Genomic DNA, 243,281 nt, shown 5'->3' with positions numbered 1-243,281 from the left:
AAACACGTCATGTGAAGGCCTTTCAGACCCACAGAGTATAATAAACTGCAGAGCAGGCCCTTGTTTCCGTGTCCTAGTGGCGGCCCCGCAGCCCTGCCTGTCTCTCAGATCACCACCACAACAGCTTCAAGTGTGTCTACACCAGGGTTTGTCTGAGAGGCAGAAACCTCCGTCCACACACTCGGGGAATGCCTGCCCATCAGGAGGTGCTTCCCGTCCACATAACATGTCCCTATTGCAGAAAGTGGCTATGTGCCAGAAGGTGCTTAAGAAAAAAGGTGAAGATCTGCTTACTCAAGGTCAAGTCTGAGAACACCTGCTGTCAGAGAGTTAGTGTAAAAGGCCCCTCAGCACCATCGCTCAGTAGTTGGCCTGAGTACTGTTAACTACCTGTACTTCAGGCTGTCCTTGTTTCAAGCAGATACAGCAAGGCATCCTTACCTCTGGCACCAAACAGTGACCATGACCTGCCAGAGGAGCATAGATTGGCTTCAAGTATTTTTTTCTCTGAAAATCTTAATTCATTGCTCACGTCTCTCGAGTGCCACTCACTTCAAGCCATGCACATGGGAGGTGGAGGGAATTGGTAATTCCACGTACCAGCAGGGTCATTGTCCCGGAGCCTCTCCAGCTGGAGGAACTGAGAGGGCTGGGTAGTGTGACTTCTGAGTCTAACCCACCAGTTCTTCCCTCCTTTCTTGGGCACCTTCCTCCTGGAGATCTCTACGCTTGTAGGCAAGTCGTCTTTAAAGAGCCATTTGTTCAGGCCAACATAAGGAAACCAGGATGAAGCCAAAGAACTAACAAAGCCCTCAGGATTAGAGGGCTGTGGGACAAGTGGTTATTGGGTCCTTGTGTGCTTGGACTGCCACACCCTTGTCAGAGGTTTGCTGTCCCCTCCCCTATTCCCTGTGTGTCTGTTTCCTGGCTGCCCTGGAGAGTTGACCAGTGAATACACACCATGGGTATTCCCTGACTTAAAAGAATTTGAAGCAGCCCGAGACTACAGACTCTCGAGGTGACCCCAGATAGCTTCCTAGCCAGGGCTTCTCAGAGCGCTCAGTGGCCTTAGACTTCAGGAACACCCCAGAGTGAGGGCGGAGGGAGGAGCGGGGCCAAGGGTCCCTCGGAGCCCCTTTCTACCAGGACATTCCTGCCCTTGTTTATCTGATGGTCCCTTTTTGAATAAAGAGTTTTATAGTCAAATGTGATCTAGAAAAAACAGATAGGTGATGGGTAAAGCTGGTACCAAAGCTAGTTTTAACGAGCCGGCTCTTCCCAAGCTTTCTGAAATCAAGAGTGGGTGACTGGCTCCGTTTTTACCTCTTCACACCTAAACTCGCACTTGAGCCCTGTCAGCAGTAGCTAGAAATCAGAACAGTAACAGAAACAGCTCCCAAATCCTGACCCCAGCTCCTGTCTACCCCCACAAACCTGCATCTGAAGCGTCTCAACTACCCTCTGTAACGCCCTCCTGACACTTTTAACCACACGCCCCTCAATACCCGAGTCCTCGCCAGTGATTTTCAATGTCCTTACCTCTATCTCTAGCTCTCTCCCTCCTTTCACGGACAAGCTTATAAGAAGAGTAACCATCACTTCTTCCCTCTACTTGCTCACCTCCCAATCATCTCTCCACCTCCCCTTCTGCCTCCCAGTGACACCCGTCCACTGCAATTGGCCTTGTGGAAGTCGCCACTGACCCTCATTCGTAAACCCAGTGGGCTCTTCCCAGTCCTTCCTTGGCCTCTGCAGCACCTCTGCCTCCATCACACACTTTCTGAAACCAGACACCTTGTCTCTCTGTCGTCATCGCTGTCCACACCTTAGCTTTCAGCCTCTTCATCTGCTCCTTAGCTGTTAGTTTCCTCAGGGAGGTCCCCACCCTCTTCCCTCTGCCTGCTTCATAGTCTTCCTGGGGTTTCACAACATCACCTACGTGATGCTTTCCAACTCTTCAGTCTGGTCCTGTCTCCTGAGCCCCAGACCCATAAATCCTGTTGTCTCAGACATCTGTATTTGTTCAGAAAAAGCACAGCACACTAGTCTTAACTGCACTGACAAAACAGAGTTTGAGGTCTCTCAAGATGAACATGCTCTAGGCAATGACATTGTCATCCTGTTGCCCAAGTCAGAAACCTGCAAGTCATGGGAGACTTCTGCCTCCCTTACCTTGCTGTGGCCCCCACCACCACCCAGTCAATCACCAGTCACTGTTGATTCCAGTGTGGTGGCTGCAAACACAGGCTTTGTGTCTTAGCCTAGACACAGTCACTTACTGACTCACCCTGGGCACAGAATTTAGCCTCTTTGTGCTTCATTTACTCTAGAATAAGGATGATGTTTCAGAGTTGTTAAAGGGATTAAGTGAGATTATATATAAAGGGATTAGCACAGTGGCTGGTGCTCAATAAATCCTTTTCTCCACTGCCACTGCCCTTCTCGTCTGGACAGCTTCAACAGCCTCGGGGTCAGTCTCCTTTCTGCCTTCCTCTACTCCAGTGGTTCTCAAACTGTTGTCTCTACACCAGCATCACCTGAACTTATTAGAAATGCACATCCTAATTCAGACAGACTGAATCAGAAACTCTAGTGGTGGGACTCAGCAATCTGTTTTAATAAAGAATCCAGATGATTCCAATGCATGTCAAAATCTGGGACCATCGGTCTACCCCATCCTCCAAGCTCCATTTGCTGCCTCTCCACCATTCCTGTCTTCACTTTGGACCCCAGCACATAAACGTATCTCTGCTCAGCCAAATTCCTGGGAAATCCCTAATGTGCTACACGCTGCTTCCTTGCCATCCTGTAAGTCCCCTTGGCATCTCCCTTCCAATCCACCCACCTTGGCCCAACCCTCATTCTCCTGGCTAATTGACTCACCTTTTTGGATACATTTAGGCCTTTCCTCCTTGGGAAAGGCTCAGTGGGCCGACGTTTTTGCACACTTTACTGTAGCACTTACACCTGCTTAGTGTGTTCCCTGGTAGACTATAAGTTCCTGAGCACATGGACCAGGCTGTACCCTCTCCAACATCTGGCACGATCAGCACTTGTTGAATGAATGATTGCTCATTACCAGATTTTTCTGCTGCCCAAGTAGCTGCATTTTTAACATTTCACCCTCACCTTGAATCCCTGTTTTTTAGATCAGGGCTGACATTTCACCCAAAGGAAATCCATGCCCAGGTTTGCCAGTAATCTATGAGTTATGGCCTCTCCCTCTCTCTCAAGACTTTGAAGTGGGAAATTAGAGAGTATTAAGAATGGGTCATGCATGGAATTAGGATGTCAAGAAGTGGAGCAGGAGACCATGGCAAGTGACGGAGAGAAGGCAAAGAAGATGAGGAGATCTACAAAGAGACACAAAGACACTGAGAGGGACACAAGTCCTTGGACCTGTCTAGGTTCCAGAACTTTGAATCCCTGTCCTGGGCCTCAAATGATTTCACAAGAAATCCTCCCCACCCCCCAACAGGTTGGAATCTCCTATTAGATAGTTGCTTGGTATTCTACTTCTTCACAGAACTCACAATTCTAACTAATTTGTTACTCAATTATGTAATTATAGGCATGCCTCAGGTTGCTGTGCTTTACAGATATTGCATTTTTAACAAATTGGAAATTTGTGGCAACTCTGCGTCTAGCAAGTCTATTGGCGCCATTTTTCCAACAGCGTTTCCCCACTTCGTGTCTGTGTCACATTTTGGTAATTCTCACAATATTTCAAACTTTTTTCTTATTATATTTGTTATGGTGATCTGTGATCAGTGATCTTTGATGTTACTATTGTAATCGCTTGGGGTGCCAAGAACCACACCCATACAAGATGGCGAATTGAATCTTTAAGTGTTGTGTGTGTTCTGACTGTTCCACCCACTGGCCGTTTCCCATCTCTCTCCCTCCCCTCGGGCCTCCCTTTTCCCTGAGTCACAACAATATTGAAATTAGACCAAGTAATGTCTACAATGGCCTCTAAGTGTTCAAGTAAAAGGAAGAGTGATACATCTCTCACATTAAGTCGAAAGCTAGAAATGATTAAGCCCAGTGAGAAAGGCAAGTCAAAAGCCAAGATAGGCCAAAAGCTAGGCCTCTTGCACCAAACAGTTAGCCAAGTTGTGAATGCAAAGGAAAAGTTCTTGAAGGAAATTAAGTGCTACTCCAGTGAACACATGAATGATAAGAAAGTGAAACAGCCTTATTGCTGATAGGGAGAAATTTTTAGTGGTCTGGACAGAAGATCAAAGCAGCCACAACATTCCCTTCAGCCAAAGCCTAACCCAGAACAAGGCCCTAACTCTCCAATTCTGTGAAGGTGAGAGAGGTGAGGAAGCTGCAGAAGAAAAGTCTGAAGCCAGCAGAGGTTGGCTCATGAGGTTTAAGGAAAGAAGCCACTTCCATAAGATAAAAGTGCAAGGTGAAGCAACAAGTGCTGATGTAGAAGCTGAAGCAAGTTATCCAGAAGGTCTAGCTAAGACGATTAATGAAGGTGGCACACTAAACCACAGATTTTCAATGGAGATGAAACAGCCTTATATTGGAAGAAGGTGCCATCTGGGACTTCCATAGCTAGAGAGGAGAAGTCAATGCTTGTCTTCAAAGCTACAAAGGACAGGCTAACTCTCTTGTTAGGGGTTAATACAATTGGTGACTTTAAGTTGAAACAAATGCTCATTTACCATTCCCCAAATCCTAGGGCCTTCAAGAGTTATGCTAAATCTACTCTGCATGTGCTCTATAAATGGAATAACAAAGCCTGGGTGACAGACATCGTTTACAACATGATTTAGTGAATATGTTAAGCCCACTGTTGAGACCTACTGCTCAGAAAAAAAGATTCCTTTTCAAATATTGATAATATTGACAGCTCACTGACAATGCACCCAGTCACTCAAGAGCTCTGATGGAGATGTATAACGAGATTTATGTTGTTTTCATGCCTGCTAATACAGCATCCATTGTGCAGACCAGGGATCAAGGAGTAATTTCAACTTTCAAGTCTTCTTGTTTAAGAAATACATTTCATAAGGCTATAGCTGCCATAGATAGTGATTCCTTTGATGGATCTGGGCAAAGTAAATTGAAAACCTTCTGTAAGGGATTCACCATTCTAGATGCCATTAGGAACATTTGTGACTCATGGGAAGAGGTCAAAATAATAAAATTTACAGGAGTTCAGAAGAAGTTGATTCCAACCCTCAGAGATGACCTTGAGGGGTTCAAGACTTCATTGGAGGACGTAACTGAAGAAGTGGTGGAAATAGTAAGAGAACTAGAATTGGAAGTGAAGCCTGAAGATGCGCCTGAATTGCTGCATCTCATGATAAAATTTTAACGGATATGAGGAGTTGCTTCTTATGGATGAGTAAAGAAAGTGGTTTCTTGAGATGGAATCTACTCTTGGTGAAGATGCTGTGAAAATTGTTTAAATGACAACAAAGGACATAGACTATCACATTAACTTCATTGATAAAGCAGCGGCAGGGTTTGAGAGGACTGACGTCAATTTTGAAAGGAGTTATACTGTGGGTAAAATGCTGTCAAACAGCATCACATGCTACAGAGAAATCATTTGTGAAAGGAAGAGTCAATCGATGCAGCAAACTTCATTGTTCTCTTACTTTAAGAAATTGCCACAGCCACCCCAACCTTCCGGCATCCACCACCCTGATTAGTCAGCAGCCATCAACACAGAGGTAAGACCCTCCACCAGCATAAAGATTATGACTCACTGAAGGTTCTGATGATGGTTAGCATTCTTTAGCAATGAAGCATTTTTAAATTAAGATGTACATTTTTTAGACATAATCTTATTGCACTTTTACTAGACTATACAGCATAGTGTGAATATAATTTTTATATGTACTTGGAAACAAAAAAATTTGTGTGACTCCCGTTTTTGATATTCACTTTATTGCAGTGGTCTGGAACTGAACGTGCAATATCTCTGAGGTACGCCTTTATTAATTTAGTATCCATTTTTCCCTGCTAACCTGTAAATTCCATGAGGTCCAGAAGCCTGTCCGTTCTTTTCCATTTTATCCCTCATGCTCAGCTCAGTGCCTTAAAAAGAGAAGCTGAAACTTACCACAGTGGCTGATACTCCCTAAAGAGAAAGATGGGTTCCAGTTCAAGATGGCGATATAGGAAGATTCTGAACTCACCTCCTTCCACATATACACCGAATCTACAGCTATACATGGAACAATTTCCTCTGAAAAAAGCCTAAAAACTAACTGAGCAACTCCATTGGGCAAACAAGAAAAAACCCACATCGAGGCAGGTAGGAGAGGCTGAGACCCCATCTCGCCATAAACCCCACCCCGAGTATGGCGACCCACAATTGGGAGGGAGCTCAAAAACCAGAGCTTCTCCCTGAGGAGTAAAGGTCTTGAAACCCGCATCGGGCATCCTAACTTTTAAGACCTGCACCGAAGAGACAAAACTTCAAAACATCTGGCTTTGAAACAGGGCTTGTGTCCATGAGACCTACATGGCTATAGCAAACTGAAAGGCACGGAGACTTTATGTAAAAGAGGCTTATTTGCCTTTATTAAAGCATCAGCCTGAGGAGAGGACTTCTAATTAGATATATATCTACTCCTCGGAGCGTGGGCACGTTCCTTGTGCTCGCCCTCTGCCATGCTCCAGAGCACCAGTGTCTCCCAGTAAGAAGCTTGTACACGTGTCTGGCACCTGGGTTTTTGCACTGCTGCCCAAGGGACACCTCTTGATTGCCTTGCCCTGGTGGTCATGGGTGCTTGTGTTCTTGGGTCCTACAGAATTGTAACAACTGAAGACAGTTCTTGGCCAGCTACCACCCTGCGTGCACTGTGCTGACAGCAGACTGAAACACACCCCCAGTCTTTCTGTGAAAGAGGCCTATTTGCTTGTCCAAGAGCTTCAGGCTGAGGGCCAGACTTCTTGTTTGCCCCACATCTAGGATCCTACAGGGGTGCTCTCAGAGAACAGAGGCCAGTGGATGTCATCTTTGCACTCTCCCTCTGCCTCACTTCAGCTCACCAGTATCTTCCAGAAAGGAGCTTATACACTAATGTGGCACCCCAGTTTTTGCAGCTGTCACCAGGGGACACCTCTAAATTGCTGGCTCTGGTAGCCAACAAGGCTTACACTCACAGGTCCCGTAAGACTGTAACCAATGGAGAAAAAGTTCTCAACCAGCTACCAGCCCCAGGGCACAGCAAGAGGCAACAGACCCAGAAGCCCCGTCTTTCTGTGAAAGAGGCCTATTAGCTTATCTTCATAGCTGCAGCCTGAGAGGCAGGCTTCTAATTAAACACACATGTAAGGGCTCACCATAATGCTTTCCAGAGACCTTGGAAGGCAGACACTATCTTCACTCTCTGCCATGCTTGAGTGCCAGATTCTCTTGGAGAGGAGCTTGTACACGTGTCTGGTGCCCCGGTTTTTGTGGCTGTCACCCAGGGGATGCTCCTTGATCACCCAGCACTGGTGGCCAGCAGGGCTTGCATTCCTGGGTCCTATGGGACTGTAATAAGACAGTTCTTGACTGTCTATCATCCCCAGAGCACTGTGCAGACAACAGGCTGAAAGACAGCCCAGTCTTTCTGTGAAAGAGACCTATTTGCTTGTCTGGAAGCTTCAACCTGACGGGCAGGCTTCTGGTTTGGCACACATCTAGGGGCCTATTGAGATGCACTCTGGAGACAAAGGCCAGTGGACATCATCTTTGCACTCTCCCTCTGCCTCGCTCTAGATCACCAGTATCTCCAGAATAGGAACTTTTACACTTGTCTGGCACCCTGATTTTTTAACTACTACCCAAGGGACATCTCTAAATCACCTGGCTCTGGTGGGACTTATGCTTGTGGTCCCGCAGGACTGTATATATTTGCATAGTTTAAAAGCTGCTGCCTAAGGGTCTGGCTTCTAATCAGCCTGAATCTAGGTGCTGACTGAGCTCCTCCCCTTTGGGACACTGACAGGTCTTGGCATACCCTCAATGCCTGGAAGCCATTAAAAATAAAATAGGCTGGGGGTCTGCCTGGTGGCATAGTGGTTAAGTTTTCATGCTCCACTTTGGTGGCTCGGGGTTTGCAGGTTTGGATCCTGGGTGTGGACCTAGCACCACTCATCAAGCCATGCTGTAGCAACATCCCACATAAAATAGAGGAAGACTGGCACAGATGTTAGCTCAGGGTCAATCTTCCTCACACATACAGACACAAATAAGCTGGTTGGACAGTCACAAAGGTCTGAAGGGCAAACAAAAGCTAGGGCAGGGCTGAACAATAAGGTTCATCTCCTACACAGGGCCACTGCTTCAAGACTGGGAGAGGTGGCTGTTTATCTAACAAGATAAAACCTCAGAAAAAGACCTTAAGGAAACAGAGATAAGTGACTTACCTGATAAAGAATTCAAAATAATGGTCATAAAGATGCTCACCAAACTCAGGAGAAGAATTGATGAACACAACAAGAACTTCCACAAAGAGAAAATATAAGAAAGTACCAAATAGAAGTCATTTCAATAACTGAAATGAAAAATACATTAGAGGAGTTCAAAAACAGATTAGATGAAGCAGAAGAAAGGATCAGTGAACTTGAAGACAGAGCAGTGGAACTCACTCAATCAGAGCAGCAAAAAGAAAAAAGAATGAAAAAAAGCAAAGACGGCTTAAGGGACTTATGGGGCAACATCAAGTGGACCAATATTCCTATTATGGGGGTCCCAAGAAGCAGAAGAGAGAAAGAGGCAGAACCCTTATTTTTAAGAAATAATGGCTGAAAACTTCCCTTATCTGGGGAAGGAAACAGACATCAAGATCCAGAAATCCCATAATGTTCCAAATAAGATGAATTAAAAGAGACCCACACCAAGACATGTGATAATTAAAATGTCAAAAGTTAAAGACAAGAAGAGAATCTTAAAGGCAGCAAGATGCAAACAACTGGTTATGTGCAAGGGAAATCCCATAGGACTATTGGCAGATTTTTCAGCAGAAACTTTGTGGGCCAGAAGGGAGTGGCAAGATATATTCAAAGTGCTAAAAGAAAATAAACTTCCAACCAAGAATATTCTACCTGCAAAGCTGTCATTCAGAATTGAAGGAGAGATAGTTTTCCAGACAAGCAAAGCTAAAAGAGTTCATTACCACTAAACCAGTCTAATGAGAATTGTCAAAGGGACTTCTTTAAGCTGAAAAGAAAGGGCACTAATTAGTAACAGGAAAACATATGAAAGTATAAATCTCATTGGTAAAGGTAAATATATAGTAAAATTTAGCATAATGTAATGTTGTAAAGGTCAATCACTTTAAAGCTAGTATAAAGGTTAAAAGATAAATATAGTTTAAAAAACCCTATAACTACAACAATTAGTTAACAGATAAACAAGATAAAAAGATATAAAATGTGACATTAAAAACATAAAGTGTGGTGGGGGGGAGTAAAACACAGAGCTTCAGAATGCATTCAAACGTGAGTTGTTATGAACTTAAAATAGACTGTTATAAATATCAATTGTTATATGTAGGCCTCATGGTAACCACAAGCAAAAAACTATAGTAGATACACAAAAGATAAAGAGAAAGGAATCTAAAACATACCACTAAATAAAATCATCAAATCACTAAAGAGACCAAAAGAAGAAGAAAAGAATAGAGGAACTGCAAAACAGCCAGAAAACAATTAATAAAATGGCATTAAGTATGTACTTATCAATAATTACTTTAAATGTAAATGGTCTAAATTCTCTAATAAAAAGACATGGAATGGCTGAATGGGTAAAAAAAGAAAAACAAGACCCATCTATATGCTGTCTAAAAGAGACTCACTTCAGATGTAAAGACTGTAAGAATACACACAGACTGAAAATGAAGGGATGGAAAAAGATATTCCACGAAAATAGAAACCAGAAGAAATATGAGGTAGCTATACTTATATCATACAAAATAGACTTTAAAACAAAGTTGTAATAAGAGACAAAGAAGAGCATTACATAATGATAAAGGGGTCAATCCAACAAAAGAATAAAACATTTGTTAATTTTTTTTTCTTTAGGCAGATTGGCCCTGAGCTAACATCCCTGCCAATCCTCCTTTTTTTTGGTGAGGAAGATTGGCCCTGAGCTAACATCTGTGCCCATCTTCCTCTATTTTATATGTGGGACGCCTGCCACAGGATGGCTTGATAAGCAATGCGTAAGTCTGCACCCAGGATCTGAACCAGTGAACCCTGGGCTGCCAAAGCAGAACACATGAACTTAACCACTGAGCCACTGGGCCAGCCCCCATTTGTTAATATTTTTGCACCCAACATACGAGCACCTAAATATATAAAGTACATATTAACAGACCTAAAGGGAGAAATAGACAGCAATACAATAATAGCACAGGCCTTTAATAACCCACTTTCATCAATGGATAGATCATCCAGACAGAAAATTAATAAGGAAATATCAGCCTTAAATTACATGTTAGACCAGAGGGACTTAACAGATATATAAAGACCATTCCATCCAAAAGCAACAGAATATACATTCTTCTCAACTGCACATGGAACATTCTCCAGGATAGATCATATGTTAGGCCACAAAACAAGTCTTAATAAATTTAAGAAGGTTAAAATCATATCAAGCATCTTTTCCAACTACAATAGTATGAAACTAGAAATCAATTACAAGAATAAAACTGAAAAATTCATAAATATGTGGCGATTAAACAACATGCTACTGAACAAATAGTGGGTCAAAGAAGAAATCAAAAGAAAAATCAAAAAGTACCTTGAGACAAACGAAAATAGAAATATAACATATCAAAACTTACGGGATGCAGGAGAAGCGGTTCTAAGAGGCACCTTTATAGTGATAAATGTCTACCTCAAGAAACAAGAACAATCTCAAATAAACAACCTAACTTTATACTTCAAGGGACTAGAAGAAGAACAAATGAAGCCCAAATTTGATAGAAGGAAGGAAATAACAAAGATAAGAGCAGAAATAAATGAGATAGATTAAAAAGACAACAGAAAAAAATCAATGAAACTAAGAGCTGGTTCTTTGAAAAGATAAACAAAATTCACAAACCTTTAGCTAGATTCACCAAGAAAAAAAGAGAGAGGACTCAAATAAATAAAATCAGAAGTGAAAGAGGAGATGTTGCAATTGATACACAGAAATACATAATAGATCTGTCACGAACAAGAGACTATTATGAACTATTACGAACAAATATGAAAAGACTAGTATGAATAATTATATGCCAAAGAATTTGACAACCTAGAAGAAACAGACAAATTCCTAGAAACATACAGCCTACCAAAAGTGAATCACGAAGAAATAGAAAATCTGAACAGATCAATTTCAAGTAAGGAGATTGAATCAATAATCAAGAATCTCCCAACAAACAAAAGTCCAGGACCAGACAATTTCACTGGTGAATTCTACCAAACATTTAAAGAAGAATTAATACAAATCCTTCTCAAATTCTTCCAAAAACTAAAAAAGGAGGGAACACTTCCAAACTCATTTTATGAGGCCAGAATGACCCTGATACCAAAACCAGACAAGGATGCAACAAGAAAAGAAAATTTCACAGGTCAATATCTCTAATGAACATAGATGTGAAAATCCTCAACAAAATATTAGCAAACCAAATTCAACAATACATCAAAAGAATCATACACCATGATCAAGTAGGATTTATCCCAGGATGCAAGCCTGGTTCAACATCCACAAATCAGTCAATGTGATACACTACATTAACAAAACGAGAATAAAAATCATATGATTATCTCAATGCATGCAGGAAAAGCATTTGACAAAATTCAATATCCATTTATGATTAGAAACTCTCAACAAAGTGGGTACAGAAAGAATGTATCTCAACATAATAAAGGCCATATAAGACAAGCACACAGCTAACATCATACTCAATGGTGAAAAGCTGAAAGTTTTTCTCTAACACCAGGAACAAGACAAGGATGCCTACTCTCACCACTCTTATTCAACATAGTATTGGACCTAGCCAGGGCAATTAGGTAAGAAAAAGAAACAAAAGGCATCCAAACTGGAAAGGAAGAAGTAAAACTGTCAGTATTTGCAGATGACATGATATTACATATAGAAAACCCTAAAGACTCTGATGTTAGAACGAATCAATGATATCAGTAAAACTGCAGGATATAAAATCAATACACAAAAATTTGTTGTTTCTATACACTAATAATGAGCTACCAGAAAGGGAAATTAGGGAAACAATCCCATTTACAATTGCACCAAAAATAATAAAATATCTAGGAATAAATTTAACCAAGGAGTGAAAGAAATGTACACTGAATATATATACATACATTTATATATATATATAAAAGACACTGATGAAAGAAATTGAAGACCACATAAATAAATGGAAAGATATTCCATGCTCACAGATTGGAAGAATATTATCAAAATGTCCATACTACCCAAGCCATCTACAGATTCAATGCAATCCTTATCAAAATTCCAATGGCATTTTTCACAGAAATAGAACAAAGAATCCTAAAATTTGTATGGAACCACAAAAGACCCTGAAGAGCCAAAGCAATCTGGAGAAAGAGGAACAAAACCAGACGCATCACACTTCTCGATTTTAAACTATACTACAAAGCTGTAGTAATCATAACAGTATGGTGTTGGCACAAAACCAGACACATGGATCAATGGAACAGAACAGAGAGCCCAGAAATAAATTCATGCATATACAGTCAATTAATTTATGACCAAGGAGCCAAGAATATATAATGGAGAAAAAATAATCTCTTCAATAAATGGTGTTGGGAAAACTGGACAGCCACATGCTAAAGAATGGACGTGGACCACTATCTTACACCATGCACCAAAATTAACTCAGCTTGGATTAAAGACTTAAACGTAAGACCTGAAACCATGAAACTGCTGAAAGAAAACATAGGGGGTCAGCTCCTTGACATTGGTCTTGGCGATGATTTTTTGGATTTGACGCCAAAAGCAAAGGCAACAAAAGGAAAGATGAACAAGCGGGACTATATCAATCTATAAAACTTCTGCACAGCAAAGGAAAAAGTAATCTATAGGATGAGAGAAAATATTTGCAAATCACATATATGATACGGAGTTGATATCCAAAATATATAAAGAACTCATACAATTCAATAGCTAAAAACCCAAACAGGAGCCAGCCCTGTGGCTGAGTGGTTAAGTTCGTGGTTAAGTTCGTGCGACCCACTGCGGTGGCCCAGGGTTTCGCTGGTTCGAATCCTGGGCGCGGATATGGCACCACTCATCAGGCCATGCTGAGGTGGCATCCCATATGCCACAACTAGAAGGACCGACAACTAAGAATATACAACTATGTACCAGGGGGCTTTGAGGAGAAAAAGGAAAAAAATAAAATCTTAAAAAGAAAAACCCCAAACAATCCAATTAAAACATGGGCAAAGGATCTAAATAGAAGCTTTCTAAACAAGACATACAGATGGCCAACAGGTACATGAAAAGGTGCTCAACATGACTAATCATCAAGGAAATGCAAACCAAAACCACAATGAGATATCACTTCACACCTGTTAGAATGGCTATCACCAAAAAGAGAAGAAATCAGTGTTGGCAAGCATGTGGAGAAAAGGGAACCCTTGTGCACCTTTGGTGAAAATGTAAATCGCTGCAGCCACTATGGGAAACAGTACAGAGGTTTCTCAAAAAATTAAAAATAGAACTACCATATGATCCAGCAATTCTACTTCTGGGTATTTACCCAAAGAAAACAAAAACACTAAGTCAAAAAGATATTTACACCCTCATGTTCATTGCAGCATGATTCACAATAGCCAAAGATATGGAAACAACATAACTGCCCATCAATGGATGAATGGATAAAGAAAATGTGGTATATATGTATAATGAAATATTATTCGACCATAAAAAATGAAATCTTGTCATTTGTAATAACATGAATGGATCTTGAGGGCTATTATGCTAAGGAAAATAAGACAGAGAAAGACAAATACCATACGATCTCACTTATACGTGGGACCTAAAAAACAAAACAAGCAAACAAACAAACCCCAAGCTCATAGATACAGAGAACACACTGGTGGTTGCCAGAGGCGGTGGTTGAGAGGAGGGAGATAGGGGGTGGACAAAATGGGTGAAGGGGGTCAAAAAGTACAAACTTTCAGTTATAAATAAGTCCTGAGGATGTCACGTACAGCATGGTGACTATCATTAGTAATACTGTATCGCACATTTGAAAGTGGCTAAGAAGGCAAATCTAAAAAGTTCTCACCCATCACAAGAAAAAAAAAATTCGTAACTATGTAAAGTGACAGATATTAACTAGACTCATCGTGGTGATCATTTCAAAATATATACAAATATCGAGTCACTATGTTATACACCTGAAACTAATATAATGTTATGTCAACTATACCGCAATAAAAAAGGATAAAATCATTTGATTCCTTAAAAAAAAAAAAAGAGGAGAGCAGAGGCAAAAGGACTTGCCCACGACCTCAGGCAGTCAAGAAGAGAAGGCGCGGCTCCAGCCTTCGTGTCCTGCTCCAGCCCTGCTGGGAGCGGCCGGCCGTGTGCAGAGCCTCAGCCACTCTCCGGCCCAGGGCCTCCTGGCTGGGATCAGGCTCGGTTGTGGGCTACATGGCATTTGGGCCCACAGAGTTTCACGAGCTGGGTTTCTTTTTCACTCCTCATTCCCCTCCGTGTGTGTCCAGAGAGAAGCGTCTCAGCAGTGGTTTGGGAAGCCTGCTTCCTCAGCGTAGGAGGTGGGCCATCTGGGCAAGGCACTGACTTTCTCCAAGGCTCTCTTTCCGTCTGCAAAATGGTGGTGACTGCCATCCCTACCTTAGGAGGCTGCTGTGAGGATTAAATGAAGTGACATGGGAAAGGGCTTGGCACAGTGCCTGGCTCTTCGTAAGGGATCATTAAAGGGTAACCCACTTCCTACACCGCCCATACGCACATCTCCAGCATCACTGTGCTCCAGGTGTCCCCTGAAGACAAACCTAGAGCAGGCTTGGTGTTCCCACATGGTGGAAATAGCCACTCGTGTCAGGCAATGTCTGAAATTACAACCGTTTGACAAATGAGAAAACCGAGGCTCAGAGACTTGCCTGTGTAACTGTGTAACTTGCCTGAAGTCACTCAGCCGGTGGCAGAGGTAGGCGGGCCTGCCCCAACCCTAGCTGGATGACTCGAGCCTGAGCTCCCACAGCTCTGTGCGCGGCACCCACGGGGAAGTGTTGGTGGACAGCAGGAAGCTAGCCCCGGGCCAAGAACTAGAGGAGGGCAGTGTTTTTATAAAAAACAAAGAACAGGGAAGGTTAGGGTTGGTGTTAAAACACAAGATCATGGAAAGTTTCTTGGAAATTAAGCACATGCTGTTGAACAGTTACTCACCTGGATTTGCCCCCAGGAGCTGCTGGGGGACCAGGCTGCAACTGGTGTCACTGGGAAGTGTGAAGGTGGGTGGCCCTAATCCTAGATGGCTCTGGCTGCTTCTCCTGTCAGGCTGGTGGCAGATCTGCTCCCCAGGCTGCGGCAGGGCTGTGGGCTGAAGGGTGGCGGGTCCCTCCCCTCAGGCAGGCTCTGCATCAATGACTGCTCTCCAGGGGCCGCAGATTCTCACACTGTCCTTCCCAGCCCTGCCTTCTATAGAGAACAAGGACCCTTCCCTCCCTCTTCCAGGGCTGCCTCTGCGTAACTCATGGGTAGCAAAGCAGGACTGTGTGAAGAGGTTGTTCGGTAAGGTGAAGAATCCTTTTGTAGGAAAAATAACTGCTCCACTTAAAATTGGTTGCCAAGTTTTAAAATTTTCCTAATATGACAGACATATGAGGACACTATTGCCAACTAAATATTGTCTCAGAAACATAGTTCCATCCTTTCCCACAATGAGAATCTTCTATGTGGGGGTTCTCTCCCAAACGATAGACAGCAAAACTCCAAAAGCTGGCTCGTCAGGCAGCACACACAGCTCTTCACGCGGGTGCAGGTCACTCGTTCCAGTTCCCTTATCTCTGGTGCCAACGGGGCAACATTTTCTTTTTTCTTTTTTGAGGAAGATTAGCCCTGAGTTAACATCCGCCACCAATCCTCCTCTTTTGCTGAGGAAGACTGGCCCTGAGCTAAAATTTGTGCCCATCTTCCTCTACTTTATATGTGGGATGCCCACCACAGTGTGGCTTGCCAAGTAGTACATAAGTCCACACCCAGGTTCCGAACCGGCGAACCCCAGGCCGTGGAAGGGAGCACGAACTTAACCACTACGCTGCCTGGCTGGCCAGGGGCAATATTTCTAAGGGAGAGGGAACGAACATTCAACGAACATGTACTGTGTGCCTACAGCACTGTCCTTGGGGCTTTATACTTACTTCACTTAATCATATGACGTAGATAGAAATAAATAATATTCCCACTTTACAGAGAGAGGAATTTGAGGCTCAGAGAGCTTAGTAACTTATAAAAAGCTGGTTGAGGAAGGATTTGAGCAGATCTGTAAATCTTGGTTTTTCTAGCACATCAAGCTGCCTCCCTCTAGAGACATAAAAGCACCCTATGTTGCCACCAGTAGTTTTTACCTCGACATACCCTAAAGCCAGGCACTCCCACACACTCACAAGGGCTCACAGATACTTATGGGTCCATACCCATGGGCGTCCATCCAGGTAGACTTGTCCCAAAGCAGCTGTTGGTAGGTAGGTATGGCAGCAACTCGCTAGTTCTTCAACAAGCCGTGCCCTCTTACCTCGTGAGCACACAGCAAGACCATGTTTCTCAAGCTCCCTTGTGAGGCGCGGACATGTGACCGTCCTAGGCAACGAAATGTGAGGTGACATGACTGACAGATCACTTCCAGGCCTGGCCCAGAAACCCTTCCACATAAAGTTCTCCTTCTCCATCCCCCACCTGAACGCAGGAAGAGAGTCAGGCCCTAAGGCAGTGGTTCTCCTCCTTGGCTGCAACTGAAATCGCCAGGGAGCTTTGTCTCCATGCCCAGGCTGCCTCCTATGCCAATTAACTCAGAATCCCTGCCGGTGGGACCCAGCCATCAGGAGTTATTAGAGCTTTCCAGGTGACTCCAAAGTGCAGCCAAGGTTACAAATCATCGCCCTGGGGCAGTGGTTCTCCATGCGGGTCCCTGAACAGCAGCATCAGCATCACCTGGGGACTTGTCGGAAAATGCACATTCTCAGGCTCCATTCTAGACCCATTGAATCAGAACCCTGAGGCACGGTGTTTTCAGCTCTCCAGCCGATTCTGATGCGTACTGAAGTTTGAGAGCCACTGCCCTGGGGAAAGGTAAGAAAGGTAAGCCACAAGAGAGAAAGGGCCTGAGTCCCAAGCTGCTGCCCGGAAGAAGGCCATATAGGAGAGCTGCTGTGTCTGGAATACCCACGGTGGAGTATGAGTGAGAAATAAACTTTTCTTTTTTTTGAGGAAGATTAGCCCTGAGCTAACTGCTGCCAATCCTCCTCTTTTCGCTGAAGGAGACTGGTCCTGAGCTAACAACCGTGCCCATCTTCCTCCACTTTATATGTGGCATGCCTGAGACAGCATGGCTTGCCAAGGGGTGCCACGTCCGCACCCGGGATCCGAACCAGTGAACCCTGGGCCGCTGAAGCGGAACGTGCAAACTTAACCGCTGCACCACCAGGTTGGCCCCAGAAATAAACTTTCATTGTGTTAAACTATTGATTTAGTAGGTAAGTGTGTGGCTTAGGTGAAACTCAGCAGTGGTGTGTGGAACTGGCTCTTCCCAGCTCATTGGATTGTTAAATTTTCCGGAATTTTGCTAGCCAGTTGACTTCACATTGGCAGTTAGAGATTGGCCGAGGTTGGAATATTTACACCACGAAATGGTCAAATGCTGCAAACCAGGGCTTGTTTTCCCAGGGAGCAGGGTGTTAACCAGCACACCTGTGGCACCAACTATCAGAGTGGGAAGGCAGCCTGGGGCAACGGCCCTGGACTGTAATGAATCATCAAAGGAAAGGCCACCAACGGATAGGGCTCCCCAGGCCCAGCCAGCACTCAGGCTTCTCTTGACAATACTGTCTTTGCCAAGCCCTTCTATTTAGAGCTTCCAGAAGCTGAGAGAGGAGGGCTATAGGAAGCAGACGGGGTGAATGGTCAGAACTACCTTACAGGTGAAGAGTGACTGATAGGTTTGGAGCAGGGTTTCTCACCCTTAGCACTGTTGACATTTGGATAAGATAACCTTTGTGTGTGTGTGTGGCGGGGTGGGGGGGGGGGGGGGTGGGGGGGGGGCCGACCCGTGCATTGCAGCATGTTTAGCAACATCCCTTGTCTCTACCCACCTGATGCCATTAGTCATCCCCTGTTCCCCCAGACACTGCCAAATGTCCCCTGGAGGGGACAATTGAGAACCACTGATTAAGAACTACCTAGAAGGGAAGAGACACGCCATGGGGGAGTGCTGACCCTCAGCCCCACAATAGGGAAGATGTTCTTGGGATCAATTGCAATCACACGCCAGCCTCCTGCAGCTGTTTGTATCAATCTCTTCCTTTGTTCTCCATCTCCCTGATCACTCGGCTTCCTCCTCAACCACACCTGTGTCCCCAGAGCCTGTACCACCACCTTTAGCTCTTGGTTTGGAAGTGTCTGCTGGTGTTCTCAAAGTGCTTCAGGTGTGTTAGCTTCTCCTTTCAACAGGAGCAGCCTCGACCCCTCTCTCCAGACAGTATGGCACAGTGGTTGAGAATATTGGTTCTAACGGCAGATGGTCTGACTGGATCCTGGCTCTGCTGTGCTTTAGCTGTGGGACGTTAGGCAACTTTCCTAACCTCTTTAAGCCTCCATTTCCTTGTTGATTGAATGGGAAAAGTACTATTACCCACTTCATAGAATTGTTGTGAGAATAAAACAAGATAATGCTCAACAAGCACTGGCTATTGTTTTTCATTAAACAGACTTTACAGAGTGCACCCAGTGTGGTGGACCCGGTGCCATATGCCAGGGATGTACTATTAAGCAAAACACAAAATGTAGTCCCAGGCCCTGTTCCTCAGTCTGGTGGGGAAGACAGTGCAGGGAGCAGGTCTGAGGATGCTGTGAGGTGAGTGCCAGAATAGGAAAGACCCCGGTGTAGAAACCCACCGGAAGAGCCCAACCAAGCCTTGGGAGTTGGAAGGAGGCTCCGTGAGAAAATAAAGGTGGGTGCCATGCAGACTTCAGTGACACCTGCAGACATTCATCCCCACTTTGTCCTTACCCATCCCATGCTCCACTGGAGGCATCCTGATATTTCTGAGCCTTCCGGACAGAATACTAAATGTTTACACTATTTTCTTTTCCCTTTTATTCACCATATCCAACTCCCATTCCTTTATTCTGCCTTATAGGTACCATTTTAAGGTGTATCTTTTTCTTTCAATGTGTTCTTGGAAAATGGGTATTGTTTTTATGTCTTGTTGTTGGGTTTTTTGCTGAGGAAGATTCACCCTGAGCTAACATCAATTGCCAATCCTCATCTTTTTTTTTTGCTTGAGGAAGACCAGCCCTGAGCTAACATCTGTGCCAATCTCCTCTATTTTGTATGTGGGACACCTCCACAGCATGGCTAGTGAGTGGAGGAGGTATGTGCCTGGGATCTGAACCCACAAACCGAGGCCACTGAAGTGGAGCACATAGAACTTTAAACACTTGGCCATGGGGCAGGGCCCTGTGTGTTGTTTTAAACTTTTATTATGAAATATCTCTAAGGTACACAAAAGTACAGATAAGTAACAAAGCTCCATGTAGCCATCAGCTAGTTTGAATGATTACCAACATTTTGCCAGTTTCGCTTCATCTGTTCTCCCTGCTCCATGCTCATTTTTTCTTTCAGGAGTATTTTAAGACAGATTCCAGATGTCGTGTCATTTCACCCAGAAATACTTCAGTATGCATCTCCAACAGAAAACGACTTTTTAAAAAATTCATAACCACCAAATGGATTCTTATTTATTTTTTTTTATAAAACACTGTTTCTAAGCTCCATCCATGTCGCCATGGGTTCTTCTAAGCCATTGCTACTAACTGCTGCCTGTGCCTTGTTGGTGCTCCCACCACATTCGACCTCTTTCTCTCAGTGATGGACACCAGGGTTGTGGACAATTTCCCTCCACCAGAAATAAAGCCGCAGGGAACATCCTCACACACGTCTCCTGTGGCCTTTGTGAGAATTTCCCTGGGAGCAGAATTGACAGTCACACAGGATATGCATTTCCATTATTTGTCCCAGAAGACCAGGCTGACCTCCAGAATGGCTGCGCCAGTCCCCACTCCCACCAGCAGTGTGTTGGGTTCCCATGCCCCCACATCCTGCCAACAATTGGAATTACCCAGCCTTCTAATTGCTGTCAGTCTCACGGGTGAAAAGTCTTGTTTAAATTCGTATTTCTTTGGTGATTGATAATGATTTTGAGTATTCTGTCATGTTTCTTAGCTTTTAGGGTTAACTCTTCTATAAATTGCATGTTCATATCTTTTGCCCATTTTTCTATTGGGGTTGCTCTTTTTTCCTGATTAGGAATTTCTTGTGTGTTCTAGTTGCTGGTCCCTTGTCAGTTTTAGACCTCGCCAGCATCTTCTCCCATTCTGTCACCTCGTCCATGGTCAGAACCCCACTTTTGATCAGGTACCCATCCACCCTTCCCTCCCATCTCCAGCTCAGCAGGCTGTCCCACTCAGTCTCTAGTCTCTATCCATTCATACAGGGAGTCATATTCTCCTTGCCAGTGATGGGTTTAGGAATAGAGTTGTGACCAATTCTCCACTGAGGTAGAGAAGTCAGTCAGATGATTTCTAGGAAAGATTTTCTCATTCTTCAGAGATACAAGAAGAGCCAGTCTTTCCTTGCCACAGAAGTTCTCTGGATGTGACGTGGAGCTTCTGCAGCCATCTTGCCACCAGCCTGAGGATAAAACCCACCAGGAAGGCTTGGCATCCTTGGTGGCACGGTGAAGCCTGTATCAACGACCCTGGTGTCTGCTCCACCTCTGGACTTCAAGTGAGATACATTTCCTTCTTGTCTGGATTGAGCCAGGTTCTGATGCTTGTAGTGAGAAGGATATGGACAGATACAGCCTCTAAGCCAGAGGCCTTCCATTTTTTTTCCACTACGATCACCAGTAAAAATCAATTTCAAACACATACCTTTATTATATCTGATGTGCTAGGATAGTCTCCTGTATTCTATTTCTTTTTTTAAATCTTGGGTGTGACCTACTAAATTGATTACCCAAGCTACCAAAGGGTCATGACCCACAGTTTGAAAAACACTGCTCTAGGTCATAGCCCTCTGAACTGAGGCCTGAAAGAAAAAAGAAGCTTTAGTCAAGTAAGATGGGGGCAGGGTGGGTGGTAAAGAAACTTTTTCCTACAAGGTCCTCAGTGGGACAAGGGGCCAATCAGATATCTCCTTTCCCCCAAGGACGACCACAGAGCAAGCCCTTGATAAGCCTTTGTTGATTGGCTGTGTCCCCTCCCACAGCTCTCCTCCTCCAAGGCTGCTTTCTGCAGCCTTGTTCTGTGACTAGATGGGGCCGGGGCCGGAGCTCTTATCTCACCTCTGCCTGGCCCTCAAGACAGTGTGGGGCCTAGAGCCTGCTAATTAGAGATGGCTGGGAGGATTACCAGGGCCCTGGTCTGGCAGCTGTGACCAGCTCTAAATTCAATATCCTGGCCCCAGCGGCTAAGGGCTCACCTTGATAAGCCCCCAAGACAAGGCAGGGAGACAGACAGGGTTTGTTCTCCACAGAGCATGCACCCTCTGAATACAGTTTTTGTTTAAGCCCCAAGGCTGGGAACATTCCATGGCCTGGTGAACTCTCTATCTCCTCAAGGTCAGTCCTTCCTTAGCATTCCTTTCTGAAAACATCTCCCACGGCTGGCCCTGCTCCTGCCCCCTGGCTTTGGGGGCAGTTATATAACTCCTAGGAAGACCCAGAAATACAAGCATATGGTGTCCTCAATTCCGGGCACAGACTGGCTGCTTCACATTTTTAGCTGGTGCTGAGAGACTGGCTTCACACACAGCCGAGCACACACGTACACACATCCCTGACTCATAACCACATTTCTGCTGCAGAATTTTTTAAAACTAAATCCAACATCTGGAGCCACATAAAGGTGAAAGCAGAGGACATTTTGTCCCAGTAACTTGTGGGGAAGTGCATTCAAATTAGAACAGGTGGATGGAAAGGGCTCCCAGTCAGGACCCAAGGAGGCCATATTAGAATGCCACTGCCACTGCAGAGCCGAGGGTCCTTGCACCCCTGAACTGGCTCTGAGGATTTGGCTGGGCAGCAGGTAACTCGTAGCTGAATTCCCTAACTGAGCCTGCAAAGCATGGTGCTGAGCTCACAGATTCAGCATGCCTTTATTACGTGCTCACAATCAAGAAAACGTTAGTGAAGGAAGCCTGGTTTCAGGGGGTGGAGGAGAACCTAGAAAATGTGTTCTGCAAAATGCTTTATTAGAGGAGAGGCCCTACAAATTAACATGCAGAAAGCATTTAATTTAAAGCAGAATACATGGGTATACCTTTACAGAATAGCGTAGTTGTCAAGAGCACACTGTACAGAGTCAAGATCAGCCCAGATTTACATTCTGGCTCTGCTCCTTACTAGCTGTGACCTTCAGCAAGTCTCTCAATTTTTAAGTCTTAGTTTTCCAATATGTAAAACGGACAGAACAGCATGAGGGTGGTCATGAGGACTCAAAGGGATTACAGAGCATTTAGCACAATGACTGCAGAGAGAAAGGGCTCCATAAATGTAGCTCGTACTACAATTCTCTTTAAATGTCAGCAAAACACCATCTATTTGGACAATGGAATAAAAACATGTCAATTTCCTCTTATCCAGGACTCTATAAAGTCTGATGTCCTGGAGAGAGGAGGAGGAAGGACCCGCCTAGGCAGGCCCCTGAGCCACCTATTTCCAAGAAGCTAACTTGGCCTCACCCCCCTGGAGGCTGCAGGACCTTCACCTGCTGGCAGGGCTGGCTTTCAGGGATCCTGCCGCTGGTGTGTGCTGCGCTCGCTCCGCTCAGTCAGAACAAGCTGTACTTATGCTCATGGCCTCAGAGGCCAGGTGTGGGAACTAATGGGCGCAGCAAATGCAAACAGCAAGCGGGGCAAGGCAGAGAGCAGATACACTGCAGAGGGCCCTGGTACAGTACAGTCAAGGCGATGCTGGCTCCCTGCACTCACTGTCTGTCTTCTCTGTGCCCACCTGCACTCACAAGAAGCAGGTGCCAAGCGCGTGTGTTTCCAACGGCGCAGCTTGTCTATCATCGTAGTGAAGAAAGAATTGCTACCATTTGCCAAGTCCTAGTTAAATGTCAGGTTCTTTATGTGTATTTCTCACTTAATTCTCAGAACACATCTATTAACTCCAGTTTACAAATGAGGAGACCCACCAGGACGCTGCTGCAGGCGTCCAGTTGTAAAGGGTAGAGGCGGCTGAGGAAATTATTTTAGCATCAGCCACGCGGCTAATCCCTTTAGATATAATCCCATTTAATCCTTTTAACAACCCTGAAGCATCATCCTTATTCTAGGCTAAAGAGACGTGGGATCTCTTTGGAGAGCCCACACTGTCCCCTGACCAGGGCCAGGAGTGCTGACGATATAGGATGCCTAACAGGGGTTCGTCTGGAACTCCTCCCCGGGCTGGCTGCCCACATTAGGATTGGCACTGTGATAAGCACTTTATTACTGCATGTGTATTACCTCATTCAGTCCTCATACGGCCCACGAGGTAGGCACTCATTTCACAACTGAGGAAGTCACGCTCCCGAGGTTCTGAGGCTGCTCCCCAGTCGCTCTGGTTGGTCCCACTGTGCAGGTCGCACAGCACTGAGGGACCCACGCCTTCGGCTCCGCGCTACGGAGGCCGCCGAGGGCCCTGCCGCAGAGCTCGGCGCTTCGCGGTGGGTCCTCGGCCCCGGTGGCCGCAGGAAACTGACCTAGGCTTCTAAACCCTTCCAGCCTCAGCCAGCAAGGAGAGCAGAGCGTCTTCCCCGCGAAGAGTGCCGTCCCCTCGGGGCTCTCGGGTCCCTCGCGAGGGAATCTTGTGGAGAACACGCGGGTCCGGAGAGTTCTGCCCACTTGCGTGCGCCATGCTTAAAACCATAGTGCGTTACAGAAGCGTTACAAAGGCATCACACATTTTGAAAATAGTGAGAACAATAAAATGATTTTAAGAGCTCCTCTAATTCTACCACCAAGCAAGTCATTGTTGCCATTTGTATATATTTTGCTTCGTTCTATTTCTATGTACATGGATTTATTTTTACATAGCTGTGATAAAATGCACATTCTAATGTAAATCTAGGGCTGTTTTCACTTTATAACATAAATATTTTTATCATCTTATTACAGACTCTTCCTAACTATAATTTTTAATGACAGGATATTTTTTCATTGGGTGACTGTGCTAGTATTTACCTGAGCATTTTCCAAATGTTCGACATTCAAATGGTCTCCAAAGTTACACCATTAGAAATTATTCTGTAGTGAACACTCGCGTACAAAGTCCTCTCAGTATTTAGACCAATCTCCTCAGCTTACATGCACAGCGGTAGAATTACCAGAGCAAAGAATGTAAACGTTTGTAAGGACTTTCAGTAATATTGCAAACGACTTTCCATGGAAGTCTTATGCAGGGTTTTGATACTTGGAACACTACTACTTATATTCCAGAATTTTCTTTCAGGAGAACTTCTAAAATATACTTTCACTGAGATGTAGTAACCCTTTCTGAGAGTATCTACATTTAAATCAGGATCAGAGCTTGAAAGTGAAAGAATTGTGCCCAAATGGTGGGCCATCAGGATCAGAAACCATGTTAGGGAGGTTCTTTTGGGTTAGGAGGGTTTTTCTGGCGCCCCTGATCCGGTGGCCTCCTATCCTGCCTATGCCTAAAACTACTGAGTCCCATCCCCTGCAGAGAGTTCTGAGGGAGGGCAAGGGTCACAAGGCAGGTGGGAGAGAGTTCACTTTGGGAGAAGTGAAATAATAAACAGATCTACAAACTATCCTTAATCATATCCTTCCTCTTACAGATGACAAAAAAACAAACAGTAATGTTGTGTGATCACAGGTAATGGACTCTGCTGTCAGTGTGTGGATTTCTGGGATGAGAGATCAAGCCAAAGCTCAGGCCAGCTTCTTACTTACTCTGTGTAAACCTACTCATTATCCAGAATCTTCAGGCCTATGTGACCATCACTTGCTCTGTCATTTCCAGTGATGAATTGGAGGCGACCAGCAGGCAAGCTGTCGCCCAGTGGGCAGCGAGCTTAAGAGTCTTACAGGGATTGGGGTGTAAAGAGGCAATGGGAAACTTCTCTTCCGAATCAACTCTTTGGCTGCCTGAGCAAATCCCTACATCCCTTCCTATACACACTCTTCCTGCACCGGGACCCTCTCTTATACCCAAGCCTTGGAGAATCCCCACCAGTTCACTGACAGTCACCCCACACTTAGAGTCCTTGGTCCAACTGTAGCAGGCACTGGGATGGCCTGCCCAGATTCCCCTCCAGAGCTGCTAGACTTATCCCCTAGCTGCTAGGTTGTCAGTCTTCTCCAGGAAGTCCCTCTGCAGAGCAAGAGGCCTCATCAAGGTCATACCCCCTTTCTGAGGCAGTCTACACCCAATGACTGGTCAACATGGGTGTTAAGGTTTGGTTCCCTCACCCCAGCTTCAAAGCTCCCTAGGGGGGTCAGCTGAGGCCTTTGTTGAGACTGCTTTGTAGCCCAATTTCTCTCTCCTCCCAAATCATCTTTCTCACTTCTTTCTCTTCCAAAGGTATTGATCCCGAGAGCACTCTCTAATAAATGTCCTAAACGGAAATCATCAACTGGGGGAATCCAACCTATGACCCCAATCCCACGTGAAACACTCACTTGCTGCTCTCTAGGTCCCTCTTTAATAAACATTAGCTTGCAACAATATGGGGATACACTGTAACTCGAAATAGGCTAATTTATGGCTCTGTGGCTTCTTTTGTGTCACTTCCCTTTTCTGATCCTTCTAAGACACTATGACCCCTATTTCTAGGTATGGTAGACAGAATAATGGCCCACAATGATGTCTATGCCCTAATACCCAGAACCTGTGAATATGTTAATTACATAGTAAAGGGAATTAAGATGGCAGATAGAATTAAGATTGATAATCCAATAATGTAAAAATATGAAGATTATACTGGTGTATCCTAATGGGCTCAGTGTAATCACAAGGATCCTTAGAAGTGAAGAGGGAAACAGACGAAGAAAGTCAGAGTGAGATATGAGTATGGAAGAGGATCAGAGAAACACAATGTTACAAGTACTTGACTCATCATTGCTGGCTTTGAAGATGGAGGAAGGGGCCACAAGCCAAGGAATACAGGTGGCCTCCAGAGACTGGAAAAGGTAGGGAAGCAGATTCTCCGCTCAGGCCTCCAGAAAGGGCTGCCGCCCTGCCGACACCTGGATTCTAGCCCAGTGAGACCCGTGTTGATTTCTAGCCTACAAAACTATAAAATAATAAATTTGTATTATTTTAGGCTATGAAATTTGCAGTAATTTGCTACAGCAGCAATAGGAAACCAATATACTAGGCAACTCTACTTCCAAGGGGTCACTTACAGGGGAGGGCGGTCTTAGCAGGAACAATCAGGAGGAAGCAATTGGTACAACTTCGCATATGAATTACCCTTGGACCTTTGTTGTAGACTGAATGTTTGTGTCTCCCTCAAATTCACATGTTGAAGTCCTAATCCCAAATGTGATGGCATTTGGAGGCGGGGCCTTTGGGAAGTAATTAGGTCATGAAGGTAGAGCCCTCATGAATGAGATTAGTGTCCTTAAAAAAGGGATCCCAGAGAGCTCTCTTACATTCTTTCTGCCAGGTGAGGATACAGGAAGATGGCAGTCTGCAACCTGGATGAGGGCCCTCACCAGAACCCGACCATGCTGGCACTCTGACCTCAGACTTCCAGCCTCCAGAATTGTGAGAAATTAATTTCTATTGTTTATAAGCCACCTAGTCTATGGTATTTTGTGATAGCAGCCCGAACTAAGATAGCCTTCTTGTCTGAACACTACTATCTAAGCAGAAATATTCTAGTATTTCTCTATAATCTGCCTTTTTGGAGTGAAGTAATAAATCTGAGAATTTCAATAGAAGAGAGTATAGGGTTCATCTCCATCAATAATTTTCAAGGTTTCTTTTAGCAGAGGAAATCTTTTTTTTTTTTTTAATAGGAAATCACAGGCATCCAATATCCAAGGCAGACAGAAGTGGAGCTGTTCAGACTGAAGCCCAGGGTCCCTGTCTTTGCCCTCACCCCAAGGGCTCCAGCACTGAGGACAAAGTTTGAAAACCACAGACCCAGCTCACTGGGTCTCTGAGCTGGAAAGCCATAAAGCAAAGACTAGAACTCAGGTCTCCAGCCTCCATGCAGAGGCCTAAGCAGAGAGATAGACTATGGGCTCTTCTCAGAACATTCCGTGTGCACGGGCTTTCTCTGCCTTCTCCAATCAATGAGATTTATGCAGCGTTACAGAAGGTTTAAGAATTTCCTACAGGCAGACTGACTTCTTTTTTATGTGGTTTCTTGTTTATGTTTTATTTTGTTTCTATGTACTGGGTCTCCCCACCCATAGTCACTCTGTAGCTGGAACAGGCAGCTTACTACATGGTGTGATTTGCGTGACAACAAAAGTACCACTTGCCTGCAACCTCTGTCCCCACCAACCTCCAGGATGCCTGACACTCCACCATCGGAGTCACTAAGGCGTTGCCTCCAGAAGGCTCCCTTCCAAATTCAAACGCCACATTTCGTTGATTCTAAGACTCATGTAGTATCATATTTAAAGATCTTTAGAATCAGGACATAACTTTAAATTTCTTAATTGAAGGTCAAAGCAGATATGAGAGTCCACAAAGAATGGACGGCCTCCATTGTCTTCCACATCCTTCATAACTAAGAGGAACTTAGTTATGAGAGAGGAGCAGGAAAGGCTCTGTGTATGGATAGGAGTGTGTGTGTGTGCATGTGCACACGTGTGTGTGCAAGGTCAAGTCTCCACAGCATGAGGGATCTGAGCAACCGAGAACAACCATTAGAGGTGAGTAGATGGGGACACGGGAGGGGTTCTCCAGGGATATATAAAGTTTATATCCTCACATAAGAAATTAAGTAAATTAAAATCCTCATTTGTTCTTGGGAGCAAATGAAATTCCAAAATAGAGTTTATGTTACAACGGCATTCCTTATTTCACAGTCTGTAATTAATTAACTATAAAACGGTTTCAAGCATAAATGATGCTCCTTCATTCTACAGAATGGATATTCTTATCATTTCTGTGTACTGGCTAAAGATTAGATGACAGCTAATGCCAGCCATAAAGAGTGACAATTAGTCAACTGGATTTCTGTTTGCTCTTCCAGTTCATTAGGTTAAATGAACTGTTAATTCATTTCACCAGAATCCTCTGCCTTAATCAAAGGTGAGAGCCTCAAAGTATTTGCCAACCCCAGGATGACATTTAAAATCTAAAAAACAAAAATATACTTTTGAAATACAGACATACTTTCGTTAATTAATAATTATGATTAAGACAGGAGTTTGTTATTTAAATAATTTTCTTTTGGAACAGAAGGAGAAACCAAGATTGCAATTCAGAGACTTGTTATTTCATCCTCCCCGCTGCAAAAATTAGCTATCACTTGGTGTCCAGCCAAGGCCGTGAAGTCCCATTTCACTTGCCTTTCAATATAAATTTGGAGATGTGATCCTCTGGAAAACAAATTGGCACCAAAACTTGATAAAATTCTGTGCAAAAAGACAACAGACCTTTAAAAAAATCACAAAGAGGGAAAACAACAGTTTTCTAATAAAAGATTCATCATGTTATTCTCTGCAATTCACCAATGTGGATGCAAATGGTTGAAATATTTTTATGTTTGGCAGAAAAGCATAAAGGTCTAAAGAAGAAATATCACCGATGGTTTCACTGAACAGAACATAATGAACTGAAAATCTCTCGGCTTCAGCACCTCCCTCTCCAGTCCTGACGGCACTCTTGGTGGTACGCAAACCCTGTTCCCAGGGCGTGCTGCAGAAGCTGCTGGCATTTAGCGAGGCACTTGCTGAGCTGAGGGAAGGTACAGAGAGACAGAGAGAGGCGGAAGTGACCCTTGAACGTAGGCTTAAGTGAACAAATGCGCTGAGGGAACTGAAAATTCTGCAAAGAATTTCCATCTGTGAAACCAGTTCTCTGAGTCTCAAACTCATTAATGGTGAATTCCTGTGTGCTGAGTTTCTGCAGAACACAGCCCACTCCATTAGAAGAATGCCATACCATAATTCAGCAGACGTTTCCTGAGGGTGTACCACGTGCAAGGCACTGCACTGGGCACCAGGGAGCATACAAACTGGCATCATATAGGATCCTTGCCCTCAAGGAGATCACTATCCGGAAACACCCTTAATAGGCAGATGGGGTGGTGCCATCACCCAGCCAAACACGATAATGGGGTAGGGTGGGAGTCACAGAGGAGGGGGAGATACCTTCTGATGGTGGATGGCATGAGGAAAGCAGATGGTGCAGGAACACGTGGTAGATGGAGGGAGGTGCATTTGGTCCAGATCTTGAAGTAGGAGTGGGATTTTAACAGGGAATGATGGAGAAGGGGCGTCAAGGCAGAAGAAACAGTGTGGACAAAGGGATGAAGGCTGGAAAATACAGGGGTGTTTGGAGCAAGGGTGAGTTGTTGGAATGATAGTGCTGGAAAAAGAGAGGCTAGGGCTGGATTGAATGGGCAGCCCAGATATTATCCTACAGGTCCAAGGGCTGGGTAGCTGTGGAGCAGAGGGCTATCATATCAGGTCATGCCATCTGCTTTTGCCACTGGTCCCTTACTTCAAGGGCCCTGCAAAGGGAGGAGCAAATGCCTAGTGTAGCCTGGTTTTCCTGCAGTTAGAGGACTCACTGCCCTGCATACGGTCTGACCTCATGCTTTAGCCTTCGTTTGCAGAAGCTGAGGCTTTGTTGTAGTCTTGTGGTCACTGCAACAAGCCTACTTGGAGTCAGGCCACTCCCTGGACCACCAAAGGGAACAATGAGGTCAAAATCCAGCCAACTGAGTGATATACCCACTCCTCCAACCCGGAGCTGCATTCTCGGAGGTAGAACCCCATTCACTAAGTTCAGAACATTGTTATCACCCCAAAAAGAAAATCTTGATCGCCTTAGCCGACACCCCCCAGCCCCTCCTATTAGCTCCTCAACCCTGGGAAATTACTAATCTACTTTCTGTCTATAGAAATCTATGTAGATTTGCCTATTCTTGGCATCTCATGTAAATGGAATCGTGCGATGAGATCTTTTCTGCCTGGCTTCTTTCACTTAGCATGATGTCTTCCAGGTTCATCCATGCTGTAACATATATCAGTACTTCACTCCTTTTTTATGGCCAAATAATATGCCGTTATAGATATACCACATTTCATTTATCCATTCCACAGTTGATGGACATTTGTGTTGTTACCACTTTTTAGCTATGATGAATAATGTTGCCATGAACACTCATGTAGAAGTTTTTGTGTGGATGTACGTTTTCAGTTATCTTGAGTATATACCAGGAAGTGGAATTGCTGAGACTTTCTATTGTTTTTGAGGAAGATTAGCCCTGAGCTATCATCTACTGCCAATCCTCCCCTTTTTGCTGAGGAAGACTAGCCCTGAGCTAACATCCATGCCCATCTTCCTCTACTTTATATGTGGGATGCCTACCACAGCATGGCTTGCCAAGTGTTGCCATATCCGCACCCGGGATCTGAACCGTCGAACCCCAGGCTGCCAAACTGGAAGGTGCGCACTTAATCGCTGCGCCACTGGGCTGGCCTGCTGAGTCTTTCTTATTCTTTCCCATTTCTTCTAGCAACTAACATGAGTAAATATCTGTGGAGTGAATGAATATTTGTTGAATGAATGAATGAATAAATGATGAATGAATAAAAGCATCTCATTTTCTTAGAAGATATTTTGGGAGTTACTACCAAATACACAAATATTAACAACTTACTATTGGCGGTTAAGCCTTGTCATATTCTCTCCTCTTATTAAGGTTGAGGTAAGCCTGGGGTCCATCATCTCGCCTGCCCCAACCCTCCCGGGGAGCTGAGGAAACTGGGGTTGGTGGGCAGATTGAGTGTGCACCTCTCCAAGGTGCACCCGGGAAGCAGAGGCTTTTCCTGACTCAGCACATTCTCAGAGCAGTGAAGGCCCCACAATCTGGCTGACTCACTTTAGAAGATGGAGCTGCCGGGAGTCCATCAGCCAAGGTGGGGCTTCGCAAGGACTGCACTTCCGAGCCAGGCTGCAGAATGGGCTGAGAGGGGAGAAGGAAGAGGGGCTTCATTATACTGACCTACAAATCCAAGGGATGCTCAGGAGCGCAAAGGCCTGGATGCGTGTGCATGGGGGTGAGGGCAGTTATGGGATGGTGGCCTGGGCGCATGCATCCCCACATGCACTTAGGATTCCAATGAGCATGTTGTCCATAACCCAAGGGTATTATCAGTAACAAAGGGCCTCAGAGGGACTTGGAGTTCTCACCCTGACGTCAGATGCTAAGAGGGGCCTCAGCCTCTGCACATACCTTGTATACCATCCACGCTCCTGCCTTGGCTGGCACTGGGCTAAATGCCAATAGCACAAGAACAGGGCAAACCGCTTTGGCAGCTGTAGCCCAGATTCATGAAGGACAGTAGGCAGGTGGGCAGGTGCCCTCCCAACTGATGTGAGGCAGGAACATGCCCTCCTGCGGGGTGCCCGGGTCAGGCTCCTCACAGATGGTCTTGCAACTGAGGATACAGCTGTACGAGTTCACTGGTCTGAGCAGAGTTACAACAGGCGGCTTGGATATCTAGGGAAGGAGCAGAAGGAAACTCCTCTTCCCACCCAGTGAGGGGTCCACCCAGCCCCTTTCCACCTCCTCTTGGCCTTCTAACTACCCTTCAAGGCCCAGCTGCCCGCAGGCAGCATCTTGCATCATCATCACTGTTGGACTGATGGACACTCCCTCCTTCTCATGTTCTCTGATACTTTGATGGGGTCTTTCCTCCCCAGTGAGCCTAAAATACTTCAGGAGGAGAGCATTTCTTCTTCCATAACAGCTTCCCTGCCGCATGAAGTCACGATCCTGTCTAATATCACACCCACAATGCTGGCCCTTACTCAGACCCTCTGTGGGTTATTTAACACCTAGCCGATATTTCATGCCTGAATGGTATTTAAGGGTCTTATTTTAAAAGTAGCACATGTTCAATGTAGAAAATAGGAAAATTATACAGAGAGAAATAAAAGCCATCCATAACCCACATCCAGAAGTAACTCCTGGAAAATATTCTCCTGTTATTTTTCTATTTATGTTTATTACTTTTTTCAAAATTGTCATCATAATGTACATGCTGTTTTACAACCTGCTCGATATATTATGAATATATCATAATGCCATTAGATAATTTTTTGCAATTTTAATGGCTGTATGATATTCTATCGCATGGACTTAATGTATTTTATTTTATCAATGCCCCATCGTTCTTTATATTGATTGCTTTCAATTTTGAAATTTATAAATAATGTCACAATAATCTCATACAGAAATATTTTTGCACACTCCTGAATATTTTCTTAAGATATATTCTTAGAAGTGGAAATGCAGCATAAAAATTATGAACATTTTTAGAGCTTCTTAAATTCATTGTCTAATTGTCCATCAGAAGGGTTGTAGCAACTTCCATTCCCACTGGATTTGCCTACAACAACTTGTAATAAGCTTCACTTCTGATTAGAGGCTTCAAAATGCAAAGAGAAGACAAGGACTGCAGTGAGCAGGCCCAGTGACATCAAAAGCCAAAGTAAGAAAAACCGATAAAATAGGTACATTGCTGGGCAGACAGAAAGATATGCGTTCACAAAGCTACTTTTATTCATCAAGAAACTGCTGTGCCAGACCACACACTCCCCACCCCCGGGGCCCTCCACTTCAAAAGGCAGGGAAGTATGTAATACATCTCAGAAAGAGTTCTTTGCAAAGCCATCACAAAAGCCAGTGTCTTTTCAGCGGCAGCGCATCATGGCCGAGCGAGGCAGAGACTTGGCATCAGGCGTCTCAAACCCAGCTCGCCTGCAAACCCCACAGAAACACACTGAGCCAGTTGCCTTCTCTCGCCCTCAGCTTCTCCATCTGTAATTAAGAAGAATATTAGAACCTACCCAAGGGGGATCATGTGAGCATCAAACGAGATCAACTATGTCAACATACCTTGTAAACATTCAAGTGCTGACCTTATTGCTAAGACTGGGCGCTCGAAGGAATAAGCACTATTCTACTGACTGGAAGGTGGAACTTCCCTGGAGACGCCGGAAAAATTGAGTGTGGCTGCCGTTCCCTCCTGTCCCCAAAACACCTAAGAACATTGGAACCTCCCATTAGTCGATTCTTTCAACATTGAGGAGACTGCGTAAGAACTCATTTCAATGAGTCACAGGAGGAGAAAGGAAAGGTCTTTTCCTATTTAAATTCCAGCCCACGAGTTCTTGCTCTAGACATGGCCAACTGAAGGCTTTTCTTGGTCGTTTATGTCATGAGAATTGAACTGCTTCACATTTGCAGGAAGCTTAATTGGCTCCGTTGCTAGTGGATCTGCTGCTGCCATTGTCCTCTGCATTCGTGGCAGGCCTCGGAGGGGGAGCTGGAAATAATAATGTCCCCACGTGAAATGAGGTGACGTGCTGGAAATAGCTTGGAAGAGCATAAAATGCCATGCAAAGGTAAGGTCTAATCCTCATTTGGTTGTGATGAAAGGACTAGTTGCAGCAGAGTCTGTGGAGCAGAGTCAGGAATATGAATTTTGATGCCAGATAAGTATGGTCTTGAGTCCTGGCTTTGTCGCCTACTAATGCATGACCTTGGGCACATTCTTTAATCTATCAAAGCCTCATTTTCTCCTCTTTGCGTCTCCCTTGACTCTCTGGAATTGTCGTCTTTATCCTGTGTTTGGTGTGGGGCTCTTTCCACTGGAAGGTAAGCTTCATGAGTGCAGGAATGTTTTCAGTCCTATTCACTGACAGATCCTCGAGACAAAGACAAGTGCTCCCTCTGCAACAAAGCAGTGATTCTGGCACTCTCTTAGGACACCCTCTCTGGGGATTCTGCTTTGTCCCTCCAAGTGTTTCCAAACCAAAGTGGGTCTGCTTCGTGGTGAGTTGAAAGCGCCTTCACCAGAAGTAGTTGTCCCACGAGGTAAGGTTTATTTGCAACAAAATAGAGGCCACAGGGCATCATTTCCAAAGTGGTGGCACCCAAGCAAGGGAAAGCAGGGGCCTTTTGTTTCGGATGGGGAATGAATATTCCAAAGGGAGAGGTGGGTATTCGCTCTCATGCAGGCGCAGCTGGAAAACATGCTTCCACATTCATCGCATGTTATGGCCTAAGTTCCTCCTGAGGTGAAGATCTTAACATTAAAATGAAACAGGGGTACTCTCTTGGACGCTTCTCCGCCCATCTACGCAGGTGTTCGCTCTTGCCTTGGGGTTTGAACCAGTTCAGGGCTCTTGGTGATCACACTTCTTAACATAACTAAAAAACAATTTGGAGAAAGAGTTAAGTGCTTTCAAACCTCCTTTGAGGTGCCCTTTACTTGGGGCGGTTAATCGCTGACGCATTTCAGTGGCAGTTCAGCAGCTCGATGCCTGGAATAAACGGGACAAGTCAGGGGTGTCAGTGGCAAGAGGAGGGGAAAGGAGGAGACACACCAGAAAAAGAATTTACCTGCATGAGTACAATAGCACCTTCCTTTAGGAAAAGACCAACTCCCTTCTCCAAACATGTAACTGCTGAAGAGATTATGATTTTAGCACATTCTAAATCCCTAAGGATAGTGATTACTCCTAAAAAGGATTGCTAATTGTAATTGTAAATTGTAAATTGTAATTGTAATTGTAAAATACTCCTTATACTCCATAAAGATCATTTTGCCACCCCTAACAAAAAAAAGGCTTATTGACTAACTCAAAGCCAAAATTCACATTGTGGCCCCACACAGGCCAAGACATTCTTCCACCAGGATAGTACTTCCTTCTTCATGCCTTCCATCATCACCCAGCTCGGGCCTCCCTCCCTCACCTGCACCTTTGGCAGAAGGCAGCCAGCTGTGGCAGGACGTACAGGGGCCCGTCTTTCCTGATAGAAGAGTCAGGAGTTGCAATTGCTACATCGAACTGGGCTCTGCCGCCCTGCCAGGCTTCCCACAGCAACCCGTACCTCCTGGGGGTGGGGAGGGCTCAGGAGTGGTTCAGCTCTGCATCCACATTCTCAATGTGTGTTGATTGAACAAGGAAGAAGGATGAATGAATGAATGACTGAATGAAGCTCAAATAAATGAATGTGTATCGAGGGCCGTCTATGTGCAAAGTACTGTGGGAGGCACTGTCACCTATTTCTCCATCTTCAGAACAGTGCTGTGGAGGTCCAAATGATCACTCTTATTCCAGGTGAGGAAACTGAGGCAGTTTGCCAAAGAACCAACTCAGTCTTCAGATCGCGGTTTGGAGCTAACCGATGGCTGATCAGAGCTCAGTTGGCGGCTTTATATATATGGAGTTCACAAGTAACTTAAAATTCTTTTAAAAAGTGGGAGTGGGTAAGTTTTAGCACGATTGTCCTAACCTAGAGAGGGTCTCTCAGCACTGCCCTCCTTGGCCCTAAGCTAACTGACGTGTGGAGTGAAGACACAGAGTACGTGTCATGGATCTGCAGCAAAAAACCCCCCAAAAACCCAAAACCCAAGAGAGATTGTTGCTGTGCTAAATGAGAGGATCAGGATCCAGAAGATCTTGAAGGTTTAAATGAGGAGCCAGATCTAAAATGATGCCCCCCTCAAACTTACTCAATTTAAAAAGTTAAGCCAATTCGTTGAAAGTCCTGTCCGGTTCATAAACCCAGCTTTATCAGGAGCGAGAGGGAGAGCTTGCTTGTTTGTGATTCATATAATTAATTGGCTAATTCTGGCTCTGACCTTGTTGTATTCTAATTACTGAAGAGGGGAGGGGTAGGAAATGGCTGTTCAAAGTTAAGGCAATGACCCAAGCTGTGGGGTAGTCCCCAGGCCAGCAGTGCAAACTACAGCGTACCTCCCCCTTACTAGGTGCTTGGGGGAAATTACAGAAATCATATGGAGATAATTACAGTTCTTACCAGATAATAGTTGTTCCTATCTTATAGAGGTGTGGTGAGGATTAGATGAGATAATAAATATACAGAATTTAATGGTGCCCGGTACATAATGAGCACTTAATGGATATTAGTCATTGTTATTATTTCCAATTCTTTCATATTATAAATTTCTGTGACATACATTTTTATTTATATGAAGCGTTTTCCTGTTTAGGTTTATTTTCTTTAGCTAAATTCCTAAAAGTGAAACTCCCAAATCAAGGGTATAAACACTCCAGATCTCTTCATACTTCAAGTATATCACCAAATTATGTTCCTAAGGAATCATAACAACATCTACCATGACCAGCCATAAGGAGACCAGATTCTCAGTACCATCACTAACACTGGGTATTATTGGTTTTTATAATAACTGCATTGGTTTTTACAGTTGATCCTTCTACAAATATCCATCCAGAATATGAGTGGGGCTAGGTTTAGCTGGGAACAGGGCAGAGCCAATTAACCAGGCTGGAATGAACTCAAAGGCAGAAAAGAGCATCTAAGGTGGAGGAGGGTGGAGATAACGAAACCAAAAAAGGCCTCAGTGTTCCCAGGTGCTCACGGCCCCGCAGCAGGTACATTGACCCTCCAGGAGCACTGCAGGTAAGCTGATAAGACAAGAAATCCCTGAGGCCCGAGTAGCTGGTGCTGGCAGAAGAAAGGAAGGACAGGTTGATGAGTGGGGAAGGTTCATGACAGCCTAGCCTACGGACCGTGGCAATCAGTGGGTGTAAGAGTGATAAAAGGAAGGGCCCCCAAAGCACAGCTTCCCACTGAGTAATTGGGAGAAGAAACCTGTTGGGAGACTCGGAGTTCCAATATCCTCATAAGGAGGGACTATCCCAGGATTGGAGAGACGTAGTGCTGTACAGGGCGTGGAAAGCAAGAAACTGAAATTCCTAAGCTTGGGGTCCCAAGAAATTCTACACCTTGTGTAATGTTTTGGGAAAGGTGATATGTAGGCACCTGTGCTTGGCCACGCCAGAAAGCCCAAGTTCCCAGAGCTCTCTTCAGCTGGGAAGTGTGTGGTCCTCACCATCATTTCAAATCCAGACACTGAGACACAAGTTGTGATATGTAGGTGCGTTCCCAGAGAACAGTGCAAAATGTTTGAAATGGGACTGACCAAGAAATAGGAGACCTGGAGCTGTCACCTACTCATGGTGTAAGGTGATTTTCCAAATTTAGAAGGCACAGGAATCACAAGTGTGTGTCTGTGTGTGTATTGGGGTATGTTGTTGTTTAAATGCCAATTCCTAGACCATCCCTCTGCAATTGTGTTAGGGTAGGTCTGAGATGGAGTCCAGAGATCTATGCTTTAAAAAACATTCTTGATGGATTCAAGATAGATTATCAGACAAGTCCGTTCTATGACATCGATTACGGTATGTCAGAGCCCTGCCAAAAAACCAACGTGAGACAAATCACAGCCAGACTCCTGGCCCTGCTCTACTCACTGGTGTTCATCGCTGGTTTTGTGGGCAATATGCTGGTCGCCCTCGTCCTGATAAAGTGCAAAAAGCTGAAGAGAGTGACTGACATCTACCTGCTCAACTTGACTATCTCTGACCTGTTTTTCCTTCTCACCCTCCCATTCTGCAAGTGGTCAATGGGCTGTACTTTAAGAGCCATCTGTGCTGTGAGAACTCTGAATAGGCTGGTGACCCTAAAACTTGAATGTGACACTCACACACACCTGGCATGGAGCTCCTGGGAGATGCTGGCCATTTCCAAAGAGTCAGGGCCATGGGGATGTGAAGAGGCTGTGTCCATGGCTGGCCCTAAGAATGTAGCTCGCAGACTTCCAACCACCGGGAGCATCATTAACCAAGGGTCCCAGCTGCTACATCTGAAACTCACAGCTGCATTTGTACCAAGCCACCCTTCCAACCAGCTTCTCCCAGGCAGTGCCTGAGCACAGCAGGAATACTAAGACAGACCCACCCAGTCCTAGAACACTCAGACTCCCCTGACAGCTGACTTTGGCCTGAGGACCCCAGACAGACTTGCTGAACCCTCCTTAGACTCCAGGTTTGTCTAAGATGCTTCTGCTCCACCTTCCTTCTCTCTCTCCTTCAGCTGGGGTCAGTATGCAAAGAGTCTGATAGCTCTCCAGCCTTGTCTGACTCCCTACCCCTTAATTTCCCATAGGCTTTTCCCCTAGTGCAACCCTTGCAATTTAATCTCATCTTGCCATCTGCTTCTCAGAAGACATGGACTAACACGATGGCCCAAAATATCCCCCTTGAAATAATCACCCCATGATTTCTACCGGGTCAGAACACAAGCCATGTTTCCCTCAGATCTGTGTGGTTCCATATAAAGGAGGCTGAAGGCATACTGGACTGTGTTATTTTGTCATATGCCCTTGAGTGCTCGAGCTGGAGGGGCGAGTAGAGGTAGGACAGCACTGCCAACAGAGCCCTGGGTGGACTGCTGGATGGGGAAGGGATCCTGTCACCCAGAGAGACGACCTCGGGGCCTGGGGAAGACACACCTTTCTCAAACCCACAGAAGGAGATCTGGGAAAATAAAGTACCAACCTTGGCTCTTCCCACACCTTCCTTTTCCCACCCTCCACCTCCCAGGTAACTGAAGTCCCAGAGATGGGTGGGCATTGGTGCAGCTTCACTCTGGGCTCGGCTCCCTTTCCTGCCCTGCTCCTGGCGCTGCCCTCCTCTGTATGTGGGCTTCATCCTCAGGCTGGCAGCCCAACGGGACATGTCAACATCGGAGGAAAAAAAGACAGAGTTGCCTCCAGAAGCTCACCCATGAGAACAAGGAAGAACTCATTTGTAGGCCAACGTGGTACAATTTGAAAGGAGAGGTGGGGAGAAAGGAGATAAATAGAAATAACCTAAGCCAGTAAGAGTAACGGCAGTGGAGACTGATCCCCCCCCAGTCTCCATAGCCTCCGCCTCCATCACTCCGATTGACAACACAGGCAACTGATGCTTCCTCAGCAGCCGTGAAAGCAACTTTAGGAAACTCTGTTCCTTTTAGCGACACGTGACCTGCTGTCCTTGTGTGATGACAACCTCAATGCCGGCCATTCTCCCTGACGGGGACGGGTGCATTGCGTGAAGTACCAACTCCATTCTGGGCAACGACGGGCTTACACACAGCTCTTCCTTCTGTGGGTTTAAGCCCTATTTTCTCTCAGAATGATTGTTTCTTCTGAGGGAATCATGTGTCAGTGTGGGTCTGTGTGTGCTTTCCAACCCCGCAGCCAGCACCGCCGCACCTCCACTGCGGGAAGACCTCACAGTGTGTGCTCTGCTCCCATCCACGTGCAGGGTCCAGGGCCGTGTTGCAGATAACTCAGTCCTGGGGAAATGTAGTGCCTGCGGGAGCGGGGAGGGATGCTGGGACTCGGCCAACAAGGAGAGAGGGCAACGCATGCACGTACGCATGCACTCATGCACATGAAGTGAGAAGAGGGTGCAGACCCCAAGGGAGCGAGGGAGGGAGCTGGGGAGGACACATGGGCTCTTGGGCAGGGTTTTACGTCTCTGGGATTGTTCTCTGCTCTGAGGGACAAATTACACTTAGTTAGGGGTTCAGACTTTTCCCCACCGCACTGCAATCGCCTTCGGGTTTTCCAGCCCTGATAGACTCACAGGGCTTCAAGTGACAGTGTCTGGAGAATGCCAAGGCGGCAAGGGAAAGCTAGGTGACTGCACGCAGCCCTCTCCAGCCCCACAGGGAGCAGCCGTGTCCCTCCTCAGCACTGCATCCTAGACTTCTCACGGTAAGCAGGGGCAAGGAGGGCTTTGTCTTGTGAGGGGGCTGGAAGCAGCCACCAGGAATACGAGTCAGGAGGGACACGGGGCACCCAACCACATGCACACCAGAGAAAGGTAACCTCTGGAGAGATTGGTCCTCCCTTTAAAATGTAACTCACGGCATGTCCCACCTTCTTGGCTCAAGACCCTCAGATGGCTCCCATATCACTCAGAGAAAAAGCTGAGGTCTTTACAGCGGCCTACGATGCTTTTATGGGTTAAATTGTATCCCTCAGAAAACCTCTGTTGAAGTCCTAACCCCTCCATACCTCAGAATGTGGCATCATTTGGAGATGGGGTCTTTTCAGAAGTAATCAAGTTAAAATGAGGTCATTAGGGTGGGCCCTACTGAAAAGGGGAAGTGTGGACACAGACACATGGACAGGGAGAATGCTATGTGAAGATTGGAGTTATGCTGCCACAAGCTGAGGAAGTACCAGAAGCCAAGAGAGAGGCCTGGAACATCCTTCCCCAGCACTCTCAGAGGGAGCACGGCACACGTTGATCTCGGATCTAGCCTCCAGAACTCACTACTCGTCTGTTGTCTGAGCCGCTCAGCTGTGGTGCTTGTCAGAGCAGCCCTGGCAAAGGAACATAGCCCAGGTGACACAGCCTCTCTGTTCTCTCCTCTCACTCTCTCCCTCGAGGTCCCTCTGCAGCACATCCGGCCTCCTTCTGTTCTGCAGATTCACCAGGCGTTCTCCATCTCAGGGACTTTGCATAGCTGTTCCCTCTGCCTGCAACATTCTTCCCCCAGAAATCTGCCTGGCTCCCTTCCTCATCTCCTTCAAGTCTTTACATAAACCTTCTCAAGGTAGCCTTTCCTTATCACCTTATTGAAAGTTGAAACCCTCCCCCTGCTCGCATTTTCCAATTCCTCTTCCTCTGGTCTTTTCCCCGTAGCCCTTATCACCTACCAGCAGACTATCTGCTTTCCTTAATTATTACGTGTATTGTTTCTTTTCTGTCTCCTCCCATTAGAAGTTGCATTCTACCAGGGCACGGGTTTTTGTCTCTTTTGCTGCCTGATTTGTCCCATGTGTCTAACATAGTGCCTGACACAAAGAAGCCATCAATCATGATGAACAAATGAATGATGCTGGGTGGCTGATGCATGGGACGTGTGTGTGTTTCAGTGCTAACTAATGTGTCCCCTCCGTGCTAAGCACTGCTTAGCCCACAGAATGTTCTCAATAACCCTACGTGGCAAGCACTATGATCCTCATTTTACATAAATCAGAAAGCTAAGACTCAGAGCTCAGAACCGTGCCTACACTACCGCAGCCCAGAACGTCGGAATCCGTATTCACATCCCCGGCCTCCTGACTCCAGTGCCACACTGGCTCTTGCTGGGCCTTGGCAGGGACTCTGGGAAACAGCATTCCTTGCTTGGTTTCCTAGGGATCGGGGTGGTGGGCCAGGGCAGCTGCCGCTTCACTGCCCGAGGAAAGTGTTTCTGGAGTGACCGTGTGCCACAGCTGGCCACCACCCAGCTGGTTATCTCTCCAGCTTCCAGGCTTGGCTCCCGGGTGATCAGCTGGGTCCAGATCACCCTAGATCTGCCACTCACACGTGTGCTGGGGAGGGTGACAGAAAGGGAAGACGAGAGAGGGCAGTAAATGAGGGCAGGGAGAAGCAGGCTATTGAAATTCTAGACTTGCCAGAAGCCAACTGGGCCGGGAGGCATGTATTACTGGCTGTGCTCAGCGGGCACCCAGTGGGCAGAAATCCCATTGCTCAGCTCTCCTGGGGCGGGGGTAGAAGGGCAGACTGTAACTGTGTAGTTGTATTGTGATGGTGAAGGAGGAAACAGGAGCAGCTGATCTGGCCTGGATGGAGAGTGCCCACGTGTGCACAGATAGGCCTTTGTGTCCTGGGCCCAGACAACAGGCTGCATTCTTCCCCACCTCGGTGACGTCCTTCACGGACATGTCCCCAGAGCACATTTTCAAAGGATTAATCAGCCATGGATTAGATGACACGGCATTCCCTCTGCTACCCCCTCTTTGCTCAGGCTGTGCCTTCTCTTTGTTATCTTGAGCACAGAGCCGCTGGCCCACCCAGCCCTGCCCCTTGGGCTGCTTACTGTGGTCCCCAAACACAAGCCTCGAGATCTCAAAATCAAGTGTCAAAATCTCAGAACATTGGAGCTAGACAAACACAAGGGCAAGTTTAGTCCCTGGGGGAGGGAGGTGATGGAGTCAACAATGGAGCCGTCACTCGGACCCAGGGTTCCTGCCCCCAGAGCAGTGTCCTTTCTGGTAGGAGGGCCAAGCTGCCCCAGGAATCTGGCTATTCCAGCAGCCCTACCTCAGGGCCTGGACCCTTTCCAGAGAAGCCTGGGGGGGAGGATTCGTCAGGAAGCTAGACTTAACTCTCACTGGGTTGACTCCCGGTCCTGCCTGTCTGGTTTCCGAAGCAAATGGCTTTACTTGCCCAAGCCAAATGCAGGAGACAGGAAGCACTCCAGGATACTGCTGGTTCTGCTTAGCTGCACCAGCTGTGGGGTTGCTGGGTGATCCGTTAACTGTGAAGTGCTGCTCTCTCTGGATGTAAAATACATCCCTCAAATACTAATATGGCTGCTGCTATGGACTGTGACCCCCGAAATTCATATGTTGAAGCACTAACCCTGGTATTTGGAGGTGGGGCCTTTGGGCGGTGATTAGGTTTAGGTGGGGCCTCCATGATGGGATTAGTTCCGTTGCAAGAAGAGGAGGAGACCAGAGTTCTCCCTCTCCACCATGTGAGGCCAGAGCAAGAAGGTGGCCTTCTGCGAGTCAGGAAGAGAGCCCTCGCCAGACATGAATCTGCAGGCACCTTCCTCTCGGACTTACAGTGTGCAGAACGGAGGGAAATAAACTTCTATTGCTTAAGCCACACGGTCTGTGGTGTTTTGTTATAGCAGCCTGCACACGCGATGACACCCATCTTCCCTGGCTTCTCTAGGCCATGCTTGCAGAGTTGGAAGGCCTGGGCTCTCCTCTCACATATGGTTACTTCCAACTGCAAGATCTTGGAAAAGGAGCCATTCTCGCTAACTCTTCATGTTCTTACCTTAAAATGGGGCTTGTGATCTCTGCCCTTTGCCCCTCACAGATCACTGTGAGGATCAAATAAATAATCCTATCAAATACTACTGCAATGACGGCAATGGCTACGACTACTACCGTTACCACTGCTGCTGCTATTACTACTATTATTACTACTACTACTATTACTGCTATCATTACTGCTGCTACAATTACTACTGCTACTGCTAGTACTATTACCACTGTGACTACAACTACTGCTACTATCTCTACTGCTGCTGCTATTACTACTACCACTATCACCACTGTGACTACGACTATGACTACTACTAACACTCCTGCTGCTACTATTGCTACTATTATTATTATTGCTATTACTACTATTACCACTGTGACTACTACTACTATCACTACTGCTGCTGCTATTACCACTACTACTACTGCTACTGCTTCTACTACTACCACCACCAACAGTTACCAAGTACTAAGCAGGTACTTAATGTGCTAGATGTTCTCTCACTGATTTCCAATAAAACGCCTTTATACTTGAAAATACATAAAAGCATTAAGCTCATTTTAATTTGGCTATAAAGGATACTATGGGAATAGTTATGAAAATGTGTATTCTAATGCATTATTTACATATAACATTAATATATTATGTGTTATGTGATAGAAAGTACTTGTTATTAGGAAATACACAATTAAATACTTATGAATAAAAGAGCATAATATATGCAAATTACCCTCCAATAGTTAATATACACACTGTGAGCAAGTTTCCCAGAGACCCACCCAAACAAGCAGGCTGCACTGCCTCCCTACATTGCTTCTATCAAGGTTGACCAGCTTGTTTCCTGGAGATTAAATGTTTGACCCTGTCCTGACTATACAGGAGAAAAGCTGATAAAGTTAGTAATATGCACGCCTATAAAGCTGACCTTGTAAAGAATTGTGGTATGTAATTTAAACCATTTCGTACTCATGGCTGAAACACCACATTAGAGATTCATTTCTTTAGCTCATAAAAGCTTTTCAGGCTTCACAAAACATAGCTTGGGGAGATGTAACTGCTTTTGAGGTCTGAGGAGGAGTCAATGCACTACTGAGTCAATGCATTTACTGCGAATCCAAACATCAAGAAAGTTAAGATACTTTCCCAGTGACCACATAGATAGTGGGTAGTAGGGCTGGATTTGGAACCAGTTTTGTCTGACTCTTTCTACCGCAATATACTCAAAGATTGTGATCAGCTAACTCCTTGGGGGCTTGTTTATTAGATTGCTTTATAACTCTGACAAGTAACAAAGAGGAATGAAGTCCAACATGAGTTTGGTCTAGGTTAGATATGTGACGAAACTAGGAGACAGGGGCCAAGAGAGGAAATGAGAAAATGTCCCAAGAAAATTCACCTGCTTGGCAGTATTCCTTTAGCACCAGCCTTCTGCTCCTGACTTCCCCCACTGCCACCGGACCCCCAAAGACACAGGCCATGTCATCCATGCTCACAGGCTTGATTGTGTTCAATGACATTTATATTTTTCTGTTCTGAAAGAGCTTCTCTTTTGCATTTCTGTTCCAACTGAAGTTCTGTTAATGATGTCTTGGACCTGGATGTTTTGTTGCCAACCATATTTCAGAGTCACCACGGCAGGCACACCATCCCATTTCCACTCCACCAAGCAAGCAGGCCCTGAGCCACTTAGCACTCATCATTGTCCTTCACATTCTTTATCTCCAGTCCAACCATTTCTTATCGCAACATTTCCTTTATATTTCATCAGTACTGAAAAATTCTCAGCCATTATTTCGTTGATTTATCCTCTTGCCCATTCTCTTTCTTCTCTCTTTCTGGATTCTGGACAGTTTCTTGCATGTTGCCAGAATCCCACACACAGCATTCTCTGCTTTCTCCAAAGCTGTGGAAGGCCACTCAGCACTCACAGGAGCAGCCTGAAAGTTCAGGCAATTCATGTCCTCCAGGTAAGCCTCCGCCACTGGAGGAGAGGAATCCTTGGGCAAATCCTCCAACCTCCCTATCCTCTGGTGGGACATTCTGCACAGTTCCTCAGAAGGTCCCCAGCAAGATTGAGCCCGCAGGAGCCAGTAGCTCATTAGCCACACTTCATTGGCTCTTCCCCTCCTCTGCCCCATTCTCTCCCCTCCCTCACTTTTGCTTCCTGGGCTCACACCCCAAATTAACCACTCACACTCAAGTCTTTGTCTCTGACTCTGCATTCAGGGCAATCCAAATCCAGATACTTTTTCCATTCTCAGATCTGGACACTCCTGGTGTTCCAGTTAAGCAGAAGTACTTTTGGTTTATTAAATACGGCACCACTACTTTCACGTCTCTGAAACCTCTCTTCAGGCTGAAATAACTTCTATTCTGGTCTCACTAGCCAAATAGTTATTCCTCCTTCAAGACCCACCTCAAGTTCCTCAAATACCACCTCTTCTGGAGGACTTCCTCAAACCTCCCATCCTAACTTATGTAATTATATATCCATTTCACATTTTACCTTACTGTTTTATACATTTATTTTCCCAGTGAGGCTGCAAGCTAGAGGGTCTGGCCATTTCCTACCCATCTCTGTGCCCCCTCCAAAACACCAAAACAAATGCCTGTTAAATGAATAAATCAATTAATTAATTCATCTCTGATATCTGTAGAGTGTCATGCACTTCCACTCAATTTTCTTGTAACAGAATAGCAAGGAAGATGGTAATCAGAATTCCCACCAACATCTAACACTCTGCAAAGACATTTAACATCATTGTCTCATTTGATCTGAACAACCTTGTAGAACAGGCAAGGAAATCACTATTATCTCCATTTTAATACTGAGAAAATTGGGGCTCAGAGAAGAGAACCGACTTTCCCAAGATCACACAGCACTAAAAGCTAGGACTCTCAACTCCTTGTTGAGCACTCGTTCTACCAGATACATTTTGGGTCAGGCCAACCGTGTCTGCCCTTTGCCTCAGAGTCATCTTCTGTGTTCTCCTGGCCACCTCTACTCCACTGTCCACTCCCGTTCTCTAGCTATTTGTTCCTGATGGGCAAACTTCCTTAGCATCTTGACGAATCTTCTCCCAGATGGTCTGTAGCCCCCTCTGAACTTTGTCCAGCGCCCTGGTCTTGGACTGTCCTTACTTTCCCATTCCTCAAACTCATTCCCAACCTTTCCAAGCAGCTGCTCAACTCCCTGCCTGGAAACTTTCTGTGGTAGTTCTCAAGAAGGGCCACTCCACACTCCCCTGGGCTCCCTGTTCTCACTCATCCTGTGGGGCTCAGCTTGAAAGTCACTGCCTCTGGGAGGTTCCCCCACCCCAACTTCCCAAACTGTATTAGGCTTCCCTAGCAAGCCACATTTTTCCTTCAAACCTTCATTCATCTTTCCAACATTTAGTAACTGTTTGTCTCTTCCAATAATGATAACAACAGTTCACATTTACTAAACACTTCTTGTGCTAAGTGTCTGTATTATTTTATTTACTTCTTAGAATCTCATAGGGTGGAAGCACATATAGTTAATCAGATAGGGAATGTACTTCTGACCTATTTGTATATTCTCAACTCCCAACATAGAGCCTGGCACAGGCACAGAGTGGGTGTTCAGTACCTTTTGTTAAATGAATAAATTGTCTCCCTTTGGCACCATATCATTGAAACTTGCTGCTCTCAAGACACGTCTTCCCTGACCAGTCCACAAAATTCTCCAGTCAGGTTGACTGTGACCAACTTTTTGGGAGAAGCCCATGTTAATATCTGCTGTTCATCTACTCATTCAGCAAATATTTGTTGAGCTCCTACTGGAGGCCAGATCCTTCTAAGTGTCAGGGTGACAATGGCAAGTAAGGTAAACATTGTCCTTGTCCCCTAAGAGCTCACTTAGAGTCTAGCAAGCAAGAATCACAATTGAATAGGTAATTATTCTAAAGGATAGTGAATCTCATGGAAGAAGCACAAATGCTGTGGGACTCCATTCTAGGGATGCCTAACCTCGTTCAGGGGGCCAGAGAAGGCTCCAGAAGTGATATTTGAGCTGGAACTTTAAAAAAAAAAGTGTAAGATGTCAGTGAATTATTTTTTCTTTATGATATATATGTAGAGTTTGATGCTTGTTTTGTTAGTTCTCTTTCTTGCATCTTTCTTGTTTAGTATCATGCATCTCAGACTATAAATGCCCACCAGGGCTTCATCCACTGATCCTCTTTATCTATTGACCAGACAGATACAGAATATAGACAGATGCCTTATGATAATGGTGATGATAGAGAAGAAGGAGGAGGAGGAAAAGGAAGAGCAGGAGGAAGAAGACGACAGAGGAGGAGGAGAAGGAGAGACATGGAACACTTCTCCACCCATTTCCATATAAGTAAAGGTGAAGTTGGGGGCATAGTTTACTTTGGATCTCCGGGAAGGCCCAGAGGGTGAGTCTAAGACAAAATTCAGATTGTGCTCCCCAACCCACCTAGGGGCTCATACTTCAGTACAGATAGAATTGAGCTAAAACGAACAAGGGCAGCCTTGATCAACAGAACCCAAGGACTTCGACCAGAAAGCGCTGGGAGAGAAGTGATGGAGCCAGAGGATGCAACTCACATAGATGATGCCTGGTTGGTCAATGGGCAGCGTGAGAGTGTGGGTAGAAGATTATCCTTCAGTGCCTAGGGACACGCAGACAGCCACAGTCTTAGGCCCCTGGCAGGCCCAGCCCAGCCCTGTTGATGTTACCCTGGTGCTGGATTGGTACAGAGAAGGGAGACAACATGCCAACAGACCAGGTCCTCACTGGTTTACCTCTTTCTCCCTCCGCTCTCCATTGCTTTCCTGAGTCACTGCTCAGCAACAACCGTTTCAAAGTGGAAGCCAAAGCAGCCCCAACCCATGGCTCGATGTCAGATCTGTCCAGTTCAGGTGATGTAGACATTTGTACTGCCATCCTTTTGTCCATTTCCTTAGGCTTTTCTTTGGTACAAGCTCCCTTTAACACCCTAACTGTTCAGAATGTGCTGAGAGAAATGATTTTTCCAAGAGCCAGTTGGAAGTGGAGACTGGAGAGGGGTTAGTGTGTCCTCAGTAGCCTGCTGTGCTGGTGGCCAGCAGGAGAACTCACCTGGCAGTGGGCAGAAGCCAGAAAGGACACCCTGAGAGGGAGCATGTGGGGCCGTCATGCCCTCCTGCTCCTCTACAAGGGGGCCCCCAGCCTGTAAGTTTGGACAAAGAATCCTGGCCCTTCTGAAAGCAGGATGTCAGCACTGATTATTAAAAATTGCTCTGTGTGCCTGCCATCCTGCCTGACCTCAATCTCCTAGTTTTGGATAATTCAGTCACTGGTCTCCTCCTCAGAACACGTTCCAACAACTCTTATATAAGTTCGTTCAGGAAACTGCGTTCTAGATATCCAAGTACTTCTTTCAGGGGAAGGGCCCTGAGGGCTACGACAGAGCAAACTGAGGGAAAAACAGGCTAAATATTCCTCAAGTGTGATGTGGATCTTGAGTTTTTCTTGGATTTCCCCTTCTTCCTATCTCAAAGCAGCTCTTTCTTCGCTGATTGCGCGTGGCTAAAGAAATCTGTGCCAATTTTCAACTCCATTTCTAGATTGGCCCCAGTCTAACTCAACACAGGAGAGCATTATCCAGAAACTGAGGTCAACGCTGTGCCTCTAACAGCCTGGAGCACATCTGGGCAGAAGTTCTGACAGAATAGGCAGTGCTTTCCTGGCCCGCTGTGGCCTGTCCTTGGCCCGTAGAAGACTGTCCAGCAAAGGAACACACAAGCTCAGGCAGACCACCGCTCCACCTGACCTCCAGCACTATCGCAACGAGGAAATAGACAAAGGCGGCTTGCAGAACCATGGGCCACGCTCGGGGCAGACTGAGCTTCCTTCAGCGGCTGAGCCGAAGGTGGTCACAGGCCAGGGCCACAGATGAAGGCCTTGTTACCGAACCTGAAGTGAGTTCGCTCACCCGTTGCGCAGCAAGCCAATCTCTGACACCGGGTGTGGTGGAAGAAAGTAGGAACTTTATTTTTGCACAGCGCTGAGCAAGGAGAGAGGGCAGCTAACGCTCAAATCCCAATCTCTCCGAAAAGCTAAAAGGAAGGGTTTTTATTTGGGGCTTTAGGTAGGGGAGGGGGAACATATGGCCTTGCTGGTCAGCAGCTTTCCCACCAGCTCGTATGTCTTTGTGGGGAGGAGATGGTCCAGGTGCTTGTCCTTGACGGTGTCTGTCTCCATGGAGGATAGCGGGTTCTGAAGGCAGGAAGCCAGAGAGTAAGCAGGGAATGAGTGTTTTGGTTTTAACCCCATATATGCTGGGTTTAATGTGGGGAAACTGATATCAGGGTCGATATCAGCCTCTTTCTACTCAGCTGGGCTTTGCCATTTGTTTGTTATTCAACCTTGGGCCAGAAAACAACTCACGGCCTCAGTTTTTCACATGAAAATGAGAGGAATTTTTTCCCTAAATTTTGGTTTGCAATGAGGCCCATGATCCAATTTGAATCTTAGCATTATTACTTATTAGCTGTGTGCCTGGGGTGAATTATTCATTTTCTGTGAGGATGAATTTCCTCATCTGTACAAATGTAGATCATAAATACAATCATTACAGAGTTACTATGAGAAGTAGACTAGTTTTGTAGGCTCTTAACACAGGGTAAAAATAATCATTAGCTATCCCAGGACGGATCTTTTCCCCTCCTCCTTCTCCCCACAACAACACTAACTCATATACTCCTCTAGGGTTTAACTTGATGTATGACTGTTTCTGGCATATATTTGGTGAATTGAAAGAAAAAAAAAAAGGCCAATATTTTTTCTGAAACACTAACTCTGAATTCTCAATATTTTGTATCCTTTTGATTCTGTCTCTAATATATCACTCGGTGCTTGGAACAGTGTCAGATGTATATTTGGCATTTAAAAAACATTTGCTGAATGAATAAATGGTTTAACAAAGATCTGTAGAGAAATTTGGGGCGAAGTGATTATAGATAAGTGAATCAAACAAAAATATGATATTACCTTTTTCTGCCCCCAAAGTTTCCTCAGGTCCATGGAGTAGACACAAGCCAGAAACCTGGGTATCTTCCTTGGGTCCTCCCACTCTATCACCTTCCATGGCCTATGATCAACACAACTGGTTCATTCTGCTTTCTAATGGTCGCTTAAGGTTGTCCTCTCCACTCCAAACCCTTTGCTGCATCCAGATCAGGCTGAGGCACCTCTTGTCTGTTGTCACAGTCTCCACTTTATACAACCAACATCATCCTTTCAAACCAAGTCAAAGCCTCCCACTGCCTTGCTTGAAACCCTTCAGTGGCTCCCTACTCTCTCTATAAAGTGGTTTCCACACTTAGCTAATTATGAGAATCACCTGGGAGGAACTTTAAAAAACAAATCTCTGATGGTGCGTTCTGGGATCTGTATGCCTTAAAAGTTGCCCAGGTGACTTTGATAGTCAGCCAGATTTGAGAATCACAGGTTTCCAGGCTAAAATCCCAGCTCCTTTGCATGGTCTAGAAGGCTCTCCATGGGCTGTCTCCCCTTGATTTCTTCTCCAATATCGTTTCACGCCTCTTTCCCCTCTTGCATTTTATGCTCTAGCAATGCTGAAAGTTGACAGATGTTATTCTATCTCTCTGCTTTGAGCTTACTACCCCTTCTTCCCATAATGCCCTTCTCTATCTTGCCCCCCGATGAGTTCCTGTTTATCCCTTCAGCTCCATCTCAGCCACGAAGGAGTTTATGCAGAACAGTTTCCATTTATAAGAAGTTCAAGACAGGCGAAACTAATCTATGCATTAGGAGTCAGCAGAGTGGCTACTCTCTGGGGGCTGGGGAGAGGGAGGGCTAACAGCTGGGAGGGGACAGGATGGGGTATCTGGGGTGCCGGTCATTTCTTGATCTGGGTGCTGGTTACACAGGTTTATTTCAGTCTCTGAAAGCTCATCAAATGCACGCTAATGACTCGCAGTTTTTTGTGTGTTGAGCCAGCTCAGCTCACATGATACTTCCTCCGGGAAGCCTTTGGGGATACGCTCCCTTTGCGTTAATCCTGCACCTTTCCTGTTGCCACTCTGCCTAGGTGAATCTGCTTCTTTGGTGTTTAACATTCTGAGTTATCATTCTTTTATTGACATATCTGTCTCCCCACCTACTTGAGCTGCTTGAGGACAAGGTCTGAGGATCCCCAGCTCCCTCCCAGGGCTCTCACCCAGGGATCAACAAATACACATGGGCTGAATGAACGAACGAATGAAGAAACCATGAGCTCAGTGCGATGGTGTTCACTCCTTTCACCTTTCCTAGTATTGAGAAGGCACAAAGCTCTGCTATTAATCTGCTTTTCACCAAGCAGGGCAAGAACTTTAACGCATCTCTCTCATCATGCCTCTCGTACCTGAGAAGGACTGACGGCGTCCCCAGTGCTGGGGGCTCAAGCCTCCTCACACCCTGCGTTGTGCGGCTGGATTCTCAGTGCACCCGAGCCAGCAGCAGCTCTGCTGATCTGAGCCTGTGCAAACACCACAGCCCAGAAGGGGTCCCCTGGGACCACCAAGTTGGCATTTGCTTGCTGTCTTCCATTATTGCTTAGTGGGAGAATGCTTCAGACAACTCATAAAACAACAATAACAAAAATTTTTTTCAAAAGGCGTTTAGAACTAGGAGAGGTTCCCGTGGCTACTTGTGAGCTAAAAGCAGACTCAGGCTTTGGCAAGGGCATAAAGCTGGCAGTGTTCTTCCAGGATGCCCCCTACCGTCCCTGCATCCTTCTCTGCCTTCGCCCCTTGCTGTGCCCCCTCAGGAGACCCACTTCCTGCAGGTACCCAGGTTCTAGGGCTGTCGCCCTTTCTTCCTTCTAGTAAGACTAGCTTTCAGGATAAAGGCCACTTATAGCTCAGTGAACATGTACTGGTAAGTCAGAAGCAGCTCTGGAATAGGGAAAGAGCTCCGGACTTGGAACCATAAAATCTAGGTCTCAGTTCTATCTCTGTCGCCTACTGTCCTTGGACAAGTCACTAACTCTCTTGCCCTCAGTCTCTTTATTCAGCAAATGCATGCTGGGCACTGACTCCTGCAAGGCTCAAAGGCCAGAGATGAGTAAGACACAGTCCTTGATCACAACAAACTTAAAACACAACGTAAGATTATGAAAAGCTGACTATGATACCAGGAAGAATGAAAATTTGCCTTCGATGAGCTGCAAGTGAAGTGCTGTGGGAGCTCAGAGGGCGCGTGGATGCCTGGCACAGAGGAAACACTCACTGATGTGTTGGTACATGAAGTCTGATGATCGGTGAACAATGGCCAGAGGTGAAATGCTGGGCCCCAGACTCGGTCTGCAAAGCAGCCTTCTCTGGGCCACTCCACCTCTGTACCTCCTCTGCCCACCACAGACCCTCCCCTGACGATCTGCCACGGGCTCTGCCCTTAGCCAAGCCGGGCCCAAGCATCAGATGGCCAGCCCCTCCCGGCATTCTCTGCTCTGACTCTCTCCACTGAATTCAGGCCAAGCATTGATTTTCCTGCATTGCCAACATGTCACGCCACTTTGCAAAGCCAGCATCTTACGGGCTCAGCTAACAACCCCCGGTGGATCTTCGGCAGCAGTCTCAGCCTGCAGGAAAATCAGTTCACTTCTGAGTCCTGTTGTGACTAATCTTTTCCACTATTTATTATATGGGGAGCTTGTCAGTTTGAGAGCTTCTTCTGCTCTGCCCAGGAAATAGAGTAGAGAGAAGACCAGAGGGCAAAAGATGAAGGAGTGAGATATATGGCAGCATCAGGAGTTTCATCAGCAATTGACAGGTTCCCTGTTGTACAAACAGAACAGCTTGATGACTTAATACAATCAAATCCCAGCGAGACTTTGATTTTTCATCATCATAACGTCTGGGACTTGTCAGTTCTGAGGTTCCCAAAGCGTTAGTCTGATGGCAAAGTGGAACCGAAGTGAAGCCTTTGGAAGATGTGATCTCATCAGCCTGGGGGCTGTGCTGGGTCAGGAGAGCACAGGAGTGGCTGGGGAGACACAGTGGAGCGGCTGTGTGGCACTGTCAGTGACGGGGGGGACTGGGCCTGCAGTGGAAGACCCGGGCTGGGGCCCTGCTCACGACATCCCCCGACCTGAGGCCTTAGATAAATCACTTCACCTTTGAGAATCTCAGTTTTCTCATCTTTAAAATGGGAGTATCACTGTCTCCTCTGACAAAATGGGTCAGAGATTCAAAGACTGGTGAAATTCTTTTCCAGAAAACAGAAATCAGTACAAAGAGGATTTAGATACAGTTAATTTGCAGGCCAAAGACCACAGATCTAGAATAGGGTTAGCACACAGTAAGAAATCAATAAGAAATCTCATTTTCCTTTCTTTCTTCTATTTTTGGGAGTTGAGTCTTCCTCATCTCTTAAGACTCCTTGCTCCCTAAAATAACAATTAATTCTAATCGCTACTCATTGAGCACGTGCTCTGTGCCAGACTAGCTCTGTGTTAACTGCTTTATAGATATGATCTCGTGTAATCCTCACCACGTTCCTAGCAGATAGGAGCTTTACAGTTAAAAAAGGGGAGAGTGAGAGAGGGAAGAAATTTGCCCAAACTGGTCACACAGTTAGGGGCGGAGGCGGACTTGGAGCCAGAGCTAACTCTTCCTCAGGGCCAGTGTTGGTTCTGAAAACAAGGCAAGAGGATGGCTAATTTGGAACAGGGTGACTGTCCTTAGGCCATAAAGAATGGAATCCTAAAGTCTCTCCCTTCCTCCCTCTCTCCCCAGAACCCTTGCCAGAGGGGATTGGAGAAAAACCAAAGCTTCGAGCTTCTAGACTCAGGTCCTTTGACTGATGCCATAGCCCAGTGCTACGCTGGCAGCAGCATATGACGGTAACTCTTATTCCAACCCCAACATTTATGGAGCAGTTACCGCTTACGCTCAGTACTTAACCCTCATCTCATTTAACCTTTTGTCCTGCTGTAAAACTTCCCTGACTCTGCAAGCGGGTAAACGGACCAGTGGAGATAGAAATTCCGCTCTCCAAGGCTTACACCATAAGGCCATGCAACCCCTCTTGTTTCTGCTCCCTTCACCTGAGACTTGAGCCCATGAATTGTGTAAATGTCGCACCAGTGTCAACAACCTTGGGAAGGAGCTGGTTTTGGGAAACTTGTCCAGGGCAGCCTGGAGAGCACTTTGGACCTGCATCTGTCTTTCCAAATTGCTTTGAGATGAGCTGAATTCAGATCCCTCCACCTGTGTGCTTATGGTGGTGGGAGGGCGATGGAGGGAGGAGAAGGAAAGATAAATGGTTTTCTCCCACCTAGGAGTGAGGAGGAATGGATAGTGGCCGTGAAGACGTGGAGGCCCTCCAACCTGCTTTCAGGCCAGCGAAACATCTCTCCCATCAGGAGGAACTCACACAGCAGCAGATTCCTGAGACACCACATGCCTCGTGGTTGTGAGGCACCATCCTGCTGACGTCTCAGGCCAGGCTGCCCCAGGGTACCCCTTGCCACTCCCTAAGGGAGCCCTGTCTCCTCCAGGCTGCTGTGCTCACTTTATTTGGCTGCTTACTTGGGCTCAGTCCTCAGGGTGGGCAAAGAGGGCAGTAGATACTGAGAGGGAGGGAGGAGGAACTGAAAGGGATGGAGGGAGAGACCTTCAGAAAGAGTGGGGATGGGAAGGGAGGTCAGGCAGCAAAAATAGAAGCCAATTGTAGACATCTAGCCTGCCTGCCCAGATAGGGCCTGAGTCTAGGCCCCTGCCATGGATCTCTGATGTATTTCTGACATATATCTGACGTATATCTGATGACATATATCTCGTGTCCCAGGCTCGACATGAGAATGGGTAGGCCGGGTTTGGGGATGGAAATTACAGGCAATTCCAGAGGGGTGAATCTTGAACATAGTCAGAAATGGAACTGGCAGGCCTGGACCAAACACCAGGTCCAGACAGAGCAGGATGAGAGGCTCAGACTGAGATTCAGAGCTGGGAGGGTGCGGACACTGAGAGCTGTTGTGTGGGGAGGTGTTGGGTGGGAGGTGGGTGGCAGGGCGGTTAGGAAGCGAGGCCCAGACAGAGGCCTTCCCTGAGAAACTCTTCCTGTGGGATTTGAGGCTGGGCAGGGTTGTGCCCTCAGGAGGAAGCTGGCAGTTTCCCTCACTGCCCCTCTCCTGCTCCCCCCTCCTTCCTTAGAGTGGGCTGCTGGAGGCCAGCACCGAGGCAGAGTCTCCATTCTTTCCTCCTTGCCCTGAACGAGGAGGCCCGCCAGCCTTCCTCATCCGTTCGGCGGGAATGTCACAGGGCCATTCCTTCTCTGGTCCCAGGCCTCGCTGTGGACTGTCTGGGGATCCTACTCTAAACCATGGCCCACCCCAAAGGGATCTCTGGAGCCATGCTTACACGGCCACGCCACTAGGAACAATGTAGGATTTTAGACCTAGCACTTAATCTCATACCCACGCTCAATCAAACAGAAGTAAATTAAGTTCTGAAGTGACAGTAAAACAAATAAACAAAAATAGAGACCTGGAGTACCAGAGGCTGGTCATTTTAGTCAAAATAGACAATCCTTGTTTACTGCTCACAGAACACGGCCTGATCCGAACAAAATGGCGAGGTTGTCTTCAGCCTCGTTCGCTCCTGCTAGACCTCCACATACAGACACACCCTTGGCGGCCCTCACGCTCTACCTTCCTGACGGTGGGTGCCCAAACCCACGAGCTGCTCTGGCTGCCCAAGATGCCCTGGCTCTGCACAGTCCCTGTGGTCCGGATTTTCCAAGTTGCTACCCCCACCAAAATTAGCCCATGCCTCCCCTCCCCTCTCGCACTACACAGATTCCAACAGCCAAACTAGGAGTCCTTCAGAAGGGAAAGAATGTTAACTAGCTGAGCTCCTTCTACATTCCAGCCATTATAATAAGAACTTTGTGAATATTATACCATCAATCCTTACAACAACCCTTTGGGGTAGTTGTTGATACCACCATTTTGTAAATAAGAACCTGAAGCTCAGAGAGGTTAAATAATGTGCCCAAGGTTACACAGCAAAAAGTACCAGTGTCAACATCTCAAAGCTTTTTTTTCACTTGGCTGCTCTAATTTTTAAATTAGTGTAGTTTTCAAAAGACCACATTACATTAGATGGGGACAGGCTTTATTCACTTTTGTATGCCCAACAGCTGGCATAGTGCCCTGCAAGTAACAGGTGCCATATAAATATTACTGAATAAATAAATAGGTGACTGACTGAATGAATAAGAGAAATGAGTATGTTGAAATGAACTTTCATGACCACAGATTAAAGGGTTAGTCTTCTCAGATAACATCCTTATGTATTTGGATTCTGAAGCAATGGTTCCATTTTAGTTTGTGCATTCCTGACCAGTTCTAGAAAAACTGAAGCTTGTTCAGAGGAAAATATCAGGATTGAAAGGAGATCCCAATGATTTCTCATGAGAAACTGTTATTTGGACTGCCAGAGAAGAGAATATTGTGTTTAACTAGTTGAAGGCTGGGTAGAGTGTATGTGGAAGAAGAAATGGCTTGGTCTGTGTTTCGCCAGGCCTTAGGACTAGGAGCCAGAGTGAGACCATAGGGGTGCTGATTTATCACCAACATATTAGGTTCTGTGCATACATTCAACAAGCACTTCTTGGGCATCTCCTGCAGGTGAGGCATGGTAGAAGCCATTGAAAGAAGGAATCGTTGTAAATTTTTATGCCTTTTTAAGAAAAAGAATATGAAATTCCTAGGGCTTCTCTTCGGGCCGTGAAAAAGTTGTGCACAGGCAAGGGACCCTGAAGCTTAAGCTTTATTCCCCTTTCAGTCAATCCACCTCTGATTCAAAATCCCCTCCACACTGTCCACTCTCTCCTCCATTAGTAATCTTTTAATTTATTTAATGATTTATGCTTCCACTAAAAACAAAGAGCAAATATGTGTAAATATTCCTATCGCCACTTTCTTAGATAAAAGATAAAATGCTAAACTTCTTTTTCCAACTTGAGTGAACACTGTTTCCTGGAGAAAACTTCATAACAGTATAGAGAATTATTCTTCACTCCTTTCTACAGCTGTGTAATACTCCGTTATGTGAATATACCGTAGTTTATTCAAACATTTCCCTGTCGCTGGACCTTTGATTAGTTTTCAGTCTTTTACTCTCTAAATAGTGACTCAATGAATGGGCTTGAGTATCATCTTTTTATATTTTTGCCAACATATCTTTGGAATAGAGTCTTAGAAGTGAGATTGCTGGGTTAATACTTATGTAACATTGTTAGATGTTATGAAGTTCTCTTCCAGAGGGGCTGGAGTTTGGGTCTCTCTTAAAACCAGCCCGTCCTCCACCTGCTGCTTCCTCATGCACTGCCCGGAAGGGGGCCCCATGCCTTCCCCAGAGGTGCAGCATCTAGAAACAAGTCAAAGAAGAGGGAGTGTCACAGGATCGCTTGATGGCAGTTTGGGAAGGGCCCTGAGGTGGAGACACCTAGAGTGCAGGAGCCTGTCCAAGACCGCCTGGAGGCGTGGGCCCTTATGATCTGTCTCTGAGTTGGGAGGTGATTAACAACAATATTAATATTAATAATTTGAGTGATAATATGTGACTGAGCAGAACGGGAAAGGCCGGCAGCTATACCAGAGGTGCCTCCACACGGCCAAGGGAGGAGGGGAGAGGGCCTCCAGACCCCTGGGCTGGAAGAAAGGGCCTCAGCCCTTCTCCTCAGGGAGTCCTGCCATTCCTCTCAGCCAACAGGTTCACACTCACAGACAAAGCCAGTAAATTGGACAGCGTCTGCGCAGGACTTAGCTTATTTATAGCACAAACTGCTCTACCCTCACCCCTGTGAACATTGTGTGAAGAGAACAACCCAGCAGGGCTAACCAAGTTGCCATCTGTGACTCTGTTTCCACAACAAATGCTACACAGCTGCATGTCATCTGCCGCTTGGGCACTTGAGCTGACGACATTCAGGGTGCAGCTGGGGCAGGGCCAGTGGAATCCCAACCCTCTGTCACCACATCCCTTCTCAGGAACAGCCTGAGGCCAGCCAGCTAGCCCTTGGAGGTCACCCTCTGTGCCCCTGAGAGAATAGAGAGCAGTTCCCTGACCAGAGTCTGCAGCTCTGGGGGTGCAGATGGCCCTGGGGCATCTTCAGCCAGTCCCTCTGTCCCAGCCACAGTGTGCAACAACGCGAGCGCAGGGCTCCTTCCAAGGCTTGCAGAGCACAGGGTGCAGCAGGGAGCAGCGAACCCCCACCCAGCACAGCAGCACTGCGGGCTTCACCAGAAACGGAGCAAGGGCACTCCAGAATATACCTCCCACTTGGAAAACTCAGAAGACCAATTTCATGCCCACATTGTGTCACTAATTCTACTATTTCCAGGTCAATGCTATTGTTTTCAAATTACCAGGGCCAGGTTCCACTGTAAAAAATATATATATATTACCAGCAGCCTGGCGCCTTGTTCTGAACTCAGGCAGCTGGCAGCCTCCTGCTGCCCTCGGGCACTTGCAGCCAGGCTGGGAGCTATGAAGAAAAGGCAGCCAGTGGACCCCCCCATCTGGCCAGTCCCATCCTTCCTTCTGGCTCCAGCCCATCACAGGGTTGCTTGCCGTGCTTTGCCCATCACTGAAGAGGAGGCTTTTGCCTGTCACTAACGAGAAAGGGTCTGAAGACACCATTGTTGTGTCTGGAACCAGTCTGACAACAGTAGCTCTTCTGCCACACATGATCATGGCTCTAGCCCAGGGGAGTGTAGGGGGCATTTAAAACTCCCATTCCTCAGGTGCAAGAGCCTTTGGAGATACAGACCTGGCTCGAGGATTCTGGTAGCTACAGATGGAATTGAAAGTCCAGGCAATAACATCTCTTCCTTTCAAGGCGAGGCCATGTGGATAGAAGAGAGCCGCGTGAGAGCCGCGGTATTGATCTCAGGACACGGCTGCCTTAAGGCTCTTTGCCGAGAGCTCAGCTGGCCCATCCATGAGCCATACCAGCCTAGAAGGGCAAACCCCCTCTTGACTCTCAGCCCACTTGGTATTTGTTCTCGTCTCCTGCTTCTCGAATTCCTGATTCTGTACCCTGGATTCTTTGCTTCTGGCTCCTTTGACTTGGCAAATCCCCAAATTCTAGCCTTTTAGCCTTCTTAAAAGATCTCAGTTCAATGCACAAAAGTTCCCACTCCAGCCCCCAGCGGTGAAGGCCAGCATCTCCACCCCGACAGCTCAGCCCTCCCTGCTGCTCCTCCCTGGGCAAGGCAGATGGGAGTCGGCGCTCAGGTCTTTTGCAGAAGACACCTGTGCGCTGAGATGTGGGAACACTGGATCCCCACCCTGCAGGACAGAGGGGGAGCACCAGACCTTGCAGAAGCCAAGTTTGGAGAGACAGGCTTTCTGACCCATCCTCGGAGCAAAGTCCTGGACCTTCAGACCCCAAGAAGCTCTAAGATCGGGGCTGATCTAGACTCAGCTCTGCAGTGAAAAATTCATGATGTCGGTGATGGCATCCCTCTGTACCGCTCCCTGCCTCTGTGTGTCACACCCCTTCCCTTCCAGGCCCCTCTCAGGAAAGGCTCCCTTTGGCCCATCCTCACAGCAGAGTCCTGGACCTTCAATAGAAGTGCTTGCATTTCAGGGACTCAGGAACACCCAGCCCCAAACAGACCCAAGGGATCTGACCAGTGAACCTCTGGGTGACTACCCTGGCCAGGTTCTGCTGATTGTCCACAATGAATGAACAAACTTCAGCCAAGCCCTCTACAGTTACTACAGATCATTTACTCCACTGAAATCCAACTTGGCTTCTTGGTCCCTAACTAAGCTTATGGCTGTTGTCTGCTGGGGAAAGGGCAGAAAGTAATGCAGAGCTGCTGAGTCCCTGGAAAAGAGACATCCTGGTTGGTCCCTCTGCTTCGGCTCTAGAGGCAACCCACCCAAAGTCCCCACTTCAATAACTGAACTGGTTTGAAGCAGAGACTATACATGTAATCCAGACACTTAGTTCTTACTATGTGCCAGGCTCTGTTTAAGCACTTGACAAACAGTAGCTCCTTTAATCCTCATAACAACCCTGTGAGGTAGACACCGTTCATGTTACTCTGTAGGAAGGGCGCTGAATCACAGCCGATGTCTTCCAGCTGGGAGGTTGCAGAGCACAGGATGTTTTAGTCCTAATTGCCATGCAGTCTCGTGACTACTTGGCATGTCATAAGCGGTACCAGGGTTAATATTATTACCTCACCAGAGCCTCAACTCTTCTCCCTTTTCACCATGTAATACTGGACTATGAAAAAGCGGTCATTTGGTAAATGGCCAGTTCTGGTCAAGTCGAGGATACAGAACTACACAAAGTAATTCTGAGTACATGATCTTTGGCATTCCTGTATTTCACATGAGCTGGTTTGTCTGAAGATCTATAATAGATAGTAATTTCTAATTTTGCTGAGGCACACGTCTGAGTCATGTGTACTATTCGGAAGCTGGTCCATGAGTACTGGTCCCTTGGTCAGTGAGTGAGCCGAGTGTGGTACCTGCATCCCAACACAGGTTTATTATCCTCTGTTTGCTTTCACATAGAGCCTCTTATATGACAAAAACTCATGTCTCTTTATGGAAAATGGACGCCACAAGAATGACAACTGTTGATGCTGATGGTGGAAGTAAAGAGACTTTCCCCCTCCCCCCAAAATAATTTATTCCCCAAAATAGGAGCCATAAACCAATTAAGGAGTAGAACATCAAGCCCAGTGACTCAGATCTGTGCCATGAATAAGTTCACCATAAGCTCTGTATAAAACCTAAGAAGCAGCAGTTTGTGAATCTACAAATATTTGTGTAGCCTTGAGGTGTGACAAAACGCAAAGGGAACAGGAGACCTGACAGAAATAATACGCTATAGATGTCTTTGCAATTTTGAGAATTTACTGAGATCTGAGGACGTAAGCTTTATGAATGCAAGGGATCTGCTCTACTTAAGGACAATGCTTGATGCAAGTTTGAATGCAGGAAGCCCTTTCTGTTTTTTTTCCAGGGAGGAAAGCAAATGGGAGCATGAAGGTCCCAAGATGGGGCAACCTGGGCTAAGATTCCCCATAGCCCCTCCCCAGCACAGCCAAGGGGCCAGCCCGACCCTCCTCCCCAGCTTCCTATATCCCCAAGGCACCCCAGGCACCTGCCCAAGATTGTCGAGTTCAAGTATGATTGCCTCACACTTGGCCTCACATTTCCAGAATTCCCTGCCCTGCTTTATCCTCTGCTCTCCCATCTTCAGTGTTTCTGTGGGCATTTTCAATGTAGAAGGGGGCACATCAGAAAAGCTTCTAATCAGAGCTGATATTTAACTTGCTGGGGAGCCAACGTTTACGACATTAAGAAGGAACAGTAACAGCAAAGGTATCACTACAAAGACAACCAGTGAGCTATTTTATGCACAAATGCTCCCTTTGCCATTCTCATCAAGCCGAAAACAAATATCCCAAAACTATTGACTAGGAGCCAAATAAGTTAAATATCTAATTAAAAGAGAACTGGAACTGTTTTAAAATTGAACACTTCAAACATTTACCATGGTGAAATTGGGAGTTGTAATCAAGTAGCAGCAGCAAATAAAATATTTACGGGTCTCAGCAGAAATAAATGCATAGAGGCTCTTTTTTAAGGAAAATGCACATATGGCTATTTCGTATCCACCCTGGTGGATGCTTGATGCCTCTGAGTTAGAGAATGTGCGGGGAGCGCAGTATGTAGGGGAGGTACCATTTGTCAGGAAGTAGGAGAGCAGCACCCAATGTTTCTAAATGTGATCATTCCTAATAGCACCGGGAGAATGCTGTATGTAGAATTCAAGTAGGGGTCCCAGATGAAGTATGGGACAACAGATTATCTTTTTAGTATAAGTATGCCCCAAATATTGCACAGAACATACTTATACTAAAGTTTTATTTGTTGTTTATCTAAAATTTAAATTTAACTGGGCATCCTATATTTTTGTTTGCTCAAACTGGCAACCCTAAATCCAAGATATGCAAGCAACCTCCACTACCTGGGAGAGTAGCTGAGTGACCAGCAGAAGAGAATCCTGGAGTGACTCACGTGCTATAATGGTGTCGTACGAAAATTTGGGCCTCTATTTCTTCACCTGTAGAATGGGGGGAATGATACTTACCGTGTAGAGCTATAGTTATAAGGATTATCAGTGATGTCCTAAAGCACCTAATTGTCACATTTTATGTATTCAGTAAATAGTAGCCATTATTGACATGTAGAGGGCATGTAACCAGTGAGCAGCACACGGTAGGCCCTCAATATTTCTCTAAAAGAAAGAGAGCTGTTGGGTAAGACTAAGCACTATTTAAGAGTCCCTACTATATACTAAGTACTTGACAACATTATTTCATTTAAGCCTCATAATAACCCTACAAAGTAGATATTATCATCTTCTTTTCCCAGGTATGGAAACTGAAGCTCAGAGAATTTCACCAATTTGTCTGATGTTACATTACCTGTAAGAGGCAGAGCTGGGTTCAAACCTGCTTAACTCCAAATCCTGTGCTCTTTTCACTGTAGCCTCCTGTCTCCCGTCACTGGATTCCAGACAGGCATAATCCTGCTACAATAACAGATTATCCTGCTCGCCACAGAATTGGCCTCTTCTCTTCACCTTAAGAGTTTTCATCTCCAATTATTGGAGGATTTCCTTTTCCTGTGGGAACACAGCTATGGTCTCATGATGAAGTCAGTGGAAAAACGGATTTTGAATTTTTGAAACTCACTTCACTGTCAACCTCACTGATATGTCTGTTTTGCATTAAATGACAAATAATTGTAAAATTTTTAAATCAGAAAATACCTTATCTCTTTGGGGGCTTGGCAGGAAGTTAAATGATAACCATGGATTCTCTCCATGCTTCTCTCATGTCCCCTTCTGTCCTGACACACAACCCTCCCTGTTTTTTAATGGAACGAGGAAGGTCTGTTGCTCCTTTCTGCTTATGCGCTTGACCAGTGAGAACGGAAAATACAATGGCGGGCAGGAAGGCTGCCAAGTTGGGAAAAGAGATCTTCTGGAGGGCAACACTTAGAAGCCAATATCTCTTTTAGCAACACAAGGGATCCTTGTTGGTGTCCCACTCAAGAAGGAAGCATTCCTCCCTTTGAGGGCCACAACGAAGTGGGGAAAACACAACTCGGTGTTACTTCTTACAGGGATGAAGGCATCAGGGTGACTTGCCAACCACACCCAGAATGGGAAGTCAAGACATAAAGCTGATCCAGTCTATAGAAGAGAGAAATTCCCAACAATTATATTTAAAATACTTCTCCCTCCACTGACTTGGCTAGTCATCCAAAACATCAAAATGTGGAGAGATGGCTTCCATGACGGCCAAGTGTTTTCAGTAGATGCTTTCCCAGTTTGACTTTCTCTTCAACTTCTTTTAGTTTTTTATTGATCAAAATGCCGCAGTACTTTAGGATGGTTCCTTAATTCCACTTAATTTTGTATTGTAATTTTGGACCAGGCTGACACAGAACCTTTACCTTTTGCCCCTTACAACATTAAGTTCCTTGAAAAATACTTGACTGACTCACTCGCCTCTTTACTGAAACTTACCCTTTCCCCTCTTTCTCTCTCTCTCTCCAATCTCTTTCCCTTTCACTCTCCTTTTACTTTGTCAGCAAATCTTGTCTTTACTGGAGCAATTCCAGCCCTGACATTGATGATCCATTCCCTTTCCAAGTCTGTCAGAGCTGGCCCACGCCTGTCTCCCCATTGGACTCCTTCTTTCATATCCCTCATCCTTAGACTCACTAATAAATCAGAAAACATCCTGGAATCCCTTCTCTGGGCCCCATTCCTCGGGCGCCAGTGCAGGCCCAGCCGTTCTTCTGTGCTCATGCGTCTGAAAGCTGGTTGTCTGAATGCCGAGTTTGCGTCTGATATCAGTGAAGAGCTGTTTACACATCTGCAGGCCCAAGGGGGCTTATTTGCAGAGCTCTTACCTAAGCAGAGCTGGTTATAAGCCCCAAGGGCCCCTAGTGGGCTTCCTAGGCCTCTCTGGCAAGGACACAATTAGGGAGCTGTGGAGAACCGTTGTTGCCCAAGTCAGTTTTCAGCTTCCAAAAACAAGCCATCTGAGTGATACCAAGCCCTTCCCCTTGTTTATGTCAGCAGATTCTCGAGTCTGAGATTTCCCAGTGGTGCTAAAGCCCTCTGCAGAACTATATTCATCATGTGTTTATGCATGGGGCAGATTCTGAGGCGCCCTCTTAGATGGCGTCTCCTAGTCCTCCTCAGGGCCAGATGTGAAGAAAGACACAAATTGGTACCATAGTGTCTGGGGCTTACCAGACACTCCTTCTTTTAACCCAGTGATTCTGTAGCTTCAGGGGCTGCCCAAGCGTGCATGAAGAAAGCTGAGCTCCCTTTATGTCTGGTTTACATCTGGTTTCATTTTAAAGGGTTCTGAAGCCTTAACAATTTGGTAAAGGTTGAGTACATAATTGGCCTTTTGCAAAGGTTGGAGGAAGGAATGATGGCTCTGTTTTGTTTTTTATGTTGGAGAATTGGTCTACTTCATGCTCCCAAAATGTGGCTGGTAAGAAAGAGAGAATATCTAGCACAGAACATTGCTTTGGGTCCTTTGGGTTCTTTGGGTTGAGAGTGGTGGTGAGTAATGTTCATGAACATTAAATACATAATATTAAATTTTTCTCATCAACAAATGATGGTGGTGTTGGAGATGGTGGTGACAGTAATAAGAGTGGTGGTGGTGGTAGAGATGATGGGGATGAGGTTGGTGGTGGAGAAGAAGAGGAAGCTGAGGAGGAGGAAAAGAAGGAGGAGTGGTAGAGGGGATATTTTTCCATCATTATTGCTCCCAGTGCTGAGACCTCCTCTTGGCTTGAAAGATTGCCCAAATAGCATCCCCTCCACTAGCCACCCACTAATTTTCACTTCACTAGCATTCAAAAACATCAAGTTTTTGTTGACAGGATCTGAAATGAGACAAATACAGAAATTTCTCCCAGAGCTTCTCAATAGCAAGGTTGCTTGGAGAGAGTGTGATCATCTGTACATGTCATTACTTGTTCGTTCACCTTGGCAATCTTTAGATAGAGAAAGGAAATACTGGTGATGACTACAGTGCTGTGTACCCAATTCCTGCTTGAAGAGAAAGAGCATGGACTTTGGAGTCATATAGATGAGAGTTTAAATTCCAGGCTTTCCATTTCCTAGTAATTTATACTCTTTAAGCCTGAATTTTCTCATTCATGAAATAGGAATAATAACACCTACTTGACGAGGCTGTGCAGGTTAAATGAGACAGGGAGTGGCACGTAGTCAGTTCTCAACAAACATCAGTGTCTTTGGTGCTCACACCATTTCCAGGATGGGGTCCAAGGCCAGACAATGTTGCTCAAGGCAGGTTTATGCTAATTTTCTACTTCCCGTCATCCTAGATCTCAGCACAACCAGTAGGCACTTCCTGTCCTAAACCTTTTTCCTGAGCCACATTTTCATTTATTAAGAATCATCTTTATTCCTGTGACTTAAGATAACAAAGCTTCAGACATCAAAACAACTGTTTAAAAAGAGAGAGAAAAAAATTTAACCACTCACTTGGTTGTTTTTTCAAATGCTACCCAACTGTTTTTTTCCACTGAATGGACTAATATTTTGGTTAACTTAACCATGTGAAATGATTCTATAACATTTTTTTTTACACTGTCAGGATGTTTTCCTTGATGTCTGGCCCAAGTTCTCTTTGCTATGTCATTCCATTACTCCTACTTAGGCCGTCTGGTACCTGAATAAAACATCTAGAGTCCACCATTTGAATGTGTTCCTTTCAAATATTTATAAACCATAGTCAGGACTTCCATATAGTCAGTCCTATATGTATTTAATTTTCCTTTATACACAAGTCTTATTTTCCCTAAATCATTTATTTTCTCTTCTGAAATCTTTCCAAAGGTGCTTTCGCCTTAAGATGAGGAGATGCTCCTAAGTGGACTGTTATCAAACAGACTCTAAAAAGTAGTTGTTCTGGAATGCAGGGTATGTATGAAAAGTACAGATCCCTGACCTCATCTCCAGTGATTCTGATTCATGGTTCTGGGATATGGGGCCCCAGAACATGCATTTTAACAACTCCCACCCACACATACACAACCCCCAGGCAATTTTGATGTGGATTTCCTGTAGACCCCACTTGGAAGCACAGTGTCACATTGAAGTTGGCATGGTAAAGAAAAATATAGGCCACTGAGTCTCTCCTCTCTAATTTGCAGTCACATGCAGGCCTGTCTTCCCGAGGTTACCTCAGGATCGCCTTGACCAGTGTTGCAAGTGTTCTCAAACCCTTCAGTCAAATACTCACATCGTCTTGGTTTATGACTGCAGATGGCTAAGCATATCCATTGGAGACAGATTCTGTCAGTTTAACGTCTAGAAGGCTCTCCCATTTTCCTTCTCTGCAGGTTCTGGGTTGAGGGGCAGGGGGGTCGTGGAAGGCAGATTTCGCTGCCACCCCCAGGTACCAAGAAATCTAGCAGTTTTGCATCCTGTACGATTACTATTCATACCTCTTTTTTTGTAAGACTATGACTCCAGTTAATAACAATAATTCTTTATATTTGTACGGCACACCGCAGTTTGCAAAATACCTCCACGCCCATGATTTCATTTGATCTTCACAATAGCTCTGGTGTGGTAAGTAAGCCAGGCATTATTGTTTCCATTTTACAGATGAGGAAATGCCCAGAGAGAATACATAACTTGTCCAGAGATTTATAAAGCGTAAACAGAAGACCCGGGACTTAAAATGATGGAGTCTTTCCCCAACTCCACCTTCAGGCCACACTTTTCCAGACTGCTGTATTATCAAATCCATAGTCTTTGAACATTGCAGATTAATAAATAATACTTTTGCTTCCTTAAGGTATCTGTACTCAACATAGCTATTTGAAAAGGATAGGAAATATTTACAAAGGGTGTTTTTAACTTACCTTTTTATCATTGCATTGGTGTTGTCCACAATTGATTAATAGTTTTTAATTCCCCCAAGTTTTTTTTGAAAGCTAAACATAAAAGGCAGTGGCAATTTATCATGTTGTAAAGAATACACCTGTTAACCTCAAGGGTTCAGCCCACAAGTAATGATTTGCCATATGGAGCCCATTGGCAGGAGAGGGAAGAAGAGAGGGTTAGCGGCTCTTGGATAAGGCCTAGGTCATAGGTCTAGTTTTCCCAGGCTACTATTAGTCAATGGATCACAATTAAAAGTATTTATTGGACACATGTTATATCCAAAGTCCATGCATTAGATAATGTGTGGAATGAAAAGACTATGAAAGGAATTAAGAGAATCCAGGTGCTAAGTGACTTACGAGTCCTTGCCTTGTTGCTCTTAATGCCATTTATTTATTCGTTCATTCATGCTTTGATGCATTCATTCATTCGTAGAATAAATATTTTATTGAGCACTTACTGTGAACCCCATCCTGGGCTGGGCACTGGGGCTACAACTGTGGACAAGAGAGACTCAACCCTGCATCACGAAGCTAACAGCCTAGTAGGGGATATACACAGGACCCTGGAGATTGCAAGCAGTGTGATAAATGCGGTAAGGGTGGAAAGGCAGGGTGTTATCATGTGTTCACGGTGGCCATACAGCCAGCCAGGCCTGAGGGGCCCTACCAGGAAGCTGCACTTGCCTAGTAGGCCCATTGTTCTTTCACGGATTGTGGATTCATTCGGAGTGGCCTGCAGGGAGCATGCTAAGGTCACATCCCTCACCCTCCTTGGCACACTGAGGGCAGTCGGGAGTCATCGATTTACACTTAGAGCTCCCTCTGCCTGAAACATTTCCCTCCCCTCCTCCAGTAGCTAAATTCTAGTGCCCAAAGGTCCCCAACTCTCACTTTGTTGGGAACGTGTTAGATATTCCACTTCTGTGCCCTGCAGCATCCCGTGCAAATCCTCTAAGTCGTCCTCCTCACCCTCATCGTCCCTCACATGTCTCCCCCATCAGGCTGTGAGCACTTCTAGCCCAGGGCCTGCGTAATCTACACGTGTATTCTGGGCGCCAAGCAAAGGCCTGTCACATAGTAGGGGTTTGATAAAGGCTTGTTGAATGCCCAGACGAATGAATGCCTCTAACCTTCAATATCTGGTTGATGAGGAGGTGGGAAGCTGAACATGTACAAAGGAAACCATTTGCAAATATTTAGGCACAAACCAATATTTCAGTGTGTAAAATAGTACAACTCTCCCTCCCCAGAAATTTACAGCGCCCCTGCTTTACCCAGCACACATATTCCTGAGCGTTTAGACCGGCCTCAGCAGACATGAAATGTGTGTACGTGTTGTGTGTGCTTAATCTCCCCAAGTGAGAAGAGCATCAGAGAATCACTTGGACTCACTAATGGAACTAGCCCACTCCAAGGAAGACTAAATTATTTTATGGGTAGCCTGTCAGAAAGGTGAATGGAATAGGAAAGCTTCCATCAAAAAACTTCTCAGATACAGGGGTAAACCCAACAGGGCCAGGGGCAGAGGGAGGTGAGGGAGCCAAGGCATACACGTGCAGGGTCAGATTCTGTCTTTATTTAAATCTTTGATAGTTTGTTCTTCATATTTCTTCAGTAATTTTGATTTTAAAAAATATTGCATTAATGCAGCAATTTGTCTCCTTGGTTTTTAACTCAAAGGGCTTGAAAATTTATGTCACATGAAACCGTGCACACAGAGGTTTATAGCAGCTTTTTTCATAATTGGCAAAACCTGGAAGCAACTTAGGGGTCCTTCAGTAGGTGATGGGTAAATAAACCGTCCAGATAATGAGATATTATTTCACACTAGAAAGAAATGAGCTCTCAAGCCATGAAAAGACATGAAGGAAGCTTGAATGCATATCACTAAGTGAAAGAAGCCAATCTGAAAAGGCTGCGCACTGTATGATTCCAGCTCTCTGACGTTCTGGAAAAGACAAAATTATGCAGACAATCAAAGGCCAGTGGTTGCCAGGGTCGGGCAGGGGGAGAGATGAATGGGCAGATTACTGAGGATTTTTAGGCAATGAAACCATTCTATATGATACTATAATGGTGGATGTGTGTCATTATACATTTGTCCAAACTCATAGAATGTACAACACCAAGAGCAAACCCTAGGATAAACCATGGACTCTGAGTGATAATGATGTGTCAGTGTAGGTTCATCTGTTGTAACAAACACACCACTTTGGTGGGAGATGTTGATAATGGTGGGAGGGAGTCTTGCATAAATGGGGGCAGGGAGTGTATGGGAAATCTCTGTACCTTCTACTCAATTTTGCTGCAAACATAAAACTTTCCTAAAAAATAAAATCTAATGGCCGGCCTGGTGGCATATTGATTGAGTTCGAACACCCCTAGGTCCCAGGCGTAGACCTAGCACTGCTCGTCAAGCCAGGCTATGGCAGCATCCCACATAAAATAGAGAAATGTTGGCACAGATCTTAGTTCAGTGACAATCTTCCTCAAGCAAAAAGAGGAAGATTGGCAACAGCTGTTAACTCAGGGCCAATCTTTCTCACAAAAAGTTTTTTTAAAATAAGGTCTGTTGAAAGATATTGCATTAGGATATCATTTATTTTGATTATTGAGGGTTTTTTTTTGTTTGTTTCCCTCTTAAATTGTGTACCTACTCCCATTGCCAGAGGCCCTGTGGGGTCTGTCTTCCAGTGCAGCTGTTGCAGGCATCCTCAGACTCCCTCTGCAGGAGCTGGGCATCAGCTCTCCCCTGCACTCAGTGCGGTCCTCAAGGCTCACTCTGCTCTCTGTTCTCCCTCCTTTCCAGTGTTGCCTCGCCTGCCCCTCCAGCCGTTTGGGATTCTGGGCCTTGCCTTCACAACCGATTCCACTAAGCTCACTCTGTCACCCCAACATCCACACTTGGCCTGCATGTTCTCTGTAGTCTGCTCGGGCTCCCTTCTCTCCCCCTTCCACTCACAACTCACTGACTTTATAACAGAAGTGTTTTTAATGCTGGCCATGACATCCTGTCATCTGGGCAGGAAAGGCCAGGCTCACTGGCTGAATCATCAAGATAGCTCCTCCACAGAAAAAGGCTCCAAATCCCCTACAAATTTATTTTCTGTCTCGCTCCCTCAAAAGTGTCCCCTGGACCTCACAAAGAGGCTGTAGAATAAGAATACGAGCTGCCTGCTCTGGCTGATTACAGGTGTCACATTGTCCCTTCTCCCATGGCTTCCCACCCATCATGCACTGGGCACACACTCAAATCCACAATGTTTGATGATTTTCATACATCTTTGTGCCACTGTCACATGACAGAAGCAGAGGCATTGGCAGGTGAAGTCACATTAATCAATCATATGACCAATCAGGGACAACTAGAGATATAAACCTAAGTTTTTGACCCTCAGTCCTGTGTTCATTCCATTATTCCATGAACTCTCCTCTCTACTGTCTCTGACCGACCCCCCCCCATCCACCCCTCTATAGTCTCCTGATCTCTAGATCAACTAGCATGGGCCAATATTAATATATTTAAATAGCAAACTTTTAAGCTTAAAAAATTCTTTAGGTCCCCATAGATATATGTAACTGCTGATAGAAAAATCCTCTCCCACTTTCTTCCCTCTGGTGTGAATTTACTCAGCAACTTTTCTCCAGCTCCTCTGCAGAGCCTTTTACAAATTCCCACTTGCAACACTGCTGAAGGATAAAACATACCGACACGGTCTCAGACGTACTGCTGTGTGCTTTGAAAACACAGACACAACACCAGTGAGTACATGCGGGTATTATATTTCTCAGCCGAGCATCCTCAGAAGCTGGAGACATTAGTTTTCCACTCCCATGTAGGCTTTGTGGTCCCTGGCCTTGTGGAAAGGCCAAGTCCTGTAGAGAGGCCATTGTTTTCCCTGCCTTTGCTGATAGCATGAGACCAGCTAACGATGATGGCAGATCTCCAAGAGCAAGCAAAAGAGCAACTGGGAGTATAGTAACAGGAGGCCGCAAATTATAGGAGATATTTGTAATCTACCCAACAGGAGTTGTGCCTTTTCTGGGAAATTGAATCACTGAAAGCTTGAGTGCCTAATGGGTGTTGACCCCAGTAAATGTGTGTGTGTAGGTGCCAGGAGCAAACATATCCTTGTGATCACAAGCCACCTCAATCCATATCTGAGATCCCTACTGAGGATGGCTCCATGGTATGGCAACCCCAAAGCAGTTCAGATTAGGAAGGCCAGGGAAAACCCATCCTCAGTGCTTTCCAGGGGGCATCAATTACAGCATAACCTTTTGTCAAGCACTGACATAGAGGCTTTACATATCATCTCAGAGAATCCTCACCACGACACTAACGGGGCAGGTGATATTATATCCCTATTTTAAAGATGAAGAAAGTGAGGCTCAGGGAAGTTAAGATCATCCATCTATTAAGAGGTGGGGCAAAATCCAAGCTCAGTTTTGTCTGACGCCAAAACGCATGTTCTTAACTATCCTGCTCTATCGGCATCAGAGCTCTCAGGCACCCATTTTGCCAGGCATCCCTAGCTAGAAGTCACCTCTCATTCATTTCTTCAACACTCAACAACATTTAGTGACCATCTACATTGTGCCAGGTCTTTTGGTAGGCAGAGAGGCTTCACTGATGAGAGACATGGACCATGCCATCATGGAACTTGGAATCTAATGGGTGAGTGCCAGGGTCTCCATTTAAGGTTGGGCACTTTGGGTCCTGTACAAAAAGTGAATACTAAAATCCAGCTGGCCAAGTGGATTCTAAAACCCAGCCTGGGTTCACCCAAGCTATGTGCCCACAGAGATGCATCCTCCAGAAGCAATTTTTAAAAATTTTACCAAAGCATGAGATGGGCTATTTGGAAGTACCCCCCACTGCCACACTTTTCAAGACAATGTCACTCTGAAAGATCCCCATAACAACCTACGGGCCCAGGGGACGTGAATCTGCACCCGGGCAGATTCTGCACAGTAAGGAGGTCAACAGTAAATCCAAGAAAGAGTAGTTTGGACCATTTGCCTTGAGCCAATGAGATCCACAGCCACTTTCAGGGAATCCTGACCAATCAACCATGATTTGGACTAATCCCCCTCTCAAAAGCACCTGGATGAGTAAAACTTCCAGCGATTCCCAAAGATAGTGCCCCCATCTCAGCAGAAGGCTGAGGCTTTGCTGGCCCTGGACCTGCAGGCCTTGTACCCACAACTGTCAGACCCTAGGAAGGCTTCTGGAAACACTTATTGTGGAGAACAAGTGAGAAGAAAAGTCAAGGTGACATCAAGCCCAAGCCCCAGTAATTAGGAGGGCAGTGTCTCCATTAGCAGAAAGAGAGTCTAAAGGAGAAGTTCTTTGGGAAAGGGATTAGTTCTATGTGCCTGTGTGCTAACTTTTAAGATAGAATCATATAAAGACGTATTTATGGAGCCTTCATGTATGAGGCAATGTGTGCGATTCTTACAAAAACCCTAATGTGAGGAAATTGATACTCAGAGAAACCAAATAATTTGGCCGAGTTCACGTAGCTAGGAAGGAGCAGGGGTAGAAAGTGGCAAACGAGAATCTGCTTGACTCAAAAGACTTGTGATTAACTCGTATCCCAGCTTCGAAGGAGACGTCTTCAGCCCTACGATGAAGAAGAAGGAAGTGAGATAAAGGACATGTGACCAAGAAGCAGTGAGGCAGATGGAGGAAGAGAAAGAAGAAAGAAGCAAGGTGACAGAGGGCAGGCCCCAATAACTTCTCACAGGCGATAGAGACATACAGGTCTGACATCTAGCCATAAATGGGGTTCACTGATCTCAGCATCCAGAACAGAAAATGTCCCAGCTGGGAAGGACCTTTGTGCTCTTGTTCAGGCCCTCCTTTTACAGCTGAGAGAACAGAAGCCTTGAGACATCTAGTGGCTTCCCCAAGGTTCCCCAGGCTGTTCTGGAGGCAGAGCCATGGCCAGGCCCCGGGGCTCCTGGCTCTCAGGCCTAATAATTTCCACCCCCACTGCATGGCTGAGATTACAGCACCAACGACCGTGGTGCTATAAACAGCTGTGGTCACCCACCGTCCAGTTACGCAGCACATGCCACCCTGGCAGTCATCTTCGTTGTGTGGCTTGAGGATTGCGCTGCCCTGGTCATGTGAGTTTCAGAGGAATGGAAAATTCCAGGTCTGTGAACAACACCCCCTCCAGGTATCCTTCTTCACCAGCCCTGCCTTCGGAGGCTCCCAGGCTGTTTTGTCCCACCACCAGTTAATATTTCACTTTGGTGAGACTTTAGGGAACAAAGAACACAAATCTAGCCCTGTGGGGCCAAAGGTAGGCAGCCACTGGCGCCCGATGCAGCTCATAAATGAGAACAGTGCGATGTACTTTGGATAAGAGCACCACACAGCCTCCTGCAGAACAGCTGGGGAAGCTATTCATAGGCGAGCGTGCTATTTGCGTCTGCCTGGCATTTGAGTTAGGCTCACCTAACTGCGTGGCCTTCCCGCAGATGTGAGTCACGCTCCCCATTCATGAGCAAGGAGTGGCCAGGGCAAAGGAGAATTGCTTCTGGGGCCAGCTGAGGGGCACATGGGGCAAGAAATGGCATTTCCAGGGAGAGCTGAGGACTGGGGGGACGCATTTGTTAGTGGTATCACCTGATTCTCCTCCATGCGAGGGTGCCATCTCCTTGGACCCTCCTAATTTCCTCTTTTGTCCAAGCTCCTGGGCAAACACAGTAGAAAGTCCAAAGCCCTCCTAATCTCCCAGGAAAGCCAAGCCCCCGCTGGCGGCTTAGACTACCCTCCAACAGCTTGAGTTTCCCAGGCAGGGAAGCCATTCGGAGCACAGTGGGAAGGCAGCTCCCAGATGTCCAGTCCCAGCCGCCTGGTCCCTGGCCACCATATTACAAGCTTACATGCTGTGGGGGCAGTTCTTCCCCAAGCTGAGCACTGCCCACCCTGGGAACCGTCCCGCATCAGCCCTCCTGCCTGCTACACAGTAAACGGAGTTCCAGCCTGGTCCTGCGGCAAAAATACACCAGAAGCAGGGTTCACTCTGGTCCAAAGTAGGCCCAGGAGGTCCAGCCCAGGCCTGGGCAGCCCTCATCCAAGGGAGAGTCAGCTCCACTGCACAGCAGCCCTGATGGTTCTCAACCATCCCGGGCCCATGAGAAAAACTCCAGCTCTGCACCAAAAATAAAGCAGCATTTGGAGGCCGTGCATCAGACCCCAGTGTTAGGAAGGTGCTCAGCCTTCCTTCCCAGTGGCGTCTCCCTTCCCTTCCAGTTGGTGTATACTGTCGTCCTCTCTCCAGCTTTCACAAACCTGTGGCCCCCTGGGGTTCTGTACGTGGTGTTGCTGGGGGCCGTGGTCAAAGTCGGGCTCTGTACCCCTACTAAATACTCAGGTGTGTTTTTGGAGCTCATCCAGCCACAAATGGCTTAGTTCCCCAGCTGGACCAGAAACTTCTCAAGGGAACGTGCTGTGCCTTTATCTTTGTGTCCCCACATGGTGGTTCACAGCTGGCATGCAAACAAGGACTTCATACGCCCTTAACACTTGACCACTTCTCTTTGGCTCCTAGACTTTGCTCCTCACTGGCAGGGACTTCTCATCTCTGAATTTCTGCAGGGCCTAGTGCCAGCTCTGACACAGGATAGGTATGTAATCAATGTTGTTGAATTGACAGTCCAATTTGAAGAAAGGACTTGTAAATTATTCAATGTTATGACACAAAGGACATAGACAAGACCATCTGATGGATTTGAAATTTACACAAATGGACATATGATGACAGATGCTATGGATACATGGACTGACGCAGATTCCACCTTCAAGAAACTAGCAAGCTATTTAGAAATTGTATTCAATGTATATACATATTCACAGTGGAATATTATTCAGCCGTAAAAAAGGAAATCATGCCATTTGCGACAACATGGATGGACCTGAGGGCATTATGCTAAGTGAAATAAGTCAGAGAAAGATGAATACTGTATGTTCTCACTTATATGTGGAATCAAAAAAAAAAAAAAGCAACTCAAAGATATGGTGGGGGGGGGGTTAGTAGGTGAAACTGTAAAGGTGGTCAAAAGGTATAAACTCCCAGTTATAAAATAAATAAGTCATGGGGATGTAATGTACTGCATGCCTGGATTCATTTCCCCTCCCAGTCCCACAGTCCAGAGTTGCGTGAACTGGCTTTCTGTCACACAGGGCAGAACTTGTAGCTGGAGAGCTGGACCCACAGCACAAGGGACACCCTCTGGAGCCTGGCAAGAGGCCATACCTGACCACTCCTCGAGATCTGACCAACTAAGTTTGGACAGACCCTCCCTAGTTCTTTCTTTTCCTCTCATGTGACTACAGACCTTATCATAATAAAAGCTGCAAAAAATGCCAAACTTTAACTTTATTAAAGTCACACTGTTCTGGTCTTGGCAACCCTAATAGGATTTTACAACTCAGCCTCTAAAACTGGGTCCCTGAACAGCCCAAGGTCTGTCAGGGTCCGTGATGGGTGACTAATGCCCTCACAGATTGGAACCAGTCCCCCACATTCCTGTCCCCACCTCGCCCCAGGCTCACCCTGTCTTTCCATAATGGCCTCCTGCTTTGTTACAAATGGAAACTGAGAAATTTCCACTATCCTGGACCCCAGGAAGAACATGTGAGTATACCCTAGAGCACTCACCAGCTGACATGGTATTTTCCTCTGGATTAATGAAGCGCAGTGGAATTTTTAGCTGTTGTTGTAATGATTAATATGTCAAACCAATATCGCAGGAGAGGCAAGCAGGAAAGTGATGCGGGAGCAAAGGAGAGGGTAAGAGAAGAGGTGGGGAGGGAAGAGAAGACTCAGAGCCAGAGGAGGAAAGGGGAAGAGAAAGAAGACAAGGGAAGCATGGGCCCAAGCACATTTAGGGGTCTCCTCTTGTCCTGGGCCACATCAGTGGGAAGTCAGGTTATGTCGGCTCCTAAGGAGGGGTCTCTCAGGAGGAGTTATTCGCATAAGGTTCTACTTATGTTATGGGAGGGTCATGGAGTCTTGAAGATTAGAGGAAATATGGGCTTTCTCCCCAGAAAAATATGCACAAAGAGAAATTTTACATCCAGTGTCAGAAAGTTCACTAAGCCCCTAGACTGTCATGAAAAAACAAAACCAGAACAACCCTGTGTTCGGCTGACAGCGTTTCAGCAGCAGGGACTGTGTCACCTTTGTCAGCAGCCCTCCACAACATGAGGCCTTCCAGAAACAGGTTTGGGAAGGTGACAAGTGTGTCTCCCGTGTGTCCTCTCTGCTGAGCCTCCACCTTATCCTACAAGAGCAAGACCCTCTCCTCCCACCCTCAAGGCCCACCCCGATGCACCTCTCCAGAAGGCCATGCTTACTTGCTGGGTCCCCTCGCCCAGCTCCAGGCCGTCCACATGCCCCTGCAAGAAGTGGTGTCCACTCTTCATGAACGTGCTCTGGGTCCTTAAGACCAGCACACAGATGGACTGAGGGATGGTGGGATCAAGGGACGGTGGCCAAATCACCAATGGGAAATGAATACGAGTCCTCCAGAGCTAAGCTTTCACCTCTCCTGCTGATTTGCGTGTGTGTGTGTGTGTGTGTGTGAGGAAGATTGGCCCTGAGCTAACATCTGTTACCAAACCTCCTCGTTTTGATTGTCGCTATTGCTGAACTAACATCTGGGCCAATTTTCCTTTATTTTGTGTGGGATGCCGCCACAGCGTGTCTTGACGAGGGGTGCTAGGTCTGTGCCTGGGATCCGAACCTGCAAACCCCGGGCTGCAGAAGCAGAGCGCGCAAACTCAACCACTACACCACCAGGCCAGCCCTGACCTGCCGATTACTTTTATCAGGTTATGTAATAATGGTTTTATATTCTGTATATCAAGGGCTGGCCATATGTAGACACCATTGCCTTTGTTGAAATCACCTGTCAGTTTCAACAGGGCTCTGAGTTTTCTCTTCTGTTTCCTGATCTATACCTGTAAATAATGTGGGCTGGGGCGACTAAAGTTTACAGAACCCCGTGTACTGTCCTGCGGACCGTCACACATTGCTGTTGCTTCCCTAAAAGCAGAGGGAGAAAATCAGGTTCCGTATGCCCTCTAAAGGTTAACCGGCTCTGTGACTGGAAAATGGTGAGAGCTCGACCACAAATGCTGGTTCACATGTTCAGCAGAGGAAAGAACTAGCTTATTCACAAATTTTATTTCTGATTGTATTTTTAACATTTTATTTTGAGATAATTATAAATTCAAAGAAAGTTGCAAGAAAAAAGTACACAAGGTTCAGAATAGCCAAAAGGTGGAAACAACCCAAATGTCCATCGATGGACGAATGGATAAAGAAAATGTGGCATACACATACAATGGAATACTATTTGGCCTTAAAAAAGAGGGAAATTCTGATACATGCTACAACACAGATGAGCACATTATGCTAAGTGAAATAAGCCAGACACAAAAGAAGAAATGTTGTATGACTCCACTCACGTGAGGGATCTAGAATAGGCAAACTCCTTGATACACAAAGTAGAACTTTGGTCGCCAGGGGCTATGGCCTTGCGGGCGTGGGAAATTGTTTATTGGACATAGAGCTTCAGTATCGAAAGACGAAAACGTTCTGGAGGTGGATGGTGGCCATTGTTGACAACAGTGTGAGTGTACGTAATGCCACCAAAGTGTATAAAAAATAGTTTAAATTATAAATTTTGTTGTGTGTAATTTACTCCTCCCAACAAAAAGATGTACAAGGATGTCCCATGCGCCCTTCCCCCAGCCTTCCCAATGGTAACACCTTGCATAGCCATAGTGCCCTATCAAAACCAGGACAACGACACTGGCGCAATCCAGAGCTAATTCAGACCTCGCCAGTTTTATAGTCACTCACGTGTGTGTGTGTGCGGTCCTATGTAATTTCATCTCCTGTGTAGCACTGGAAGGTCCGTGACAGTTTCATCATCACAGGGCTCCTTCGTGCTCCCCTCTACAGCCACACCCTCCCCCTCCCCACCAACCCCGAACTCCTGGCACCACTGGTCTGTTCTTCATCTCCATAATTTTTTCATTTCAAGAATGCTACATAAATGAAATCATACAGTATGTAACCTTTTGAGATTGGCTTTTCTCACTCAGTATAATTGCCTTGCAATCCATTCATGTTGTTTCATATGTGGATAATTTGTTCCTTTTTATTATTGAATAGTATTCCATAATACAGATGTAAATTTCTGATTATATTTTTACACCCAAGATTAACTAATCATCTATTCGATTGTTTGTCTGCATTGAGACCGCTGGTAAGTGGACTTGATTCGGACGCAGCTGCTATAGGAGCAGTGGTCCGAGGGGCTCACCAGCGCATCCCAGGCCCCCACTCACCCACCCAGGGGCCTTTGCCTGGGCCACAGACTCTGTTTCCTCAGAGAAAGAGGTCCTGCAGGGCAAGCTGTCGGGCCTGCTGTCCATAAATGTGGGGACCCAAGCGGACAGGAAGGATGATACAATGGGTACACCATCAGTCAACAGAGATGGCACAGCCTCCACACCGCTCCTTTCCCACCCGAAGTGCTGAGACTGCCGGGGTGGCATCACGGGAAGAGGCAGCGGTGGCTCCTCTAAGCAGGAAGGAGAACCACTGTTTAAAAATATAAGGTTGTTTCCAGTTCTCAGAAGGGAGCTTTTATATTTCCACCATCCACCGTAGCCTTTAGCTCTTTCCTTGTCTGTCACCCCAACAGAGCATAAACTCCCAGCCTCTGCTCCTAGCACAGCACCTGACACCCAGTGGCACTCAATAAATGTTACTGCAGGCGGTGGTGTTACTGAAGCAGAGGGGCCAAGTCAAGAAAGATTACAAAGGATCCCAAATGTGACAAGCAAGAGGTCATTTCATTTCATTGCAAAACCCTGTTATCTCTCAGCTCTTTGATGACAGGCGGGAGCCAGGGTCAGTAAGGGAGAAACAATAAAACCAGTCCCTTTCTTTTTCTTCCTCACTTCCTGCTCTGACCGGCCTTGCCCCTCCTCCCTTCACACCCACTGTCTTCCAAATTCCGGGACAGGACTCCAAGTGTTCTGGGTAGGGTGGGGCTGCTTACTTTAAGGCAGGTGGCAGCAGAGGTGAATAGGCCATGCAGGGGAGTTGGTGCTATAGGTGGGGCAGTCCCGGGACTCTTCAGGTACGGACATGAAGGGGCAGGAGTAAAGCTGCCTACAAAAACAGCAGAACAGAGCAGGCCTGGAGCCTTTCCCTCCCTGTTCCCCTCCGCACAGCCATACCTTCACTTCCCAGCCTCTGACTCCTTGCCAAGGGCAACCTGAAGAATTTGCATTTCTAGACAATAGATGGAGGGAAAGAGCAGACAGGACCCAACATCCCTGAAACTGCCTTGAGGCCCCAGGTCCTGGGACTGCTCCCAAGAGCTTGGCTTCGTCCTCTGAGAAGGATAAGGGGAATGTGGCTGGAGCTAACCTGGAAAGGAAGCAGTTGTAGACACAAGGCTCTTTGAAAGGAACAAAGGCTGTTCAAACTTGAATGTTTAATGGATCAACCCACCCCCAGGATCCCAAAGGCGACTGCTTCATAGATGGGCAAGGCACATCAATTTCCATGGGAATCATATCCTGGCTCAACAAAGAGTCAGCGAGGAGCTGGCACCAGCATCTCTGTGCATGCGTCCCTTCCAGGTGTCCTTAATGTAGCTTACATTGAGTAAGCCACTCTGGTCTCTGCAGAAGAGTTAAGATTCCCCCAGTCCTGGAGATGAAGTCGAGGCTCTTCTTAGACACCAGTAAATGCCTTCACCTTCTGCTCAAAGCTTTGGAGATTTGGAGATGCCTATGTCTTCATAACCAGAGTGGTTGTGCAGTGTATCTAGGATTTGGTTTACCAGGCACACTCCATGTCACCAACTCAGCATTTCTTCAATAAACTCCATATTCATTTACCATTATCTGGTGGCTGAAAATAGCCCAAACTCTTGGCCTTTGTACTTTAAGGTGAAAGATTGTACCTATTCTTAAAACTCTCCAAATCCTGAGAGTCTCTATCGAGACCCTGGGGTTAACTCAGGCTCCAGCAAATCCTAATGTCGGCTGGGAGATAGGAGTCAGCAGGATTTCACCTGCATGGTCGATTTTTATCTAGAATAGGGCTACGCATGCATTAATTTGTCACTAGTGGAATATAAATATGAACCCTCTAAGCATAACAGATTTTTGACATGAGGAGTGGTGGGTTATTCAGAAAATTTGAAACAAAAAGCCCATTAGAAATCTGTATTTTTTTAAATGTACAATTTGATAAGGTTTTTTTGTTTTGTTTTGTTTTTTTAATGCTTTTTTTTCGTGAGGAAGATTGGCCCTGAGCTAACATCTGTTGCCAATCTCCCTGTTTGTTTTTTTTCTCCCCAGAGCCCCAGTACACAGCTGTATATCCTAGTTGTAAGTAGTTCTAGTTCTTCCATGTGGGATGCCGCCACAGCATGGCTTGATGAGCAGTGTGTAGGTCTGCGCCCAGGATCCGAACTGGAGAACTCAGGCCGCTGAAGTGGAGCATGCAAACTTAACCACCTGGCCATGCGGCCAGCTCCAGGAGTCTGTATTTCTGAGTACCAATAACTCTTTCCTAATGGGTGACAGGAGAAGAGCTGATACCTGCCACATTGAAAGTGTTCTTACATCCATACCTGCTCCCCAGTTTGATACTGTGAGTCCTTATCATCCTTCAAGTCAACGCTTCATTTCAACCTCTCCCAGTGGCTTCTTGGACCACCCCATCTAAGCCAGACCCCACCTGCTAGTCCTGCCCAGACAGAGGGGATGGCCTGAGCCAGGAAAGAGCGTGGCATTTCTAGGGACTGGCGGAAGGCCAGGGTGGCCACCACAGTGAGCGCTGGGAAAAGCAGCACGAGATGAGGTTGGAGAGTAGACAAGGACCAATCCGTGCAGAACTCAGGGGTATGGTGAGAGGTTTGCCCTTTATCCCAATGTCCAGTGCAGGGAAGAAGAACTTGCAAATTTCGTACATTGGTTTAAGCAGAGCTTCCTGCCCTGCTTGGAGCCATAGTGCACGTTAGTGTTTGCTGAGCCTGACTCCCCTGAGCTAAGCGTTTGGGGCAGAAGTGAGCCATCTAGAGGATTCAACAGTGACATAGCAGAGAGGCCACATCAAAATGGGGCCTGAGCTATAAGAGGACAGAAGAATGCACGTGTCCCTGCTCGGAGTGTAGGGGACTAGCAGAGGGCTCGGGGGAACCTTGGGCTCCTTTGGCAGCTTTCATCCTGCTCCTCCATCACAGGTGGCCGAAGAGCCTCTGATCTGGCTCGCCCGTCCTCTGGCCTGCCTATTGCACCACCCTGGCCACCTGCCCCATCAGCAGCCCCACCCGCAGTGGGAACGCGGAGTTCTCTGCTGCTAGACTCTGGGAGGGCCCCCGCGCACGCGCAAGATGCGCTGCAGCAGGTGGGGCATGTGAAGGAAGGAACCAGGAGGGAGGTCAAAGACGGAAATGGAGAGGAGAAGAAAGGGACTGTTCCGGGGTTTCTCCTTCACACATTCCGGCCCTTACCTCTTATGAAAAACAAAGAGAGCAGGTTTTAAAGATGACATGAAATCAAACCCTGTCTGCCGGATTTCAGCCCTGGTAATCCCACTTGACTTCCACTTTGCCCCTCTCCTTAGGACCACTATAAAAAGTGCCTACTGTGTGCCAGGCAGCCACTCTGAAAGGACTGGGACTGAGTTAAGATGGCCAACTGTCCTATTTTCCGAGGACAGGGACAGGGGATTCCCAGGACATGGGACCTTCAGTACTAAAACCAAGACAGTCCTCAGCATACTGGGACAGGCGGTCACCCAAGTAGGAGCTGACCATCTAGTAGAGTCAATGGTCAAGGAGCTGAGTTGCAGCACAGTGTGGCTTGTGGGTGGTGGCAGGTAGGAATAAAGAGTTCCCCCTTAGAACTTAACTCCTTTCTTGAAAGGACCCCTGAGTACCTGTTTCGGTGATGTCACCCCAGGCCAAGCCTAAGCCCTCAGGACGGGCAGGCGGTGGTGCTGAGACTGTGCCGTCCCTCTTGGGTGCTAAGGTTACTCTCATTATAACAAGCTGCAGGAGCCTGTCCACTGGCTCTGTAGGCGAAGGTCAGCTAAGGACAGGACAATTAGCTTGTCCCTCTGGGCCTTTCTCTTGGTGACACCGCCTCTGGCTCGGAACAAAGGCTCCTCATTTTGCTTGGGCACCACGTTGAACACGTGAGTGCTGCCACCTGCTGGCCTCAGGGCTATTGTCAGGAGGTGAGTAGAAGCCTCAGGAGGGACAGTCACTGGTGAGCCTGGGGCTGCTGAGCAGACAGGCCACGGGACAGACTCCCAGAGTGCCCTAGGCCAGACGTCTAGGGAGAAGAAACTGGGGATCCCCTCAAAGGTACACCTGGAAGAGCACTGGAAGCTCTCTAGTGCCTGCAGCCTCTCGGTCCGGACTGGGTGCTAGAATTCCCAGCTAGGATGGGCACTCTTTTGGCTACAGTACCATCCTCTGGGCCCAGGGTGTGCTGGAGCTGGCTGTACCCAAGTTGATTATTAAATATTCAGAAATTTTACAAGTGCAATGGCAGCTGGAAATCAGTCATGTTGGGAGCATTTACACCGTGGAAACTGGCAAATTACAAATTAGAGCTCTCTCCATCCCCACCCCCTGCTGTGAATTCATCAGCACCCCACTGCAAAGCCCCTATCAAACTTCAAATATTGTCACCTGGGAGAAAGAAAGCAGCCTGTCAACAGGCGTTTTCTCAGATAATCCACTAAGTATGGCATCAACGTACGAGAGAAGAGAGACATTCTGATAAGAGGGAGGTGAGCGGGAGGAATTTTTTTTAACTCCATCAGAACAACTAATGTAATGGTTAAGAGTCTTGGCATCAGAAACACCTGGATTTGAGTAACAGCTCTTCCGTGTGTTTGCTGAGTGTCAATGAGCAAATGGTGTCGCTTGCGTAGCTCCCAGTCTCCCATCTACAAGTGGGGGTAACAGTAGCCGCCACCTCAAACAACAGTTGTGAGGTGATGCGTTTAAATTCCTAGAATGCTGCCAGGCACAAAGTAAGTGCTCAGATCAAGTTAAATATGGTCAATTACTGACTTGAAGCTCAACTTTAGCAGACATGGAACTGATCTTACCATGTCCCCACCAAAACCAGTTTCCCCCCTAGGTGTCCTCCTCAGGGACAGGAGGTGGGGATTGGTTCCTCCATCCTCCCCAGCAGCTCAACTTTGACGTCAGCCTCGCTCTGGTCTCTTCATTTGTACTTGTCCCCTGCAGTTAGTATGTCGGACAAGGTCTCCCCTACCACAGAGAAATAAGGTGAGTGGGAGCACCCTAAATGTAAAAGCATTGAGGATGCAAACAGTGGACACCTGGAGAAGTAACCAAAAGATTTTCTGCAAATGGGTTCCTGGCCAGTTAGGATGTCCAGTATGTAAGTTCAGAAAGGGCAGGACTCAAATCGGATTGTAACTACAAGACCTGAATCCTCCTAAATCAGATTGCCTTCTAGCCAGCAGGAAAACTCTATTTTCCAAAGGCCTGACACTCCTGATTGCAAATTACCTGGCCACATGTAGTCATGTAACCACACCCAGATGCAAGAAAGGTGGGAAGTATCTTTATTCAGACTGGAGGTGGGAGGCATGGGTCTAGCTAAGCATTAGGAATCCTATTTTTAAGACAGGAAGAGCAGACATTGGGGGTGTAACGCACAGTAGGTCAGCTTCCCTAAGCTGGTGCACTTCTTGACCTCAGGGCACTTCAGACAACACCCTCCCACCCCTGAGGATAAGCTGCCATGAGAGTCCAGGCTGGGCGGGTGGCTGGATTTCTTCTGCAGCAGTCTCTCTGTCTCGATGTGACTTCAGTGTCCACATCCCATCAGGCACGAGCCCCACTCTGTTGCCTCTGCACACCTTTCCCAGTTTCCCTCCTTTCCAGTCCTGGTCTCCCCACTGCACCTCAGACCTCCATGACCACCAGTCGGGAACAGTGTAGTCATCCCCACAGTGTTCTTTCTCCCTTCGCTTTTGCTCTCCTTCAGGCAACCCTGCTGACAGATTACTCCTCCTAAGGTACAGTTCCCGCCATGACACATCCCTGCTCAGGGGCGTCCGTGGTTTCCCAGTCCCCGCCCCGAAGTCCAAATTCCTTAGCATTCCGAGGACCTTCTGTGAAGAGGCCACGGCCTGAGTTTCTAAGCTCATCTCCCTCACACACTTGAAGCTCCAGCAAGAAAGGGCTGCTTGCCACTCCTAGACAATGACTTGTGCTCTTCTGCCTCGCTGCCTTTGCTCCCTCTCTTCCCTCTGTCCACACGCCCTTCCCATCTCAGCGTATCTAAATCCTGCCCATCTCGCAAAGCTCAGGTCAAAGGCTTCCTCATCCATGAAGCCTTCCCCAAACCAGAACTGCTCTCACCCTCCCAAGTGTTGTCACTGGACTTATGCTTCTGTGATGCTCGGACTACAAGTATTTCTGCTGGAGTGTAAGTGTCCACTGAGCTGGGGCCATGCGTGCTTGCTCATCTTCATTCCCTCGTAGCCTCCAGCCTCAGTGCCTGCCACATCAGAGACATGGAAACCATGTCTGTAGAACTGAATTACAGAGCCAGTTCTCCATGGAAAAGGGACACCTGGGAACTGGATGTGACTTTATGCATCTCATGGAATGACCACTGAGCCTGCTGGAAGTCACAGAGCTGGGGTGGCCATTTCCACCACTCTGGGAGCAAACATTTGTGCTCGGCATGAACAACCGTATGTAGGTCCAGAGCTGCCACAAAAGAGGTGCCCCACTGGGCTTGTGTTTGAGGGGCTGTGGGGGGCGATGCAGTGGAGCTGGGAAGGCTTGCTGACATCTCTCCCTTTTTTTTTTTAAGGCTCAAAGTCTAAGTAGCCGTGAAAATCAAAGCTTTTTTTTGGCAGCGAGGGGGCAGGGAGGTTGAAAGGAAACTTTAAATTGTCTAGAGAAACCATTCATTTCTCAGTTGAGGAACCTCAGTCCCAGAGAAGCAAGCTGGCTTGCCCAAGGTCACACAGCCGAGTGTAGGGTGGCACTTAGACTGTCCCAGTTCCCAGTCTGCTATTTTTCTGCTCTCCCACACCAGCTGCCCTTATTGAAGACACCAGCGATTCCCATGGTCGCATCAAGTTTTAGGAATATGAGGTCATGGACATTACACATGGATTTGCGTGTTTATTTCTAGGCTTGCCTCTTAAAATTATTTTATACTTATACAACCAAAGAAGGAAGACGTGCAGTCAATTTTCAAAGTTCAAATTCTGTGTGTCTTTCCATCAGTTGTCTCGATTTTCCCCTTCTCCGTTCACTGTCACCTTCTTTCCTTGGGGAAGTATCCAAATGGCTTTTCCAATTCTGTGGGGGCTAAGAAGTCTCACCAGGCCCCCCCTCCCCATTCTCCTCTAATTTGTAACTGGCCAGATTTGATGCAGTGGCTAAGACTTTGGACCGTGGACGGCTGAAAGGCCCTTTGTTCGTGGATCACAGGCGGGTGCTCGGTTCTTCTCATTCATTATGCCACCCTCCTTTTTTGACTTGCAAGGTTAAGGCCTGGGGCAAAATGTTGATGGAAGAGAATGCTGTGCACCAACAAACCAACAGCGTTTGTGTTCATTCCAATCCACTTTCTCCTCCCTTAGCTGCTGAAGGTTATGACTACGGCCCCATTCTCTAGTGACTCACTCCAGGAAAAGGGCATGTGACAAGAACCTGGCTCTCATGGGACTGCTTGCCAGTGGTGCCAAGACAGAGATGGCATTGTTTGGGGAAGACTCAGGAAGTCAAACATCCGGAGACAAAGTGTGCATGGTCAACTCACCCCACAACTCACCCCACAGGCTGGAAGGAAACATATTTTTCCCCACTGATCAGTCTGTGTATTTGCCTCTGCAAGGGCACGCAGAGGACTTCTGGGATAGTTATTCCTTGCAGTCTCAAAAGCAGCTTTCTTGGTGGGTCAGCAAAGGAAGGGACCAGGATTCCTGGAGGCCAGCTAAATGCTGTGCGTTTTCCCTCTTGTCACATTTAGTTCTGTACTCTCCATGAGGATCCCATGGAGATAAGCATTATTCCCAATCCCATCTTATAGATGAGGAAATTTAGGCCTATGGAAGGTAAGGCGTTTGACCAGGCCTGACAGCTACTAAACAGCAGACCCAGGATTCAAACCTGGGCCTAGGTTGACATTGAAGTGTATTTCCAAGGTCAGAAAAGGTCCTCCTTCCCTGGTGCCCAGGCTTCCTCTGAGATGATTGCCATCTGGTAGCAGCTACTGACTGGAAGCTTCTGGAAGCTTTGTCTCTCCACGGTCTCCCAAATACATCTTTGTTCTGACCTCTTTCTCCCTATCTACACCGCAAGACCCTTGCAAATTCCGCTTTCCCCGTGAAGATTTCCTCAGCAGGCAGTTCCAAGATTTGGTCTCTGTTTCTGTCTCTCTCTCTCCCTCGCCCCTCTAATCCTCTCTGCTTGTGCTCCTTGCTCAGCCCTTACATAGAGCATTGCTCAGCTCACATAAACATCACATGCATATGTGAACTCCCAGCTGTATGCTCAGCTCCCCAAGGGCATGGATAACAGCATGACAAACAATACCGAGTAGTTTCTGGTGAACATGTACTGAAGGATTAACTGGTTACCTTTTAGGAGAGGCCACGAGAGTGCCTGTGATTCTTTTAAGTAGAGAAGCACGGAGAACATGCTTCAGACAGGTGGTGGACTTCTGTCTACCTGGCCAAGGCTTGCCTCTGCCCCACAGTCTATAACCCTCTCCCGATCTTTCTGGGGGTTTCAGAGGAGACCAGCATTGCCCTGCACTAAGTCCTCCTCAGCACCACCCTCCACGCAGCTCGCTGTCCTCCCCTCCAAGGCGGCCTCCTGCCTTTCCTTCCAGCCATGCCTGGGGAGTGGAGAGAGCTCTCTGGCCACATCCAAGGTCGCCCTTCTCCACGGGCAGTGCACTCTCTCCACACAGAAATGCCAACCTGCACCCATGGGTCTGCGTATGAGCCTGCCTGTCTCCCCGACACAGCTGTGAGGGCCCCAAAGGTGTCACGACTTCTTGCCTTCATTCCTGACGCCTGCTCTGTGATTGCCTCAGAGCAGGTGGCCAACCAACGTTAATCAAAGGTAGAAATGAATGGCGAAGGAGTCACCAAATGGTCTTGATTCTGCTCTATGAAAATAGCACATCAAATCAAGCTCTCATTTACAGTTTAGTCTCTTAAAGCAGGCCTCGGCACCAGAGAGAACTTGGAACCAGAGACTACTGTAGGCATTGCATGTAGGGGTCGTGAAGTCCAACTGCCTCATCTCCAAGGTGAGGGCCAAGACAGGGAAGTGACTTGCCCAGGGTCGTACCGTGTGAGTGGCGGACTCCGATTCTCTGACAAAGGCACCGCCTCAGTTGTGCCTTCACAGTAGTAATATGCTTTGCTCCTACAGTACCTCGCAACTCAGCCTTACTTTTCTCCCAGTTATTTCTTATTACTGAGCTTTGTACTTGGACTATGAACCCCGAGCCAGCATTGATGAGCCCTCCTTGAAAGAATGCACACACGCCTGAGGGAAGCGGGGCCCCTGTCAGGTCCTGCTGAGGTCACACAGGCAGCAGCACAGCCATGCCCAGGAAAATCCTTCGGAAGGTGGACGGGATCGAGATGATGCATTGAAGCTCTTCCTTTCTGCCTCCCAGCCTGGCATGGTGCAGCCCGGCCCTGCCATCGCCCTCATCTGCAGATTGACAGAGGCTGTTCTGCCTGTCCCTGCCAGCATCATTCTTGTCCAGCCTATTAGGCTGCTGTTGTTTTCAGCAAACAGCTGATGCCTCATGGAAAATTTAGCGTTCACTCCCCTACTCCATCCATCTTCTACTTTGTACATTTTCTCTTCTTTATTAGCAGGGGCACTTACTAGAAAACTAGATCTCTGTCACTTAGTGGTTTTATATGTTCCTTCTGTTCATAACCCACCTGGAGTCAGAATTACGTCTCTGTGACAGAACAATTGGTTGCTATGGAAATGACTGTACCACCCCGGGTAGCAGCCTGTGCCAGAGAGAAACAGGAGCGCTGATCACATGGAGGGGGGGCGCAGGAATCCTGAGGGTGACTTTTTGGACAAGTGACTGATTTCTCTAGGTCAACTTGGTTCCTCTGCTCCGATTCCTCCCAATACTGTGTGTGTTTGGGTGTACGTGTGTGTGTGTGTGTGTGTGTACGTCTTCATTTATCCACACCCCACCCCTACCACTAGCCACCCCACCAAAATTTAGAGACCTTCCCCTATCTTCTCTCTTCTGCCTCCAAACCCAGTTTAGAGCTGGCCTCCTGCATCTGTGTTTAACCACACCTGGCTAGTCCCTTCTCCAATCAAAACCCTCCCAATCCTAGGGAGTTTGCACTTCATTCATTTGAATGGAATCACTTGCTTTGTTTCTCCTCACTATTTTTTTTCTTATCAGGCTCAGACACTTTATCTTCCCAGCAGAGTCCAGGCCCCCTGTGGGAAGTTTGTTGTACCCTTCCACAGAGCCCACACCAGCTCTGCTGACCACAGGTCCTTGGTAAAAGCTGCTCCCTGACTCTCAGAGAGACCACAGACTCAATCCCCCAGTCTGTCCAGTTAAAACTGCTCAGTCTTACTTCTTCTTTTTTTTTTTCTTTAAAGATTTTATTTTTCCTTTTTTCCCAAAGCCCCCTGGTATGTAGTTGTGTAATTTTAGTTATGGGTCCTTCTAGTTGTGTGTGGGATGCCACCTCAGCGTGGCTTGATGAGCGGCGCCATGTCAGAGCCCAGGATTCGAACTGGCGAAACTCTGGGCCGCCAAAGCAGAGTGCACGAACTTAACCACTCAGCCAGGGGGCCGGCCCCCTCAGTCTTACTTCCTGAGGATCAATAAGCCTGGAGCAATGGGCAAATGGGACAGCTTCAAATATCATTACGAACATTTGACAACCTAATGAAAGAAAAAAAACTCTAAAGCTTCAGTTGCCTAAAATACTCTCAGATGATAGGGGAAGAAAGAAAAAACGGTGCTTTGCTGTTTAGAAGTGTTTTATTTTTACGGTATTAACTTGTTATGTTTCAAGTTTTTCTTCAGTCTCATTTGCCTGTCACCTGGGACAAACCCAAGGAAACGTTTAACCCCCGGGCCTGGGACCCCCTCAACACGGCCAGAAACCGTCTTCTGCCTTTTCACGGGAAAGACTGTGAGTGACTGCACGACCCGAGGGCAGCTACTCGTGGCTGGGAGAAGCTGCCCTCTTCCAGAGTGCTCTGTAGAACAAGGGGAAGCTCACACACATGAGCGGTGGATTGGGGGCCTTCTCCTTGTCAAATGGGCAATATCCCCACATCCCGAGCCTGGGAGGGCAGGGCCGGGTGCACCCCTCTTGCTGTGTGTGGTTATACAGCACACAGAGCTGTGCTGGACCACACGGTGAAGGAGGCAACATTGATTTGGGTGCGCCAACCTCCTTTTTCTAGAATCCGTCCTCCATTCAGTCCCTTGAGATGGGAGTAAACCAAAAGAGGTTTCATACTTAGGTAAGAAAAGGGTGGAAGTCAGGGTGCCTCCGGGTGGGAAGCAACACTGGAGCTGGACCCCACATCCTGAGAGGGCCTGGAAGAACCCCCTCAGCGTGCAGGCCACAGCTGCTCAGAGAGGACATTGTGGGCCCTGCAGCAGAGAGTGCGGCTCCCCCAACCCTCAGCCCTGGGCTTTGTCCCCTCATGGGGTGGGGCACTGTGCTCGGAAAGCACGACACACCAGAGAAGCCATTCTGGTGTGGGGCAGGGTGTGTGCGTGTGCCCAGCTGGGACAGAAGACTGGGTGTGCATGGGGCTTGCCTTTTTCCCACACTCGGGGTGGTTTCAGCCCGGGGGGTGGGGGGGGGCACGGGAGGTGGGGGGTCAGGCCTTGAAGATGCTGCCACCAACCCCTCACCCCAGCCTTGCCACCCCAGTGCCCTGTTGGGAAGACAACCTTGATTTTCCTCGTCCTGCCCAGAGTGGGTGTGGAGAAGCTGTGAGAAGCCCTCCCACCCAGAGTCTCACCCCTTCTGTTTCTGACTGAGGCAGGGCCTCTGTTCCCCATGAAATGTGGGTTTGGATAGTGAATGTGGAGGTTCTCTCTAGTTCTGCTCTGACTGTAATGGAGAAGAGGAAGTGCCCCAGTGGCATCTCCCACAGGACCAAAGGCCTCCTGCAGCCCTCACTGCTTCCATGTACTCAGCAATTACCCAGGAGGCAAGGGCCCTCCCCCAAACTGACTCACTGCTCCCAGGAGAAGTCAGAATTCAAACTCAGGCCGTGTGGGCAGCCACAAGACGGGTGGGTGCTTCTGAAGTGGCCATTTTGGAGCCAGAACTACAGGCCAGCTTTAGAGCCCAGGGGCCCTCCCCTTCATGGGGTACAATGAGGAACCCAAGACAGGCAGCCAGGCAGCTTCCTAATGTTCTTTCAGCATCTGGGAAAGATGCATTGTCTTTTCCAAAAAAACAATTTCACTAAGTTCTTCCCAGGAGAGAGGAAAACGAAGCTCAAATACCAGAACTACAGGAACAGCCGGAGGCTGATGAGCCCCGACAGGCGACAGGCGGGAGCTGTGGGCTCCCACTGACAGCCTCGTCTGCAATAACAGAGGAGCCGTCGTGGGCAGCGCTTTGAAAAATGGGTCCCTTAGGCTCGGTGCCCCCAGATCCAGGAGTCAGATGCCACATCCAGATGGCTCCTGCACAGCACATTAAGAAAGAAAGAGGGGCAGGTTGTAGAGGAGTAGGAAGGGGGCCGTGCCCCCGGGGGGAGGAAGGGCTGGGCCGCCCGGAGCTCCTGGATCAGGTCTGGCTGGAGTTGGAAGTAACTGCATTATGGGAAAGATTGAAAGGTTAATATGAAACCAGCCGATACTGAACAAGAACAATTAGGAAGGTTAAGGGGCTTAATATTAGATTAATGGCTGCTGGAGGATAAAGTTCACAGCTTCCAGGAAAGAAGTCTGACTCAGAGAAATCTTTTTAGTTAACAGCTCTTGGTCTGTCTGGTTTTGTTGATATTCTTTTTTCTTCCTGGTAATTGAGAGAAAATTATCATTCATTCACAAACGATGCATTCTCTCCTCTCCCCTTCCTTCTCTCTCTCTCTCTTTCTGTTTGGAAATGTCTGACTTTCTTCAGGTTCTGGAATGAATTTTAGAGTCCCACCTGTTCAGTAGGCTTTACTCCACACTCGTTTCCACCGAGAAGGTTCTCCCCCATGAGGTTTGTGGTGCTCTGTGAGAACATTTTTGTCAGTGTGGGTTGTATTCTGGGCGTATTTCAGGCTACTTAAGTGGTTTCACAGTCAGTAGCTCCGCTCAGGGGAGAAGTTCTGAGACAATAAGGGGTAACCCAAACTCCATTAGATGGCTGCAGGGACTGGGGGCGGGGGTTCCCAAGCTTCCCCAACTCAGCAGCTCCTCGGTCTCCCCAGGGAGCTTTGTAACACACGGGTCCCCAGGCTCCCACCCCGGGCTGACTGAATCAGAATCTCCGAAGGAGCCCTCTGGGAGTCAGCATAGTCTAAAGTTCCCCTGGTGACCTCATGACCAGCCCAGGTGGGGAACCACTGGCCCAGGGGCACGTGGAAGAAAGCAAAGCGAGGGGCCACAGACCCGTTACACGGTGCACTTGGTCACAGGACTTCCCACCTCCCATCTCAGCCGATGAGTTTCTTGGGGTGGATGCTTTTACTCATCTTTATAATGGTTACACAGGGCTGGCCACATTCTATACGTGAGAGTTGAATTAACTTTCAAAAATCTCTCCCCTTCCTGGACCCTGGAACCTGTCCAGTTTTCAAGTTGGCATTTTCAGAGGCCTGGATGATGGAGACCAGACTTGCTCCCACAGAGTCAGGTTCGGGCCTAAAACAACCTCATGAGCTGGATCACGAGAGCTCAGAAGCCCAACACCAGAAGGGCCCTTAGAGATGCCCACCCCAGGGCAATGGTTTTCAAACTGTGATCCTAGGCACCCTGGGGTTCCACGGAGGAACCTCAGAGACCACAGAGAGGAAAGAACAGAAGCCCACGGGGAGGAGCTTCAGGCCCCTCTCCACCACCACCGCTTCACCCAGGGAGCTCTCTCCACTTCTGCACCTTGTATTATCGCTGAAGAGGAGCAGAATATGTCACCCAAAATATACCACCTTGGTATATTGAGTATTTTGAATTAAAGGCACTAAGAAACAGTCAGTACAGGAAAGACCCTCTGAGCCTCCTTTGTCCCCCTGAAAGCAGGAGATAAATCTGCCACATGAAAGCTGCCCTCCCCGTACTGGGAGGAAGGGAGCCATCCTCCTCACCAGAGACAGGCAATTTAGGGCCGACAAGGCTGTACCACCAAACCTGGTAACCTCTTCACACTTACCACCTCTAGCCCAAACCCCTCTGTCTTGTCAATTCTCCACAAATGTATTGTTTCTTTGTCTAAAAGGTATAAAAGCTTCCTGCTCTGGGCTCTCCTCCAGGTCTTCATTCTCTTGTGAAGGCTCCTGTCGATCTGTCTTTGTCTGTTTACTTTTCAGACCCAGCCAGGGCCACTAAGAGGGTGGAGGAAACTTTTTCTTCCCCTGCACGATTGCACTAACCCCACTGGTTGCCTGCTTCTCCCCTCGCCAACCCCCAGCCCCAGTCCCTATTTTCCATCCGGTGTCCAGAATGATTATTTCAAAACCTAAGGTCAATGAGGTCACTCTCCATTTCGAAAGCCCACGTTGGATTTCCATTGCACTCACTATCCGAGATCCTCACCCGGCCTACAAGTCCCCACGTGTCCTCGTGGGCTGCCCCTGACTGATCTCCTTCCACACTCCCCCTTGCTCATCTGCTGACCAGCCACCCTGGCCTTCTTCACGTCCCTGAAGACACCGGGCAGGCTCTCCCCCAACCCCGAGGTGCTCCTGCTCCTTCGGTCTGAAACGCTCTTCCCAGATACACCCCTCGCTTGCTTCCACTCCTCCTGACCACCTAACAAAGATGGGGCCCTGTTCCCTCAGCCTCCGCCCCTTCCCCTGCCCTCCTGACTGTCTCCTCTGCTAGAACAGAAGCTCCACGAGGGCAGGCACTTTGTGTCGTTCACAGCAGGCTCCCCAGCACTGAGAACAGAGCGTGGCACGTAGTAGTTGCAGAATTAAATAATTGTTTCCTGAATGAATCGGAGTCTAAAATCACTCTGTACATTTTCTTCTTTACACATGTCTATATTTTCCAAATTTCTCTGCAGTAAATATCTATTACTTTTAGTCACAAAAAACAATAAGTGACATAGTCTTTTTTCCAGGACCACTCTTGAGAGACCTAGAGTTTCTTTGAAATGACTTAAGAAGATGCAAGGAGGCCCTGCGTCAGGATCTGAGGCAGGGTCTGAGTGGCACCAGGCTCCTCCTGAGCTCCTGGGAGCCATAACAATGCCTGGAGGAATGACTGGCTCCTGAGGGTGGACAGGAGAATTCAATGGGGCCAGCAGCCCCTGGTAACCTAACGCCGCCTCTTCTTGCGGTCAGTGCGAGGAGAGTTGGGGCGAGGAGAGGAGTGAAAACAGAGCCACGACCACTGTGACGTATACCCCGCTCTCCCCTGCCCAATACACACAGCAACACAGATGCTGCCAAGGCTCCAGGCTCCAGGCCTCCTGCACAGAAGGCAGTGTTGCATGGGCCATGCCTTTGCTGGCACAAGTTGCTGTCCTCAGTTGGGTTTTCCGTTTCTTTTCTTTGGGCACTGTTTCTCTGGGCTGAGTACCTGCTGCCTCTGCTCATTTGTGAGGCTGAATCCAGAGCAAAGAAGCAGCATCTTGGCTCTGGGGCAGGTCTCTGGTCTGACAGACCCCTTATCTGGTTTGTGTCAGAGGCCCTGCACTCCCCAGGTGGGCAGAAGTCCTGGGCTCTCCCTTGACTCAGTGTTGGTGTTCATAAGAACTCAGCAGTTCCAGATGAGGGCACAACCTCACGCGCTAGAGACGATTCAGGAAACGAAACCTCCTTTTACTTGATTGCTGGTTCATTCTCTGATGGAATCTTTTCTGATTCTCTTTCATAAGGCCCATCCAAAATAGACATCTGAAAAGAGAACAAGAGAGGCCAGCCCCGTGGCCAAGCGGTTAAAGTTCCGCTTGCTCAGCTTTCATGGCCTGGGTTTACGGGTTCGATCCTGAGCGCAGACCTCCTCCACTCATCAGCCATGCTGTGGCGGCATCCCGCGCACAAAACAGAGGAAGACTGGCATGGAAGTTAGCTCAGGGTGAATCTTCCTCACAAAAAAAAAAGAGAGAGAGAGAGATCTAGGAGGCCATGTTCCCCTTCCCCTCCAGCCCCAAAGCCCTGTCACAAGAGTGACTCCGAGTCCTAGGCCCTGGAGCGGGACCGGCCCCAGGGGTCTCCTGGTTCCTGCCTCTTTTATTGTGTCTTGCCAGACAGGTCCCACCACATTCAGGAACAGAGCTGCCTGTCTCCTGGGCTAAGACATGCCTGGGACACTCCAGAGCAGGGGTCAGCCAGGGTCTGTGAAGAGCCAGGTGGCAAATACTGCAGTCTTTGTGAGCCACATATGGTCTGCTCTCTGTGACCTCTTCTTCTTGGTTTGTTTCTTACAACCCTTTAGAAATGTCAAAACCATTCTTAGCTCATAGGCCTCACAAAAACAGGTGTCAGGGTGGGCAAAGGACAGTCCAAGGCCCCAGTTTAGCCCTCTGCCTGTTTCTGTGAACTGCAGTTTGACTCAGGCACAGCCAGGCTTGCTGGTTTTCATGTTGTCTGTGGCCTCTGTCACTACCATAGCAGAGCTGAGCGCTTGCCATGGAGACTCGAAGGCCCACAACGCCTGAGATGGTCACTCTCTGGCTCTTTGCAGGACACATTTGCCAAGCCCCGCTCTGAAGTACTAAGACAAATGACACAGGGGGTCCAGTTTTTTTTCTTTTTAGAAAGATTTTTTTTTTTAAAGATTGACACCTGAGCTAACAACTGTTGCCAATCTTTTTTTTTTCCCTCCTTTACCTCCCCAAATCCCCCCAGCACATAGTTGTATATCTTAGTTGCAGGTCCTTCTAGTTGTGGCATGTGGGATGCCGCCTCAACATGGCCTGACGAGCGGTGCCATGTCGGCGCCCAGGATCCGAACCAGCGAAACCCTGGGCCGCCGCAGCGGAGCACACGAACTTAACCACTCGGCCACGGGGCCAGCCCCAAAGGGGTCCAGTTTTTAACGTGTTTCACACACATTCATATTTAACACTTGGAACAATTTTTGAGACTAGTATGTGTCCCATTTTACAGCTGAGGATACTGAGGACCAGAAGGTGACGGCTTGCCCAAGGTCACCCAGCTTGTAAGTGGCAGAAACAGAACTTAAACCCAGATCTTTGGCCTCTAAGCTAGGATTTGTGGACCAGATAAAGCTGCTCCCAAAGGGCAATCCATGAAGCCTGGAACATACTCCTTATTCATCCCCATCAGGGAAGGCAATGCCAGCACCTTGGTGCCAGCGTCTGATACAGTCTCCAGGCATGGAAAGCAACCGGGCCGACGTGTACAGAGACTCTTAAGAGTCTCATGAAATCCTAGTGTGCAGAGAATATCTCCAAGGCCTTTCTGTGCACAAGAAAGACTGCAGGCTGGCGGTCAGCAGGAGAGCTGTCCCTTAAAATCCAGGTTTGGCTTCTGTATATATTTAACAGGTAGTCACATCACTGTGAAGAGCACAGAGCCACGGCAATCCCCCCACGTAGGACTGGCCTGGCCTGGCAGCCCGCTGGGTCTCGGGCTTGCCATTTGCTGTGGAACTGGGGACAGCAATGCCATCATTTGTATGAGAGAGGCCCCCAGCGGACATTGGTGGTATTGCTGCCCTTAAGGCCTCTGTGAGCAGCTCCAGAAACGCCCTCCGGCTCCCAGGAGCTCACTTCCTGGGCTGGGAGTGTACAAAGCTGGTGTTGTCTTTGACTAATTGCCCCCATACGTGAAGCTAATGAGTGTTGTCCTCCTCAAAATCCTCCCTGAGGGAGGTTGCTGTCTGCATGTGCTAACAATGCTGCCATTTCACAGCTTCCCTAGGGCCTGCCTTCACGGCCTTTCCTGGGCTTTTAGAGTCCTATTTATGGGCAAATCTGACCCCTGAGAACAGCTGGCCTTTGTGAAGATTTGTTTTAGCGTCCTTAGTCCAGCTTTGTTCCAGGACTTGTTTGGTGTGTCCCAGAATGCTGTTAGTTTTGCTTGTTATTTTTTGTGGGTTTTTATTTGACTTGAATACCACCATTATAAATTAGGATTCCTAGCATTTCTGGAAAAGTCAGACAACACTTGTTCTGAGTTCTCACCCAGCAGTCAGTGGCTGAAGCTGAGGAGCTGTGCCCCTCTTTGAGCAGGCAAGGATTCTCCAGTTTGCCACAGTCCCCACCACTCCCTATAGTCTCTTATTGCCTCCCCTGCTGTCAATTATATTACCTTGCTAGCCCCTATCGAAGCTTTATCACACATACAGAATAATTGCCATAATAATAGCTGCTGCCACAAGACCAGACAATATACCAAGCATGGTACATACATTCTCTCATTTAACCTAGTGAAATAGGTATCATTATTCCAACTCACAGATGCAGAAATTGGAGTTCACCATCCTTAAGCAACTTGCCTGTGACCCAACAGCAAGTGTCTGTGCCATGCAGTTACCAGCTGTGGTCAGGCAGGCAGGCAGACCTGGATTTAATTCCACGAGAGAGTGGGAAGTCAGCTTACAGTGACATGAAATATCTCTATGAGCCACAGGGTTGAACTGAATTTTAGTTATGGGCACATGCATTTACCTTGTCAGATAATGGGCTCCTCCCATTGGATTAGGGGGTGTGACTGGCTCAGTAAAGGCCCCAAACGATCCCCAGGTTTTCCTCTTTTCCCACCCGTAATGTATTCAAGAATGGCTGATCCCAGTTATGCAGTAGGCTAAGTATCTTTGGTGTTAAAGACACTGGAATAGTACCCTTCTCTTCCTCAGGACTCCTGATGCCATGTGCCCAGTGCCCTGAGCTTCCCCAAGGGGCCCAGGGACCCTGCTGTGACATAGTGTCTAGGCCTCAACTCAGGCATCACTTCACCTTCCAGATTTTCCCCTATGCCCTTGGCTATCAAAACATCCTCTGCTATGTCCCAAGTTTTCAAGCTCTTGCTAAATGACCGACAACTTACTCTGATAAATGAACGGGGAGAGAAGGTGCTAACGGGCTCATTCATTCTTCCGACAACTACCTATCGAGTGTCCATCTTCTCCTTTTAAAACCATTCCAGGGCTTCCCACTGCTCTTAGGAGACAAAATCCTGAGCAAGGCCTAAAAGGCCCTACGTCTTCTGTCCCCTTCAGACACCCCGCCAACACACTCTCCACCCCACATTTCCAGTGCTCTTCTTCCAGTTCCTCCAACACTCCCCGTCCCCTCCTAGTACTGGTCTTTACACTGGCCCTGTCCTCTGCCTGGAATCTCTTCCAACCCGTCTTACCCAGTGATGCCTCCTTGTCCTTCAGATCTCTGTTCCGTCTGTTCTAGCTTCATCAGAAACATTCGCTGGCCTCTCTGACGAGGTCGAATCGCACCGTTAGACGCATGCGCACCAGAACCTCTCCATGGAGACCCCTCACCAGCGGAATTCTGCGCTTGTCTATTGAACAGATCTGTGCCTCACCAGAGATGAGTTCAATGACGCCATCATGGAGGGGTTTTATCTGTTTCTATTAGGCCTAGATGCCTAATTCATATTTGTTGAAGGAAAGTGGTGGCCAGGGAAGTAGGGAAGGGAAGAATTTCTAATACTTTCCTACAGTTGAAATAGCAAGAACCTAAATGGCTTGCCCAAGGACATAGAGTTAGTGACACAGCAGAAAGTTGGACTCAAGTTTCCAAGGCACGTTTCTTTTCTGCTCTATCATGCTTTCCTCTGGGGCCTCTGTGAGCCTCTGGGCTCTCTTGAATAATTGCGCCCTGAAAATTATTAGGGCTTTGGAGACATGCCCAATCTGGCTCCAGACAGAGGTGGTGCAGTAGAATTGGGCTGTAGCAGGGTCCCTCTGCCACACGCAGGGGCAGAGAGCTGCTGGCAATATCAGGACAGACCTCTGGGTCACATCCAGGTGGACTCCTGGGTCACTACAGCTGGACTTAGCAGGAGTGTAAGACCTGAAATAATCCACCTGCTAGAAGAGCGACCATCTGTTGTGCCCTCACAATGTGCAAAACCCTTTAAGGGACACTATTTGGCTGAGTCTGATGTGAGACCTACCAAAGACACATTATTCTCCCCATTTACAGATGAGGACACAGGTCCAGAGACTGAGCCCCTGAGTGACACAGCTAGTCAGTGGAAGAATTGGTTTCAAAGCCAGTGTGTCAGATTCCCAAGCAACTTCTTAATCCAAGATGCAGCACAGCCTCGAAAAAGAATAGAATGCTCAGGACCTTATGAAAGGATAGAATATGAGCGATCAACATAAGAAGCATCAGGAGAGAGCTAGAGGGAGCTGGAATGAACACTCGTGGTGGAAGGTTCAGGGAGCGGGCTGAGGACCCCAGGAAGGAGGGCTGGTTGGTGGACGGGAAGCAGAGTGCAGGAGCCAGCGGCCTGATGGCAGAGCTCTGACCTGGGGCACTGGGGAAGGAGCTGGGGCCCAGGCAGCCCAGCACCTCGATTATAAGCTTGGAGCTTGGTGCAGTGTCCTGTTTCTCCAGGCTGCACCCTTCCTTCCTCTGGCTTTTTAGCAAAAGGATTTTTCATTTCCACTTTCTATGGAAACAATTTCTTAGCAATCAAATGTCCTAGATCTGGAAGAAGAAAGTGGCGGTCCAGTGGACCAACTGTCCAGTTCAAAGGAAAATGCAGTTCTGTGCCCCTGTCCTTAATGTTATGTCTCTGACACCTGCTTCTAGAAAGGGTCACAGAGAGGAAGAGGAGTAGCCTGTGCCTCCCAGGGAGGCGGGGGACTCAGGAAAGAGCGTGGGCTGGCACTTAGGAGCTCAGGCCTCGAACCGGGCGACTTTGGGCACTTGACGTTCTAGAATTCAGTTTCCTCCCCTCCAGAGGGAGGGGCTGGAGTGGATGGTCTCTGCAGTCTCTTGTACTCTGGTTTTATGCTTCTCCAACCTAGGCCTGGGGGTGCAGGCAGAGGGAGATAAGAAAAAGGACAGCGGTGACGGAGAGTCCTCCAAAAGATGACTCAGCAGGTGACAGCAGAGCAATCGAATGATATGAGGTTGTGTTTGAAACTTCTCTCGTCAGCGTGTATTTTGTACCTTGAGATTCTCTCACGTTGTCACTGAGAAAAATAATTGTAGATTTGAATAGATTGTGGGTGTTGGATTATATAAAGGGCATGGATTTTGATGTCAGGCCTGGGTTCAAAAGGTGAGACCTTGGGGAGACAACTTCCCCTCTCTGGGCACCAGGTGCCTCATGTGTGAAAGAAGGATAATATTGCACCCCTCACAGGGTGGCTGGGAGCGTCGACGCGTTTCCATAGAGAGAGCACACAGCACAGCCCTGCGAGTTCCCATAAATCCTCTGTCCTCCTCCACTCGCCTTTCCCCTCCTCCCACTGCGGAGGGGAACAACAAAGGGGAGAATGGAGTTCACTGGTGAATTCAAATTCATCCAGTATTTATCCAGCACCAAATGTGTTCCGCACTATTCTTCATACATAGCATTCACAACAGCCACATGGAACAGGTAGTGCTTTTCTATTGTACAGACGAAGAATGCCAAGGTCCGGGGTTGGCTTCTGCTCATAAATGGGAGAACTGAGATTCGAACCTCTGTCTGCTGAATTCAACCCCAAATCCTCTTTTCACAGATTCCCAGAGATACCTCAGGGGCAGACGCTCCGGTGGGGAATTCCACCGGGAGAGGATTAGTTTGGGGCTTGCTCTAGGAATCCTTGTTGTTTTATATACGGTCTTATTTAACATCCCCATATTCTCGGAGGTGGGGCGAGCCCTAGAGCGAGGGCCTGTCACCGTCTTTCTGGAACAGAACCAGCGTCACCAGGCCCCGGGGATGAGGGGTCCTCTCAAGGGCTTCCTATGGGTCCTCATGGCTTTTCTGTCAGTGCCCCTCCAACCCCTCGCAAATGGTACTATTTCTACAGTGCCTCCATGTTTTACAACGATGTCACTCAGCCCCTGTGAGGCGCACGGGGTGAGCATCATTATCCTTATTTTGCAGTTGGGAGCAGACTCAGGGAGCTGCCCTCACTCCCATGACCTTCCACGGAGGTCATACAGCAGGCCAGGCGGGCACCTCGTGGCCCCTGCCACCACAGAATCCTTCCTCACCCCACTCGCCGGGTCTCAGAGTGTGGCTCCTCCAGTCCCCTAAGTCTGTTGTCTTCAGGGGTCTTGTCACCCGGAGGCTGAGGCGGGGAGGGCCTAGAGTCAAAGCGTTTGTGAATTCAGGGTTAACAAGGCTGTTCCTTCTCTCCAGGGACTGAGCTCGTCACGGTGCACTTCCTTCAACTTGCTGTGACACTTATTTCACCGTGATTCCCCGCCAAGGGTGCGGTGTGACATCAGGGTGAGTGAGTCACTTCATCCGGGGACAGTGTTCTGGCGCCTGCCACCCCTCAGCACCCCGAACAGCCTTACAGGTTGAAACTTCCCCCAAAGGCCTCTCTGACCACACCAGTTCCTCAGGAAACCACCCAACCCTGGCTTCGACTTTTTTTGACTTCTCCTCACTTGCCTTGTAACCCCTTCCCAGGCCCAGCTGGGAACCCGAGCCTGGGCCCGAGCTCCTCAGTGCCAGCTTTGTCCACACATTTGCTCCTGGAGAGTTCTCAGGCCCAGTCACCTACCAGCTAAGGGCTTGGGGTCAGGCAGACCTGGGTCTAACTCCTGGTCTACCGCTTACTAGCTAACCATGTTCCTACACTGCTATGAGCCTGTTTTCCATCTCTATATACGGGACACAGTACTACCTGCCTCCCAGAGAAGAGGGCAGGCAACGCGCTCAGCACCGTGACTGGCACACAGTAAATGGTCAGCGGACAGCAGTGCGTGCGTGCGTGCACGTGTGAATGTGTGGCCCTCCTGAGACTTGACTTTTCTGTACTGTGTTTTCTCTCCACAAATCAACTTGAGAACCACAAGATATATCATTTCTATCTTCTCAAGCATCCTGGTTTCTTATTCCCCCCTTCCTTTTGATTTTGGTTCTAATCTCTTCTTTTAGGTTAGAATGTTAGAATGGTTAAAAATGAACCATTTTTTTCAAAGCCTTGGCAGCTTTCATTTCCTCAGTTCATTTCAAATGATTTATGATACAACACATCAACATTTATAACATCTTTCAGTCTTATCCAATGGGACAGGGGATGGAAAATGATAGACTAGCCGCAAAAATTAATTGAAGCAATGATTTTTTTTTAAAAAAAGAAGGAAAATTTGCAAAGAATGCAAATAGGCGATTCACAGAGAGCAAGTCTAGATGATCAAAAAACATAGGAAATGATTTCAGACTCTAGTAATCAGGGAAACGTAAATTTAAGTAGCAATGAGATACATCTTTACTTCTATCAGAATGACCAAATTTTTTTCTTTTTTAAAGATTGGTACCTGAGCTAACAACTGTTGCCAATCTTTTTTTTTTTTCTTTCTGCTTTTTCTCCCCAAATTCCCCCAGTACATAGTTGTATATTTTAGTCGTGGGTCCTCCTAGTTGTGGCACGTGGGACGCCACCTCAGCATGGCCTGATGAGCGATGCCATGTCTGCGCCCAGGATCTGAACCAGCGAAGCCCTGGGCCACCGCAGCGGAGCGCGCGAACTTAACCAGTTGTACACGGGGCCGGCCCCCAGAATGACCAAACCTTTAAAAAACTGATAATACCTATTGCTAGTGGGGATGCAGAGAAAAGGTTACTTTCATCATTGCTCTGGGATGGCATAGCCTTTTGGAAAGCAATGTGACACCACCTACTAAAATCAAAATTAAAAATACATATACCTCTTGAAGTAGCAGTTCCACTCCCGGGAATCTACCCCATGGAAGTAAAAATACCAGAATGTGTGGATATATGCACAAGGATGTATAACGAATTGTTGTTTGTGGCGGGAAACGAACAAAACCTAGAAACGACGCAGACGTCCTTCAAAAGGGGGAACTACTGAATATATTATGACATGCCAGGGCATACTCTGCGGCCGTTAAAAAGAATTAAATTGGAGCTATATCAGGTGACTCATAGGGATTACCATGAACAATTGATGAGAAAAAGCAAAGTACAGGAAATTGGGTATAAAATTACCGCATTTTTAAGAAGAAATAATCCCCATGACGCCGCCCTCACGGTGTATGTGAGCCCACACACATGAGCATGGAGGAAAACATGGCAGGCTCAGACCCAGCTGGCATCTGGTTTTAGGGGATGGACAGTCATGTGGTAGGAGAGGGGGTGAGAGAAAGTAAGGGAGGATCCACTCAGAAGGAAAAAAAGAAAAGACTGCATTGAAATTAAAATAATATTTATAACAGAATCACATTTATGCACTAATGTAAAAGTCCATGAGTAGACATAAGAAGAAAATTTTACATTATATATACACATCTTCAACATTTTTGTTAACCTAAAACATACAAATGTACATTCCTTCACCAATAATTTGACAGAGCCAAGATCTCTTCATTGAGAATGTCTATTTTTTGGAGTTCTGCCTCACCTGTGTTTTGTAAAAAATCACACCCTTAATGCATTGTCTATAGTTTCTAAGTTCAGCTTCTGTAGAGTGAAGTGAGAACTTAAGACACTTGCAAAACAAGTTCAGTACAGGAACCTCTTAGAGACGCTTTCCCCCTAATCTTCTCAATTGTCTTGCCTACACCCAGGAGAACAACAATCTTTTCAGATCTCTCCTTGATTAAGTCTTTCCAAAACTGTCAACTTGGTTCTTACAGAAACAGTAATTCTCTTACTTTTACATTCACATTTTCCCCAGTTTATTTGATATTTATTAAGGCACAAGAGGCATAAGGCTCGGGCACAAACACATTTCACTGTAGGTGACATTCACGTCAACAGGTAGACACAGTTTTATGTGGCAGCCTGGCATCAGTGTGCCCACCGGGAGGGAGCAGCTGTCAGCATGTCCCACAGAGAGAGTGCACAGGGTCACGTGACACAGTGAGTCAGTTACGAGAGGTAGAACTTCACTTATGTGCAAAGCTTATGTGCTGTGAATTGGTGAGTGGGTAGCTGGCCTGACAGGTCACAACCAGCTCTCTGATTATGTGACCGTCAATCATCCTGTGACTGAAACACCATGAGTTCCGAGTGGGCCTGGGAGTCAGGAGGCGTGGAGGATTATATCTTTCAGTTTATAATACATCACGTAGCACTTTGCTACATGGTCAACATAGATGGTTAAAAGTAAGCCCTCTCTCTAGAGAATGCCTCAACTAAGAATAAATGCTTTCTTGGAGCAAACAGAAAACAAAACTTGGAGAAGAGTTTCAAAGGGCTCCCACCTCTACGTGGAAGATTGACTGCATGCATCTGTCTTCCCATAGTAAAGCTTGGTGCTCAGGAGGCCTCTGGGCCCACACTGCCTGGGGGTTTGAATCCTGGTTCTGCCACTTATGACTGACTGACTTTGGACAAGTGCCTGTTTCCTCATTTATGAAACAAGGAGAGCAATAGTGCAATAGTGCCTGCCTGACCCTTGGAGAGGGCTGCTAGTGGAGACAGAATCCTTGACAAGCACCAGGGGATGCAGAGAGATAGGTACTAAAACACAGAGATGAGGCTGAGGGTTGAGGGTGGAGGGTAGATTGCTGACTGTGCAAAGGAGGTCCCATTGGCTTTGGAAGAGGACATCCCCAGAAGGAGGAGCAGGACAGGAAGCACGGCGCAGTACAGGAATGGGAGCACAGAAGACAGATGGCCAGGGGACTTGCACACTGGGCAGAGCATGGCTAAGTCTGGCAGGGAGGAGAAACAGCGGGACAATCTGTGTCAAAATTCTGAGTTGAACTCTGGTTTAAGAGGCTTTCATAGACTCACTGGCTGGTGTCTAAGGCTACAGACATTGTTGTTCTCTGCTCAGACTCCAAATAGAACACTCCTCTGTGCCCTCGTCACTTTCAGTCACCGGCAGAGGGGAGAATTGTAGTGGGGTCCTGAGGGGAGGGTGGTCACCTGCATAGCCTTTCAGCCACCACAGAGCTCAGCCTGGCTGAAGAAGCTGACGGGGAGGGCCTGCTTCAGGACGGGGGCTCCAACTTTCCCAGATGGAAAAGGCCTGGCCCCTCCTCTAATTCCTCAGTTCTTTTTTTTTTTTTTAATAATAACAGTTTTATTAGGACATAATTCACATACTATACAATCCAGCCATTCAAAGTGTGCAATTCAAAGGTTTTAGTCATTCACAGAGTTGTACAGTTACAACACTTTTAGAACATTTTCATCATCCCCAAAAGAAACCTTGGACTCATTAGAGTCACACCCTTACCCTCTACCCCCAACATCCTCCTCCCGGCCCTACACAACTACCTATCTACCTTTTGTCTCTATAGATTTGCCCATTCTGGACATTTTGTATAAATGCAGTTACATAACATGAGGTCTCTTTTGCACGGCTTCTTTTGCTTAGCATTTTAAATGTTCATCCATATTGTAGCATGTATCAGACCTTCATTACTTTTTATAGCTTAATACTATTCCATTGTATGGATATACCACAGTTTATTTACCTGTTCATCAGTTGGTAGGCACTTGGATGGTTTCCACTATTTGGCTATTAGGAATAATGTTGCTATGAACATTCATGTACAAGTTTTTGTGTGGACATATGTTTTTATTTCTCTTGGGTATATACCTAGGAGTGGAATCGCTGGGTCATATGAGCATAATTCCTTAGTTCTTTGCATATACTTCTATTTTAGGACTTAGCACATTCATCACAAGTGCTCACAGGGCTTCTTGCCCTGTCATACTGAGCTTTCTTCATCTCACTTACCCTGTGGCACGTAGCACCCACAAACCATTAAATAATTATGTGTGAGGCCCTCCACTGCATTAAGTGCTGCTTATAAACAGAGTAAGACAAGGCCTGAGTACTAACCATCGGATATTATAATGAGGGAGTCATGCTAACCTTGACAAGTAGTGGGGGTGAAAGCCTGACTGAAGTGAATTCCGTAAAGAATGGAAGCACCCCCATGTTCACTGCAGCATTATTTATAATAGCCAAGATATGGAAACAACCTAAATGTCTACTGATGGATGGATGGATAAAGCAGCTGTGGTATATATAGACAATGGAATACTACTCAGCCATAAAAGAAAGATGAAATCTTCCCATTTTTGAAAACAGGGATGGACCTTGAGGGTATTATGCTAAGGACAATAAGATAGCTGGAGAAAGTCAAATACCGTATGATTTCACTCATATACAGAAGACTAAAAAAACCAAAACAAATGAAAAAACAAAATAAAACAAAAACAAACTCATAGATACAGAGGACAGAGTAGTGGTCACCAGAGGGGAAGGGGGTGGGGAGTGAGCGAAATGGGTGAAGGGGTCAACTGTATGGTGATGACGGTAACTGGACTGCAGTGGCGAGCGGACTGTAGTGTATGCAGATGTCACACTATAAAGCCATGCACCTGAAACCTACACAATAAAACACAATAAGGAATAAATAATAAAATAAAATGAGCGAAAGTGGTCAAAAGGGACAAACTTCCAGTTACAAGATTAATAAGTCACAAGGATGTAAGGTACAGCACGGTCATTATAGATACAATACTGTATTACATTTCTGAAAGGCGCTAAGAGAGCAGATCCTAAAAGTTCTCATCACAAGAAAAAAAACTAAACAAAAAAAAGAAGGGGGGAAGAATCAGAAAAAGGAAGTACAGATCATTCTTTCAAGGAACTTTTCCATAGAAGATAGCAGAGAAATGGGACAGGAGCTGGACAGGGAAGTGGAATCAAGAAGGTTTTGGTTTTCTGAAGATGAGAAATGACAATATGTTCATACGACACAGTAGAAAGGTAAAAGCTGATGATGGGGGAGAGGTGGACAGACAAGAAGGTGAGAGGAGGTGAGATCCTGTGCATAAGCAGTGTTATCAATGGAATGTTTTGTTCCCTACAGTTCATACGTTGAAGCTCTAACCCCAATGTGACTGTATTTGGAGACAGGGCCTGTGAGGAGGTGACAAAGGTTAACGAGGTCATAAGGATGGGGCCCTAATCCAATAGGGCTGGTGCCCTCATGGGAAGTAGAACAGACACCGAGCTCTTCTCCCTGCCATGTGAGGACATGGCGAGAAGGCCAATGTCTGCAAGCAAGGAAGAGGGCCCTCACCAGGAACTGAATCAGCCGACACCTTGATCACGGACTTCTAGCCTCTAGAACTGTGAGAAATAAATTTCTACTTTTTAAGCCACCCAGTCTTTGGTATTTTGTTACAGCAGCCCGAGCAGACTAAGACAAGTGGAGAAACTGGTTTAAGGAGCAAGGAGAGATCACCCACTGTAACAGGACAGGAGGCAAAGTCCATGAGTGCCAACACAGCTGGGTGTACAGGTGTTCGGGGGGAGCCCGAGGGGGTCTCCTCTGCTGTTCTTGCTTTCAGTGACATGGGAAGTAAGGTGAGCAGTTGGGAGTGAGGACACAGGGTTGCAGATCCAAGAAGAGAGGTGAGGAGACAGTGAACGGACCAGGGCAATGCGACGAAGAGCTCTGAAAAACACCGACTCCATCTGAGGTTTGTGGTCATTGAAGTGAAACCAATCACCAGTGGTGCATTTTTCTCCAGGGATGTCCAGCAGTTCGGGTGCAGGGAGGGAACAGGTAGAGGTGACTGTAACCATGGTTGGGATTTGGCCAAATGAAAATGACAGGTGAGGGGGTAAAAGAGTGCAGGTGAAGGCATAATTATCCTGATGAACAATGGGGATCCGAAGCAGGCAGGAAGGAGAAGGAGAATGCCAAGGGTTGAGGGCCAGGGAAAAGATGGTGGGATCACTGGCTTGCAGGTCCTGGTAGGGCTGCAGGATTTTTGGAGTTGGGGCCCTCCAGGGAATGATGGGGAAGACAGGGAGGGGAGAGGGGATGCCTATAACTGAGCCTATGGGGGCTGTGGGTATTGGAAACGGAAGGGGCAGGAACAGGGCAGTGGCTGCTGGGGGAGACCACGGCAGGGTATTGGGTTTGCAGGTTTTGAAAATACTCAGATTCTGAAAGGAGAAGTGTTAAGAGAGACAGATTTCAACCTAGTGCTAAAATCTTCATGGAATGAGGAACAAAGATAACTGAAAAAGGGATGTCAGGGGGTGGTGATCTGCTGGCATAAGCAACAAAGCTGAGGAAGGAGCAACGGTCTGGAAGCAGAGAGGAGCAAGGAGGACACACTCCCTCCCTGAGGCCCAGCAGGGGGCACAGGAGAGGCAGCAGCTCTCCCTCGAGAAGGCTGCGGGAAGCAGCATCCTCGGGGAGAGCCAGGATTCAGTGAGCACAGAAAAGGGAAGGGAGCATTCATAGAAGAGGACACTAGGAATCTTGTTGTGGATGGATGGGGCTGGAAAGGGCCATACAGAGTATATGGAGACGAGAGTCTGGAAGATGAAGGATGTTCCAGGAGTCCCAGGCTCCCTATAGGGCCCGGAATAAAAGGTTTGAAAGATTCGTCAGAGACACACTTTGATAGGAAGCTATGCCACCTGCAGGCAGGGGGACTCGGGAGAAGTAGGGATCTTCCCAGGAGTCCTCAGGGCTCCCAGGCCCCTGCCTCACTCTCGCTGACGGCTCTGGAGAGCTCGGATGGAGCTGTCTCACGGGGACCTGCTCACACACCTGCCTTGGAGTGAAAAAGCATTATTTCCTCTTTCAGGCTGAAGACTCTCATGGGACAGAAATTCCAGGAGGAGTGCAGGCTCAGGAGCTAAGCCCTCTATGTGTTGACTGTGATTGATGGCTGCCCAGGGGACAGTGGGGCTATCCACTTCCTGATTCAGAAGAGGCGCTCTTCTGCATTGGTACACGACTTTACAGTTTGTGAAGAGTTCTCGGCTGCTCACCTGCCAGTGTGACAACTAATACAATATACTAAGTGGGTTAAGACATCTTGATGGGATAAGTCTCCTGGCCCACCCAGGTTATACACCTGCATCTGGATGCTGGGGATTCAGTCTTTTCAAAACCTACAGAAGACCCGTATGTTCTTCCTTCCTGTCAAGAGCCACGGACTCAAGAAGCAACAGCACCTTTGTCCGCCTTCTCCCTCGCTCCACTACCCATCCTGCAATGAATTATTTTTCCTCTAAAACAAAACAGAAGTGGAGTACAGATTTCAGTGAAAAGCCTTCACTTCCTGAGGTATGTGACTCTTACTTTTCTAACTTAACAGGAAGAAAGAGCCAAACCACCCAGTCACTTATGTACGTATTTACATTTATGTACAAACGCTTCATCTCGCCAACCCACAATTTACAAGAAACAATCGATAGCCAAGTGAGCACCTAGTCACATAAAGTGTTGGTAACAGAGCAGAAGCTAATGCTTGTCTGTGTTGGTTGATATTTCTTGCAAAAAAAAAATTGGCCTCTGATGAACACTTCAAGTTACACTTCCAAAGTTTCTTCAAAGATCATGTAAAACACGAGTGGTAAATCCAACAGTTTTTCAAAGATATTTAAATAACTTAGTTACTACACATTGGATTTCATCTTCTATTATCAACAAACTGGACCTATAAAAAAAAAGTCTCATATTAGTACCTTATAAAATGCAGTCAATGTGTGCTACAGACCAAGTCTTAACTACCCTCCTGTTCTAATGTGAGTAGCCCTTTTGTAATAAAGCCATCAAAACCAAGGGTGCTAGGGAGAAGAGATGGAGGAGGATTTGTCTTGAGCCCTCACGGGATGGTAGCTGGTGTCCCACCTTCAGGGCACAGCACTCATTAACAGTCCCGTCTTCTCTTCCACTATGTGGAACTGAAATTTCCAAATAACAGAGCTGAGACCATAATCCACATATGTAAACTGTCACCCCTCTAGCAGCCACTTCCTTCTTTGCCACCTGAACCACGTGGGGATGGCTGACTTCCCACTTCAACTTCTCTTCCTTTCGGGTCACCTCTGCGGTGACGACAAAATCACCTCGGGTCATCTCAGTGGGAGTCAGCCCAAACACAAGGCTGCAGCCTTGCCTGAGAAGCCCCTTCAGAGATTCTGTTTCTTGGCCTATGGCCTTCCCCACCATCTGTTTTTCCATAGACCAGGCCAAACTGGACTGGACTGGACTGGACCAGACCCGAGGGCCCAAAATATCTGCACTCCATTGGGAACAAGAATTCATTAAAAAAATTAGTGCTGTGCCCACAGGGGTGAGGCAAAGGAAACCGAATTAGGACTTTGCCTTATAAAGGACCTCACAGAACACGAAGATGGGTGCTGTGAATTTTGGAGGGGGACAAAGTGGGCGGTGTTTCTCAAACCAGACCCGCAGGCCCGGGACTCCTCCTGAGAGCAGTGTCTGGCGGGATCCGGCCCCTCCACTGGGCCGCCCTCTCCCCAGGGGCCTCCTCACCCACACACCCCAGGCACACCAAGGACTCGGGCTGCCCCTTCATCACCTTCATGCCCAGATGCCATCTGTAAAGAATTCTTCCCAGAGAAATGGGGGACCCTGCTCCCTTTTTAGTTTGGCTGACTTCGTGATCTGTTTTCCAGACATTTACCAAAAATGAAGATGACCAGCACTCCCAGAAATTGCCTAAATGGAACTGTCTGGTGAGAAGGGGAATATTGTGTCCATCTTCCCTCAGACAGCTGAAATCCACTTGGCTGTCCTCGGATATTTGCACCTGGGTCTAACTCTTCCTGATACTGTCCTCATGGAGATGTGACAATTTTGCATTTGCTCCTGGTTGTACTTGTTCCCTCCCCAACGCCTACCTGCCACCATATATGACAACCCTTTAATAACTGAGTTCAGGGAATGCAGCCACATTGGGCTCTTTAAATTTAAAAATTATTATTAAATAGGTAGGAAACACACAAAACACTAAATATGAATAGTAAACAAAAATATACTGAGAAAAGTAGGCTCCTCTCCCACACCTAGCCCCAAGCTCCCCAGATTGTTCCCCAGGATGTGACCCGAAGCTGTCAGTTTCACCTTTCTAGACTCATCATTCCCAAGCAGTGTTTTTCATGCAAAACTCTCCTACTCAAGAACCTACAAGGTCTCCCTATTCCCATATCACCATATTTTAATGCCCCTACTTCCAAAGATTCCTTGCAAATATTCAGTGTCTTTTCTCAGTTCTTCAACTTGATGCTAAGCAGGCCAATCTCTTTATCAAATGACTCCAGTAGGTTTAGTTCCCCTCCATGTCCTCACCTCTGCTGCTTCTCCAGCTGCGGTGCCTTTTCCACTCCACTCTTTGAAGATCTAGCTCACGTGGTGCTCCCTTCAAAGTCTTCCTGATTACTCTGGCCTCTCACCTCCCACTTGCTGGTGGTCCAGCCCTGACCATCCACATCACAAATTCTGGCCCGTCACCACATGCTTCTTGCCTAAGTCCTTCTTTTTCTTGCACACTCGTCCACTCTCCCCAGTGTGACCATAAGCTTCTTAAGGGTAGGACCCTAATATACGCTTTCTCTGAATCCCACACAATGTCTAGCCTCACTGGGTACGTTGATCTCAAGCCATCAGCTAACACACTGCCTGACATTGAGTAATCTCCATAAATGTTTGTTGAATGAATAAAGGAACAGGTAAGGAATGAGTCCTGGGATACTCCATCAGCTTTCTCAGTGGCCCTAGATGACAGCCCTCCCTGAACATGTTCCCTATCACTGTTGGTGATGGCCGCACCTCCACTGTAAACATCTGGATCTCAGCAGAGGCCCACCTTGGATCTCGCTCTTACCTGGCACTCAAACATATGGCTTCAAATCTGAAACACCTCACCTCTGACCATGTGCCCCAGTCTCCTACCCCTCCCCACTTCACTGCTAGCACACCTGAGCCTCACCTCATCGAAGGCTGCTCAACTACACTCCACCCTCTCCACGTGGCCTCCTGGCCCACCAACCCCTCACAGCCTCCCCACTCCAGCCCAGCCTGTTCCCTATGCATGGTTAGCTGAGCTATCCCTTGGGATCCCTTGCCTTACACCTTCTGCCACAGCTGACTTCCCAGGTAACTTGGGCACTGTTCTGTCCGGTAGCTGGGGAGAAAGGAAACCTCATAGCCCACCCCTTGGTCCCACTTCCCCCAGGCCCTTGCTTCTGCACAGCAATCCTTTCTTCATCCCCACTCCAACCTCTCACCCAATAGCTTTGTTGAAAACCAGCAACTCGCTTAACAAAGCCAGAGGTCTCGACAGCCTTCCTCCTCCTTTGCCTCTCTGCAGCTTTAACCCGCAGCCTCCTCCCTTGGGAGCTCTAACAGGGCGCCACGCTGGCTCTCCTCCTGGACTTCTCCCATCCTGGCTCCTACCCTTCTTCCCACCACCCGCGGGCCCCTGGCTTCTCTTTCTAGGTGACCTCAGACGCTCAGGGCACCAGTTACTGTCCTGATGAAGATACTCCCCAATGTGTAACTCCAGCCCCATCCCCTAAAGCCACTGCTTCAGTTATGTGCTGGACATGCCTACCCGAGTCATGTGCCTGCAGCCCACACTCAGCCCGCCAAAGCACAAATTCATCTTCCCAAACAAGAGCCTGTCTGACTCCTCTGCTCTGCCTGCCAGAGTTATCATCTCCTGGGCACCAACGGTCAGAATTCCTGTCACTTTTGGCTTCTTTCCTGAATAATCACAATCATAATCATAATAGCTAAGATTTGTTGAGCACTATTATGAGCCAGCCATTATTCTTAGCATTTTACTTATATTAACTTGTCTGTACATGTTATTTCTATGCTATTATTACCGACACTATCATTATTATTTCTATACTATTGTTATACCCATTTTCCACAAGACAGCTGAGGCACAGACAGTTTAAGTGACTTGTCCGACACCTGTGAGGGATGGAACTGGCATTTAACCCTGAGGAGTCTGGCACCAGACCCCGCACTCTCTGCCGAAACCTTTGTTAATATGATCTCCACACTCTCTCCCAAACCCAGCCCTCCATATTCACTTCTGCCACAGCCACCCCGATTCGGGCCCTCTCCTCTGCTTGGCTGGATTATTTCCTTTATTCACTAACCAGCGTCCCCAGCTCCAGCCTCTTGTCTATTAATTCACCCTATGTTTTGCCAGCAGAGTGACCTTTCTAAAGCATAGCTCTGCTCAAAAATCCTCAGTAGTTTCCCAAAAAAAGCCACCCAAACCTCTTGGCAACTCTGTTTCAGTATCTTTGCCTGGCCCAACCTGCCCCTCCAGCCCCATCGCCCTCTCTTCCACCAACATTTGCTGCCCCAAAGAGGATGACTCACTTCTCTATCCTGCCCTTTACCACCCTGGGCCTTTACTCTTCCCTTCATCCCTCAAAGCCCAGCTCCCAGGCCCCTGCCTCCTGACCACCAGGGGGATTTGCCAGGAGGGGGTCTTCCGGAGCCTCCTTATGGCAATTTACTTAATTGCCTTTGCTGCTGTTGACTGTGTTTGCGTCCTATCTTTTGTTCATGCTACAGGCCCAGCTCTGACCCTGGCTCCTGAAGAGAACCCAGTCCTTGGTCCAGTTTTCCTGGGATGGGAGAAGGAGGGAGTACATTGTGGTGGTTAACAAACAGTATAACCCTTGGAGTCTGAAGACCTAGACGTGAATCCCAGCTCTACCACTGGGACTCGACGTCTCTGAGTCTCACGTCTGCTGTCTCTAAGCAAGTGGTAATGAGACCCTCATGCAAGGTATCATCAAGAGGTTCAAGGAGATGATATATGGAAAGCAGCTAGCAGGCGCCTGGCACACGATCTGTGTTTAATGAACCGTGGTTAGTATATCTGCTGACATTACTTATTACTGTTCAAGGCAACAGACAGATAAGTAGTGTCTGGCTCCCCAGGAAACAGGCCTCTACATCAGGGCTGTCCCGGCTCTAGTACACGATCTACAACTTACCCACTGCACAGTCTACAGGGAACTCAAGTGGTTCTGAATCATTCTGCTCTCCATCTCTGAAAAGCTACAAAAGAAGAAATGTTTATCTCAATTAAAGAACTTTCAAGAGAGGCTGAAATCTGGAGTTACTGACAGCCTATCAGAGACCTGAATCTAGAAAACTCTCAACTGGAGCTCTGTCAAGCTGGGGTTTCCTACTCTCCTAAATGCCTAAATCATACTGGGTACCAAGTTGGTCCAATGAGTTGTTCAAAAATTGGTCATCAGAAGATAGAAAAACAAAAACTGTTAAGAAAATGGTTATTTCTGCAGCAGCCTGTGCATAAGGCTAAAGAGGAAGGGAGGGCTAAAATGGTTTGGACTAGCGCTGTCTAATAAGAGTATAACGTGAGCCACATAAGCAATTTTAAATTTTCAGTAGCCACATTACAAAGTACAAAGAAATAGGTGAAATTAATTTTCATAATATATTTTATTAGCCCAACATATCAAAAATACTATCATTTTAACATGTAATCAATATAAACATTGATATTTTACATGCCTTTTTTATAGCACTGTAATAACCAGGTTTTGCTATAAATTCCTTGTTAATTTTGTTTTTTAAAGGTGCTACATGCCTTTTTTTAATACTTATAAATCCAGTGGGTATTTTATACTTATGGTCCATCTCATTTTGGACTCCCACATTTCAAGGGTTCAACAGCCAGATGTGGCTCATGGCTGCCATTTTGGACAGCACAGGTTTGGACGTTAAGATCCCACTCCTACACATGTACGCATGACTTTCCTCCCATAAAAGGCATCAGCCCTAAGCTGGAGCCACACTAGTGGTCCAGCAGCCTAGTCCATAGGTTTAAGTGAGCTTGTAAAGGTGTTTGTCAACCACAACCAGCCACTGGAGCCACATTCAACTCTCTCCCCTTCTGAAGGCTCCGTAATGCCTCACTTTCCCAATTAATGGCTTTAGGGTTGAGATGCCTGCTGAAGAACAAGCATTTTTTTTTTTCAGGTTCTACGGTGCTACCAGCACTGACCACTGGAGTAATTTTCTGTCTTTTGCATTAGTAATTTTCTAACTTTTTCTCAGCTAAATCAACCAGTTGTTTTGGAGTTGTATGGGCACTCGGTGCCGCCTTTCTCTGGTTCAGGTGTTCTGGTGATAGATCCACAACCCTGAGTGGAAAATGATTTTGGTTTCTGCGGACCAATCTCTTAAAGAGATGATTAACTATAATACAGCTATTTGGGGATTAAAAATAACTTTTTTAAATGAACATTTGAGCTCCCAAAATATTTTACTCATTGGTAATGATGCCTCAAAGCTTTCTTCAGCTGACTTTTATATCTTGCTTAGAGGAGAGTCAATTGACTCATAATCTATCACTTAGGGAGCTTCAGGGAATTTGCAACCTATAATATGGAAACGGTATCCTCGGGAAATCATATTCTAGTGCCAACAACCAAAATAATCCAGGTCAGCACCGACCAACAGAACTTTCTGCAATGATGGAACTGCTTCATATCTGGGACGTCCAGTTATGGTAGCCACGAGCTTTATGTGGCTAGTGAGCACTTGAAATGTGGCTAGTGCAAACAAGGAACTGAATTTTAAATTTTAGTTTAATTAATTAAGTTTTATATTTAAACCACTACATGTGGCTAGGGCCTACTGTACTGAACAGTGCAGGTCTTCAAAAACTCAAATCTAGTTGGCAAACTTGGTTCAAGACACAAGTGAGAAATGACATGGACCCTAGATGCTGTCACCCTGCAGAAAGCTTACTCTTTAGCATTGCCTGTGGGAGTGACAAATGAGTCTCGCAAATTTCCTTTCAGTTTTCATATCAGGCTGATATGGAAACTGTTGGGGCCTCAAGAACATCTACTCTTCACGTTTACAGCCTGGTCGATGTCCTCTGGGACTTGAGGAGTGGTTTCTTGTCATCAGGAAAGAACAGGCTGGGTACAAGTCATCAGTTCTTCAGGGCATATGGGTTGCTTTCTAGTTTGGCCCAAGATCTCAGGCAACTGAGGAAGGCTCAGGAAGGCAACCCAGGTAATACTAGGTAAATTTTACCCATTCCACGTGACCCAACTCCACAAAAGCACCTTCCTACCTGGGACCTCCTTCTGGGCTATAATACATGGAAATTATGACCACAGCAGCCAAGACCAAAGGGTCTTCTGCAAATCTGGCTTAGAGAGCAGAAGTATAACTGTATGTTGAAGCAAATCACAGATAAACGAAGGCTGTGGAACAGTCCCGGGTATATTTGGCTGTGTTCCTACACCTAGAAAGCACTCTATGGCCTGAGGATTCATTCTACCTTAAGACAATACAGAATCTTGGGGATCTGGCACACTCAGCAGCCCCAGACAACAAGTAAAACAAAAAAAATTTTGTTTCTTTGGAAACGTCTAAAATTTAAAACTTTATTTTCATTTTCAAACTATTCATTTTCTGGCTGTTGAAAAATCAATTTGAGTTTGAAAACTTTTTTTTAAAAGAAAGTATACATACCTCCTAGAAAAACAACTATTAGAACTATTACCAACAGTGGTACTGCAAGAAGCACATATCTGTGCCTTGAATGATCTGTAACAAAAGGCAAGAAATAGAATTAGCTGAATTGATCAAAACAGAGATACAGTCAATCCTTCTTATTTGTAGACTCAGTATTTGCAATTTACCTACTTGCTGAAATTTATTTGTAGTCCCCAAATCAACACTCCCAGCACTTTCGAGGTCTCGCGGACATGCGCAGCAGAATGTGAAAAATTTGAGTTGCCCGAGGCCCACGTCCCCAGCTGAGGCCAGACAAGGCAATGCTCTGCCCTCTTGTTTGGTTCTCATACTATGAACAAGTGTCCTATTTAGCGCCATGTTTTCTCATTTCAGTGCTTTTTGTTGGCTATTTCACTGTTTAAATGGCCCCCAAGGATAGTGCTGAAGTGCCGTCTAGTGTTCCTCAGCACAAGAAGGCTGCAATGTGCCTTGAGGAGAAAACACCTGTGTTAGATGAGCTTTATTTGGGCATGAGTTACAGTGCTGTTGACCATGCATTCAATGTTAATGAATCAACATATTTGTACATATATATACACTAGATAAGGTGTCTTTAAATAGAAACACACATAAAACAAGGTTATGTATTGATATTTTGCCAAAAATGTTGTGACCAGAGGCTGGCAGGAACCTAACCTTATATTTCCCCTGGGAGCTATATAGTTCAGAATTCGTTAATTCCTTGTTTACAGTGACTTTATAGAACACAACTACCGTGTATGAAGAGAACAGATGGTATTTCTAAATAAACTTATATGCACAGGGTTGATACATATCAGGCCCAGTGTTATTTCCTGAAAGAAGCAAATATTCCACTACAAGTTTTGCTTTTGGCACTGCCAGTGGAAGCATAACTTGGCCTCGTGTGTTCGGTAGGGCAATGCAGCAGTGGAGCATAACAAGCCTTAACAATGCTCATCACCCAGCAGCCAGACACTGCTAAGCGAGGTGCCTGCAGTCTCGCTGAAGCATTACGACAGCGTCAGGTGAGTGCTTCACACCCTGTGCTTCAGTCTCCTCCTGGGGTTAACCGTAAATGGGACTGAGAAATATGACTGACTCATAGGGCAGGTTGAGCATTAATTGAGTCAATACGCTTAAAAAAACAGCTATTAGCTACTAGCATTGACCTACAGAGTGGATGCTCTTGGTAACTCTGCTAGTCCTTTGACCCTGCAATTCCATTTCTAAGAAGTTAACTTACAGAAACCATCGGTGATCTGCCCCTCTCCTCCCTCTAAAAATTGCACAAAGATATTTCCTGCAGCCTTATTTACAACATCAAAAAGGTAAAACAGGTGCCGGCCTGTGGCGTGGTGGTTGAGTTCCTGCGCTCTACTTTGGTGGCCTGGGGTTCTCAGGTTCAGATCCTGGGTGTGGACCTACACACCACTCATCAAGACACGCTGTGGTGGTGTCCCATATACAGAATAGAGAAAGATTGGTACACATGTTAGCTCAGGGCCAATCTTCACCCCCCAAAAAACTAAAACAACCCAAGTGTCCTCAACAGAAAAGTATAGTACGTTCATGAGGTGGTCTCTATCCAGTTACTAAAAATCCAAAGGCAGATTACTTAAGGATATGGTGAAATGACCACAATGCACTGCTAAGGTGGGTCGAGGGGTCACTAACAGCAAGTACAACACAGATAAAAGCGCAGGAAGAGGACAGGAGGGGAGGGGAGAAAGAAAATGAATGAGAATATGAACACATACCCTTTCCTCTTATTAGGAACACAAGTGGGTTAGAACAAATAGGCAGGAATTCTTGGTTTGATTTGAAAGGCCCCTGACCAGAAACTGCTAGTTGCCCCCGCCCCCCCCCACATCCATTCTCCCCTCTTTAGTAAGAGACTTGATATTTTCAGCTGGGCATACTGCCACTCACTAAAAGCTTAATTTCTCAGCCTTTCTTGCCGCCAGGTTTGACCATGTGAAAAGTGTTGGGCAATGAGAGGCAGGAAGGGTCATGTGGTACTTCTCAGAAGTCTCCCTGAAAGGGTAAGGCGCACTGTTCTGCCCTTTGTAGACCCTGCCACCTGAACCAGCAGGGAGCCGCAGGAGCGGATGGCACCTGGGCTCTGACAGCTTCGTAAAGCAGCAATGTGCCCAGGGCCGCCCACCTCCAATTTTTTTTTTTTTAATGTAAAAGAAGTAATCTACATTTTTAAGCCACTGATACTTTTAAAAAAATTTTAAACAGCTGAATCTAATGCTACATGATAGAGTCTCTTCCAAAAACCTTTATCCCATGGGATGATGCCAGATGCTGTCATTATTTTGGGACAGCAGATTTTTAGGGGACCTGACAACAACAATTCAAGTGCTTAATTCTGTTCTTCCTTCTTGACCTGCCCATTTGTTGACAGTTGCTCACTCCCTCTTCACTTGGCTTCTGAGAAACCACATTCTGGAGTTTTATTCCTATCTCCCTAGTGGTCTTTTTCAGTCTCCTTTGCTGGATCCTCTTCCTCTTGACAGCATCTAAATGCTGGAGTCCCCACAACTCAGTTCCAGGACACCTCTCTCCAACATCTACTCTCTCTAGGTGATCTCATCTAGTCCCATGGCTGTAAATGCCTATTATGCTGTGATTATGCCCAAATTTATACCTCCAGCCCTAACTACTCACTAGAGACCTAGACTCATAAATCAAAGTGCCTTACTTGATGTCCCCATTTGAAATATAACAGGTATCTCAACATGTCCCAAACCAAACTTCGTGTTTCCTCCACATACCTGCTGTCCCCCTGCTTGCCAGTCTCCATAAATAGGAACACCATTCATCCAGGTGCTTGGGGCAGAAATCTAGAAGTCATTTGGATACTTCTTATTAGACATCCTGATTGCCCATCCAAACCATTAGAAAATCCTCTTGGTTCTATTTTCAAAACGTATCCTAACCTGAACCACTTCTCCCAACCTCCACTGCTATCACTCTGGTCCAAGACACCATACTCTCCCACTTAGACCAAGAGTTTCCAAATTCAGAGCATATACCCCAGGGAGTACATAAGATGATCAATTGGGGCAAAAAAAAAAAAAAAACACCAGAATCTCCATGATATTTACTATTTATATCATTCTTTAAATTTTTTCAATTTTGTATATGTTTCAAAATGGTACAAGTTACATTCATTTAGTGGTACACTATTGTCCCCAATATCCAATCTCTCCTTTATCCTTTAGCAACAGAACCCCTGTGTTTTAAATGGGCATGTGGCCAGCCAGCCAAAGATGACATTTCCCAGTCTCCCTCAGCTGGGTGTTGCTGTGAACTCAGCCTGGCCAAGGGGGTGTGAATGGAAGGGGCGCAAGCTATGCTGGGGTGCCCTTTAAAGGGAGGGTCCGTGCTCTATCCTCCTTCTCCTCTGCTTTCCCACTGGCTATGAAGCAGGCAGAGACGTAGACTCTTGTCTGCTTGACTCCAGAGAATCCAGGTTTTAAGCCATAAATATTTCAGTATATATTTCCAAAAGACAAGGATTATTTGTAAAAGATAACCACGCTATTATGATACCTAAAAAACTGTTTAATATAATCAAATAGGCAGTCACTGTTTAAATTTCTCCTATTTTTTACTTTTTTCTGTTTGAATCAGGATCAAATAAAGTCCATATATTGCAATTAATTGAGATGTCTTTAAATCTCTTTAACCTCTAAGTTCCCCCATCACCTCTTTTTCTTCCCCTTATAATTTATTGCTTGAAGAAACCTGCTTCTGTAGAATTCCCCACAGTCTGTACTATCACTTAACGTGGTATGGTTTTCACCAGCCACTTCCTGTGAATCAGTCAAAATTTTTTCTTAATTTGATTTATTTGGAGACATGTAAAGAGTCAGGATGGTGTCACAGGAAAAAAACTCTGGAATTCAGAAGACCTAAATTTTAATTCTATCTCCATTACTTAAGTGACCTTGGGGAAATTACTCTAGCTGGTTGAATCTGTTCCTCACCCTTAAAAAGTAAATAATCCTAGTCCAGCCAGGCGACAACAGTGGTGGAGAGGAGCAAACTAGACAGTTATTCAGAAGAGTTTCCCAAAGAAAAGCAGGCTGGTCAACGTGAGTTGCTTCACTGAAAAAGCACTAGAAAGGCTGGATAAAAAACCAACGCTTGAAAAAGTAAGATCGCGTATTTAACTGTCACACCTTCACGGATTTATATCCCTTATGACACATGCAACTCCAAAGAAAAGTATTCAAAAATCATCACAGAAAAGAAGACACCTTAGACTTCTATTGTTGAAAAGAACCCTTAAGGTCATTAAGTTCAGGCCCCAGATTTGCAGAAAAGAAAAAGGTTTTCCAACATTTGGTTAGTGGAGACCAAGGACGGGACCCCAGAGGTATGTCTCAAACATCAACACTACTCCAGGACTTAAACAACCAAGGAACTATCGAGCAATGTCTCTCCAATGTTGAAAATCTACAATGTGATGTGAACTATCAATTTAGGGGAAAACGTCAAAGAAAGATGGACCATAATTATTTAATTTAAAAAAAGGTTGTTTTCAAATTTATAACACTCATTTCATGTCAACAAGAGGGATGTTATCTTGATGCTCTTTTCTCACGGTATCTACAGAGAAGAGCATCTTCCTTGGGCATTCGATTCTAATGGAAAAGGTTAAACAAAAACTGTGCAAGGACAAAAATGCTTGAAAATCTCTTAAAATATTTCATATAATTCTATAGAAGATCTTATTTAGACATTATCGCCAAGTATTTTGCCTCTTGGAACACCTGCAGCTTTTCAAGATTTCACCCTGCTTGTTCCTTCTGTACATGGTCATCTTCTTTCTCCTTGTCGGTTGTGTTTGCTGCACACACACCAAAGCCAAAAGCACACTGGTTTTGTTTGTGGCTATCCCCACTGGAAAGCAACTATCCACTAGCACACTATATGCCTTGGGTTTATACAACACCCAATAAGTGGAATTAATAAAGGAATGTTTGCTCCAAGCATAAAAATTGTCATTAACTTTGCAGCTGGTTTTTGGCAATTGTGTGACTTGTGCAAATGGTGCCACTTTGAGTGACACCTCTATGGGTTTGGTCTTTTCTATGTCTTTAGGGACCAAATCCATCAGTTATGAATCAGAACTCATTCTGCACTTTTTCTGGAAATATTTGTTTTCTTTACCCAAGAAGTCACTCTGCTTTGTCTTAAAATAACCTTAATGGCTTTATGTCATCATGTGAAAAGTTTCAGAAAGTACAATATACAGGAGACCTAGGCAGAGCAGTTCACCAATCAAATAAAATTCAAGTTTTTTATATTCATTATATTTACTAATTGCCCTTTTCTGTTTCAGTTGCTTGTTCAGAAAAAAGTTTATTCACAGAATCATGTCACCCCAGCCCAAAGAGACTCATATTCTCCATTTGCCTTGGAATCCTGTTCACTATTTACAATTATATTATTGTGAATTACAGTATTTACTATTTCTATCTCTTCTTTTATGTTTTTGTGAACCACTTTCAAATCACTGATCCTTTTGTTTGCAAATTGGGAGTATAATGTAAAAATAGATAATAAAAATTGTAAATTACAAATGTACATGATAATACTCAAACAATATAAGAAGACCACAGATGAGATGGACTGTCATGCTATTAATCGAGTGCTAGCCCAGACAAATGTTTTGAATGCACATTCGTGTACCACACGTACAGCCTTTAAGAACACAATGGTTATTAAGAGTATTATGAGGCAGTATGATGAACAATTAAGAGCACGGACCCTGGGGCCAAACGGCGTGATTTCAAAACCAGGCTCTGCCACTTACTAGCTGTTGACCTTGGGCGAACAACTTAAATTCCTTGTGTCTTGTTTTCTCTCCATAAAATAAGGAAAATTACTAGTATCCAATTCATTGAGTTGTGAGGATTGAATTAATTAACACGTGTTAGAATGGTGCTTGACACAGAAAGTGCTAAAAAATGTTAGTTTTACAAACACACGGACAAAGAGAACTGTTTAGTGTTTACCAGGGGGAAGCGGGCTGGGGGGCGGGCACAAAGGCTGAAGGGGCACACCTATATGGTGACTGACAAATAATAATGTACAACTGAAATTTTACAAAGTTATAAATTATCACAACCTCAATAAAAAAAATGTTAGTTTTGTATCTATCATGGAAGTGTGTGAAAATTGTAACCGTTTTACATTTCAAATTTGTGAAATGTATGTTAGCCACTATATCTGCGGTTTGAAACCCACAAACCACCACTGATCAGTGGAACCCACTTGTATGCAGCATCTCTGCCATAACACATTTATTTACTCACCAGCTGGGACACAGGTTCTCAAAACAAGTGATGATGTACTATTCAGTAATGCGTTGCTAATAGTGCACTGTATTTCCTGTGAGAGATCATTTTCCTTTTTAACATGCAATATTGATGATTCTAAGCCATCCTCACACCCTGCTAAAGGGCAATACCACGAGTACGTTATAAGGTCTCTATGGCTGCTGTAAACTTCAGGGATCCCGCATTGGACTATAACAGTTTCATTAATCAATGTACAGTTTAGTGTCGGAGATGGAAGAGGCTCTGGAAAAAAAAAAGTAATAATTAGTACAGAAAAGAGTAATATTTAGACTCATCATCTGCACATTTATGAAGAGCTCCCAACTTCCTTAAGAGTTTGAAAAGACGAGCAGACTAACTCTTTGAGCACCAACAGGAGAGAATTCTCTCTCTGAGTCAGATTTACCTACTCAAATTCAGAACACATACAGGCCTCAAATCCCTTATCCTCATTCCAAAAGCCAAAAGATTTTACAAGAGATGGTAGCAAAGTCATTTAGCTGCAAATCCGGATCTGAACTGACATGAGGATTTCTCGTTTTTATTTTTCTCACTCCAAATATTCACTATTGTGTTTTACTAAAAACAGTCACGTGCTTGAGTATAGGGCACTCCCCATAACTAAGTGGGGTGCTTCTTAACACACACAGAAGAAAGAGTTTATATTACCTTTCTAAAATCCGAAAAATGTTTAACTTCAAAACATCAGACTCAAAGGGTTTTGCAAAAGGTACTGTGGAGCTGTACTGTGGGCTGGCCCTGCTAGTAGGTAAAGCAGGGTGTGGCATGTGTCACAGACCTGCCAGTCTAGAGGCCTCACTCCCAGCTTTCCTCTAGGAAGTGCCTCCTGCTGGCTAAGGCAGCCTGGACTTGCAAGGCTGGGTTAAGACACCCACACATCACCTTACACCGTTCTTGCCCTCTAAGACCTCAATGTAACTAGTTTGTCCCATTAGTCACATGTTTATCTGTTAATTCATATGCCTTCTTGCATCTGTACTTTTCCCCAACAACTAATCATAACAGAATTAAGAAAACATGTAAAAATACATTGAATATACAAAAATGGCCATGGCAGCATTCAGATAATAGAATTTCAGTATGTTATAAACATCTGCTAAAAAGTGAATAACAGTTCATTGAGATGATGGAATACTATGCTGTCACTTAAAACAATCTTCTCTAAGACAAAGGAATGCTTTAACTCCAATTAATAATCTAAAAAATGAAAGCATTTATCTTTCGCCCTATCTTCTCCTCCTGAATTCTTTCTCACTCAGCTAAATGCCTCACCCAGCCTGCCTTGTTAGAGGCCTGAGTCACATGTGACTTCCCTTTCTACTTGGGGCTTCCTCCGTTTTTAGGTTTAATCTAGCTCACATAAGTCATTACATGCTGCCTTAAAGTTTTTCTTTAGTTAAAAGAACTTTTAATCTTTTTTTTTAAGCAGTGGAAGCCTCTCTCCAATGAAATCTTAAGCAGCAGACCAATATCCTTCAAAAGGACCCGAAGTTGCTGCAGTTGACTTAACATTGGAGAGCCCGGAGCCCTCTTCCCGCAGCTTCCTCGGCCCATCCTGCCCACCGCACCCCCACAGCAGCCACTCAGGCACTTCCAAGGAGCCCCATGTGTCTCCAGAACAGCTGAGAAATGGAAATAACTGCTCTAGGTAATGCGTGCAACTGGGCTGGACCCTTCTCAGGGGCAGGACATCGAACTTTCTGCTTCCTTGGAAATGTTCCGTAGAAGCATTTCTCAAATATCAATGTGTATAAAAGTCACCTAGGGTGTGTGTTAAAAATACAGATTCCTCGTCCCACCGCCCCAGGTGACTTTGACGTGGGTGCTGCAAGTGTTCTGCTACAGGCTTCAGTTTATTGACCTAGTTCAGCCAATGTCTACTACTCCATCAAACACCTTCTAAACTGAACAGAGGGGCAGCACGAGTCCCCTCCAACTGTGTGTCTCTGGAGGTTAGAGACGATGGACCAGTCACCTCTTCACCACAGCATCTGACATAACACAAGGCACACAGCCGGCCCCTCAATGACGACAGATGTTGGACAGGTGGAGGAAAGGATGGATAGATGGATAAATTCAGGGAGACAGTCTTCAGGTTACTCTCTCCACTCTATAAAACATAAATTCTTTAATCAGCTCCCCTCCAAAAAGGAATGCTACGGTGGTTAAGAATGTGGACTCAGGGGCCTGACTGCCTGGGTTCATATCCCAGCTCTATCACTAGGAGCCACTTCACCTTGGACGAGTTACTTAATCCCCCTGTGCACAGGTTTCCTCTCCCGTACAATAAGGAGACAAAGAGTACCTACCCTACAGAACTGTGATGAGGATGAAATGAGTTGATACAGATAATAATTAATACATGAATTAACATGCAGTGCCTGGCATAGCTTAAGTGTTTAACAAATGCTAGCTGTAATAGAGCACAAGGCTAGGAAGCCAAGGCTCCCAGGAGGGTGTGAGATAGGACACGAGTCACTGACCAGGACTTGGAAGGTATGAGCTTTAGGCTTGGCTTGCTGTGTGACCTTGGACCACAGTTCTCATAGGAGCTAGTAGACTTTTAAGAAATCATCCAGCCCAGGCCTCTTGTTCTACATTACTAAATCTGTCTCAATTTTATCTGTAAAAGGGAAAATAATGCTTTATAAGGTCATTGCAAAGGTCAGGTGGAATATGAAAATAATTTGAGGGGAAACACATGGCAATGCAAGTATCATCGTCTCTATTGTTAGGGCCCTAACCACATGGAAGCTCTTTCTGGAGGACTTCTTACACCACTGTGGCCAGACAGCAAACCTGAGTCTCAAAGTAGGCAAGCCTTCCTGCAGCGCCTGAGTCAGAGCCTCTACGCCTCACATCTTTCCATCTGGAATCTTCCATTTTCTCTCCCTGCCCCTGGGACTTAGTATGGCTATATCTAACAATTATTAATTACATCTGTACCTTAAGCAGCATTAACTGGCAAGAAACATGCCTACCTCGTCTCTAAGATAGCTTAGTCAATTTATAAATAATGAACTGAGCTCACTACTCTATAAAGAAATGAGATTTCTTATCCGTGTCTGATGACATTTGTATATTTCCATTAACTTTAATAAAAAGTCACATACCAGTCCAGAATATTTAAGGATAGAGCAGTTAATTCTACTTACATGAAGCTTACCATCTTCAAAGCAACAAAGATTCTATGGGGATTGGAAAGAACTAACAAACATTAATGGCGGAAATTTTAAGGGGACTTTGGGGAAGGGAGGAAAGCCATATCTCAACTTAACACACAGAAGGAAGTGGATGCCCCAAATGTAGGAGATGCCAGGAAATCCCCTTGTCTAAATAACCTTTCCGAAAGTCTTCCGTTAGGTCTGGTGTCTCCGGAAGATTACCAAACCACTTAGACAAGTCTTAACATTCCCTCAAAGAAGTATGACTTCCTCATTTCTAGAAAAAAAAAGTATGACCAATTGTTTTTGTTATTCAGGTGTGAAACCTTGAGTCATCTTACTTATTTTAACAACCAAAATCTAAATCTTGTTGACTCTTTCTTGCAAGTATATTTTGATTCTTTCCTTCCCAACATTTACTAACAACACGTCTGGCTATGTGGAGGATTACAGTAGCTTCTAACCTGGCATCTCCTGTCATCCATCAGAAATACTATCTAATTAATCTTCCAAAAACATATTTCACCAAGTCACTTCCCTGCTCCAGCATTGGATACAGCAGCTCTCCACTGCCATGGCTAAAATCCAGACTCCTAAACCAGGACTTGAAGTCCCACATTTAAACCTGCCAGTATCACCACCTCCAGATAGAAACTCACCTCCCTGTACTATGCTCCTCTGCAGGCCTCCACGAAGCTTCCTGAGAGCTAACCAGTTGATCTGACTACCAAAATCAAGTACCTTTGTTGAGTCACCATAGAATTTTATGAATTAAATTATTTTTTAAACATTTCATCAAGTATAAAAAGAGAAACCTATTCAAATGTTTTTTTGTTTTTGAGAAAGATTAGACCTGAGCTAACATCTGCCACCAATCCTCCTCTTTTTGCTGAGGGAGACCGACCCTGAGCTAACATCTGTGCCCATCTTCCTCTACTTTATATGTGGGACGCTTGTCACAGGATGGCTTGACAAGCAGTGCATAGGTCCACACTGGGGATCTGAACCGGCGAACCCCAGGCCACTGAAGCAGAAAGTGCAAACTTAACCACTGTGCAACTGGGCCAGGCCCCATATTCAAATGTTTGGAACTCAGTTTTACAAACTCTATAAAAGGGCTCTTAAAATGTATCCCATTGCTATCTTAAATTCTGGATCAACCTTTTTGTTTGCTTGCCCTATCAACTGCCAGATCCCCAATGACCAGGTTTTAAAGATTCTGCTGCTTCAAAGGGATCTATTGGCTCTTCTAATAGGATGGCTGGACACCTTAACAAGCGTCACTTGTCTAACCGGAGCTCAACATCTTCCAGACAAACCAGCCACCCAGTCTGAGAGCCCCTGTTTCTGTCAATTGTACCACCCACCTCCCAGTCGCCCAGTTGGATGGCTTTCATTGATGCAGCAAGTACTTATTGAGTGCCTGTTACCTATTCAAGTCCTTTGCTGAGCTCTGGGACTACCATGGTGAACAAGAAAGAAATTCTCTCTTCCTCCCAATGTCTCTAGTGGACCAGGCAGGTGAACTGGTAAGTAACGGCTTTTGTCCAACACTTATCATCCAGCTAGTCATCACATCCCATTCCACTGAGACCACCTCAAACAGGACTTGAGGAGCGCAGACCTGAACTGCTAGATTGGACTTGCTGCCTCTTCTCCATCCCCTGGAAAACATCTTACATGCTTTGCTGCCAGTGGAGTCCTCCTAAAACAGCCTTGGTCATAAAGTAGGCCTAGATCTCCACCCACTTCTGGGATAGAACAAGTGAACCTAAGACTCAGCAGAGGGGAGACATGGACAGACCCAGCTGTGAATGCTGGTAGGGAGTGCAGAAAAGGCAGCTCTGAGGCAAGGGCGGTACTAGGACGTCTAAGAACAGCAAGGGGAGGTCATGTGGGCCAGATCTCACACAGCCTTGCAGGCCACTGCAAAGATTTCAGCTTTAACTCCAAGTTAGATGGGGCCACTAGAAAGTTCTAACCAGATTAGTGTCATGATCTGACTTATGTTTCAAGAAGATCACTAAGGTTTCTTAAAAATAAACTGTAGGGGGCAAGGGTGGAAGCTGGGACACCAATTCAAATGCTACTGCAATCCTCCAGACAAGGATGAAGCAGCCCTGGATCACCACCAGCAGTGGTGAGAGGTGGTCAGATTCTCGCTATATTTTGAAGGTAGAACCAATGAAATTTCCTGGTGGAGTGTACATGGTGTTCAAGAGAAAGAGAAGTGTCACAAGATGACATCAAGGTTTTAGCCTGAGCAACTGAAAGGATGGAGCTGCCATTAACCAAGAGGGCAAAGATTTGGGGAGGAACAGGTTGAAGGGAAAGATCATGACCTCCCATTTGGAAACGTGATCCTTGAGAGGCGAGTTAGATGGCCGAGTGGAAATATTGAGTAGGCAGTCAGACACACGCATAGGGAGCTCAGTGAGCATCTGGGCCAGAGCTTTCAATCTGTGCATTATCAGCATCAAGATGATATTTAAGCCCTCACACAGGATGAACTCACCACCTGGGTATGAATGTAGGCAGAGAAGGGAAGTGGCCTGAGACTTAAGTCTTGAGATCCCCTGTGTTTAAGAGGTTGGGAAGATGAGGGAACAGCAAAGGAAACTGAGAAGGAACAGTGAGTGAGTCACAGGAAACCTATTCACAGGAAACCAGGGTGGAGTCCTGGTGCCCAGTGAAGGCAGTGTTTCAAAGAGGAAGGAATGATCAGCCAGTGTCAGAAGCTGCTGAGTGGTGGAGAAAGATGTGGATGGAGAATGGACCACTGGATTTATCAAGGAGGTCAAGAGGCATTTGGGTGCATTAGTGGGGATGAAAGCCTGTTCAGAGTGGGTTGAAAGTAAACAGGAGAAAAGAGGTTATAAAGAGCGAATATAGGCAATTTCTTCAAGGAGATTTTCTATAAACTGAAGACAGTGGGCGGTAGCTAGAGCAGTAGAAGGGCCATGAGAGGGCTTTCAATGACGGTAAAAATAACCACATATTTGTGCGCTGACGGGAATGAGCTGTCGGCTCGTGGGGGAAACTACTGTAAGGAGAGAGTGGGTGGAATTAGTGATATCCCTGAGTGCAGTGGGAGCAGGTGGAACCAGGGCACGAGTGGAGGGTGTGGCCACAGGTAAGAACTGAGAAGTTCAGAATGGGAACTTCCGAATGGGAACTGGACAGAACGTGGTACACAGGCTCAGGTACAGGTAGGCAGGCAGGCTAGTGGGGAGAGCTTGTAGAAATTCTCTCCTGATTGTGCCTTTTCCTCAGTGGAACAAGAAGTAAAGGCTTCAGCTGAGTAGTGGGTCTGGAGAAGGAGGTATCTGAGGTTTGAGGGGAGGAAAGATAACTGCCCGGAGACTGCATGAGTGAGGACACTAGGAACACATCGGATTTAGTTGAGGTATGTGGTCAGAAATTTAAAGTGTGGGGCTGTGTGGGGTGATGTGTTTTTCCGCAGCTACAAGTGTGTGAGCACAGCATAGGCAGACCACTGGACTGAACGTGGTTGCACTGGCCACATGACATGACCAAGCAAGGAAGGAGCCAGGAAGCTGAGTGTTCTGCAACAGAGTGAGCCCAGAGAGTGACCATGGCACTTGGGCTGCATACGGAGGGCAGGGAGGACATCAGGTGGGTGAAGGACTGTCAGAGTCATATGGCAGAGGAAGTGAGCTTCAAATAGAGGAGGTGGGACACCTGACACTGAGATAATGTAGGGATTAGAATCACTGGTCATGACAAGTTCTAGGGCATGTCCATGGGGAGAGGTAAGGTGGAGTGGAGGCCAAGATCATTGCAGCAAGGGAGCTCAAGGACTGAGAAGTCAGGATATTAGAAAGAACTTTCATTTATCTACCCAATCAAGAATTACCACAGCAGGAACATCAGAAACAGTGAAAATGAACCAGGCACTGAAATGATCACAAAACACTGGGGTGCACCCCTGGCCTAGAGATGACTACAACAAGAAAGGGGCTTTAGAGATGAGGTCAGGAAAATAACTTGGATGCATCAATGAGAAGCACGGAGGAACCTGTATCCTATCTCTAGTTCCAGTTTAAAATGATACAGGAGAAAATAAAATCCGCCTCCTGGGTGGGCTGCAGGAGGAAGCAGGAACTCTAAATCAGAGAATACCATCTATCAGTGGAGTTCTGAGTTTATTGCTGCCACTATATCCCTTTCCAGAACATTCCTAGTGAGACAAGTGATGCTGCTGGCAGCAACTCTGCCCAGTTGATGCTATTCTCCCCACCTTAGTCACATCTTCTCCTCACCCAGAGAATGACGAGGGAACTCTAAGTGGCTCTGGCTACCAGAAAGAGAGGAAAGCCCTGACAACATGTGATATCTAATTATTTTATTCCTCATAAACCAGTAATTTGTATTAGTCTTTTAAAATATTAGGACATGGGGCTGGCCTGGTAGCACAGTGGTCAAGTTTGTGTGCTCCAATTCGGCGGCCTGGAGTTCGCCGGTTTGGAGCCCCAGCAAGGCTCTATGCACGGCTTGGCAAGCCACACTGTGGCAGGCATCCCACATATAAAGTAGAGGAAGATGGGCACAATTGTTAGCTCAGGGCCAATCTTCCTCAGCAAAAAGAGGAGGACTGGTGGCAGATGTCAGCTCAGTGCTAATCTTCCTAAAAAAAAAATAAAAATAAAATAGTAGGACATTTACCATTTTAAACAAACCAATTTATGGAATACTCACCAAACACTGTGAGAGAGAATTTGATGCTATCTTTAATGCTTGTGGATTCAAATTCATACTCATCTTCATCTGAGGATGATAAATTGAAGATGGTGAGGTCACCCGTCACAATGTTTAAAAGAATTCTCTCTCTAAAAGGTGGGTAAACGCTTTCATCAAGGTTTTCTTCCTTTTCTACAACTTTATCCTTTCCTTTTTTCCACAGAATGTCTTTAATGGGTGTAGAGCTTGCTGTAAGGAAAGTTACACTCTTGTTCACAACTCCAAACACTGATTGGGCTGATGACAGCTGCTCACAGCTGATGACATCTAGGAGGGAAAACAAATTGGTTAGGAAAAACAAGATGACTTTATTGAAAATAGAAAACCATCTTCCAAGATGCTCTTTGGAAAAAAAGTTAAATTTCATAGTAAAAATTATTCACCAGCTACTTTTTGTGCTAAGCTAATACACTGCTGACAGAAAGTACTGGAAGTACAACATGCTTGACCATGTGGAGTTTACTCTTTAATGGGGAATTAGGACCCACATAAACCCAAGAATGGGATTCAACACTTATGGAGCACCCACTACGTGCCAGGTACTGTGGGCAATGCTTGGAATACGGCAGCAAATAAGACAGGACGGTACTGCTCCAGGCCCTGAAGAAGTCTACTTTGTGGAGAAGACAGTGAGCAGGCAAGGAGGGCCACCAAGTCAAGGGCCTTCTCCAGGAAGTCATGTTGAAACTGACACGGGACAGCAAATCACTGAAGGATGAGAGGAGCCAGCCAGCTGAGGGGTGAGTAAGAAGGGGGAGGAGAGGTGACATACAGACAGAAGCAGCAGCACCTCTGAAGGCAGGCCTTGAGTCAAGGAGCCTGGAGTATTTGAGGAAATAAAAGCAGTTCCAAAGGGCTAGAATGAAGAGAGCAAGGGAGTGACAGGTAAGGAATGAGGCTGGAGAGGCTGGCAGGGGCCAGATCCCAGTGTATGTGAGTCGGGGGCTGGGGTGTGTCATGTAAGATATGCTAAGGGTTTGGAACTTATCCTAATGGCAAGAGAAAACTATAGGAAGGTATTAAACAAAAGACTGGCAGGACATAAGTTTCAGCAGGCTGACCCTGTATGTGGGCAAGCATGGAGGCAGAGAAACCAGAATAGAGGCCAGGGATGTAGCAATGAGAGTGATGGACCAGGAGACTAGACCAGGGTGTTGGCAGTAGGGGTGGACAAGTGGACAGATGCAAGAGACATTTGAGAGGGAAATCAACAGGATTTAGTGACTGGGTGTGGGGGATGAGGGAGAGAGGAGAGTTGATGGCGACCGTCAAGCCTCTTTCTTGACTGACTGAGGTACCATTAATTGAGATCAGAAACAATGATGGCGAAGCAAGTGAGGGGTATGATGGAGATTAAGGAGTCAGGGACTGGATACAGTGGCGAGCTGGAGCTGGCTCAAATCATCTCTCACGAGCCAACTGTTGGCATCTCTGCCCAACTCCATTCAGTGAAGTCTGGTTGATAGCTTGAAATCCACTATGGTGGCAGTATTTACAGCAAAAAAACTGACTAATGCTTCTAATCAGAGCCTCCCACCTCCTCCACATCAATCCGGTTGTTAAACATTTACTACCACCACTAGATGGAATTTTCTTGATACCGCCAAATGGGTTTAAATACATCTTGCTCCAGACTTGACTTTCATGTTAAGAGAGAAGATCAGCTCTTAAGGGAAAGACATTAAAGATAAATTTGACTGAAGTTTTTGCCTAGTAGCAATCAGAGTAATTGAAAGAGCACAGGAAAAATCAGGAACATTAAATAGACCAATTGTAGGCAATTGTGTTCAGCAATTTCAGTAAGAAGCAAATATCCCCCATTTATCTATCTGCAAGGATTTTTAGAATCCACCTCCCTTAATTAAGAGAGACTGCCCTCAAAAATACATCAACATCCTTCTGCTGCTTTGCTGATCATGCACTCTCTCTTCTACTCGACCAGAGCACGTGGGAAGGCAGATGACAAGCAACAGGATTTGAGGGGTCCACACATGATAGTGGAGATTCAAAATGTCTTGTAAATGAATAAATGAATGAACGAATGAGAGTGGATAGGGTGGTGGAGGAATACAAGAGGTATGAGGTGCACTGCCACACCTGGCTGTGTACAGATGGCTTCTGTCTTTCCTAGGGATGTTTCAGAGGCAATGTTTCCTGGGCTTGAGAACAGGAAGAAGAAAGAAGTCAGGAATGGAGCTAGCAGTGGAGAGAAGAATGGGTGGAGAAATGGAGAGACCAGCTCAGAAAAAAATCACAGTAATTTTGAGCTGGAAGAAACTCTAAAAATTGTTTAGTCAAATTACCCCCATTTCACAGGTAAAGTGACAACACACCAAGAAAAATGAAAGAAAATGTTACTGAAGGCCTACTCTCTGCCAGTTATGTATTCACATACCCTTGTGTCCCCTTTTAGCCCCCTTCACATTCGTGTGTAGTAGGGTTGCTGACTCCATTGCACAGATAAGGAAACAGGCTCTGAGAGGCGTATCAATTGCTCAATGTCACTCAGCAAGTTTATGGCAGCAGAGGGACCAGAACACAGATTTTCTGGATCTTTATTCAGCTCCTGTTTCACAACAGCATGGTACTGTCATCAAGGCATTCCAGAAATATTCATTGGGCATCTCCACTATGCGGGACCCCCGAGAACAAGACAGACACAGTCCCTGCCCTCTTACTGCTTACTTCCTTTTAGGGAAGTCAGACTTTTTACAAATAATTAGACAAACATCCAATTGCAACTGTGATAAGTGCCACCGGATAGAAGCATAGGGTGTCACTAAGAGGACCTACTTAAGGGAACCAACAAAGGGTTAGGGAAGGCTCCCTGAGTTCTGAAGACTGAGCAGCAGTGAGCTCTGCAAGCAGAGTGTGGCAGGTCCACGTTCAGACAATGACTCCCGAGGTAGGAGAGTGATGACATGAGACGAGAGGTGTGAGCAGGTAGCCCATGACAGGGTCCTTCTCAGTCTTTGCTGGCTCCCCACAGCCTGCACATGAAGGACACTCCACAAAAAAAATTTGTTGACTGAATTAACTAAACTGATTTAAATACAACATAAATGTAGTCCAAAAGGCAGGCCCTCCTGATAGAACCACAAAATTTGACAGTCACACCAAACCCTGAGCTTTGCAAGACCTCAGATTGTTGGGAACCCAGTTGAAGAATCGATTCGTCAAGGACAGGTGGAGACATTTAACTGGCACTGAAGAATAACGGGCCTGGGACCCCTCATATGCAGTTAAAACAGACTCGTTTCCTCCCCACTGCCTGCCTCCAGCACCAAAGCACAGCTGGAGAGTCTGCTGGACTCCCCATCCCCATCCCACTGCTGTTCCTTTTGAGATGTTCTCCTTTGTCTCCTGCCTCCCGTTCAAGTTTAACTAGGTCTCACCTACTTAGACAGACTCAGTCCTACTAAGTGGTGGGGGCTTCAGGGCACTGCACCAGATACACTTGCACCCACTCAGGATGTCAGCCCCTAACCAAAGTTCACAGCCTGTCTGAGGTTTGAGGAGAGGCAACTTGTTCACTGATGTCATTTCTTAGAGACAAGCCAGCCACTCTTCTGGGATTGGGAGGGAAGGGTTTTTGAGTTTTTTCTTAGAAATTAACAATGTGATTTTTTTCCTTTTCCCCAAAGCCCCAGCACATAGTCGCATATCCTAGTTGTAAGTCATTCTAGTTCTTCTATGTGGGACGCTGCCATGGCATGGCTTGATGAGCAGTGTGTAGGTCCACACCCAGGATCCGAACTGGAGAACCCTGGGCCGCCAAAGCAGAGCATGAATTTAACCACTGGGCCAAGGGGCTGGCCCCTGAACCACAATGTGATTTTAAAATACTTCTTTCTCTCTCTAAAATATTTTTAAGTTCCATATAGCCTGCAGGTTTTAGCAGTTAAGTGAAAGATTCATTTGATGAAAAGAAAAAAATCCCCTAAAAGTTTCAGTACCCAAATATATAAACCTTGGTATTTCCCCCATATGAACGACATTCTAATGGTGATTTGGTTCAAGCCTCGAGAGCAGCGTCCTGAGGCATTTTTGCACCCAAGTGAACAGCTAGGTTTCTCCTCTCTACGGGGGCTTGTGACTCCCATCTTGCTCCTCACACTTCTCTCCTGCATCACAGCACCTGCAGTGACACCTACCTGAGAGTCTGGGAGTCCAAGTCTGGAAGCAAAGCCTCTATCGACACACACACATTTACAGTCCAGAGGAGCAGCCACGCTCCTAAAATGTCTGGGCCCGTGCTGATATCAGATAATCTGTCCTATCAAGGCCATAAATATGCTCGTATTAGTCAGCACTCACGTCCCAGTTTTGGGGGCGGAAGTCTGCTCCCCAGGTATGCAGACAATGAAGAAGACAGTCTTCTTTACTCAAGAAGGTGTAGTGTAAGGAGTTTCTTTCACCTACCTCTTCAGAAATCCATGCAAATGAGCCCTAGGCCAGCTCAGCCTCAATAATAATATCTAACGGCAGCAGCAGCAGCGTTTCCTATTTTGAAGTTTACATGAGCCAAGCACGTGTTCTAGGGCTAGATACATACATATGTATATTCATTCATTTCATCCTCAGCGTTTCCTATTTTGAAGTTTACATGAGCCAAGCACGTGTTCTAGGGCTAGATACATACATATGTATATTCATTCATTTCATCCTCAACTTGGCTCTGTGAGGTAGCCTTATTCTTCACATATCCATTCATCAAAGATCTATGGAGTCCCTCCGATGTCCCTGGCACTGTAATAAGCTGTCAGGAAACAGCAGTACACAAAACAGAGACAAACGCCAGCCAGCCCTCTTAGAGTTTACGTTACACCCAGGGAGGAACACAATAGATGGAAGAGAATGTTATCTTCTGTGCTGGGTGGTGTTAAGTGCTATTGAGAAGAATGAAGCAGAGTATGGGGGAGGAGGACTCACCAGGAGGGGATTGCTACTCTATGTGAGGTGGTCATAGTTGTCATGGGAGCAGAGCCTGGAAAAAGTGAGGGACTGAGCTTGAGAATATGGGGAAGAGCATTCTAGAGAGTGAGAACCGCCAGGTTACAGATGAGGACACTGAGGCTCAGAGAGGTTCAGAAGCTGACCGAGGTCACTCAGCTGATCCAGGACAAGCTGGTGTCCAGACACAGGCAGCCAGCTCCAGCCCTGCACTGTTAGCCACAACGTGAGGAGATGCCTCAGTCTTTCCTTGTCGATTCTACCCTCACCCAGGCCCAGTTTGCGATTTCTGATCCCATGAGTGCTGAAGGCAGAAATCTCCAGATCTCAGCGATACCACCACTGCTTCCCCGTCTCCATCTATTTCAGACTGAAACTGCAGCCACCTGACTCCCAACAGGCAGTAAACTCCCTGGTTCCCAGGCCCAGAAATTCCCCAGAACTAGCCTCACACATGCTCTCATGTCAAGCTACTCCTTGCCCCCTGGATGAGCTCATTCAGAATTAAGATGCTGGTTCTCTAAATCAACTTCCTTTTGCGCTTTCCTGTTTCCTGTCATGCTAAAATACTCTCCTTTTCATTCCTTGTTCTTGTACTTAAAGTCCTTCTCCCTTTCTAAGTTGTTTCCCTCCCAACCTGAACAGCACAATCCAGTAGCCACTAGCCACACGTGAGCTCATGAAATGTGGTTGGTCCGAAATGTGTGAGATGTGTGGTGAGAGTAAAATACATACCAGACTTTGAAGATTTAGAATGAAAAAGGGAACATAAAAATCTCTCATTGATTTTTTTTTATATCAACTACAGGTTGAAACGAAAATATTGTGGGTATATTAGGTTAAATAAAATACATTATTAAAATTAATTTCACCTGTTTAGTGAAATATCACCTGTTTAGTGTTTAATGTTATATTTCTCTTGGACAGCACTATTCTCTGTCCTTTCAAGAAACCCACCTCCCATCACACTCAAAAGCCATATTTGCCTTTGACTGTTCTTGTCTTAGACAGGATATATCCGAGACCTACAGCACGCTTTGGGGAATAAGGTTCTTAAGAGAGCTATTTAAGACTGTGAGTCTTTTTAAAAATCTATTCTCCAAAGTCTGATTCAAGGTATTTCAATACACTATCGATCATTTCATGAAAAATTTCTTTATAACCCCTGTTACTTTTCAGGTATTCAGTTCATTGTTGAGAAACTCTATTATAACTAATTTATGATGACATATAGCCTTATTAGTTTCTTAGTAAACTGAGTATCTTATTATTTTCTGAATGGGTATATTAAATTCCATTTTTTTCTAGCTTTTAACTGTTACATGGGAAAAAAATTCAAGAAACTACAGACCAGTGAGCCTGATGGACATTCAGACACTAATCTCAACAGACATTTTGGGGAACACTATGAAAAGGAAGTGAAGGTCACTAGGACCCAAAATGGATTCTTTTCCTGAGAACAAGTCTATCAAGGTAATTGGGTTCCCTCAGATGGATAATTGGTTCAAGGTTACAAAGGATAGAACTTTGAACTAATGGCTCCCAATTGGGGGCAAGAGGCAGACATAACTTTATTTCAGTGACTCTGGGCAAAAGGCCCGCTCATTTCCACTGGTTTCATTTTGAGCCTCACAGCTGTCAGGCTAAAAGGTCATCAGCATAGGCACCAGCAGCATTGAGAAGGGTACGGCCAAAGGGCACAAGGGAAAGGAATAAAAAAAGGAAAGAGGCCACAGGAGAGGATCCCGTGCTGGTACAGTGGCTGAAAGACTTTCCTTTGAGGCTGGTGGAGGGCGCTGACAGTCAGCTCCAAAGAGAACCGGCTGAAATGCTCTCAGCACTTTTCTGGGGAGGGACTCTATCTCTTATCTAAAGGTGACTATCTAACCAACACATTTCATATTCAAACCTCGACTTGTGTAAGCGAACAGAAAATGTGTCATCCTGGTTTCACTTTCAGTCTCAAGAAAGGAGGTATGATTTGCGATTGCAGAATGCAAGAGTCTGCGTCCTCAAGTAAAAGCTTCAAGAAGCCTTCTGCATTCGAGAAGAAGCAACATGAAAAGAAATCAAAAGTCGGAAAACTCATGCAAATAAGGGCTGATGCACGCAGGCTAACTTTCTGTTTTTAAACAGAGAAATCAATATCTACCCTCCAAGCCTGTATTTATCAAAGGAATGTTAGAGTGAGAAAGAGGGCAATAAATCAAACTCGTAGATCTAGTTCCAAAAAAGTGGTTTCTAAGACTCTTTCAAAATTTCAAAGATGCTTATCAAAATTAAACCAAAAACATAGTGACAAATGCAATGTGTGAAACTTCATTAGATCCTATTTTTTTAAAAAAATAGACATTCTTGTGACAACTGGGGAAATCTGAAGGGTTAGGTGATGTTATGAGAATCCTGCTAATTTTCATAAATATTATAATATTATTGGGATTATGCAGAAGTATTTAGGAGTGAAGTGTGGGTATATAGTGAGTGTATAACTATGGCAAAATGTCAATAAATAAATATGTAAATAAACTCCCATTCTGAATTCTATGGCCCCAATTTTCCCTCCCGCCTATTGTAGATTATGATACTGAATACAATTTTAGGTGATTGGCAATTGTGCTGTCCTATACAATTCCACATGCCTTAGCAAAATTATATGGGACAATGTCTACACCTCACATATAAGAGACCACCCATGGCTCCACCAATCTTCAGAGTCACTTCTCTAACCTCAGGCTCAGAATGCATGCACTTTGAGTCAAATGGACTTGGCTTCTAGCCCACTCTGCCACTTATTTGCTGTTTGAACTTGGACAAGGTGCTTAACCTAAGCTTTGTTTTCGGCTTTAACAGTTCCTACCTAATAAAACTGGTATTGACAATTAAATGAAAACAAAAATCTAAAATAGCACAGGGCCTGGCACAGAGCATGTGCTTGATTCATGGCAGCTATTATTATTTACACCCCATTATGATACTGGGTCTAGTTTTCCAGTAGGAATATACAACACTAATTGACTTGGAATATCTTTCTTAAATAAAAACACAGATCTCTGCATCTTAATTGCAGCAAAGCATATGAACAAGTCTCATGTAATAACGTGAGATAACATAATAATTAAAAATGGTGAAATGCTTTATCACCTAATGTCCAGATTTAGCAATCTGTACTGGTAAAAACATTAAAACAAGACAATGAAAGGAATTTTTTAAGAAGCTGGATACGAGTTGGTTCCTACGTACAAGGAACTAAACCGTAGTTGAGGAGACAGTTGGCAAGATGAAGGGTCTACTAAAGGTCAACAGCAGCACAATAAGGCAGGCTCTGCTACAAAGAGCTAACTAATGCCACAGTTCCTTTTTTTGAGCTTGCTACTTGCCCAGCACCACCTGGGTCCTGAGCACATGTTATCCCACTGAAGCAACCCAGAGCCCAATCCTGCCGGCTCCACCTTCAAAACACAGCGCACATCTCCCATTTCTCACCTCCTCCCCTTCTTACCTAGTCATTTCTCACCCGCATTGCTCCTGCAGCCTCCTAACTGGTGTCCCTGCTTCTCCTTTGTCCCCTCTACAGACATGCTCCATCCAGCAGCCAAAATAATTCATGTAAACACTCAAGCTGTCATAATTTCCCTCCTGTTCTAAGCTCTCCAAAACTTCCCATTTCACTGGAAATGAAAAAGTCTGTTGTTTAACGGGCCCACAAAACTTTCTCTCTCGGCTCCAGCCCTGACTCCTTTTACAACATCATTTCTCCTGGAATTTCCTTGAATGCGTGACGCCTATCTCAAGGCTTTTGATGCCATCCTCTCTGCCTGGAGTACCACTCCCTCAGACAGTCACCTGGGCTGCTCCCTCACGTTCTTAAGTCTACACTCAATGGTCACACTTTTAAAGAGACCGCCCCTGACCACTATATAAAATACTAACCACCAGAGGGAGGCTGAATGAAATATCATTCCTTCATCCCATGGAGTACCATAGAGCTCTAAAAAAGAATGAGGATGATCTCTATGACTCATATGAATGATTTTCCAGACGGTTAATTGACAAAAGCAAGGTACAAAAGAATTACATAATGTTACCTGTTGTTTAACAAAGGGAGTTAGAAAAAACATAGTATCTGTTTATATATACAAAAAGAAACAAGAAAGATAAAACAGAAACAAATTACATCTTATGGGGGGAGGAGGGAAGGAATAGGATTTCTCTGAGCATATTTTTTATATAGTTTTGATTTGAACCATGTTAATATTTTACACATTTAAAAATTAAATCGAGGGGGAAAACCCCTAAAATTGAATAGAAACAGAAACAAATTAATGCAATAAATATCAAATTGCAAACCACACAGGAGAAAAAAATTAATCCGAGTAACTTTAGAATACAGTATTCTATGCATAGTCAGTGGGATATATGGAAGAATAAAAAGAACTGCAAAGAAATCTTGAACTATATTTAGTGAAGGTTGTGCTTGGTCGTGGTACTGGTATAGCAATTATGAAACTATTTTGTGTTTAATGTCCATTAGGAAAATACGCTGGTGCTAATAAGAACAGAGCTCTCACTGTGGAGAAGGGAGCTACAAATACGGAATGAAGGAAGGGGACGAAGAACCAGGTTGTTGGGTTAGCCTTAGTGATAACAAGATAAACTCTCAACTTTATGAAAACTCCATTTCCTAGCTCTGAAAACCGAAAGGCCCTAGAAGGCAAGACTCCAGCAGCCTCGAGCACACCTAGCACGCAGATCTTGCTTTTTAAATACCATCCCCCACAAAAAGGAAAAAGGGAGTCTAATGAGTCCAAGGCGGAGGCAGGAAAGGTACAAAATGAGTCCAGAACATCTTCAGTGCTGGAAAGTAAGGGAGTGCTCAAAAACTGATAGAAAAATGGCAAAAGGACACTGAAGGTTGGAGAGGCTCCTCTTTGCCAAATTTAGCGTCACTGAGCATCAAAATGGATAATCACAGGAACGCCATCTTAAAAATATCCATGAGTCCATCCTAGGACTAAAATAATAAAATTAAAAAGAGAGGTGCGAAAGCTCATTACTAAAGAATGTCAATAATGTAGGGGAAAAAATGCCATCTACAAATATTTTGGTGATAATGGACTCAGGGAAGAATCACCACTGGATGCTAAAACAGTGGGTGGAAGATTGTTGGAGAACAAGATTGTCACACAATCTCAGTGTCACTTAAAAAAAAATCACAGATTATTTACACAGGAGTAAGGTACTTCTACCCTGGAACAATCTGGCAAACCTCATCTTAAGCAAACAACAGGAGTTAACGACTCCAGTCATGGGACAAAGGGGCTGCATCTGCCCCCAAGGAGATGCACTGAGGACACACACACCCATGAAAAAGTCCTGCCCTTGGAAGTGTTAACCAGAATCTAATCATGAGGAAAGGGACAATCCAAACAGAGGGACATCGCAGCAAACAACTGACCCAGACCCTTCAAACACAGCCATGTCATAAAGCACAAAATGAAACAAAATTGGCAACAGTTTTAGATGAAAGGAGGTTAGGAGGCACACTACTAAATGCAGGATGTGATCCAGGATTGGCTTCTGGTCTGTCAGAAAAGAGTACTGTAACAACGCTGTATTTCCTGACTGTGTTAACCGGTCTGTGGCTTACTAGAGACTTATTATTCTTAGAAGAGATATTTGAAATATTTAGGAGTAAGGCATGATAAAATCTGCAACTCTCAAGTGGTTTAGCAAAAAAAATAAAATAAAATAAAATGTAAGCATGTGTATGAGAGAGAAGTAAACCATATATGACAAAATGATAACTGGTGATTCAAGGAGAAAAGTGTGTAAGCGTTCATTGTACTATTTTTGCAACTATTCTAAAGATTCTATATGTTGCAAAGTTTTAAAAAATTCAGAATAAATATTAACCACTCCCACTCCCCTTTCCTGCCTTACTAATCTCTGTATTAGCAAATGTTTTCTTTACCACCACCCGTCTACATATTTCCTCATTTATTTATTTACCATTTCTCTCCCCCACTGTAATGTGAGCTGCAGAGAGGCCGGGAAGAGTCTGTTCCTTGTATCCCCAGGCCCTTGTACCGTGCCTGACACAGAGCTGACGCTCGGTAAGTATTTGGTGAACGATTGATGTTCATAGTCATTCTATGATGAGATACTATTTTATCCTTTCACGTGAGTGGCTCTCTCTCTCTTCAAAGGCAAAGATACTGAGACATATGGAAGTTAAGTAACCTACAGAAGTTCCTAACTGAGACGAGGGGCAGGGCCAGGGTCTGAAGCCAGGCATCTGACTCGAGCTGATGCTGTTAGTCCGTGTTAGGCAGCTTCCCTAGTGAAGCAGGCTCAGCCCCCAAAGGGTTCACCTTGCAAAGGGCTGCACCATTCATTCAGCCTTGTCCTTAGCGCAGGGCCTATTCAGAGCAGGTGTATTCACGCTTGCTGAATGAAATGAGCTCTGAATGAATACATGAGTGGTGAGAGAGACACCAAGAGGAGACCGTTCAGAGAATCTTCCTGGAGGAGGTGGGGCTGGAGGGCTAAACTGGGTTTTCAGTGGAAGACAGGGCACAGGTACAGGCAGCAGTGACAACAGGTGCATTCTGGGACCAGAGGGAGACCAGCTCATCTGGAGGAGAGAGAGCCCAGCCATTCAACCTCTGCATGTCTTTCTCACCCTTTCCCACAGCCACCAGCATATGAAACCTCCCAGCTCTTTGGGCCCCGTGACGGGAGTCTGCCCTCGCCTCTCTGCTTCCAATGCCTCTCGACTGGAATCCTCCCTCTTTACTGCGGTCAGATGACTCTTCCTAAACGGATGCTCTGATCCGGAAACAGTTCTCCTTGCCCGCAGAAGAGCATCTAAACTCCCAAAGGGGACCTTCAGGGCTCCACCCGGGGCCTCAAGCTCCTGTGGGCACACTACTCTCCAGTGACACTGAAGGACTCCCTATGGCCCCAGGCTCACCCTGTACCCTGCTGCCCCCGTCTTTTGGACCTGATCTCCTCCTCTCCTCCTCTTGGAGTCTTTTCCCACATCACAGTGTGTCCACAAACCACCTGTCCTGGGAGGCTGGGTTCAAATACCCTCCCTCTGTAAAGTCTTTGCTTCACAAAAGATATTTGCATTCGTCCAAAGGTATTGCTTTCTTCCCTCTGCAGGCCCAGAGCACTTCGTTTAACCTCTCTTACCGCACTTAACTTGTGTGCATTACAAGGGAGGTATTTTTGAGCATAACTCAACACCCCCCCACCCCCACCCCAGCTGTTCTCCATGATGTATGTACCCCACAGGCACTCAATAAACGCTGAATGCAGAATGGAGAAGGAAGATACGTCTGGTAGTATGTGCAAGGGGGCCAATGGGAAACACCCAAGGAAAGGAGAACTAGGTAAGGGGGTTACTGCTGCGCTCCAAGGGTTTGGCTAGGACTTAACTAGGGGCCTGTGTGTGGAGGGGTCTTTGAGGGTGGGGAGGTAAAAATGGAGACAGATACCTATCGCATGAGGTTGTTGTGACGATTTAGCTTAAGAAGTGTGAGGGATGAAGTCAGTTCTACACACTCACATGTTAGTTCTTTTCTGTTTGGAAGGGAGGGGGAAGAAGCAGTTGCCGCACTACTTAGGGATCCCGAAGCGAGGCCACCGCCGCCTCCGACCCTTCTCTCCCGCTCCTTTCCCCGTCCAGCTGCGGGGCAATCCTGAAACGCGTCTTCGCCTGCGGAGAAGGCCCGCAGCGGCGAGGCTGGAAATCCCTGGCTCTGGGAGCTGGCCCTCCCGGCGGGGAGGACCGACGCGCTGGCGACCAGCTGCCCAGACCCCGGGTCCGGCGAGGTCACAAGCCGAGGAGGCAGCGATAAGGTCCGCCCGATAGTCGCTCGGGAGGCCCGAGAAGTAACTTAGCAGGCCCAGGAGTCTCACGGAACAGGCGCACCCTTCCGGAGAACACTGGGCGGGGGTGAGAGGGCGCGCTGGGAAGTGGGCAGGAGGCATTCCCAGAGAGGAAACGGCGCAGGACAGGGAGCGCGCTGCAGCCCCGCGCTCTTGTCCCGGAACACGACTCCGGCGCCTCCGCTCAGTCTCTTCCCGATCGCCCAAGGGAGACTCGGGGACGAGCTGACGACTTTCTCTCCCCGACAAGGGCCCGCCGGCCGCGTTCCTACTGCCGCCCAACCCAGCTCGCGACCTCCTCGAGCCCCGCCCTTCCACCCAGGAGCCCTCGGGTCACGGTCACCCCCGGGGACCCCGGAGAGGGCCTCCACTCACCGAACCAGAGCACCAGGCAGAACGCGCCGAGGACCCCCGCGGCCAGCCCAGGGGCGCTCGCTGCGGCCATGGCGCGTCGGGCGGCCTCTGAGCCCCGCGGCCCCGGCCGAACCGACGCACCCTCAGTTCTCGGCACCGCCCCGCCCCGGAGGCCCCGCCCCGCTCCTCCTTGCCCGGCCCGCCCCGCCCCGACCCGACCCCCCGCCCCGCTCCTCTGTGCCCGGCCCGCCCCCAGCGCAGCTTCTTTCCCGGGAAAGCAGCCACTGAGTTCATCGCTCCTTGGCCCGGTGTCTGCCCGCTCCTTCCTCCTTCCCCGGAACACAGGCCGGTCCCCCGGCCCTGTGCCTCCGGCCACCCCGCCGCCCAGCCTCTGCTCCGTGGAGCTCTCCCCTAAAAGCGCATGCGTTTTTAAAAACGAGTTCCTCTTCGTTCCTCCCGCACTTTTTTTGACGTTTGCAAAGTGCTGGAGGCAGCTCCGTCGCTAGGGTGTCTGTTGGGAAGTGGGGACGGAGGCTGTTGCTCCCCGGAAGTGCGCGCCACTTTGGCTGGCCCCCGAAGTGACAGGAGAACCCTGCCAAGGGCCAGGGAGGCTCCGAAGTCTTGTATTCTTCCAGCGCTTTCTAGAAACGGCACAGAGCTTGCTTTTCCTGCATGTTGCTCAGCTATAGGGACCCCGGACTAGACAGTCTCTTTGAACCACTCTTTCCTCAAATATTAAAACAACCGGAAACGGAACATTTTAGACAACCCCTAGAATGTGTGGGATTGCCCGGTGCAGCGCCCCCGCCCCAAGACCTTGTCTTTCCTCATTCAAGTGCACACCAGCTCATATGCCTCGCCCCCACCCCCATAGCTCCCTCAAACCGGAGCTGGAATTTCCAGCCTGTGATTTCTTCCATCTCAAGTTTCCCGTTTTCCTCTTCCTCTCAACCATGGACTTTCCCTCAGGCTGAGTTGTCAGGTCCCTTCACTCCCTTACCGTTTTTGGCCTCCCCACATCTCTGTCGCCCAAGCTGCAACAGGCACTTGGAACTCTCCATCTGCCGGGTTAGTCTTCTTGATGGGCTTGCCCTCCCCTCAAATGCATCAGATCCCAGACCAAATTACTCCCTGTCTGCCTCCTTTCTTTCAAAGAGAAGCGCCAGGATTGCCCCTGCCCAGCTGTGGGGTGGAGGGAACTCTTAGTGATCGTCTTCCCATGAGCAGGATTCCCTGTTGTCTTAATAAACACCAGCATGAAAGTGAGTGGAAATGAGCTTTCTTGTTGCTGTCATCTCCTTCCTCCCAAACCACTCAAGACATTTGACCCATACTGTCAGAATTCATGAATTATTTAAATTGGCCATAAAATTTTAATAGGAATCTCTATCAGTGAAATTTCTGGGACCAATGTCCTGCACCATGAAGCCTGCTACCTTGAGACATTCCCCATCACCTATAGACACTGGGAACACAGGCAGGTGCAGCAGGTAGCGCAAAATGTGAGAAATCAAGTGTCTCCTCTGCCCCGGGCTGGTAGGAACTCAGGTCGACTTGGAAAGGAAGGATGGGTGGGGTGAGACCTTTAGACAGTGGGAGCCCCTGAAAGTTTTTGAACTGGGAAGTGACATAACAGCAAACATCTGTTGAGCACTTACTATGAGCCAGGCCCTGTGTTAAGTGCATTAACTGGATTAATTTAACCTTATTGTCCCTGTTTTTACAGATGAGGAAACAGACTCAGAGAAGGTAAATGACTTGCCCAAGGACACACTGTAATGGGCAGAACTGGGAGTCCAAATAAGGTCAAGTCCAAAACGCCATGCTTACCTTTCATACAGGAGTAGGATGCATATTTTGGAGCAGCACCCATGCTGCAGTTTGGATTGACCAGCAGGAGCTGCCAACCCCATCAAGAGGAGGGCTGAGGAGAGGACTGCCCAGTCACTTGTGGCTGGGAAGTACCACCCAGGCCATGGTGTCCAGCCGCTGGGGGAGGAATGAGTCATTAGGTCTTCCTTGGTTGGATGCTTCTCTAACCAGCAAGCAGTGCCAGCTCTTTCATTAAGAGAAATGCTGTGCTTCCATCAAGCATTTTTAGAAACGCTTATATGCCTTAGTTTAGCAGACTTCATGAATCAAAAGTGGCTCACAAAGGCTGGACCCGCAGTGCGTTAGGCAGACAGCCAAAACGTTCCTTTCATATACTGGGAACTTACCACCAAAAGGAGAGCTGTCCCATTTTTCATCCTGTGACCAGTGTTGAGACAGCCAGTTTTATCTGCTTGTCACCGTAGATAATCACGGACTAGCAGGTAAGAAAGAAGGCCTCATTCAGCCTGCTCACGTGGCATGGGGCTGCTGCTCTTCCTGGCATGCCAGTTTCTGGTTCTCTGGCTCTACTTCTTGCCAACCCTGGAACCACCCCCAGGAAGCGTAGGAATCTGAGCACAGAGAGAGCAAAACACTGCTCCTAAGCCCACATACATGAAAATCATCCTTGCCTCCTGTGGAAAGGTATTCACTTCATTTATGAGCACGGGGCATATTCGCTCCAGGGCACGGAGGGGTGATGTTATTCCATAACACTCTATTTCCTTTTTCAAAATGTTCCCTGGCAGAAAGAGAGCATTCGGAAAAAATCAGGCAAAAATAATACATGACTTAACATGGAACCATTCTGGGTATCCAAGGGATAAACGGTCACATATCAACTCCGGGCCAAACCAACAGCTGCACGAAGTTGATAAGAATGCAGCAAATGGGGCTGACGAAAACACACAGTCAAGCCTTTGAAAGGCTTGGGTTTGAAAAAGACAAAGAAAAGGAAGCACCTCCTTCTGCTTTCTACCCTCTGTCTAGTTCCTTTTGCATATTCTTCTGTGAATTTTAAAGAATTACAGATGGGTTCTGACTAATGTCACGCTGCTACGGCTCTCATCGTTCCCTCATGCTTCTCACTTTGCAGATGTGGTGAACTCCTCCCAAACACACCAGCAGTTGAGGTGTGCAGGGAACAGAGACTGGTGTGTTGCATGGTCTCACGGAACAGGAATGCACAGCTCCTGCTCTTTCCTCCATTCTGGAAATGCTTGCTGAATATTTCACAGTCGGGGCAATACTACACGGTTTGAGAAAGATTGTGTGGTCTTGCTGCCAAGACCAAGGAGAAAGTTGTCCTATATTCCTGCTCTCCTTCTCCATCAGTCTCCTCTCACCCAATCCTGCCCATTCCCTCCCCCCTAAAAAAGAAAGCTAGCGGTCATAACCCCTGCCTTTTGAACTTGCCTATCAGGCCTCCAGGTGTGTTGTGTGTTGCACAATTCTAGGGACAGCAACGCCTTGACAGTCAGGTAGCTGTGTACGTTTATTAGGATACACTTTCAGCAGGTGGCAGTAAAGTGTCTTGAGTAAGGGGTGTTCTCCATCTTTTGTACAAAGGCACCATTTAGGCTGGGGGTGGGGCGTGATGATAAGGGCTGCAATTTACAAACCTTGAGCCTAGTAGGCCAGTGTCAGGGACAGATCTCCAGGCCTCCTGGGTCAAAGTTCCACAGAGGAGAGTGACTGATTATGTGAGGAGAAAGAAGGACAGCGGACTCCAGTCAATGCAAACAGCCATATTTTCAACATAATTTACTACAGGTCTCTGAAGTGTATATAAAACATTTTAGTGCAACATCTTACAAATAGTTTTCCTTAAAAAAACAAACAAAATCAAATCAACAGCTCTCTACATCATGCATGGGTAGTTTTCTTACCCCATTTCTTTTTTTTCTCTTCAACAATTAACGCAGAGAAACCATTGTTTGTAAAGAATATGAAAACTTGCTACAGAAACACCCTGGTGAAAGAGGGTGTGGTCATATCCATGTCCTGGAACGGGCCTCACACAGTGTAGTTTTTCATGAATGCAACATGGTAGATGTCGATAAGTCAAGAGAGCAGTCAGCAGTTTTCTGCTCCCGTCTCAGAGGACAAAAGCTCCAGGAGGCGATGTGCAGTGAGGTCTTGCAGCCACTGGGGGGCACCATTACCATTCTTCTGACAACACATTTCCATAGAAATGGCCAAAGAAACAAGGTCCTGGGGATTTTCACTGAAAGCTGGAAAAGCTGCCCCTTGGAGGGTATCCCCCAGCCCAATAGAAAATACACAGAAAAAGCAATTATTAAAATACTGGCTTCGGTTTCCTCTTTCAAGTTTCCCACAACTGCTTCACATAATTATGTGCAATGCCTACTTTTCTACGGCTGTGAACTAATTCAAACTCGAACCTTCATTACCCATCCCAGTCCCAGCCAGCCCTCCAGCATCATTCCACTCAGAGGAAAAATCAGTCATCTTCCCCCAGTGACTCATTCTATCAATTAGGGGTCAGCAATTTCCCACTGAAAGCCCACACCCCAGAAATGAAGAAATGGGGCAAAAGACTGCTTTCTCTCCTCACCACTGAGCTGACTGATTCTGTACCCCTAAAGCACGGCTGCAGCATAAGAAATGGAAATGAGCATGTTAGGCAGCAGCGGGGCTGAGGTTGGCACCCACACTGTCTCCTAAGAGTACTGGAAGCCTATGCAAACGCGGCTGAGCAATCGCCGTGCCTCCCCTCAGCTGTGGTGCACAACGCATCCACTGAGCCCCGAGGCCACCTGCACGCCTGCAGACCCCGACAAGATCAGCGCCCACACGGCCTGGGGAACCCCAGAGCCTGCTCGGGAGTCTGTTCAGTCTCAGAACAGAGTTTTGCAGCCATCTCTCTAGTCACACTTAGTTCCAGAAGGCCTAGTGGCTTTTTCCAAATTGAGAAATCATTTGGGATTCAAGAGGCAAGTTCACAGAGGAAGGGAGCTGCCACCCTTGGCCAGCAAAATATGGGAAATCCAGGGCATAGAAACATCTTCAGGGAGTGAGCAAAAGGAAATACTGGCAACTGATGATGCTCCAGGGGAGCCAAGCATCTCGCCCAACAGTGTAAAATAACAGTATGATATCAGCCCTTGTTGGGCTTTAAGGGTATTCAAATGAAAAGCTGCCATCACAATGAACTGAATCACTAAAAACCACAAACAAGATCTAACAAAGGGCAAAAAACCCACACACAACAGCAGGTGATCACTTTCTGCTGAGACTAGGTAAGCCGAAAGGATTACAAAGGGCTGCATCTGGACCTCCTCTGGGCTGATATTCTCATGGCAGTGAGATGCAGGGAGAGAGAAATGGTGAACAAGGAAGACAGAATTATCTTTGAGGAAAATCTAAGTGGAAGGAAGAAAAACCTAGTCGTCATACCTCCAGAGAGGCAATTATTCCTCCCCACTCTCTGACGTCAGGCCCGGGACACCCCCCCCCCACCCCTGGCTGGCCCACTCTTCAAGGAACAGCTGTCAGCCCCAGTGCCCTCCATCAGTGCACACGGTGGCTGCTTGGGCCCCGTGTGTTCAGCTCGGAGATGTCCCCCTTCCAGGCTCAGTGGCCACTTCCACTTTAGAGTTTGGCAAAGCACCTTAAAATAGAAGCCACCTGCTCGCAGTTATCAGAGACTGTCCGTGCAGGACACATCAAGCCAACAACCAGCCTTCTCTCTCCTTCCTTCACTAATCACTGGCTTTGATGGATCCGAAAGTTGGGAGCTGCTAAAAGCAGCCTCTGCCTCCTTTCACTTGGAAAGTGTGTGCTGTTTGGAGCTTCTGACTTGTTCTCCAAGAAAGTTTTCTTGTTTTTTGGCAAGGTTGGGATGAAGCCTTTTTTTGCCTCCCTAACACATAGTCTGGCCGGGCACCATCTACTCCTAATGGGGTTATGCAGGATTTCTCTTGTACAGACAGTTCTTTGAAGCAAAATTCAATGCTTTCATTTCGGCTCCAAAGTGGTTCCAAGAACTCCAGCTGAGGGAAAAGATAAGATACAAATTGGGCCCACATTACACATAATTTTCAAGTCTTGTTAAGAAAGTAAAAAATGTTTGGGTATATTTTGATCCACAGGCGGCATTTTCAAGTGTGCAAAAACGAAAAGTCTTGGAAGAGATTCCTTTGCGCTATAAAGTTCGTCCTTCCTTTTGCCATCAGTTGTATGTAAGAGAAGTTCGTCCACAACATTACAGAAAAAAGGGGAAGCCAAAGGGATTTAAAAAGAGTCCATTACAAAGAAGAAGAGCCCCTGTAACATCGATCTGAGAATACTATCTAAGTCAGTGAGTAGATGTGGCACCTGGAGCTACTCAGTACGCTACCAAAAATAAAAACAAACCTAATTCCGCAGGATGACGGCATCTGCTCAAAAATAGCTAACCACCAGGACTGCCACCTAAAGGCAGTCTGTCTCTGTGACTGACGGGGACTTGAAACACTTCTCAAGTCTGACAATTCTCTGCGCGAGCACTCCCGAGTTTGGGTGCTATCCGCTGTCTGACTGCAGAGCAAGAGGCAGCAAGGGAGCTCCTCTGCTCCTCCGTGGCCAATGTCTTCTTAGGATCCCCTTAGTCTATGGCTCCTGGGTGGATACTGAGCACAGGGGGCTCCAGGCAAGTGGGGGAGTAGTTGAGGTGTGGTTCTTTGATCCACAACAGCGGCACCCCATTCTTCCCGTCAGAGTTCTTGCTGGAGTTCCGGCTCTTGAAGCGCACCAGCAGGATGGTGATGATAAGGATGCCAAAGATGGGGAAAGGGTAGAAGAAGATGAAGTAGAAGAGAGCGTCATTGGAGCAGATGATGGACTGCAGGGTGGAACCTGAAAAGGACCACAAGGGAGACAAGACAGTGAGTGCTGAGAACTTGGATGTTGACTTTTGTTCCTCATGACCTCGCTCAACCCAACGGAAGCGACTGGGTGGAACTCCGGCGCCCATCCTGTCTCTCCACTACTGCCACTCGTGGTGGGGGGACTGCCCTTCTCTTCTTGTTCTCACAACAGCCCCTCTTCCAATTCACAGCCGTCAGTTCAAACAAAGCAGTGCTTCCATTTCCCCCTAAGAGCCAGGATTAGTGCTTGGAAAGCCACATCCTAAAAGGTGGTGTATGGATTGTGAACTCAGCTGCTTCTAGGATGGGGAAGGAGCTGACTCCAGCTCAGCCTGAACCTCCTGCACAGCTCTATTTCTCATGTCCCTCTGTGCTTAGTTCTACTCTGAAGGTTCCTCTTTGGGATATAACACGTTCCCTCCCCACCAGCTTCTGAGAGCAGTTTTACCAGAAATGATGCTTAGTTGATTAACATTATCAATGACAATGTCATTATGGACCATTTACAAATGTCCGCAGTGTCTGTGGCTGCACAGAACGCAGTGTTAATTATTCCTGGATATGGAGGAGAATGCAACCCCGTGCCCCAGACTCAGTGGAGAACTGCTCTATGACCTCTGAGACCTCGGCGGGAGCTCAGCCTCTGGAGTCTGCATCTTCTCTGTAAAGTAAGGCTGCCGGATGCTGTCTCTGTTCTATGAAGCTTAATAAACATGGATGTCCACAGTGGACAGATAAAATGTGGCCTAACCCCCTGCCCTTTTGGACAGTGTACTTTTATTCAGTAGCTTGTTAGGGGGTCTGAGTACGATTTAGGTCTTTTTCTGCTCTCCCTCCTACTCGTGCTGTTGCTCATCAGTATGACTAAGAAAATTTAACATACACTTATTAGATTTCCAAAGCGTATGAAATTGCTGATAGTCAACCACTTGTGATCTACAAAAGCTCAATTTCATACGGTTCTCTCTAACACAGTGTAAACAGGAGGTAATCAAAGAAAAGCAGCAGCTTGTGACAAAACTCAAAAACTCAAATCAAAATGGTCTGGTAAGGGGCCTGCCCGGTAGCACAGTGGTTAAGTTCGCATGTTCCACTTCTCGGTGGCCCAGGTCTCGCCAGCTCAGATCCCAGGTGTGGACATGGCACCGCTTGGCACACCATGCTGTGGTAGGCGTCCCACGTATAAAGTAGAGGGAGATGGGAACGGATGTTAGTTCAGGGCCAGTCTTCCTCAGCAAAAAGAGGAGGACTGGCAGTAGTTAGCTCAGGGTTACTCTTCCTCAAAAAAAAAAAGATCTGGCAAAATGTTTTGACTGAAAAGAAGCTGAAATTTCAAGCAACTTTTTAATTTCTACACTATACGCTAATGCACTATAACAAACACCATTTTCAGTCTGATATACTCCACATTTTGACAGAGGGCTAACCAAAAGAGTGCCTTGTTAGAACAAGTAATTCAGGTCAGCAAGTATTTCCTGCAGTCTCTGTTCACAGAGTCCCTCAGAATGATGAAAACTGAGTTCTGGACTATTCTGCAGCAACAGCTGATGGGAGTGGGGTGTGTGAAGCTCTTCCCAGATGCCCTGTAACATCATTGGCCTTCTAGGCTGGTCTTCCCAACGAACTGTGCAAAATCCACCCAAACCGCCAAGTTACCCTCCAAAATAAAAACGACCCAGGAATTTGAGAAGAAGAAAGAATGACAGTGAGGTATTCAGGCTTCAATTTTTTTCTTTCCCTTATGAGTCCGAAGCACTTACTAATTAGTGCTAAAGAGAGACTAGGTTGGATATTCTAAAGAGTAACAAAGTAGCATCTAACGATGTGCTTGTATAATGAAATCTTACTAAAATAGAATCTGGTGGAGCATCAAGTTGATTATGAAGATTAGGTGGGATATGATGGCTTTAACTCTATCCCTACTTTTTTGCATGAGCTATCAAGGGTCAATTATATAAGATGGTTGGTCAAATCCTAAGTGCCCGTGACAGGTAAGAAAACTGCTTATTAACCCATAATCAAGGTCTGAATTTATCCCCCAGACACAGTTGGAATCAACAGTCACATCCTTCCTCTGTAAATTGGGAAAACTCACTTGTGTCCAGAACACGGATGCTGATGGGAGCGGACTCCTCCTCCGTGAGCCGGTACCATTCCTTCTGCGGGCTGGGCAGCCACTCCTCCACACGGCAGGAGTAGTTGCCCGTGTCTCGGGGGCTTGCCTGCAGCACCGTGAGCCGGTAGAGCAATGGGGAGAGCCTCTGGAAGCGAAGCCTGCCCTCCCAGGGGCTGCCCTCTGGGCCAAAGACAGCATCTGGGCCCACGCTCAGCAGGGCCATCCGCTCCATTGGGTCCTCCTCCTCCCCCTCTCCCTCCTCCCCCTCCTCCTCTTGTTCTTCCAGGCCAGGGCTGCCCCTTTTCCCTCCAGCTTTAGTCCTCAGGGAATACCAGGCCACGGCAAAGCGGGAGTCCTGGCTTGAGCGAGACACGATGCTACAGTCCAGCTGGAAAGCTGCCTTCTCGGACACCGTGGCGTTGGGGACCACCGTATCCACCTGCAGGGCAGCATCTGGGGGCAATGAAGGACAAAGAAGGAAGAAAAGGCTGTTTTAATTTCTTTGCTCAAAACAACTTAAATGTCCATCACTAAATACATTATAGTAACATCCATACAATAGAATGCTATGCACTTATTGAGAGGAATGAGGTGGTGCTATGTGCAGAGACATGGGAGGAGACTCAAGAAACATTGTTAAGAAACATTGTTAGAGGACAGAACACTGCGTAGTCCACCTATCATTGTATGCAGAAGAAATACATTTTATTCTGACTTTCTTCTGTGGAAGAATTCACAAGAAGCTGGTAACGTGGCTGCTTATGGGGAATCCAGGGAGGGAGGGACACATTTTCACTGTAACCCGTTGGTGGCTGAACAGTGTCTCCCCAAAATTCATGTCCATCTGGAACCTCAGAACATAACCTTAATTGTAAACAGGGTCATTGCAGATGTAATTAAGATGAGCTCATACTGGATTAGGGTAAATCCAATGATGGGTGTCCTTATAAGTAGAGAAGGGAACACACTGAGAGGAGGACATGTGAGGATGGAGGCAGAGGCTGTGGTGATGCAGCTACAGACCAAGGAAGGCAGACAACACCCGGGGCCATGCGAAGCTGGAAGAGGCAAGGAAGCCTTCTTCCCTAGAGACTTCGGGGGGAGCATGGCCCTGCTGACACCTTGATTTCAGACTCGGAGCCTCCAGAACTGTGAGAGAATACATTTCTGTTGTTTTAAGCTATCAAGTTTGTGCTAATTTGTTATGGCAGCCCTGGGAAACAAATTCACTCCTCGGCAGCTCTTGAATTTAAACTGTGTGCACGTAGATTGTTGCTCATGCCTTAGTGAACCCAAGGAGCTAAATATTCTCCAAGGACTGAAGCCAAACAGCCAACAGACCTAAAAGGGCCCCTCGCCCTCAGCGTGGCTCTCCCAGGAGGATGACATGGACAGTGTCCTCCCAACTGAGCCATGGAGAGCAACCTGAGCAGGTGAGTCACATCTCACAGAGGCCACCAGACAGGCTGTAATCTGTTTCTTTATTTTGTTGCCTTCTTTTTGGCTCAGTGGGGTAAGTCCTAAACAAATAATTCATTCACTAGCTCCTAAAAGGCCTCCCTTTGGCTCTGTTTATGAAATGCTCATGAAAGATGCCAACGTAACATCAAGAAAACTACAGATACTAAATTGGATTCTACTTGGATGAAGACCAATTAGGAGCATTTCCCAAGTATTATCCTGGGCTTTCAATGAATTGGCTTAATGTCACTCGCAGGTGAGCACAAAGCTGGGGTTCCTACCACTTTGTGGGGCTCCGCCAAGCCCCTCCACATCCCCCTCGGCCCATCTGGAATCTCGGTGTGCACCGCTGGCACACAGAGGCTTAGGAACTGGCTACAAGTGGCGGGCATGGTGCATCAGCTCAGCTCTCGTGGGGGAGAAGATGCTGGAAGGCAGAACAGCAGGACAGAGAAGACGAAATCAGTTTAGGCGACTCAAACTGCCTTGCTCATCAGCTTCTCCTTCCAGAGAGCACGGCTGATGTGGAACCCCCAAAGCCATTAGAGAGAAATGCTGCAGACCAAGGGCGGTCTAGATGCTTTTTTGCCCTCCAGAGTCCAACAGTGTCCCTAAAGCTCCTAGTGGCCAGTGTGTCACAGGAGGTGGCCCTGGGTAATGTGCGCAATGGATCCATCATGGCAAGGTGGTCAGAGACCATTAGGACATTTCATTTCCCCAGAAGGAACTCTTTCCCCCATCTACTCTCCCCTTGCTTTCTTCTATTTTAACCACTTAAAATTTTTTCTGGCCCGTTCAAGTGCCTTGTCTGCATGAATGACTCGATATAAGTTTTTTGAATGAAATTAATTTCCACCTTCCCACAACACCCCTCCTCTACCAGTTTGGTTCCTCACGTCTGTCCCCTTCTAGAAAAGGCCAAATCATCTCCCTGTTCAGACTTTAACACACTTTCCTTTTGCAGGTGTAAGCGACAGGAAGGCAGCTCATCTCGGCCCCTCCCTCTACATCATGCTATCTGCTCCCATGGCTGTTACCTGGACTACCGACTTGTGTCTGGTCTGTATGTGATGAGTTGTGTTGAGCCAAATACAACCTCTCGGCTATAGTCTCACTGAGGGGAGCCCGTCTTTGATGTACTTCATACTATGGTTGACCCTAAACACGCAAGGCAATGATTTTCTTAACATAACTATTAGAGCTATATTATTTCAAGTCTTCTATATGTTCAACTTATACCTCAGAAAAAAATCTTTGAATACATCTGCATAAAGCAGTGAGATCTTGACTTCACCAAGAGAGACAGAGGGAATATGAAGATACATAGGTAGTGAGATTATAGATAACTTTTCTTTTCCTATACTTTTCTGTTTCCCAAATGTTTTGTTATTAACATGATCAGCTTATACAATCAGGGAAGGAAGGAAGGGAGGGAGGGAGGAAGATCGATCCAGGCTGCTCCTTTGGCTGAAAGGTGAGACAGGCTGGGGTTACAGGTTTGGGGTTACAGGTTTGGGCCACGCCGGGAGCGCAGAGCGTGCAGGAGGGACAGCTGGGGGACCCGTGCAGTCTGCTCGCACTAGCGTGTGGTGCTTCCCTTCAGTTCGCTCCTTAGTAAGATCTACCCGTCGGGGTTGTTGTGAGGACTGAATATAAATCGCCTAACTGTGGCTGGGATATAGCTGGCACTCCATAAACATCTGTCTCCTCCCACTCCACTCAGGGGCCTCAGTGTGGTGATCTGCAAAATGGGTGGGAGGTGGCAGAGGAGGGTGTTCAGTGTCTGTATTTGTAAAGTTTTACCTTTGCAAACAGACAAGCAGCAGTTTTTAGGCAAGATAAAAACAAGAAGGAGAAAGGTCATGGGAAATGTGAGTAACTCAAAGTAGAGGTGACTTCCCTCCAGCTTGGCAAGACACAGGGGAGTGAGACAATGCCCGTTCCTGCTACAGAGGGTGTGTCCGCTCCCAGAAGTGTGTCCTGCGACCTGCGGGGCTGGCGCGATGTGAAGCGCCCATGTCCCACCAACCAAAACAGCTGCTCTGCTCAGACGTGAAAACAGTACAAAGGCTTCCAACAGTACCAACGACCGCGAACAAGAACCTCGGGATGCTCAGAAAGCAGACAAGACAGAGCATGCACACTGACGTGGCTCACAAGTTCATTGCTGCTCCACGTCCTTTTGCTCCGATACGGATGAACGATGGTGTGATGCTGCAAAGGACACAGGGATCCTGCAATCTTAGCTTTAATAACGTGCTTTAATGTGTAACAATAGTTACACCTATTACATGCATTGAGGTACTTTAGAAACAACAATAGAGACAAGCAAAGCAAAAGGCCACACAGAACAGTCATTAGTACCAGGAAAATTAGTAGGAAGTGAGAGAGTGAAGGCTGCAGATACTTCATCTTTTTCTATTTAAAGCGTGTGAATCAATTCTTTTCCACTGAAAATCCACAAACTTAAGTTTTTGAACCACACGGCTGCTGTTTCAAGATTTTTGCATAAACACCACTTGTCCAAATCTGAAGGTATTTTTTAAAAAGAAAATAGCCTGTGCTCTGGAATAACTGACAAATGTTATTCTAGTTAAGACACAGAATCACCTTAGGCCAAAGCCAGATGTGCAATTTTGCATTCATTAGAAAAAAAAAAAATGGAGACAATTTCGAATGCAAATGCAAAATGTAAATGCTCATATATTGAACTGCAAACAATTTATTAACTAACAAATTAATTGTATGCAGTGCATAAAATATTACACTCACAGGGGAAGCACTGACTGCCGTGGAGACGTGGGGACATTAACTCTCACCTGGTCGCATGACCGTAACAGCCGTCTGCCCAGCAGTATCCTCTGCCCGCTTATACCACACACCACTGGGGCTGGGCAGCCACTCCTCCACGCGGCAGCTGTAGGTGCCGCTGTCCTGCACTGCCACGTTCTGGATGAAGAGCCGGTACACGCCCGAGGAAGGACTCTCCAAGTGCAGCCTCCCCTCCAGGTTGTTTTTCGCTGCCTGCTCTCCGTAGTGGAAGGTGGCCTCGCGGCTCAGGCGGGCCACGGTCTCCCGCTCCGGGTGGTTGGGCTTCCACACAAACCACTCCACCAAGAGCTGGGAGGCCACGCGGGTGCGGTTCACGACCACACACTCCAGCTGCACCTGCTGCGTCTCCAGAACCGACAGGTTCCCCTGTGCTTGGCTGAGCTTCAGGCGGCTGTCTGGAAAGGCGAGCAAAGAGATATCAGCAACAAGAAAGTAAGCAGCTTGCACGTACCCTTTCCAAGCACAGGTGAAGGGGGGCCTTCCAAATACAGAAGGACAGCAGTGCACTCAAACAGCAGAAACACTTCTCAGGCGTGGCACCCCAAACATGCTGAGTCCCTTGACCCTGTGTCCGAGGGTCTGAGTTTCGAGGAGTTCACTGTTACATTAACAGCTGCACGTCCCCCAGTCTATAACCCCATCAGTTCAGACGCCTGGAGAGGAAAAGCAGGAGCTGTAGATGCCTGTACATCCCAATGACAGCTGACCATGACACGTACGGCTGACTGGAGGGGTGGCTGGGAAGGGACAGGAAAGGGCATGTGGCAAACCCTCTCAAAGCATGAGCAAATTTTCAAAACTGACCATGTGACGGCTGGAATATGCTGGGCTGTCAACCAGCTGCAGAGGAAACCCAGTTTAATATGTCCACGAGCTGGCCCTAAGAATCGCAGTTCTTACCTTCCTACAAAAAACCCACACAGGTTCTCGCTCAAGGTGGGAACCGAGCTGATCTGACATCAGTCAAGAAAGGACTGACACTGATGGAACTGGTGGTTTGAAAACTCAGCCAGGGAGGTCCTCCGGGGGAAGTGTCGTGAACGACGGTGTGTCCTGACGGCAGAAACCTAGCTTCATCAAAGGCCCCAACGAGGCCTTTGTACACTTCAAAGTGTACACTTCATACATTTAAAAACTGTCAGAGTGCTTTATAGTGCACGTGATTATGCTTGTAATTACAAAGTCAAAAAATTAGAAATAACAATATATATTTTAAACCAGTTAACTCTGGTTGTCTCTGGACTGAAATATGATTTTCTTCTTTTTGTGGTTTTTTTGTACTTTCCAAAAGTTCCATAAGGGTATGATTTCTCATCAGAAAAAAAAAGAGGGGGTGGGGGGGCGGGGAGAAAAAGAACCAGAAGCAGGGAAAAAGAAAAAACAAAGAAGAAAAACATATCAACCAAAAATCTCAGCTGAAAAGGGGAACATGCTGATTTAATCTGTGCCCTGTGAGACTCCTGTTTATAGCGCTAACAGTCCCCATAAACAGAGATTTCCCTGAATGTGTGTTGATGAGGATCCTCACAGCCCCTCTGCACTGCCCCAGTTCGCCAACGTGAGTCTGCAGTCTCGGGTGGGGAGATTCCCTCTGTCAATTCAGGCTCCACCAAGAAGTTCTTGGTTTTGGAACAAACAAAAGGGAAAGGCTAGACGGCGATGAAGCAGGACGGCCGGGCAGGAGGGTTGTCCTGTTCTCCCAGGAGAGAAACGTTCAGAACTGAAAACAGAGGAAGAACAGAAACCCAAAAGAGCATCTGTGGGCCAAATGACAACCTCCCGTCGAAAGTCCCAGGGACTGGCCTGAAGGTCACTGGAAATACCAACAGGAACCATGTAGACCAGAGCTTCCTTCTTAATGTGCCGGAAGGGCTGGCATGGAAGGTAGCTGGGAGGCCGATGAGAATCCCTGGATTGGGGCGGTTTTAGAAATACAGTATCCTGAGGAAAAGGAGGGAACGGTCCCAGGCAGTCAGTGCAGGCCAGGCTGCACGTGGACCTGTGTGTGGCTCCGTTTGCTTACTGAACAAACGTTCATGGAGGCCTCCTGGGAGACAAGTGGTGGGAAGAAAATAGTGAAGAAAACCAAGTCCTGTGCTCACTTAGAGGGCTTCTAGTCCAGGGGAAGAGACAGACAACAAATGTATAGATATGAGAATATATAAATGAATAAGTAATAAATAACTGATAAGAACTGAACTTCCATATGTATAAATATGATTAAGTAGTTCCTAACTACTTCCATATGGATAGGTAAATAAACAAGATGCCAGGTGGTGTATGTGCTATGGAGGGGATGGGGAAGGGGATGCAGAGGGACTACGGTGCTATTTTAGTTAAAATAAGCCAGAACGCCTCTCTGAGGAAGAACGAGACAAATGAAATGAATATCTATGGTCAACATGTTCCAGGCTAAGAGGACAGCAAGTACAAAGGCCCTGGGGCATTCAAGGAAAGCAACCTTCATTCCTTATTCAACCACTATGTATGAAGGGTGCCATGCCAGTGGCTGAAGATACAAAGACACAGCCCTGTCCTCAAAGTGCCTACAGTATAGTGAAGAACAAATATAAATGAGCAGTTATTACACTATGTGTTTTATAAGGAGCCCCTGGTATTATAGGAGAGATCAGGGAAGGCTTCCTGGAGGCGGTACTAAGTGAAGTCTTAGGGATGGAGTGAAGACAGGCAAGAAGCAGCAGGAGAGGCGCATTCCAGGTGGAGAGGGCAGCATAAGCAGAGGCATGGAGATAGGACTTGGGGTGACAATACAGCATCCCACAGTAGCCTGTCAGGAAGCACAGGCAATGCCAACAAATTGTAGGGCATGCAGAATGATGGAGTGGGAGCTTAAGGCCACATTATGTTCAAAGAACCAGAGTTCCTTAACAAGGAGGATGGAAGACTGACAGGGGCATCCAAGAGCTCCCTTCACATATTTGAAAGGAAATGACCCAAATTTGTCTCGGGTTGTTCTAGGTGCAGACCCAAAACCCGAGAGGGGAATTACAGGGAGGGGGACTTCTCAATGACCAGAGCCATCCAAAAGTGGAACTGAGGCCTGCGGAGGTAGGCAGCTCGCCCTCCCTGGAAGCTTTCTGGCCATGGTCAGATGCCATCTGTCTGGAGCAGAATAAGGCTGCACCCACAAGGACTGAGAGGGGGAGGGGGAGACTCAGTTTGGGGACAGGAAGGCCTCATCCCTGGGCAGGGGATGGGTGGTAAGGCAGAGGGGGAGGCAGATGAGGGAAACCGTAAAATGCCTTCTGGGCAGGAAACCTGGGGATGGAGCTGGCACCAGCCCGAGATGCAGGGTATAAACTACAAACCCAGAAAGAGATGCAGGAGCTGCCAGGAATTCTGCCTTGCCATATCCTCCCGGCCAGCTGCCCCTCAGGCCTCTCCGGGGAAGATGCTGCCCATAATAGCAGAGTCAGGGATGCTTTTCCAAGTTTGCCATCAGCACCAGGACCCACTACAGGAAGGTGGGTGGGCCCGCAGTGCAGCAGGATGATGGTCTGTGTACCTGCATCCACATGCAGCATGGACCTCGCAGAGCCCTGCGTGCCCCCTCCCCGCTGGGCAGTCTCTCTACACTAAACTCACTGACCCAGGATGGCTGTACCCTCTATCCTTACCTGGCTGCTTCACAGTGACTTCCGTGCGCCCTGAAACCTCCTCTGCCAGCTTGTACCAGGCGTAGTTGGGGCTCAGCAGCCACTCCTCCACATGGCAGTAGTAGCTGCCGCTGTCGCTGACTTCAGCTCTCTGGACAGTGAGGCTGAACAGGCCCCCAGACACGTGCCTCTCAAACTGGAGCCTGGCTCTCAGGCCCTCCTCCTCCGCATAGGTGCCGTACTCGAAGGCCGCGTTGTGGGTGGTCTTGAGGATGAGCTTGCCGTCGGCATCCGAGGGCTTGTGGACATACCAGAGCACAGCGAAGTGGGAGTTCTGGCTGGTCTGAGACTTGACCGAGCAGTTCAGCTGGATGGGCCTGTCTTCCACCAGGGTGAGGGTCCTCTTTGATTTGCTCACCTGCAGCTTTGTCACTGCAGAGGAAAAGAGAGCAGTCAGCAGAATCACCATACCCTCCTGGAAATGGGGCCCATCCCAAATCTCACCTTTGTCCAGCACAGTTCCTAGAGGATTGGACAGTGCTGGGTTCCCTTCACACAATGGCTCAGTGTGAGGAAAACAGCATGGAGCCGATTCCACTCCAGACATCCCTCCATCTGCCTCCTCCTTGCCTCGCCCCCGGCTTCGGCCCTCACCATCTCTCCTACTCTCCTGATTGCTCTCCTTGCCATCACATGGCCTCCAGGGGGATCCAGCTAAAACACCACTCTGCCTATATCATTTCCCTGCTTAAAAAGTTTAATGGCTCCCAACGGCTTATAGGTTATAAAGAAAAAAAATTCCTTTTTCCACAACCAAGTCCCTCCAGGATCTGGCCCTCATCCGACTGTCCTCACTCATCTCCATGACTCACCTCCCACACCCACACCCACCCAGGGAGTTTCTCCCTGACCTCTGCTCTCTGCTCAGCTGCCCTTTCTGCCTGTCTCCTTCCACCATCTCCCCTCCGACCCTTCTTTCTACTCCTCGTCAGTCCTCGCTCCCTTGTTCCCACCTCCCTGGGCCAAATGGCCCTCCTCTGTGCTTTCATCAGCACCCTCTCTTTTCCTTCCCCTAGGCTGTGAGCTCCCCCAGGGCAGAGATCAAGCTTTCTCCATTCAATCTGCAAATATCTAGAGTGTGCCACTCTGTGCCCCTCATGATGCTAAGTGCTGAGGATGCCCTGAAGAAGACAGTCTTGCCTTGTGGATGTTCTCCTCCCCACACCCCCTGAGCATGGCACAGTGCCTGGGCTTCAGAAAGTGTTCAATCAATGTTTGCTGAGATATGTAAGTGGGTGAGGGAGTGAGAGTGTGCTGCAGAAATATGGTAGCAGGTAGTTAGGATGCTGGGGTGATCTTCCTGGGGGGAGAGGGGGGAGAGGCTGAGAAGACAACGACAAGCAATAGGACAGAACAGAGTCCCCCCTCGCTATCCTGCTCCAAAACCAGAAGGGAGGGCAGACTCTGGAGCGCCACCCTACCTGCTAACTAATGACTACGCTCACCCTTAAGGTGGCAAGAAGCCAAGATCTAATGAAATATATCCGACGAAGGAATATATATATTACGAAGGTAATGTGAGACCTCACCCACTCCATCATGATTACACTCGGCTCTGCTTCCCCCTACCCTCCGCCCTCCCCCTACTGAAAAAGAAAAAAAGGAAAAAAAGACACAACTCCAAGTTCCTCTTAGGGAGCTAATAATAAAAGCACCATCCCACCTCCAGCCCTCTTTGCACTTCCGATTTTCAGGGACTAAGCCACTCACCAGCTGAGAAGGAGACCCAGGGCAAGGCAGAGAGGCGGCAGAGAGAGCGAGTCGCGCCTCCTGTGACGCGCCTGCCTGGAGGGAGGCCCGGCAGGTTTGCCTGAGCCCCAGTCTGCACCCCTGCTGGTCAGTCTCTTGATCCAGACCAGGACTGAGCCCACCAGTCCTGCCTGGGCCTCCTCTGGCAGGGTGGCTGGCTGGCTCGCTTAGAGCTTGGTGTAGAAAGACAGCATGAAGGTCTGGGTCCCATGCGCCAAGGCAACTGAAACTTCTGAAAGGCAGAGACTGTCACTTGGGCGCCTGGACACAACCACATAGACAAAAGTTCTGAGTGGCTGAGAGGAGTGGCAGGATCTGATACCCAACACCACTACTGCAAAAGCAACTCTGAGGACGCCTCCCGTGGTAAATGAGGTGACGCTGTACACAAAGGATGGCTGAATTCACATACCTACAGGCCCTCTCAAGCCATCAAGAACACACCAAGCACAGGTTCGAGAGAAACCCCACATCCCAGGCCCCTCCCTTCTGGTTTCAATTATTTTGTGAAAAGCCCAGTCTCCTGCCTTCTCCCTTCTTCAAACGCACAAAGTTCCCAGGGGCACACTGGTCCAGGGCAGGGTTTACCAGTAAGCTACCAAGCTCTGGAGACTAGATTCCCATTAGCCTGCCAGCCGACTTTTCAGATCGGATTCCTATAGTACTTGAAACAACCAGCTCCCTTTTCATTCCTTTCCAACCCAATTCACCGCATGCAAATGACATCTATATCAGTGCAAATGACACCACCTGAATTCTCTGGTTCTTGGCCAAAAAAACTGGGTTGTTCAGTGTAGAGTAGAAAGAGCTTTAAAATGTATTATTAATTGGGGCCAGATTATTTTTGCAACTGTTACTAAGGAAACCTCAATTGCTATAGTAACTGCATATGTTAAACAGGAGTCCTATGACTAAACTTCAATACAGTCACATGGTCTCAGGACAAGAATCCAAGGAGGAGAAATGTTTCAAAGCATTTCCATTTCTCCCCTTCCCATGTCAAAATATTGTGAAGTGTTGAAAAGCTTGAAAGAGAGGTATTTTTGAAATTTGGTGCATGTCTGACAGGTGGGCGAGGGGTCAGCTGCTATTCTACGCTCTGAATTTCCTCCCACATCTCAAGGGCAGGGAGGACCTTTCCTGAAGCCCAGGGGAGACTGGAGCCTCCAGGACTAATTAAGAAGCACTCATGCATCCTGCCCAGTACTGCCCTGGGCAGCGTGATACGGATCACCTTCCGCCAGAGCTAGGAGAGCCCAGCCCCCTTCAGGACTGTAGGTGTCTTCATCTCCAAGATGAAGACAGTCATAGTACTACCTCATCGGGGTGTTGGGCAGATTAAAAGCAAGAGTCCACAGAAAGAGTTTAGCAACAAGGCTGGGGTATCATAAACACGCAATACATTTTCACTGTTCCCATTTCTTTTGGTTTCTGGGCTCAGGCCCACAGTCAAAGCTCAGCATCAGAGAACCATCAAACATCAGTGGCAAACTTGCTATGAACAGTGCTGTCCATGGACCAACAGCATCAGTGTCACCTGGAAGCTTGTTAGAAATGCAGACTCTGAGCCCCCACCCCGGACCTCCAAAATCAGAATCTGCCTTTTAACAAGATCCCCAGGTGATTCACATGCACCTTAAAGAAAGCCTGAGAGGGGGCCAGCCCCGTGGCCAAGTGGTTAAGTTTGCATGCTCCGCTGCAGCGGCCCAGGGTTTCGCCAGTTTGGATCCTGGGCATGGACATGGCGCCGCTCATCAGGCCACGTTGAGGCAGCGTTCCATATGCCACAACTAGAATGACCCACAACTAAAAGTACACAACTATGTACTGGGGGGCTTTGGGGAGATAAAGCAGGAAAAAAAAAAACAAAAAGAAAGCCCGAGAAACCGTGGACTTGGCTGTGTGAGTGAATGGACTTAGGCAATAAACACAGAGGTGAAAGAAAAGATGCTGAGGACTGAGGCTTGGTTAATCCCCAACAATGAATCAGCAGGAGAAGAGGCAGGAAAAGGGTAAGAGAGGCTGCAGACAGACAAGGCCTCACCTGTGAGAGCCCTACCTGTAAGAGCGCCACCTGTGAGCCCAGACTCCGGCTCACACCAGCAGCTCCCTTCTTGGACACTCCCAGAGCCGGGCTGTACCCTGTTTAAGGAAAGGATCCTTTCTTTTTGCATCTGGAGTTTCCTTCCTAGGCCTCTGATCAAAATGTGGTAATGGGGCTGGCCCTGTGGCCGAGTGGTTAAGTTCGCACACTCTGCTTTGGCAGCCCAGTGTTTCGCCAATTCAAATCCTGGGTGGTGACGTGGCACCGCTCATCAAGTCATGCTGAGGTGGAATCCCACATGCCACAACTAGAAGGACCCACAACTAAAAATACACAACTATGTACCAGGGGGCTTTGGGAGAAAAAAATAAAATCTTTAAAAATAAAGCATGGTGAATGGTGTGTTTTGCATTATCGGAGGGGCTGCTGTGTTCCAGCAGGGACAGGGGGTAGGAAGGCGAGAAACAGCAGGAGGGAGGAGGAGCTCGGCAGCAGAGAAGAGCGGCTGCTTCGTCAACCTACCCATCCTGCGGATTCCGCTTTGTGTGTGTGCTTCTCACTCAAAACTCATTCCTTCCACCAATAAAGGATTCCCTAAACCCTGCTAGAGCTGCTACAGGCTGCCTTATGTTGAAGTTAAATTCTTTTTAAATTTTTTCCAGAGATTGGCACCTGAGCTAATATCTGTTGATAATCTTTTTTTTCTTCTTCTCCACAAAGCCCCGCAGTACATAGTTGTGTATTTTAGTTATGCGTCCTTCTAGTTCTGCTATGTGGGATGCTGCCTCAGCGTGGCCTGATGAGCAGTGCTAGGTCCACACCCAGGATCTGAACCGGTGAAACCCTGGGTTGCTGAAGCGGAATGCGCGAACCACTTGGCTGCAGGGCCGGCCCCTGAAGTTAATTTTTTAAAGGTCTTATCTTTCCTACTAAATTATAAGCAACCAAAGGGCAGAGACTATGACCCAATCATTTGCTGAACAAATTAATAAATGGAGGATTGAATAAATGTGATTTATCTTTTATTGCAGGTATGGGAACATTAAGGAAAGGCATTTAATTCTGATTGTGACAGGAGGGAGGGAATGTGTTGAAAATATGTGACATCTGAGCTGGGCCCTGAAAAACAAGGGAGGAGGTGTTCGCCGGGCAGAGGAGGCGAGTGTAGGGCACCCTGGAGACAGGGGACAGGTGAGCTGAGGTGAGAACTTCTCTGTGCACAGTATTCAGGGACAAGAAGCGGTCAGGAGCAGGAGATGAAGTTAGAAAGAAAGCTTCGGCCAGATTGCGAGGGGCCTGGAGCGTGCACCTGTGACCCTCCAGACCAGATCCCGACCACCTGTGGCTCTCAGGGCGCCATCGGTGGACCTGCAGCACCAGCATCACCTGAGGACTTACTGCAACCACTGAATCAGAACGCTGCTGGTGGAGCCCAGCGACCTGCGTTAGCCCTCCAGGTGATTCTGCTGCACACTATGTTCAGAAGCCACAGGTGTGGTGGTGAGGGGGCTGCAGGTCACTCTGGAGACAGCAGTTTCCGTGCAGTGGTGCGAGCAGAAGCCAGAGGGTAGCTGGTGAGGAGACAGGGGCAGTGAGGGAGGAGAGGGGGAGAAGGAAGACACTAGTTCTTCATTAAAGATCTGTGATAGTAATCAGTAACGTCAGGAATGCGGGGGCAGTGGCTAGACAGCAGAAATTTTTCAAATTGAGGGAAATAAGTCAGCCAAGAGACTGGGAGAGAATGAAGGGAGAGCCACCTGGGAAGCTCCCACCACCCACATCGTGCCCCATTCTCAGGGAAGGAGGTGGCAAAGGCATCTGCCAGTCCAGTACTTACTCCACCTTAGAGACCCTACATCCTTAACACGGCCCTCAGCCCCCCGGCTCCTCTCTCCCCGCGGACACGGGCTATTTGAGCCCCTAATGATCTCTTTCTCAGGCCTCCAGCTTAGCCCCCACCTGGGAGAGCTTCCTAAACTGCCAGCAGAAGCTTGTTGCTCCCATCTTAGAGCCTGCCAGCAGCTCCCCACCACAATTTTCAACGAGGCGGCCACGCCCCAGGACCAGCATGGAAATCTGTGGGCAGGTCTTTCATGGCCACATGGACAAGGCAGGAGGGGGAGGTATTTAAGGGACTAGAACCCGTGATGGATGTAAACTCACATCTGGGATGACTCCATGCAACACATCTCTGCCTCGTGTCCTGCGTGGCTTTCAAATGACACTCATACGGGTGAAAACTCTCTCTCTGAGCCTAGAACCTACTTTCATTTTACTATTAACACAATATATATATTTTTTTGCATAGTTTTAATAGGTCAATCAAGGGAGGATTTTCCTCTGCCTTGCTCAGGATTGTCGCAAGAGCTGCTCAGGATTTCAGAAACTCCATCCCAGTGGCCAGTGCCGCGTGGGGTGGTGCGTCTGACACGCTGAGTCGGTGTCGCCCACCTGCAGCATTGCCCTCGGTGCTGTGCCCCCTGGTGCAGCCGTCCCTGAGCACTGACAGGTTAAAACACATTATTCATTAGTAACTACTCTTTAAAAAATTCCTCCCTTCCTCCACAATTAGGACATTGTAACAATTTTTAGGATCATGTGAATAGGAATGTTATATTGCCTATGAATTTCATTTTAGGGTGTAAGGGGACTAATCCAAATTGTTATAAAAAAGGAGTATATGATCTGTCATCTAAAATCCTAATTCTCAGTTTAGAATATTCTTATTTAACATATTTATATAATCCTTTCTATGTGCTGAGCACTATTCTAAGCACTTTATAAATATTAACTATTTGGTCCTCACCAGACCTATGAAATAAATATTACTGTCCCCAATTTTATAAAAGACACTTGTCCAAGGTCACACTGCTGGTAAGTGCTAGCGCCAGCATTCAAATCCAGGCTGTCTGGTCTGTCCTCACTTTTAGCCATCACAGATGGTGACCCTTCATGCTTCGGTGCACCAAAGGGCTCCCCTGGCCTTTGCCAACCCACCTGGGGAGGTGGGTCCCTCCTGGACCCCATGCTTCAGTCACATCAAAACAAGCACACTGCCTCCTCCCTCTGTGATGTTCTTTACTCACACTCTGTTCTGAGCCCCAACGCAAAACAATTCCCTTCTCAGGCCAATGACCCATACCCTGGGTCAGCTCTACACCACCCTTGAAACTTCCCTGCCCTTCTCTCTTCCTAGGCCTCCAGACAGCCCATGAGGCAGGAAATGTGACAAACCCATCTCTGCAGCTGCAGGACATAGCATGGAAACTGGCATACAGTAGGTACTCAAACATGCTTGCAGAAGGCATAGAAACTGACACACAGTAGGTGCTCAAACATGCTTGCAGAAGGGACTGGGAGGGAGGAGTAAGGAGAACAGCAAAAGTTCAGAGGCAGGAACAGCTAATTCGGAATAATCCAGCCATGTCCTGTTGGCTTTACCTGTCTGCAGACAGAGCAGTGACCCTTGCTCGCTGACTCCCAACAGGGGCATCTGGTGTCACCAGGACAAAAAGGCCTGGGTGGGGGGAGGGCTGAGACCCCTCTAGGGCTCTTGCACTCATGCTCACTCTATCTCTGAACACCCAGCAGGCAGAAGCCACATGCACACGGGATGGAAAGAGAACCCCAGGTTCTCCTGAAAGAAAGCAGGGACCAATCCCTCTGAAGAATGAGGCAGCCAGTCACCTACTAGACTGTGACAAAGAGAGCCACTGTCACATGCCCTGGACTCATGGAAGCCAAAGAACAAGCCCTTAGCTCTCCCAATCTGCCAGGTCAGCACTAAGAAATTGGAGAAAACAGATTTGGCAGCATCCACAGGGTATTAAATATTCATCCTGCCTACCCATCAGTAAAATCCCGGCAGAATTCACCCACTGACAAGTCGGCTTTCTACACCGGAGGCTGTCCTCCTGGAGGCTTGTTTATTGCTTTGTCAATTTTAATGTGCAATATTTAATAGCCAGACCAAGATATGGTCGTAAACATTTGGAAAATGAGTGCTGACATTTCCCTTATTGCTTCTGTATTTAGGGATATGTAATTGGAGGGTGTTTTTGGTGTTAAAGAAAATCAGAAGGAAGCAAAGCAATGCCTTGAAATTAAAAGAGAAAAGAATTGATTAAGAACTAAGAATCGAACATGTTGAACTGGCTTAAAGTCTTGCCTAAACGCCCCTTGGGGGTCACACTCTTTGATCAATGGGAGTGAGGCTAAGCTAAACCAACAACAGAATGGGAGTGATGGCATTCCTTGAAGATTCCTTGGAGATGTGCATACCGAACAGGAAGCACACATATAGAATGGTCAATAACAGATCCATAACAAGTCACTAGTGCCATCCAGCCAGAGAGTTGAATGAATCAAATACCTGTGATGTGGTCAGGTCAGCAAGTGGCTCTGGCAAGGGCTGGTCTGGGACACAGAACACACAGGGCCTTCCTGGGAGAAGATGACAGCAGCAGTGGGAGGACCAGCCATTTATCACTCACATGAGTGAGCCAACAGCCCCTGGGTTTCTATTTGATTCTGCTGGAATCAGAATATTTGACAAAATATTCTTAAAGTGGGAGACATTCACCAAAGCAGGGATAAGAACCCATGTTTTGTGGGGCAAGGTACATACAGAGAGAAGAAAGAAGAGAAGCCAGCACTGGTTTTGAGGACTGGTATCCCCAAGTCTTAGAGCCATCTTGTGGCAGAAGTTAGAAGAAATAGAGAAGTCAGAGGTGGCACAAATAAAACTCCTATGCCATTAGCCAACTGTGTCTTGGGAACCTCTACAGGCTCTTGGGAACCTTGGGGTCTACCTTGTGACTCCAATTTACAAAAACAAATTTAAGTATTTGCTAAAGGGGATCAGGAAATCAGGGATGGTAAACCAGAGACAGGAGAGAATAAATAAAAGTTCATGCTACCAAAGAGGATTCCTGAGAACAAAGATAAATGTCTAGAAAAATACCACCATATAATAAGATTAAGAGCTTGGACTCTGGAGCCAGACTGCCCGTCTGGATTTGAATCTTGGCTGTGCCACTTATTACAGATCACTGGATAATTTATTTACTTCTGTGTCAGTGTCCTCATCTATAAAATGGGCGGGTCAGTACCCCCTCACGGCACTGCGTGGATTAAGTAAGAATTAAGTAAGTGATTACATGCAAAGCATCAGGATGGTGATGACATGCAAGATGCTCCACAAATATCAGCTGCTTTGTTACTATGCTCACCACCAGGGCTAGGACTCCTCCACATCAGCCATCTACAGAGAAACCTCTTCTGTTACTGAGACTAACTGAAGGCACAAAGAACAATTTCTGATTATATGACCTTAAAAAAGGTCAAAGTCTCCCTTTTGTCCACCCCAAATGCTTTTTAATAAGGCACACCAGGGTTCAAATTCCAACCTCCCACTCACTCTTTATCCAACTTTGGCAAAGCAGAACCTCTCTGAGCCTCGGTTACTTCATTTATAAAGTGGGAAAGCAGTACCTTCCTCCTGGGGTTGTGGCGAAGATGAAGTGAGATGGTAAACACCAAGTATCTGAAACAATCGCCAGCACAGAGTCAGCCCACTGGTATTTTTCCACTTCCACTTCCCCAAAATAAAAAGCACGAGTTTCAACCACAGTGTGGGGGCAAAAAGAGTAAAAATGAACATGAAGCTCTTTGGAAAATATTAAGTGCTAAATGTATAAATATTTAATAAGGGAGAGAGAGTAACACTTAAGGGGATGCACTCCCCGGGGCCTCAGCCACTCCCCGGGAGGAGTGCGGCCGCAGCACCTGCCTTCGCTCTCTGCAGCCTCCAGAGGGCCCCGGGTGCATTACTGTGCACCTGTGAGCACCACAGCCGCTGCTTGTTGTCACTTTACAGTGAAAACAAGCAAACCGACACAGTGAAAGCCACACAAGACAGTCCTCGGAGCAGCTCCTGCAACGGCAAACTGTCCAGCTACTTTTTCTACCCAGGAGGCAATAACACAGTATAATAGAAAATGGAGATATATGAAAGGGAGAGAGACCTGGGCTCCAATGGCAGGTCCCACCCCAGTTTTACACTTGCTAAGATGGTTTGCCTCCATCAAGACTCCTACACACCTGGAGTCTTGGTTTCCTCGTGGGGAAGCCAAAATGAGGATACAAACATCTACAAGATTTCACTGTTGGATGAATTTAAAAAGAAAATATAAGTATTAAGCATAAAACCTGGCACCCAAGAGGTACTCCATACATTTTTGTCTCTTTTCCCCTTTGGGAGGGAACACCATAAATTAATCAGAATCTAAACAACTTGAACCTTCCATGAACTAATTCCTCATTCTTCCCTTAGGCGCTCCAGTCTTAGAATCCAAGCAGCAATAGACAAGCACATATTAGGGATTTACTCAAAAGGCAATGTCAGGCAAAGTCCTGGGGTCAGCACTTCCTCACCCTCTACAGCTGCAGAACCACGTGACAGGTGCCGTGGCTCACCACGCCGACTTTGGGGGCCAGAGGAAACCACAAAATGCGTAATTACCGTCATGATGTTCTAATCAGCAAGGCAAGCAAGTGGGTCCCTTGGCATTTTCCACAACAAGGGTTCACACAAAATGGGGTCTCTGCTTAACCCTCCATTAACCTGAAAATCCACTAAAGCAGAACAGCCTCTTCCCCTGAGCATCTTATTGTCCAGGTTTAGGCTCTAACTGGCAAAGGAACCATCCCATCATTTACACAGCTTGTTCACTCCACACTCTGGTACAGAAGAGGACTCTGATAGAGGGTTAGAAGAGGCAAAGGATAAAGTCAAACATTAACATTATGAAAACAACATTGTGTGTACTTGGAGTGGTCAAGCAGACAGGGTTGGGCACTGATCATGGCTGTGAGTGGGCGGAAAAATCCTTTTTGCAAGATGTTCAAACCATCTTTGCAAAGTGGGTGGGTCAGAAAGTCAGAATAAGTCTTTGTCAAGCCACCTCCCATCCAACCCCTACCCTTCACCGTGTGGGTGCCTGTGTTCAGAGGCCAGGCAACCAGAGGGAAGCAGGACCCAGGCCTGGGCTCCACCCGCCACCAGGCGCCAACCGCAGGAGCCGAGGACAGACACTGAGGAAACCAGAGAGCAGCGCGTACGTAACCGCTCCCCATGTCAGGGGAACGGCCTGATGAAGGTGAGAGTGTTGGCAGACAGCTCCCCTGACTAGAACTGCCCAGATCAGCGCATCCTTACCACCTGCTGTGAGACACAGCCTCCACAGGAGAAGGGAGCTCAGACTCGGCCCACAAGGACAGGGCCTGGGTCAGGATACAGCGTGGGAGACAGATGGACAAGACTTCAAACCCTGGCTCCACCACTTACCAGCTACGTGACCCTGGGCTCGCCACTTCATCTCTCCTGAGGCTGTGGTGAAATTCTAATAAAATAAACGACCCTAAGCACAGAGCACAGAGCACAGAGCAGATGCTCTATAAGGGCCTGTTATCTTCCCACTCCCCTCTAAGCTTCCTTGTCTGCAAATCGGGGGCAACAGTACCTCGTTCACATCACTGCTGCAAAGATTATAGGAGATGGCATTAAATAAAGAGAGGAAGCTTTCGCAAAACAGCCTGAACATCACACAAACGTCAACATCTTCACACACATGTGCACAAGTACACACACGGCTAGGGAACTGTTCTAGATTAAAGGAGCCTCAAGAGACATGACAACTAAAAATGATATGTGATCCCCAATTGGATCCTGGTTTGGAAGGAAAAATAAACTATAAAATGAGCATTATTAGGACACCTGGGGAAATGGTGATAATGTCCCATAACCACGTTAAATTCCCCGAGTCTGATCACGGCGTGTGGTTGGGCAGAAGAAGGCCCTTGCTATTCAGAGACACACTAAAGTGTGCAGGAGGAAGAGTGCTGCCCTCTGCAACTTACCCTCAATGCTTCAAAAACAACAAAACAATACACACGTAGGGAGAAAACAAATACTGTAAGATGTTAACAACTGGCCATCAAGAAAAGGGACTATGACTCTTGCAACTATATAGATTTGAAATTTCTCAAACTAAAAAGTTGAGAAATGAAAGACGCCATGCCCTGGCTCAATGCTCACTTCTCCCCCCAACCCGCATGTCTCATCGTTTGGTGCAAGCACATGTGACCCCGAGACCCTCACCTGGCTGCAACACCCTGATCTCCAGCAGGTTGGAGGTCCTTTCGGCCAGCCGCGTCCAGGTGTTGTTGTAGTTCCTCCGCCACAGCTCGGCCACACACTGGTACTTGCCCGCCTCCGTGTCACTGGCTCGGCTGATGCTCAGGCGGACGTTGTTGCTGGACTCAGCCTTCTCGATGGCAGTTCGAGTTCGGAAGCTGGAGGACCTATCCCCCCACTGGACTCCTCCATCCCGGGTGAAGGTCACCAGGTCATGGAACTCGACAGTGCCCACCGGCTGGAACCGCCATGTCACTGACACAGGGACCCGTGCTGGGTAATGGGGTTTGATGATGCACTGCAAGTCAAAGGAGTCGCTGTAGGTCACCCCCGGCGTGCGGGAGATGGCTGTGACCGCGAAGCCTGTTTCTGGGGAGAGAGCAAAGAGACTCAAGCCAGAGGAGACACTTGGCTTTCTCCGGGCCATGTGACATGGCAGTGGGGCTCCTGGCAAAAGCTAGCAGAGCAGGGCCAGGGCTCACGGGTCCCTCTTGATGCAGGTCAATATTACTTTATCATGCTGAGGCACAAACCCAACAGTTCACAAGACCCCGAGAAAGAGGCCAGAGGCAATCCTCCTTAAGCAGCCCCAGCAAACCCTTCCCGATGAAACCCTCATGTCAATTTGCATCCCATCCGTCCCCCTCCCAGGGACTGACTACATGTAGGCAGGGCCATTCCTAGAAATCTTGGGATTCCATGTTAAAACAGGAGAACAAAAAAGCCCCAAAGCCAACTTCCTTTATCTGCGAGAGGCAGCCGCATGCCCCCAGCCCCGACGACGCCTCCTCTGCCTGGCCCACCAATGCGTCGGTTCCGGAGAAAGGGGAGGCGGATGGAGGAGGTGGGTTGTGTTCCCCGGGATGGGCAGTGTGGCCTTGCTCGCCAGTCCCTTTCCATCTTCCTCATGAAATCCAGGGAAGAAGGCAGTGAGGGACCCACGGCAGGAAGGGCTGAGCTTCAGCAGGTGGGGACCTGGGGTGAGGTGGGGTTCTGCAGTCACAGCAGGCTGTGAGTCTCTCAATGTTCCTTACTGAATGGGCAGCATCACTAATCCCTGACACTGACTCCTCAGCATGAGCGATCAGAGTCCTACAGCCTTGGGATACCACTTCATAGTAACGCATGGGTTATAATCCTAAACCCGAGCAGCTACTATTACTGGGCACTATCACGGTGCCAGGTATGGGCCAACTGCTTTGCTCTCACCACACTTCACTGAGTCCTCAAAGCAACCTTGTAGGACAGATGGGCTTATCATCCCTTTCTTACAGATGAGGAAACTGAGGCACAGAGAGGTTAAACAAAATGCCCACTATCAAGCTGCTAGTAAATAGCAGAGTCAGGCTACAAACCTGTGTGTAACTGACTCCAGGGCCCTTATTAGGTCCCTTTACCGCTGGGAAGCAGAAGGCAGTAAAGGCGTAGAGTAAAGGCATAGAGCCTGGAGCCAGATGCCCAGCTTGAATACTTTCTAGCTGTGTGATGTTGAGCAAGTTAGTTAACTTCTCTCTGCCTCTATTTCCCCATCTGTAAAATGGGTCCTCATGAAGATTAAATGAGTTAGTATTTATAAAATAACTTGGAATAGTACCTGGCACAAAGCATATATCTTGTTAAATATGTAGTTTGCTAAAAAAACAAACAGACATGAAGGAAAGTCCTTTAAACTCTGTAGGTAAAAGACTAGGCACAGAATGAATCTTTTGGCTTTACATGGGGAGATTAAGTCAGCAAAGCGGTAGGCGTAAGTTGCTGAAAACTCTGGACCTTCAATTTCAACTTCAGAAGCTATCTTTATGTGTCCTTAAAAAGAACAAGTTGAGACACAGAGGCCCATCCTTAAACATTAAGTCGTTGTGATGGCCTCTTGTGCACCTGTGTGCAGAATGTTGCCATGAGGGTGGCAGAGCACAGGACCTGGGGGACAGGACCTGCCCCAGGTGTTCCTGGCCTCAACACCTGAAGGGAAGAGAGCTTCTCCAAGCAAATGACTCTGTCCAGGCCTGACACGGCACACGCCATGTCCACGGCGCACAGAGCACTGAAGTTACCCTAACTGAATGATTATAACGGCCCATGTGCGGCTGGAGGATGTACCCGCCTATTATCTCACCTGGGCACCTGTCCTTGTCACCTCCCTGCTGGGAGGGGATCTGGACCTAACTGTACCAATATGAAAATTCACGTGTCATTGTTTAGACTACAAGGTGACTTAACCCCAGCGTGCCCTCCCACTCTTCCCTGTTCCACCCCCTTGGGCCACCCTGATTATGGCTTTAGCCAGAGGCACCCCAGGGGTGGAGAACAGGTGAGCAGAACCAGGCCCCAGGATCCCAGCTCACAGCCCCTTGGCATCCCCTGGCTGTGGGAACCACAAACATATGGTGAGGATGAAAAAATTCAGGGGATAACCTGATACTGTAACATTACTTCTAGAGAAACAATCCTGACTAACTCTAACCACCCCTCGGACATTCCTGACCTCACGGAACAGGAAACACTGCCACTGTTGGACACCTGGAACTTTCCTCACAGGTTCCATGGCCACAGGTCCACACTGGCGTGAGCACAGGCACACAGATTGAGCTGACTGGAAACTCAACCACTGGACGAAGTTGCTAGAGGCAGAAATCTGAGCTGTATGATTACACAGAGAGCAGGTCAATCTTTGGGATTAAGTTTTTGGAAAGTCAATGTAATTCTAATCCCGATGGGGTATTGGGGATCGAGGACTCTGTTGAGGGCAAAACCACTGGGGGCTGCCATCTTTACTGGGGTGTGTGCAAAAGTACCACCGGCCCTACATATGAGGAAGGTGGACAACATGGTCCAAGGAGTGGGAGACACAGTCCCTGAGGACAAGTGATGTCACAGTGTCCTGATAAACACGAAGACCTAACATGACAAGTTGCCTTTCCAGCGAACTAGCAGACTGGCCTTTTAAAATTTAATATACTGATTACATTAGGCAGATAAATGTTGACAGAAGCCTCTTTAACTACCTCATGAAAAGCAAATCTAATATTCTTTGGTTTTAGCAAATCTCAAGGTATCTGTTAATTTCATGCTAATGAAGAAATGGCTTTCTTAAGGAGGGGCTTTACAGAGGACATGAAAACACAGGCTTTGAAAAAAATTATGATACGTGGTGGGTTTCCTGGGTTCAGACTGTGAGTCTGTCATTTAAAAGCTGTAGCCTTGGGGGCTGGCCCAGTTAAGTGTGCATGTTCCACTTCAGCGGCCCAGGGTTCACTGGTTCGGATCCCAGGTGCGGACATGGCACCACATGGCAAGCTGTGCTGTGGTAGGTGTTCCACACATAAAGGAGAGGAAGATGGGCATGGATGTTAGCTCAGGGCCAGTCTTCCTCAGCAAAAAGTGGAGGATTGGCAGATGTTAGCTCAGGGCTAATCTTCCTCAGAAAAAAATAAATAAATAAAAGCTGTAGCCTTGGGCAAATCAGTTAACCTGTCTCACTCAGTCTCCTGGTAAAATGAAAGTGTCTACCTCTTGGCTAGGTGAGGATTTAAAGGGACAATTAAGCTAAAGTGCTTAGACTCAGCCAGGAACGCAGTAAATGCTAAATAAATGGCACAAGTGATTTTCTACCCGCATCTGCTCTGCTCTGAGCTTTTCAGGAGGGTGAGCCCCGGCAGCAAGGCAGGAGAGCCTGGGGAAACAGGAGGGAGAGGCTTCTCTTCGCTCTTCCCAGACAGTTTATGCAGGGGCCACGTTCCTCTACCGGGGTCACCACTCTGCTGAGTGGCCTTGATCCCCTGGCCAGAACTCTTATAACTTCACTCCCACCACCCAGACACAGGAGTAGCGACAGCTCCCAGCTGTCGCCAGTCCCTAGGGGCCCCACCAGGCATTGTTGTTTCCTTCAACCCCACCTGCACTTCCATAAAGGGTTCCTTCAATTAAACTCTTTGGGAGGTGCCGAATGTTTCCTGCCAGGACTCTGACTGATAAAACTCAGGGTAAGGGTCTTGACTTGGGAGCAGCCTCCCTAACATTACCACTGAAAGACTGTCAGACGCTTACTTACCGAGAGCCGTGATGGAGACAGGGGTGCTGGCCCGGCGCTCCCCCACGATCTGCCACTCGCCATCCACTGCCCGCACCCATTCGGTCACGTGGCACTCATACTGGCCCTCGTCCTCCTTCCTGCTGTTGAAGATGCCCAGGCTGAACGAGTTGGGCTGCACCTGCTCCATCTGGACGCCCCCAAAGCTGCTGCGCTCCCAGTAGGATGCCCCTGGCTGCACAGTGCCATCCCGGTCTAGCCACATGATGTTACTGCGGCGGTTCTGCCTGTCCACGAGCTGCCAGATCACGGAGAAGCGGCCCTGTGGCCTGCCAGCCGTGCGGACGCTGCAGGAGAAGTGCAGGTTCTCACCCTCAAGGATGATGCTGGCATTGCTGGCCACCTCCACGGAGATGCTGCTCTCTGGGAAGAGGGAGAGAGTGCCACGCTGGGGCCTTCTGCTCTCTACTGCACCCTCCTTACAGATGTAAAAGGATGATGGGTGCAAATATGTCACCCTATTCAAGTACAGTGAACTCCGAGAATAAAAGCAATCTGACACTTCCTGCTGCAAGCCTTGGCTGGTTCTAGGCACTGCGCCCCATGACTTTAGCTCTGACATCCTGGGAGGCCCTTTGCTGTGTGTGTGCAGAGGACTAGGATAGTGAGGGTCTAAGACCTGAGACTGTATCAGAACCTAAGAAATACAACCCAGTGACATTACACCTAGAGCATAAAACTAGAGATCGGGTAATCTGTTCAGATTCAGATCGGGGTGCAAGGATTTTCAGCTTGGATTTTCTGTAAGTTGACTAACTCAAAACTTCTACTTCACTTCAATCTTCCCATCATTCAGTGCTACAGCAGTCAAATAAAAGCTGAACATCCATAATGTGCCATTTGAGTCCTTCAAGGCAGTATTAGGAAGTAGGAAAAAAAACGACAGAAGTATTTGGAAGATAACGTGTGCTTGGGTGTGGATAATAACAGAGCACAGATGGTCTAGTATCACAGGGTGTGGGGAGTGAGCTTTCACACTTTCATTAACACAGAGTAATAGACCAGAGCCACTGGCTCGCCATCCTGCCTACCCACATTCAGCCCTGGGGTTCCACTGCTCTCGACCTTGAAACATCCTGCCAACCAAAGTTTAGGATAAGGATTCCACTCCTTTCACTGCCTCAGGTGTAGCCTGTGCTACTCACTGAGCAACACGAACTCAATCAAATTATTTAAACTCTACATGTCTTCTTCTGTAAGATAGGGAGAGTGTTATTTATATTGTACAATTTTTTAAAGTTTGAAAAGTAAATGAGACAACACATAGAAATCACCTAATACATAGTAGGTTTTCAAAATGTGTCATCATCATTAATTTTACTATTCCCAATAACTTTGTTCTTATAAACATCACAAATATTCTAAACTATCTTAATTTGCACATATTATTTTGTACAATTACCTATATTGAGTTCAAAAGGCCAGTAAGTATTAAAGAACCCAAAGTTTGGCTCCAATTTTCTGGGCACCACCCACATGAAACACATGTGACAATTTTAAATCAATCAGTTAAATCAAATCCCAGATTAAGAGGCATACCCAAGTACCGAGGGGAAATAACCATGCATTTGAATCAATCCATGAATTTCTCCCCTGTATTTTCCCCACAGGCAGAAACAGGCAAAGATGAGCATGGAACCCCAGCGTGTAGCTCTTGTTGTGGTAAGTATGCCTGCTACCTATTCTGCATTGGCTTGTTTCATGTGAATAAAGGGTTCTGGACAAGGTGGGGAATAGGAATTTTCCCAGTAGGGCAACCTCCCCGGAGCCATATCAACATGGTTCATGGAGATGATGAGGCTCCTGCGAGCCAATATCTACAGCACAGGTGGCTAAGAACATGGATTTGGAGCAAGCAGAGGGCTCGAGGCCCAGTCTACTACTTCCTAACTCTTGAGGTTCTTACTTAACCTAAACAAGCTTCAATTTCTCATGTGCAAAATGGAGATACCAATAGTTCCTACTTCTCAGGGTCACAACACTGAGAGCAGATAAGGTAACTCTTCTGCATCATCATCTTTAAAAATAACACTGTTCCTCTTTGAATTAAAGACATCCGTACTACTATGAATTCAAAGTGAGGGATTAAAAGGGCAATTTCAGCATCAAGGGACAAATCCCTTTGCTTGCCTCAAGCAGAAGATTGACTTGGAGGGTGTCACTCTCATCCCCTAGTGTCACCCCAGGGGACTCTTATATGAGCCCTGGCCTGTTTATTACAAGGGCTGCTGTTTGGTGTTCTGTGGCTCACGCGAGCCTGGAAAACCCGCACAGTTGGAATGTGGAACTAGGAGAGGAAAAACCACTCTGGCAGCCCAGGCAAAGGCCGATACAGGCGCAGAGCTGCACTGCCCGTTCAGACTGTTTGCAAGTGCGCTCAGGCCTGAGAAAAGGCAGCCGACAATCTAAAACTCTGGATTAAGTGAAAACTAGGACAGAACTAATGAGAATCTGTGTAGACATCCACAAATGAAATTCCAAACCAGGAGGCTGATGACGTAGCACAGGCCAAGCGCAGGGCAGTGGATCTGGAGTTAGAAGCAAATATTTCTAAGGCGATGCAAGCTCAACCACTAACGGACCCAGCTCAGCCCCTTCCCTGTCTGGTGCTCTGGCTTCTTCATTTGTAGAATGGATATCATGTGAGCCTCTCTGGGGACTTGAGGGGTCAGGGTGGAGAAGGAGATGATATATGCAGAAGCACTTTGGGATCTTAAGAGGAAAAGCGCCCTTCAAATCCCAGGTAAAATCACCATCACCGACGTGATCATTGCTGTTCTTTGGTAGACTTACCCAAGTGGCCTTGGGGCAGCATCTGGTGGTGCTGAGGGACTTTAACTACCCAGTTATCTGCTGGAAAAGCAATACAGCAGGCCACAGATCATCAAACAAGTTCTCGGAAGGGCATGGGGGAAATCTCTTAGTACAGAAGATAGAGGAAGGAAACAGTGTGGCTGCCCTTCACTGGACCCTTACAAAACAATGAAGAATTAGTTGCAGATTTAAAAGTAGAGAGTCCGTGGTTACGGCAAGCACAGACCAACAGGAAAACAGGAAAGAGAGTGGGCATTCAAGTCAATAATTTTAATCCTACAAATATTCAGCAAGCACCTGTCCTACGCAAAGCACCATGCTAGGCATTGCAGGGGGAAAAAAGAAGCAAAAGGGGGTCAAGAGAATTAGGGGTGTGTGTGAAATTGTAGAAAAAGGATGAAAGAAAGTAATCCTGTTGGTGAGAAAAAAGAACAGCAAGACCCCTGTGTCTATTTTTTTCTTCACACTTGAAGAGAACTATATTAAAAATGTAGAAGTGTAAATACAAACGTGAAGGGAATTATGACAAGGCTAAGAGAAAGAACAGTTGAGCAGCTGAGAAAGGTTAAAGGTTAGTTTAAACACTTCACCATCTTATTTAAAATCAGGGCATTATAAGCTTTAATTCTCTTTTTACTAAAAACAGAACTATGAGAGAAATGAGATATTAATGAGAACATCCTGAATCTATGGATGATTAACACAACATGAGCAAACAAAGGTGGTCCCCAGCGTCCCCAGCCATGACCATTACCCACCCAGACAACACTGGCCAGCTCACGTGGAGGCAGGGAGCCCACCAAAGCAGCCTCAGACATCAGCTAAGCTTTCTAAGTCTATGCTCCAGGAGACCTGAAGGGTCCCACCTACAGACTTTTAAAAACACAGTTTCGATAAGGAGGAGATAATTAGGGAAATGCCAGCCTTTACACCCCAAAAACCCAGACAGCAAATCCTTCTTGATAATGTGCTTTATGATTCAAAATCCTCCTGTAAAAGACCAACTCTCTGAAGTGAGATTTCAAGTTAGGCATCTACCCACTTCTTCTGGGGCTTAACTCCCACATGGGAGCAAACAGCTGTCCTGGATTCCTGATTTTCCTCCAAGCCGAGCTGGCACTCACACAGAGCTGCTAGAGCTCGGATCTGCGAGGCCCCTCTGCAGCCTGCAAACACAGCCCTGACGCTCTGCCTGCCCGGGGGGCTGCTAAGCTCTGACTGAACCCTTGAGTTCCACCTGCCCTCCCCTCCTCTGCCCTCTCCTCTGCCACAGCTCTTCTTGTCTGCCTTAAAAGCTGCTAGCTCTTGAACCAGACCAGTGGGAGGGGAAGGGAGCAGCAGAGCTCTCCACTTACTGATGGGGAGGACTATGATGGGGATGTTCTTGGGACGCTTGCTCTCCTTGTCGATGAATTCCCCAGTGACTGTCTTCTCTCTCTCTGTCACACGACAGTTGTATTTCCCGCCGTCCTCCTGGCGGAGGTGGTAGATCTTCAGCACAAAGACACTGTCGCTCTCTTTGGCCACTTTAAGCTGACCCCTGGCTTCCCGATGGGTGAATTCACTGTTGAGGACTGGCACAGCGTTAGGCCCCATACTGGCAATGAGTGAGCTGTTGAAGGCCCAGGAGACAGCAAAGTAACGGTCAGGAATGTTCTGAGCCTCCAGGATGCATCTGAACTCCACCGGCTCACCGACCGTGTACAGCCGCTTCTCCGTTTCCAGCCGGACGGTGAACTCTTTGTCTGAGAAAACAAATAACAAAACGGATGCATTCTGGTGAATGAGGGCCCCAGCTACCAAACTGTATCAGCCAATTCCCATCACCCATGCTTCCTTACACTGCTAACTACAGGAAAGGCTACCACCACCCGTATCTTGAGAGAAAAATCCAACTCACATCCAGGGGATCTAAGGCCCAAAGTAATTCTCAAATATCAGAGAACTCCAAGGTGGCTACACCCAGACAGTCTAAGGGGCTCGTTATCCCAGTCAAGACCCATGGGGCTCTGCCTGCAGCCTACAATGCCCTTAGACCCCAGAGAGCAAAGAGGAATATCACTCCTAACATCACTGACATGGCAGATCGAGAAGGTCTAGCCTTGATCTATTCTCCCAGAACTCCATTGAAGCAATAGGATTACATATATTTTCAGCAGATATTATAGGACTTACCCCATTGAGGTTTGTGAGACAAAATTACCAAGTGGCCTAGGTGCTGACCCAAGTTCTAATAAATACTAAAAAAAATATATTGAAATACATTCTCTACCCTCAAGTGAATACTGGAAATAAGACACAGGTAAGACAAGCTCTAACAAAATTACATAGAAAAAGCAAAAATTAATGTCTTTTCACTAGTCTACCACTGTCAGGTCAAATCTTTAGAAAGACGGAACGGGCAAGACCTACTGCCCCGGAAAGCCAGATGACCTCTGAAAGGGGAAATGAACCCAAGCACCCTTCAAAGAGCTGGGTATGTCATCAGGCATCGCCACGAACAATGACCCGCACACCATGTTATGGCATACAGTGACTGTCAATCCTACAAGACAGTGATCGTATCTCATAGGCACACACACAGCAGAAGTAGGGGGTAAAAGACAAAGGAGTGAAGCATTGGAGAAAACTTTTGTCCTGGAAAGGTGAGCCACAGAGCCTTGGGGAGGACAGGCTGTACCCATAACCACTGCCCCAGTCCTCTTCCTTCCAGTTCTAGCCCTGTTCTTCGAAAGAGAACACTGACGGAAAACCATATTGCAGAGATGTTAGAATTCCTTGTTGATTCGATAGCTTCAACCTCAACTGCCTTCCCTACACTGGCATTTCCAAGCCTTTACCACTATCTTCAAGACGCTTGCCCATTCCCACCCCCATCCCATGCCTCTTCAAGCAGATGAGAATCTCATTTCCCCGAGAAAACACAGGAATCATCAGTGCACTGCTTTGATGTTCCTGTTCTCCAGCCCAAGCTTGGCTTTGGACTCACCTGGTCTTCAGGCTCATTGCCTCCCCTCCCACATGGGCCAGTGTCTTGCCCTAAACACCCATTTTCTCCAGCAAAGTAGCTCCTTCCTTTATTATCTCAACTTCCTGACAGAGCAACCACTCAACCACACTGGGGCCTCACTGCCAATTGGAAAGCAGCTGCCTCAGCTTCCCTTTCCCCAAAGACCAGTCCTAGGAGATGTGGGTTGGAAGAAGTAGGTTTTATTGCACCACCCTCTGCCTAGATGAACACACCCACATGGGACTTATGCCCATGCTGTCTGCCAGATGCTGGTTCTGATCAACGAAATTACAGTAAGGTATACCTCAACGTCAATGATAAAAAAGTACCCCTTCCACAGAAATGCCAGTGAAGACATGTGAACAGGTGCCCTGGACCTCAGAGCTTTCCATTTCTTCAGAGTTAGCCTGGCTGCAACTGTGGCTTTCTTCTTTTGGCAGCCAAAGACTCATACTTGTGGGAACACACTGTGGCTTGGCAAAGCCTTCACGTTCCCAGGTTGAAGACACCTGATTTACAGCGTACCACCTTCCTTTCTGCATAGCCATTTGCCCTTGGCTATACCCAGTGGATTAAACCTCTAGAAATTGATTTATGCCTTTTCCGATATCCCCTCACTCCTCAGCTCATGGCAATTTGGCTTCTGGACCTTCTCTCACACTTTACTGACCTAGCAAATGTCACCAATGACTTCCCAGCCCCCATCACAACTAGAGGCTTTTCTCAGGCACGGTTCAGCCTCTGGACCTGCTCTTCACCCTTGGGCTCCACGACACCTTTGGTCCTGCTTCTCCTCTTGCTTGCCTGACCAGTCTGTTTCTCTCTCACGGTGGGACCTGCTCCTCTGACCACCTCTTACTGCTGCTGTTCTCCGGGGCCCTTTCCTAGTCTGACCCCATGGGCTTTTCCTGGGCCCTCACCACTCCCAATTTCAGCCTCTAATTGAGCTCCATGTCCACTGACCCACTGGGTCTTTCATATACCAAGCGTCTTTATAAGAGTCTGCTTGCAGGATGGCCTCATTGACCAAAATTTACAAAAACAAAAGCAAAGACAACCAGTGCTGCCACTAATGGGGAAGCAGACTTTCAAGCAGGACTCTGCACATCTTCATTATCTTCTTATCCCCCTCCCTGCCACAGTTCAAGGAATCACCCAGAGCCCCAGCCTCAGGACTCCCATAGTTGGATTCTTCCTTCCACAGTGCTCCCCATCCTTTTGTCTCTAGCACTCATTGTCTGTTTTCCAGGCCACTGCCACTGACCTAGCCCTGGCCTTATTAGCTCTTTCCCACCTGGTCTCTTGACTTCAGACCCAAGCTGTTTAATCAACCTCTAGGTGGCCTCCATGGTTTTTTCTTCTAAAATCCAGACCCCATTGTGTCACTTCCTGCTTGTAAATCTTTATCCATCCCCCGCCCCCCATGTCTGCTGCAGTGGTTTTCAAACTTTTCTTGGAGGGGGGCAGAGGAGGGGGGACTTCTTTCTTCATACAATGTCTTTTGCTGCCCAACAGAGAAAACATTTGGTTTACACAAGGGGGGAACACTCACATGCCTTCCTCCAGCACCCCATGGCATGCATGCCTGCACTCCAACACACACCCACACCCACATGCAACCTCTCAGCACCTCTAAGGGGCTCCTAAGATTCCAAGAAGAACAGCTTGAAAACACTTGGTCTACGGAATCCAGACCAAGCTCCACATTACAGCATTCCCCTTCTCCTCTCATCTCTCCTATTCGGAACTCAACATCCACTCATACTTGACTTCTCTCTGCTTGCCAAACACGTCAAACAATTTTATGCCTTTATGCTTCTCCTCCTGATGTCTCCTCAAGCTTCAAGACTTGGCTCAAGTCACCAAATTTGCTGGTTTTCCTGGATTTGCCTTAACTATCCCATCCAGGAAAACCTACTGTTGCAAGAACATTTCATATTCACTGAGTTCCCAGAGCACTCTATACGCAACACTATCACAGCACTTAGCCACTGCCTTTCACATCTGCAAGTTCCTTGAGCGCAGGAGCAAGTGGTGGTCATCTTTGAATCCCCAGTGCCCCTCACCACACCTTCAACACTGCTGAGACTCCCTGAATGTTTACAGAAATGAACTAAGACAAGGGTGAAGCTGGGGCTGCGGCCACTGAACCTAACAGCACAGGGACACAGAGTGAAGTCATCGACTTTTTTTCATCTTGTTTTCCCTTTGCTGGCTCAGTCTGGATACATTTGGGGGGCAAATTCAAAAAGTCCTAATTCCAAATTGGTAAGATTAAAATAAAGAAGATTAACTGATGCAACCTAATTTAAAAGCATTAAGACAAAATTTGGTTCAGACTTTTGAAGCTGATCTTAAAACCATCCAGGAAGGGAAAGGATAAATATGAAATAAAGCACCTTCCATAGATTTCTTAGTACTAGAAGATCCAGAAGCTGCTAAATGCTCTGGGTCTCACAGTGCAGGTAAAGTGCTACCCACCCAGGAGCCCAACCCTTCTCATAAAAGCCTTCATATCCATTAGACCTCCAGAGCATCATGTCTGCCCTATTACCTCTAGAGTTGTGCCTGACAAGACGCAGACAGTGCAAGAAATCATCTGGGAAATGGATTGGAAATCCAGCTTCCCAGGTCCCACCCAGGAACCTGATTCAGGCATCTGTACTGGTAGGTAAGTCTGAAACAGTGCTCTAGGATGGCCAAAGAAGCAGTGGCAGAAGAACTATGCAAAGACCAAGACCACTGACTGTAGCAAGTGAGATAGGGAGGTCAACAGTCAGGTCTTGAAGAGGGGACCCCACCTGTACCGCAGACTCCCCAGCTCATCTCCCACAAACCTCACTTTCACTCACCAGGAAAATGGTAGCCCCTCACCAGAGGTGAGCAGCAACACAAAGACAGGCTCTTGGGCCATTTACTGCACCTCAGGAACAGAAAAAAGACCACCTCTAGCAAAGCCAGGGGACTAAGGGGCCATGGAGAGTCTGCCCCAGCCCAGCTAAGGCAGCCAACAAGAGCTCTCAGCTCATGACTGGACTCGGGGGCCTGGAGAGTGCAGTCTGAGATTGTGGGAGAATAATACAAAGAGTCAGGGAGAATCCCAACTCACATTCTGTTCATCATCTTGCCCCAACTATAAACATGTCACTCGACCTCCTCAGGGAACCCCCTTTCCAGGTCTTTCCCTAGAGAAGGCATTCACGGTGGAACCTGGCACTCTCTGGGCTGGCCTCAACAACACACCCTGTGACGTCCTGGGGCCCCACCATAAAGCAATCTGCACTTGGCATCTTCCCTATCACCACTCACCTCGAAGAACTTCTGAGAGACTGTGAAGTAATATGTGACAAAGCATTTTGGAAATTATAAACCACCAAAGAAATATTATTCATTAAAAAATAACAAGCCAAAATTTCTCTAGTTCACCATTTTATACCTACGATGGAAAGCTCATAATCTCAAATGTCTTCTACAAATGAAAAAGGATTGGTACCTGACACAGGCAATGTCATCAAAGGGGGTGGCCACTGTGGCTCATGGGAACCCAGGTATGAGACACAAACAGTTTATGTGAAATCTCCCAATTTTTAACAGGGTTTGTAATTCAATAAAATGTAAAACTCCATGTAGGTCAAAGAAACCATGTCTATAAGCAGGATTCAGTCTGTGCGGCTCCTCTCTGTGACTCGCTAGAAGTTCAGGCCTTAGGAGACCTGGGCCTGATCCATCCCTCACCTTCCTCTGGTCCTCAGGCAGGGCCATCTGTAACTTCTCATGAAAACCTAGACGCTTATTAGAGGTCACTAAAGAAGGAGTCTGCACTCCGCCCCAGTGTGTGACAACCCTCCCCACCAGGTAGAGAATGGGGACAAGAGACTGACCAGTGGGCTGGACGTTGACCACGGTGCCCTCAGAACGCTTTCGGGTTATGGCATACCACGAGCCGTCTGGGTCCTGGATCCACTCGGCGGCCTCGCAGTAGAACTCGCCCTGGTCGGAAGGCTGCAGGTGGAAGACAGTGAGGCGGAAGGTGGTGCTCCCCAGCTTGTCCAGCCGCACCTCCCCCAGGCTCTGCCTCTGGCCGTATTCACTGCTGGAGTGAAGCACGAAATCGCGGCTCAGGGAGATAACCTCCACCGGCTTCTCGCCGCCTCGCTGCCGGAGCCAGGCCACAGACAGGTGGCTGTGCTGGAACGTCTCCGTGGCCACCTCACACGTCAGCTCCAGAGGGTCCTGTTCCACTTTGTGCAGCGTCTGGGGTACAGCGGTGGTCTGCAGAGAATCTGGGATCACTGCAACACAGAAACATCCGAAGGGCACAGTCACAAAGCACAGAATCTCACACTCACGGGGCTGAGCTCCCAGCCCACGCAGCCTTCTGCCATCGCTGCACGGCCACAGGGGACCCCAGAGGGCACAGAAACAGAGGGAAGTTTCAGTTTGGATTTGGACTGCAATTTTTTGGCACTTACACATCTATCTGTTTGGCATTTTAATAATACTCAGATAAAAGGGGAGTTGTATTTTGTACAAGCGAACTCCCTGAAAATATTATGTAAAAAGCGTTTTCTTTTAGGTCAAGTAAGATTTTGCTATTCATTTTGGTATTGCGTCAAGATATTTTAACTTGGCTTCTGACTCATCTTCAAAAGGAAATAGTTCCCGGAACTGGGAGCTTGATGTTTCTACACAACTTCCTCATTTCCTCCCTCTAGACACCCAACCCTCTGTATTCCCCCAACTGACTTCAGCAATGCATCTAGGAAGGCTATTTAAAAAAAAAAAAAAGGTTTTGCTAAAGAAAAGTAGCAGGATCTTCAATTTTTTAATAGGTTTAATTTAAATATAATTCATGTGTCAAAGTGGTCCACGTGGGAAGGAAGCCACCGTATGGGGATAATTCAGGCAAGTGAAGAGATTTCTCCTGTGGCCCCTTGGTCAGAATTTTATTGTGGAGACTAAAGACCACCCACTCTCTGACTGTTGAGGACCACCCCCTCAATCGCAACTAGTGTGTGTCTCCTCACTTTCCATCTCAGGACTGCATCTTCAGGCCTCCTGTTGGATGCAGACTTGTCCGAGAGAGCAAAGCAACCAAAGGAAGCTGGGGGAGGAGGGGGTGGGAAGATGCAATGTGGGTGGCGTTGGGCCACAATGTTTAGCCAGGGTGAAGGGTCAACAATCCTTGTTTTTATTATCATAAATTAAGCCTGGAAATTATGACTTGGGCAGAAAAACACAGCAGCCTTGATACCGTTGACCCTTCACCTTGACAAACATTGTGGTCCAGCGCCATCCACATTGCAATCTCCCCAGTGCCTCTAGCTCAAGCTCCCTCTATCGTTCAGGGAGCACCAGGGCCGAGGGAGACAGCTCGTGCACAGCTCTTACTCATGGAGCCACAGGACCTACAGATGCACACCAGGTCTGAGCAAGGACCCGCAGCTGCGTTCACTTCCTGATTCAGCAGCCCCAGGTGTCTCAGAGCCTCCAACGCCTGTCATTTCCGAGACGTTTTGCCTCTTCTAGCTGATGTCACAAGCTTCACCTTCCACGTCATTTCTTTAGATTATCAACCACAAACATCCTGGCCTTACACTTTCATATCCACTTTCATGAGCTAGAGGGTCAGTTAACCTCCTCAGAATTCTTCGCATCTGCATTAGATCTTTCTTAAGTTTCAGCCTCAACCTTTTGTTATTTACAAGGGAACACACAAACTTTGTCCACTTGTGCTCCCTGTTGACCTCTAAAACATTTGGGGAGCTTTTGTTGTTTTTTTTTTTAAGTCCAATAAAGTTGGACTATTAAAAAAGTGACTCGGTGTTACGGACTGAACCTTTATGTCCCCTCTGAATTCCTATGTTGAAACCTAATCCCCAGAGTGATGGCACGTGGAGATGAGGCTGTGGGAGGTGATTAGCTCCTAAGGGTGGAGCCCTCACGAATGGAATTAGTGCCCTTATAAAGGGACTACAAAGAGCTCTCTTGTCCCCCTTCTGCCATGTGAGGAGACAACAAGAAAACAGTAGTCTGCTACCCACAAGAGGGCTCTCACCAGAACTGCCATCCTGATCTTGAACTTTCAACCTCCAGAACCGTGAGAAATAAATACTTTTTTGTTTAAGCCACCTAGTCTATGGTAATTTGATAGAGCAGTCTGAACAGACGACGACACTCAGGCAGGGCACTGGCCACGTGAAAACAGTTTCCCCTTACCCACTAGGTTCATCTTGGCACTGTAACTCCCAAAGTATTGCTTCTCGGTATTGGGTGTATGGCATTCATACTCCCCCGTGTCCCGGGCCTGGAGATCGGTGATGTGCAATAAGGCCGAGTTCCCCTGGACTCTCTCCACGTAGATCTTCCCACTGCGGACACGCTGGGTGTAGATGGCGTAAGGGAAGGAAGAGTCCATGGTGCTGACGATCTGGACCTCACGCTCTGGGGCGGAGGGCAGGTAAATGGACCACTGGAAATTCTGCTCAGAAGGTTCCTGGTAGCCACTCACATTGCACCAGATGGTGATGTGGGAGCCCTCTGTGCGGTACAAGGGTCCTTCCTGGACCGCCACCTGCCGCTGTGCGGACACTACACCTGCAGAGGAGACACATACAGCACACTCGCTGATTTCTCAGATCAAAATGCAAAGCAGGCAGCAATCTTCAAAGTGTTATTTGTGGGACATGATAACAATATAAATAGCTTACTGGCCCTTTCTGCAGCACTGATTTATAAATATTAATTAAAACACTCTGTGGTAAAGCACTGTCCCTAATTTGCATATACGGGAATCTGATGGTGCAAGGACATGATTCTGTTACTCATTCAATGGCTGGCCCTTGGGAATTTCATTTAGTCCCTCTGTTTGTCATTTATGTGGCAGTTTTATATCTATTTATTAATGCTGTTTATAAAGTTTTTAATGAAATGAGCAGGAAAAGTTGAATCTTTGGCTCAAATCCAGATGAAAACAAATAAAACCAACTGGTTTGCAATCTGGCTGAAATTAAATACTCCTTTCTTGATTAGAGGCTGGTAGGGGAGAGTCCTGGGGCCCTTTCTTTGGTGCTGCACCCTTTATTTTCAAATGGAGCTACTCGCAGGACACCAGACAGAGGAACATTCCTTACTTCCTCTTCCCTCCATAAATGGAGGCAGAGAGAGGCCCCTGCAGGCTGCTGCAGCTGTAAGCTGAGAACACACCAAGATGAAGGCAAGGGCTGACGCAGACCCCTGTTGCCCAGATGCCCACACGCTGATAGTGAAGGAACCAACAGGGCACACCGGTACCAAGGAAGTCAGGCTGCCCTTAAGAGCACTGGCCCCTGCCTTCTGGCTGGGATATGCTTCTCCACGGTCACCTCTGCCTGCCTTCTCCACGTTCTTCTTAATCTCTCCTTGCAGACTTGCAGGGGGCAGGGAAATACAGTGGGTTTAATTTCTCATTCCATGCCAGCGCAACACTGCTTGTGCGCCAGCCGCTGAGGAGGTGGGAGGGGCACACCACTTTGCCCTTCCCCTGGGCTGCAGCCGGCCACGGCAGCACGGCAGAAGGAGCAGGGGAGTTCTGGTCACAGCTTTACCAGGAACTAGAACCAGCTGTGTCATCTTGGACAAGTTGCTTTTCCTCTCTGGACCTTGATCTCTTCATCAACAAAATGGTTTCTAAGAAGGCTTGGAGCGAACCAGCACAAGCACCAATGCTGGCTCTGTCACTTATTAGCTGTGACCTTGGATAAATTACTTAACCTGTCCCAGCCTCAGTCTCCTCCTGTAAGGTGGGGATGATAATGTGTGCTTCACAGAATTACTGAAAAGCCTGAGTAAGATAACACCTATAAAGCCCCTAGCACAGGGCTTAGCCCACAATTAGTGCTCGATTAAGAGCTGCTAGCTAAGAGCCCTTCGGCCAGAACTTTTGTGGCTCTGAATCCACAGAGGACAGGGTTTGGCCAGTGATTGTTCAAGAACATTCCAATGGCCTTTAGTAATGACACCGTCTCTGGGCCCCCCACAGCTGCAGCCCACTCCCACTCCCACGAGAGCTTCCTCTCTCCCCCTCCAAAAGGGAAACGCAGCTGCCCTAGTGTAAACCTGTCTGAAGTGGGTCCAGCTGGTGAACAGCCGGGACAACTCAAGTCCTAGTGAGACGCAGCTCTAAACCCAGCCTGGGGGTGTCTGCGCCTCAAAACAAGCTGATCTAATCTGCAAAATGGCAGACTTTAAAACAGACCCTACAAGGAAAGGCCTGTGGCTTACAAACTTTTATTCATGCAGAACCTTTTCTGCCAAACAAAATCTTACATGGAACCCCATCTTGGCTTCAGCAGTAAGAGCAGGAAAACTGAAAAAAGGGGGGAAGGAATAAGGGAGCAAATAACAGACCAAAGCAGGATGTGAATTTACGTGATACATTCTGGTTGACAGCATTCATCTCTATGTTGAGGGTCATCAAGAGGACAGCTCATCAGTTATTTTCAGCACATCAGAATTTGCTGTATAACATTTTAACTATGTGTACTCTTTATGGCAATTTAAAAAAAACATATATAGTGACATTTGAAACAAATGTTTGCAGTACTCCAGAAATGCAGAACTTTGAAAACAATTTAACTACATTCATAACATTTAGGTCTCCTTGCACTGCAATGTTCCATGACAAAACAGCCACAGCCACCCCCACCCGCAGCAAAGACGGCTGGAGGCAGGCCAGGACGAGCCAGCCTCTTCCTTCAAGGCACTACTTCTCCACCGTGGACTCTCACTGGAATCACCTGGGGAGCTTTAAAAAATAACAAAGGCCTGGACCCCACCGATGCAACTGGCCTGGGGTGCAGCCTGGGCATTAGGATCTAGAAAATTCTAAAGCATAGCAGGGTCAAGAACTGCTGGTGTCTATTCCTATGGAGTGCCAGCCAGGTGCCCAAATTAAAGAACATATCCTAATTTAAGGCTCTTAATAGCTTTAAGCTCCTCCCTTCTGCAAAGACTCTATGTGGATTTGGGTCAAGAAAGTTTCATTCCCCTCTTGTGAATGGGCAGAAGAAAGCAGCAGAGGCCCATTAGATACTGGCTATTGTGAGGCAATAATGAGCTTACCCAGAGTGCATTCTATTTACAGACCTCACAGAAGCACTTGATCATACACATTACCCCGTGAAAGGTAAACAGTGTTAAGTGGCCTGAATGAGCCAGGGTGTCAGGGTCAAAATAACTTGTCTAAGCCGGAAGCAGGTTATAAACAGCCGGGACAAATAAACAAATACTAGATTGTACTTTAACCACACACATTCAGCTGCACCTATTTATTAAATATCTCCTTAATTTCCTTCCCACTCCATAAACGGCCTCTGACCCCTGAAAATAATGCTGCTCTTAGGAAGTGGACCTTAACATGGAAATAAAAATTAACTTTTTCTTCTGAGTCCTTTAACTCCCATTCCATACCCACTCTCCCCACTCCCTTCTCCTGGCACTGCCCGGGCTGCGCAGACCTCATCCCCCACATGCTGCTGCCTTCAAACTGACACAGGCCCCCTGCCCCCCCAACCAAGGCAGCCCCTCACCCTGCCGCCCCTTCCATCTTCCCTCTCAGCCTCCAGCAGAAGGTTCCTCCTGGGTGTGTTTTTTAAAATAACTGTTTTTACTTTAAGACATTTGTTTACTCTTTGAATTACTTTGCAATAAGCAAATATCACTTCTGTCATTTAAAAAGAAAAGATCAAAGTATTATGTCTAACTGCATAAAAAGGACTAGACACAAAAGGCAGAAAAAGGTGGAAGACAAAAATAGGAACAAAGAGCAAGGGCAACAAATAAAAAATAATAATGCATATGGTAGCTATTAATCCAACTCTATCAGTAACCATTCTGAAAGTTACTGGTCTAAATGAAACAATTAAAAGACGGATTGTCAGAGTGGATCAAAAAACACAACCCAACTGTATGTTGTCTACAAGAGAACCACTTTAAATATAATAGAACACATAGATTAAAAGTAAATGAATGGAGAAAAATAGACCACGTTAACTAACACCAACCAAAAGAAAGCAGGTGTAGCTACATTAATTTCAGACAGAGCAGACTTCAAACTAAAGAAAGTTATCAGGGATGAAGAAGGATATTATTGTCTCCAAGAAGACATAACAATTCTTAATGTGTACACACATAATAAAGGAGCATCAAACTACATGAGCCAAAACTGATGGAACTGTAAGGAAAAACAGATGAATCCACTATCATAGTTGGTGACTTCAACACCCCTCTATCAGAAATGAACAAATCCAGCAAGCAGAAAATCAATAAGGACGTAGTTGAACTCAACAACACCATCAAGCGACCGGACACTAGAAAAGGAAAAGCAAGTTAAATCCAAAGTAAGCATAAGAAATAATAAGAATCAGAGCAGAAATCAATGAAATTGAAAACAGGAAATCAATAGAAAAACTCAACAAAACCAAAAGCTGGTTCTTGAAAAGATCAATAAAATCGTTAAGCCTCTAGCCACACTACCTAAGAAAAAAAGAGAGAGGAGACAAATTACTAATATCAAAAATGAAAGAGAGACCATCATTGTAGATCCTGTGGAAATTAAAAGGATGACAAAGCAATCCTACGAAGAACTCTGTGCTCACAAAGTTGATAACCGGGATGAAATTGACCAATTCCTTGCAAGACAATCTGTGAATTCTCACACAAGAAGAAACAGATGATCTGTATAGGCCCATATCATTAAATTAAATAAATAACTCATAATCTTCCAAAACAGAAAGCACCAGGCCAAGATAGGTTCACTGGTAAATTCTATTGAATATTTAAGGAAGAAATAGCAACTTTCCACCATCTCTCTCACACGACAGAAACAGAGGAAATACTTCCTCAGTCATTATATGAGGCCAGTATTACCCTAATACCCAAACCACACAAAGATATTACTAGAAAACTACATGCCAATATCTTTTATGAACATAGATGTAAAAATCCTCAACAAAATATTATCAAATCAAATCCAACAATTTATAGAAAGAATTATACACCAAAACCAAGTAGGATTTATCCCAGGTATGCAAGGCTAGTTAATCCAAAAATCAATTAATAAAATCTATCACATCAACAGGCTAAAAAAGAAAAATCACATGAGTATCTCAAGAGAAGCAAAAAAAGCATTTGACAAAATCCAACACCCATTCATGATAAAAACTCTCAGTAAACTAGAAATAGAGGATAATTTTCTCAACTTGATAAAGAATATCTACAAAAAACCTACAGCTAACATCATACTTATGGGTGAGAAACTTGAAGCTTTTCAACTAAGATGAGGTACAATGCAAGGATCTTCCTTCTCACCAGTCCTTTTCAACATCATAGTTGGAAGTCCTTGCTAATGCAATAAGGCAAGAAAAGATATACAGATTGGGAAGGAAGACATAAAACTATCTTTGTTCACAGATGACATGATTGTCTATGTAAAATAAATCCCAAAGAACTGACAAAAAAAAAAAAAAACCAAAAACCCTGGAATGAATAAGCTATAGCAAGGTTGCAGGATACAAGCTTAATAAACAAAAGTCAATTGCTTTCCTATATACCAACAATGAACAAATAGAATTTGAAAGTAAAAACACAATACCATTTACATTAGCACCCCCAAAAATGAAACGGGTATAAATCTAACAAAATATACACAAGATCTGAGGAAAACTACAAAACGCTGATGAACAAAATCAAAGAAGACCTAAATAAATGGAGAGAAATTCTGTGTTCATGGATAGACAGACTCAATATTGTCAAGATATTAGTTCTTGCCAACTTGATCTATAGATTCAATGCAATCCCAATCAAAATTTCAGCAAGTTATTTTATGGATATCAATAAACCAATTCTAAAGTTTATATATGGGCCGGCTCCGTGGCCGAGTGGTTAAGTTCGCACACTCTGCTTCGGCGGCCCAGGGTTTCACCAGTTTGAATCCCAGGTGTGGACATGGCACCGCTCATCAAGCCATGCTGAAGCGGCATCCCACATGCCACAACTAGAAGGACCCACAACTAAAAATACACAACTGTGTACCGCAGGGCTTTGGGGAGAAAAAGGAAAAATAAAATCTTTACAAAAATAAAAATTAAAAAAATATGAATCTAGACACAGACTTTATACCCTTTACAAAAACTAATTCAAAATGGAGCAAAGACCTAAATGTAAAATTCAAACTACTCCTTCCCCTAGTCCTGTGCAAAGAGTATGTACTAGGTACACATTTAGGGGAAAAAAATTTAACCAAAAAAAAACAATGTTTGATTGCTGCATAAAATTTCTCCTCTATTGACTAATATGATATAATAAAAAATATATATTTGGCCTTTGTCCCTGGTTCCTGGCCCAGGGCTCCTAAAACCCTTGGGATTTCCAGAGTGACAGGATTGTCTTTTGTCACTCATAAGGAACCCCTTTTGACCATACTGGAGTTTATGCTAATAAGGTGACTCAAGGTGAGCCCTTAGATAGTTTCAAAGGAGGGGCTGGCCCTGCTTAGAGGGTTGGAACTTTCGTTCCAACTGAGACTGAGCTCAACCACCAAAGCCAATGATTTGATCAAGCATACCTATATAATGAAACTCCGTATAAAAACCCTAAATGACAGGGTCAGCAGAACTTCTGCATCAATGTGCTAGGAGGGTGGTGCACCTACATGGAAGTTACCCTCCGATACCTTGCCTTATGTGCTGAATAGAGCTGACTTGTGTGACCTAAAGGAAATGTAGAAATGAAGGAGTGTGACTTCCATGGCTAGGTCATGAAAAGACACCAGGGTTTCCACCTTGATTTCTGGGACTGCATATTTTGAGGAAAGCCAAACACCATGTCATGAGGACATCAAAGCAGCACTATGGTCAGGTCTACAGGAGGCGTCCCACCAACGAGCAGCATGTAACTGAGCCATCCTGGAAGTGGACCATCCTGCCCCAGTAAAGCCTTCAGATGACAGCAGCCCCAGAAGACATCTTGACTACACGCCCCCAGGAACCTCAGCGTCAGAGATACCCAGTTAAGATGCTCCCAAATTTCTGAGCCACAGAAACTGTGTAAGATAATAAATGTTTACTGCTGTTTTTTGGGGTCGGGGTTTTTTTTTATCACCAACTGCATAAGAATTTTATTGACAATTGCAGTAATTACTGCTTTAGCTGAACACAGCTTCTCCAATCAAGTTTTCTTTAAGGCTTTTTTTTTTTTAAGAGCAGTTTTAGGTTTACAATAAAATTGAGAAGAATTTACTGTTGTTTTAAGCCTTAAGTTTTGGGATAATTTGTTTTTTAACAATATATGACTAATATAGACACCTGTGGGTCTTAAGAGTGAACAAAAACTTGTGTTATATGCATGCGTGTGTTCTCCTAGAAAAACAGTCCAGCAATTTCAAAAGATTCTCAGAGAGACTCAAGATCCAGAAAAAAATTAAGAATCATTGCTTTAGACAATAAATTGCCAGTGGGAAAGGCCAGGTCCTTTCAGATTTAGTTTTGACAGTCCCCAGTCACATAAACAAACACATAAGATTACTTAACTAGTTTTTCAAGATATTGCTTATCCAAAGATGCTCCCACTTTTTCCTTTGTGCTGAGTCCTAGACAAACCTGGCTAGGGGCAGTATGATTCAGGAGTTAGTGAGCAGGGAGGGGCCACAGCACCTGTGAAAGCCAGCTTCTTGTGCATTTTTTGGAACATGCCTGGGCTCAGAGACCCACATCGTTAGGCACAGGATCCAATTTCTACGTTCAAGATGCATGATTGAGCATGTCAACCCATTAAAAGGATCTGCCTCACCATTCCACACCTACTCTGCCACTTGTGGCCTCTACAATCCAAGTTCATTCCCCACCCAGTTGTTACAAAGTCCACTTGTGACTCAGCCACACTAGTATATCTCTTTATCTGTAAAATGGCAATAATGTCATGTACCATATATCAATTTCACAGGTAACCCTAGAAATTAAACAATACTGTGAAAGCCACCAAATGAATATTTTAAAATTTCATTTTATTTCTACCAACGTGAGGTATCAATCTAAAAACAGGAAACACCTTTGTAAGTACAAGAGCATTAAAAAGAACATTAATGTTCAACTTTTGGTTAAAAAGGCAAAACTGCACATGCAGTAAAATTATGTTAAAAAAAAATACTGTACCTAGAAAAATGAGCAAACAAAACATTGGTGAATTGGGGCTGGATCTTTGAGTGGTGAGAATATGGGTGATTTTCCCCCTCTCTCTTTTCCTTTTATCTGTTTTCCCATTTTTTAAAATAATCAAGTATATGTTGTTTTAAAATGAAGACAAATGATGATACTGATCAGCACTTTAGTGTGTCAAGCATTGTCCTACCTGCTCTTCACACATCATCTCATTTAACTCTCACAACAACTACATGAGGTTGATTTCATTATAGGCACATTTACCAGACCAGGGAGTGGTCTTCAAGGTTAAGTCACTTTCTCTATGACAAAGAACATGGCTAATAGTGTTCTTAGTCTGTGGCTCATACTGAATGTGCTTGGTGAATATCGGTGATGTAGGGGAGGAAGACATTTCCTCTACCCATTCTGGGTTCTTCTGGCTGGAGAACGAATTAAATTCACATGAAACAGAATAATAGGAGAAAATTAAACAAAGCTTTATAACACGTATACATGGGGGAGCCTCAGGCAAGCTGAGCAACTCGCCAAAATGGCTGAAACCACCACCTTAAATATCATCTCCAGCTAAAGACAAAGGAGGATGTTGGGGGTGGGGGGAGTCAGTTACTGGAGGTTACCAAACAAGTACAGTAAATAAGAGTAAGGTTATTAAGCAGATTTAAGTGCTTGCCTTCCACATTGATAAGAGTTTCTAGAGATAAGGTCATCCCCCCTTCTTTCTGGTACAGAGAGGGAGACACCTTTACAGATGGAGATTTCCCTTACAAATGTAAATCTATCTTAACAAAGGGTAAGTAAACTGTGCTTTTCAGAGTTTCTTTCCTGTCTAGTTTTTTTTAAAAGTAACCAGCCCAAAATATTTCTCATGCCAAAGAGACATCTTGGGGTGGCCAATTCCAGTCCCCCACAGTGATAAGTAATGATAAGCCACCCACTAGGTTTTCTTGCCAACCTGATCCTGAAGACTATGATGGGCAATCTGTATAATAAGTTAAAAATGCCTAACAGACCCACCATGGGGTGGAGACCAGGCCAACCAAGTGCTTCATAGAACATAAAGGCTCCAGAGAGAGAGTAGGCAAGATGGCCACTCCAGTAACAAGGTCTGTGGATTCTCATTTTTCAGCCTTCAGCCAAGAGAGGGCAAGAAGTGGTGTGAGCTAAAAGCTCCTTTGTTTGACCCCTTTCTTGACCCGGCGACAGACAGACACAAAGCTTGGCCCTTACTAACAATGACAGCCAGCACTTGCTTGGCCCCAATCAGGTACTAGACATTTTACATGTATTAATGTGTATTAACAAATTTTAATGCTCACAGCAACCCTATGAGGTCTATACTCTTATTGACTTCACCTTACAGATGTAGAGCCTGAGGAAAGGAGTGAGGGAGTCAATGACGCCAGGCTGGAGATGCTACACTACGAAAAGTACTTTTATAAAGAAGGGCCCTACTAGGTCAGTGTCACCACCCTCCAGGGGAAGCTGAACAAAGGTCCACACACACAGGAGAGCCACAGAGCCAGGACAACTCAGCTTCTCAACACCATGGGCACAAGGACCTGCATCTGGGTCCTTACTTCCATCAAAAATATCCCTTGAAACAGCCATCGATCACCACATGATATATGTGGTGCCACAACGCAGCAGACCTGAAGGACAAAGCTAATTCTGGAATCTTCCCCCTCCCTGACCTCTCACAGCATGGGCAGTAGCTGTGAGACCTTTGCTGGTAACTTAACCTCTCTGTGCCTCAGTGTCCTTACCTGCAAAGTGATATAATCTTCATAGTGTTGTTGAAGGAGTAAATGAATTACTACATTTAAAACTCTGAGTACCTGGCCCATGATAAGTGCCCAGTAGGCAGGAGGCCACCAACTACAGTAGCAGCAGTGGAAGTAACTGACATTAGCTCTAGCTCTGGAACTAATGTCTCCCACCCACCACGGCAGGTTGCATTTCCAAACACAGCAGGGACGCTATCTCCTGTCCCATATGCTCTTCTGCAATGTGACCATGCTATCAAGAGTTTACTCCCTTCCCTAAATCTGGGCAGGCTTGTGACACTGCGACTTTCCAGGCTAGGTCATAAAAAGCAACAAAGCTTCCACTCTGCCCTCTGGTGTCCAGTGTCTAAGAAATTAGACCCTCCTGAGGCTGCCATGCTATGAGGGAGCCCAAGGCACAGGGAGAGGCCAAGGTAGGGCGCTCCAGTCCAGGGCCCCAGCAGAGCTCGCCATCGACAGCCAGCGCCACCTGCCAGCCATGTGTGTGAACAAGCCCTCATGTGAGTCCAGGCCTCAGCTGCCGGCCACCTCCCAGCCTTGGAATCATCCCAGCCGAGGATCTAGACATCATGGAGTAGAGAGAAGCCGTCCCTGCCCCGCCCACCCAAATTTCTGACCCACAGACTCTGTGAGCACAACAAAATGGCTGTTTCAAGCTGCTGAGTTTTGGTGTAATTTGTTACACAGCAAAGACAACTGAGACATACATCACACTTTCAACCAACATTTTTTGAGTGTTATTATAATACGAGGAATATCAGGCCAGAAACTGTGAAGGGGAGAGGAGTAAGACATAGTTGTATCCCAAGCTGATAACCCCAAAGGAAATACAAAAAACTAATTATTATTACACAATGGGATGTGACAGCAGTGAGGTGCAAAGTTAAGACCTGTCAGAAGGAGAAATGGGCCCAAAAAGGCTTCACAGAAGTAGTGACATCTAAATTGGGTCTTGAAGGATGTGAGGGGAATACACGCCACACAAAAACCTAGTCATATATTCCAGGATGTACAAGAAGCTTGCCAAGGCCTCTCGTGTCACACGATTGGAGGGTGCATCAGTGCCAAGTGGGAAAGGGCTCAGAAAGGCAAACCCCTCCCCTGAGACAGGGCAGGTGAGAAGCAGGCTAGCAGAGGTAAGGAAGGACACAGAGCACATCTAGGGTTCTGAATCATCACTCGGTGGCAAGTGGACGGCACAGCAGAGGGCAAGACTGGAGGCAAAGAGACCAAATCAACAGTCAGGCGAGACAACATGAGGGCCTGGCCTGGTTTTAAGTTCAAGGACAAAAATATCACTCATCCAGTCTTTCATCCTCTTTTTTTTCTGTTTAAATCCCCAGTGGTTCTTAAAATAGTGCTGGTCTAAGGACAATGATTAATAAATGTTAAATTATTGATGTCCCTTCTAAGAAAGTGTCACTAGCAGCTACAGAACCAGCAGAAAGACTGCAAACACAATGATTCACCTCATCCCAGCCCAACTTTGATCTCGGTGACCTCTGCACCCTGAGTCACCAGGCTGCCTCATTGTCCTACATCGGGGTATTTAGCTACCGAGCCCCTGGGCAGGGCCCCTGCTTCCAAGCTGCTGCCTAATTCACTCACCACTGAATGTTGAAGCCGCCACCTCAGAGCACTGCCACACTAGGACTTCAAAAATATTTTAAACATTCTACTGTTTACCTAAGTTAACATATTTATTTTTAAAAAATTTAATTAAAATATTACAAGCCCTCAATCTCTTCTGAGTACCAGTCCCAATCCTGCTTCCCCTCATTTACCTGGGGACTGGTATTGCTGTGACTTAGGGATACATCACTCCAGATTAAAAAAAATACTTTTACATACAGATATACATAACCATCGAAAATATATGGTATTGTTCAGCAATTTTTAACATTAACGTTATCATTCCATACAGACATGTTCCTCAGTTTCCCTCCTCAATATTTTTGAGTTTAAATATAATTCCAGTTCTTTCCTTTTAGGCAGTTGTATAGTATTCCATCACAGGGCTACACCACACTTTATTTCTTCCCACATGGATGGATATTTAGGTTCTTTCTAATTTTAAATTATTTATTTTATTTTATTTTTTGCTATAACGAGCAAGCCCTTCTCTTTTGAAACGCCTCCTACCTCTCATCCATTCCTCACTGGAATTTATACAATCCTCCAGCTTCTCTCCTTGCCCACTTAAACCACAGGTAAGACCTGGGCACTTCCAGCACATCCATAGCTCTTTCATCTCACGACATGCTTGGCATTAGGACCAGCCCAAAAGACCACACCTCCCTGCTCTTCTGTCTCAGTTCCTCCTCTTCTGTCACTCACCTCTTGCCACACCCTCTACTCCTTTTCCAGAAAAGGCAGGGAGAACGCCCCAGAGTCCGACCCACCCTCTCATATTCCTCACCAGAGTCCTACCCACCCTCTCATATTCCTCACCTCATTCCCCCTCATCTCCATCCTAAGGATGGAACAGAAGCAGCATCTGAAAGGAAAGGCCACCAGGGGGAGCCCTGTAGCCTCCCCTAACCAACCATGCCCATGGCTACCCTAAGACCCTTTCCCCAACTCCACCAAGATTCGAGGCAGCAAATCCAATGGAAAAGCCTTACAATTGAATATAAGTACCAACATTTGCCTTCTAATTTCTGGAGGGGAAAAAAGTTAAAAGATGGAATCAGATTACTTGCCTGTAAACGCTCTTCCTGTAATTACCCTAGATCTCCTGACCACTGTCTCCTTCCATTCGGTTTCAAAGATGACAGAAATGGGCTGAGTGTCAGGCTGATTCCTTTAAATAAGAGGGCAGCCTCCTGACACAGCTTCCCCTGCCCAGTCCAGTGGCCTAGGAACCACAAGCTTAGAGTCAGTTCCAGTAAAAGGACCGTCACTCAGAACCAGCAGATGCCTTATTCCCTCTCACAAACATACATTTCATAACTGTTGCTGCTGCCACTGTTTTAGGCTGCATCTCTGGACCTAGGATGCCCCAGTTTCTCCAGATTCTCAGTCTGGTCAAGAGGAGTCTGCTGGATTTCAAAACAGTCTCTTAACTGGCCTCCACCACCCTCCCCACACAAGGGGAATAACTTTTCCTCAGCTTCTGTCACACTCAGTCCTCCTGGAAGCTGGTGGACTTCTGTCTGTGTCCCCCTCAAGGCTCTCATGGCCCCAGGAAGAGGACATGAAGCCCAGGTCCTTCCTGAAAAATGCCAGAAGGGCTTCCTGGGGCAGCATCAGGATGTCAGCTGGCTGGGGCAGCAGGGGATGCAGATGACCTGGAGGGGCTTCTCCAGTGGCCTCAGGAACACGACCTGGACGCGAAGGGGAGGCCCTGGCTTCAGGAAGCTCACAAGGAGTCAGTCCGCTGTGTTCCTCAACACAACATCCCCTCATCCTGTCTCCCAATGCCCAGGCCATGGAGACACAGAGCTGACATGGGGGCTGCCTGGCTGCCAATGGACATAGAGCTTTGAATGGGTGGTCTTCAGAGGGGCCTCAGAGCAGTTTGCTACTCCAGGTGCAGCCCCTCCAGCTCGCCGCTCGGTAAGCACTCCTTCTTCTCCCAACTCCCCCAAGGCCCTGCTGGCCAGAGCCACCTTCTCCACATCCCCTTGCCTCCCGGAGGCATGCTGTGGCTCTCTCAGTGGAAGAATCAGTGGACGATGAGCGATTGTGTGCCTTCCTGTGCATACCCCAAATGGAGCTCAGGGCTTGGGGCTGTTTAGATCCCCCAGTAAACGTTTCTGATGAATGACTGAATGAGCCCACGAGTCCAGCAGGGGTCTGGCTCCAAGTGTCCCCTTCCCCAAGGTTAGGAAAAGCCCTGAACACTTGCACTTGGTTCCAGAGGTTCCCAGCTAGCTTCCTGTGATGAAAGGGAGGTGGCTCTGAGAGCTGGGGGTGGCTGCACTGAACAGTGACGGAAGCAGCTTGGCTGGAAGCAGAGAAAATCAGCCTCCTCGACTGCGGCCATCTCCACACACGTGTGGGTCGTCCTCTTGGATGTTAGCTGGATAATCACACGAAGCTGAGCACCATCAACTAGCTCAAGTGTATGCGGGGGGGAGACGGGGAGGAATGACACACTGCGGGAGATCAGAGCCACCCAAGAGTATGGGTTGCAGCACAGCTAAGCCTTGGAAGGCCCAGAACTGGAAAACTTGCTGGACGCAGGCCACGTCCTCAGGACAGCATCACTCCACTCTTCCGAGATGGGATTCCTTTACTCAGCCACAGTTTCTGTGTTCCAAGCATTCAGCTCATGTATGCCTACTGTTGCCACTGCATTCACCTGCAACTCCCTGCCATGGCTCTCGGTGCAGATTCCCCAGACAGCAACCTCAGTGGCTGAGCAACTCTTTTATTACCCAGGCCTCCAAAGCTGTAGATCTTGGGGCCATTTGTGATACATACTTCATCCCACCCAGGTCCAGCCAAACTTGACCAGATGGGCATCTGCATTCCATTACCTGGCATACAACACTCAGGGCAGCAGGGACCACGGGGAAAGGGGGCCACCCCTGCTTTGAGTGTGGATGCCAAGGCACCCCAAAATATGTCTAAAACATTAATAAAGCACCAATGTCCACACTCAACTGAAAACTAAAAGTCAAGTGCATTGACACTGCTTCTGGGGATTTTCCCAAGCACCTGTTACTTATAACAATGGTCCACGGCCATTCCTTCCTTCTCAGCTTTGACTTTCACTGTTGTCGGTGGTGGTGGTGGTTCAGTCTCTCGCACTTAGTACTCCTCTGTGGGCAGCCCTTGGGTCGCATATTTTTCCAGTTCAATTCAAGGAACATGCTCTGAGCATGGCCGTGGACAGGCAGTGAGCAGTGGGCCTCTGCTCCTTCTTACTGGGGTGGCAGAAGCACAGACACATAACACGGAACCGTGGAGGCGGAGACGGATTCTGCAGCCCCCAGAGAAGAGAACTGGGGAGGAGGAGTTCAGAACCCAGCTCTGGAAGATGCACAGGGTTGTGCTGGCCAAGCAGAGGAGCCTTCCACAGGGAGGTGGGAGAATACGCACACACCACGGGGGCAGTTCCCAGAACCAGGAGCGTCCACCGAGGGAGACTCGACCACCTAAATTACAGCACTTCCCCACGCGGTGAAGTATCATGCAGTCATCAGAAGTCACAGAGAAAAATATTAGGAAAAATGCTGAAAACACATTACTAAGTGAAAGGAGAAGAAGGCTCTCCAAGGGTTGGAAAGTATTTTTGTAAAGAAAAATGCCCCACACCCACATACCTCTATATATGCGGGGAAAGTGCAGGGCTAATTCACAGGAAAATGCTAAAGGGTGGGAGGGTAAGCGTGATTTTTCTTCGCACTTGTTGTTTTCTAAGCATTCTGCGCTCTGCACGGATTACTCCTGTAATTAGGACCAACGGTCGCAAGTCATTTCTCAAACCACTTTCCCTCTCACCCCCTTCCAAAAAGGAGTCCGAGAGGGGTGAACATCCTGGTGCAGAGGAATCAGAGGTGTAAGTGGGGGAGGGGGTGGCCAAGGGGCCTGTAGTAGGGGAGGAGGCTGACGTGACCCAGGGAAGGTTTGAGTGAGAAAATGATGGCAAAATTGGCTGGGGCAGGTGTGTGACGTGTCACATGGTTATCAATTGCCCTCTATTTGAGTTACATACTGCTCACGAGCCTCGGTGAACAGGTTTGACCTCATCTCCTTTTTTTTTTTAAGTTGTTTAGTCACTTTCCTAAAACTCCGTATTTTCCGAGTTATTAAACTTTCAATTCCATGCTGATCCCTTCCAAGCCTCTAACGCATCTCTTCTGTTGCTTCTTCCAACTGGATGCCTCTGTGCAGCGTTAACAGATATGGCAAGCCCTGATGAGAACCATCCTTCCAGGGTACAAAGAAGGCACCTGAATGACAGACAGCTGGAAGAATCCTGAGAAAGCAGAAGTCCAGGCATTAACATGCAGGCCACCGCTGACTTGCACAGGGCCAAGGACACAACATACCTCACCGGGCTGTTTCTGACAGTGAGAGTGGGCCGCACCGTCCAAGGCCCTGGAGAAACCTTGGGGAACAGCAACTTCAGAATTTGGGTTCTGAACACTTGCTGAATGGTCCCCCAAAGAAGGAAGGGTTCAAAGCCTCTGCCCCATGGTGGCAAAGCCAGCCCAGATGCTGTGAGGTGCTCCCCAGGCACACCCCCCTAATTAGAGGTGAGATGAGAAGCCCTCTCTGAAAGGCAGTTTTAAAAGACACAAGGTAGTAATAAGATGCATGATCCTGAAATTAAGGATTTCTCCCTGGCTGTCACCTGAGAAGGGAAATACGGATGAGTACCTACTAAGTCCCAGGCACTAGCCCAATGTGCACCATACTAGCACTTTCCCAAGTGTCTTCTCATTTTAACTTCCCGATCATCTGGTAAGAGAGATATACTGTCCCCATTCTACAGATGAGATGAGCAAACTGAGACTCAGAGAAATTAAGTGTCACCATGGATGGAGAGCCAGCACCACAATCTCTGACTCCGTGCTCCTTTTTCATTCATGACAAATATTGATAGTGCCGCGTCTTTGTGCACTGTGCTAGGCTGATGAGCCTCAGACCCAAATCCTCAGTCCAGGTGGGGAGACAGACATGTAGACGGAGGCTGCAAAGTGCTCGTGGCACTGTGAAGGATGCAAGGAGGACACAGGGCAGGGGGGCCCTTCTAACCACGGGGCCTCAGGGAAGGCTTCAGAGAAGAGAGCTTCCTTGCACCAGGTTTTAAGCAGGATGAGTGCGGGCATTCCTGCCTGGTGAGGGCGGGAGGGCACAACCAGGATCTCAGCAGAGAGCAGCCTGAGTACACACAGAGCTCCAGGACAGAGCTGCAGGGTCCAGAGACCTGCAGCAGTTACCAGTGATAGGTGCGGGGTCCAGAGGCGAATAAGGAAGACCAAGATGAAGCAGCAGATCAGGGTGGGCTCTGTGCCATGCAAAAGAGGCTTTGGCCCACGGGCACTGGAGAGCCACTAGGGGGTGTAAATAAGGGAATATATATTCTGAATCGTGTCTTGGGAGGATGGTTCTGGCAGGAGTGACGGGAAAGGGGCCCTAGCAGAAGATTCCTGCAGTGATCTAGATGAAAGCTGCTGAGGCCCCAGCTAGAACAGATCCCTGGGGGTGGAGGAGGGCGGTCTGGCAGAAGAGACGCTAAGGAAATGCAGTCAAGAGTCAAGAGCATGCGGGGGTGTCCAGGGAGGTGTCCGGAACAACTCCCAAATTTGGGTGACTGGGTGGGTGTACAGAACGGGGACAGAGATAGGGTAGGCTGGGGGGGAGTTGATGAGGTCATCATCAGACTGAGAATGTATTCCCATGGCCCATCTAACTGCCTAGACCAACCCACCACATGCAGCTAGAAATCATCTCCTCCAGCCAGCCCTCAGCAGGACAGAGGGAGCAGAGAATAGTCACACAGCTGATGGATGGCAAACATCCAGACAGGAGGTGCTTCCACAGGCCGTGATAACCCATCGATCTATTTGACAAAGATGCCAGAAGATGGTTCATTCAAGGCTGCTCCCAATTACCTGGGATTCAGTCCTCCTCAAAGTCTCCATCAGCTGCAGACCCCACAGCTCCCAAATGGGCATCATTACCACCAAGGTCGAGACGTAGCGGAAGTCACCAAGGGCAGAGCCTGTTCCTGGAAAGCATCAAGGACTCCAGACTCACGCAACTCAATCAATGAAAAGGCTTGATTGAGAAAAGAGAGGAAAAACAACCAAGATGTTCAAAATAGAAAATGATCCCATTAATGAGGATATAGTTGTGAAGGTGTATCACTTTGCTGGAGCTGCACACATTTAAAATACTTACGTGGTAATCAAAACCAGAAAACACTGACCATCCCTAACGGCCTCCAACCCATCTAGTGCCGGTTGGAACACAGGAGTTACCAGGTGTCTTTTGTGTACGGCCAGATGAGTTATGGATCTATGTGTGGCAGTGGGCGAGAGGTGACCAGCATCTCTCAGCAGCAGCAGACTAGCATCAAATGGTGACATACTCTCCAGGATTTAAACGGCATCTCAGAAACCACTTTCCAGATAACTGCAGAATAACTAACCACCCAACACACTGAATGAGGAGCCCTTGGAGGCGGAAAAGAAAGCAAACCCGGAAGGAAACGAATGGGCACATGGATGCTGAGGGATTAGCTTTTAATCCTTTATCAGCCGTATATTTCTGTCTCCCCAAACTTAGGACGGACTTTAAAGGAAATCCATGCTGTAGGGGGGAGAAGAGAGAGTGTACTCATTAACTCAGAGCTGCCCTTGACTGACAGGATTAACTCACCATACCTGTGAACAGGCCCCAGCGCACGGAGGACTTTTTAGGCGCAAAGGAGCTGCTGTTTAAATCCTTTCTACAGAACCTCCAGCCAAATCCAGAAAAATAAAGGGCTGCAGTGAGGAACAGATGAGGCAACAGATACAAAAGGGCTTTGAAAAAGTCTTAAATCCTCACGGGTAGGGATGATGACATTAGTATGTTTACAGAACACTGGAGTCACTTGCTAAGGCAAAACTCCAGAGGTAGGAGACACTGGGACCCGAGTGGAGAGTTTCTTCACTGCAGCTAACCCTGACAGGCTCATTGTAAAGTAATGAATTCTGTGGACACTCAGAGAGAAAAAATAGCCTCCAATGCTATGGATCGATGCTGCGCACTGCAGAGAGACAGCCTTTGGTTTCCACGACTGCATTTGGGTACTGCGCAGAGGTCAGCGGCAATCTGTCCATTTGAAGGCCAGCTGAGGAGACGTCAGCCCCAGGCCCAGTCACAGGGACAATGTCCCCACACTCGAGGCATCTGGAATACCCCCAGGCTCAAGCATTCCTGTCCATAGCTGGACCAGGTACTTCCCACTGCTGGCACCAGGGAATCAGGGGGTCTCAGCAGGGCACCATCCATCCAGGAAGTACAGCAGAATTGGTTTTGGGGTTTTGTGGGGTTTTTTTTTTTGCGGAGGGGACTTGAGACAGTCTTTTAGTCTCCTCTCTAGGGCTGAATTCCCTACATACAAAAATTCAAAAATTTTAAAAACCAAAACAAACACAAAAGGGAAAACACCTACACAATGTGTAAAGTCCCCTTTCAGCTCCAAGATTGTGTGATTCTGTGACACCAAAATTCAAAGGCCTTGGACTCCCCTAATTATATATTTTCCCCTCTGCCAGGGAAATGTACATGTAAATGACAGAAGAAAAAATATCAGAATCATGATCTTGGGAGTAAAAGAACACTCAGAAACCATACAAAGCAGAAGTGAACAACCAACACGGAACGAATCTGACTTGAATTAGAAGCAACATTTAAAATTACAGGTTCAGTGGCTGGCCCAGTGGCGCAGTGGTTAAGTTTGGCATGCTCTGCTTCAGTGGCCCAGGGTTCACGGGTTCGGATCCTGGGTGCAGACCTACAACACACATCAAGTCACACTGTGGCAGTGTCCCACATACAAAATAGAGGAAGACTGGCACACGTTAGCTCAGGGACAACATCGCTTAAGCAAAAAGAGGAAGACTGGCAACAGATGTTAGCTCAGGGCTAGTCTTCCTCACCAAAAAAAAAAAACCCCAAACAAACAAAAACCCACAAAATTACAGGTTCAGAAAATCTTGAACAGAATCCCGGGCTGAGGTTAGCCCTGTCCGCAGGCCCTGCCTTCTCATGGAGGAGATCGGTCTGGAGAGGAGGCACTGGCTAAGGAAGAACCTCCGAGCTGTGGAGGCTGAAACGAGAGGCCAGAGAGCAGGAGCCCACAGTCAGCATGCCAGCAGCATGGAGAAAGCATATTTTCTGAAGGTGACTCATGAAACCAGTCACAGAGCTGGTCTCTGGGGGACAGAGTGAGAAGCAGACAATTTTCACTGTCTACATCCTTTGGTATCCTTTTAAATTAAACACATGCTTGCATTACCTATTTCAAAATAAATGAATAAAAATATATGCCATGCCAAAGTACAAGAGGCAGACAATAAAAAAGACAAGGACAATTTAAAATTTCTCCTAATCAACTGTCATTTAGAAATCTAAGGGGAAAATGGGGTGGGGAGTGCCCAAGCTAGTGAGGAAAACAACTAATAAACAAGAGCCACGTGGTCCCTGACAAACCTACATCTCTCCTGTCCTCATTCATTCACATCTGCCTTCAAGCTCCCACAAGCCTGGTCTCACGCCCAGAACCTCTCCTGGTTTTCCCCCTCCATCCCTGCCCACAGCTCCGCAGGCACTTGCTGCCTCCTCTCCTGCCTCTTGCCCAGTAACCTGGGTTGCCCAGCAAACCACAGGTGGTGCCCTCCGCTCTCCTCTGCCTGTAATGGCACCATTAGGGAGTTCATCTGCTCATGCAATTTCCCCAATGAGCCAATGTGTGCTTCCCAAAGTTGGCTGCAACACGATCTCCCATCCCACATGCTCTGCTCACGTGACACTGATACTGTTGCCATCGAGAGACAGGATCTGTTTCCTCCTCTTGAATCTGGGTGGGCTTATGACTATGGCAGAAGTGACGCTCTGTAACTTCAAGGCTAGGTCATGAAGGCTTCTGCCTGGCTCTCTTGGGATACCCACTGGGAGCACTGAGCTGCCACGAAAGCAGCCTGACTGCTCTGAGCCCGCCATACTATGAGGAAACCCAAGCCAGCTCACAGGAGTGACCACGTGAAAAGAATGAGATGCTGGCCCTCTCTTCCAGCTCCTAGTGTCCCAGCCCAGGCCACCAGCTGACTAAAACTACACAAAAGACCCTGAACCAGGACCACCAGCCAAGCCCCTCCTGAAGTCCTGACCTGCAATCCCTGAAAGAGAATAAAATGATTTTTGTCTTAAACCACTAAGATTTGGGGTGATTGGTCACACAGCACTAGATGACTGATAACCTGCCTCTAACAGCAGAATCCCAAATGTCTAGGCCCCATCTCACACTCACTGCACATTCCCACTTCTTACTGGTTTTAAGGAACTGAACTTGATGAAACCCTCCAGTCACTAATGCTAGAAATCTGTTTCAATAAATTCACTGTCTGCCTATACTGCCTATTCCTCTAAAACAACTCCCCCTGATTCCTGCCTTCTTCAGTTCTCTTCCTGGCATAGAGGAGTCTGTGTTCTCCACCTCTCCTTCCTTAATTTTACCGTTACTCATGGAACTGTCCCTAAATTCAGCTTATTCACAGTATCTCTTTACCCGACTCCTTCCTCTCCTTTCTGCAGCCACATCTCTGTCCAGGTCTCCAGGCCTCTGCACCTGGGGCTGCATCAGCCACCTCCCAGCTCCTCATTCTTTCCAACTCCCCACACACAGAGCAGGAACGACTTTGTTCTGCAGCCACCATTTTGCAGAAAAGACTTGAGGCAGCTTAAGCACAAAGACTTCTCATTCTCAAATCTGTAATGGCCATCCTCTTTTTTGGGCCCTCAAGTATATCCACCATCATTCCAAGAATCAAATGAACAATACCTGGTTCTGGGGTCCCTGACCTGCACCTACAATATGAAGGGCAAACTCGGAAAGATTCCAAAGCCCTCCACCTGGGATGGCCTTTTCTCTACCCCACCCCCAGCCAACTCCTAGTCACACTTTAAGGCCCAGCTCATTTGTCATCTCTGCTGGGAAGCCTTCTGTGCCCCTTAGGCAGGCAGTCACTCTCTCCTTGTGTTGTATGCCCGCCACCACAGAACAATGCCCCTCCTCACAGGTGCCTCCCGTTACCCCTCACCCCACTCTGAAAGCCCCCCTACAGCCTCTCCTCAAATAAACCAGGGCCCCTTGTCCTGCTTTCCCTGAGCTTTTCCTGTCCTGCTTTGTCCTGAGAGCCCCACTCCACAATGACCTGCCCAGGAAGAATTCCCCACACCAGGTGTACGATTCCTTCCATACTCAAAGCTGCTTTTATAACCATCTGTTCAGCTATCCAAGACTTCATGGCTCGAGGTTCATGCATTTCTGAGTTGGCCCCAGCTCCCCTTTCAGGCCTCAAGCACATCAGGAGGAAAGCTGGTGACAACTTTTCCCGAGCTCAGAACAGCATTCATGCACATGGTTCTCATGCCTGGAAGAAATGCTGCTCTCCAGTCACACTAATGAAATGGACAATGATGTACTTAGCATCCTAGGTCTTAAAACTAAAAGAGTATTGGCACTGCTGGATCCCCAGCTTCCAGAACGGTGCCTGGCACAAAATAGGAGCCCAAAAATATTAGTTGAATCAATGAAAGGTCACGTGGCCCAGCCCCTGACTTGGAGAAGCTGTGGTCTGCCAAGGCCCCTCTACATCAGGCATGGAGGCCTGAGACGTTACATGACTCAGCCAAGGTCACCAGCAAGCCAGTGAGGGAAACTGGAACCCCCCGTCTCTTGCCTCCCAGCACATGGCCCTCCTTCTGCCCAACCCCAGCTTTCTCCCCACCCACCCCTTCCACATTCCAAAGACGGCATCTCCACAAGAAGCCCTGGACAGCATCCAGGAGTATGTTTCTTCCTGGCTTTAAAATGAATTGTGACAAATGGCTCTGCAGATCTACTGGGCCATGAAGCTGAGCAGATGGGACTGCAATTCACACTATTAACTTAAATTCCACTCGATGCTATTTCAAATTAGGGCATTTTATCTAGAAATTATAAAAGAGTGTGGTGGGGGTACACTCGTAAATAAGTTTGCCAGCAGATGCATTTACAAATCTACTCACTCCTGGCCACTCTCAGTGATCACAGGTTTTTACCCAACCCGCTTACTCTCCTCCACAAAAAAGTCCTGACTCACATAAAGAATGACAGATCCTTGGGGTCCTCTGGTCTAACCACCCACCTAAGCTTGACTCCCCGTACCTAAGGACATTCTCCCCACAGAGGCACATCTCCACTGATGGCAGCCCCGGTGGGAAGCTCTACGACAAAGTCCTTCTTTACTTTGAAGTTGGGCGTAGGGGTCCTGGACACAGGACAAGCCCAGTCTCTTACTTATCCCTTCAATGGGCAATAACTGAGCACATTCTAGGCACCGTACACTGAAGGAGGCACTAAAGCTAGAGAGTGATGCACAGGAACAACCTTGACCCTCAAGGAGCTTGCCATCTAGAAGCCCTGAAGCTTTGCCTCTCCAGGCTGAATGGCCCGAGACCTTTCATGGCTGCATGTATGACCTGGATTCAGTTCCTTTCCCTGTTTGTTACAAACTGGCTCCAGTCTGCCTCTGTCCTCCAGGTATGTTGACCAGAACTTCACTCTGTTTCCCATGTGTGTTCTGAGCGTGGAGCAAGCAGACCACCACATCCTGGTTCTACACACCAAATTTCTTTCAGTACAGACAAGGCAGCTTTGTTTGATGGCCACATCGCATGACTGACGCCTGCCAACTAAAACCTTCCATCCTTCCCACAGCCTTCTCCTCCTACTTGTGCACCTGGACTCAGAACCTTGCATCAATCCTTGTTCCATCCTAACAGGATCCAGACCGTCAGCCTATCTTGTTTTTCATCTTCCATATCAACCAACATACTACTTGCTATCCCTTCTTGTTTTAAAGTCACGTGACTTCAAATGATTAATGAGTATGACTCTATTCTCACCAAAACTCAACAGAAAAATGCAGAAAGGTCAGAATAGAATCCCACGACACACCAATCCAGCCACAGAACTCTGAAGACAATGCTTGGGCACCTTATTTCCCTGCTCGTGTCCTGCCTGTAAGGGTGTTCCATCACAGTGTCTCTTGCTGGCATCCACAGTAGGTATTCTCAATAAATACACCAGTGTGATGCCAAATCTAAGTCATTCCACACATATTAAAAATAAAAATAAATTTTTTAAAAAATGTGTTATCTGTACTATCTTCACTCTTTTTGTGGCTTCCTGAAGTCTAACAAGCTAGAAATCTCAGAGCCAGACACTGCAGCTCCCTTCCTTGACCCCTTCATCTAGCCAGCAAGTCCTGCTCCTTTCTCACCAGAATCTCTCCCGTTCCACCGCCACCTTCAGAAGACCAATCCAGGCATTCTTTAATCTTAAAGGTCTTTAGCATATTTTAAAACTTGTCTCCTTACTGCCACTCTCTCCTTCCGCCCCAGCCAATCCACCCAGCATGTCTCCCATGGCAGTTTCCTGCCATACAAACATGGCCCAGTGACTCTACTTTGCCGGTCCCTTCAAGTCCCAACTCCTCCTCTTGGTATCATGGTGTCCAAATTCTAGCCCCACTCCATCCATCTAACCTGACTCCCAGTAGTCCTTCCAAAATGTGTCTTTTCCCCTAAGCCCACCATTAGCCATTCACACCCTACAGGTTTTGCTTACAATGTTCTCCAACTTCTCATGTTAGCGAGCCAAAAACAAGAAGGAAAAAGAGGAAGGAGGCAGGGAAGAGGGAGAAGAGAAAGAGTGAAAAGAAAAGAGAGGAAGGGAAGAAATGGAAAAATAATAGTAGCAGCACCAGCTAACTCTCACAGCCCGGAGTCTCGCCAGGCCCTGATTTTAATGCTTTATACATTTAACCCTCACAACCACATGAGGTAGGTACCACTCTTCTCCTCATTCACCAATAAGGGTGGCACCAAGAGGTTAAGTAATCAGCCTAGGGCGACATATGGAGTCTGTCCTCTGAACCATTCCACCCACATCACTGCCCAGAAAAGTCACAGGTAAGGAGACAGGCATGGAATTCAGCACCAACCAGATAAGGAGCCAACTGTACAGGTCCTGTGGGAGGGTGGGGTCAGCCTGGGGAGTGAGGGAGGGTACGACACAGAGATGACCTTGACCTGAGTCTTGGGAAGGAAGTAGGAGTCGGGGTGGCAGCCCAGGAACAGGTATGAGGAGGCATTCACTCCACGTGAGAGGACAGGGCACGTGCAACGCCAGAGGGCAAAAGGTGAGTTCAGAGATGGCCAGTGTAGGCTCTGGCTGGAAGGGCAGAGTGAAAGGAGGTAGGTAGTGAGCAGAGGTGAAGATAGACAGGCAGGGTCCACGTCTTCAAGGGTTTATGTCTTGCTAAAAATGGGCCCTTAATCCTGCGACACACCTAGTTAACCATGTCATTATCTAAATCCTACCTCCTCCCAGGCCTGCCTGCCCTACGAAGTGCAAACCTCAGGCGTGGAGACAAGTGTTAACCAACTGCAGATGAAAGGAGGGAAGCTGCATCTAGGACCGGTTCACATACAGGCACGGAGGGAGCCCCCTCAGCCTCCTCCCCTCACGCTGTCCTTACCTTCTCCAAAAGGAACAAAAAAACACAATGTAATTGCTTCTTCTCTAAGCTTGTTAAGTCAAATCATTAGGGCTTCATTACTTGGCTTTTTCTAACTATTGATATAAGTGTCTGGAAAATACGTGGAGTCAAGGGCTTCTAGAAATCCATTAAATTTAGGGGGATCCATGATGTACTATCATTAGGTAACAAAGAAAATATGCATTTTCTCAGGATTAGACAAGTTTCTTAGCTTCAGTCAAGACACTGACAACATCATGTGACAACAATGGCCCTCTCAAGCTCATCAGAAAATAAAGAACAATTACATATTTCTTAAATTAATTTTTGAATGAGGAAGTATTTAAAACAGAAAAGCATAAAGAATAATAAATACCTGTGCACATCTAGGACTGTCAAATCCTGGTATGCTTTAGATTTTTTTTTTTAAAGAAAGCAACTATTACAGATGCTCCTATAATCCCTATTTCACTGCCTTCCCAATCCTATCACCCCCACCCACCCACCCCAGAAATAACAACATCCTGAACTCAGCATTTATCACTCTAGCGCATTTTTATGCTTTTACTATACACATATGTATCCACAAACAATACAGAGAGATTTTACTGTTTGAAAACCGTTGAAACGGTATCACATTGTATGCACTCTTTTGCATCTTACTTGACAAAATATTTTTGAGAGTAATCCTTGTTGACAAATGTCACTCTAATGCATTCATTTCGATTGCTATATATCACAGTCTACTGTATGACTATTCACTATATATAACACAATCTATTTGTTCCTCTTCCTGTTGATGAACTTTTTAGTGGTTTCCCACTTTCCACTGCAATACTTTTGGAAATGTTCATCTAGGGGTATTTTCAGGAGCTCTCGGCATTGCCCAACTGCTCTGCAACATTGGTGCACCAATTTTATATTCCCAAGGTCAGTGTTTAAGCCTTCCTTTTGTTCTGTCTCTTCATCAACTCCTGTTATCCTTGGACTACTACATTTTCACCATCTGATGGGGACGAAATGCTACCTCCTTGTTATTCTGAAAATTAATTTTAAATCGGAAAACAAATTACTAATAAATACAGCTTAGTAAACAAGAGCTTTCAACAACACATGAAAATATAATAAGTGTTCCTTGGATTTTCTTGAAAATAATACAGGAAGGGTCAGGAAGTGAGTAAAGATACAGACAAAACAAGATTGACTGTGAGCTGATAATTGTTGGAATTGGGTGATGGCTGCATGGGGGTCCATCATCCTATTCTCTCCACTTTACTAGATATTTAAAATTGTCCACAATAAAAAATTAAAATAAGGAAAAGCAGTAGCAGCAACCAGAGTAAAGAATATCTAAAAAAGAAGAGCACTTCTAATTGTGGAAGGCAGCCTTCAGAAAGGGCAGAGCCACGGAGCTGCAGGCAGCAGGGGACAAAGGCAGCTGGGAGAAGGGCTTTCGAATTGTATCAGGATTTAAGTCAAGAGAGTCAGGAACATTCTTTTTCAGATTGGTGCTTCTGATGACCCTTCACAACACTGTACCATCTAATAAAATGTTACCTGATTTTAAGAGTATAATTGATACAATGATCACCATTAAAAATCACTCCAGTTTGTGTTGCATAAAATTTTACTTGGAAATACAGAACATTTCAATTTTTTTCATGCTCCCAAATTTGCTTTTTATTATGTGCAAGAATTACCTGTTATGAAGAAAAAATTGGTCCTTAGCTTTTTTTTTTAAGTCTGGGATGACTTCAGTAAGGATAAGAGATCATACTGCGTGCTTTTGAGTGAAACTGTAATCATGATGAATACTCCTAGAATTCTGGATGCCTCCACGCTGCTAGAGCAGGCAGGACCTGAGTCCCCATGCTTGGGGCAGGGGTCCAGGCACTGGTTGGTCAGGACCCCCAGGATATGAAAGACAAACCTCAAAGAAACAAACAGTAGGATTCGGGACAAAGCAAAATTTGACCTGGAAGAGAGCTAAAAACCCCTGTCACATCTGTGGGAAGAAGCAGATCTGCTCAACTGGGTAAGAAAATGTGGAAAAGGAAAAGCCTCGACAATAATTAGAGCCAATGGTTTAGAACTGGAAACTGTGAGACTGTCAGCCCACGTGCCCTGAACACAAGGGCACGGCGGTGGCAGGCACAGAGCTGCTCCCGGGCAGGGGCGCCCCGGCAGCGCCATCAATCACACCACTCCACGCTGGGCCGTGGGATCTCAGGGTGGCAGATGTCAGCAGGGCGCCACCAGGGCCACCTGCCAGCGAGCCCACGGCAAAAACTGCTTAGTTAAGTCATTTTCAGGTTCCTCTGCATATTTGTGCCTGAAATCATCTCACCTGGTGGAAGCTGTATGTCCCACCCATTTTAACTTCAGTCTTCCCTCCCTCCACCTCTGCCCCTACAGCAATTATTCATTAACCACAGGGATTTACCATCCAGTAACAAAGGAGGCTGCAAACCTGTGCAGGCAGCACAGCTCAGTCCGAAAAGCCCAGCGTGAACAGTGAGCGGTGCTGGGGTGGTACACCAGCTCCTCTGTGGAGCTTTATCCACCAAATGCAACGCGAAAGCTGCCGAGGGCTCTAGAGTCCATCATCCGGTCCTACGCCCTCATCTACAGCAAAGGAAACTGAGGTCAACTCGTCCAAGGTCACACGACTAGTTCCTGACAAAGGGGCTTAGAGAACACAGGTCTCCAGATTCCCAGATCAGTGCCCTGTCCCCCACACAGCCTCCCTCTTCTAAAGATCCAGCCATCAGAACGTCCTCGTTGTTGAATCCCAACTACTCTTCTATTCACGCCTCTGGGTCACTAAGAAATCCTATCGGGGAGGGACATTCATCACATGACCTTCAGGAGCCTTGACTCACTCCACTGACAGTGCTTTGTGTCCTCGTCCTCAACTCCTGGCTGGTTGGCAGTAGCTCTCTCCTCTTTTGTGCATTTATTACTGTCAGTCTGAGGGAGCAAGCAGGAAGTTTGCATGCCGGGTGCTTAGAGGCCAGCCATTCTCAGCTGATTATCGCCCGGGGCCAGCCTGCCCCAGTCACACCCGTCCACGCCCCATCCTCCTGCGGGTGCAGGCACAGCAATCCCAGAGGAGTGGAGGAGCAGGTGGCTTCCTGGTGTGAGACCGGCCTGCCCACCCCAGCACACTGCAGGAGGTGGGCCAAGGCCAGGTCTCACGTCACCCTGCATGTAAGAAGGGCTTTTCCGTGCACAGGAAGCTTTCCCGTGTGCAGTACAGCTGACCGTCCAACCCCCTGTGCAATGGGGACAACTGTGCCTATTCCACAGTGAGGAAGCTGAGGAGCAGAAAGGTCAGATCATAAAGGAGTCAGGGAAAGGGCAGGATACCAGGACTTCCCACACCAAGGGAGGGAGTCTTTTCAGTCCAGTGGGCAGGTCCTCCAGCTAGTCTCCATGCTCCCCAAACCCGAGGCCCAGATTTGGTGAGGCCGCTCTATGGCCCACGCTGCAGAACAAATGTCTGTGCTCAGTGCTCTCACTTGGTGACATCAATCCTTTAGAAAGGAAGACCCGGGGCCAGCCTGGTGGTGCAGTGGTTAAGTGTGCACGTTCCACTCCTTGGTGGCCCCGGGGTTCAGGGTAAGGACATGGCACCGCCATGCTGTGGTAGGCATCCCACGTATAAAATAGAGGAAGATGCGCATGGATGTTAGCTCAGGGCCACTCTTCCTCAGCAAAAAGAGGAGGATTGGCAGTAGTTAGCTCAGGGCTAATCTTCCTCAAAAAAAAAAAGAAAGAAAGGAGGACCCACGCTTCCTTCATCTGTACCCCTACCAGAGAACACCCATTATCAGCTGTCCCCACTCAGGAAAAGCTGGCACAAATAAACAGAAAGTAAACCCAACCATATGTTCTTCAAATTCCTCTCCATCTCCCCGAGACACCACACCAGGGCAACTGTGATCTGACAGCGACCCTGTGCAGTTTTGGCCCTGCTAAAACCTCAGGGACCTAAGAAGAAAGCAATGGAGGAAACTGCAGTGGCTGGCCGCCTGTTAAGAAGAGCCCTGAGCATCAAGCTCTAGACTTGAGACGCTCGTAAAGCAGCGGCTGACCCACACAGCCCTGCACACCAGCAAACCCGAGCAAGCAGGAGGATGCTGAGGCCATGTCCCCAAGGGTCCCAGCAGCATCTGCACGGGGCTTCACTGGCAGAGGGTATCTCTAAATGCAGCTTTGGCCAGGAGACAGCATCAGTGGGGCCCATGAAAGCCGGGGAAGTGAGCAATACAGGTTTAGAATGTTCCAGTGTCCACAGGCTGCAAATGGGTCCCAGTTACAGCAACAGGAATTCTATAGGTGAATCTTAATTATGAACCCAAGTGATAGCTAGGAGGAAAGCCAGTACAGGAGGATGTCTGAGTGGTGGGCAGCCGTGAGAGGAGAAGGCTGTCCCGAGGCACCAACAGCCCTCCTGGAGAAAACCTCTCCAGCATTCAAACTTCTCCAGAAATCCCCTGTTAAAAGGGAAGATTCAGGACACTATAACAAGATTATCAGCCACTAACACCTCAGCAGCTAGTGACACTATGGTATGACCAGAAAGGCCCTAGATTAGAAGTCAAACATACCAGGTCCCCTTCATACACTGCTGGTAGGAACATGGCAGTCACTTTGGAAAACAATCTGGCAGTTTCTTATAAAGTTAAATATACACTTGCCATAGGACCCAGTAATCCCACTCCTGGTATTTACCCTAGAGAAATGAAAACCTGCGTCCACACAAAGACTTATACATAGAATGGCAGCTTTGTTCACAATAGCCCAAAACTGGAAACAACCCAAATGTCCAACAGCTGAGGAACGGATAAGCAAAATGTTACATAGCCGTACAATGGACTTCTACTCAGCAATAAAAAGGAATGAACTAGATATAGGCGACCACACAGATGACTCAAAAACATTAAGCTGAGAGAGAGAAGCTAGATTCAAAAGGCTACATACTACAGGATTCCATGTGGACCACATGCTGGACAGGGCAAAACTGTAGTAACAGAAATCAGATCTGAACTTTGCTGGATGAAAATTATACTACAATAAAGCAGATTAAAATGATACTGGTTCCTTTTCCTTAACTAGAGCTCAAAGGGGGTCCATGCTGGCTGTGACTTGGAGAAATCACATAACCTTGCCAGCCTCAACTGCCCCATCTGTACAGGATAGGCTATGTAACAGCCCCCGACCCGAAACTGTAAGGATGAAGTCAGAGAATGTGTGTGGGTGCAGAGTCTGGACCAACATGGGGGTTCAACAAACGTCAGCTTCTGCTTCCCCTCCTCAACGTAAACGAGCAACTCTACTGATCCATAACCTTCCAACCAGCCCAGGTCAGGGATGAGCTGGATGAAACACTGGGGAGAAGAACAGACAAAGGCTGCAGCTGGGTTGGATGGAGGGGGTGGAGGGGGTGGAGGGAAGCCCACAGATGTGGCTGCGGGAGTGAGCGGGGAGGTGGAGACTGGGGACAGGACAGAGAGGGCAGGGAGGGCTGAGGACCAGACAGCTGCTGACTTGACCACTTCACTCAAGACCAGCCTGGCTGTGGCCTCCAGGCCTCTCATTTCCTCTACCTTAACGAGGGGTCATTTAAGTGCCTTCCCATAACGCCCTGCACAGTCGTCACTTAAATACAGAGCTGAGCTGGAGCAGGACAAAGTCTCCTTTATAACACACTGTGATTTGTTCCCTTGGGCTGTTTGAACCCTTGGGCTCTGTGACATGGAACACAAGTTCCAGCAGTTCTCCGCCACTTCCCACAGGCGCCAGGACAGAGCATTCCTTTGCCTGGCTTCTGGTTAAATGCCATTATCATTATCTTTAGGAGGAAGCTGGAGATTTCTGGGGAGTGGGGTCAAAAAGAGAATGGAACTTTCTAGGAACTTTAAAAGGCTTGGAAATGAATGGGTGCCAGTTCTTTATTATGTCAAATTTTTAAAAGTTTCTCTTAGCATAACACACTTACCAGCCAACATGCTTAGTTTCTGGCTCATAAATAGCCAAGGCGAGAATTTCCTCACTTCACAGGAAGGGAGTTGGAATGAGGCAGAAAGTGGCCACTGAGGAGTATTCACAGTAAACCAAGACTGCCAGAGGCAGAATCAAGTGAGCTGTCAGTGGTGAAATATGGAGTGGGCAGCAGCTAAGTTGGGACAACAAAGGAAGCTGGGAGAACAAACGGTGGGTCCCTCCGGTCATGGGTCATCGCCACCATCAGGAAAGCCTGGTGGCTAACCAGCACGTCCTTGCCTGCTAGATGCCTGTGTTTCAGGTGATCCGAACTCAGGTAACACAGACATCGCCCTGAACCCTCCCCCGGCCCGCCATCCTGTGATAAATCACTCATTTTCCCCAGGACACTCTCATTAGATCCCTGCCATTCCCTTACACGCAAATGGCCAGTGCAGGTTCTTTCGATGAAAGCCAGCACAGTACGTGAGACAACACCAACCCCGCTCCCTGAAAGGCCAGGAGAGAACACAAAATGAGCAGAATCCTAGAGAACGGGCAAGTGGTACCGACAGAAACAGGAGCTTGAGTAGATGCAGGAGGGTACAAGTAAAAACGGTGTATTCATTGGTCGGACATTTAGAGGCCGAGGTGTGGCAGCTGGCAAAAAAGAGGAAGCTGAAGGGCAGGTGAGACCCAGGCAGTAAAGCCCAAACCATGGGGTGAGGAGGCCCCTCAGGGCCAACGATGCTCTCAACATCAAATGACGCCAAGGCTGTGGAACACTCAGTGGGCTGGTGTGTTCAGTCAATGGCTCAGAGATTTCTGGAGCCCAGCTACAATGGCCTCACCAAGACTGAAACAAAAACAGTGAGATATCCTGAGGGAGGTGACAATGTGGTCCAAAGGTTGTGCCTTTATGGCTCAGCAACTATGTACTATGGCCTAAATCCAATCTCCAAATGGCCACATGTGTCTAAGGCAACCTGAAACCAGGCAGCTGACCAGGGTGGCAGCCCTGGCCCTGGGCAACAATAACGACAACCACCATTTACTGAGCATTTATTAGGCACCAGGCAGGATGCAGAGCGCTCTCCTCGGATGGCCCCAAGTAATTCTCACAATAACCCAAATGAATAGCTCCCATTATTTTACAGAATAGCAAATGGAAGCTTAGAATAGTTAAGTAGCTTGCCCCAAATCCTATTGCTGGCTCAACAACAAAAGCTTATTGAATGTCGGTTGGGTGGACAGATGGACAAAGGAAAGTCCAGGCTGGCAGACAGCTCCAGGGGCATCCTCCTCCTGGGAGTAGACGTAGACCTTCTAGGCCTGTCAGAGGAGGCAGGGAGAGCAGTGGGTAAAACAAGAGTGGCTGCTCATGAATAGAATGGCAGGAACAAATATTTATGACACCTCTATTCTGTTGAAAGTGGAGGAATAATACAAACACCAACTCTCCATTAGACAGAGCACTGGTCCCTCCCTGTCTTGAAACTTTCAGATCATAAAGAAAAGCCCAAGTGGCCAATGCCAGCTATCCTCAGGTCTGAAGGGCTTTCTTCTGGTTGTTTGTGGAGTCAAGGTTTCCAGTGAGAGGAGAAACAGGACGCACCAGAGATCACCCCCGGAGCAGCAGAGGCGCCTCACAAAGGCCTCTCCCTTGCATCTAACTCGGCTTGGTTTAAAGCAAGATCAGATTCAGCATCTGCACTTTTACTGCTGCCTGACGAAAACCAGATGCCAAATGCCTCCCAGCACTGCACGGGGGCCTCTGCCCTTAGGAAAACAGCATGAGTCGGCCAGGCAAAGTGAACAGACACAGCCCTGCAACAAAGAGCAGGCACTCCAAGCGCCTAGCTCCACACTCCTGGGCCCTTAAGAAAAGGCACATTTTGAATCTTTTGAGAGTAGGAAAGACTAAAAAAGATGAGCTTTGCACCTCATTCTTAGCTAGTCTGGAGGTCTGGAACTTTTCCTGAAACTCCACTTTGAACCTGATGATCGAGATGCTCAAGCTGGGCACCAGTGGATACCAGCCACCAAAACATTCCCCTCTGCAAGCCACTTGACATTCTGGCGACCCATGGAGAGAGCAGCCATCTCGCTAGCACTGGTCATGAAGAGCGATCCCCATTCCCAGAAAGCTAAAGGGCCTTGGGGGAGCCAGGAAGTAAACTTGCCCTCCAAAAACACTAAGAGCCCCAAAGGGAGAGTGAAAGTCGGCCAGGCAGCTCTAGCTCAGTCATCACTGACCTCTGAGCAGACCAAGTCAGAAGGAGGCAGAAAAGTGTGACCTGAAGACCACATGTCACCTCGATCCTACACAAATAGCAGGTAGCAATGCCACTCTGCTACAGCTTCAGGGCTGGCTTATTCAAGGATTTGGAGCAAAGTCTGACCCTGGAAGGGCAGCCCTCCTCCCCTTGTGGCCACACCCCCGCCCCTGGCCCTTGGCCCCAAAGATGCTATGGCATAGGAGGAAGAAATGGAGGAATACATGGCTCCCAGCTGCCTTGGCCAGGAGGTGACATCTGCCACTTGCTCGCCCATTTTATTGGCTGAAGGTAGTCACACAACCCAACAAAACTTGGGAAATTTGGAGGAGTATGCCCATCGGGGGAGCGGCTGTCCCTGCCACATCATCTGAAGCCCTGAGCTCTCATTCTCAAGGTCTAGCCCATATTTTCAGATGAATTCCAGGTCTCATTACTTACAACCTCCGTTATTACCTCAAAACCCCAGTGGCAAAAACCAGAGAGTATCTTCCTAAAATGGATCCCCCCTTCCAAATTTCCATTTTATGTCATTTCCCAAGCCATCAACTCAAACACTTAGACCCATTTTCTAGACTTCCCCCTTTCTCAATATTCAATCAACCCACCTTTAAATTGCTATTTGATTCCTTCACAATTTTCCTTTGATATCTTCCCCCATTTCCTACTGCTTTCACCTCAAATCTCACCACCTATGACTGAATTTGGTCACTCGGCTTTTACTTTCTTTCCTTCCATCAGCCTGGTACATGGCTGCCTAATCCTCCCTCCAAGGTGAGTTTCTCCCCTGCTCAAGGGCCCACGATCCTTCCCCACTGCATAAATCGAGGGTCCCCCTCCAAGCCTGCAGTTCTCAGGGCTCTAGAATCTGCTTGTGGAATTAGTCAGGACGTAACCTCACTGTTCTCTGACAGTGCCACATCCACTCCTGTCTCCACAGGTCTGCTCATGCCATCCGCTTCTCGGAATGCCCTCCTGCCCTTCCTACGCAAATCCTAATCCGACCTCAGGATCCATTCCAAATACAATCTCCTTTCCCACCAATGTACTCACCTCTCTCCCTTCTGGCTTACCACAGGGCTAAGCGCTGGCTCTGGCTATAGTATACCTTTTGATGATAATCTGAATTGTATTGTTCTATAAAAATCAATCTTATTTCCTGCTCCTTTGAGGGAGTGTCTAACACAGATTGCCTTTGACTACGAGTAGTAGAAAACACCAACTCAACTGGCACAAACAGTGAGGACAAGAAGGATGGAGGCCAGTCTGCTCGGTCTTCCACGGCTCTGTCATCAGGACCTGGTTCTTCCCATCTTTTCCCCTGTGTTGGCCTCAACAGACTTGCTTTCCTCATGGTGACAAGATGGCTGCCTCATTGCCAAGAAGCTAGTGGAAGGAGCTGTCCCCTCTTCTGTGTTTCTTTTTAAGAGAGAAGACGTCTTTCCCAGAATCCCCACAGGAGACTTCCCATATCTCACTGGCCAAAACTGTGTCACATGCCCATGTCTAAACTATGGGCCTCCATGACTAGGTTAGATCAATCAGCTTTCACCCTGGAGCTGGAAGCAGGGTCATCTTTCCTTGAGTAGTGAGGGTGGAGAGGCGTGGCATTCAAGCCAAATCAGGGCTCTGCCATCAAGAAGAGAAAAGAATAGCTGTTGTGTAGGCAACCAAGAGTGTCCGCCACAGGCAGGGACAATGTCACATATTTGTGTTTTCCCTCACTAGCCACCCCCATCCTGTGCTGGCACATAAGGATGCTCAACAAATAGCTGTGGAATTGAGCTGAACTAGAAATTATCCTGTGGGTGTGAGAAAATAGTGAGCATTATAATAGAGTGGCACAATTGGACATTTGTGCATAGAAACGGGAAAGAGGGCCATAAAATCCAAACAGATGCAAAAAAGTAGTTAGCAGAGGAGATTTCGGAAACTCTAGTCCAAACCCTAGGCTGGGCCCGACTCCCAGTTCCACAGAGAGGGAGCAGGCCCCAGGCCAGAGTGCTGGGCTCCTCCCAGCAGGGCCCAGCTGGGCCTTCTCCTCAGTTCAACCCTTGCCTCCAATGGGCCAGTGGTCTGCTTCCAGCCCACAACCGATCAGGCACAAAGGAGACTCACAGTGAGGAATGCCAGCGCCTAGCAAGTAACTGAGCCCATGGTGGGCACAATGTGAATCCCTGCATGCAGGAGGGCTGCGCCGGAAAATCAAGCGCTCCCTTCACTCAGGATCAAAGGGACGGCTCCTTCAGCTGTGCTGCTAGGTCTCTCCTCCCTCTTTCCTCCTTGGGGCCCGCTGCTCCTGCCTTTGCCTTCCATCTCAGCTTTCTAGCACACTCGTCCAGATTCTCTGGGCTACTGACGGCACTCCAGACCCCAAATGCCCACGCCTCCACTCTTGACTGGGAAGTGTACCAAGAACTGCACAGAAAATACACTGAGCACAAGGCTCTAAAGTCCCACTGATGCCCTGTCTACATCACAGGCCCACAAGTTTTAGCTATTTGAAGTTTTGGAGTTCCTTTTCCAATTCTGTAGCTGGCATTTCTTTGGCTAAAGAAAACTGTGTTAAATGCAGCCTGTTATAAAAACTCATTGATTACGACATGTATTCAGCATTCAATACATACTGACTGGGGAACTATTAGCATCAGAACCGTATGACGCTGCTGATATTCAACCATTTTTGACCTACAGACAGGGCAATGTCATTCGGTTCAACCTAATATTAACCGTATGTCAGAATAAGGAGGGGTCCGGGACACCAAAACCAACATCTCAGACATAATCCCTGTCCTGATGGAACTTACAGTCTAGTGCCTTAAACCATTAATTAAAAAGTAATCTCGGGCCAGCCCGGTGGCACAGCGGTTAAGTTTGCACGTTCTGCTTCAGCGGCCCGGGGTTGGCCGGCTCGGATCCTGGGTGCAGACATGGCACCGCTTGGCACACCATGTTGTGGTAGGCGTCCCACATATAAAGTAGAGGAAGATGGGCATGGATGTTAGCTCAGGGCCAGCCTTCCTCAGCGAAAAAAGAGAAAGATTGGCAGCAGATGTTAGCCCAGCGCTAATCTTCCTCAAAAATAAAACAAAACCAGAACAGTCTAGCTTCACTAATGTAATTAATTGTACGTGTACAATAGTCCCCCTTTAGCCACGGTTTCACTTTCCACAGTTTCAGCTACTGTAACGTGGTCAACCATGGTCCAAAAATATTAAATGCAAAATTCCAGAAATAAACAATTTCTAACTTTTAAATTGCATGCCATTCTGAGCGGCGTGATGAAATCTCATGCCGTCCAGCTTCAGCCCACCCAGGACATGAATCATCCCTTTTTCAGATTCCCAACCACTGACACTGTCCGCTCCTGACATCCAACCATCAGCATCGTCATGGCTCAGTGATCCTCCTTCTGACATATCATCAGAAGGTCAGTAGCAGCCTAATACTATGTCCCAAAGCCTACATCATTCACTTCACTTCATCTCATCACATAGGACTGCATCATCTCACATCATCACAAGAAGGATGAATACAGTACAACAAGGTATTTTGAGAGAGAGAAAGAGACCACATTCACATAACTTTTATTACAGTACATTGTTATAATTGTTCTATTTTATTATTAGTTACTGCTGTTAATCTCTTACTGTGCCTAATTTATAAATTAAACTTTATCAAAGGTATGTATGCATCAGAAAAAACAGTATATGTAGGGTTAGGTACTATCCACGGTTTCAGGCATCCACTGAGGGGTCTTGCAACATATTCCCCGTGGATAACGGGGGACTACTGTATTTATTTGTTAACTGCTTGACTTCTTGCTAGCCTATAAACTACACAAGAATGATGACTGCGTCTCCTCCACATAACACACTGCCAAGCATGTGGCAGAACACATTAGATATTTGTTAAACCTATTAATTCATGTTACAAGTGACAAGCACCGGGGCTATGGAAGCATTTGGCAGAGTGATCTAACTAATCTTGGGAGGTGAGGATCAGAGACCTCACTAGCTTGGAATTGCTGATATTGCTGATAAGGCTGAATTAGGTCTTTGCAAAACAGGTCTTTATGCCACATATAAACCATCAGAGGCATACATACATGGGGTTTCATAGGGACTATTTAAAATACTTAAGAGAACAAACTGTTTTCAAGCACAATCTAGTATTTCAGACTCGCCATTTACATAAACAATTGGTACGCTAATTGCAAATCATTCTTATTGCTCTCCTGAAGCAGGATCCCCCAAGGATCTTTATTAGGCACTCTGTTAGCCTAGTTTGAGTTACAGTGTTTACTAGAGTAATAACAATGAAGTTCTTGAAAAATATTTGGTAATTCAGACATTTTACTAATTCCAACTAACCCTCCTCATTAGTCTACATTGTTAGGTATTTTATCACCTCGTTAAGCGAAAGTATCAAAGGCTGCACTTAGAGCAATAGTCACCCAATTCTTCTGCAGGACACTTCTGGTAGCAAGAACCTGAGCTAACATCAGAAAGCGGGTGGAAAAAAGAAAATGAAGAAATGACAATTTGAAGAGCAACTGTAGTCCAGTTTAGTCTAACCAACAACACATATATGAAGTCACATTCAAATTATAAGCAAAGCACGTGAAAACTTTAGATCCTGCACCCCTGACCTTTTGATTGACCCGATATAATTTAATGAAAAGTGTCGGTGAACACCACTGACCAGCAGACCCCTTATCTATTTTGCAACATCTCTGTGAGAACCAGCCCTGGACACACTGCACAGACACCAATGAGCTCAGACAGTATCATCATGCATGTTTGGCCTGTCACTGTTCTCTGTCCCAGCACAGAGAGTTAGTAACACACTGGTCACATTCATGGAGCATCTTGAATGCTCTTAACAGAGCAGATGATCAGCAGGCCCTGTCCCCACACCAAAAGCAACAAACAACCTGTTGCCAGCAAGGAGGACACCCGGTCTCTCCGAAGGATGCCAAAGTCCTGTCCTGCCTCCTTTGCAGAACTTTGCAAATCTCTTGGATGCAAGCAGGATGATCGGGGCTGGCGGAGATTATGCTCTGAATGTCTTAAGAGATTAGTTACTTAAAATCCTCCACATGACTTCAGTCATCCCGGTTACAGATGACAGAGTAAAAGCTTACTTGATTAAAGCCAAATGCCTATATATTTGCAAAAGGGAAAATATGCAGAAGAAAACAAGAGTCAGATTACTGATGGGCACTGCACCAGCTCCAGGACATCAGGACTGCTGAATAAATTATGACAAGGAGGCACATACAGTAATCACAGATTCACCATAAATACCACAGCCCTCAAGGCTCTCATACTTACTTTCCCCCAAAGCAAAGATTGAATCTGGCCTTGTCCTCAAATAAGGCCTGGCTCTCCCCAAATTCCAAATATGGGAAATCACAGCTCTTCTGCAGTGGGGGTAAGAGTGGAAAGGCAAATCTTTGTATTGCGTCAGGTTTTCATTAAAACAAAGACAATGTACATCAGAGTCTCTTTCCCTTCAGTTAGGGGCGGTTTCCAGTCCTCCTTGCACTCGCCCCCCTCCCCCACCACCCAGGCTATCACAGTCTTTTCATCACCTCCAGAATAATTCTCCTTTAAAACAAGAGGAATAAGCATGAGATCTGCAAAGACTCTTCCAAAACAAATTCAAGCGTAGAGGCACAGTAGCTCTCGATCTAATTTCTCCCTTCTACAAGTCCACTGCTCAGGGTGGAGAGCTAGTCCTAAGAGCTGGATTCACGACATGAGAGTGAGAAAGGAGTGACGGACGTCATTCCTCCCAGCCAGAGAGGTGCCAGAACACCGGGCAAGAGGCCATCACCCGCTCTCACAGAGGAAGGAGAAAGAGCTAGCAGAGTGCTTGGTGATCTTGCTTTCTTGAAATGAAATACCAGAAACAGATTGCAAAACTGTTCAGCAAGCTATCTTTTGTACCGAAACTTCAGAGGACATTAAGAAACTGTTCAGCAAATCATTTCTAAACAATGTCACAGAGAGTTGTCTAGTTTGGGGGTGAGCCTAGAATGACTCTATCTGCACTCCTCATAGACTCACAGACATGTCCATCTGGGAAGCAGCATTCCCAACAGACCATCCATCTCCCAACCAACACAAAACCACTGTGGAACAAAACCGATGAGAAAAAGCGGAAAAGCCTCTGAGAAGTGGGGCTTGTTGGCAAAAGGACGACCCTGCACAGAGGTTCTGGGGAACATGGGCCACCTGCCTTGGGGCTAAGGCAACTTCCACCAGGCACAGTTTACAACCTGCCTGGGACCTGCAGACCTAGAGGACTCATGGAGAAGGGAGAAGCACTAGTGACAGTGGAGAAAAGTACAGATCCTTCCCTTCTTAGGGCCAACCCCAGGGCGGCAGAGGGTACCTGGCAAGGTAGAGATCTGGAAGAGCTGACACCCCACTGAGCTGACACAGCAGCTCCTGGAAAACAGGCCGAACCGTGGGACCCTGAGCTGTCCCCAAAGCCTCCCCTCCCACGGCCCCCTAAGAGGAGTCACTCTGTAGGGAACTAGGGAGGCCAAGTACAAGGTGGGAGAGACATCAACCTTACCACCACACCTCCAACACGGGGTCCTCAGGGAAGCCTGGTGTGGATGCCATCTCCTGTCTGATGGGAAGTACATGATTGCTCTATTTCTCTTTTGTTCTTCCTAGAAATTCAGAACTAAGTATGAAATTCCCAATTCCCACAGACAGACAATTTCCCCAGCAGTTAATAAGGACATTCCACATTTCCAAGACCGGGGATATTTGCAGATTTTCAAAAGAAAGAATTTGCCTTTACCCGCGCCTCCCCCCCACCCCCACCCCCCCAACACTCCCAATCTCCCTCCATCACTGGTATTCATCTCTTACTCCTAAAGGGCCCTTCACCAGAGCTGCCCAAAGTATTTGTAATTCATGGTGGCTAAAGAAGAGATGAGAACAAAACTGGAAGAAAAGATGTTAAGTAATAGAAAAAAGACTTACCTTAGGAATAGAAAAGAGTTCCCTAATGTCAGAGTGTTTTAATTAATCTTTCTATTTATTGAAGATTAAAAATACATATCAGGCGACTACTTAAAATGTTCGTCATGATTTTAGCTTTTAATTCCTGGCATTTGAGATAACAGAACAATGACTGCTTGTGGCAAGCACTCAAATATTTGCCGAATGAACCGAGGCAAAGTCTTTTTAGGGAAGTATCGTAAGTAGATTCTAACAGAACAGTGGTTGTGGGATGGGTGGTAGCAGGTCAAACCCTGACGTTTAAGAAGGGTTGACTGTGATACGTGAATCCAACAACCATCCCTCCGAAGTAGCAACTGTTTTAAAAATCAGGTCTAAAGGCGAATCATCTAAGAAACCTGCTTTTGCTCCAGGGGTTTTAAAGAAAGTAGTATCAGTGAACTTGAGAAGCAACCCAGCACTTTGAAATGATAATCTTTTACAGCCATCGCTGCTTCTGCAGGGCTGGAGGAAAAAAAGCTCTCTTCCTTGGGGTGAAGGTCTTAAATGTCTGGTAGCCACGGCCTTAGAGGTTAGTCGAGTCCAGTTCATTCTAAATGGAGGAAGCACTTAGGAATTGAAAATGCAGGAAAACTTCTCTCAGTTTTTTCCTAGTCTCTGAACAAACGAGAACCCTTGACTGAATTAGACATGAAACCCAGAATTTATGGTTGTCCTCTTAAGTTTTAAACAGGCTTTATTTTAATTCAACATAATTTCAAAATTATAACTAAAATAGTCGCTAAAATACATGTGCTTAATTTGTTAAATTTACATTTTTAGAGAAAATATTCAGAATAAACAAGTCAATTATTTTCATTAAATGCATTAAAATTTAAGGGTAGTGTTTTTATTATGACTCTTGCTCTTGATACAGCAAGACAAAATTATTCCGTTATATAGCTATCGAGTGAGGCTCACTACTCCCCAACGAGTCCACAAATTACAGTTTCAACTAGCTATAAAATAACCAAATAAGTTCTGATATGGCCATAAAATTAAATCTGAAAAAAGAGCGAAGTAAATCACCTCTTTAAAATCAAGCTGTTGAACAATATGTTCTGTATGATTCCATTTACGTCAGGAAAAAAAATCTCCATTTGTGTGAGTATAGGCATAGAAATTATCGAAGAGATCTGGAAGAATCTATATCAAACTGTGAAGAGCATATATCAGACTCAACAAGGGATGGAGAGGAGAGCCTTCACATTCTACTTTCTGTCTGAACTGCCTGGATTTTTCACAAGAGAACTACATTTACATGTTACATATGTCAAAAAAAAGAAAATTCAAAAAACTAAAGCAAACATACAAACAAATACAAGCTACTCTCTGAAATTGAAACCAATCTCTCATCACCTTACTTTTATAAAAGATTTTACCATAAAGCACTTTATTCGCTGTTTTAAATGAAGACTTAATTCAAATCAAATCTTCAGGGAAAATTAAGATTTCCTGATGAGGGTATTACACCTAAGAGGTTGTGAAATTTCATTCTCTGGAAGTCTTTAAAAAAAAAAAAAGAAGTATGTTATACCTGGCCAGGACAGGGTAGGCGTGGTTTGACCTGAGGCAATGGATGGTTCTCACCTCCAAGCCTCCTGTTCCTCTTCCTACTCAAAGTCCTTCCTAGCAAAGTCAATCAAGGTCACCAACGCAACCAGTCAATGGCCAAACACCACCTAGATTACCCAAGCTCCCTAAAGATCGCAAAGTAACACTTGGAGAGGTTTCAAAAACACCTAACAATGACACCACCTGCCTAAGTGTGTCCTCTGGTCCTCGGCAACCCTGAGCACCAGGCTAATTTTGTTTTAGAGCTGGACTATATCAAGTGTGAGCCATCACACTAGTTATCACATATGAAAACAGACTGATTACTACTTAATACTTGCTGTCTGTCTGGGAGACAGAAGATTTCAAACTTATGGCGCTCCTGGGGAAGAGGAAGTTAATAAAAGGGGTCCATGAGAAGGAAGTTAGAAGCTCGCCTCATGACATGTCTCTGTCAACAACATACCACAGGCGGGATCCAGTGCCCTGTGAGGGCAGAGACGGTGTTCTCAGAAGTCATCATGAAAAAGGAGGCATGGACAGCACTCCGGAGTATGGGGAAACAGGTGTTACAAAGAAAAACAGTACTAAATCCACAAAAATAATGCCAACTTAACATACTCCACCACATCAAAGAATCATAATGGGAAAAAACATAAACTGGTATCAGACTTTTTTTCCCTGTTTTAAAAAGGGGCAGGGTCCTGAAGATGAGGGGAAGAGGCACCACTGGAAGACTGGATATGAGCTTCTTTGAGTTTACAGTTTTGTTAGAATGTTCTTGCCCTGACGATTTGTTGATGGATACACAAAAGCTCTTCTTTTGATACAGAACATGTCCCCTTCACTTCCCTCCTGAACTCCCCACTCCAGGGACACCTCCTGCTCTCCCTGGTCACCTCTGCCCTTGGTCCTCCAGCATATCCACTTAATAACTCTCTGGTATCTTCCATCTGTCTCTGGCCCAAATACCGAGACCTTTTGCCAACCAACTGCTCCAATTCTTACCAACCAGCATCTTTAGGGCCCTGGCCCACAGACACTCAGGCTTCTCCATGTTTAGAAGCCTTCTCAAAGCAGCCCCACATGCCCAGGGTATCCTACACCCCACAATTCTGCCTGGACCTCACTCTTCTCTTACTTAAGAAATGCCTAACATGCCAGCCCTTCCAGAAAGCCTTTCCAGACTGACCACACATGAGCAACTCCAGCTTCGTCCCTCTCCTGCACAAAGAATTCCCTCACTTCTCCTGCTGAGCTGAAAACAAGAACAAACTTGCCTCGCTTCTCTTTCCCTAATAGACGCCATCCTCAGAGAGTACATAATATCAATGTCTTCCTGTCCATTTGCAAAGTGATTTACCATTTGTTTTATTGCTGGCCTGAGATTATCATCTCCTAGAGAGCAAGGACCAGGGCTGTGTTCAGCAGAGCTCGGGTCACCTGGATGATGGGGAATAGGGTATTTGGGTGAATTTAATTAGAGGGTTAACAGACGGTTAGGCAAAAACTTTGCTTCAACTCTCGTTATTATAAAGCCTCTTATAAAGCTTTTTAAAATACATCTGACCACTTTCCAGCCTGGGTAGAGTTAATATAATTTAATCTTTGATTTAGGATCTTGCAGTGCCCTGAGGCTCATCATTCTCTCCTGCTACTATAATTACAGATGCGGAAGATGTAGAGACTGGGCTGATTGTGGCCTGGAAGCTAATTTCTAGAACAAATCCTTGCTACCACATCTTGTGATTTTTGCCTTCCTGAAAGGTGGAGTTCAAAAATAAAAACAGGGTCTGGCCCGGTGGCACAACGCACATTCCCCTTCTCAGCGGCCCTGGGTTCGCCGGTTCAGAACCCGGGTGGGGACACGGCACCGCTTAGTAAGAAACCATGCTGTGGTAGGTGTCCCACATATAAAGTAGAGGAAGATGGGCACAGATGTTAGCTCAGGGCCAGTCTTCCTCAGCAAAAAGAGGAGGACTGGCAGTAGTTAGCTCAGGGCTAATCTTCCTCAAAAAATAAATAAATAAATAAATAAATAAAAACAAAATCCTGCTTAACTGAGGATTCCGGTTAAGGGAGGTCCATTGCCATGGTCGTTGTTAAGTACCTGCCACAATGGCCCAAAATTAGTCACTTAATAAAGGATTCTTGATGAGGGAATCTGGTAATATGTGATTTTTCCACAAATATAAGCTTGATTTTGATGCAACCACTCATTTCTATGAAAATCAGGGGCATTCACACACAGGTGTCCTAAATTTCCTTAAATTAAAAACCAACTCTTTACGAGGAATAGCTGTGCTCACTTTGAAGCTGCGAAGAAACAGGTGTCCAATCACGGTGAAAGAAACTCCCAAAGGAACCTGAAAATATTAATCAAGGAGCCATAACTCGGGATGCACAAGGCCAGGGACCACGGGAGGAGAGCAAGTGGAGCCATTTAATTTAGTTCCCAGGCCAGGGCTCAGCGGAAGTGGTCTGCCTGGGCTCCAGAGACCCAATCTAAGCCCAAATCCCAAACTCATTACAATCTAAGCCAATTCTGTGTCCACATCATCCCACATGAACTGTCCCTAAAACCAGTGACAGTCATTTCTCCAAACCCTAAAGGGCCACTCTATCACCATTATGACTGCTGACTCCTCTGCGTTCTCAGGACTCTGCTGAGCATGGAATGCCCTCCCCAGTCAAACCCTGCCCATTCCTGAAGCCCAGCCCAAGTCCTCTTCCCAACGACTACCACCTACATTGAACTTGACTTTGAACTTCACAGGGGTCCATGGACAGAATTCTGGAGGTATGTGAACTTGAATGGGGAAAAAAAATTACATCATTATTTCCACTAATCTCCAAGTAAATGTTAACTGTTCCTTTGATTATGAACATAGGCAACCATCATGGTAATGTCTGCAGGACCTGTGACTTTGTCACAATAGAAATCACATACACTTTCATAACACATCACAGTTTGGTGTAGATACCTCAAAACGTCATTTTCACTCTTTGCTATGCCATAATTACAGTAATTGTTAGACCTGCTGTTAGAGCTTGTTATTTAATGTGCTATTAAAAAAGCATATTGCTATATCACAGATTTGTTTTTTCATAATCTGATGGCTGTATTTCAGTATAAATTGATTTCCTTTGTTATCCTGTCTATTTTTATTTATGCATTTTAACATGCTATCCTAAGAAGGAGTCCATAGGCTTTACCAGACTACCACAGCACAAAAAAGGCTAAGAACCCGTTTGGTGGAATAGATCAAAAGCTCTATAGCCAGCCAAACTTAGATTCAAATCCAGGCTCTGCCAATTTCTAGCTCTTTTCTTCTGAGCAAAATGACTTAAATTCCCTAAACCTTAAACTTCCTCATCTTGATCAAGGGAGCCAATAAACAGCACTTAACCTCATGAAACTGTTGATTCAACAAAAAATTAAGTGAACACCTAGTTACTCTGTGCCAGGCACAAGGCTGAGTTCTGGGGCTCCAGTAAGGAACAGGACAGACTTGGTCCTTAAGCACCTTATATAGAAAGGCATGCTATATAAAGTGTTTAGCAGTGACTGGCACATAAGCATCCTATAAACACTACAGTACTACTGCTAAGACCACCACATTGAGTATTTAATTATATGCTGATTTATGTTGCTTCCCATGTAACAACTGTGGGTTCACCTAGCTCAGGCCTTCCCAACAAGGTTTCTTAGAGGTCAGGGGCTGGGCTGCATACACAGAGGGAGCAGTTTGTTAGGTGGAAGAACACAGAACTTGAACCAAATGGTCCTGGCTTCAAAACCCTGCTCTGCCACTTACTAGCTTTGTGACTACACCAGAGACCAGCAGCTGTCCCTCCAAAATCTGCTCTCTCCTTCCTCTACAGTAATAGAACCCCCACTTTTTAGCTGGACACTCAGAAGTAAGGATATTATTTCCCAGCCTCCCTTGCAGCAAAGTATGGTCACATGATCAAGTTCTAGCCAATGGGGATGTAAGCAGAAGTGATGTGTGCACACAGAGTTGAATGGCATCCTAACCAGTCTGGTCCTTCAGACAAGAACTCCCTTCTCTGGCATCCTTGAAAATGGTCCTCAGGAAAGGGAAGTGCACTACCTCTGGAACAACTGTTGGGACAGAGGTGTCGGCTCATCAATAAATCATGATCCTCAACCTCCTGCTTCAGAAGCCTTCCCCCGCCTGTCCCCAGCCACTTCACTTCTCTCCTCTGCCTCTTCCTTCTCTCCTGCCTTTGATCACACCAGGCCTGCCTCTGAGCTCACTACCATCAGAACATCAAAGTTCCTTTCAATCTCTTTTGGAAGCACCCTCTGGCCTCTCCCCTAAGAAGTCTTCCCTAACCAACTGGGAGGTAAGTGATCACTTCCTCAGTCCCATCCTATTCAAACAAGAGGCCTCTCAAACTCTACAAATGAAATTCTCTCCCACTGGAGAAGCACACAAATGATCATTAGCATCTACAAATTCTCCTGTGTTGATCCAGAGATGTCCCAACCTCCTACATTTTCATTGCTAACACTTTTAAAGCTATTTCATCTTGTTTGCAAAATCAGCACTGGTCTGGGAGGCATAATACTTCACGGCTATGCAAAAATCGAAATTTGCCTTATGTGCCTAAAGCTTATATTCATCTTTCCTGATTACTCCCTTCCTGTCTTGCAGACACAAATCCTATTCTCTCTCTCCCACTTTGCTGTCATCTTTCCATGTCACTGTCACTTACACAGGCTGCTCCGAGATACAGGCACAGCCTCTCAACCACCTTTCTCTCCTCATTCCCTCTTTTCGCACTCATGCCACATTCACAGCAGCCCCTTCTCTCTCTCTCATCTTCTGCCCCTCTGGCTCCACACATTCTCGGTAGTGGACAGCTTACTATCCTCATGGCTCAACCAGGCCCAGGCTCAGGAGGGCTCTGGAATTGGAACAAGGGTGGCCGTGCCAGCCAATGGCTCCCAAGTTGGGTGTGGCAACCAGAGCTGCAATAGGAAGAAACAAGACACAGTGGTCAAGAGGACAAGAATCAGTACCCTAGTGGCTTCAGTAGGACAAGGACATGGGCAGGATCAGCACCCAGACAGGCAGGAAAAGTGGAACCTGATCCAACTCCTAGACACTGGCAAAGGAGAGGAACAGCAAGCACAGGTCTAATGATGTCGAGGGAGTTGCAGGAATCTCGGAGATTGACCCTGTATATCCCCTCACATACTGTCACAGGGTTTTCTAACTCAAATTGCCATTTCTAGAGGATGGCACCCGAATCAGTCTCACTTTGCAGAGCACTTAGCCTTAGTCCACTTTTTACAAACAAAATTTTATTCCAGGTGTGTGACCCACAGGGATTCTTTGCTGCTTTAAATTCACATTACACACTAATTTGCATGACACAACAAGAATGCTGACGCACGAATCAGACCACACTAGACTGCAGGCAGGAAATAAGACCCCAATGTGGGTTTTATTCCCTCCCCAAGCACCTTTCGCTCCCCAAGGTTAAAAAGGTAGTGGCAAGGCTCCCTTCTGCCCCACTGAGAATCATCAAGCGGGGAGAAAAGACGAGATTTCATCAGTGGGGTTCACAAAACCAGGCAGAGATTACAATGCACACCCACAGTTCTAAACTGTCCCACTCTCACCTGCGTCTGGTCTGTGAGTGTTCCCCTTCAGCACCACCCTAACACTTGTTTTCCTCCACGGTACCTCATTAGACATGAGGCTGGGATGGAGGGAAGATAACAGTGCCCGGTGTCAGGGCCCAAGCTCCACTGCATAGGGCGGCCGGGAGCAGGAACCACAAGGGGACCAGCAGGCAGCCTGACATTTCTTGCGCAGCCACAAGAAACAAAAGGCACAAATGTCACAATTCCTTATTTCCCATTGGCGGCTCTTTCTCCTGCCCTGGGCCCCACCCTTCCACTCAGCTTTTTCCCACAGTAGCCACCCAACCCCACCCCATGCCCAAACCTCCCAGAGGGCTTTCCTTGTTTGTCCTCTTGAATCCACATGAATCACTAATTACTGATTTAAATCCAGACACTAAGTGAATGACAAATACCATGTAACAAATACCAATTCAGCATTGAGGACTGGCAAACGGAGGGTTACCTGCCTTCCTGACTCTGCCTGAGCATCCAGAAGACACTGCAGCCCAACCCACACCTGGACAGAAGACTGACTAAACTTGGTGCCAGGCGGTGCGTCTGTGTGTGTGTTGGAGCCGAAAGGGCTGGCACTAAGGAACTCACACACCGGTTCTTTAACTTGGCTACACATTGGAATGACCCAGGAGAGCTGAAAGACTGATGCCCAGGTCACCTTCCCAGAGAATCTGGTTTAATTGGTCTGGGGTTGCTACCTGGAGTCCGGGATTTTTAAAAGCTCCTTCAGTGATTCCAACATGCACCCAAGTTTGAGAACCACTGACTGAACACTTTTATTATGTGTTCCAGACATTTTTCAAAGCAATTAAGATGATTAGAACACCTCAGCGCGTTTAACTGTCAAGATAGCCCTTGGAGGTATCATCCCATTTTACTGAGATTCAGGCATCAATCACGGTGAGGCTGAGATCCAAACTCAGGCTCTCTAACTCCAAAGTCCATTCTCCTTCCACCCATCTGTGAATTCTTGCAAGGGTGTAGACAACGCATGAATACAATCTCCACTGCCAGTAGGTCACAAATAAGCTCCATAAATGCAAGTCACCTAGATTTGGAGATGCAGACACCCTAGGCAGCAGTGACGACCTCTTCTGAATGCAGGGACCAGGCCATACAGAGGGCGGGCAGTGTGCTCATGGGTGTGCTCATGTGTTTCATGGAAAGAGACAGGATGCACCAGATTCTGGCCAGGGAACTTATCCTAGACTCCAGACGTGTCCTAAAATACCACATTTAAGACGGTGCTCAATGGCAAATTTGAGAATGGATGAGTGTTAGGCAGAGAGGGGCCTCTTCAGTGGGGAGGGAATCCTTAAGAGAGGTGACAAGAGATCGCCTCTCGGGGCCACAGTCTCTTTGTCCCACTCCAAGCATTCTGACCTTCTGTAGGGGGCAGAGAAACCAATCCTAATACCTCCCCTCCCAGGCAGCTTCAATTCCTCCAGTCTCTCTTCCTCCCAGAACTATGCCTATCAGAGCGTCCTTGGGGAGGGGACACATGACTAGTATGCTCAAACGTTTTTGGTCTACAGACCACTTAGGCAGGCAGAGCACTCCTTCAACTCCCTGTTCTACCCACACCTACTCCCCCTCAAAAAAACCACCATCATTGTCACCAAACCAACTTTCCCAACAGAGTGGAAATAATGCTGCCACTTCGGATTAGAAACTAATGCGGACCAACACAGAAGTGAAGATACTGAAGCCCCACGTTTATACTACTACAAGAAACCAGCCCACGATCCACATGCAGTCCCTAGCCCACCGATGTGCAGATGGGGGACCTCACTGCAAGGCCTGGGACAGACACTTTAAGGACAGTAAATGTTCCTTCTCAAAGACAACAAACATGTTACTCCACCATCCCTCCAGTGGAAGGGTCAGAAACAGGCCTTTTGGTACTCTATTCCAACCTGTGACACACACCGGCCGCCTCCCGGTGTCCCCCAAAGCCGAGTGTGGATGGGAAAGAACCACAAGGAACTGCACGAACCAACAGCAGGTTAAACTTTCACATCGATCGCACTGATAAGCAGCGCCACTTACCCAGCACAGCCAGACAGCTCAGCACTGGGAAAAAGCACTTCATGTCGGCAGCCAAGAGGAGACACAACCCAGGGCGCTTCCTCTTCTCCCAGTACTTAATCTCTCATGTCTGGCAATCCACTTATAGCTCCAGAGGACAATTTTGGAAACAGAACTTAGAAAATGAAAACAGGTTAAAGAGAAGAGATCAGCAGGAGGGAGTGGGGGGAGGGGCGGCGGGTGGCCGGTGTTAAACTCCCCTATGCTAAAGAAGGGTCCAGAACAATTCGGAAAGCGCTCTAGGCTTCTGGCACATCGTGTGCCTTGAGGTTTGCACTGGAATTGTAGATTGCAGTGGATTAATCCTCAAGGAAAAGGGGAAAAGAAGAGTCTGAGAAAATCCTTTCATCCACTGATTATACAGAAATGTCCTTGGCTTCCCAGTGAAGGTGTCTGTAATCTCCCTCATTCGGATTCCCCAGAGGGAACAGAGCAGGTTTTGTCAAAACCTTTGACAGCCAAATCGCCCCGGCTGGCATCGACTGTTTTGACTTCTTCAGCAAAGAGTCGGTCTCCATCCATGATGTTAGGTCACGGAAGCTGCCACCTGCCCCAGACCTGCCCAGAACACACGAAGCAAGTTGGCGTTCGGCAGCCCTGAAGCGGTCCCACAATGCCAGCAGATTTCTAAAACAAACACAACAGAGATTTATCAAAGGCAACACAATCGCCGCCAAACCGAGAGGGGCTGAGCGCTGAGCTGGTCCGGACGCCGGGGTCCCGCTCCTGGACCACGACAGTCAACCTTGGCATTCTGACCTTGGGCAAGTCGCTACACGCGCCTCCGCCTCAGTTTCCCTGTCCAGAGCAGGACAATTGTGGAAGCCCGATTGTTCCTGCAATACTTTCAGCAAATGCTTCACTCCTGGGAATTCCTTTCGCCTGCTACCGAGCCCCGACGCCGCGGGGAGCCCCACCCTCCGCGGGGGCAAATCGGGAAGGGGCTCCGCGGTGGGGCGGCCACTCCCGGTTCCACCCCCGGCCCCCGCCCCAAACGTGGGAGCTCTGCGCGCCGCGTCCCAGGTGGCCCCGCTATTGTTTTACCTTCCTGGGTGTTTATTTTTCGCTGATTGGAAAGAAAAGAGACAGAAGGAGAAGGGAGGCCGGGGCTCCGCTTTCTGCTACCGGGGCGTGCTCCTCGCGCGCCCGACCGGCCAGAGGAGGGCCCTCGGGCCGACCCCCGAGCGGAGCCGGCGCCGGGCCCGCCGCCACCCCTCCCCACCTCCCTCCCGCCGGCTCCCGGCTCCCCTCGCCGCCGCCCCTCCCCGCGCCGCCCGCTCCCACCGGACACTGACCTGGCGCCGGCCCTCTCGTCCTCTACTCCTCCGTCGGTCGGTCCGTCCGCGCCGGCACACGCCTCCGGGGACGCCCGCCTCCTCCCGCTCCTCCCGCAGCGGCACCAGCAGCCGCGCTCCGGCCCCGCCCGAGGCCCCGCCCCTCCAGTCCGGCCCAATGCACCCGGGCTGGCGGAGCGCGGGGTGAGGCGGCGGCCGCGGCGAGAGGCTCCGCCCCCGGGCCCGCCCCGCGTCCTTTCCCCCTTCCTGCCTCTCCCTGCGGAGCCGGCGGCGGGTCTCGGCCCGGGGAGGCGCGTCGGGTGTCGCCGCGACGCCCGCCCGCACCTGCTGGCGGCCGGGTCCACCCGAGGACCTGGCACGGCTGGCGCGTGGGCCGGCAGCCCCGAAAGTTCCTGCGGGGTTCTCACGCAGACGGCCGGGCCGCGGGCGAGCCGCCAGGCGCTTCCCGAAGGCCGGCGAAGGACCCAGGAGCCTTGGCGAGGGCGGCAGGGGAGCGCGTCCTCTGTCCGGGAAACAAAAGCAGAGCCCTTTGCAGAAACGGAATCTGTTCATAAACAGCAGTGGAACCCCAGATCGCCCTTCACTCTGGGACAGCATTTCCCAGAAGTCGACACGGAATTGGACTCTGGAAACTGCCTGCGTTCTAACCCCCATTCCTGCACTTCCTTGCTGAGGACCTTGGCCGACTGACTTAGCCTCTCTGTGCCTCGGTTTCCCCATCTGTTATATAGGGAAAGAGCCCGCCCCTACTTAATATGGTTATGTAAGATGGCCATGACACGCTTGTAAAACACTGAGAAAGGTGCCTGCCGCATCCTAAGCGCTCAGTAAATGTAAGCTATAATTATTTTATGAGGAACAGTCTTATCCAAGCAAGTGCATTTTCATTCATCCAGTGCTTATGGAACGCACACTGGCTAGGTAGCACCGTCACAAGGCGACCAAGGCGGAATAAGATAGTCTTGCTCTCCTGGAGCTGGCAGCCTATGGGGAGACAACAAAGCAAGTACGGGGAGAAAAGAACAGTGTTGAGGAAGCATATGCAAGGACCCACACCCTGTGTTGAGGGGTCGGGACATGAGAAGGATCGGGGTTTGGTCAGGTCAGGCCAGGTGCCAGAAAGACTTGTCAGAGAAAATGAAAATTATAATCCAAAGGAGCAGAAGGAGGCACCAAAGGAAGGAAGAGGAGGGAGGGGAGGGGCCACGAGCCATGGAATGTGTATCTTCAAAGGCCCAGAGAGGAGAGAGTGGCCCAGTTAGAGGACCAGAAATCACTATTAGGCCCAAACGAGGCTGTACGGAAGTGGCAAGAAATGGGCAGAGAAGAGATCTGGTGCCAGGCTGGCCCCGTGGCCGAGTGGTTAAGTTCACACGCTTCGCTGCAGGTGGCCCAGTGTTTCGTTGGTTCGGGTCCTGGGCGCGGACATGGCGCCGCTCATCGAGCCAGGCTGGGGCGGCGTCCCGCGTGCCACAGCTAGGGGGACCCACAGCGAAGAATGTGCAACTATGTACCCGGGGGCTTTGGGGAGAAAAAGGAAAAAAATAAAATCTTAAAAAAAAAAAAGAGAGAAATCTGGTGCCAGAACCTGGAGGGCTTTGTGTGGTGTGAGGGGTTTGGGCTTGAGCCCAGCACCATAGCAAAGCCCCTGCGAGTTCAGTGTAAGGCAGTGCTGTTATCACATGTATATTTTAGAAAGACCATTTTGGCCTAGGTATGGGGAGGGATGAGAGGGGGGTTCTGCAGGAGGCTAGGGGATGTTGCTGGAAATCCAGACAAGAGATGATGGTGACCAGGACCACAGAAGTAACACAAGGAGGGAGAGGGATGAGCAGGTCCCCTTGATATGGGAGGTGGGCTCTGAGGAAGGCTGGGTTGAGGGTGAGGAATGGGGCAGAAAAACCAGCTGAGCTTCAACAACTGAGATCAGGATACATAGGATGAGGTTGGATGTATGGAGTTTGAGATGCCCCAAGAGGCGTGCAAGGGAAGAGGTCCAAAAAACAATTGAGGTGGAGGTGGAGTGGAGTTTAGAATTCGGAAAGGGGTTCTGGGTTTATAAGACGTTTTTCACCCTATTAGTATGACAGTGAAAGGATTTAGTGAAGGAATAGACTGATGCTTCACTTACACACACAAAAAAAATAATAATAATACCCCAATGTACAGGGCAATGAAGACCGTGCTATGGGGGATACAGAAATAAAGGATCTTATTTGCCTTCACCTCTCTCCCTTAGCTGTAAATTCCTTGCCAGCAGGATCTGCCCTTTGTCATTTATTCCAAACAACTCTTGGCATTGTGATCTGCATATAGTATAAATAAGTATACATAAATATATTTATAAATATGCTAGAAATACTTGAATTGGATTTAATTGAATATTTATCACATATGCCAAGTACTGTATTGAAAATCTCTTCTTGTGTGTTAAACATTACCTTTCCCCCAAGATGGGCCTGACTCTGGCATCTCTCACTTCTCTTTACCTACTAGATTCCTTCATTTATTTACTGAGCATCCACCATGTACCAAGAAAAGACTCTGCTCTCAGGGTGCTTATACTCTAGTGGGAAACACAGACAATGAGACAAATAAATATATAACACAACATGACATGTTCTGAGGAAAAGTGGGATGAGGGAATCCTGTGTGTATGTGTGAGCAGAGACCTGATTAGAGGGAGGGAGTGACCCTCTGAGATTTCTGGAGGAAGAGCATTCCAAGCTTAGGGAACAGCAAGTGCAAAGCCCCTTAACGTGCTCAGAAACTAAAGGTGCATTGATGTGCCTGAAAGGGCCTGAGAGAGAAGGAGAAGGAGGAGGGTTTTCAAAGAGTTTGCAGAAGCCAAATCCTGTGGGACCTTACAGGCCAGGGGAGAAGTCTGGATGGCTCACTCTGACTGCAGGGGAGGACAGAGCACCAGGAGGGAGGGATGGAGGAGGGACACTAAAAAGGAGGCTCTTGGAGTGGCACAGGTGAGAGATGACCACGCCTAGGACTAGCGTGGGAGACATACAAGTTATGAGAAATGAGTGGAGTCTGGAAGCATTTTGAAAGTGGAGTCAATGGAATTTTCTGGAGAATTGGATATGGAGGGGGAGGGACTTCCAGAAGATCCACCTCAGCCTACTTTGGAGCTCTCTGACCCAACCAAGAAGCCTAACCCTTCTCCAAGACCACACTTCCCAAGCATTCACTCCCCAGGCCTCTCCCCGGGGTCACTTCCTCCATCCTTGCACCTTGTACTCAATTATCACTTCGCAGTTCCTTCCTTCTCAGCCTACCCCACCTCCTACCACCTAGACCCCTTGCATCCTTCTGGGTGATCTGTCACTTGACTTCCATCACCACCCCAGATATGTTATGGCTGGTTCCCAGCATAGTGTCTTTCTAATTCCCACACTGATGGACCATCTAAGATATTCAAAGAATGGTGCTAACTGTAGGGCAGGGAAAGTCAAGTGCAATTGAAAATCTGCCTCTGCCCTGCAGTCAGAGAAACAACTGAGTGAAGTAAGTGTGGAGCAGTGGCAGGATGGTGGCCCTTCAAAGAGATCACCCGCAGGCAGAGAGAGTGAAGGAAGGAGAAGCATCAAGGGAGAGGAGGAGACGCAAGTCCCTAGACAGCAAATGCGCCTGGTCCCCGGGGAAAACATTAGTAGCATGCTTCAAACCATCTTACGCGGAATGTTGAAGCCTGTCCTGGGCTGGCCTGGAATCAGGTGGATATTTTGGACATTCTGGAGTGCTCCTTAATTCTCCCCAGGCAGTTAACCTCAGAAGCCTACAGAAGCCGGGCTGGAGCACAACTTCAGCAAAGTGTTACAGTTAGGAATGAAGGTCCAGTGTTAGCTGATTTCTCACTTTTCTTGAAAAGATTTTCATTGAATTCTTCCTAATTTTATTCATTGGAAGCTAGTGTTTAAAAATAAATTAAACACTGTTGGGGAATAACAACACAAAATTTGTTTGTGAATAAGACATGGCCAAGTGGTTCTATCAGTTTAAGTTC

The 243,281-nt window shown here is 46.9% G+C and overlaps 2 protein-coding genes and 2 long non-coding RNA genes across 12 annotated transcripts; all 4 read right to left on the bottom strand.

Moving 5' to 3' along the window:
* Positions 1-70,946: 70,946 nt before the first annotated feature.
* LOC138924102 (uncharacterized) lies at positions 70,947-73,386 on the bottom strand. The gene is made up of 2 exons (XR_011438733.1): positions 73,239-73,386; positions 70,947-72,806 (listed from the first exon to the last, which is right to left on the bottom strand). It is a non-coding gene; the product is annotated as an uncharacterized lncRNA (long non-coding RNA).
* Positions 73,387-93,471: 20,085 nt separating this feature from the next.
* Positions 93,472-97,917, bottom strand: LOC138924101 (uncharacterized). The gene is made up of 2 exons (XR_011438732.1): positions 97,780-97,917; positions 93,472-94,350 (listed from the first exon to the last, which is right to left on the bottom strand). It is a non-coding gene; the product is annotated as an uncharacterized lncRNA (long non-coding RNA).
* A 4,853-nt stretch (positions 97,918-102,770) lies between these two features.
* CD58 (CD58 molecule) lies at positions 102,771-143,722 on the bottom strand. Of its 2 annotated transcripts, XM_023641350.2 has the most exons (7): positions 143,416-143,722; positions 130,150-130,458; positions 122,222-122,488; positions 118,667-118,735; positions 115,881-115,955; positions 113,357-113,420; positions 102,771-109,020 (listed from the first exon to the last, which is right to left on the bottom strand). In XM_023641350.2, exons 1-6 carry the CDS (start codon positions 143,483-143,485, stop codon positions 113,395-113,397), a joined length of 816 nt encoding a protein of 271 aa, XP_023497118.1. In that variant the 5' UTR covers positions 143,486-143,722; the 3' UTR covers positions 102,771-109,020; positions 113,357-113,394. The 2 variants fall into 2 exon arrangements, with proteins under 2 accessions (XP_023497118.1, XP_023497119.1); XM_023641351.2 differs by lacking the exon at positions 118,667-118,735 and having other exon boundaries at positions 143,416-143,581.
* Positions 143,723-147,015: 3,293 nt separating this feature from the next.
* On the bottom strand, positions 147,016-239,439 carry IGSF3 (immunoglobulin superfamily member 3). 8 transcript variants are annotated; one of them, XM_023641346.2, is made up of 12 exons: positions 239,267-239,417; positions 237,933-238,598; positions 188,347-188,724; positions 186,009-186,419; positions 180,473-180,862; positions 179,097-179,156; positions 176,265-176,666; positions 172,178-172,582; positions 160,185-160,595; positions 156,534-156,941; positions 152,233-152,706; positions 147,016-150,126 (listed from the first exon to the last, which is right to left on the bottom strand). In XM_023641346.2, exons 2-12 carry the CDS (start codon positions 237,973-237,975, stop codon positions 149,876-149,878), a joined length of 3,633 nt encoding a protein of 1,210 aa, XP_023497114.1. In that variant the 5' UTR covers positions 237,976-238,598; positions 239,267-239,417; the 3' UTR covers positions 147,016-149,875. The 8 variants fall into 8 exon arrangements, with proteins under 8 accessions (XP_023497114.1, XP_023497115.1, XP_023497116.1 ...); XM_023641347.2 differs by lacking the exon at positions 239,267-239,417 and adding an exon at positions 239,016-239,139; XM_023641348.2 differs by lacking the exon at positions 179,097-179,156 and having other exon boundaries at positions 239,267-239,439.
* Between the last annotated feature and the right edge of the window lie 3,842 nt (positions 239,440-243,281).

The sequence above is a fragment of the Equus caballus genome, chromosome 5 (assembly GCF_041296265.1).
Source record: "Equus caballus isolate H_3958 breed thoroughbred chromosome 5, TB-T2T, whole genome shotgun sequence".
In the NCBI taxonomy this organism is placed as follows: domain Eukaryota; kingdom Metazoa; phylum Chordata; class Mammalia; order Perissodactyla; family Equidae; genus Equus; species Equus caballus.
Note: the sequence above shows the minus strand (reverse complement) of the source record. Positions and strands in the feature narration are given on the sequence as shown.

Excerpts from the sequence above, each read along its gene's own strand:
- IGSF3 (XM_070267147.1), bottom strand. The coding sequence starts at position 228,288 with ATGTACTTCCCATCAGACAGGAGATGGCATCCACACCAGGCTTCCCTG. Across the intron at positions 172,583-176,264 it reads TGTCTCCATCACGGCTCTCG|AAACAGGCTTCGCGGTCACA; the intron begins GTAAGTAAGCGT and ends CTCTCTCCCCAG. Across the intron at positions 160,596-172,177 it reads GATCAGGGTGTTGCAGCCAG|TGACAAAGCTGCAGGTGAGC; the intron begins GTGAGGGTCTCG and ends TTTCCTCTGCAG.
- CD58 (XM_023641350.2), bottom strand. The coding sequence starts at position 143,485 with ATGGCCGCAGCGAGCGCCCCTGGGCTGGCCGCGGGGGTCCTCGGCGCG. Across the intron at positions 118,736-122,221 it reads GAGAACCTGTGTCCCAGCTG|ATTTCTGCCCCAAGCACCTG; the intron begins GTGAGTAAATAA and ends AATGACTTCTAG. Across the intron at positions 115,956-118,666 it reads GGCAAGCAGGGGGACAGCAG|ATCATTCAAGGCACAGATAT; the intron begins GTATGTGGAGGA and ends CTTTTGTTACAG.